The sequence below is a fragment of the Papio anubis genome, chromosome 1, assembly GCF_008728515.1.
Source record: "Papio anubis isolate 15944 chromosome 1, Panubis1.0, whole genome shotgun sequence".
In the NCBI taxonomy this organism is placed as follows: domain Eukaryota; kingdom Metazoa; phylum Chordata; class Mammalia; order Primates; family Cercopithecidae; genus Papio; species Papio anubis.
In genome coordinates, this window is record NC_044976.1 from 118,122,885 (window position 1) to 118,393,384 (window position 270,500).

At 40.6% G+C, this 270,500-nt stretch overlaps 2 protein-coding genes, 1 long non-coding RNA gene and 1 pseudogene across 9 annotated transcripts; 1 reads left to right on the plus strand and 3 right to left on the minus strand.

Annotated features, from left to right (window-relative positions):
- Positions 1 to 14,199: 14,199 nt before the first annotated feature.
- On the minus strand, positions 14,200 to 18,487 carry ADAM30 (ADAM metallopeptidase domain 30). The gene has a single exon (XM_003892502.4). The coding sequence runs from the start codon at positions 17,002 to 17,004 to the stop codon at positions 14,629 to 14,631; it is 2,376 nt and encodes a 791-aa protein (XP_003892551.2). The 5' UTR covers positions 17,005 to 18,487; the 3' UTR covers positions 14,200 to 14,628.
- A 14,114-nt stretch (positions 18,488 to 32,601) lies between these two features.
- Positions 32,602 to 222,507, minus strand: NOTCH2 (notch receptor 2). 6 transcript variants are annotated; one of them, XM_021922900.2, is made up of 34 exons: positions 222,302 to 222,507; positions 150,728 to 150,809; positions 125,942 to 126,201; positions 118,271 to 118,606; positions 108,159 to 108,281; positions 90,487 to 90,720; positions 88,748 to 88,903; positions 88,109 to 88,297; positions 87,052 to 87,165; positions 86,112 to 86,225; positions 84,235 to 84,468; positions 79,855 to 79,965; positions 75,536 to 75,728; positions 74,044 to 74,189; positions 71,206 to 71,319; positions 69,470 to 69,589; positions 68,879 to 69,031; positions 62,504 to 62,732; positions 61,533 to 61,734; positions 58,828 to 58,981; positions 58,253 to 58,437; positions 56,475 to 56,607; positions 49,761 to 49,997; positions 47,287 to 47,399; positions 46,083 to 46,588; positions 44,394 to 44,741; positions 43,391 to 43,533; positions 42,990 to 43,200; positions 42,462 to 42,558; positions 40,723 to 40,891; positions 39,795 to 40,096; positions 38,887 to 39,034; positions 38,134 to 38,231; positions 32,602 to 37,223 (listed from the first exon to the last, which is right to left on the minus strand). In XM_021922900.2, exons 2-34 carry the CDS (start codon positions 150,763 to 150,765, stop codon positions 35,835 to 35,837), a joined length of 7,299 nt encoding a protein of 2,432 aa, XP_021778592.1. In that variant the 5' UTR covers positions 150,766 to 150,809; positions 222,302 to 222,507; the 3' UTR covers positions 32,602 to 35,834. The 6 variants fall into 6 exon arrangements, 5 of the variants coding, with proteins under 5 accessions (XP_021778592.1, XP_021778589.1, XP_031511443.1 ...); XM_021922897.2 differs by lacking the exon at positions 222,302 to 222,507 and adding an exon at positions 191,255 to 193,838; XR_004178395.1 differs by lacking the exons at positions 32,602 to 37,223; positions 38,134 to 38,231; positions 38,887 to 39,034; ... (16 more) ...; positions 71,206 to 71,319; positions 222,302 to 222,507 and adding exons at positions 74,576 to 74,688; positions 191,255 to 193,841 and having other exon boundaries at positions 74,072 to 74,189.
- On the minus strand, positions 157,450 to 160,484 carry LOC110740758. Of its 2 annotated transcripts, none has more exons than XR_004179128.1 (2): positions 159,025 to 160,484; positions 157,450 to 158,426 (listed from the first exon to the last, which is right to left on the minus strand). It is a non-coding gene; the product is annotated as an uncharacterized LOC110740758 (long non-coding RNA). The 2 variants fall into 2 exon arrangements; XR_004179123.1 differs by having other exon boundaries at positions 157,450 to 158,430.
- Positions 222,508 to 250,127: 27,620 nt separating the features above from the next.
- LOC116272021 lies at positions 250,128 to 250,226 on the plus strand (annotated as a pseudogene).
- Positions 250,227 to 270,500: the final 20,274 nt, after the last annotated feature.

The following is a 270,500-nucleotide window of genomic DNA, read 5'->3' on the forward strand; positions in this document are numbered from 1 at the left end:
CTCAATTTATAATCGTTTGGATTTAGTTCAGTATGTATTTGGTTTGTCTTAACCATCATTACATTTATGTGACAACTTTTTCATTCCTAAGTTCTTTGATCATTGTTTTCCCATCAAATGACCATACCTTTGAGTAATTTTTGTTTTCCAGGAAGGGCACTTGTTGGCATATTTTCAGAGCTCTTGGATATTTAAAAAATCTCTTTTGATTTAGTTGCTTTCATACACAAATAGCATATGCATAATGGCCCGCTTTGGCTACATTCCAGGCAAGATCCAGTTTCCCTTCATAGCTTTTCACATTCCCACAGAATGGTCGCAAGTAGCTTCAATAAAAAAGTATTTTTGAACTACAATTTCATCTAATATACTGATCTAGATGCTGTGAAAGACATAAAGAAGAAAAGATTCCATTTCTTCCCAGGCACTGAATTCTTGGGTGAGAAATTAATCCCATGAAGCTCCTAGACAATTCCTTAACTTCAGGTGGAGAATATTATGGGGACGCCCAATGTCAGACTGGGGTCTTTCTTTCTTGGTAGGTACCCTGGCTTCCCCACTTTCTCTCTCTCGTTAAAAAAAAGTATTCAACTTTCAACTAATATTTGTCTAAGTATATTGTCTTTTATCATTTTTCTCCTAGTACTGGATTTACCAACTTAGATCTATCCTCAACCTAGAAAAGAGTGCATTCACGGTGTGTTTTCATGCCTTCAGGAACATCTACTACCTTTTCATTGAGTCTTCACTCATTCTTCCCCACAGCCCAAATGTTCTCTCTCAATATTTTAACCTGTTTGTTTTTCCCGTTGTATTTACAAGAGCTTCTTAGCTTTTCATTTCTTGCATTATTTTTTTTTTTTGCATTGACGATTTTGCACTTTATAGCTTCAAATCCTGATTTTTTGTTTAAATTGCATTCTTCTTTTCTTTAATATTTACTCATCTCATCTAGGTCCTCTGGCTCTTAGCTCTCCCTCTTTTCCTCAAAGTCTTATGCCCTATATTATTTTTTATTTCTTTATAAAACCTATATACTTATAAATGTCTTGAGAGTATAGAGCTAGTTCTTTCTAAAATGTATTAGCTCCTGGAAGTGAATAATTTTCCCGATATGCTTTTCATCAACATCTTAAGTGCTATGTTCTCCACGTTTTATGTTGTAGAATCTTTTAATAGGTGCCATGTTGTTTTTTTCCATTTTATTCATTCTGAGCAGAGGAACTGCCTGCCCATAGACAGGGGAGGTGGGTAGTTTGTATCTCCTCACTCTCAACCTGGCTGCAGCTAGTTTTTCCTCCTGGTGCAGCGAGGGGCTTTTATGTAAACTGGCTCAACAACCCAGCAGCCTAAGGAAGTAGGGAGAGCCAGAGAGTGGGGCCTCCCAGCAGGAGACAGAAGCTTGACACCACTTTATTCTCTGTGGCGGGGGTCAGCTTTCTGAATGCCCCGCACTGGCCCAGCCTCCGTGGCAATCCACACAGCGGCTGAGCCTGGATGCTTTTCAGTGCTCCTCCCTCTGGAATCTGCCCCCAGATGCACCGCAAACTTTTTTGTTGCTATAGTGGCCACAGGAGCCTGGACTCTGCAGTGCTTGAAGTTTTTGTTGACCTGGAGGGGTGAGGTGGAGTTCAGTCCATTCTCCTCACTGCAGCAGAGTGGACTTTCTGAAACACGCATTGAATCGAGTCATTTCTTTGCTGGAAACACTTCAGTGGGTCCTCCTTGTCTTTAGATCAAGCTATGCATGTAACTGCCTCTCCAGCCACATTGCTCTGCACTCCCTTAATGCATGCCTTGTAATTCAACTACATGGATATTTTTTCATTGCCTCAAATGAGCCATGTTCTCTCCTCAATTCAAGTTTATGCACATCACTTCCATCTGTCTGAAATGTCCCCCATCCTACCCCCTTCCCTCAGACGTCCCCACACATTTCCACACTCTCACACAACCTGGCACACTCCTCCTGTGTGCCCTACAGGCTTTCCCCTAAAAGTTCCTCTCTCTAGTTCTTCTCTCTTCTCCCTCCTCTGTGCTCCAAAGGCCACAGGGATCTCTGAGAGCGCCTATCACTCTGGGTCATCCCTGCTTGTTTGTTGGAATCTGCTATCTGTAACTTCTGCAGGGTAGAAGCCATGGCTGTTTATCGTAATAATCCCAGTGTGTGTACGTCAGGGCCTGGCACATGGCGTGTTCATATTTGTTTAAAAAAACAAATGCACGAATGACTGTGGGTATCAAATTTCCAGTTCTTCCTGGACCTAACTCCTCCCTCCAAATTCAGGCTATTAAAGTCTGTCAGAGTCTCTTCTTACTTCCCTGAAGTACTTTAGTATCTGTCTTTAGTATGGTCAAGGTCTCTACTACATTTGCAAAAGTGGACTAATCCTAGGTGAAGATTATACTTGACAGTTGGGGCAAAGCACTTATCACCATGCCTGGAACCCAGAAATAAATAAATAAATTTTAATATAAATAAATATATTATTATAATATATATTATATATTATACTATATACATATATATAGAAAGAGAGAGAGAAAGAGACTGACCTGGAATTCAGTTGTGAAGATTTGAAGATGATTTAGTTTCAAAGGAGGAGCAGAGAGAGGGTGTCCTGATGGAAGTGGCATTGGGGAATAAAGAGAAAACCTGCTGTTTCCCCCCTAGTTTCTTGTCGGTGGCAGTGTTTGAAAGAGGAAGACTGCAGGAGCTCTACCGCAGAGGGCTGACTGGACTGGTGCCTTTAGGGAAAACTCAGGTTTCAGTCAAAGAAGGAAGTTGTGCACCTTAATGTGTAGTTGAAGGATTAGTGTGCAAAGGCAAGGTGAATCTGGGTGTGGTACAAATGAGATGGAGTTTAGTGACACAGGAAGGGGACTGGGATGAGGGGTTTCTGTGTGGACTGGTGGTGTAGACAAGGGTGACAGACACTTGGGGTAGGAACAGAATAGAGACACTGTTTGTTGCTATGAGAGGGGTGAGTTGAAAGATGAATATTATTTTGGGATTAGGATAACTTAAATAAGAGAACTTTAAGCAGATAAACATTCATTTAAGGAATATTTATTTAAGCTTGGGACTGTGTTGGATGCTGGGGATTCAGTGGTGAGGGAAACAGCTCCCCCTGTTTCTTCATGGCACTGACAGTCCAGTGAGAAACACAGGCATAGACAATATAATTCTCTGTAAAATTTTGAACTGTACTAAATGCCTTGCAGGAAACATAGAATGTATCTGGAGAGCATATTAACAAGCAGAACTAGTTGTGTTTAGTGACAGGCAAGTAAGGTCTCTTTGAGAAGGTAACATTTTCGACATAGACAATGAGTAGGAGTTGGGGAGAGAGAGGATAAGACTATCCCAGGCACAAGGAATAACATGTGCTAGCCACTGAGGAGGGAAAGAATGTGATCATTTTGAGAAATGAAAAAAGCCCAGCGTGGCTGGAGCTAGTGGTATTTCGTGGTTAGAGCTTAAAGAGATAGGCAGAAAACACAGGGAGGTGTTAGAATTTTATTCTAAATGCAAAAAATTCATCAAAGGATTTAAACAAGTGAGCAGCACAGTCCACTTTACATGTTAAGATCATCCTGGCAGCTCATTAGAAAATACATTGGTCGTGGATGCAGGGAAACCAGGCCTTTGAGAAGTCCTGAAAAAGATGATGGTGTCTAGAATTAGCGGAGGAATTTCTTGCGTTTATTCTGTATGAGTATCCTTTCCACAACTACATTATCCCCTTAGTCACATCGACACTCCCAGACCATCCTCTCAGTAGGTAGGGCCTGTAGACCGCAGTGTTTATACAGAATGTTTCACCCAACTTTATTCCCTGCAGGTGATGGGACTCTCGAGCTTGTTCTTTGTTCTTCATCTCCAACTTCAGCAGCGTGATAGAAAGTCTCCTGTGTATAGAGCTGAGGTTTTGTAGGATAGAAGTCACAAGAATGATCTTCTGTGATACAGAAAGAGATGAAACTCCAGAACTCAGGGGCTTGGGGGACTGCTGGTTGGAAGGGTATATTGGAGATGGAGCTCTCTTGACTCAGCCATAGAGGAGAAGGTAGCAGGGTCAGGGCAAGGGCCAGCCAAGCTCATTTTTTATTTGTTTCTCTTGTAGGGATTGTTTTACAATTAGAGTTAACCCTTAACAGGACCAGTGATGTGATCAAACTTTTTCCCATAGACTTCACTGTTGAGAGATGACCGGGAAGGTTGAGCACTGTGGCTCAGCAACCTTTCTTTTTTCAATTCCTTTCTCTTCTCTTCTTTCCTTTCTTTCCCTTTGTTGGCCTCCTCTCTTTCTTTCTAATCACTTGTTGTTCCGAGTCAAACTAGTGGTTTGTGGGTGAGGCCCTTGCCTTGAGAGAGCCGTAATGAGCTGTTTGTGTCCCCGCGTGTTACAGATCATAAATGCTGACTGTTCTGTGGTCCTTGGCTCACTTGGCTGAAGCGTGGTGCTAATGAGGCCCAGGCCATGGTGTCTATTTCAGCACAGACCTCTTAGGTTCGCCCTGTTATATTTACTGCCACAGGCTGTGCCCATAATCTTACTTCTTCACCCTGAAACCAGAGGATGGAGCAACAAGAAAAGATCAGCATCCTCCTACAAAACCAAAACAGGATACTTCCTTTGCTAATGGTGGGTTGATAATGCCATGTTATCTTCACTTGTAGCACTCTGAGCTTCTTCCCCTTTCCCTACGTCCCTCAAAAGTCAGCTTAGCTTGGCCTTCTTTATTTTGAAAACTAACTTGATCTGCAGCAATCACACACCCCAAAAGCTTTTTCGTCACTTAACTATTTTCACTTCTAATTCTTTTGCCAGCTAACTGTGCAAAGTTGGACACGTTGCTATACCTCTCAGGTCCTAGTTTCCTCATCTGTGAAATGAGCATGTTAGATTCGATGCTGTCTAAGGTCAGTTTCACCACTGACACCAAGTGTCTAGTACAGTGGCTGGCATAGATACCAAGGTGAATGGCAGACACTGTCCCTGTCCTCCTGGAGCTTATAGCGAAATGGAAAAGAGACTGTGAAGAGTAAATAAATATAAAATCACAGCTTGTGATACATTCCAGGATGGATTGAATGGAATGATGCAGTGGTGGAGAATCATGAGATGTGCATTTGTAGACCTACTCTATTGATAAGACAGGTACCTAGCCATGTGAATAAGCAGGGAAAAAATGTTTCAGGTGGACAGAGCAGCTTCTGCAGCAGCACTGAGGCAGGAAAGAACTTAATGTTTAAGGAACCAAGAGGAAATCATTGTGGCTAAAGTAAAAAGTATGAACGGGAGAGTGAGGCTAAATAAGATTGCAGAGAAAGAAGAGTCGGCATCATGCAGGATAATGTAAGTCCAGAAAAGTAGTTTGAATTTTAGTTGAAGGATTGGAAGTTTAAGTGGGAAAAAATATTATCTGATTTATATCTTTCAAATATTTTATGGCTGTTGTATGGATAATAGATTGAAGTAGGGCAGGATTAGAAGAGCGGAGGGGTTCTGATTTCCTAGACAAACGTGCTGGCATGTGAAATGGAAGGAGTTAGATTTGAAACATATTTAAGAGGCAGGAGTAAACAGTCAGAAAGCTATCAGTAGCTGATAGTATTTTAAGGTTAATGTATCAGCCAAGAACTGGGGAGGTTGACGTGTCATGCTAGGTTAGCCTAGACTCATTGTGGTATTAGAGAAGGAAATTTTTAAACACTAGCTGGTTTTTATTTTCTCTTTTGCATTTAGGAAGTGGGATGTATTAGCCCACTGCCACAGCCTGATGTTAAGTGATCCTAGCCTGCAATATCTGGCAGGTGGAAATTACTAAGAGGAATTATTGTTGCCTTCAAAAACATGCCTAGTTGAGCTTTGTAGAACATGTTTTGGGAGTTCACCAGCAAAGTTTGTGTGTTGATATATATGACAATTCATGCTCAGCCTTGTTGAACTGAAGATTTTGTAGCTTGGTAGAGCTGGGGGAAACATAGCTCTCTGTTTCCACCAGGCTTTTATATTTAGGTAACTCATCACTTAGTGCTCTCTCCTCCCTCTCTGCCTATTAACAGTCATTTGTCTTTAGTCTCTTCTATGTGCTACTGCCCAACTAACGTTCAAACACATCTTTGATCATATTTTCTCCCACCCATGCACCTATACTCTACTTAGCTTATTGTATCAAGTTCAGAATTGTACTTGACGTCAGATCTCCTAATGATCTCCAACCATTTTCTCCCGTTAAGCCCCTGGCTACCGCCATCAGTAAGCCTTCCTTCGCCAGCCCAGGCTGGTGCTTTCTTGCCATGGAGTAGTGGGATAAGCTCAATGATCTTAGAGCATACACTTAACACCTCTAGGTGATCGCCAAGAACTTTTCCCACTCTAATATCTAGTGACCTTCTGCCTTTATTCCTCTCTAATACGAGTGTTTCTTAACTGTCTTACGCACCTGTGCCTTCTCAGGGTGCTGTAAGACCCTGGGATCAGGGACCTCATCTGTGGATTGTGTTGATCACATCCAGGGCTGAATACTCAACTCTGCTGCCGTCAAAGAGCATCAGATTGGCAGTCAGACCAATCCGGGTTTCAATGCAGCACTCTCACTCACCAACCGTGTGAACTTGGGGAAGATTTTGTTTTTTTAATTCCTGAGCCTGAAGTTTCTTATTTTTAGGCTTCTGCATTGGTTTTCTCCTGTGCCAGGAGGGTGGTGACATGAAGGAAATTGCTGAGTCGTAGCAGATGTTCCACTGGGGCTTTTAGAATAAGCAAGTACAATGACTGGCTGCTGTTTCCTCACTCTGAATTTTAGAACTGGTTGATAGAATTTTAATAGGGAGAAAAAAATCTGGCAGAAGTGAAGCTGGAAGGGAACGTGAATCTGAAGAAATGTGCCTGAACCTTAGAGAAGTGTGATCCATTCAGTAGATAATTACAAGCCAATATCTTCTTGAATCTCTAGGTTTTCTGTCTTTAACAAGCACTATCAAACAGATACATGTTCCAAAGGTGTTCAGCGAAAGTAGTTAATCTTCAAAATTCAGTCTCATTCAAAAACCAGCAAACTTTACCTAAAAATGCATTTCCCTTTTAGGCAGGAATTTGCAGTCACAAGTGTTTCCAGTAACCAGCTGTTTGAGTCATTATTTGAGTCCTCACCTCCTCCATCCCATCGACTTCCCCATGTCTGTGTGCCCTTGGGAAGCCCAAGACATGAAGAGATGGCTTGATATGGTCAGGTTCTCACCTCAGGTCTTTGTTCAGAATTTGAGAGTGAGGCAACCCCAGTTTAAATCCCAGCTCTCCTGCACTCACTGCCTCACACAAACACCTTGGGTGTAACTTAAACTCACACCCTTGCTCCTTGTCATGGGGACTGGGAGCCTTTGCCTTAGACCCCCATCCTTTGCTATTGTAGTGGCCTACCATATAAGCACAGGTGATCTCACACTTTTCATCCTTCGATGTGCTCTTTTTTTCAGGCAGAGCCAACCTATCCTGTTACATTGTGTGGGCTTCCTGCGTCATCTTGCATGAATCCACATCCCTGAAACTAGGGTGCATCTGGGTGAGCACAGTTTGCTCCAGTCTCATCATTCTTGGCTTTACCATTCACAGCAGTACTACACCAGGGCTTTGCATCTTTAATCATTTCTCTCTATCTTTACTTGCCCTAACAGTTAAAAAGTAAACTTCTTCTTCTGAGATAATTTTAGTTTAATGGGCAGTTATAAGAATACAGAGAGACATGCTGTTTATCAGAAGTTCAAATGCAACTGGACATCCTCTATTTTATTTGCTAAATCTGGCACACTATCTGGAAGATCACTCCATTTTCCTGTCTCCGTCTTCCTCTTTTCTGGCCTGTAGATGTCTCTGCCCTGAAGGAGAGGTCTAGCTGAGGGCTCAGGATCAGAGTCTAGGGTTGCAGCTAGGTACTTTGCTGGTAACCAAGCATGTCCCCAGGGTAGGGTCAGGCAAAGCAGAAATTGCCTATAAATCTCCACAGGAACTGATCATGAGGTTTTCCCTCCTGGGTGAAAGAGAAAGCTCTTCCCCAAGTGAGAGACATTTTCTCTTAGTTCTCCTTTGCGCCACCCTGTGACAGGTCTCGTGTGTCATCTGGATGATGCCTGCATCAGCAATCCTTGCCACAAGGGGGCACTGTGTGACACCAACCCCCTAAATGGGCAGTATATTTGCACTTGTCCAAAAGATGTGGACAAGTGTGTCATGGGTGAGTACTCAGAACCTTTCCTATTCCTTGGAGCGTCTGTCAAACTCAGCAAGTGTTTAAACAGAAGCACATTTTACCGTTAGAGCAAGTTACACCCAAACCTCGGATTTCTCTTGCTACATCTCCAGTGTTTACAACTAACCTTTCAGCATAACCATAACTATATATTTCATGCTGGTGATTAAACATATGGAAGGTATGCATTTGATTCTTAATATAAAGCCCAACCTCAGTGATAGTTTGGGTAAAAGAATAGCAGAAATGCACCTCTCTCTCTCTCATACACACACACACCTACACACACACACAGCTACACACACACACACACACACACACTTCCCCTCTCTTCTAGTTAAAGGGTAGAATTGGAAATTAAGAATTAAGAATTAGATTATAAAAGGCCTGGCCACTTTGCCAGACTGATATTGATGACTGTTCCAGTACTTGTATCTGAATGGGGCAAAGTGTATCGATCACCCGAATGGCTATGAATGCCAGTGTGCCACGGGTAAGATTCTTCTCACTCTTCATTCCCTTGTAGGTCCATTTGAACAAATATAGGGGGACCATCCTCTGCTAGCTACTCTACCAGTACCACTCCCAGGGGCTACTCTGTGTTTAGAGAGCTTCTTCCGGCAGATTTTTTGCTGCTCTCACTCTTTTCTTCTCCAACAGCTGCTTTCTTCTCCACCACAACGGTGGTCTGGCCCGGATACTTCCATTTAGTATCCATGTTTTTCTGCGACAAATTTTGGCAGCAATGAGTTTCCAGCTGGCTTGGTTTACTCCCTTGAAAAAGAGAAGATTCCAGTTGAAACGTGTTTTTCACCAGGGCTTCTCAACAAGAGGCCTCTCTCAAGAGGAAAGTGACTGAAAGAAGGCCCAGAAATTTAAGGGCAGAATATGTACAAGTGTAAAGTTTTTCTCTACAAAAGGTTTTGTCTTTCCCTGGACAGATTCTTCTTGTGAAGGATAAGCTTCACTGGAGAGAAATTAAAACCCTTGAATTCATGTTTAAAAGGGATGAAAGGTCAAATGAAGCCTTTTAGCAAAGGTTTAATGTTGATTTATTTAAGCCTTGAAGAAAGGACCTCTTATTTGTTTCTTTTCCTTCAAAATTATCATAACTGGGAGAAGTGAAAAATGGTGGTGGAAGTTCTCAACCCTTCTTCTCCTCACAAACATGATTCAGCAATAATTTATAGACAAGTTCTCTTTGTGAGATATCAGACACACATTGAAAGCATCTCGAGCCCTGGGAAAATACAAAATCAAACTTAATGAAGCTAATACGGAGATTCAGGACACTTTTCACAAGAGACCCTGTCCCCATTTCATCCCTTTACAGTCAGGAAGAGACCATCTAGTTCCCAGCTTCACCTAGGGGAGGGAGGGGGTTGGTGCCAACTTTTCTGAAAGGACTCCATAGAAAACTGGATTTCCACATACTGGTCTTGGAGATCTCATGGATCCAGTGCAGCACAGTCACCTGGAGGCAAACAGAGACAGTCACTTGGTCTAGTGGAAGCCACTGACCTACCCCCCTGCTCAGCACAGAGTGAGCAGGTAAAAACTCCAGCTCTAAGATTCTCCCTGGAGAAAGCGTTGATCCATGTGTCCAGTGCTCCAACTTTTCCAGGAATGCTGAAAGACCTAGTGTCTGTCACAACAGTCTTGAAATTCTAATGGTTTCAGCACTGTCTGTCTGCTGGGGAGAGAATAGAGATAGTGGCTTGAGCCCATAGGTGACATAGTTTCCCCCCTGGCTTAGCACACAGTGAAGAGCCAATAGCCACACCTATCTGCTTCTCTCCGGGGATGGAAAGAGTTGGTAGAGGCCTCAAAAATCTCTGGCTGTGAAGATTGGTACAAACCTTCTCTTGTGTAAGGACAGCCCATAAAGACTGAGAAAGGTGCATGCCCTTTCTGATGTGTAGACATCAACACAGAGGTCAAGAAAGAAAAATTTTAGCAAGGATGTTCTGAATAAAGAAACAAGATAAATATCTAGAAACTGACCCTAATTAATTAAACAGAGTTATGTGGTTTATTTGACGGCAAATTAAAAATAATTCTCATAAAGATGCTCACCAAAGCCAAGAGAACAATAAATGAACAAAAGGAGAATTTCAACAAAGGATAGAAAATATTGAAAAGTACTAAATGGGAATCACGAAAGGGAAGAACACAATAACTGAACTGAAAAATTCACTAGAGGGATTTAACAGCACATAGATCAAGCAGAAGTAAGGATCAGTGAACTTGAAACAGGTCACCAAAAATAATTCAGTCAGAGTAAAAAAACAAAATTTAAAGAATAAAGAAAGATTAAGGGAATTATGTGAAACTATCAAATGGATCAATATACACATTATGGAAGTTCCAAAAGGAGAATAGAGAGAGAAAGGACCAAAAAGCTTATTGAAAGAAATAATGGCTGAAAGCTCCCCAACTCTGGGGAAAGAAACACACAGATCCAAGAAGCTCAAAGGACACCAAACAAAAGGAGCACACTGAGATATATTATAATCAAGTTGTCAAAAGTCAAAGACTGAGAATTTTGAAAGCAGCAAGACAAAAGTCATTTGTCACATAAAAGAAAACCTCCAGAACACTGTCAGAAGATTTTTCAGCAGACATCTTGCAGACTAGAAGGAATTGGGATGATATATCCAAGGTCCTGAAGGAAAAAATAATCCTGATAACCAAGAATGCTATAACTGTCAAAACTCTCCTTCAAATATACAAGATAAAGACTTTAACAGGCAAACAAAAGCTGAGAGAGTTCATCACCACTAGGCCTACCTTACAAGAAACACTAAAGGAAGTTTTTCAAGTTGAAGTAAAAGGACACAAAACAGCAACCTGATAGCATAAGAAAGAGTGAAACTAATTGGTAAAGGTAAATACATAGACAAATATAGGATACTGTATTATTATAATGGTGGTGGGTAAATAACTTTTTTTGTGTGTGTGAGGCGGAGTCTCACTCTGTAGCCCAGGCTGGAGTGCAGTGGCGCAATCTCGGCTCACTGCAAGCTCCGCCTCCAGGGTTCACACCATTCTCCTGCCTCAGCCTCCCGAGTAGCTGGGACTACAGGCGCCTGCCACCACGCCTGGCTAATTTTTTGTATTTTTAGTACAGACGGGGTTTCACGGTGTTAGCCAGGATGATCTCAATCTCCTGACCTCGTGATCCACCCACCTTGGCCTCCCAAAGAGCTGAGATTACAGGGTAAATTACTTTTAACTCTAGTATAAAAGTTAATAGACAAAGTATTAAAAATAACTATCACTAAAAAATGTTAAGAGACTCACAGTATGAATAGATGTAAATTGTGACAATAATAACATAAAGTATGTGTTTGGGGGGATAATTGAAAGTGTAGTTTTTGTACATGATTAAATTTAAGTTGTTATCAGCTTAAACTGTAATAACAATAAGATGTTTTATTTAAGCCCAAGGTAATCACAAAAAAAGAAAACCCATAGAGGTTACATTAAAAAAGAGAAAGGAATCAAAGCACACTTATACCAAAAAAAGAACAACAGCCCAACAAAATACAAAGGAAGAGACAAACAGAAGAAAAGACACTGAAAGGAATGGCAAAACTAACAGATAGCAACTTAAAAATGACAATAGTAAATCCTTTTCTATCAATAATAACTTTAAATATAAATGGGTTAAAATCCTCCCCAGTCAAAAGACATAGAGTGGCTGGATGGATTTTTTTTAAAAAGCAAGGCCAGCCAGGCATGGTGGTTCACGCCTGTAATCCCAGCATTTGGGGAGGCTAAGGCAGGTGGATAACTTGAGGTCAGGAGTTCAAGACCAGTCTGGCCAACATGGTGAGACCCTGTCTCTACTGAAAATACAAAAATTAACTGAGCATGGTGATGGGCACCTGTAGTCCCAGCTACTCAGGAGGCTGAGGCAGGAGAATCACTTGAATCCGGAAGGTGGAGGTTGCAGTGAGCCGAGATCATGCCACTGCACTCCAGCTCAGTGACAGAACGAGACTCCATCTCAAATAGTAATAATAATAATAATAATAATTTAAAAAACCAAGACCCAACCTATGCTGTCTATGACAAAGTCGTTTTAGATTTAATGAAACACATCAGCTGAAAGTAAAGGGGTGAAAAAGAAATTACATGCAAATGTTAACAAAAAGAGACCAGGAGTGACTATATTTATATCAGGCAAACTAAACTTTCAGTCAAAAACTGTCTCAAGAGACAAAAAAGGATTTTTACAATGATAAAATATCAATCCACCAGCAAGATACAATAGTCATAACTATGTATGCACCCAACATTAAAGTACCTAGATATATAAAGCAAACACTGACAAAACTGAAGGGAGAAATAGAAGAAATACCACAATAGTAGAAGATTCCAAAACTAAATATGGACATGCAAAAGAAAAAAGCACTTTACCCCACATACAAAAGTTAACTCAAAATGGTTCAAAAGCCAAGCATGGTGGCTCATGCCTATAATCCCAACAATTTGGGAGGCTGAGTCAGGAGGATTTCTTGAGCCCAGGAGTTAGAGAAAACCTAAGCAACATGTGAAATTTCATCTCTGCAAAAAAAAAAAAAAAAAAAAAAACAGAAAAAAAAATAGCTGGGTGTGGTGGCACATGCCTGTAGTCCCAGCTACTTGGGAGGCTGAGGTGAAAGGATCAGATCACCTGAGCCCAGGAGGTTGAGGCTGCAGTGAACTGTGTTCACAGCACTGCAAACTCTAGCTTGGGTGACAGAACATGACCCCATCTCAAAAAAAAAAAAAAAAAAAGAAAAAAGAAAAGAAAAGAAAAAAATACAGGAAAAAGTGTATTATGATGCTGAATTTGGTTAACTGGATTTCTTAGATATGACACTGAAAAACAGGAAGCAAAAGTAAAACATAGATAAACTGTACTACATCAAAATTTAAAACTTCTGTGCATCAAAGCACAAAATCAACAGAATGAAAAAGCAACCTACAGAATGGGAGAAAACATTTTCAAGTCATATATTTGGATACAGGGTTAATTTCCAGACTATCTAAAGAACTCCTACCGTTCAACAAAAAAGAAACCAAACAACTCAAACAATGGACAAAAGATTTGAATACACATTTCTCCAAAAAAAGATATCCTTATGGCCAATAAGTGCAAGAAAAGATGCACAATATCACTGATATTAGAGAAATGCAAATCATAACCACAATGAGACACCATGTTATACCCATTAAGACGGCTATTATCTGTAAAAACCAGAAAATACTAGTGTTGGGGGAGGATGTAGAGAAATTGGAACCTTTGTACACTGCTAGTGGGAATATAAAAAGGTGCAGCTGTTATGGGAAACAGTATGGCAATTTCTTAAAAAATTATAAATAGAACTACCCCATGATCTAGCGATTTCACTTCTGGATTTATATCCAAAAGAATTGAAAGCAGAGACATGAACAGATGTTTGTATACCTATGTTCATGGCAGCCTTACTCACAATAGGCAAAAGGTAGAAGCAACCCAAGTGGCCCTCAGTGAAGAATGATTAGACACAATGTGGTACACAGAAACATCTAGCTACCATTCAGCCTTACAAAATAAGGAAATTCCAACACAAAATACTACAACATAGATGAACCCTAAAGACACTGTGCTAAGTGAAATAAGCCAATCACAAAAGGGCAAATACTATGAGATTCTATTTATATGAAGTAACTAGATTAGCCAAATTCACACAGATAGAAAGTAGGATGTTGGTTGGGAGGGGTAAAGGGATGGAAGAATGGAGAATTTTCTTAACAGCCTTGCCCCAGGACACCACCAAGGCCTGGCATCATCTTGTCATCATTGCACTGTGGTGCAATGCAAGAGTTAGGACAGATCGGTGTCATTAACCCACCTGAGATCACCCCAAATACTGAAAATGCTTCTAGAAGCATTTTTTAATTCATAAAATATGTTGTCGGCATTTATTGATCAGCATGGGTGCAGGTGTGGATGATCACATGGACCAAGTTGAGGGAAGAAGAGGGAGAGGCAGACAATTGCTTTGTTCCCTGGGATTCTGAGAAATAAGATTACACCTTGAATACAACAGTAATTCTAGGAAACTCGCTACTTTCAGAGCTTTAGCGTATGGAAAAGCCATTAGAGCAGGATTTTCAAAATACCCACAACTTGATCACAAACTGAGGGGCAAGTGAATACTAGAGAAGTAGAATGCACTGGTTTGTTTCCAAAACAAGAATGCCATTTATTTGCTGATTAAAACTTGTGGGAAAAATTAAAGTAAAAAAATATTGGGAGAAGAATGGAAAGCCTTTGGATAAATGCTTAGCTGGTTAAATAAATGAGCGTGTGTTACTGAATGAGTATGGATTAACTGGTTACTTTTTTTCTTTCTTGACACTCTTTGCTTTGGGTCCTTTACTTTCAGTGTTTGCTTTAGATGCTTCCTGTCCAGTTTTTGCTTTAGATGCTTCCTGTCCGGTTTTTGCTTTAGATGCTTCCTGTTCGGTTTTTGCTTTAGATGCTTCCTCTCCAGGTTTTGTTTTAGATTCTTCCTGTTCAGTTTCTGCTTTGGATGGTGGCATTTTTTCCTGTTTGGATTTTAAATAGTTTCCTATCTCTTGTCGGAAAAACACAAACACCGCTGAAAGGATTAATAAAAAAAGGCGAAACATTATGATGGACACAATCCGAATTGACCGGGGAATCTCCCCTCCGAACAGTCCTGGAGGCCCACTGTCAATGCTTCCTCCATACCCCACCTCCTCACAGAATGGAGGTGCCCAGCCATACATGCAGTGGCAGTTTTTTCTGTTGTTGCAAACACCTCGGGTATTGCATTTCTCAGGCAAACAGTCAAACTGCAGGACTGAGCTATTGACGCAATTTTTGTTAAAACATACCCGGTCTTCTCCACAGGAGGTGCCATCATTTATCATACCCAGGTCAGGTATCCCCATGGGTTTCATGGATAGATGATAGCCTGTGCCCCAGCACATGAGATTTTCTACCCCTAAATGAGTAGAAATGATAGTCGTATGCTCTGGCAAATCAGGGATGGTTTTGACATTTATACACTGTAGCCTGCCACATATTGAATTTGCACTTTCACACTTTTTAAAATTTCGAATTCCTGTAATCTCACAGTTACCAAATTGATCACCTATTAAGTTAACTGCATCATAGCACTCACTAGGAGCCTCCATGGCATCAGGTCCAAAAATGCTTTGGCACTGCATGTATCTGGATCTGCACCCCTTCCTGATACAACGGCCTTTGTACTTGCAAGGGGTTCCATCCTGCTTGTAAACATCGTTTGGGCAGGAACTTGAATTCCCGTCACAGTACTCTGCAAGGTCACATTCATTTTCTTCCTGCCTACACATGTATCCAGATGGACGAAACCGACAACCATGACAGCAAAGTCCAGTGCTACAGTTGGCACCTGGTTGCAACTTACAATTTGATTGGCAACACCGATCTTTCTGACACTCCTCTGTGGAACCACAATCACATTCCTCATTGTCTTCCACAATTTTGTTTCCACATCTCTTAAACACATAACGTATTCCTGGGATGTTATTTAGACATGTTGCTCCCGAAGAGATATGTTTAAAAAAAGAGATATAACTGCAGTTGCTAAACCCACTGCGTCCTGAGCCCATGATGCAATTAAGCCTACCCCTACATTGGCAGTATTGTTCATCATGTAACATCCCTACAGCATGACCCAGTTCATGAGCAGACCAGGTGGCAGGGGCAAGGATATTTGCATCTAGTAAAGTACTCACTGATCCAGCATATTCTAGAGAACACACTTTTCCAAAAGACCACGCAAGAGCATCATTATATTTTCTTTGAAGATATAAATGTGCCCAATCTGATGACAGTCGAGCATTTAATATACTTTTTTTATATATTACAAATCTGCCTAAAACGTCAGCTAACGCTGGATGTCCAAGGCGTATTTTGTTAAAATCTGTCCATACTTCAAGAGCCTTTAAGTGTATCCTCATACGAACGTCTTGAAAGTAGGTGTCCATAATCGCAGTCAAAATAATGCCATCATGTATGACTTGAGAAAGATTGTTGTTCACAAAGCTATACCTACCGTGATCAAAGAGTAGGATCAATTCCAAGTACTTTGGGTGTTTATAGGATCCAGGATAATCCCTTAGCCTCGCCTTATTCTCATAAGGGGCCATCTGCCATTCTATTTCATCATCACTTAAGCCACAAACCTGATTCCCAAACTGCTCTTTCTTCAGGAGATAGACGACATGTTCAAAACTGGGAGAGGCCTTGAGGGGCTCAATTTGGTAATGTTTGGCATCAATGTTAAATACACCTCGGAGGCCCCCCATGCATGTGCTTATAGTAGCTTTAGAGTCCAGAGACTCTTCCACGGAGCCCATGTAGTTGCAGTCCTTGGGTATATAAGGATGATCCTCCAGCAGTTCCCCATGTTCTGTGAAGGAGAAAACGCGCAGATGTCGGGGCAACAGAAGTCTCTTGGGCCACAAATGGAGGACATGCTTCTTGCCTTTTAACCGCAGTAGGTAGGACACGGGAATGACCACACCCTGCACCTCTCCCCGGAAACTCAGCTTCTCGGGAATGGTGATTTCAAACGAGTCAAACTCCCCTTGAGGGTGAAAAATTACATCTTCGCCAAGAGAGTTAAGAAGGAGCACTGTCGGAACTAGTAGAAGGAGCAATCGGCATTGGGAGAGTAAGATCTGCACTGACCTCATGGTCTGTTCCCTACTCAGCCTCAGTTTGCTATTCAGTCCTTGCAACTCGGGTCTCGCTAGTCAGACTTCTGGGGGCCGCCGCTAGAGGCGCCGGAGCGCAAAACCCGGCTCCCCTGGCAGGGTTTCTTGGGGATCCCCTTGCCTCCCAGGGCTCGGTCTAGCTGGCGTCCCCAGTGCGCGCGTGCCCTGTCCAACGCATCCAGTTCGTTTTCTGGGCCGTACCGTTGGGCGCAGATGGAAGAAAGGAGGGAAACCGTGGGCGAGAATGAAAGAGAAAAGTGGGACTGTTGGCACGTGGGATGGAGAGAGGGTAAAGAACACCATCGGAAATGGAGAAGAAATAGATAAATAGGAAGAACAAAGGAGAAAGTGTTAAAGGCTCACTATATCTTGTGCCTTTAGTCTGTGTCTTTACACCTTAGGACACAGGTTGGAATCCGATGTTTTATGGGCCACTGTCCTAACTTCATTGTTGGACGTTTCCCAGTTTTCCACTAGGGTTGCTTGCCGCAAAAGAAAGGAGCATCAGAACCAGCAAGAGTGGAAACAGGCTGAGAGTATCAGTGTAGACTCCGCACCCCCAGCCCCACTCTGGGCAGTTCCTCTGGCTTCAGCTGCGGCTTCTTTTTAGAGAAGGCCCTGAGCCTCGGTTGTGGGCCCAGGCAACAGAAAGGCTCTGAGTTCATTTTGCCTGGGGGTGCTTTCTGCTGTTTGTCTTTGGGGTGCCAGGGGTCAGTGTAATTTTCATGTGTCCATGTGCAATGGTGGGGAGAATCTAGAAAAAGTGCCTGTGAGAAGAGCAAACCTAAATGCTTTCTGAGAAAGGTAGAGAGCTGGTTATGTTCCTAGTCGAGTGATGAGGCTGACTCCACAAAGGAAGAAGCCTCTGGCTCAGAAAACGGAAGGGTTTATCATCCATAAAAGGGCAAATCAGAAGGTCATGAGGTGATTCTGAGGGATTCTGATAGGAGAAGAATATTTTCAGTTTTGTTCCTGGGGTATTCAATCTGGCTGAATTACAAGGAAAGATTAAAAAGGACCAGGCTTGAGTCAGGGGGACTAGTTAAAAACTCTTGCACTAATCTATGTTGTCTGTTGGCAGAAAGCATGGCCTTAGGGCTGATAATAAACAGTGCTTATGGAAGACTGGCTTCTTTCATGCTACACACCCTGCTATGCTCTGCATAAATCAGCCCATTAAATCTTCATAATGACCCTAGGTTGTAGGTACTACTATTATCACCCATACTTTGCACGTGAGGACGTGAAAACTGTACCATGGTTCAGAAGGTGGTGTCAGCTGAAGCAATCCCTGTGAACATTTAGGCAACTCTACCCAGAACCTGTGTTCTTTTCCAGTCAACTCTGTTGTCTCTTTGGGGAAGGACAGAAGTTGACAGCTTCAACAGATTTAAAACCACTTAGACTGTCCTGGACTTAATGCTTGAATGGATTCTCCCAGAATGAAAGAGGCAAAAATGAGAAAGAATGTTGATGTTTCTGGCTTAGGTGTATGTGTGTGTGTCATGGCTCTAACCACTCAAAGAAGAAAAACGTCAGAACAAATAGATTTAGATAAAGCAAAGAAATATGACAAGCTCTGCTTGCAAAGTGTAGATTTCCAGGTGCCAGTAAAGGAGCACTGAAGAAGGGATTTCTCAACTGCAGTCAGATGAGTAGGCAGCTTCCTCTGGGCTGAGATGCCTGAGTTAGAGCTGAACTGGAGTCCTCTGCTCAGTGGCGCTAATTGAAGCCATGAAAGAAGATGATGACGCCTCATGGGATGGTGAAGAATGAGCAGAGAAAGACCAGGTTGGAGCGCTCAGGAATAGTAGGATTTAAGGTCAGGCTGAAGGAAAGAAGCTTGCAATGACCTGTGAAGGAGTGGATATTGACATAAAAAGAAAGGCAGGATAACAGGTGATTGCAGAAGCACTTCATGAACGATGTCATGACCAACAGGTGAAACGCTGAGGAAAGTTCCAGAAACACTGCAATGAGCACAAAGGAGGCCATAGAAACTTTAGTGCACCCTGTTTCGGGGAACTGCTGATGAGCAAAGCCACATACCAGGAGGTTGGAATGTAAATTGGAGGTTAGAAAGAGGAGATCACAGACCTAGACTGCACTTTCAATAAATTGGGTGAAGAAGGAGAGAGAAAAGGTAAGAAAGTAGCTTGGGAACCATGTGGTAGAAAGAGGGCTTGTTAGAGGAAAGAGTCCCTGCTGGAGCCTTGCTCAGCCTCCAGGAGAGGTTGGGTGATGACGCAGCGAGATCCTCCTTGGGGGCAGCAGAGCAGGAGGCAGGGGTGGAGCAGACAGCAGGGTAGCAGGCAGTGAAGCTATGAGTGCAGTGAGAAAATAAGGGAGAGCTAGTCAGAAGGCTTCGGCTTTCTCTGTGACGTCAGCTGCTGGGAGTGTAGGGGTGACAGAGCTGAAAGAGATGAAGAAGAGAGCTCAGGAGACAGTGGACTAGGGAAAAACAAAAGTATCACCAAGTGTGTTGAGGGCCTACTTCAGGTTGGAAACCAGAAATTGCAGTTTCCTATCTGTAAATTAATTTGATTTTCTCAAGCAACACCCAGCAGCCTAAATTGGGGAGGGCAATTGGAGTATATCTTCTGGATCTATTCTATTTAATCAAATCATCATTTTCATCTCTGTACCATTTTTCTTTGGGCTGTTATAGAATTTCTTGAAGAAAAACACTAATTGATCAATTCCCACCGCTACAATACAATCTGTGTGCTAAACACAGATGTGTAGCATCTGAATGTTGGACCCCAAGCCTTGTGTAAATAGCCTGCTTTGACATATTTATCTTTATTTATGGAAATTATACATGTGTATCACAAAGGATACGAATAACCCTGAATGATAATAGAGTAACAAATGAAAGCCTCCATCATCCTCCAACCCTGCATGCTTGTCTAATACACTCCCCTCCGCAGATGTGACTACTAAATGTAATTTAGAAATTACTAAAATGTAATTTCTCCATTTTTTGATATATCTTTACAAGTATAGAAACTATGTAATATTTGAAGGCATTATGCCAAGTGAAATAAGCCATACCCAAAAGGATGAATACTGTATCATCTCACTTATATGTGGAATAAAATAGTCAAAGTCATAGAAGCAGAGAGTAGAATGGTAGTTTCCAGGTCTTGGGGGGAGGATGAAATGAGGTGGTGGTCAAAGGGTACAAAGTTTCAGTTGTGCAAGATAAACAACTTCTAGAGATCCATAATACAGTACAGTGCCTGCCGATAGCCAACAATACTGTACTGTATACTTAAAATTTACTAACAGGGTCAATTTCTTGTATTCTCACACACACACACACACACACACACACACCCCAATAATGATAAAGAGGGTGCAAGGAAACTTTGGAGATGATGGCTATGTTCATGGCCTTGATAATGGTGATATGGTGATGGTTTCACAGGTATATATTTATCCCCAAATTCACTGAGATGTAAATACATTAAATATGTACAACTTTTTACATGTGAATCATACCTTAATAAAATGGTTCAAATAAATAAATAAGTATATATTATTCATATTATTTTACCCTTGTCCTTTGTAGTGAACAACATATTGGGGACAGGAGTGGTGCCTCACACCTATAAACCCAGCACTTTGGGAAGTGAGGAGGGTGTATCACTTGAGCTCAGATGATCAAGACAAGCCTGGGTAACATAGTGAGATCCTGTCTCTATTTTTTTTAAAAAAGTGAACAACATATTGTAAGTAGTTCTGTGATTTAGGTTATTGCTTCCAATAGATGCATACTGTTCTATAGTATGGAAGCAAATATTTATTTAACAATTTTCCTCATGTATGGATGATGTAATTGTTGTTTAAAATATTATAATTATCTTGTTTATAAGGCTTTCTATATTTTGACGGTAAATATATTTACAACAATTTACACACACACACATAATAAATACACATACATTTTCTTTGCCCCTGAAAAGTATTTACATTGTGATAGAGTCCTAGAATTGAAAGTGTTAGATCCAAGCTAATACAACCTCCCTCTAAAAATCTTCTACTTCTTTGCAAACTATCTATAAAATAGTGCTTCCCAATAGAACTTTTTGTGATGGTGAAAATGTTAATATAGCCCAATACTGTAGCCACTAGCCACCTCTGACTATTGAGCACTTGAAATGTGGCTAGTGTGACTGAGCAATTGAACTTTATACTTTAAAATTTATTTAATTTAAATGTATTTATTTATTTATATTTATTGAGAGGGAGACTCGCTCTTTCGCCAGGTTGGAGGGCAGTGGCGCGATCTCTGCTCACTGCAACCTCCACTTCTGGATTCCAGCCATTCTCCTGCCTCAGTCTCCCGAGTAGCTGGGACTACAGGCGCCCGCCACCATACCCAGGTAATTTTTGTATTTTTGGTAGAGACGGGATTTCACCATGTTGGTCAGGTTGGTCTCGATCTCTTGACCTCGTGATCTGCCCATCTTGGCCTCCCAAAGTGCTGGGATTACTGTCGTGAGCCACCGCGCTTGGCCTAATTTAAACTTAAATAACCATTTGTGACCAGTAGCTGCGGTGTTATACAGTGCAGGTATAGAAGGCCCATATTCTCGCAACATTTCCAGTAGTATATAATATCCAACTCTTTAACCTACACCTGCATTGTAAAAAGAAGGCAACTCACTATTTCAATTTGCATTCTCTGGTTATTAGTGAAGTTGAGCATATTTAGTAGCTGAAAACCAATCTACTTTTTTAATTCTTAAATTTGCCTGCTCATTCTTATATTACATGGTTTGTTCTGCTTTTATTGACTTGTTGGAGCTATTTATATTTTGCAAATCTGTTCTTCCAGTCAGTTATTTGTCACTAACTTTTATAGTGTTTTTCACCATGCAGAACATTTTAAACCCACCTGGTTGCAGAGTTTCATGTCATTCTTCTGTCTTTCTTGATTCTATGATTGTAAAATTGTCTGTCTAATATGTGCTTTGATAAATTTATGTTAGTATATCTCTGATTTTTCTTTTCTATGGAATATAATATTGTCTCCCATCTAAGGTAGGAATCTGTCTTATTATTGGATCAAGATATTGAATAATCCTATAACTGACAAAGGATATAGTAAGTGACTCTGACAAGTCAATGAGAAAAAGACAGATAATCTAACAGAAAAATGAGCAAAAGAGTTTAACAAACACTTCACAAAAGAGAAAATGTATATGGCCAGTAAACAATTGGAAAGGTTTTCAACCACATTACTAAACAGAATACTGCAAATTAAAGCTTCTATCGGATGTCCCTCAGGCTGAAAATGATTCAGGAAGCCGATTAACATGAAGTTTAGGTGAGGACGTAGAAAAGTAAGAACTCTTATATCCTTTGGTGGCAATGTAAATCAGTAAAAACACTTTAAAGCCCTGTTTAGCATTTCTTATGTATCTGAAAATATGAAGACCCTGTGATCCAGCAATTCCACTCTAGGTATATATCCTACAGAAATGTGTGTGTATGTACACCAGGATACATGGACATAACAATATTCTCCACACTGATAACAATCCAAATTTCTATCAATAGTGACTGTGGCAATGGAGATGATGAATCAGTTACATGCAACAACACGGAAGAATTTTACAAACATGGAAGAACAAAACATAATGAATATAAAGTTCAAAATCTGGCAAAATCTAACTCTGTTTTTAGAGTTTCAATCAGAAATTGGTATTGAGAATAGGCTGTCACTTTAACAAATACCTAAAATGTAAAAGTGGCTTTGGAACTGGGTAATGAGTAGAGGTTAGAAGAGTTTGGGGATACATGATTTCTTTTTAAACTGTACATTGCCATTAATGAAGCATTAAGGATGATTCTGGTGAGGGCTTAGAAGAGAAGAGCTGTAGAGAAAGCCTCAGTCTTCAGAGATTACCTAAGTGGTCATGGTCAGAATGTTGGTGTTAAATAGACATGTGAATGGCAAAGGCTATTCTGATGAGGACATTGTATTAGATGGAAATGAGGAACGTGTTATTGAAAATGAGAGGAAAGACAATCCTTATTATAGAGTGGCAGAAAACGTGGCTGAATTGTGTTTTGTGGAAGGTAGAACTTCTAGTGATGATAGAGGATATTTGGAGGGAAGAAATCTCTAAGCAAAGTGTTGAGGCTTCTTGTGATTGCTTATGATAAAATATGAGAAGACAGAAATGAGCTAAAGACAGATAATCAAAAAGGGAAAAGAATGTAATAATGTGGAAAATTCTCAGCCGGGTCATGTTCAGAAGAAAATACCACGGGCGTGACCAAGTCACTCTTTGATAAGGAGATCAGCATCACTCAGCCCTGTGTCATTCATCAAGACAATGAAAGAATGACCCTGAACACAATGTGGAGATCTTTGGGACTGCCATTTCCATCACAGGTCCACGATGGCAGAGCCACGAGGGCATAATGGTTTAAAAGGAGGAGCCCAGGACATATGTGGGGCCTTTAACTCACTGTCCAGTGCCACTTCAAATCTCTGCTCTTTAATTCAAATGCAGCACTTCTTGGCCACCCCCGGTGTGGCTCCAGTGGGCCCAGTTGTGGTGCCAGCAGCAGTGGTTGGCCCTCCAGAGGTTGCGGGTAGTAAACCTTTGCAGCATTCACATGGTGCCAACTCTCCGGGCACTCAGAATGCAAGAACTGTGGGAGGATGGCCACCTCCACATAGATTTCAAAGGATACCCCAGAGAGCCTTGAAATCTAGGCTGAGAACTGCCACAGGGGAAGGGCCATCACAGAGAGCTCCCACTAGGGCATTGCTCACTGGAACTGTGGGAGTTGGGTCACCACAGAGAGTCCCCAGTAGGGCAATGTCTAATGGAGCCGTGGGAGCAGGGCTACCCCAAAACCCTGGAAGTGTAAAGCCTCCAGTGTGAAACGACAGACTGGGAGAGCCACAGGCACCTGATTCCAACCCCTGAAAGCTGCTGTGTGGCCTGTGCTCAGCAAAGCCATGGGGGTGAGGTCACCTGGAGCCTTGAGGTTCCAACCTCTGCACCAGTATGTCCGGAAGGCAGGACATCAAGTCAAAGTTGATTGTCAAGACTTAAGATTTACTGTTGTTTACCTTGAAGGGTTTTGGTCTTACTTGAGACCAGTTAACTCTTTATTCCTTCCTATTTTTCCTTTTTGGAATAGAAACATTTATCATATGCCTTCTCCTCCACTGTATTTTGGAAGCACATAAGTTTAATTAAACAGATTCACAACCAGAGGGCAATTTGCCTCAGGATGAATTCTAACTTGAGTCTCACTCATATCTGATTTAAATGATGTTTAGACAAGACTCTGGACTTTAGATTTCTGTATTGATGCTGAAATTATTTAAGAGTTTTGAGGTTATTGGGATGTAATGTGCATGTGAGAACAAAATAAATTTTGGGACACCAGAGGCAGAATGCTATAGTCTGAATGTTTATGTCTCCTCTAAGTTGAAATGTGAAAACTTAATCCCCAGTGTGGTGGTATTAAGAGGTAGGCTTTTGGGATCAGCAGGGTTCCATGAGTTATGAATGGGATTAGTGCCCTTAAAAAGAAGCCTGAGGGGGCTTCTTTGCCCCTGCTGTCATGTGAGGACCCCGGAAGAAAGCACCGTCTTTGAAGCAAAGAGAGAAATAGTCCTCACCAGACACTACATTTGCTGTTGTCTTTATCTTGGATTTCTGAGCCTCCAGAACTGTAAGCAAGATCTGTCTTCTATTTATATATTACCCAGTGTGAAGTATCTTGTCATAGCAGCCCAGATAGTTGGTAAAATAAATTGAGGAAATTATTACTAAACCTGTCAGGGAGTTATTATTTCTAGGGTGAAAGGAAGGGGCTACACTCAGGAAAAGAAGGGAGGGAGGAAGAAGGGTATGCTTGGTGTAGCTTTTGCTGGGGTGTTGGCAATATATTTCTTGACCGCTAGGGTTTGCTGCACATATTTGTTAAAAATATTCCTGAAAGTTTTATCCTCGTTTCTTTATATGCTATATTTTACAATTATTAAAGAAAAACCTAAGACAGGTTAAATTTAACAAAGTTTGTGGAGGGAACAGGTTTTAGAACTGGGAAGCATTCTGAACCAAAAATTGTTCAGAATACCCCCACCTCCAATATAGTGAGCTATACTTAAAAATCAGAAAATAAGAAATGACATATAGGAGTTAAATGATTGGTACTGTTTGAGGTTTGTTTTATTTGGGCATAATCTGGCAATTTAAAGCCTGAGATTTGCTGAGGGTTCAGCTACTATAACTGGCTGAGACTCAGTTGGTTTGTTACAAGGGTATACTCCTTGGTTAGTTTACGCATCAAGCTAGAATACTTTCACTATGTTTGAAGGCAACATATAGTTGGAGCATGTTTTATTTTGTTTTTTAATCCACTTAGCCAGTCTATATCTTTTACATGGAAAGTTTAATCTGCTTACATTTAAGATTATTATTGATATGTGAGGACTTATTCCTGTTTTTATTTTATCAATTGATTTCAAGATTTTTGTATATCCTTTGTTCCTTTCTTTCTCTTTTATCGTTTATTATTGTGGTTTGGTGATTTTCCTTAGTGGTAACATTTGAGTCCTTTCTTTTCTTTATTTGTGTGTTTGCTCTACCAGTGGGCTTTATACACTCATGTGTTTTCATGATGGTGGATATCATCCATTTGTTTCCAGATATAGAACTTCCTTAATCATTTCTTGTAGAACTTGTCTAGTGGTGATGAATTCCCTCAGCATTTGCTTATTTGGGAAAGACTATTTCTCTTTCATTTATAAATAAGTTTTTGGGTATAGTATCTTTGGTTCGCATTTTTTTTTCTTTCAACACTTTGAGTATATAATCTAATTATCTTCTGGTCTATAAGGTTTCTGCTGAGAAATGTGCTGTTAGTCTGATGGGGGTTCTCTTATAAGTGACTAAACACATTTCTCTTGCTGTTTTTAGAATTCTCTGTCTTTGACTTTTGGCAGTTTGACTATAATGGGCCATGGAGAAGACCTTTTTAAATTGTATCTATTTGGAGATCTATGAGTTTCCTGTTATCTAGATGTCTAAATCTCTTGCTAGACTTGGAAAATTTCCAGCTATTGTTTTGTTAAATAGGTTTTCGATCTCTTATATTTTCTCTCACTTCTGAGACACCAAAAATTTAAACATTTGGTTGCTTAATAGTGTGCTATGTGTCATGTGGGCTTTGCTCATTCTTTTAAATTCTTTTTTCTTTATTTTTGTCTGGCTGGGTTATTCCAAAAGATCTGTCTTCAAGTTCTGAAATTCTTCTGCTTGATCTAGTCTATTATCGAAATTTTTGAATATATTTTTTAATTCCATTCAATGAGTTTTCCAGTTTCAGAATCTGTTTGGTTCTTTTATTTATGACCTCTATCTCTTTGGTAAATTTCTCATTCATACCCTGAATTGCTTTTCTGATTTCTTTGTATTGTTTACTTTGTTCTGCTGTATCTCACTAAGCTTTAAAACATCGTTATTTTGAATTCCTTTTTGGGATTTTGTAAGTTTCTTTTTATGGGAATCTTTTGCTGGAGAATTATTGTGTTCCTTAGAAGATGCTATATTTCCTTGCTTTTTCATGTTTCTTGTGTCTTTACACTGATATCTGCACATCTGGTGTAACAATCACTTATTCCAATTTTGTGAATTTGATTTCATAAGGGAGGACATTTTTCTGAGGATGTATCTATGGTATTGGTTGTGTAGGGCACTTTGGCTTTGATTCCAGGTGCATGCAGTAGTGTAGTCTCTGTATGACTTCTTTGGCTGTAGCTAGCATCAATAGCAGCGGCTTAGGGTGTGGTTGTTAGTGGAGGCTGTGGTGACATTCTGCTAGGGATGGGGACACAAAATGGGCCAGTCCTTGTGTCCCAGTGGTGGCAGTGGTAGGCTGAGAATGCCTGTTGTTGAGCCCCAGGGAAATGTGCACTGGCACCAGTGTTAGCAGGTCTAGACAGGCTGGTTCTTGGGCCTCCAAATGGCTTGCTTTGGTGCTGGCAGTGGCAGTGGTGGGCTGGATAGGTTGATGGGTCTTTGGGCCCCTGCATAGTGAGCATGGCATAGATGATGGCAGTAGCAGTAGTGGGACAGCCTTCTTGTTTCTGAGCAGTCTGCACTGGGGTTGGCAGGGGCTGAAATTTGCTAGTTGGGCCAGTCCTGAAGACCGTAGGTCACACATGCAGGTGGGTGCCAGCTGTGGTGGTAGCAGCAGGTTGGATGGCCCATCCTTAGGCTCCTGGAAGGAGTGCTCACATGCCAAAAGTGGTGGATGAGGCAGGGTGATCCCCAGGCTCCTGGACAGTATGGTTGGGCACTGTGGGAAGAGGCACAGCTGGGCGAGGCAGGCCTGTCTTCAACACCCACTGGCAGAGTGTGCAGGCGCTAGCTGTGGTAGACAGGGGCACAGTGATCATGGATATGATGGTTAACATTGTCAACTTCATTGGATTGAAGGATGCAGAGTATTGTTTCTGGGTGTGTCTGTAAGAGTGTTGCCGGAGGAGATTAACATTCGAGTCAGTGGACTGGGAGAGGAAGACCCACCCTCAATCTAAGTGAGTACCATCCCATCAGCTGCTAGCATAGCTACAGAAAGCAGCTGGGAGAAAGGGGAAGAAGCTGACTTGCTGAGTCTTCTGGCTTTCATCTCTCTCTCCTGTGCTGGATGCTTCCTGCCCTTGAACATCAGGCTCCAGGTTCTTCGGCCTTTGGGCTCTTGGATTTACACCAGTGGTTTGCTGCAGACTCTCAGGCCTTTGACCCACAGGCTGAAGGCTGCAATGTCAGCTTCCCTGCTTTTGAGCTTTGGGACTCCGAGTGAGCCACTACTGGGTTCCTAACTCCTAAGCTTGAAGGCCGCCTATTGCGGGATTTCACTTTGTGATCGCGTGAATCAATTCTCCTTAATAAACTCCCTTTCATATATACATATATTCTATTAGTTCTGTCCCTCTGGAGAACTCTGACCAATACACCAGGTCCCTGGGAGAATGCTTGGGTGAGGGTGGCAGCAGATGCCCTGTGACCCTGCTGCTAGGGGGCAGGGTTGTTTTCAGTGGCAGCAACCATGGGCAGGTGGTTGGGAAGTGCATGCTTTGGTCCTAAGTGGAAGATGTGCATGAGGTAGCCTGTCCTTAGTTTGCTTGTAAATGTGTGGTGGCCAACTGCTGGGGGTGGGCAGTGTCACAGCCAATGGCTTACACTTTGGGCCTGGCAGTAGAATTGGGTGGAGGATGTCAACGGGGAACCCAGGATGTGGAGATGCAGAGGCTTTTGGGCCTAATGACAGGTTTCAGTCTGCTGAGGGATGGACCCTCAAAATGGAACCTTGTAGTAGCTGCTTAGGATTTGCCAGGGGTGGTGTGTGTGGGACCCAGCGTGAGCTCCCCTTGTGGAGCAGTAGAGTTGTAGGGTCTTCAGGCAGCTTCCTATGTTAGTTTTAAGGTCCTCAAGGGTCAAGGAGGTATCTCATGGTTAGGATTGCAAGAATCTGCAGTGGGAATGTGGACTGCTGGGGGCCTCTCACTTACCCTTTCCCCACATTGGGGAGCCTCTCTGGGCTCCCAGCTAGTCATGGCTGAGCAGGCTACCTCACTTCTCTCTTTCTTTGCCTTAGGTGTTTCCGGTCACTTTTCTGTTGAATTCCTGTGTCCTCTTTTAGATGATCTATTTGAAGTGTGATTATCTTCTTGCTATTTTTGTTCTTCTTTGTAGAAAACACAAGTACCAGATGCCCCTAGTTAGCTATCTTGAAGCCCCTCCACTGGGTTTGAATTTTTTTAAAGTTATTGGGGTGTGTGGCTGTGTGTGCGTGTGCACGTGTGCACTATTGTAAATGTGGTCTTCTTTTCAATTACATCCTCCAAATGGTTCTTCTGTGAATTGGTTTTACATCATTTTATTTACTGAATCCCTAATAGTTTATGGTAGTTCTGTTTTCTTCAGTTGTCCAGGTATATAGTCATATTAACCTCCTTTCTAATTATTATATGTAAAACCCTAGTTTTAATTGTAAAACCTAAGCACAGTAACACAGATTCCAATGTAACATGATTAGTGGTTTGAAAGTGGTCTTCAAATCCACTTTCTTAAACCTTTCCTAGGAGGCAAGGAAAAGGGGTCATGGAAGAGAGAAAAAGCAGAGACAGAGAAATGTGAGACAATTGCATGACAGAGGGACAGGACTGGGTCCCTACATCTCAGTGCTTGCCCAGCCTAAATTTTCTCAAATAGGCATGTGAAATAGACAGGTGATGTTTTACAATAAGGCTTTTGAAGCTCTTGAAATTCTCAGCCAGATTACAAAGTCCAGAATCAATCCCACATATATTTATGCTGAGGCACACAAGTGCCACCAAGTGGTGCCAAATGGCAGCCATGACTCAGATGGGTATGAATTATTCAGCTGGAGCCCACAACTCCTGCCTTGCAAGCTGACTCCATTGGCTTGTCTTACTCAGTCAATTAAATTCACAATTATGGAGTCCCACATTTTATACAATTGCATTTGAAAACAGACTTTTTTCATGGGCCAACTATTGCAAATAACAATGTTTTCAAGAAGAAAATAATCCCCACAGACCAAATTTATAAAAATAACTAACTGGGAAAAAGAGGAAGGAAAAAAACAGGAAGAGAAATGGAATTAGAGGATGAAATATAGGAGTTTTAAGCCATAAGCATTATGCATCTTCAAAAATCTGAAATAAGTACAAAAATATCAACACTTTATGAATTCTAATATTAGATGCTTGTACATTTCTTTAGGTTATTGTAGATACATTTTATTGAAGTATAATTTACATAAGTCAAACGCATAAATCTCAAGTTAAATTTTACGTGAAGTTTTATGTATGTATACACTCATGTAATCACTACCCAGGTCAAGATACTTTCAGACTCCAGAAAGATTCTTATTTCCCTCACTTCAGTCTAGACCTTTCTCCCAAAAAGTAGCCACTGTTCAGATTATCTATTTACTATTGGTTGGTTTTTCCTAAACTTATATAATGGAATCATACAGAATTACTTGTGTCTGGCTTATTTTGCTCAACATTATTTTGATGAATATACTTCGTGTTGTTGCAAGTTGCTCTTTTTCATTTATGCATAGCATTCATTTCAATGAATGTGCCAGAATTTATCCATCCCACTGCCGATGACTGTCTTCAGTTTGAATACTCAAAGCCAAAGTAGTGAAGAAGCACACTACTAAATCAGAAAAAGAAGTCAGGATTCTAAATATATACTTTTTTTAAACTTTATGCTTTCTGCCTAGACACATCAACAACAGGATACCAGTGGAAATTTCTCAGAAATATAGTTGGAGGGAGAATGTCATTTTAGATAGTGATATGTTTGCCCCTTCAGATTCACTCTCTTTCCTTCTCCACCAAGCTCTCAGCCAGAAAGTTGACTTACATTGATAGATTATAATCAACAGCTCCCATATTTGCAGGCTTCCACTTGGAGTCGGCAAACAGAAAGCCCAGTGAGGCGAATTAGATCAGGGTATTCATTCATTCCCTAGCTTCTTTCTGACACGGCTTAAGGCCCACTATGTGCTTTGAAGGAAGTCACAGCTCTTCTTGAGGTAGCTTGCTCTACAGCAGCAGTCTCCAACCTTTTTGGCATCAGGAACCAGTTTTGTGGAAGACAGTATTTCCATGGACTGGGGCCAGGGAATGGTTTTGGGATGAAACTCTTCCATCTCAGATCATCAGACGTTAGATTATCATGAGTGCGCAACCTAGATCCCTCACATATGCAGTTCACAATAGGGTTCGTGCTCCTATGAGAATCTAACACCACTGCTGATCTGACAGGAGGCGGAGCTCAGGCAGTAATGCTTGCTTGCCTGCTGCTCACCTCCTGCTGTGCAGCCCGGAACGGTTCCTAATAGGCTAAGGTATCCAGTCAGTGGCCCGCGGGTTGGGGACCCCTGCTCTACAGGATTCTGCTTCCAGGTCCTAGTGACTTCTCTTGGTCTTTTGGGCCCAGAAGTGGAAATAGCTCTGCTGATGCTAACACGGGTTTCTGCATTACTGTGTGTTGGTCCCTGACATTGCATACACTTTTGTAATTAATCCTTTGTAAATCGCCCTCTTTGATGTATCCTAATTTGAGTGTGCCCAACTTTGTGGTTGGGACTTGACTGGTACAAATATTTTAAATGTGTTTTGCTAAGTGCTAAGTCAAAAGAAGGAAAAGTTGTATTCTCTTTCACACACACGACACACACACACACTTCATATACCCTGTGGCTGAAAGGCATAGTGGCAGAGGCAGTAACGGGCTTGCAGTTCCCCCACTGCCCACATCCTGAAAAGCATGTGGGCATTAAGGAGGTTGTTCTGAGAAAGGAAGCAGCCCCTCTCCTTGGGTCGTGAAGCTTTTTAGTTGCATGAGTGAGGCACTAGCCCCTCTCCTGGCATGCTCATGGTCTAGTGTCCAAGCCTAGTGCTCCAGCTTTGTGATAGGGTGGCACTTGGCTTCAGCACTACTCTCCTTTTTTGGCTTTCACATCTGGGAGTGTCCTGAGTTCTCCCTGCAAAATCAAAGGCTAGCATTCAAGACTTATAATTGCAGGGGCCGGATGTGGTCAGCCACCCAATGGCCTGCAGCCTGGATCCACTGAAGCAGGTTTTCATTGAGCAATTTAGTTCCCAAATAGTTTGCAAGTGGCAACTTGAGCTCTGAGTGGCCGGCCTGCACAGGTGATCATTCCTTAGCTCTCAAATTCATTTTATTCTTCCACCATTATAAAACCCAGTATGAAGACTTAAATATGTTTTATATAAAATTAAAACATTCTGAACATAATCAGTTAATGCTAAATTACGTCAAAACCTGAAGTGTGCAGATCTTGAACAAGGCTCCTTTATCTGCTTAGCAGAAGCATATCCTAAGATTTCAAGTCATTTAAAAAAATACTGTTACCATTTATAATTATGCATGTGTGATTGATAAGTTTCTGCAAAATAATGGAAAATGGAAATAAGATGCTAGGGTCAATATGAGACTGCTAATGCCATACATATTATCAACATCAAGTATTCATGTTCAAATATCTGACTTTATAAATGTATGAATGTGAACTTATAACAAATTTATACACAAAATATTATTTTATAATCCTGTATATTAAGTTCTATGCAAAGTTCACTTAAGGAATATTACAAACCAATTGTTTACATAACAGCGTAATTAATATTATTACTTATATCCCAATTCCCAATTCTTGCTATAGCAACTACTTCGCATTTCCATTGGAAGGCACTTTGTCCCTGAGCAACTGTCTGTTTGTCACCAGCTATTGCTAGTGCGCAGAAGAGTGCTCAGTTTTGTGATGTTTCCTATTTGACAGATGCTTTTTTCCCAGGATCATTTATTTATGATCTAACTAAAGGAAGAAAAAAAGAAGTTTGATGCTAGGCTTTGTGGGATTCAGAAAGAAAAGAAAATTTGCTCTCTCAGCAAATTATGACATCATGAGGTAACACTGCCAGGCCAGGGATGCAGTACTGGAAAATAAAAAATACAACACCACTGAGCTTGGCAAACCTTTTTTATTTTGTGATAAAAATGCTTTCATATAAATTTCATCTTAACTACCTTTAGAATGAAACGGAAAAGTAAAAACAAAGTGTGCATTTTCCTTACTATGTTTAGTCAGGAATATGCGGTCATTTTATTGGTTATTGGGTTTCTCATACAAACAGATATAATATCACTTTTAAGAGAAATGTACACAAGGAAGTAACCGTAGTACCAGTTATTAGTGGGGGCCTCTGGGTACATAAATGTATCCTCCCAAATAGTCATCATACATTCACTGTATTCGTTAGGGCCAAAATCCCTAAACCACCTCTCAACAAAACATTATACCTTTGGTTCTTTATTATGCAAGAATTACAAATTGTCAAATTCAATAAGACGATACAATGGATTTCAGCATCACAGCCAATTGCTTATACTAAAATCTTTAATTCTCAGACTCTCTTTCCCTCATACCTCTGCCTCCCCCACCTAAGAAAATGATGCTTAAAACAAAACAGAGGAAGCAAATAAACAAACCAAAAACCTATCCCCAAAAGCAGGCAGAAGAGGAGTCAAAGAAAGAATGTATAAAAATAAAAATAAACCAAAAATAACAGGGGAGGATCTATACATGGCATAAAAGATGTATCTCATAAAAACCGAGTCTCCAATTCAGAACCCAAATAAGAAAGTGATTATCCATCTTACCTTCCCTTTTATTAGATACCACACAATTCAAGAGTTCTTAAAATCTAACAGATCAGTAAAATGTTTGAAAGGCAGTGTTGTCCTCCTCATCACTGAAACCTGTTGTCTGTAATGACAGCTTTCACATTCCCTTTCTCCAAACCCAAAGGATCCAAATTAAAGTATTCCAAGAAAAAGAAACAAGCAATTTGGTCTGACATCGTGCTTAGGGAAAAGGGAGGATATAAAATATCCAGTGGCTGGATCAGCAGCTGATATTTTCAGAAGTGGGGCTGGGGCAGGAGGGCAGGAAAGGGCAGGAATGCTGTGGTCCACAGAGGTCCATGCAGAAAGGTTTTCCTCATCTATGAATAATAAATGGGTCCAAGGACAGAGAGTCATCATTTAGAATGGTAAAATGTTTGCACACTATGAAAGAGGCTGACAGAATGTTGCCACATGGAGAGAATAAAGCAGACAATGAACAAACTTAATCTGCTTATCTCAGGGCAGAACTAATTATTTTTGTTGGTTCAATAAATTTGGATAGGACTGAAAAAACCATTTGTAAACTATCATGCTAACAGACACACAGGGTTTCCATATGGGGCCACCAACAGACATATTAGGTAAGTGGGAAGCACTGATGTATACTTGCAGCCACAGAAGGAATGAGAACTGTCATTCAAACCAAAAGAGTCAGGAATTCACCTGTTAATAGCTACAAAATGCCCAGGCAGAACTTATTTTGCAGGTGTCATGGGCATCACAGTACCTGACAAAAGTGGCAGTGTAGCCATGGACCAATTATTAACTGGCCCAAGGAGAAGAGGAAGAAAACTATTATTTTTCTACTATTAACTAAAATGCTTCTGCCCTTAAAACAGAGTCAAGGAAACTGCCAAGAGCATGAATACAAACAGTGGGTTCAGGTGAGGGGCAGTCACAGTGTGAACAATGAGCAAGTCTGTAGTTGTCCATTATCATCTAGAAGGTGACTCTAGGAAAGGAAAACGTTCTGTTGAGTTTCTATGTTAGTTGCCAAAGGGAATGCCATGGCCGCTTCAGAGGAAAAGAAATGGTAGCAGAAAACAGCTATATAGTTCCTCCTTTTCCAATCTTCTTATAGGTCTGTCTTGGACCATAGAAAACAAGTCCAACTTTCCATTTCCTGCACTTAAACACAAAGTCCACGTCTTCAGTGAGAACATACTGGGTATACCAGTAACTCAGACCACAAGTGTGAAAGAAAGATTGGTGAGCAGGTCTTTAAGCAGCAAGATAATCAGAAAGTAGAGACTGATCATCCGACAAAAGGAAGACAACTGTCAATGGGTCCCTTGGGCTAAGGAAAGTTCAGTCCTAAAGAGCAAGGGTACAACATTTGAGACAGTGTCTTCTGTGGAGATGAAAGGAAAGGCTCGACAGTTAAGACTAGTTCCATATGCTGGGTGAGTGAGTAAAACAGGCCTAGGGTGCTCAGATCTGGGACAAATATGTTCCATACACGCAGTCAATGGAATGCTTGGTAGGAAGTAGGGGACCTGTGGGTGGGTAGCCGGCTCTTGCACAAGTTAGCTTGTCGCTTGGTCATCCCAACATTCCAAACCTTTTTCTGGTTTTAAAAAAGTAGGGAGGGTCATAGTAACTAGACCATCAAGGATAAAACGTCACACTGACCAGGCCCATACACAGAAAAACAACAGACTCATGCCCTTCCTCCTGGTAAAGTTTATATGAAGACCTGCACGCAGACAAGAAAAATCAAGGTGTAGCCTCTTGAAGGGATCTCCTGCCCCCAAAATTTGTGGAAGAAAAATATTCTGCTCCCCTTCTCTCTCCAGGAATGATATATGCAGGAGAACATAATACAGTATGTCCATTTTCTAAAGAAACATACTTGAAAGGTTTATGCTGAGAACCATACCAAAGTAAACCTCGTGACACTCCAAGAGATACTGGGAAGACAGGAGGGGAAAGGAGACCAAAGTTGCTTTCATGGGCTGGAATGATTAAAAACACAAAGGTCTTGCCCTATAACATGCTGGTAGGGCTACAATCATGGAGAGGTGCAAAATCGAAAGCACCAAATGAAGACAAAGAATGTCCAAGGAGGAGAAGATGCATAGGTCAATTCAGGCAGAATTCCAGGGCACAATTCCCAACAGGACTCTAGTGTAGAATCTTCTCATGGATATGGCAGAAGCCCGCAGGGCTTAAAACACAGTCAAGGCTGCAAGAATGTCTGGGCTTCAGTAAGCATCCATCTTATGCTCCAAATAGAAGAGAGTAAACATGGACTCAAGGCTTGTATTCATCTCGCATTTCCATAAGCTTGTCTTGATTATTAGATTAGAATAATCAATAAGCCTTGCAGATACCCAGTGAAACTGACAAATTGCTTCTCTTGCATTATCTGAATAAAAGCATCTTCTCTTTCCTACCTCTAGAAGCTGGCTCCAGAGATTTCTTCATTTCTCTCCCGGATGACCTTCATTTGTTCCTCAGCAGCATTTACAAAAGGCAGTTATGTCTCTACACTGGAGGTGGACTCTTTCACGCATAAACCTGCATGTTGTTGTGTGGTGGCTCAGACATGTGTGTCCCAGGTCCCCGCTGACCTCCTCCAGCACCCCCAGGGGTAGGGCTGGTGGTCACATCTGACCAGTCAGAAGCAGAGTGGGGTGATGAACTTGACCACTGGTCAGGAGACTCTGGGGATGGTGTCAGGTAGGGATGCTCACCCTGGAGGTGACCACTGTGACTGGGTGTTCGCTCAGCAGCATTTGAGGAAGCATAACTGTGCTGTGAAGGGGGTGTGGGGTACTTGCCCACAGAGGCTGGGAAAGGATGATAGGCTGGGAGAATGGTCTGAGCTACCTGCCCATCCTGTTGGGGCATCATGGCAGTGGGGAAAGCCACACTGGGCAAACGGGCCATTTCTGGAATCTGGTACATGGTGGGCAGGGGGCCCGTAACAGCTGGAGGGCAGGTGGACTGAGGCTGGGGAGCCCCCGCTGGTTGGGCAATACTGCCTTTAGGGATGAGCTGGAAAGTCACAATGGGGGGCAAGGGCTCCCGAGGGGTGGTTATGTGCTTCCCTTCAGGTGGCCTGCTCTGGGGAGCTATGCTAGGGTGGGTGCCCTCAGCTGGAGCCAGGACCATACCAAACATCTCATTGTACTGGGTTTCATTCACCTCCATGCGGTTCATCCAGTCTGCTGGGACCGGGACTGGATGGAGCCTACTCAAGCTTCCAGCACTGCTATTGCCTGGGGGCACAATGTGGTGGTGGGATAGCAACTGGCTCACTGAGGGAAGCACAGTGCTGGCCCCATGAGCCAAAGGCTGCATTTCATGAAGGTTAGAAAAAGACAGTGCATGCTGGGCATGGACTGAGGCAGGAGGGGCGGCAGTGGCCAACATAGGGTTGGGTGAGGCCTGTAAGATCCCAGGGGATGTAATCATTGGAGAGGATGTGGTATCGGAAACGTATGTGTGAGGAGATTCTAGGGAATCAACAGGAGATAAAGTTACTGAACTCTCAGACAGTTGGACCTTCTCACTCAGAGACTTCTTCCTCCTACTACCCTTGGCATCCTTCGCCTCCTTGGCAAGGTTAGGGAGGCCAGTGGGCATGGTACTCTTGGCACTGGGCCGTCTAGACTTCTTGCCCATTGGTGTGTGCTTCAGGCTGAGGAAAGATCTGTTGGGCCCACAGATGACAGGTGAGAGAGCAGAAGTCAACACGGTGCCTGGAGGGCTGGGGGTCACATTGTATTCATCCAGGAGGCGCACGATGTCATGGTGCATGCGATCCCGAGCCACATCCCGGGGAAGACGATCCATATGGTCTGTGATGTCTCGATTGGCAAAATGGTCTAACAGGATTTTGGCTGCTTCATAGCTCCCCTCCCGGGCAGCAAGAAACAGCGGTGTCTCTTCCTACAGAAAAGGCCCATCACAGAACACGTTAACACTCTTGAGAATATAGCAGTTTTTCTCAGTCTTTCTTATTATCATCCCCTTAGACATGTTTTCCTAATTATCTCCCCGATGAAATATTAACATCACAGATAGGCTGTGCCTCTACCAGTGTACTGAATGTATATCTGTGATTTATACATAAAAAGAGTAAGATTATTTTACCTCTCCTCAAAAAACAATTTTGCACCTTAGGGGGAACATCTCTTTAGTTGGGAATTCATAAAATAAAGCATGCCCCTGAGCCAGAGACTCACTTAAAAGAGTACTGAGCTTATCAAAATAAGGTTCTAATAGGAAAAGGAGTTAGAAATAAGAAAGGTAGGAAGAGAAAAAACTAAGGCATGCACAGAACTGGGAAAAATAAGGGAAACAGTGAAAGAAAGAAGAGACAAAACATGTGCAAGAAAGGACTAAGATGAGGAAAATGAAGAAAACTGAGAGAAGATGAATGACAGAAGGAAGCAGGACAAAAAACTCAGACGGAGAAAAATCAAACAGGAAAACATCAGGGTATCCAAGGATAGAAAAAGCAGCAGGAGGGAAAAAAGAAAGAAAACAAGAGAAAAAGAAGTGACTATGAACAGAAGAGACAGCTGGAGAAAAGGAATGTCAGGGAGAGAAAAGGTTACACCAAGCTATCTATAGCCAGCCTACTACAAGCTGAATACTGAGAGGGAAAAGAACTCATCCTGACACATGCCTGGACAAGCCCTACATTCTCATCAAGCTCTCCAAACCCAGTGTCTGCCCAAACTGCTTCCATCTTTGTCTATACATATCACAAGAGAAGCTGTAAGGAGAAATGGGAAGGGGCTTATAACTGAGGCACTGCTATGAGCCTCCTCAAACTCAGAGCCACAAATTGTACCTTGTTGTCCTGCATGTCTCGGTTAGCCCCATTTTTCAACAGCAAAAGAGTCGCCTCCACATTATTGACAGCAGCTGCCCAGTGAAGGGCAGATTTTCCTGAAGGGGAGAAACATTTTTATAAACAGACATATCATACTCTTAGTAAAAAACACCATGACTTGTACAACGAAACTTTAAATTCCCCAGAGATCAGCAGGAAGCAGTTCTCTGTAGGGGTCTATAGGAAAAACCAAAGTAATCTCTTCCTTTTCCTCTGTTCTAGAAATACTTCAGTACAGGCTGCCTAGCCTGCAGAAGACCTCTAGGTGAAAGGATCACTTGTATGAGGTATTCATGTCCCCTACATGGCAGAATCTACCCTGTTACATACTGAAGACAAAAACCTATGTATTACATGTCAGAATTTATATTGAGAATATTCCACAACTCTCCTAGAGAAGTCAGCTCTCATAAATCCTCAAATCAAGAGTGGTATGCCTAGGAAACTACATGGGAACACCTTTCATGTATCTGCTCTGAGGTCCAAGAACCCTCATTAAAAATCCCTCATTTTAATTAGGGATCTCCTACTGGCTTGGATCTCTGAGTTCAGCATGTTAAAGGAAGAATGAATAAATGCATGAATGAAAGAATGAGTGAATCTCCCATGTATTTGAATCTCAGACAGTTCTTTAAGGGTCATGTAACCATTCCCCCTCCTCAGAGGCATGCTTTGCAGGTAAGAATCCAAATCCCTGCCTTTCATCCCTACCATGGTCATCCACTGCATTCACATCTGCTTGGCAGTTGATCAGTTCTGCCACCATTCCCTCCACAGCCAGGCGGGCAGCCAGGATCAGGGGTGTAGTACCATCATTCATCCTGGCATCTAGATCAGTTACTCGGTTGCGAATCAGAATCTAGAAGAGGAGAAAATACAGAAAAGAGAGTCACCTGGATGAAGGAAAATAATGAAACTCAGTGAAGAAACAAGGGCATCAGAGCTGAGGCTACACTGTAGGTTCCCGGAGGGGAGGGAAAGTCTTGTTATCTTTGTGCCCAAGATTCTATCATCATCAATCAATAAATAGTTGTTGATTGAATAAATAAACAAATACGTGCTCAATAAATAATGGCCGATGTAAAGTGAAGAGCCTTCTACTTCCTCAGGAAAGAAGAGGGATGTGGGGAAATATCACAACTTCAGTCAGTCTACAGTCTAAGGTGATTCAGAATGCTTCCGATTTCCTCATAAGGATAAACAGGCATCAGAGAATATAACAGGAACTCAGGTCAAGAAAACTGCCAATGAGCAGCTGGAAGCCCATACAGTCAGGCCAATCCGTAAGCAGTAGCGGATACAAGTCAAAGGCTCCAGACCAGGTATCACTCTCATCTAATCTATGCATTTGGGAAGCATCTCGGCACAACAAATTATCACTAATAATCAGAAAGACTGCTGTTGTCTGCAGTTGGCTCTATCACTATCTTCCTATATAGAGCTGGGTCAGTTTGCCTGTCTCCCTTCCCACTTTCCCATCTAGCAGGCATGACTCTAATACCTGCCCTAATCTCTCAAATGATTGAATAAATTCAATGAGATATTAGTTCCTTAAAAAAGATAAAACTGTACAGAGCCATAGGAATTATTATTCAAGTGACTCTTCTCATGTTCTTTACCTGGAAGACACCTTGGGCATCAGCTGCCACTGCAGCATGGAGGGGGCAGCGGCCCATGTTGTCCTGGGCATTGGCATCTGCACCTGCATCCAGGAGACGCTTGGCAGCATCAGCCCGTGAGTAGCGGGCTGCAAGGTGCAGGGCCATCTCACCAGTCCGGTCCGTCTGGGCCTGGAGGCTGGCACCTTGGTAGACCAAGTCTGTGATGATGTTAGCAGAAGAGTCCTCTGCATCTTCATCTTCATCACTCAAATCTGAGCTGCCTCCTCGGAGAGAAGCCAACATTAATGGGGTGCAGCCATCTGTAGGAATGGAAAATTCCATGAAGTACTCAAGAAGGAGAAGGCAGTTAACCCTATCTTCAGCTTGAAACAGCTCTATTTTAGTTACTCTTAGGGGCAAAGAATTCCCTGCACTTCTTGTAGTAACTGGTTATTAGTTTCACATTTGCTACCTTTTCCTCTGATAACATCGTTTCTGTAAAGAATAATGGGAAAGTACAAGTCTTTTTAAGCTGGGGGTTCTTCTCTAAGTAAAACAAGTTTTTATTTTCAAGTTTAAGTGATATGTTATTTTAATTGGACATTTAAAAATATGTAATATTAATAGAGCAATTGATATATGCATAAGGTATTAACTAACTATCCTCTGCTTTGGGATATTATTTTTCTATCCTACTACAATCTAACCCATTTTATCAGCCTGTTTAGTCTCAACACACTGTACGTGAAGCAATGTGAAATCCTTCCCTTTCTGAGTTGATAATTTCTTCATGGCTACATTTCTTAAGCATTCATTTCCTCAAGCTGATTTACAGTCTGTGAAATTGGGAAGGGGTGTATGGCTGGATGGGGCAAACACAGGGACAGCAATGTGGAACCATGGGCAGACACAGCCCAGTGAAGAGGGGAAGAGGCCGGGTGCTGACCTGGGCCCCGGACATTCACATCCAACACATCCACCTCCTGCTCTGCCTGAGGAGGGGTGAGGGCCAGCGATGGTGTCCTACGGATGTCTGCAGCTTCAAGGTGCTGCTGTGTCCATGGCCGTCGATCAATGGGGTCGTCTTCTTCTGAGAGTAAGGCTTCATCTTCAGCCTGAAAGGTGAAAACAACGCTCCCTGTCAATCTGGCCACCACCAGAAACTGCTAATGAGAAGCTGTCCAGAGCCTCCACCAACCCTGCTTATCTCCCATTGTTTTCTCTCTTCCTACTCCTCCACCTCTCCGGAGGATAACCTCAGCCTTGGCTTCCCACTGCTCTCGTGATGTGGCTCCTGCTTACTTTTCCTGCATCATCTAGACAATTCCCTTCCCCCATCCCAAACTCTAGGCTTTAGCCTTTAGATCTCCAGAGCACCCAATTCTCACTTTTCCTACCCTCCACTAGAAAGTAAACTTTAATTCTTCTTGTTGGCCCTAAAAAGCATACTCTGCTCACCTCTGCTTAACTGATCTTGTTTTAAGTGCTTACATAGTATTACATGGCCATCTCCACCACCAGGCTGTAAGCTTCTCGAGAAGGCAAAATAAGCCTTGTTCAACATTGCTTCCTTGTACTCAACATAGCACCCAACATGTAGAAAGCACTCAGGAAAGACTATTCAATAATAATTATGATAATTTAAAAGCAGCTACCCTTTACTGAACACTTAGTACATGACAGGAAAGTAGATAAGGCACATATGCCAACACAACAACCCACAGAGGAAAGGGTTATTATTATCTGCATTTTACAAGGAATGATAATTACAAAGAGGTTAAGTAACTTGCCAGCTACTAAGTGGCAGAGTTTTGGATTTGAATCCAGTTCTGATATTAACTACAGATTAGTTACTATCATAATTTCTTCACGGCTACATTCCTTAAGCATTCACTTCCTCAAGCTGATTTAGAGCTTGTGAAATTGGGAAGGGATATATGGCTGGATGGGGCAAACACAGGGACAGCAATGTGGAACCATGGGCAGACACAGCCCAGTGAAGAGGGGAAGAGGCCAGGTGCTGACCTGGGCCCTGGACATTCACATCCAACACATCCATCTCTTTCTCTGCCTGAGGAGGGGTGAGGGCCAGCGATGGTCTTCTTAACCATCATGCTCTACCAGCTCCCAGCAATGCACAGCTGTGGATGGATGGTCTCCTTTTTCATGTCAGTCTCAGCTCAATCTACCACTTGCTTTTATATGGTTTTAGTTTCTTGGGCTCAAAGTATGGAGCCTCCAATGTCAACGTTTTGCCATGATCACTGGCTTTCGTTTTGCCAATGTCAATGATCACTGGCTTTCTTCTACTGCTTAATTTCATCTTTTCTTATAGAAGGAGAAGTACCCATAAAGGATAAGGAAGAGACGTGGCCATGAAGGAATTGCCATCTACAAACACCATTCCTGACTTGACTACTGCCAGCATGACACTAAAGGAAAGAGACGTGTTTGTTTTAATATTTTTAAAGAGTTATTCTTGAAGAGTATACATAGGTAACCCAAGGTCATCAATATCCTAAGGATTCCTGCTGTTTAAAAGAACCTAGGATAGTTATTGTCTGGGTAACATATAAAGACTATCACTCTTTACTCCCATTCAGGACACTCTGGAGCTAAAGGACAGAAATTTGAAATGTAATCAGATAATGTCTGACAATGGTGGTTCTACCATGATCACCTCACCTTCACTTTCTTTGGTTGGGGCCCTTCATCATCGACCCAGTGTTCACTTGTTCCAGAACCAATTAGGTTAGCTTCTGAGACTTGCACTGAGAGATTTCTAATACGATTATAAAAATAAAAAAATAAGAATGGCGGTTATGTCATAAACTAATAGAGCGGTTTTCAACACTTTCCATCATGACACACTCCCATGGCTCTATTACAATCTTGCAGGGTCTTGGCCCAGAGAAGATGGGCAGTATTTTTGTGACATTCCCTGGGCATTCATCCTTTCCCTTCCCACTGAGCGTGAGCTTACAACAAAAGTGCACCTCAACACAGAAGCTGGGTGGCACTGTGATAATATGCACAGAATAGATGCACCCAGGCTCTGACTGTGGTTTCAGTCACTCACAAGGCATTTAGAATCACGGGCAGTGCGAGTAAATGTCCAGAGCTTAGAATTTAAAATCATGATTCAACAAGATACGCTTTTCTAGTCATCCCTACTTATACTGTGAATAGTGGCTTGTTGGCAACGCCTCTTACTTCAGCCCCACAGCATCCTGTCCCACTGGCTCACGACGCTTGTGATTGCTTGCATCTCGGCGAAGAGTGAAACCTTCAGGCAGCCAGAGAGAGCCATGCTTACGCTTTCGTTTTGCCATGATTACCCCCAGCAGAATAATAAACAGAATGATGACAACAGCAACAGCAAGGAGATAGAGGAGCTGAGTGCGTTCTGGAGTCAGGGATTCACCTGAAAGTCCACAGAGACAGGGAAAGTGCTGAATAAAACATCAACCTCTCAATGTCAGCATTAGATTCATTTAGAGGGCAACTTTGACCTCAACAGTTCTGAAAAAATAAGAGGGCTACATAATGAAAATTGTTCCCCCAACTGACACTCTCCCCCTGCCACCTTTCCCCTTTACACCACTGCCACTCACTGACGACAGACACGAGAGGGTATGACAGGGTCCCCTGTATGGCGTGAGAGGCCAGGAGAGCTGCTGCTGCATCTGTGTTCTTGAAACAGTGGTCTGAGTCTTGAACACACTGGCGGTTGTCAATTTCCAGAAAGACTTTAGAGCTGTGGGATGCCAAGGGAGAAGCGGAGGAGGAGAGATGGGGGTAAAACAGAAGAGTGCAGGTCAGGCAGAATGTGTCATAAAGGGTGATGGGAGCCTCCCTTCCTCCCCTTCAGCATCAGGTCCCTACCTCTGGCATGCTGCTTTAAGACATATCTCAGAAATTAGGATATTGTCCCTTGAGATCTTAAACACTAATTCCCACATAGAGGATGTCCCACCTTCCTTAGTCTAGCTGACCAAAGCCTTCTGGCTGAGGCAATGCATGACAAAGTGAGAAGCTGTTTTCCTCCTGAAGGTTTCAGTGGTCTTCTTCCATTCTTTCCTACCTACTCAGTGGTACTTAGTGCTACTCTAAAAATATATCCCTGTGCATTTTTAGTCCTTATTTTCCTTTGTCTGTGCATTGGTATCTCAGCTCGTTGGAGGGTTGAAAGTTTGAGAATATACCAACAAAGAGTGAGGTGTGAATGACAGAGCAAGTGAAGATCATTACCTGTGTCAAAGAGACGTATATTCTAAAGAAGGGCCTTGACAATAAGGCAATGATTAATGTACAAAGGAATGTCACTAATAAAGGGATTTGAGGCAACTCTGGCAAAAGGTTATGGATTCTGGCATCCGAGAAGGCCTTCCAGGCATCCTGCCTTCTGTGTACCCCAGTCCACTTTTCAGGAGCCCAAGATCAAGGCACATCTTTACATTTAAACATAAGTACTGGGGTAATGGGTTTATCTTAAGTGGTGGGCCATTCTATTTGTCTGATCCTTGCATTTCTATAGGTTGAGTTATGACATGTGCTACATATCAAAGTGCTAGGCTTCATAAAATTAGCCTTGAAGTTCAGAAACCAAACACTTACCCAGCCACCTCCTGCTCTTGTTCACCAGGAATGGACCTGCGTGTCATCCTCTGTTTCTTCATGGCAGCTGACTTCTCACCATAATAGGGGTACACCATGAGCTCCCCCTGGGAGTCCCGCTTAATGCGCAGGTTGGTGTGGAGCAGGGTCCCCAGTGCCCGCAAGAAGCTGCGAGCATCCTGGAGCAGCTGTTCAGGTGGCATCAATACCACAATAACCAAGGTACCCTCTGCCAGGTTCTCAGGCTGGTCAGCAGCACAGTCCAGCCCATCCCAACCACACTCCTCACTGTTGCACCCCTGGTCACAGTGGTTGTCTTTGAAGTGGTCTGCACAGTATTTGTCATACCTAGGTAAGGGGAAGCAGAGAACAGGAGAAAGGGGCTCAGATTAGACTGGAGCTCTATTTGCTTTTTCATTTGGAACTAACTGTGGATTTTTCTACCCATTTTCTGTGGCCCACATCCAGGACCCAAATGCCCCACAAAACCTTCTTTGCATCTCCTATCCCTGATGTCATAGAGTATGTATAGTCTACGCCACTCATCCTTGTTGTGTACTTCCTAAATGAAGAACATTGTACTCACTACGCTGCAGGAGCTTAGGGACTCCCAGGCAGTTTACAATCCTGTTAAGTTAGGTTTTCAAACAAAGCTGCATATCTGAAACAAAAGTCAGCCTGGTTCATGCTTCCTCTACTTTGTATCCATTGTCCCCAATAAGGTAACAACGGGCTTTAGGAAGTGAAAGATGCCTCTAGAAACTTGATAAATGACCCTGAACCATTGAGAGTTGCCATAGAGAACCATATTAACATGACCCATTTCTTTCCCTTTCAAGAGCGAATCCCAGCTACAGAAGGTAAAGGGGGATGGGTATGTCCTTGTAGCACACCAGACCTTACTTGTACAGGCTCTTTCAATATTTGCAAAAGGAATTAGAACCCCCAAACCTAAATGATGTACAAACTATTTCATCTACACTCTCCTCTCCTCATACCCTACCCCTTGATATTTATACTATTTGGTACAACTTTTCATGCTATCTCAATCAAAAGATTAGGAGTCAATGAAACAACTTGCTCTGGCGAGTTCTTTAACCCTTGGGCCTAAGTTCTCTCACCTATGAAAGAATGTTAATAATACCTATGCCTCATGGGTTGTTGAGAATTAACTTGGATTAAATTAGATGGAATGGCTAATTAATAGGAAAGTTCCTAAGTAAACCACACAGCATCCTACAACTATAACAATTAAGACCAGGAGGGTTCACAGGCCTAATCTAATTCATGCTTCCTGATAAACCTGGGTGGGGAAAAACAGTCTTAGGGAAAGGAATGGGGTGAAGAGAGAGATACAGACCTTTCCATCCATCCTGCAGGCAGGTTATGTGAGAGGCTGCTTGAAGTGGGAAACACCACTTCCAAAAGTTATATCCCCCAGGAGGTCACGAAGGCAGCAGGTGAGAAGGCAGAGATAGGCAGAGAGAGAGGGTCATTATGCAATGAGCATTCCTGGCCCTTTGTCAGCAAGGGAGAGCACAGGGTAGTGTGCGATGGGACAAGGCTGGCACCATCTGAAAAGCAGAGGCAGCTTAGGCTGAAGCACTGGAGTGGTTAGGAGCAAGAACGAGAAACTGAAGTGTGTTAGTGACAGTCCCCTTCAGCTTCTGGAAAACGTGAAGCCCTTACTTGCATGTCTTGCTGTTCCCCTGGCATTCAAAGTTGTCAAACAGGCACTCGGCCGTGTTGCACAGCTCATCACACTGGTTGTTGATATAATCCCAGCAGGGAAGTGGGGAGGAGCAGTTGGCCCAGGGGTTCTCCATGGTGAGAGAACAGTCACCCCCATCCCACTGGCAGGCATGGCTGTTGCAGGCCTCATCACAGACGCCATCACGAGCTTTGTCGGCACAATATTGGCTCAAACAGGTGGCAGGAGGGGTGCTGGGGGGTGCCGTGTAGAGTTCACAGCGGCTACCCCAGAATGGTGGGGCACACTGGCAGGAGTAATAAGGAGGCTGGCGCTGAGGGTGGCAGCTGCCCCCGTGCTGGCAGGGGCTACTGGCACAGCCTGACTCGCAGTCCCGGGGGTTGGGGCAAAAGCAGCGGGGTCCAGAGGCGGTGTGCACACACTGCTCTCCTTTCCTACATTTCACTTGTCCACAGCTGCTCTGGCACCTTGCCCCGGAAAATCCCTGTGGAAATCAGTGAGGAAATAAAAATGGCATTGGTAGGAAAACAGTCATATTGGAAGTTTTGGGTTTCTAGAAAACCTCCACATCTCACTACTCCCTTCTGTACTTCCTGTTCAGCCCAAGCCAAGGTTACTAGACAGGTTTCCTTTTGGTATCTTCCGAGGCATAGGGATCTCTTGTTTTGGGAAGGTTTCAGCCTCTGGCAGTGATAAAAGAATGGGTATAGTAAAGAGCTAAAATTAAGCTTCCCTCTACTTTAAGAGACAACTTGCTTCCAAATGGTTCCTGCTAAAGAATGCAAGCAGAGCAGCATTTCCACCAACTCTGGCCCAACCTGGGCAGTGAGATTACCCTCCAGCATGGGGCCAAGAAGCCACATACATCAGCCCTATTTTCAAGGGGGCATTCCACCACTTTTTGTGGTTTTCCCTTAGTTTTTCTTAAGACTGACAGTCATGGATTGGGAAGCTCACTGTTTCTGGGAGTATCTAAACAGCTTTTATTTACTTTTGTTTTTGTTTTGTTTTGTCGCTTGTAAACAGCTTTAAATGGAAGAACCCAAGCACTTTCTTGTGAAAGAGTAGAACTGAGAAATCTTCCCATTTGGAAGATTGATTAAACCAGGTTTAATCTCAGTTCTGTCACAGATTGTATGGAAGAGACAATGCCCCTTCTTACATGAGCAACAGGGCACTTACCGGGGGACAACGGCAAATGAAACCATCAGGCATGTTACTGGCCACAGCACAAGTCCCTCCATTCAGGCAGGGCATCTGGGGACACACATCGACGAAGGTTTCACAGTGCCGGCCTCAGAAAATAAAAAATAAAAAAAGCTTTAAAAGGCAGAAGTAGTCACTACAAGTTACTGAACAAACTTTGCTGGGATGGGAACTAGCCATAGGTGGAGCAAGTGTGAGAGAGTTCAGTTCTAAGCCTGTGGTAATCTGAGCATAGGAAGAAAACACTCACTGCATCTCAGCATGATTGGCCTGTCACTGGCTCAGGCCAGTCCCTTACTCTGTCTTGCCTCCACAATAAGTACCAACTCACACGACAGGATGGGTGAGAAAAGTGACTTAAATCCCACCAAAAAAAGAGAAATCACACTTCAGCTTTTTGAAGTCACTTTAGCTTTCATAAATTGCAGGAAACAGTTGAAAAACTATTCATTGTATTTTGTTAATGTCATCTACTTCATAGGAGAGGCTACACCAGGCCAATATATTTAAAAGGTGATTTGCAGCATAGAGAATTTTCATCTGTGATACCTCATTTCAATCACTTTTTGGCCTTTCTGTAACCTAACTCAATTCCTTAAAATGCAGCTTAATTTTCCTAGAGTTAGTTTCCTCTAGGAATAGTTCCAAAACAGAAGGTCCCTGGGGGCCACTGCTCCAAGATAAAGAGCGAGGCAACTGGAACCACAGAGGAGACGCAGGGCACAGCTGGGACTCCTGGTCAATAGCAGGAGATAGGCCCCACCTGGCCTGTGGTCACTCGGGAAAGAAGAGGTAGCTTTAAAAATGAAACAAAAATATAATGTTTTTGGCCAATGAGATCAAGCAGCAAGAGGCATAAATGTTTGTCTCTTCAAATCACAGCAGCAGCCACTAACCAAGAGCAACCACCACATGGACACAGCTTGGTGGACCACCAGTCCCTTGCTGTTTATCTCTGCAACAGCATCCCACAATAATTGTGCTCAATGTATTCAACAGATTTTTTTTTTTTTTCCATTCACAAATGTGGAAAACACACAAACACTACTTCCTGGCTGTGGGACACTACTTCAAAGTGGTCTCCATTCCTTCCTTCTCCTGCTTCCCCCTTACTTTGCAAATGCTTGTCAGTGTTTCCAGAGAAAAAAGCCTCAGGGGCAATGAAAGAAACGGGAGCCAGTTTTGCTTCCTTGGCTTTCCAGCTGCAGTATGGCCAATACGAGGCTGTAGACAGACTGTTCATACTCATTCTGTTCCACATTGCCTCAATAGCTATTATGTTCACAACGGACTATTTCTTTTTGGATGTTAGTGTATCCAGGGAGCTTCCATATTGCAGAATCCCTATTCTTTATAAAATTCTAAGATGGTAAGGTAGCATATCTTTAAAGTTGGAAGGAAAGATGGCTGCAGATGGGCTCAGGATATAGCAGAGTTCAGCTTGATGAATTGTTTGTAAATAGACTATTAAAGCCTATTTTCTGACTCCCAAGGAATCTGATCACACCCTCCGTATAAGAAATACAACTACAGACCCCAGGAAATGCATGATAATTTTCAAATCTCAGTATCCTGCCACATCTGGATACAAACAACTATTTTAGTTCCCAACAGTCACCATGCTGCCCTCTCCAGAAGCAACCAGTAAGTTCTTGTGACAAGACCCCTATTCTGAGGCAGGGCTTGGTCATCTTCATGCCCTGTGATGAAAGAAAGAAACTTGGGAACAGAGTAGGAACATGGCCAAGCCTTTACTGAGCAGGGCATTACTTGTGACCACTGCAACTTTTCATTTCATACCCATATCAACGATCCTTGGTTAAAGACACTTGAATTTGGACCTGCTCCCTTTAAGTATCTAAGCAGGGTCCTAAGCTTCTCTGAGTCCTAGGAGTGGAATGATCACGGTGGCAGGAACTACCCTGTAATTCAAGCCTCACATGTCAAAGGAGGCAGGGTGAAGAAACCAGAGTTAGACGTAAGGTTCCTTAAAACAAAATGTTATTTTGTTCAGATGAAAAGAGTTCTGTGAATGAATGGTGGTGATAGTAGCAACAATGTCAATGTACTAAACAATGCCACTGAACTGTACACTGTACACTTTAAAATGACTCAGATAGTAAATTTTAGGTTTTGGATATTTTGCCACTATTAAAAAATGTTATTTTGTTCAACTACTTTCAATATACACTGTAAAAAATATTCCTGCCATAGCATGATATAATCAATGCACAACAAAAGAATCTCTCAGGAAAAATTAAAGGTAGACACTGATTGTAACATCCATAGAGTACAGACCAAGAAAAAACTGGCTTTTAAAAATTAAGCTACTGTTGTTTTTCTTATATAAGAAAAGCTTCACTTGGGTCTGGGACAAGTTACAGGGCCCAATTTGTTCACTAAAACCATCTTCCAAGGCAGAGAGGCCAGGAGGCTAGAGAACTTCTCACCAGTAAAGGCACTACGGCAAACACACAGGTAGTCATTGGTGAGCTGTATACAGTCCAGGCTGCCCTCAGAGCTGCAGGGGTTGGAGAGGCACTCGTTGATGTCTCCCTCACATCGCTCCCCAGCAAAGCCAGGCAAGCAGCGACAACCGTAGCCTCCAATCCTATCCACGCACTGACCACCATTAAGGCAATGTGGACCCCTGGCACAGTCATCAATGTTTTCTTCACAGAGTAGGCCTGGAGGAAAGAGAAGAGGTACAGAATTATGAAAATCCTTTTAACCTGCTTTCCAGCAAGGGATAACCACACTTGTTGGCATTTTCACAATGAATCAGAGTATACTCTTCAACTGGTAGTGGGACCTTGTAGTTGGGCAGGGCAAAGCACATGCTTTATTCATGACAGCTGTCATCCTTCTGGTGAGTTGTACAAGTAAAGGAATGAACACACTAGAGCTCCACATGTACTCTCCCACACAATCCAGTGAAGTAGCACCCTATGCTGTAGGTCCTATTATTTGTCCCATCTCAAAGACAAGGAAACTGGAGCTCAAGAGAGGCTCAGTAATTTTTCCAAAGTATAATCTAAAATATAAAAACAGTCCAAAAAAGAACATAACAATAAATACAGTCATGCAACTGTATAATGACACTTTAGTCAATGCAGGCAGCATACACAACAGTGGTCCCATAATGAAGCTGAAGCTGATAAATTCCTGTTGCCTAGTAACATCATAGCCTTGTAATGTCATAGCGCAATTACTTTTTAAATAAATTCAGTGTAGCTTAGGTGTACAGTATTTACAAAGTCTACAGTAGTCTACAGTAATGTCCTAGGCCTTCACATTCACTTACCATTCACTGACTCACCCAGAGCAATTTCCAGTCTTGCAAGCTCCTTTCACAGTAAATGCCCTATACAGGTATACTATTTTTTATCTTTTATATTGTATTTTTACTGTACCTTTTAAGTTTTCTACGGTACCTCTTCTTAAGTATGTTCAGATACATAAATACTTTCCATTGTGTTATAATTGCCTACAATATTCAGTTCAGTAAAACAAGGTGCAGGTTTGGAGCCTAGGTGTGTAGTAAGCTATACTCTCTCTGTTTGTGTAATTACACTCCATGATGATTGTACAACAATGAAATTGCCTAAGGGCGTATTTCTCAGAACATATCCCCACTGTTAAGTGACCCATGACTATACATAGGTTATGTAAACACATTGGTAACAATTGGAACTGAATTTTGAATGAAATACATTTTTAAGTTTTATAATCACTGGCTTTTTTCTGTAATAGTGTGTAAATGCACCAATGCTTTTTATTTAACAAAAATAGAGGATAAATTTCCTGCTGAGAGTTCAAAAGTTATTCCATTTAAAATAGGACTCATTTAATGTACTATAGCTATAAATGAGCCATCTAGTATGAATATCTGCATACAGTGTCTTAGAAAGAAACAAAAGAAATCAATGACTATTCTAGAAATTATTCTATGATTAATTCAAAAAGGTACAAAAGAGGCCGGGCGCAGTGGCTCACGCCTGTAATCCCAGCACTTTGGGAGGCTGAGGCGAGCGGGTCACTTGAGGGCAGGAGTTCGAGACCAATCTGCCCAACATGGTGAAACCCCATCTCTACGAAATACACAAAAATTAGCTGGGTGTGGTGGCACATGCCTGTAATCTCAGCTACTCGGGAGGCTGATGCAGGAGAATCACTTGAACCCGGGAGATGAAGGTTGCAGTGAGCCGAGGTCACGCCACTGTGCTCCAGCCTGGGCAACAGAGCGAGACTCTGTCTCAAAAAACAATCATAATCATAATAAAAATAAAAACAGGTACAAAAGAAAATAGTTCTGTATTCCTACCACTTGCATTGTAGCATACACTAACAAAAGCAAGATTATTTTTTAAAAAATGTAAAATAAGGCCCAATTTTCAATAGCAATTACCAAATTACCAAAGATAAAATACCTAGGAACAATCTTAACAAGAAATGTGTTACACTTATATGAAGACAACTTTAATACTGTCCTAACAGACACAAAAGAGACTTGAATAAATGGAAAGACATACCAGGATTTGGTTAGCAAGATTCCTCATCATAAAGTTGTCAGTTTTCTCTATACTGATTCATAAATTTAATGAGACCCCAATAAAAATTACCAACAGGAATTTATTAAGACAAGCTGATTATAAAATTATGTGAAAAATAAACTGTAACTATAACCAGAAAAACTATGAAGAAGAAGATCCTTAATTGGAACAGAAAGTTATTGGTGAATTAATAGAATAACAGAGAAAATAAAGTCCAGAAGAATACCAAAAATACACATGGGAATTTAGAATCTGGCAAAGGTACCATCTCAAATCATTATATAAAAAACAAAATATTCAATAAATTGTGTATTAACAAATGAGTAGCCATATGGAAAAAGTACTTGAAGAAAATATAGGAGAATTTCTTTACAACCTTCAAGTGTATAAGATGTTGCTAACTACAACTCAAAATCCAGAAGCCATTTTAAAAATGATAAATTCAACTTGATTAAAAAGTAAAAGTGTGCACTAAATATCACTATAAAGAAAATCAAAAGATAAAAAACAACATACTGGGAAAATATTTGTTTTTTTAATATCATAGACAGCCAATTTCCACAAAAAATTAAATCAACAACTTAATGGGGGAAAAAAGACATACATATATATATATAAATATATATATAAACAGAAACTGCAAGAAAAGGAAAAGAAAATGCTTTTTTTTTTTTTTTTTTTTTTTTGAGACGGAGTCTCGCTCTGTCACCCAGGCTGGAGTACAGTGGCCGGATCTCAGCTCACTGCAAGCTCCGCCTCCCGGGTTTACGCCGTTCTCCTGCCTCAGCCTCCCGAGTAGCTGGGACTACAGGCGCCCGCCACCACGCCCGGCTAATTTTTTGTATTTTTAGTAGAGACGGGGTTTCACCGTGTTAGCCCGGATGGTCTTGATATCCTGACCTCGTGATCCGCCCGTCTCGGCCTCCCAAAGTGCTGGGATTACAGGCTTGAGCCACCGCGCCCGGCCAAGAAAATGATTCTTAAATGAAAATATATTCTCCACCTTAACAAAAAGCCAGTATGCTGATATACTGAAATTACTGATTAAAATTATAAATGTACATATTACTCAATCCAGCGATTCTATTTCTGAAAATTTATTTTACCAATATACTTATATGCCTGCAAGATAACTGAAATATCTATCATGATGACACTGGTTAAGTAAAATATGACATGCCTGTAAAAGGGAATTCTGTAGCTATAAAAAATATTGAGGAAGTTCGGGCCAGGCGTGGTGGCTCACGCCTGTCATCCCAGCACTTTGGGAGGCTGAGGTGGATGGATCGCTTGAGGCCAGGAGTTCGAGATCAGCCTGACCAACATGGAGAAACCCTGTCTCTACTGAAAATACAAAATTAGCTGGGCGTAGTGGCACATGCCTGTAATCCCAGCTACTCGGGGGCTGAGGCAGGAGAATCACTTGAACCCAGGAGGCGGAGGATGTGGTGAGCTGAGATCGTACCATTGCACTCCAGCCTGGGCAACAAGAGCAAAACTCCATCTCAAAAAAAAAAAAATATATATATATATAAAATATATATTCCTACACACATCATAATCAAACTATCAAAAGATAAAGAATATTAGAGGCATCAATATATATATAATATATATAATATATATAGAGAGAAGTATATATAGAGGAGAGAGAAGTTCTATATTTTGATATGAAAATATCTCCAACTAAATAAAAAAAAATCAAGTGCAAAAAATGTGTCTAATGTTCTATCTTCAGAGTAAAAAGGAAAGGAAATAAAATATCATTGCATTTGGCTTCTCTCTACATAAAGAAAATTTTGAAGGATACAGTTTTTGAAAAATTCTAGAAAGAAACACAAACAACTAAAAGTGGTGATTACGTGTTTGTGGGAGAGGGAAAATTTGCCCACCAGAAGAGAGATGGGAATGAGAAGTATTTTCACTGTATACTTTTCTACGTGTGAATACATTTTTGGTCTATATGCATATATGCATATCTCACCTTATACATAGAGTAAATTGAAAACAAAAAAGTAAAAACAAAATCCAGTATATGCTCCCTATCTCAAAGAATATTTGATATTTAGGGATTGCTAGTAAAATGAACATAAATGTGTATTTCCCCATCAGAATAGAACCACCAGAAATAAACAGATCTATCAAATGAGAGAGAACTCAACCTCAGCCTGAAGCAAAGTAATAGGAAGAGGCAGAACTGTTACAGTTAGCCCTCGACCTGGGAAACTGGAGGGACATGTAGGCAAAGATCCAAGGCTTAGAAATACAGTGACACATTGTGATGACTCTCACAATGGGGTTACGGGACTTTAGAGTTTCCTGGAATGTTTACCAATGGCCAGAGAAGTTAAGTCAGGATGAAAAAAAAAATACTGTTCCACATACCTAAACAAGCACACATAGTAAAATAATCCAAGGAACTGTAAGTAGGATAAAGTCAAAGAAATTCATACCTACACATATCATAATCAAACTGTCAAAAGATAAAGAAAGAATCTTAAAGGCATCAAGAGAGAAGCAATGTATCACATATAAGGGAACTTCAACAAGATTAACAGCATATTTCTCATTAAAAACCATGGATATCAGAAATCAGTTGGATGACATATTCAAAGTGCTGAAAGAAAAAGACTGTCATGATAATATTGAAACTAGTATTCTAAGCCATCTTTACCACAGGGTTAGAAGAGACAAAAATTTTGTTTCCTCCTGAAATGATCCATTCTAGGACTGGACATGTCTTATTAATTAAAAGTTCATGGTATGGCAGTGATTTTAGAGTTTGATGAATACTCATGTATTCTCCTATATTTCCCAGCCTCCCTTGAAGTCATGGAGGCCATTTAATAATTCTGGTCAATATACTGTGAGGGACAGTGATGTGTGTTGCTTCCAAACTGAGCTAGTGAAAGCTGCTGTATGACCCTTCAAGTCTGTCTCTCTTCCCTGTACTGTGGAGGCCTTGGAGGCCAGGTGTTTCAAACTACATATCTGAAACACAGAGAAAGGTAGCCCAACACATATTCGACTTTATCTGAGTGACAAAATCAGTGTTATATTAAGCTCTGAGATTTGAGGTTTAATTAGCTGCTATAGCTTGAAGTTTGACTCCTCCAAACCACATGTTAAAATGTGATCTCCAATGTTGGACATAGGGCCTAATGGGAGGTATCTGGGTCCCTGGAGTAGACCCCTCATGAATGTCTCAAGGTGCTATCCTTGAGACAATGACAGCATTCTCGCTCTATTCGTTCCCATGAGAGCTGGTTGTTAAAAAGAGCCTGGGATCTCCCTCCCCTCTCACTTGCTTCATCTCTTGCCATGTGATCCCTACACACATTGGCTCCTCTTCACTTTTCACCATGAGTGGAAACAGCCTGACACTCACACCAGAGGCAGATGCTGGCACCATGCTTCCTGTACAGCCTATAGAACTGTGAGCCAAATATACCTCTTTCGAAAAATAAATTACTTAGTCTCAGGTATTCTTTTATAGCAACATAAATGAACTACGATAATAGCTATCACCAGAATCATAGCTTGTCCTAACCAGTACAATTTCTCAAAGGAACAAACTAACAATGAATTAGAATTAATTTCTACTCAACCATTGATTTCTAGAATAAAGAACAATTCTCCTTTTTGCAGGACCATTCTTCAAATACTTAAAGACCGTTTCTCCTTAGTTTTCTTCTTCCCATTAACCTCATTCCTCAATAACGAGCCTACTAGTAGGGTACTCTCCTATTTTAATTTAGTCAAACTCTGATATCTGGGAAGGCAAATTATCAAACTTTACTGACACAAAGCTCTAAGGCAATACAAATACTTCTCTGGCACTCTGTTCTCTTTGACACTAACGAGAATGAATTTGTCACCAGTGTGGATGGCCTTTAACATTTTTTTCACAGGCTTCTCAGAGTAGGCCCCATCATAACTACATCTCTTCTGATAAACAATACTCAAAACTCTTTCCAAGGGATGGTTCAAAAGCAGTGTCAATGTTCGCAGCAGAATCATGGCCCTACCACTTAGTTGAAAAGCAGTGGCAATGCCCACAGAAGAATGATGGCCCCATCACTCACAGTCCATGGCTGCATCTCTCATCAGGCCTTACTGCAATTCCTAAGGTAGAACCTTGCACCATCAGTATCCTCCCCTGAGGTGATGAAAATAGGTAGATATTTTCATTTCATTCATTCCCCCACCTTATAGAGGTAAGACTTGGCTAATTTAAAAAATACATAAGCAGGTAAATGTGAATTGTTTATTTTAGAGGTCATTAGTTGCTTTTCTGTGAAGCAACAAGAAATCTTACTGACCAAGCTAATTTTGTTATGTTATGTTAATATTGTATCAGTTCCATATTCTGTGTTTCATGGAATATCAAGATGCCAAACAACCGGATAAAACTGAGAACATAAATCACAACATCAGAGTTAGCAAGAGATGGGAGAATAAAATGGCTTGAATTACTAGGATGCAGAACTAAATGCTTGGAATGAAGCTAGTCTTACTATCTTTGATTTTATAAAATCCCCTGAACACTAAGAATGGTTTTATAACTTAGACAATGCCCTCGATGGAAAATGGATAAGGATGATTTCATACCCCGAGTGCCTGGTGGGCAGGAGCACTTGAAATGGTTCACAAGGTCAATACAGGTGCCTCCATTCTGGCAGGGCTGATTCTGGCACTCATCCACTTCATACTCACAGTTGACACCCTGATAGCCTGGGACACACTGCCATGAGGAAACAAAATGGGTAAGAAATACTGGACCATTACTGGAAACAGACCATGAGAGCAAGTGAGATCTGGAACATTTCTGTGACTCTCTCCCACCTCCCCACTTAGCTTTTGTATGTTTTCTCTGGAGCCATCACACTCTCTGCTAATCATTCTACGCAGGGACAGAAAACCCGCAGCTTACTGGCATTTACCTATTCCTCCTCCAGTTGAAAAAGGCACTTTAAAAGGAAGGCAAAGACTGAATACAATGAAGAATATTTCAGATTTGACTTGTGTGCAAACCTTTTGTTCCTCCCAGGTACAGGTTTCCTCATCTTTAAAATACACATTCCTCTGTATGTGATGAGGACCCTATGACTCAGTCAAAAGGCATATGTGGATGGTAGCACAGACATGCAATTATTGATCTCCAGGTTTAGGAAACTGCATGTATGTGTGAGAAACTGGTTGAGATACGGCTGGGGGTAAAGGGAGGTGGGTCTGGCTGGCTGTGGTGGCTATAGGGGTTGGAAGGATTTCAGGGCTGACCAAGAAAAAGGATATGGCTGTGAGGTGGCTTTATTTGGACACTTTGACAGGTTTGCATGTGGGAGAAGTCTCATATAGCATGAGACCTTTCAGAGGGGTAGGTGGGTAAGAGGAAGACAGCAAATAAACTCTGGGAAAGAAGGATCAGAGAGGGAGTCTAGGTGATGTCACTCAGCAGCCAGTGGCAGGAATCTCTGGGTCAGAGAGCTCTAAAGGCCAGCATCAGTCTGGGGTCTGTATGGCCCCAGGGTTTATCTTGTCCTACTTATACTATGGCTAGCAGATTTTGGCTGCTGTTTTGCAGGCTATGCAAAGCAGGCAAGCTCTAAATAGTTAAAAATCTGCTTATTTGAGCGCTATGTTTAAAACAACTGGATGTGTCAAAATTTGGGTTTGGCACTGGCAGGCCTTTCAGCTAATGAGTCCCAGCCTGCTGTGAAGAAATAAACAACCCAGGGGCCAAAATACAGAAGCTATCATTGGCTCATTCATATAACAATAGAGAAGCAAAGCTTTTCTCAGTGTTGCTTGGTGGTTTGAATTGGTATCCAATTAATGTCTCAGACATTTTGCTAATATCTTGCTTGCTCTAACCATTATCAGCCCAGACATTAAAATAGTGACATGTCCCTTGAAGACACATACTTCCTCCAATATATACATGTAACATCTAGCATGATGCTATGGGGAACAGGATGAGCAACATTTTTTTTGAGAGAAAATTGCTAGTTGACTGATTAATGACTACATACAAAGGTGACAGGGGCCAAAGGAATACTCCACAAAGCAGTTTTTCCTATCTCAGCTGCTATTCAGGGAAGTGCGGACTGCTATGTTGGGTGAGCCTGTAAAATGCACTCTGGTAGTGACTCTTGGCTCCGAATCCTAAAAGCAAGCCTAAGGAGCTGGGATGGTTCCATACTAGGGACATGTTAACTTACTGCATAGAGAAGCTGAAAGAAACAGTGGTAAACACTATGATGGGGATTGGTAAAAATCTATAAACTATAAATATAAGATACAAGCAGCTAAATTCAATATATCAGTGCTCAAAACAGTTGTATGATCTCCTGGGAGGTCCATGACCTCTGCTTGTTCAGTGTCCTCACCTCGCATCTGTATCCACCAATGAAGTCACTGCACGTTGCCCCGTGCTGGCAGGGGTTGGACGCACACTCATCGAGCTGTTCCTCACAGTAGCTCCCAGTATAGCCCAGGGGGCACTGACAGTAATGTGTGTTGCCAGCATTGATGCAGACACCTGAGTGCTGGCACAAGTGTTCAACAAGCACACCTGGGAAACCCAGTGAGGAAGAAATGTCACAGAAGAACATGTGACACGTGGGGTTCAAATCAACCAATGAGCAAGTAAACCTAAACTGGCTGACACATCAAATCTTATTCTTAGCCAGTTCTTCACAGCCCTCAGTACCAGATGTATATTAAAAATAAACCCTGAAAGTGGAATATACCTTAGTTTCATTTCAAATACATTTCTTCCTGGAATCTCTGAACCTATTCCTCTACCCTTACATCTTCTATCTTGAGCCCTTTCCCCAGAGCCCTGCCCACCCACTACTATCTGCCCTTCCCTCTTATCTGACAAAAAATAATACCTGCTCTAAATGCCACTGGTCAGTCAATATTTCAGTGAATGACCTGAGTCCAAGGGAGCAAAGCTTACCTCTCCTGGAGGCTGCTATGTCACAAGAGACATTGGGCACATCACAATAAGCACCAGCCCATCCAGATGGACATCGGCACCGGGACTCTGCTTTATCCTGAATGCAAGTACCTTTGTTTTTACATGGAGACCGACTGCAGAGGTTCACCAGGGTCTGAAACAGAGGCAGGGGTGTACATACATCAAAATCCAAATACTAGAAATGAAGAAAAAGAAGTTCTATTATGTTACAAGAAATGAAAGAAAAGCACACTGATTAAAAAGAAAAGGAGCCTTCATCTAGTAAAAGAGCCCTTAAACTAGATTCAGTGTTCTGAGGTACACCTAACCATTTTTTACGTACCATAAGTCTTCACTTAACGTCATCATTAGGTTCCTGGAAACTGCGACTTTAAGGACAACAATATATAATGAAACCAATTTTACCACAGTCTAATTGATATAAAAAAGAGTTAAGTTCCTGTACTTATTTCTGGTTAAAAAAGTCACTAAACTTCAAATTACCACCCACTTCTAATATTAAACATTAAAATAAACAAGCTATACATTCATTTAAGAAATATTAATAAAAACAAGTAAAATAATTATTCATCCAATTTTTGGTGAATCCGCGAGGAACGGTAGTCCTAGTGGTGGCAGGTCAAGTCAAGGAATAAATGTTTGCAAAGCAAAACTGTCAGCACCTCTTACCACCACACAGTTCAGAAAGCAACACTAACCAATATGGCAGGCTTGCTGGGTGGTTTTGTACCACATCGTTTATTGTTGTGCACCCGGTACGATTATCATAGGCTTTATGAGTTTTCATTTTACAATAATTGGCATATTCATTCATTTTCTTTTTTTTTTTTTTTCTTTTGAGATGGAGTTTCACTCTGTCGCCCAGGCTGGAGTGCAATGGTGCAATCTTGGCTCACTGCAAGCTCTGCCTCCTGGGTTTATGCCATTCTCCTGCCTCAGCCTCCTGAGTAGCCGGGACTACAGGTGCCTGCCACCGCACCTGGCTAATTTTTTGTATTTTTAGTAGAGACGGGGTTTCACCGTGTTAGCCAGGATGGTCTCGATCTCCTGACCTCATGATCCACCACCTCAGCCTCCCAAAGTGCTGGGATTACAGGCGTGAGCCACCGTGCCTGGCCCCATTCATTTATTTTCTAACCCATTTATTCCAGTTCAGGTTCATGAGTGGCCAGAGCCTATTCTGGCACAATGGGACAATGTAGACATGTCCACTTCACCCAACATACATGGCTTTGAGTTGTGGGAAGAAACTAGAGTCCCTGGAGAAAACCCACACAGACATGGGGAGAACATGCAAACTCCACACAGACAGCAGCTCTGGCCAAAAACAGATTTTTTCCACCACTCAATGTTATAACAAAATGACGCTGAAGGAAACAAAGTTATTTGAGGGCCTGCTGTAGTCTAATTCCTCTTAGGTCTTCTATTTAAAAAGTTATTACCAAAAAAGTTTAAAAATTCAAGGAAGCCCAACAGGTTAAGCTATTCCCAATGCTCTAGACATGATTTGCCTACATGTATGGCCACCCCGCAGTGCTAGAAAGAAAGAGTTAAAGCTGTCAGACAGGTTCACACTTTCTGTGCTAATCCTGTGTGAGAAATCCACATGGGTCTTGACCAAATCTATCTTTGGTGAATATGGGTAAAAGGACTTAATGCCTGTTAATAAGCCTAAAACCGTTTAAGAGCTTATTTCTAAGGAAGGCAATCTGAGGCAAAGAGTGCACAAGGACTGGCACCTTTCATCTGAATTCACACATGGAGTGGCTTGGCCCCTTGAGGAGAGGAAGGCCAAATTCACAATATAGACTGTTTGCTGGAAGAAGGGAGGAGTGCTTCGTCAGCACTTCCAATCAACGCTATGAGAACAAATAGGAGCCCAACCAAAAATGCTCTTGGGATCCATGGAATCTGCAACAAGCCGCTTAATTCTGTGGAGGTGGGTGCTCCCATGTCTAATATAGCCTAAGCCTTACTTAAGTGCGCCCTGTAAGTCAAGTTTGGCCATTTGTTCCTATGTTCTTTGGAGTTATTATTCTATCACCATTAAAGAGGTAGAATAGCATAAAATTAAATACAGTGCTGTTTGGTATGCAGCTTTGGAAAAGTTACTTTGCCCCTCTGGGGCTCAGTTTTGCCTTCTATGAAATCAAAGGTTAGATTAGTTGCCTATAAGGGCTCTTTCCATCCTAAAATTTTATGGAAGTGTGTATTTACATATTTGAACTTAAAAGATATGTAAATCGTTTGGTTTTGAGAATGTTACCACATTGTAAGATATAACAATTATCATTATTACCCCCTTAGATGTTGCATCTGACCTTTAAAAGGTTATTTTGATTATTCTCTATTTTCTTCAGTTCTTTCTGTGCTTCCAATGTAAAACAAAACAAAACAAAACAAAAAACAAACAAAAAAACACTGTGTTTATTTCCCACATGCATTTTTCTGCAGTTCGTGGTTAGCCTCTTTTCAAGATCTTACGTTTGTGAATCTATATCATATTTCCAGCACCATTTTGGAATCTGCAAGTTATTAAGAAGTTACCTAGATTATCTCAGGGACATCCCTGAGATCCACAATAGTCTCTTTTAGAAGGAACTTATTCAGACTAGAAAGTGAACAGGTATAATATTCAGCTGCTCTAGGGGAGCAGTTTGGTGAATGGGAAGGAAGTCAATTACCTGACAGTTTTTCCCAGTGTAGCCCAGGGGGCAGCTACAGTGGTAGGTACCCAGGCCATCAACACACGTTCCCTCATTCAGGCATGGATGAGAGCTGCATTCATTGATCTCATGGAGGCAGAAGAGTCCAGTGAAACCCACAGGGCACAAGCAAGAGAAGGAGTTAATCCCATCAACACATGTGCCACCATTGAAACAAGAGCTAAGAAGCAAACAGAGAGAGCAACATCAGCTATGCATCTGGTGCCTGTGACTTACTACTAGAAAGTAAGATTTCTGGAATCTAAGATGTTACAGAGGCAAATACCTCTGAGCAACCCATATCCCGTAAACTTTCTTACAAGCTAGATTGGGTGCCAGAAGCTCTGAGGTGCCCACTTCCTTTCTATAATCAAAGGCTCAGAAGTATTTAAAAGACTGAGCTTAGTATAGATACCTAGAGAAAGTGAAGTTTTCTAGGTTTTACCCAGTTCTTCTGTAGTTTTCCCATGTACCTCATTTCATTTTATCTCTAAGTCAATTTATTTGAAAAATCCTCTTCACTATAGATTATTTATAAAAGACAAATAGAACAAATATGTTCATGATATCATAAAAAGAAATGAAACAAAACTCCCAGAAATTTCTTAAAGACTGGTAACAATTCCAATCTCTGCAGAGAAAATGGAATTTTCGGATTTTTGAAATGAACAAGAGACCAAGGGAAGAACAGAACAGAATTATAGCTCTTTCTGTTCTCTAAGCAAGAAATAATAAACCATCCCTATAAACTTTGCAACCTCTGATCTTTAACTTTCTAACTACATATGTTTTTCAGGAACCAGTAACTGGGCAATAGGAGATGACTGTGGACTGGGATCCATGGGGACACCTCATCCCTGCTCCACAATTCTAGCACTGTGCTCTGAAGTTTCCTTCCCATTCTCCCTTTCTCTTGTAAGATGCTGATGCCCGAGTGATTGGTTGCTCACCTCTCAGTGCACTCATCGATGTTGTTCTCACAATGGACTCCATCAAATCCTGCCTGGCACTTGCAAGTGTAACTGTTGACGTAGTCAGAGCAGGTCCCTCCATTCTTACAGGGTTCACTTAGACACTCATTCATGTCTGTCTGGCACTTATCCCCAGTGAAACCCGGAAGGCAGAGGCAGGAGAAAGAATTCACTCCATCCACACAGGAACCTCCATTCTGGCAAGGATCTAAGCCATTACATAAGAATTAGAGCTCTGAAGAGTAGCATCAATTTAATCTTAGATTCATAAAAGTGAATGACCTGAACTAAGTCACGCCGAGGGCAGCATAATTCTGACTTTTTCATTGAATTCTGCCAACTCCCCCATTTATGAAAATCAATTCAGTAATACTTGCTTGAAGTTTTTAACCTGTTTGTTAATTGGAATAAACTTCATCTATATCACCACCAACAGTTTTGTAAAACCAATAGTCATAAAACTTGCATTGGTCCCTCACACATTTGCAAATCAAATATGTGCCCCAATACACAGAATATCAATCAATATTTTCAAAAGGTATATGTGATTGTGCAGTGTGTGGGGGAGGACAAAATACACATATTCATGTTTTTCCAGGCATATTAACTATATAAATTAATCTTCTCTCTCCCTTTCACTTCTGTCTCCTCTCTCTCTCTTTTTCTCTCTTTTAGATTTCAGTAGCCTTATGAAACAAAGTTTAAATAAAAATTGGAACACTTTATACTCATAGTAAGGAACCAACAAATTTTAAGTGACAGTCATGCCACGGCACTCTACAATCATATGGCATACAAATCAGAATAAGAAAAACAAGCTGTAGCTATGGCTCTTAAGGAACTTAAAAATATAATTGCAAAGATGGGTTATACATGTAAAATGAAAACTAAATACTAAACTAATGGGTAATGTGACCCTTATTTTATTAGAGAAACATTTAATATACCTCATTTATCTCTTGAACTAATTCCCTTATAAGACTCATCTGCAGTCTCTATTAAAGCAATTGTAAAAATTGTTTCAGTTAAGAAAAAATTGTTTCTTAACCACAGTACACAGTTACTATAATTTCCATAGCATCTTTCAGGAAACTCACCATCCATAATTTACTGAATTATTTTAAACTCATTGTAAATACTGTTGGTTCCACTTCATATAGAAAAATTTAAAAACACTCAGTATTTTGAATGACATGTTACTCAATGTGAGAAAGAAATACAAACAGCTTGATCTCACTCCCTAAAGTTCTCCATCAATTGTGCCTTGGATCCATACTTTTTTACCATTTGTAATACATCCTTAAAATTATTTGTCCATATGTCTGTTTTTTTTTTTTTTTAAAGATGAAGTCTCACTCTGTTGCCTGGGCTGGAGGTGCAGTAGCACAATCTTGGCTCACTGCAACCTCCACCTCCTGGGTTCATGAGATTCTCGTGCGTCAGCCTCCCGAGTAGCTGGGATTACAGATGTCCGCCACCACGCCTGGCTACTTTTTGTATTTTAGTTTCACCATGTTGGCCAGGCTGGTCTCAAACTGTATCTATATGTCTTTCTTCCCTAATAGACTATGAGCTTCATGAAAATAGAAACTAAAACTTATTTATCACTGCCAGCACCTAGCATGGTGGCCTCCCTATGATAATCTGAAGTTATATATCCTATAAATTAAGGTGCCATTATTAATGCATTGTGATAATCTAATTTGAAGTTTAATGACTTAATCATTACACAAGTAACTTAGGATTGGTCAGTACATACGTAATAAAACTATTAAGGCTAGGGGAACAACCACCAGAAAGACGTAGGCAGTATAATCCCTATAGTTTTCATTGGGCTGCGAATAGCTCATGTTCATTCAATAACAATGAAAAAAACCATGTGGCAGTGAGTAGAGTCCCGAGGGACCCCTGTCTTAGTAGTGAGCCATATTAGCCCTCGACTAAAGACTATTTTGGAACCAATTAACAAACTTGAAGTAAGACTCTGAAGGATTGGACTATGTCCAAATAATTGAATATTTGAATAAAGTTCAAAAATGTTTTTTTAAAAAAGATTTTTAAGAAAATTCAGCATGGAACAATGTAAAATGGATGTCTAGCATCCAACAAAAAATTACCAGGCAGGCAAAGAAGCAGGAAATACAACTCAAAATGAGTAGAAAAAATTTGAACAGAAACATACTCAGGAGTTTCTTATATGGTAGAAAAGTAGGTAAGGACAATAAAATATGGTCAATTATTATCAACTATAAAACGATGATACTCAATATGTTCAAGAAGGAAATAAAAGGATGAACATGACAAAGAGGGAGATAACATTAAAAGAAAGACTTGAACTAAACTTCTACCTATAAAAACATAATATCTGAGGGAAAAATATACTAAATGAGATTAACAGTAAACAAGAAACTATAGAGGAAACAATTAGTGAACTTGGAAGTATAACAAGATATCTTCAAATAATAAAATAATCCAAAATAAAACACTAAGTGGAAGAAACACTGAAAAATAAATGAATCAACCTTGCAGTCTAATAAATGCATAATGAACATTATAAAGGGGAGAGGCAAAAACTTTTGAAAAAAAAAAGGTTAAATATTTTCCAAATAATGGTTAAGTATTTTCCAGACCTGGACCCCTAACCAAAAATACAAGTAAACTCCAAACAGAAGAAACATAAAGAACACTACACTAACAGGCATTATAATCAAGTTGGTAAAAATCAGTGGAAAGAGGATATCTTAAAAGCAGCCACAGGAGAGATAATTATATATGAAGGAACAGATAAAAGAATTGTGGAATAACAGCAGATTTCTCCTCAGAAATAATGCAAGGTAGAAGATAATAGGATAGCTTTAAAGTGCTGAAAGAGTAAGTCAATTTAGAATTCTCTTCCCTGTGAAAATATCTTTGAAAACTAAAGCAAAATAAAAACCTTTCTGACACACAAAAACAGAAAGACTTCATCACCAGGAGACAAAGATTACACAAAATATTCAAGGGATTTTTTCAGACAGAAGGAAAATGATACCTGATGGAAACACAAATCTACATAAAAGAATAAAAACCAACAAGACTGGAAAATATGTGGGTAATCTAAAGACTTCTAAATTATTTTTCAAATTTCTTGAAAAAATAATTTACCTTTTAATTATATATTTGGTGGGTTTAACGATATATACATTTTATAACAACAATACAAGAGAGGCCAGGAGGAATGCAAATGTGAGTGTACAGCTCTTCTCCTCTATATGAAGTTGCATGATTGAAGGTACATTATAACAAGTTAAAGTTGTACACCAGTAATCCCTACAATAACTACTAAAAAATATATAACGAATACGGTAGTGATTATAGATAAATTTTGGAAATTTATGTATGTAGATAACATATAATCATAAAAATACGCAATTATTTCAAAAGATGTCAGAAAAAGAGGAAAATGGAAACAATAAACAGAAAGAACAAAGATAAAGCAAACAGCAAGATGGCATATTTTAAAGCCAGCCATATAAAAAACTACATTAAATTTAAACAGTCTAAATACCTGAATTAAAAGATGGATATTGTCATATTGGAGAAAAAAGATAAGACCCAACATATGCTCTCTACAAGAAACCCATTTTAGAGAAACAGGTCAGAAGTAAAAGGATTTTTAAAAACACACTCTAATGATAAAATAAAGCTAGAGCAGCTATATCAATATCAGCCAAAGTAGACTTCAGAGAGAGAAATATGACAAGAGTTTAAAAAGACCATTTCAAAATGATAAATGGGTCAATTCCTCAAAAGGACATAAGAACCCTAAATGTTTATAAGCACTTAATATTAGTTTCAAAATTCATTAAGCCAAAACAAATAGAATTACTAGAGAAACAGATGAATATACAATGATAGTAGAAGATTTCAATACTCTTGAATAAGAAATAAACAGAAAGCCTACTTACTATACTCGATGAATAATAAGTAGACAGAAAGTCATAGAGGACATAAAAGACCTGAATAACACTATTATCCAATTTGAATTAATAACATTTATAGAACACTCTATGAAAAAATCTGCAAAACAGACATTCTTTCCTCTCAAAGAAGAGACAAATTACCAATAATAGAAACATGAGAAGGAAATCGTCACAGATCTTGCAGACTATTAAAGCCCAGTAAGGAAATGTTACAAAACAAATTGATGTTATGTCAACAAATTTGACAAAACAGATGAACTGGAGGAATTCTTTGAAAGACAGATATTACCAAAGCTCAATTAAAAACAGATAGCCCATAAGGCAATATATGTATTAGGAAAACCAAACTTGTAGTTAAAAACTTTCCCAGAAAGAAGGTTCCATGTCTAGATATTTGGAAGAAAATACACCAGTTCTACATAAATTCTCCCAGAAAACAGAAAGAAACACTTCCTGATATGTTCTATGAGGACAGCATTGCCCTCCTATCACAACCAGACAATGATAGTACAAGAAACCTGGAGAATATCCTTCATGAACACAGATATAGAAATCCTTAACATTTTGGCAAATCAAATCCAAAAATACATAAAAGGAGTAATACATAATGACCAAATGGAATATAGCCAATAAATTTAAGATTAGTTTAACATTTGCAAAATATTAAATAATAAAGTTGATGACAATTTACTTATATTAAAAGACCAAAAAATAATTTCACCATGTCAACAGATGTAGAGAAATCAACTGCACACCAAAAAATAAACATTCATTCATTATAAAAATACAAAAAGACCTCTTAACAAGCCAGAAGTACAAGGTCTCTCAATTTGATAAAGAGCCTTTATGAAAACCTATAGGTAACATCTTACTTAATGGTAAAAGACTACATACTTTTCCCCCAGGATCAAAAACAAGGCAAGGCTGGCTTCTCTCACCACTTCTATTCTGCATTTATTGAAGATCTTAGTACAATAACACACAATATGTAAAAATTAACTCAAAATAGATCATAGGCCAAAATATAAGAGCTAAAATTATACGACTTTTAGAAGAAACCACAGTAGATAAACCTCGAGTTTGGATTAGGTGAAGATTTGTTAAACAAGAAATATGAAACATGAACTATAAAGAAAAAACATGCATACACTGAATTTCATCAATGTTAACATCTTCATCTTCAAAAGAAATCAAAAGAGAAGCTATAAATTGGAGGGAAGTCGTTGGGAAGCAAATACCTGTCAAAGAATTCCTACCTAAAAATATAAAGAACTCTTTCAACTCAAGAAGACAAACAACCCAATTATTTCAAATTGGCAAAAGATTTAAATAGACATTTCACCAACGAAGATATGCACATGGGCAAAAAGCACATGAAATGATGCTTAACATCATTGGCAAAGATAATAACACAAATTAATATCACAATGAAATACCACTACACACCAACTAGAAGAGCTAAATTTAAATGACTGATATCACCAAGAGTTTGTGAGCATATGGTTCAAATAGAACTTTCATACAATTTTGGTGAGAATGAAAATAGTACAACCACCTTGGAAAATATTTTGGCAATTTCTTAAAAAGTGAAACACACACTTAGCACATGATTCACCAATTCTACTCCTAGGTATTTACTCAAAAGAACTAAAATCATATGTCCACCCAAAGACTCATTCATAGCAACTTCATTTGTAATATCCCCAAATTGGAAAACACCCAAATGGCCATCAACCAATGAACTGTAATATGTCCATACAATGGAATACCATGCAACAATAAACTAGAATGTACTATTGGTATAAACAACATGGATGGATCTCAAATACTATGTTCATTAAAACAACTCAGAACTTCTCCTGGCTTATGCTTATCTGATTGCATTTATACAGAATGATAAAAACTGCCAACTAATAATCTATAGTGACAGAAAGTAAACCTGTGGCTCCACAGGCAATAAAGAGAGAGAGAAGGTTAAATTGCAATGGGATGAAGATAATTTTAGGGTGATAAATATGTTTATTATTTTGGGTGATAGTTTCAGTTACCATATGTCAAAATGTGTCAAACTGTACACTAAAAATATCTGCAGTTTAATGTATATTAATTATACCTCAATAAATCTGTTTTTAAAAAAACACTATCATAGCATTGTCCTCACATTTTCAATGTTCACAAATTAAAGGGAATACTTAAAATATATTCCACTGCCTCAACTCCAAGACACTAGCTTCAAAAGAAAGAGTTAAAACACTACTGTTAAATATGCTGGATAAATGACCGGTATGCCCAATGTCAGGCATGAGTGGTGGCAGCCTCCACTGCGCTCTCCTCTGCTCCCTGTGTGCTTTCCTTTCTTCAGGGGGGCTTAAGAGCTGACTGGCATACTCACTGGCAAGGCAGTCATCGATGTCCTCCTCACAGTCCATACCACTGAAGCCTGGTGGACATTCACACATGTAGCTGCCCTGGGTGTTATGGCAGAGACCATGGTTCATGCAGGGCTTGGAGATACACTCGTCAATGTCAATGGTACACCTCTGACCTAGGAACACAAGGCCAATAAATGACCTAGTCCTTGGAAGGTGATTCCCACAAACACCTATGCAGGACCTGAGCTTAAGTTGGGGTGCATGGAGCTCTTCCACAAACTGGTTGGTCCCCTACTTTAGGAAGTTTCAGGAAGACTTCTGTGGCCTAGGAAGTTGCTGCCAAGGTGCTAAAACTCCCTGAAGAACGAACATCATGGCTTGAGAGTCTGCGGTAGCAGCCTTCCAGCCGCTAGGGGGCCCCAAAGACACGGACGATGGAAAGGCTTTCTAAGCCATTCCAATTAGCAGCTCCTATGCAAAACCTGTGTGCTCTTGACAAGACAGACAGGCCTCAGAAGACCAGCAGGGCCTTCCATATGATCTGATAACCTGACCACTTTGTTTAAAGCTCAGAATGCATGTTCTTGGCTTCTCCACACCCATGTTGTTACCTTGCCAGCCAGGAGCACACAAGCAGGTGTAACTCTCAAAATTTGGTGACTCTTTGCAAACAGCAGCATTCTCACAAGGGTTTGGGGAACAGGGAGCCAATACTGTCTGACAGTTCTTGCCTGGAAAGTAAATGACAGAGTTTATGACACATAAACAGGTAAGAAAACGAAAAATTTCCCAAGTTGTATCCCAAGGATGTTCTCTGAATTTAAGTAAGAAGTCCTGATTAAGAGGCTTTGAAAATGGAGAAACCCATAGTCTTTTCAGCATTGGCTCCAATATTGCTAACTGTGTAACCTTGGGCAAGATAGTTAGGGACCTCCTACAACTGTGATTTTATGAACTAGGCCTGTTAAATGTAGTTTCCCTACATTACTATTTCTTTCTTTTTTTCTTTTTTTTTTTTTTTTTTTTTTGAGATGGATTCTCACTCTGTCACCCAGGCTGGAGTGCAGTGGCATGATCTCAGCTTACTGCAACCCCCATCTCCCAGGTTCATGCCATTCTCCTGCCTCTGCCTCCCAAGTAGCTGGGACTACAGGTGCCTGCCACCACGCCCGGCTAATTTTTTATATTTTTAGGAGAGACGGGATTTCACCATGTTTAGCCAGGATGGTTGCAATCTCCTGACCTCGTGATCCGCCCACCTTGGCCTCCCAAAGTGCTGGGATTACAGGGTGAGGCACCGTGCCCGGCCTACTATTTCTTCTAGAGGGGAAAAAAAAACAATGTGCTATCAAGTCTTTCAGGTAACACAGTCATGCTATGGTTATTCTGCTACTCTACACAACTTAGCGTCACTATCAACAGCTGCTATCAACAGCTAAAGACTCCAGGGAAGTAATAACTCAGCCATGCTCCTGACTGCATGCCGCAACCTGATGAAACAGACAGTTATTGTCTATGTTTGTGTTCTGTTCCCTCTGAATGAGGAAAATAGATGAAGAGGAGACAAACAAGCCATAGAAATATAACCAATCACAAGAAGGCAATAATAAGCCAGTAGAAAACAAAGAATAAATGTCCCAAGCACACTCCAAATGTAACACCTGAAACAAAGAACAGCTATGTGGCATGCAGTCACACTCACGTCTTCTCAGTTGTAACAGCCGTCAAAGGGGTGACACCTCTGAGTGAGATGTAGCGGTACTGAATGTGGGAAGTAAAAAGGTCATTAAGAGGAAAAACTTCAGATTCAAAGAGACTTACAGGTAAATCCTAGATGTACCACTTACCTATATGACCTTGAGCAAGCAAGCTCCCTTTGCCTCAGCCTCCTCATGTGTAAAATGGCAATAGGAACTTCTACATTGTAGAATTATTGAGGAATACATTAAATAATCCAAAGTACAAAAAGTGCCTGGCACATAGTAAATTACCAATAAATGGTAGCTGTATTATTGAAACTAAGACAAATAGCTAATGTCCTGGAAACGGTCAACTGATAGACAACCATCAGCTATGTGCCTGGTTCCAGTCACATACAATTAAAATTTTTTTTTCTTTCAAATACTTAAGTACAATGTAGGCAAATGACTGTCTACCACTTGCATCTTAGGAGGCCACAATGTTTCCTCAAAGCTCAAGATCCAGTCAGTAAGGGCAGGAAGGACAACTGAGGAGTGAGCCCTTGGAGCAGCATTGCAGCCCCACAGACCTGGGCACTCAGACTCAGGCACTGACAAAGCAAGGCCAAGTATCCCCTCTGGTCCCTGCTAGTACTTCCAGGACCTACCTGTGTATGGCAGCACACAGTGGCAAGTGTAGCCACTTATGTCATCAAAGCAGGTTCCTTGGTTCAAGCATGGATTTGAGGCACATTCATCAATATTCACCTGGCAGTTATAGCCTGTAGACAAAAGGGAAAAACCAAAAACAGTAAAACTTTCATTATCTCAATTTCTAACCAATTCTCTTTGGGGGTAAAAACTGAACACACCAGAAAGTGCATTCATTTCTTCAGGCCACTGAAATATCTGTTCATTCATTTCAGCCCCATGTCCCTGACATACAGTCAGTAAATGACAGCAGTCAATTAGTTGAAAAGATGTATGGAAAAACAGTCTGTTCTAACGGTCTGAAAGCCTAATGCCCCTCCAACTACAAATAACTTCTCAATAATGAAGTTCTTGGTTCAAAAGCTTGTTGCATGATCTATTTATTGTTTATTTATTTTTGAGACAGGGGGTCTCACTCTGTCATTCAGGTTGGAATGCAGTTGTGTAACCATGGCTCACTGCAGCCTCGACCTCTTGGGCTCAGCAATCCTCCCACCTCAGCCTCCTGAGTAGCTAGAACCACAGGTGCATGCCATCATGCCCACTTGACTTTTTAAATTTCTTGTAGAGATGAGGTCTCATTATGTTGCCCAGGTTGGTCTCAAACTTCTGGGGTCAAATGATCCTACCACCTCACCCTCCCAAAATGCTGGGATTACGGGTGTGAGCCATCACACCCAGCCAATAGCTTGCTGCATGATAAACATAAGCCCTTTGTATATAACATTTCTGGTCAGGAAAAGGGATGATGTTTTTGAATACTTTAATCAAAGCCTCTGGTTTACACCCATTTTTTCATAGGCACAGTGTCTACCACCCATGTGGTACTTCCTGAAGTTACAAAGCTGTTTTCTCCTGATTCAAGGCATGAAACCTTCTCCCACTAAGAAAAGGATAAAAGGAATAAAAGATTAGTGGAGATAGCACTGTACCCAAATACTGCACACCTCTGCATCTGCAATAGGGCCTGGCACAGAGCCTTACAATAGAGAAACTATGGCACTGTGGAAAAGAAAACATGGTCTAGGAATGCAGAGGTATGGGTTCAAGGAGTATTCTGCTGCTCACTGGGCATATAACTTGGGATCTTACCTTTTGAATTTTATTTTGTTCACTGATAAGCAAGTCTCATAAGATAAGGAAATAAAAGTGTTTTGAAATCTGCAAGTTTCTTTGCCAATGTAATACAATATATCAGAAAATTAATGGCTGAAATATGGTCTCAGAAAAGTTTCAAGTAATCAAATAAAGTGGCTCTAAAACATGCTGATGTATGACAACAGCATGGTACAATATTTGAGTGAGGAAATCAATGAATAAGTAGACAGATGAGTGCAAATATAATGATTTATCCACACAGGTCTCTTTTGTGAGTTTCCAAGAGAAAACTGATGGTAGAAATACAACAGTGATAACTCAGAAACAGAATTTACCCAACTCCCATGACCATACATTTGTTGGGTAGGCCAGCAGTCCCCCAACTTTTTTGGCACCAGGGACTGGTTTCGTGGAAGACAAAGTTTTCCATGATCCGGGGTTGAGGGGATGGTTTTAGGATGATGATTCAAGCATATCCCATTTATTGTACACTTTATTTTTATTATTATAATATTACACTGTAATATACAATGAAATAGTTTTACAACTCATAATATAGTAGAATCTACATTATAATGTAGAATAGGTGGGAACACTGAGCTTGTTTTCCTGCCACTAGACAGTCCCATCTGGAGGTGATGGGAGACAGTGACAGATCATCAGGCATTAGATTCTTATAAGGAGCACGCAACCTACATCCCCCACATATGCAGTTCACAACAGGGTTCGCAATCCAATGAGAATCTAAGGCCACCACTGATCTGACAGAGGCAGAGCTCAGGCGGTAATGTGAGTGATGGGGAGTGGCTATAAATACAGATGAAGATTGGCCCCGTCGCCGGCTGCTCACCTCCTGCAGTGTGGCCTGGTTCCTAACAGGCCACGCACAGGTACTGGTCTGTAGCCTGAGGGTTGAGGACCGCCGGTGAAGACCAAAGATGACTAAGTAACTAAGAATATCTCAATGTGTTGAAAGAGTTCTGAACATGTGGATTCTTCCTTGATATTACTACTATCTTAATTATAGTAAGCATAGTATTTTCATTCTACTTTCATATATCTATTTGAACTATTATATAGACTCAAACCTGGACCAGGAAGCTTATAATTGGACACTTGGCCAATGCTGTAAAACTGGAGTCTTAACTGTTCATCTCAAATATGACTATTTCAGGTCGGGTGTGGTGGCTCATGCCTGTAATCCCAGCACTTTGAGAGGCCGAGGTGGGCAGATCACCAGAGGTCAGGAGTTCGTGACCAGCCTGACCAACATGGAGAAACCCTATCTCTACTAAAAATACAAAATTAGCTGGGTGTGGTGGCGCATGCCTGTAATCCCAGCTACTAGGGAGGCTGAGGCAGGAGAATCGCTTGAACACAGGAGGCGGAGCTTGCGGTGAGCCAAGATCACGTGCCATTGCACTCCAGCCTGGGCAACAAGAGCGAAACTCCATCTCAAAAAAAAAAGAAAAGAAAAATAAAAATTACTATTTCAATAGGTTACCTCACTGCTAGGCTGAAGGTAGAAATTGTATCTATTCATGTTTTTATTCCCTAAGTGCCTTAGAAGTTCTAATTGTTCAATATGTTTGTTACATGAATGAATGAAAAGAGAAAAGGAAACTAAGAAGTGAGTCAAGCAGTATGCAACAAAAAGAAGACAGAGCAGACACAGAAAGATGTACTTTTGTTTTCACCTTTAAAGCCCTTCTTGCAAGTACACCTGTATCCATTCACCAGATTGTCACAAGTTCCTCCATTCTGGCATGGATTAGAAAGGCATTCATTTTTGTCCACTTCACAGTTGATGCCAACCCAGCCTGCATCACAGAGGCACTTATATCTGAAAGAAGACAAAACTTTTTAGTATAGGAGGTATATAAATGTACAATTGAGTCATAGAGTGAAATACAGGACTTGGTGAAGAAATGGGGTAAACTGATCTCATTTCTACTTTCATGGAACTATCCTTGCATCACCTTGCACATGGTGTGTACCATGTGGCCCTATCAGGTGTATCCAGTAAAGAAACCTTCTTGGTGCTTTCCTGGCTCACCAAGTTAGTGAAATTACAATGAAATTTCTTATGTAAACAATGGTTTGTACAATATATTGGGCCACTCTGAAGGAAACAATATCATGATTAAATCTGCACAATGTATTTTATTATACATAAAACTAAAGTAAAGCAAACATTAAGATCATTAGTTTTTGGTGCAAAATAGATACCTAGGTTACTATCAGGGACCCTGAGCCACTCTAAGATGCTCCTGGGATATTTCATATCTTAGTCATGCTTTGTTCTGACCTGAAACTTGGCTTCAGAAAGCACCTAGGGTATTCTGCAAGAAAAGGCACAAGAATGAAGGTATTTGAAATGTAAACATAATCTCCAATTTGAACATCACTAACACCTAGAATGTGATATCAGGAAATGATAGCTTTCTTATCTGGAGAATTTTAAGAAAATGAGAGATGGATAAGTGTGCCTTGAAGGCTGCTATACTCTGAAACAGTAATACTGAGTTCATTCATTTTAAAATAACTATTTACTATTTACCTCTAAACACTTTATTCTTTCATTTTTCAGTTTGCAAAGGAAAATGTCCAAAGCCATATCCTATGGCAAACACAGCAAGAGTATAAGAGCGTCTCATGAGACCTAATGTCACTCTACGGTTCTAGAAAATCACTAACACATCACACAAGTCTGCGGGGCTTAAAAATTGCAAATGTTTTATCAGGGACATTTCTAAAGTTGGCTGAAGTGGCCCTACTTCAGAGCACACACTGGCACTGTGACAGAACAGAGCTGAGCTATGTTTAAGCAGGGGAAAAAAAAACAAAGGCTAGAACATTCTTCAGAAATCATTCCAATAATACATACTAAAAACATAATTGCCAAAGATTCACACAATGAGTCTGGGTTCCTCCCATGAGGTCCTTGCTAATGACCCATATAAAGGAGACATTCCTCCTTATGTTCCATCTAGGTCCTCACTTACGGAAGGGAGGGGCTAGCTTCCATGGATTAAGTGGTAATTCAGAAGGCTTTGATGCAGACTACCAAATCTTCAGTAAAGTTTCAGCTCAAGGTCCCATTTGACGACTTCAGGCTGTCACCACTACTACAATCCAATTGGCTTAACACAGGTCAATAAGAAGCTATTACCTGGGGCAGCTACTCACCCACTGAGACCTCCAGTACAGTTTCCATGGATGCAGGGATTACTCAGGCATTCGTTCACCTGTGAGTAGCAGCTGGGGTGATGGGGCCCCTCAGGGCATATACAGCGGAAACCATTCACACCGTTGATACATGTTGCACCCTTGCGACAGGGATTGGAGGCACACTCATCGATGTCAATGTTACATCTCTGCCCTGTGGAGAAGGGGGACAGTGTTATTTACATCCTAAATGCTCAGGAAATAGACCCAGAACTATAAGACACATTATGTTTTCACCCTTCATCTGCTCAGGCCATAAGGTGTTTTGGGGCACCAAATGACAAGATGTAAGGAATTAGATACCCAATAATACTTAATGCCATGCAAAGAAGGAGCAAAGAGCATTGACTTTTGATAATCAAGGAAAGTTAACAAAAGGTTGGAAAAGTGTTATAGCAATTTGGTATTTTCTTTCAACTCAGAAATGGGGAAACTTTGCCAGGTTCTAAGAAGAGAACGTCAAATGTCAGCAAAGAAGGCTTCTCTTTTTAATGCTGTCCTGAGTACAACTCAAAGAAGCATTCATTAACATGCTTTGTGCTGGTTTACCACAAATTCATTTTCTCAGTTAGCCTCTTACATTTCTATTTATGGTAAATCCAAATTAACTGGAATGCTTAATGAATGGGATAGTAACTTAATTCAATAATTAAACTGATTGTAAAGAAAAGCTATTTTGTTTTCATTCTTAGAGTCGTATTAATCCATTTTTTTAACCTCAGGAAGTAGAGTCTCAAGGTATAATTTTGTTGTCCTCTGATATTGGAGAAAATAATGCAGATTCCGTCACTTTAGACCTATGGTTCTTAAACTTTAATGTGTAAAATCATCACTTTAAGTTGTTATTTTAAGTGGAGATTCCTAGGCCCTATCACCATAGCTTGCGATGAACAGAATCTAGCAAACCATATTTTTAAAAATGTAGGTGGAGTAAAAACTAGATTTTGAGAAATTCTGTTCTAGACAATTATTACTTATCATCATATAATGCAGATACTGGGAGTAAGTGAAATTGAAGTGGATATGTTGTTCCTCTAAGACATAGCCAAGATTGCGCTTTAAAAAGACGTCTGTTATAACCTTAATATTTCTTAGGCTGAATAAAGTAACATGGGCAGTTATACAAGTGTTTCAATTTGCTACATTTTGAGTAACTGAGATTTAACTATATATTCCAAAATGATATGAAATGTTAAAATTACCTATAATTCTATAAATGAGTGGGATCAAGCAACTGCTATGAATTTATAAATTTCAAAGAATACAATGTTCTGATTCAGATTTTGAAAACATGCATTTTTCTCATTTAAGAAAGAGCAATCCTGTATTTAGAACAGGACATTCCAGATGAAATAGATACCCACTCCTATGAAGTATGAGTATTCACATTTTTTCACCCTCCATTGCTCTCTAAACCATTATTGGTGGTTCTTGTGGTAAAAACCCATAATCTGGAAGTGGCTGCTGTTTTCCTCTTAAGTGTTTTATTAATAGCTTATTTTAAAATACTATTTCCTTGGCCTCAACCACTGGTTCTTTGAGATGTTTGTCAGTGGCACCAAAATATGAACCAGAGCTCTTCAACCACACAGTTAGCCTTGGCCTGTAATATAGTGGAGGATGACAGGAAAAAGCCTTTCTCATTTTTGGCCTTTTCTTGGAAGCATCTCCTCAGAAGCCACTCCTCCCAAGTTTTCTTTGTTTGCTTTTAAACTCTTTGCAGAATAAATTTTCAAGCCATCTTTACCCGAAAGTGTTAAATGCATTCTACTATGTTGATTGACAGCTGTTCCATCAGCAAGGTCCTACCCTCAAGGAGTTTCCACTGAGCATCAGAAAAGTCCAGTGGAAGGCCAAGCAATTTGTTGGGCTAACTGAAATGAGAAGTTACCCAGTGTTTCTTCTGACTCAGGTACTCAGTAAATTGGTGCTTAATAAATGAAAACATGGTATAGTCCACACTTCAGAGTCTGGATTAGCTAGCAAAAGTGCTGTATTTGAGTCCCATTCATTCGTTCATTCAGCAACATTCACTGAGTGTTTCCTGTGTGCTAGACATTGCTTTAGACACTTGCTATAAAGATGATTAAACGAGGTCTCCACCTTCTGGGAACTCACAGTCCTCACTATGCAACTCACTGGCAGGCCATGAGTATATACATCAAGGTCTGTCTCTCAGTTGCCTTATTTGTTAAATGGGGATAGTAGAACTTCCTTTCTGGATTGTTATGAGAATTCAGGAAGATAATGGGTATGAAGGTGCTTTGTAAACCTGAAAAGCAGTTTATAGAAGTATCACATAATTCCTTACCTTCCCCCATTTAAAAAGGTTCTAAGAGAACAGATAACTTAGTATTAAAACAAAAAAAAACCCAATATCCTTTAAAGCTGTCAAAGCTATTGTTAGAATGATATGGGAAAAATATATTAAAACAAGAGCAAGAATAAAACTCCTTACATTTACCACTCATGAGTATATACGACAGTCATCTCTGACGTTTTCAGCAGCTCATTAAAAAAACCATCTCAGACACAGACAACAGTTCCATGAACAGGGGACCACCTAGTAACCAAAACATTCCATTTCTTGCTTATAAGGTTTCATGCTACACCTTAGGTTTATTTTAGAATATATTTAGCCTATGTTCTCCCTTCTTGACCTTTCTGGTTTGCTGAATGTTAATAAGAGAAAGAATATGATTCATTGGCATTTTGAAAAAATGAGTCCAGTAGAAGCCTTACATAAACACACACACACACACACACACACACACACACACACTCTCTCTCTCTCTCTCTCTCTCTACAACAGGCCCCTAATCAGGATGCCCAGTGTTGTGGGAATGAGCATGGGCTCTGGGGTCAGATTGCCTGGGATGTAATTCTGGCTGCTGTGCTCTGGTAACATTACTTAACCTCTCTGTGTTCTCAGTTTCTTATAAATTCTGTAGGTATTCTCAACAGCAGTGACAATTGAGACTAGGCACATAGTGCCTAGTTCAAAATTAGTTCTTCATAAATGTTACCTATTCTCTTTGTATTACCCACTTATCAACAATGTGCCTATTATCCTATCTAGCAGGGATTTCTGTGTATTCACTTGACTGCCATTTGATCTTGGAGTCACAAGTTTCAGGATGCTGAACATCAGGCTACTACAGCAGCACTGGGCATTGGGCATGACAGTTTTCATCAGATTTGGCTTCTCAGTGATCTTTCACTGAACAGGGATCGCTGTGACCCATTTGGGCTGCAAACTTTCCTCTCTAATGTCCACAATCATACCAAATAGGAGAAATTCTTGTGAAATAGAGAAGAACAAAGTACACTCCTGGCAAATGAATGGTGGACATTCACTTCGCTTTGCTCTGGCTTTTTGCGGACTGTATCAAAAACTTTGAAGGGTGTTTCACATTCGGGTACAAACAACCACATGGAAATTATTAAATGGTAACATGTTAGTGGCTGCTTCTGTGTGTCACTGTCCAGAAAGAACAGAATGTACAGTGTGTGCCTTCTGATGATGCCAATAAGAAACTCGGGTGTGTCAGTGAGGGGCCTCAGGTTTCTGTAGTAGCCTCTAGCACTTTTTGATCAGGAGGGTAAAAGACAAAGTTAATATTAACAAATAGAGAGAAGATGTGTGTGTGTGTGTGTGTGTGTGTGTGTGTGTAAATGCTTAGGCTGTTTATACTTTAAGAGGAGTTACATTCAAAATTCTTCTAGCTATTTACTTTCTTCCTCCTGGGCAGAAATATCTCTCTCATGCTACCCAAATTAGGGAGGTCTCCCCAAGTTCTGACCTCATCTAACAATATTTCAGAGAAGGAAGTACCCAGAAATAAGCATTCAGTATTTTCATAGAATTCTACCTTGAGTATGTCAAAGAGGAAGTACCCAGAAACAAGCATTCAGTGTTTTCATAAGATTTTACCTTGAATATGTCTTTATGGAAGGCCTTGACTACTACCTGTAGTCAATAAACATAGCTTTGGAAGCAATATAACTCAAGCAAAGCAAAGGCAATTTATGGTCTGTCTAGGAATTATTTTCTGGTAGCAATAAACATATAATCTAAAAACTCTAATTAATGAAAAGTATGTTTCAGTTTAGAAAAGGTCTGTGAACAGAAAACTGATCTAGAAAAGCAGAGAAACAGACTACTAACCTTCCAGAGAGACAAAGAAATAGGAAACACTTGAAAAGCAATATTCCTTTGGATGCTATATTCCCAAAGTGATAGGGCTGAAGGAGGGGCCTTACAGTAAAAGGAGCTTTACCTGTGAATCCTGGTGAGCAGACACAACTGTAGCGATTAATGCCATCCATACAGATTCCATGGATACAAGGGTTACTTGCACAGTCATCAAAATTAATTTCACAATTAACCCCTGGAAGAGAAAACCAAAGGGAAACCATTCAATATTACCACAGAAATACTAAGGCTTTCTGCTTGTGATGCAGCAACGTGTAAGAAATCTAAGGTGAATTCCAGCCAACCCCGGACAGAATAAAGCAGCAGTTCTCAAAATGTAGTCCACTCTTTCAGGAAGATATAGAGGTCCAAAGGATTTTATTAATCATACTTAGCCATCATCTTTCCTTTTCACCGTGCTAACATTCAAACTGATGGTGCAGAGGCAATGGGGTGAAATTGATCGCATCAGCATGAATCAAGGCAGTAGAACCAAACTGTACTATAATTATTCTACTGCTCACCTCCATGTGCCACAGTTAAACAAGCAAAAACACCAGTTTCACTCAAGAGTGGCTTTGTTGAGGAAGTTAAAATTAGAAACTTTATAATTTTAATAAATCTCAAACCTTGAGTAATGTCTACTACTCCATGTGATGAAATAGAGTATACATAAAGCATTTCTGTGGCATGCCAAGTATGAAAGTTGTCTCCAGGAAGAGCTATACTGCTATTGTTTGAGCTGTGCGTTGAAATAGCTGCTTTCTTCATGAAACCACATTTTAATTGAAAGAGCAGCTGACAAGACAAACCAGCGTGAATCACAATTGAGTATTTAGCAAATATTAAGTGAAAGCAGCAAGCCTGTCATTTTGAGGAAAAGCAAATTAACAGTATTTTTGCCAAAGATAAAACTTAAGCTTTTGAATCAAAATTAGAATTTTGGAATTTTTATCTATCACAGTGAGCTTGACACTGCCTGTCAGTATTACAGGCTAAATTTCAGGATAAATCTTGAGTCTAGTAACTTCCTCCTGAGGTAAGCTGCCTTATTTTTGCTCTGCTGCCCAGATGAATGGAAAAGTTTCGTTATATTAACAGTATACAATCATTATTGCTACCATTATTTGTAAAGAGATATTTGTGAAATATATTTGTAATATATTTCACAAATATCTTTTTACAAATAATGGTAAGGATATTTTTTATTTTTGTATGAATTAAGTGATGCTTTCTGAGTATCATACAATAATATTTTGGTAGTTTAAAAGGACTAAAAATAAAAACTGGTAATGAGAATAAAACAAAACAAAACACCCAGGATAAAAATGCCATACTTGTGATTCACTCATACTTTGTTTTTCTTTTTTTTTTTTCAGAGACAGGGTCTTGATCTGTCACCCAGCCTGGAGCGCAATGACAAGAGCACAGCTCCCTGCAACCTCAATATCCCTGGCTCAAGCAATCCCCCCACCTCAGCTTCCCGATTACAGGTGTGTGTACCACTTTACCTGGCTATTTTTTTTTTTTTTAAGAGATGAGGTTTTGCTATGTTGCCCAGGCTGGTCTCAAACTCCCAGACTCAAGCAATCGTCCCGCCTCGGCCTCCCAAAAGGTAAGGTATACACCTGTATGTATACCTCATACAGGTATGAGCCACTGTGCCCATACTCTGCAATAATGTTTATTAATAATAATTACAGAGGAACAGTTTATTGAGCTCTTACTATGTGCAAAGTACGCTGCTTTGCCTGTCACGTAAGTTTTCTCTAACCCTGTCACCCAACCTGCATATTAGTCTGTGTTACACCCATTTTATAGACAACAGGGCTGACATGCACAGTGCCACCATTAGGGCAGGAAAGCTGGGCTCTGTACCCTGTTTGTGTGGCTCCACAGCATCCTCTTTCTGCCACACTGTACTGTCATCCCGTGATTAATGAGGCTATGCTGCCTAACTAGCCATAAATGAGGGAAAGATTTCCATATTCCCTGCAGAGAAGTGGTATCTTTAGATGTTTCTAACCTTTGACTGACAAACCCCCTTTACCCTCAAACCAAGACGGCAGCACCCCCTCCCAATGAAGCCCTGATGATCCAATGTGACTCTAGCCCCCTGTCCATTGTGTACTTGAGTAGGAAAAGACGCCTGGATCAAGCCAGGCCAATGAGATTCTCTCATTACAACACTGAAACACAGACTGTGTGACCTCTGGTCTAAAAATGCCCAGTTTCCTGTTATTTTCTCCAAAGCCTTATTATTCAATTGCTTGGAATCTATAAGAGGCTCTGGGTGCTTTAGTTAAGCTCTGTTTCTTTGTTTTGTTGTTGTTTATTTTTTGTAAATGATGACTTAAGCTAGCTCAAGTTGGTCTGTTACTTGAAACACAAAGAAACTTACTTAAAACTTTACTATCATAAAAGCACAGATGAGAGAAGGCACTGAAAGTAACTCTGGGTAGTATATCTTACTTTAAGTACCCAGTGACTGACTACCACAATTTTAGCTGGCAAATTGTAAAATATTTCTTCCACCCACTCCCCTATCCGAACACCAAACTACCAACTTAGGCCATATAAGTGGAACAGGAATTCTTACTCTAGAACTTGAGACTATTCATAATGCCTCGTTTAATGGATTTTCCACCCAGGTCCCTGATACATGCCAGCTCTTTCTCCACCCATTACAGACCAACATTTTTTTTAATGTTGTCTGACTGTTGCTTGCTTTAATTCTCCAAATAACTGCAGGAATGTCTTTGGCAGGTTCTGACAGATTCTGGGCCTTCCTTTCCATGCTGCCTACAGATCACTCATATTGACTTCTCACCTTCTCAGTGACAGCTACTTACACCATACCCTCTCTGTCCTCCCCAGAAAACACCTGATATATCCTGATATAATGATATAATCCCAGAGAAAACAAAGTGCTTGCCAACCCACCACTCACCCAGGTTTCCAGTATGTTTACTATGATGGGAATGATAGCAAAGTCTAAAACAGCCCCTCCATTCTAAAGGCATCCAGTCAATTGCTTGTAAATCTCTCAAATTTCTTTTCCTACTGTAATTTCTCATGTCTGAGGAACAGCCCGGAAGCAAATTGCTTTTGGAAGTTTTCACAAAGATCTATTCAGCCCTTTTAGTGAGTTATCTAAATGGGGGAGGGAAAGGCATTTTCAGCTGTGACGGCATGGGATGTTTTTCGTATGCTTGAGCAATTCAAAAAGGACTTTGTTTTCAAACTTGGCATGTATGAAGTCTTGGATAAAGACCAGAGCCTTTGACAAGTTTGAAGAAATGGATTTGGAAACAATAAAATAAAATGAGGGCAGCTAACTACCTTCTCCACCTCTGCTCTCTACATAGGTCATTTTCCTTACATCCAGAATGAGTTCTCAATAAATCACTCCTTTATATTGGCAGGTTTCCTTCTAACAAAGGCACACATTGGTTAATCTTCCACTAATACATTTTCCTTTGATCTGGAACATAAACTTCTCTGTCCATTAACTATAGTTATGACCATGATCATTCATCTAATAAGTAAAACAGAACCATTCAAACCTGTGAGATGCTGCTCCCTGAGAAGATAATACCCCATTCCCCCAACAAGGAGCAGCATGTCCTCACGACCAACAAGGAGTCATTTAACCAAGGTCAGAGAACAATGATGAACTCTGAGGACAGGAAATGACAGCTCTGCGTTCTACTTTAGTTACTGTGGTGTGTTGCAAGGTATCTCCTCTTCCTTAGAATCCCCCAAGATGGCTAAGGCCCCACCAGAGACAAGTGACTGAAGAAACATGACACACTAAAAAGACTGAACTGTGAAAGAGAAAATACACTGAAGGAAGGGAGGCAGGGCGGGAGGAAGGGAGGCAGGGTGGGAGGAAGGGAGGCAGGGCAGGAGGAAGGGAGGCAGGGCGGGAGGAAGGAAGGAGGGAGGGAGGGAGGGAGGGAAGGAAAGAAGGAAGGAAGGAAGGAAGGAAGGAAGGAAGGAAGGAAGGAAGGAAGGAAGGAAGGAAGGAAGGAAGGAAGGAAGGAAGCCAGCCAGGCAGGCAGGCAGGCAGGCAGGCAGGCAAGAAAGCAGGCAAGAAAGCAGGCAAGAAGGACTGAATTTATTAATCTGGGTGGGGTGGAACTTAAAGAAAAAAAGATAATATAGCCACAAAAAAGAGGGTTTCAAATTTTAAATAATTAATTTTAATTTTTGAAGTGGTATGCCTCTATTTAACAAAACACACACACAAAATCATCAGATTGGCAGAGCGATTGTCTCTGACTTCTCCACTGGCTGGGGCCATCTGCCTTGAGACATTTATGTTTGTAGCTTTGGCTGTGCTTCTCAGAATTAGGACTGTTTTTTAGGTATCTGAGCATATGCCAACCGTCTGAAACATCTGTGTAAATCGATCTGAGAAACAGTGAAAACCCCATACCAAACATAAACGGAGTGGGCTTACCTGATGTGCCCGGCTGGCAGTTGCACTGGTAGCCATTGACCAGGTCGATGCAGCGACCATCGTTCAGGCAAGGGCTGCTATAACATTCATCAATCTGGTCACTGCAGATGGCGCCCATGTACCCAGGATTGCAGATGCAGGTGTAGGAATCAATACCATCCTGACACTGACCATGGTGGCAAGGATCGGGGTCACAGTTGTCAATGTTCTCCTCACACAACACACCAGTGAAACCTTTGGAAATAATTTTATCAAGGATTCTCAAAAACCAAGGCAGATACTCCACACCAGAACACAAGTGTAGCTACATCCATTTACTCTACACATTCCATGTGTGGTCAATTAATACTGCAGGTCTTGAGCAGTAGAAAATGACTATCTGCATTGATTTAGAAAGCATGCCTGGAGAGAGGTGCTTAAAATAAAGATTTCCAAATCAAATTTTAGAATTGAAATACGTTTGCAACTGATCAATAGTTTCACTGCAGAGATGCTTTAACTGCATCTTCATTTTTTATTAGGCTTCAGGTATAACAGCTCAAAACATTTTTCCTTTATATATTTATCTTTGTATTTCTTTCTTCCCAGCCCAATTTACAGGTTAATGATTTTATGTATCTTATGTTCCCAGTTCTGACTTTGGAGGTAAGAGAGCTTTATTTTACTCCTCTCAGCTCCTCGGACGGTATTATGCATATATAGTAGTTTTAAATAAATACTGGTTGAATAAAATGAATGAACCTGTTACGAGCATTTAAAAGAAAAAGAGACAAGAGTTCCTTTCTTTGAGGCTTAAATAGACAAACATTATATCTTTCCCTAGAAGACTCCAGGAGACCTCTCCCCACTTTTAAACCTCAGCTAAAGGTTTTTAATCTCTTTGAAACTTATCCTCTACAAGAAGAATCTGGCCAGGGAAAGACAAAATTTGGATTCTCCAACAAAGGGCAACTATTTGCAAAAAGAAAGAAAGTGGCTCATCTGAGTTGTCCTAACCTAAGTAGGTCTAATACTTGAAATATTAACTTTTTGTACTAATTTTCACAACTAAATTTGCTTTTCTGTGATCAGAAATAAATTACATGCATGATGCATGTAATCTTTAAGACTCCATTCTCTAAAATTAGATAATGTCTTCAATTATATAAATAACTTCTTTCTCAAGCAGTCGGACAATAAAGAAGTTCACTTCTAATAATTTCTAACCTTTCTGTATAATATTGGCCTGTGTAAAAGGAAATGTGTAATAGGGAACATCTGGCTTACTGAAATCCAATCCCAAGTACAAAATGTGATTACAAACCCAGAAATGCAGAATATTTGTGCACAGATCGTTTTTGACTCTAGTTGCAGAAGTCAGCAAAGAGGACCCAAACTTTCCCAGTTAAAGCTTTCTCTCCTGTCATTTACACACTTGATTCTCAATCCTATTTGGTGTCTTTTATGCAGAATACCCCTGCAATTGTATACATTCAGCCTTTAAATTTCTGGGCCTTCTCTCAGTCACTTGCTTCAAGAAACACAGAACCAGGCCTCCTGTTGAGAAGCCCCAATGAAAAATAGCTTTCAACTGGAATTCTTCTCTTTCCTAAATGAGTAAATCTAGCCAGCTGGAAACTTACTGCTGCCAAAGTCTGTCCCAGAAAGACATGGATACCAAATGGAAATATCTGGGCCAGACCACTGTTGTGGTGGAGGAGGCAGGTGCTGTAGAAAAAGAGAGCAGCAAAAAATTTGCTAGAAGCAGCTCTTCCTAAACACAGAGGAGCCCCTGGGAGTGGACTGACCTGGTAGAGCAGCTAGCAGAGGACAGGGACAAACACCCTATTTTGTTCAGATGGACCTACCAAGGAGACGAAGAGTGAGAAGAATCTTACCTGTGGCACACTGGCATTCATAGCCATTTGGGTGATCGATACACTTTGCCCCATTCAGACACGGAGTACTGGAACAATCATCAATATCAATCTGGCAAACTGGCCCAGTAAAACCTCAAAAAGGGACAGTGGTAACATGAGTTGAAGGATTATCTTGCATCTTCCTTTACTATGAGAATGATGTCCAGGGAGGGGTGGGTTAGGTTACTGGCAGGGCTTATACCAATGGGTCAATAAGCCTATGCTTTATTATTCTCCCCAACAGGTAACTGGAATAACCAGGTGACACTCAGGGAATCAGAGGCAGTTGTGGTGTGTCTCCACCATTGCTTCTTCACAGACAGACTTCACTTATAAAGGAAGGATGTAGGAAGTGAAATTTATAGGTGGAAACATCAAACGAGTAACTGTAGCTTCAGAGGCAACGGAAACCTTCCCTCTGAAGATACAATGGGGTAAGATGCAGTCTATGGAGGACAATTTGGCATATCTTCAAAAATAGCTTGAGGAAAAAAAAGGAGAGACACAGAATCCTGGAAAAATTGGCATGTGTTTTCTGTTCCTGAACTCATGGGTGAAATGTCTAAAAATAACAGTCTCACAGAGGGCCTTCAAGAATACGACCCATGGGAAAAAAACAAAATCCCGTATAGCCTACAACTAAGGCTTCTGTGAGGTATGAACATTCTGAAATATACACACAGACGAAAAGGTCATGGGCCATTCAAGAATAGACTTGGACTTCTGGCCACAAAGGATTTGTAAGATATAGTAGCTAAAACAAATTCTCTATTTCTGTACACACACACTCCTATCACCAAGCACTTACTCTAATGATTTCCTCATGCACAGCCCACACACGTTCTCTCCCTGCTTTCTTCCCTGTGGTCAGTTGGCTTTGTGCTTTAAGAGAAAACAGGGCCAGGTGATGGGCACTTACCAGGAGGACACAGGCACTGGAAACGATTGACTTTATCCACACACTGCCCATTGTTCACACAAGGGTTGCTCTGACATTCATTTATTTCTAATTCACAATGCACACCTTTGAAACCTAAACAAAACAGACCACACAAGTGGCTTAAAGAGACAGAAAGGTGTATTCCAGACAAAGAAGCACAAATTTGCAATGATAACTACATTCTCTGCGAGTCCACACACTCCTGCAGAGAGAAAAGGAACTCTGCCATGATGAGAAATAGTCACTCCAAGGATCAAGCAGGACAGGGCATACTGTGAGATACCCATGTTACTGTGAAAAGCGGGAAGGGATTACTGTAAAAGACATTGGCAAGACCTAGCATATAAACAAGGACTGCTCCACATTTTCTGTGATAAATCCATACTTCCTGGACTGTGGAAGGCCCAAAATGTTCCCACTCTATGTTCCCAAAGACAAGCCGAGCTGGAGCTGGTGTTGCCTTCAGGGTGCAGTTCAAGGTCAGGAGTGCCTTTCAAGGCTGAAGTAGCTGGCAGCCTTCATCAGGCAGAGCAGCCAATGTTAGCCATCATTTCAAGCTGGATTTGGCTGTATCCTCTGAAAATTAAAGACATGGTCTCTGCAGAAGAGCTCCAGAATACAACTAAACATGTACTGTACTTTAGCTAAATGGAAACTTCCTATATAATTGTGGATAAAATTTATTTCTATAAATGGAATGGTATGGTATTTATAATTACATGAAAGTATCAGAAAAACTTGCTATTTAAAGGATTCTTATAGTAAATCATTTTTGAAATTTTCTATTACATGTGGATTTTGATATAACAGGCTTGTTTAACTTGGTCTACATAGCTTGATGAATTCTAGCACTGCCTTACTCTTTGAGGAAGGAAGGTTTGCTTGTGAACCCTGACTTCCTCTAGTCCCCAGTCAGCAAAGGAAATCAAATGCTGACAGAGCTCATCAGACTGCAATAGTATACTGAATGCTCTACCAAGAGAAGTTCAGAACAGTCCCTCCTCTCTAGACCCCACATGCTGATGGGCCCACTTACCTGGCATGCACAGACATGTGAAGCCTCCAATCTTATCCAGACAGGTAGCATCATTCTGGCAGGGATCTGAATGGCATTCATTGATGTCCATCTCACAACGAGGTCCTGCATAACCTTTCAGACACTCACAGTGGAAGGCGCCATCTGTGTTCACACATTTTCCTGCATGCTCACAAGGATTGCTATTGGCTGAAAGACACAAGTACCAATTACTGGGATCAAAGCACTTGAGTTTCCACAAACGTGAACAACAGAAGAAGATCTGATGGTTATAGCATCAGGGCCAGGCCTTTAATAATATCATTCCCAATATTCTTTTTTCCTTAATTTAAAAAGAAATAAAAGCAGAGTATCCTCAACTGTTAGGCATTTCTGCTATTGCAGTTTCTGCCCAAACTGTCATTGAGGTATGGCTTTATATTAAGAATCAAGTATATACCTTTCATACATTTAATCCACAGAATGGAATATATGGTTATGGTTATGCTGAAAGGTCACCTGTAAACACCGGCCACATAGCAAGAGGAATCTGAGGTTTGGGTGTATGTAACTTGCTCCTACAGTAAAATGTGCTTCAGTTTAAACATTTGCTGAGCTCAACAAACACTTCACAGAATAGAAAAAGTTCTGGGTACTTACCCATGGCACACTCATCCACATCTTCTGTGCAGTCAGCCCCTTTGTAGCCTTGTGGGCAGGTGCAAATATACTGCCCATTTAGGGGGTTGGTGTCACACAGTGCCCCCTTGTGGCAAGGATTGCTGATGCAGGCATCATCCAGATGACACAGGAGACCTGTCACAGGGTGGCGCAAAGGAGAACTAAGAGAAAATGTCTCTCACTTGGGGAAGAGCTTTCTCTTTCACCCAGGAGGGAAAACCTCATGATCAGTTCCTCAGAAACCAACATAGAGATTTATAGGCAACTTCCGCTTTGCCTGACCCTACCCTGGGGACATGCTTGGCTACCAGCAAAGTACCTAGCTGCAACCTTAGACACTGATCCTGAGCCCTCAGCTAGACCTCTCCTTCAGTGCAGAGACATCTACAGGCCAGAAAATAAGACGGAGATAGGGGCCGGGCGCGGTGGTTCACGCCTGTAATCCCAGCACTTTGGGAGGCCGAGGCGGGTGGATCACAAGGTCAAGAGATGGAGACCATCCTGGCTAACACAGTGAAACCCCGTCTCTACTAAAAATGCAAAAAATTAGCCGGGCGAGGTGGTGGGCACCTGTAGTCCCAGCTACTTGGGAGGCTGAGGCAGGAGAATGGCGTGAACCTGGGAGGCGGAGCTTGCAGTCACATCACTGCACTCCAACCTGGGCAACAAGCGAGACTCCGTCTCCAAAAAAAAAAAAAAAAAAAAGAAGACAGAGATAGGAAAATGGAGCAACCATCCAGATAGTGTGCCAGATTTAGCAAATAAAATAGAGGATGCCCAGTTGAATTTTAGATAAACAAGAAGTAACTTTTAGTATGTCTCAAATATTCCATATATCCTATATTTTATCTGGAATCCTACTTCCCCAATATTATGCTACCTGATGATCATGGGGCCACCTGAACACCATCAGCCTCTACTAGAGTAGCCTTTTAATAGCACCAACATTCCTGATTCAGGTGGCCCCAGGTCTCTGAAGATATTACTAGGCTTCCTGTTTTATATAGTTCACATGGGAACTGGATTTTCCAGTCTGCAATTAACTTAAGAACAGGTAACTAAGGCTTCTTCCACAAAGCTGGAGCTAGGGCTTTTGGAAAGGCATCCATGAAAGAACATTTCAAAACTGCTGGGCAGAAAGTTCTCCCAGCTAAATTATCTTCTCCCATCACCTTCCTCCTTACATTGCTCTCCTTCTCCTAGAACTAGTAGCTGTTAAATTGAGAGGTGAGAGGAATGTTAACCTGGTAGCATGTAAAAATCTTCCCTGAGGGGAATATTTTCATAGACATTGAGGGTTAGAAGGCACTTAAATGTTTCTCTCCTGCCAACTTCTTCTGAGTAAATAGATGGTTTCTTCTTAAAATGAAGCCTGCGGATCCATTTATTAGCCATTTTATCTTAATAGCTGAGGTGCTTTTCAGTCTAAGATCTTAAGGACTTCAGCAGATGCTCCAAAGACAATAGTTACTAACTTTCCTTTTTTGGAATGAAAAACTAAAGTATGAAGAGTTGAGAAGAGAGCCTAAAGTCCTAAGGAGGAAGACTATCTTCACAGCACTTTGGTTAGCAGGTTACATTTCTGGAACAGTCCTGAGTGATATGTTCCCACGGATGGTTAACTCAAAGAATACAGCTATTTGGGATGAAAGAGAAGGCAGAGTCCTGAATGCCCCCGCCCCTTCCCCGTTTCTAGCTCCGTCCTTCTGCTAACCTACCTGCCTTCCCCTCTGGGCACATGCAAGAGAAGGAGGCCACACGGTCGATGCAGGTGGAGCCTGGAGTACAGGAGGCGAAGGCACAATCATCAATGTTCTCACTGCAGTCATCTCCACTCCAGCCGTTGACACACACACAGCCATAGCCTCCATTGCGGTTGGCACAGGTGCCCCCATTCTGACAGGCATTGGGCTGCAGCAGGCATTCATCCACATCCTCTGTGCAGAACTGTCCTTTTAGGGGAAAATTACTTTTGATTAGAGCTCTTGAGTCTCAAAGGATTAGTACCATACCAGCCCCCACACACACTTCATCTTCATGTGACCTGTCTGAAATTAAGGCAAGCAGAGCTCACAGAAGGCCAGGTCTTCACATGAATTTTAAGGCCAACTTGAGCCATCCAAATGACATTTATTCTAGGCAAATCATTTCAAGATGAATAGAATAGTTCCTACCACTAGAAACTCTAACAACATGAGGGTTTAGCCAACCTATCAAAGAGAAGGTAAAACCTGTAGGACCCTTGAGTTAACTAATCCCTGGGTCAATGAACATATAAGTAAGAAGAGCAAGGAAAGAAGAGTATAAAAGATGAGTAAGAAAAAAAAATGAGAAGGAACCTATATGCCAAACATTAGGGTAACTGTTCTATATCTTGACTGTATCAATGTCAATACCCTGCTTGTAATATTATGCAACAGTTCCATAAGATGATGTTAGCACTGGGAGACACTAGATAAAGGGTACAGGAAATCTTTCTGTATTAATTCTCATAACTGTGCAAAACTACAAATATCTGAAAATAAAAAGTCTAATTTTTGAAAATGTTAGGGCAAGCAACATAGGGTAGAGAGAAGACATGAAAGATGTTGAAAATCTCTGATGAAGTATGGATGTGAAGGGCAAGGCCAAGAATAGTGAGACTGGAGCAAGCTGTGCTCAGCCTGAGGCACTCCATACTTAAAGGATGGGGATTTGTGGAAGAAGACATGGAAAGTCCACCCAATGTACTAGGAGATGAAAAAAGGACTGGTATGCATTGCCTGAAAAAGACCACACTAAAGGAAGCTAAACATGAGCCCACATCTGGCTAGGTTGTAGGCCACCAACTATAGCAACAATGGAGACTAAGGCAAAGGCTCCTAAGTCCCTTAACAAAGAACAAGAGAATGTCTTCAACTTACAACCCAAGAATCTGTGATTAACAAAAGCAGTATAGGGCCAGATCATATGAGATATAAAATAAATTGGTGGTTGGTTTTATTTGAGGTCTTTTAAAAACAGTTTAGAGAGCTACCAAAGGAACTAAAATTTAGATCATCCGAATTCTCTAAAACATGGTAAGTTGTTGAAAACAAAAAAATGTCAAGGTGTCCTTCATTCTTCCTTTGTAAATAAAACTCAACAAATAATTTTAAAAGGCACTCTGATAAAGAGACCTCCTAATAAAAAAAAGAGAACACAGTATTTGCGCTTAGAAAATGCCAAGGCTATCTCCAGACTCGGAATACCTAGCAATTTGACTGGCTCATGTATCTGTAGAAGGCCTGTTAGCCATTATTACTCACCAATGCTAGTTGTATCTGACTTAACCTGACTGCCTGTTCTTTATTCCTATCTAACATGTACCTCCATTACTATAGAACCAATATCACTCTATCACACTTATTTGGTTGTACTTCTGTCTCCCACTACTTGGTTGCAGTTTACAGGGTTTTTTTTGTATTCCCAGCCAAGAGCCAATTGCCTAGGATGGCAGGATGGGTATGTGGATGTTTCTGGAACTCTGTGTTCAGCATAACCCTTCCATGCTCCTCTCCTAAGTCCAGCCATATAATTCTTGAAGGAGCAACCACGTCTTTACATGATCAAACCCTCCTGGCCATAGCTGACTGACCTAAGATGGGCATCTGATCCAAGCTACATCGCTGTATCTCTCCCAAATTATTGGAGTAGGACCACTTTGCCACATAGACCAAAAAGATGAGGAGGCTGGTCTGCAGAGAAAGTGATATGGGTGAATGAGCAATGCACAGAGAGCCAGGCACAGTGGCTCACACCTGTAAACCCAACATTTTGGGAGGCCAAACAGGAAGATGACTTGAGCCCACAAGTTAAGAGACCAGCCTTCAGGCACTACTCGGAAAGCTGAAGTAGGAGAATCACTTGAGTCATGATCATGCCACTGCATCCCAGTCTGGGCAACAGAGCAAGACCCTATCTCCAAAAAAGAACAATAGAAAAGATGTGCACAAAGGGAAAAAAACACGGTGGCATTCAAGTTGTTGGTTCCAATTGTTACTGAAGCCCAACTACTAGTAAGCCTACTCAGTGGCATAGCCATTCTGAGAGATGCCCCTTGCAACAGGTCTTTCTAATTTGAAACGAGGTTGTGTCAACTGCAACCCAAAGTATTAACACAGAAAGAGTGAGTGAGGGATGAGGCAGTGAATGGGGGAGGTAATGAGGGAAATGAGGGAGGGAGAGGATGAATAAGAGAGAGAGAACACTGAGGTAGTGAGTGAGGGAGTGACCGAAAGGAGTGAGCGAGGGAGGCAGTGCGTGACAGAGTAAAAGATGGAGGGAGGTGAGAAAGGGAAGGAGGGAGTCAGTGAGTGAGTGAAGGAATCAGAGAGTGAAGGAGGGAGGGAGTGAGCACACTGGCAATAATCTCCCTCAGGGCAAATGATGTCATTTATTACAGAAACTCTGCTATCTTATAGTGCTAGCAGAAATGGTACCTCAAAGTAATGAGAGCTGTGTTATTAGGATGCAGGTGGGATTGAGAAATGAAAACATGACCAAGAAGTAGGTGAAGAGTTACTGCAACATGAAAATTGCTGAGTCTCATCTATTATATTTATGCTAACTCAAATATCCACAATACCCACCAACCAAACTGACTTGCTGAATGTGAACAATTTAGATGCCATTTTCCTTTATTGAGGCTTTGTGATAATTTTGGGTACTGTAAGATACAATGTGTTTAAAGCTATTTTGTATACATTTCTTATGCACTATAATAAACAGACACTGAAATAATGTAGCAAGACAAAGTAGGTAAATAAAGGAAAGGAAATGTGGTACTCTTGGGAAAGGAAACCAGTAGCCATTGACTGCCTACTGAGAAGCAAGCACTGTGCTTGGACTCTCATAACAACTGCCTCATTTAAATCTCAGGACACAGTCTCAGAAAGGTAAAATAATGTGCCTTTGTAAGACAGTGAGTGGAGGACAGTTGAGATTTGAACTGGAGCTGCCTTACTCCAAAATTCTTAACAAAGACCTGAGGTGAGAATCTGACCATATCAGGCCATCTCTGCATGTCTTGGGCTTCCCAAGGGCACACAGGCATGGAGAAGTGGATGGGATGGAGGAGGTGAGGACTCATCATGACTCAAACAACTGGTTACTGGAAACACTTGTGACTGCAAACTCCTGTCTAAAAGGGAAATGTATTTTTAGGTACAGTCCACTGTTTTTTGTTTTGTTTTGTTTTGTTTTGTTTTTTTCTGAGACGGAGTTTTGCTCTGTTGCCCAGGCTGGAGTGTGGTGGTGCGATCTCGGCTCGCTGCAAACTCCACTTCCCAGGTTCACGCCATTCTCCTGCCTCAGTCTCCCGAGTAGCTGGGACTATAGGCGCCCGCCACCACGCCGGGATAATTTTTTGTATTTTTAGTAGAGACGGGGTTTCACCGTCTTAGCCAGGATGGTCTCGATCTCCTGACCTTGTGATCTGCCCACCTCAGCCTCCCAAAGTGCTGGGATTACAGGTGTGAGACACCACACCCGGCCAGTCCACTGGTTTTTGAATGAGACTGAATTTTGAAGATTACCTGTCTTCACTGAACACCTTTGGACCATGTATCTGTTTGACAGTGCTTGTTAGGGACAGGTAATTTAGAGATCCAAGAAGACACTGGCTTATAAGTAATTAGCTACTGGATGGATCACACTTCTCTAAGGTTCAGGCACATTTCTACAGATTCACATTTCCTCCTAGTCCCATTTCTGCCAGATTATTTTCTCCCTATTAAACTTCTATCAACTGGTTCTAAAATTCGAATTAGGAAGAACAGTAACCAGGATGGCCATAACACTTGCTTATTCTAAAATTCCCAGTGGAACATCTGCTACGACACAACAACTTGCTTCACGTCACCACCCTCCTGGCACAGGAAAAACCAGTCAGAAGCCTAAAAATAAAAAACTTCAGGTTCAGGAAGGTAAAAAAAGGAAACAAAATCTTCCCAAGTTCACACGGTTGGTGAGTGAGAGTGCTGCATTGAAACCCGGATTGGTCTGACTGCAAATCTGATGCTCTTTGACTGCAGCAGAGTTGAGTATTCAGCCCTGGATGTGATCAACACAATCCACAGATGAGGTCCCTGATCCCAGGGTCTTATAGCACCCTGAGAAGGCACAGGTGCATAAGACAGTTAAGGAACACTCATATTAGAGAGGAAAAGGCACAAGGTCACTAGATACTTGAGTGGTAAAAGTTCTTGGCGATCACCTAGAGGTCTTAAGTGTATGCTCTATGGTCACTGAGCTTATCCCACTGGCGCAAGAAAGCACCAGCCTGGGCTGGTGGTTGAAGATTTACAGAGGAATACAGGATTAAGTCTTAAACATATTAAAATAACTGGAGTGTATTCTTTGGCTGGGGTTTTAAAAGAAGAAAAATTTGGAGGTCATTGAGGTTTTGAATTTGAGTATGAATTCGGAACTTGATACAAGTAAAGGAGGATGAGGAAAGACATGATCAATATTGTGTTTGAAGGTAAGTTGGCCAATAGAATATAGAAGGGATTAAAAGCAAATGAGTTTACGTTAGTAGGGAAAGGAGGAGAGAGCACTAAGTTATAGGCTACCTAGCAAATAAAAGCCTTTGGTGAAACAGGAGAGCTGTATTGTTTCCATGTCCTACCAAGCTACTAAATCTTCAATACAAACAAGTGTCAGCATGTGTCATCACCTGTGTCAACATACAAACTTTGCTGGTGAACTCCCAAAATGTTGCACAAAGCTCAGTTAGGCAAGTTTTCAAGGGCAATAATTATCCCTCTCACTAATTTCCACCTTCCAGATATTGCAAGCTACTGTCATTTTTTTAACATCAGGACTGAGGTAGAGAACTAGGCTCTTATTTCCTACGGGCAAAAGAGAAAGAAAATAACTTGTTTTTAAAAACTACCCTCTCTAATGCCACAATGACTCTGGAATAATCTGAAATGAAATGTTAAACTACCATATCCTTGGTTGATACCTTAAACACTGAGTGCCACCTGTAACTACTGACAATTTTCTGGTTGATCACTTTTGCCTTGTAAATATACTCAAATCTATACCTCTCCTTTGTACAGTTTATGCTAACCACAATAACTTTTGTTGATTCCTCAAACATTAAGTTTCCTCCTGCCTCAGTGCTGCTGCAGAAGCTGCTCTGTCCACCTGAAACATTTTTTCCCTGCTTATTCACATGGCTAGGTACCTGTCTTATCAATAGAGTAGGTCTACAAATGCACATCTCATGATTCTCCACCACTGCATCATTCCATTCAATCCATCCTGGAATGTATCACAAGCTGTGATTTTATATTTATTTACTCTTCACAGTCTCTTTCCCATTTCACTATAAGCTCCAGGAGGACAGGGACAGTGTCTGCCATTCACTTTGGTATCTATGCCAGCCACTGCACTAGACACTAGTGGTGAAACTGACCTTGGACAGCATCGAATCTAACATGCTCATTTCACAGATGAGGAAACTAGGACCTGAGAGGTATAGCAACTTCTTCAACTTTGCACAGTTAGCTGGCAAAAGAATTAGAAGCAAAAATAGTTCAGTGCTGATAAAGACTTTGGGGTGTGAGATTGCTACAGATTAAGTTAGTTTTCAAAATAAAGAAGGCCAATCTGAGCTGACTGTTGAGGGATGTAGGGAAAGAGGAAGAAGCTAAGAGTACTACAAGTGAAGATAACATGGTATTATCAACCCACCATTAGCAAAGGAAGTATCCTGTTTTGGTTTTGCAGGAGTAGGGTCACCTCTATGCTGATCTTTTCTTGTTGCTCCATCCTCTGGCTTCTTCAGGCTGAACAAGTAACATTATGGGCACAGTTGGCCAGGCGCGGTGGCTCACACCTATAATTCCAGTACTTTGGGAGGCTGAGGCAGGTGGATCACGATGTCAAGAGATTGAGACCATCCTGGCCAACATGGTGAAACCCTGTCTTTACTAAAACTACAAAAATTAGCTGACATGATGGTGCATGCCTGTAGTCCCAGCTACTTGGGAGGCTGAGGCAGGAGAATCGCTTGAACCCAGGAGGCGGAGGTTGCAGTGAGCTGAGATCACACCACTGCACTCCAGTCTGGCGACAGAATGAGACTCCATCTCAAAAAAAAACAAAAACAAAAACAAAAATTATGGGCACAGGCTGTGGCAGTAAATATAACAGGGTGAACCTAAGAGGTCTGTGCTGAAATAGACACCATGGCCTGGGCCTCATTAGCACCACGCTTCAGCCAAGTGAGCCAAGGACCACAGAACAGTCAGCATTTATGATCTGTAACACGCGGGGACACAAACAGCTCATTACAGCTCTCTCAAGGCAAGGGCCCCACCCACAAACCACTAGTTTGACTTGGAGCTACAAGTGATGGGTAAAAAATAGAGGTGGACAACAAGAGAAAGAAAGAAAAGAAGAGAAAGGAATTGAAAAAAGTAAGGTGCTGAGACTCGGCTCTCACCCTTTCCAGTCATCTCTCAACAGTGAAGTCTGTGGGGAAAAGTTTGATCACATCACTGGTCCTGTTAAGGGTCAACTCTCATTGCAACAACAATCTCCACAACAGGAACAAATAAAAAATGAGCTTGGCTGGCCCTTGCCCTGACCCTGCTACCTTCTCCTCTATGGCTGAGTCAAGAGAGCTCCATCTCCAATATATCCTTCCAACCAGCAGTCACCCAAGCCCCTGAGTTCTGGAGTTTCATCTCTTTCTGTATCACAGAAGATCATTCTTGTGACTTCTATCCTACAAAACCTCAGCTCTATACACAGGAGACTTTCTATCACGCTGCTGAAGTTGGAGATGAACAACAAAGAACAAGCTCGAGAGTCCCATCACCTGCAGGGAATAAAGTTGGGTGAAACATTCTGTATAAACACTGCTGTCTACAGGCCCTACCTACTGAGAGGATGGTCTGGGAGTATCGATGTAACTAAGGGGATAATGTAGTTGTGGAAAGGATACTCATACAGAATAAACGCAAGAAATTCCTCCGCTAATTCTAGACACCATCATCTTTTTCAGGACTTCTCAAAGGCCTGGTTTCCCTGCATCCACGACCAATGTATTTTCTAATGAGCTGCCAGGATGATCTTAACATGTAAAGTGGACTGTGCTGCTCACTTGTTCAAATCCTTTGATGAATTCTTTGCATTTAGAATAAAATTCTAACACCTCCCTGTGTTTTCTGCCTATCTCTTTAAGCTCTAACCACGAAATACCACTAGCTCCAGCCACTCTGGGCTTTTTTCATTTCTCAAAATGATCACATTCTTTCCCTCCTCAGTGGCTAGCACATGTTATTCCTTGTGCCTGGGATAGTCTTATCCTCTCTCTCCTCAACTCCTACTCATTGTCTATGTCGAAAATGTTACCTTCTCAAAGAGACCTTACTTGCCTGTCACTAAACACAATTAGTTCTGCTTGTTAATATGCTCTCCAGATACATTCCATGTTTCCTACAAGGCATTTAGTTCAGTTCAAAATTTTACAGAGAATTATATTGTCTATGCCTGTGTTTCTCACTGGACTGTCAGTGCCATGAAGAAACGGGGGGAGCTGTTTCCCTCATCACTGAATCCCCAGCATCCAACACAGTCCCAAGCTTAAATAAAATATTCCTTAAATGAATGTTTATCTGCTTAAAGTTCTCTTATTTAAGTTACCCTAATCCCAAAATAATATTCATCTTTCAACTCACCCCTCTCATAGCAACAAACAGTGTCTCTATTCTGTTCCTACCCCAAATGTCTGTCACCCTTGTCTACACCACCAGTCCACACAGAAACCCCTCATCCCAGTCCCCTTCCTGTGTCACTAAACTCCATCTCATTTGTACCACACCCAGATTCACCTTGCCTTTGCACACTAATCCTTCAACTACACATTAAGGTGCACAACTTCCTTCTTTGACTGAAACCTGAGTTTTCCCTAAAGGTACCAGTCCAGTCAGCCCTCTGCAGTAGAGCTCCTGCAGTCTTCCTCTTTCAAACACTGCCACCGAGAAGAAACTAGGGGAGAAAGGGTAGGTTTTCTCTTTATTCCCCAACATCACTACTAACCTCAGCAGTAAAAACATATGTACTGAGTTATTTCTAGGTTCCAGATGTGATAATAAGTGCTTTACATTGATTGTCAAATGTAGTCTTCATATATAATTAGTCTAGTTTTACAGATTTAGTACAAACTTGGTGCACACTGAAGAAAAATACTAAAGTATCTTAGAAAGGTAAGAAGAGCTGTGAATTTGGAGATGAGGTTGGGCTGGGAACGACTGGAAAATTGAATGCTGTAATTCATTCGTTATCTAAAAAATATATATGTATACACACACACACACGCACACAAACACAATGTGCCAGGCTCTGACTATACACACTGGGATTATAATGGTGAACAAAACAGCCATGGCTTCTGCCTGCAGAACTTACAAATAGCAGATTTATAAACAAACAAACAATGATGACACAGAGTGATAGGTGCTTTCATAGATACCTATTGCCTTGAGAGTACAGAGCAGGGAGAATAGAGAGGAACTAGAGAATGAAACTTTTAAGAGAAGGCCTGGGAGGAGCGTGCAAGAGGGGAGAAGTGTGTGAGAGGGTGTGTAGAAAAAGGGTGGAGTGCGGAGTATTTCAGGCAGAAAGTATAGGCTTGAGTTGAAGAGACAGCATGGCTCACTTGAGGCAATGAAAAAAAATTCTTGTGGTTGAATTATAAGACATGCATTAGGGGAGTGCAGAGAGGTGTAGCTGGAGAGGGAGTTACATGCACAGCCTTGGGACTAAATCCAAAGACAAGGAGGACCCACTGAAGTGTTTCCAGCAAAGAAATGACTCGATCCAATGCGTGTTTCAGAAAGTCCACTCTGCTGCAGTGAGGAGAATGGACTGAACTCCACCTCACCCCTCCAGGTCAACAAAAACTTCAAGCACTGCAGAGTCCAGGCTCCTGTGGCCACTATAGCAACGAGAAATACTGCAGTGCATCTGGGGCAGATTCCGAAGGCAGCAGCACTGAAAAGCATCCAGGCTCAGCCACTGTGTGGATTGCCACGGAGGCTGGGCCAGTGCGGGGCATTCAGAAAGCTGACCCCCGCCACAGAGAATAAAGTGGTGTCAAGCTTCTGTCTCCTGCTGGGAGGCCCCACTCTCTGGCTCTCCCCACTTCCTTAGGCTGCTGGGTTATTGAGCCAGTTTACATAAAAGCCCCTCGCTGCACCAGGAGGAAAAACTAGCTGCAGCCAGGTTGAGAGTGAGGAGATACAAACAGTACCCACCTCCCTTGTCTATGGGCAGGCAGTTCCTCTGCTCAGAATGAATAAAATGGAAAAAAACAACATGACACCTATTAAAAGATTCTACAACATAAAACATGGAGAATGTAATGCTTAAGATATTGATGAAAAGCACACTGGGAAAATTATTCACTTCCAGGAGCTAATACATTTAGAAAGAACTAGTTCTGTATGCTCAAGACATTTAGACATATTTATGTTCTACAAAGAAATAAAAAATAATATAGGACATTAGTCTCTGATCAAAGGGGCTGAGAGGCAGGCAGAAGAGGCTACAAAGGACTGACCTGACAATGAAGAAGTATAAGTCAGTGTTATAAAGAAGAACCTTAAGAGAGCTCTCACAGAACACAAAACAAAAAATGAACAGATTAAAAATCAAGAGAGACTTTAGCTCTGCAGACGAAAGAATGAAGATCTAATACAAAGATAATAGGTTTTCCTGACAACTGTACAACAAATGAAAAAGAGAGCAGGGAGCCCAGTGTTACGTATGAAAAAGAAGAAACACTCAACTGGCATTGCATTTCCCTAGAATAGTAACTGGAAGACACAAAGGAACAATGTGTAAGAACTTGATGAGATTAATTCGTGACCCAAGAATTTGATATCTAGTCAAGATACAACTTGTGTATGAAGACAACTAAATCAAAAGACATTTTTTGAATAACCAAATGGGTCCAACATGTAACTCCTCTGAAATAAAATTATTCAAAGATACTTATTTAGCTAAAATGTGAATGAAAATAAGGAACTCAGAAATGAAAATGCTGTGACATAATTGCACTAGTAGTTAGCACAACACAAGTAACACATAAAACAAAGTCGAAAATATTATAAATTGGGTTATAAAACTGTAAATATCAAGAATAATTTTAAAGAATATTCATATGTTTATAAATTTGATAACAATAATATAAATATTGAAACTCAGATTATTTATATAAAATCTAGGGAGTGAATGAAAGATATCGGAAGTATGCTAATTCCTCATCTTCAAGAGAAAGAAATCAATAAATACATTCTAATTTCTGACATTAAAATTAGATAGATGGATTGAAGTCCTTTAAAAATTAAAAAAAATACATAGTATAATATAAATTATCACACCATGGTCTGTTGTTCTCCTGGACCAATTTCCTCTTCCTAGAATGACAAATGTGTGGCTTACGTTCTTGCTCTTTCCTCTCCTGTATCACATGAAATCAATATCTGGGTTGAGGACCACTAAGGTTATCTGAATCAAGGGTTCTTACTTTTCTCAACCTTACAGACCTCTGCATCCACTCCATATCACAAGCACACTCACATTCTACACTCCTGTTACAAGACACTCATTGTTCTTGTCCAAGATCTCAAACTTGGTACTTCCACTCTCTGACTATAACTTCCCCATCTTCTTCCTTTCCCATTCCCAGTAGACATCTTACCTAATGTGTTCCCCACTAAAACCTGTAAGAGTAAACCCCTTCCAATAATCCACTTCATTAGCCAATGCCCTTTGAGCTGCCTTAGCTCTTAGTGTAGCTGAGCTCTATGGTCAATGAGATGAATAAAGTTTCTACCTCCTATAACCCTGTGTTGTGTGTGTGTGTCTCTCTCTCTCTTTCTTTTTAGTTGTGCAAAATCTTACACAGTGATCTAAACCCATTTTGCTCCTTCCTCCTTCCCCAAGCCTACTTTTTTCTTCAACTTCCTGCAATCTAGCTTCTTAGTCTTGTTTGTATTAAAACTGTATTTCAGAAAATTTCTAGTAACTCAAATACTCTAATGAACATTTTGCGGTTATCATTCATATTTGAGTCTCCTGGTTGTCACTTATTAATAACCATGGTTTGTTAAAATCAGTCCTGGGAAGGTCAAAATAAGTAAGAGCAGTTTCCTGCCTTCCAGAGACTGATAGTCTCTTACGCAAGCTGAGCACATAACCCAGTAAGAGTAGTGAAATATTACAGGAGCTGCCACCGAGGCGTTTAGAGTTGAGTTCACGGCAAGCTTCTAAGGCTGCATCCTTTGACTCAAGGATGCTATCATGGCTGAGCTCTCTTCCCACCTCTCAAACCTCCCCTTTTCTCACTTTCCTTCTTTGGATCCCATTCCTCATCCATTTTCTGAAGGGTGGATGTTTCTCATACTTCGGGTCCAAATCCTCTGTTCTTATCACTCCACCCAATTTCCCTCACAGACTTGACACATTCCATGGTAACCAAAAGACTCAAAATCTGAGTCTCTTGTCCCTGTCTGTATTCTGAGCTCCTGGGTCTCACGTTTTTCACTTGGAAAACTCATTTCCAACTTACCATCATCTCTATCCTATTTCTCCATCTCTGTCAACAGTTCCCATCCATTACCCAGATTCAAAACAGAAGTTCACTCTTCTCGATCACCTTCCTTACGCCACCAAGTACTTAGATGCTTCCCAATTCCTACCACTGTTTCTTTCAAATTCACATTCACACATACTTTCTACTTCCTAGTGTGGTTATGTGTGGACTTTCTTATGTGTTCCTAGTCAATTTTACCACTCTTAAAATAGGAATCTTTTTCTTTGTTTCTCTTACACTATCTAGCATAATATATTCCGTGTAGCAGTTGTTCAATAAATATCTGTAAGTAGGTCCAAGAGATAAATTATTGAACCTACTAACAACCATTCCACGGGGGCCTAGAGAGCCACGAAGTTAAACTGGATCATGCCTGTAACATAGCCAAGGCTACACCCTGAGTCACCAACTGTAGGGCAGGAAAGATCCTGCAGTCTCACCTCCTGCATGTGGGGCTAGACTATCTACTCATCCTTGTTTCCACCAACAGCGCCACTAATCAACTCTGGGACATCTGGGGCAAGGGTGCTTCAGGTTAGCACTGTGGCAGTCTGCCCAACTGATAGGAAACTGAATTTGGGGTGAGGAGGTAGAATTCGGAGAACAGGCTTATTATAGAGTCCTCACAATCAAGTTGACAGCAGAGAAATTGAAATATGAGACCTTTTTCCCATTCCTCCATGCAGAATACAAATGAGAATACCTTTCCAGTCCCAGATTTAAGTAGTTTAGTCTCTCCATCAAAAAGCTCCATCCCCACAGTCTTAAACAAAGTAGAAAAATGGTTGTGAGAAAAGCCTCACTCTAGAGAATAACTCATCCCCAGCTAGAGGCTGGACTGAGACAGGAACATCCAGCTCAGAATAAGAACACCATGAGGAAAGTCTCCATTCCCAGACACGAGGAGCTGATGCGCCACCTCTGGCGAATGTACTTGCAACTCACGCCAAACATTTTTACTGAAATGGGAGCACCGACAGCAATGGAAACCTCCCCCAGCTCTTGAGGCTCATCATGCTCTAAAGGAGAGCTGAGAGAAAGTGTGGTCAGTTTTCTTTGACTCATATCCACCTAACTTCCATTGTTCACTTCTGCTTCATGTCCCAGAGCACTATTCCAAGCCCACGCTGAAATTACATTTCTGGATTAATAACAAGCACAAGAAAATAAATCACATCTGCCCCAGAAGTGAGCCCAAAGTCAAAAGCAGCCACAGAGAGGAATTTGTGAGTTGAGCTAAGGGTCAACTTTAATTCTGAAGGAAATGAACCTTCAAAAAGAAAATTCAAATAACAGTCTACGTAGACAAAACATTAATCTATGCTGCTCTAATAAATTTTGAGCCCCTTAAAACCTTTTTTTCCTTAAATGGGTATCTGCCAGAGCAGAAATTCTCTGATAAGATGGCCTGAGGCCAAATACAGTATAATAAAGACATTTGTGCTCTATCTTCATCCAACTATCAGGTCTACTTCTATTTCCTAAAGGAACATCCAGTGTTCAGGCTTATCCCTCTAAGACAATTCCTATAAAGAAATAAATCATCTCCCCACACCCACTCCCGAAGACCAATTTCTTTTTTCCATCTGAGCTTAAGCTAGTTCACAAGAGTGGTAGTTTTTGAAGGCACAAACAAACACTAATTAGACAGCCACTGTAGGTAAAAACGCCTGCAGTGGGGTATAACACAGTTCTGCCCACAGGCCATGGGGAAACCATCTATTCCTCTACCTCAGGGCTAGAACAGATGCTTCCACAAAGCAGCAGCAATGGTAATACCGACAGACCATTTTTGTATCTGAACTAATGCTGTCCAACTGAAATGTAATGAGAGTCACAGATATAACTTCAAATTTTCCAGTGGCTACTAAAACATTTAATAGTAAAAAGGAAATAGGGGAAATTAATTTTAATATTTAATTCAATGTACCAAAATGTATTATTTCAGCATCTACTCAATATTTAAACATTATTAAAAAGATATCTTTTTTCCATATGAAGTTCTTTTTTTTTTGAGACAGGTTCTCAGTCTCACTCTGTCCCCCATGGTGGAATGTGCAGTGGCGTGATTAGCCTCCCAAGTGACCAGGACTACAGGTGCACACCACCACACCCAGCTAATTTTGTATTTTTTGTAGAGACAGGGTTTTGCCTTGTTACGAAGGCTGGTCTCAAACTCCTAGGCCCAAGAGATCCATTCATCTCAGCTTCCCAAAGTGCTGGGATTAGAGGCATGAGCCACTGTGCCGGGCCATACTAAGTCTTCAAGATCAGTTATTTGACAGTTACAACACATCTCAATTCACATTAGCCATATTTCAGATGCTCAATAGCAAGATGAAACTAGGGGCCACCATACAGAATAGGATGGATTTAGAATGTTTAGCATAATAGCTGTTTGCAGAACAAATGAAAAAATAAACTTTTTATTGCATTTTTTTATTGTTTCAATATCCCAAGAAAGAAATAATAGCAAATAAAGGCTTCTGAGAAAAGGAGGCTGACATATTTATCTTAAATCAAACCATGAATAGAGCTGGAACAAATTCTACTCATCTTGAAGTGTAGAACTTGCTACAAAAGACCAAGCCTTTTATGTATATGTACTTACAAAACAAAGCCGTAACTACCAGGTTCTTCTCATTAAAAGAATGGCAAATTTCGAAATCTCCATTTATTTAAAATTAATGCCTATCTTTTCTCAGCCCTATAGTCCTACCCATTCTTTTTCAGATAGCTGGCAACTTCATTTCCTTCATTTCCTCAACCCACTACTCCAACCCCTCCTTTTCCATTTTGTCAAAAGCCAGACCAAATAGTTAATGCTTCAAGTCTACAGCTGGAAGTTGTAAAACGAATTCTGAACAAAGTTGTAGTAGTCTCTTAGGTGTAGTGAAAAAGCATCAGACTGAATCTAAAGCATTTACATAATGTTAACTTCTAACCTCAAAGTAACCAGCTAGGTTCTCTAAAAGGGAAAACACAAGGAGTAAATCACCAAATCTTAGGATAATGAAATTGTAAATGAAATTTTCAGTCTATTAAGAAAACCCAAAAGTTCTTCAAATAAAACAAGATAACTCATAAAATCAATTTTACATAGAAAAAAGACCACAGATTTGAGCACAGATTTGGAGTTCAACAAGCCTAGATTCAAACCCTAACCTAACCACTACAGGTCTTGGGCAAATTATTTAACCCTTTTGAATATGCATCATTATCTGAAAAAAGGATATTTAAACTCTGTCTCTAATACAGTTACTGCAAAGATTGTACAAGATAAAACGTAATCAGCACAGTATTTGGATGCTAACAAACATTAGTTAACTCCTACTAGATCCCTGCTCCATTCACTTAATTCGTGTAACACAGAAAATACTAATCTGAATGTATACATCTAATATCAGTAGAAATATAAGCCCTATGACACAAAATTTTCCTTCTGCTTTTCTCTTTACAATGGGATAGGGGCTGGGATGGTAAATAGCTCAGCTACATGCTACTGAGAACAAAGGTCTGTAAGGAGTGCTAGTAACTGCTGTCATCAATAGTCCAACTGCCCCCATAACTCGGTACATCCCTCACATCAAGCATATAATAATATCAATACAAACGTGGTAACTGTTATCACAGGGGGTACTAAGGAAGTCCAGAGTAGAACATTCAGCTCAGCCTGGAGAGAGATCACAGAAGCCTTCCTGAAGGAGGTAACCACTTGATCTGAGTCAAGCATGCCAAAAATGATGAGAAAAATGGGGGAGGAGTGGAGAAGGAAGCCCTAGAGAAAAGGAATGGTGTCAATGAAGACACAGGATGTGAAGTACTACGCAGTATGTACAGGAAAACTGGGAGCAGAGAACTGCTAGGGCATGCCACTCGATGCATGAGGAGACTGGGGAAGCAGACAGGGCTGAGGCCATGAAAGGCTTCATATAACAGGAGAAGGATCTTAGACTTTATCCTGTTGATGATGGGCAGGGCAAAAACAAGGCTTCTCATTGGGAATCAAAGAATTGGTATGAGTGAAGAAGAAAACCTGTGATGAATAACAAAAAAACTGAAGGTCACTCTAAATGACAGACAGCAAATCAAAAGAAATAAAATTGCCACATTAAACTTATTCATGATCTCCACTACCCTTTTTGGAAAATATAAAAAAGAAACATCTTATAAAGACTTCTATCAAAAAGAGGCATTTATTAAATGTCCTGGGATAAGAAATTTGAATAAAATATCATTTCACTGGGAAAGTTTTCCCCAAGAGCAGGCCTTCCTAATTAATATCAAAGCAAGAAACCAAATGTGGTATCAAATAAAAACCAGCAACAATGTTACAATGCTGTTTAATCTTCACTGGCATCAGAAGCCTCAGTACTACACAGTTACTCTCACATAGCAAGGAAGAGATCAGAATGTGGTCAAGTTCTTAACAAGTGTCTCATCCTGTCCAATACTGTAAGGATCATTAAGAAGAGAAAAAAAAAATTTCCAGTTACTATATGTCATGTAAATAACTTTACAGTAATTTTTTTAAGTTGAAAAAATGGCCTCTGAAAAGTCTACCACAGAAAAACGGCAAAAACTAGAAGAGAGAATGTGACAAAAAGTACAGAGGGCTAAAAGTGTAGTTCTAGGATGAAGACACCATGAAGAAATTCTAGGGGAACTCCCAATTCTAGGAAAACCTGGTGGGAAAGTATTAAAAGGGACAGTTTGGGGATTAAAAGTAGAAATGTTTGGCCTCCCTATGAAGTCGTGTGATTGAGTTTTTAAATGCTTTTCATCTTTTTCTATTCATAGTCTATAGCTTTAAAGAGTACTCTAAATAATTAGATGCTATAGATAAGGAAAAGTAATTCAGAGACACTAAAGAATACCAGGTAGTAACGACTGCACTTCAACATTAAGATTCTTTGTAGGAGATAGCCCCACTACTGGTGCTGTAATTTTTTCTTATAATACTAACTTCCTCTTGGGTTTCCACATTAAATTAATTTCTCTCAAAAAGGCCCAGCTCTTAGTCCCTTAATCAGTTCTTAATTGTCTCTACTTTCAGTAGATAAACAAATATAAAGAGAAATTAGAACCAAATGTCTGCATAAATCACTCAACCTTCCTAAGACTACATGAGAAACTTCCAAGATGCTGTAAAATTAAGCAAGACTACCCTTCTAATGTTAGAGGCAGAAAAATTTATTTTTGTCCTGTGTGCAAAAAGGGATAGAAGAAAAAAACAAATGTAGGATGCATATCATAAAAATAATGTCATTAAGAGTACCTGCCCAACACTTTGCCTAGTTATAGGACATGACATTAAGATGGAACAGATCTCTGTCCATGAACAAATAAGCTCTGAACTCTTGTAGCCTGTACAATTTATTTTAGCATTTCAGGAAATTTTTCCTCTTTAATATTTATTAAGCATCAACTACGTTCCAGGTAATGTCCTGCTTTTCCCAGATAATAAGCTTAGAGTGTAGCAGTAATGCTCTTCTCTCGTATCTGCCACAGCATCTAGCATGGTGCTGAGTTCAGAGTTGCTGATAATACCTGTGAAAATATGTCTTTGAGTGAACATAGGAGAATGTATGAGGTCAGTACAATAAGCAAAGATCTAGCATGGAGATCCTGCTCAGTTCACATACTGGTTCCAGAGCAGGCCTAAGATTTTTGTTACTGATATTTTAAAAAAACAGTCTGCCTCTGGTCACCAATCCATACCCCATTCTGGCGGATTCTCCACACTGTACATACCTGTCCACTGCGGGGGGCAGCGGCAGTTGTAAGTGTTGACCCCATCCACACAAACCCCTCCATTCTGACACCTGTGGTTAGGGCAGTCATCAATATTCCTCTCACAGGTGCTCCCTTCAAAACCTGGTAAATAAAGAACAAAACAAAATGGTGAAATCTCATACAGAAGAAATGACCTGCTCTGTTCCCACAGAACATGGTTATTAGAATAGACCCACTTCATGACTTCAGTTCAACAGCTGTTCACCCAGGACTCACCATATGAAAAATCCCCAATTCTCTGTCTTCTCTGGCCTCAAGCATAGCTAGACAGTGAAAGTGATTCATTGTGCCAATGGCATGCCTTCATAGTTACCTCACAAGTATTTCAAAATGTTTTCATGAAATAAAATCCCAGGGATGATAAATGTCTACTTGGGACAGAGATATTCAAGGGTTCTGAAAAAACAGGGTATTAGATTTTCCACAGCTCCATGCCAGACTAATGGGAAGAACAGATAAAATATTACCTAATTAACTTTAAGTTCCTTTTATTTTTTTTATTTGAATGATTGCTAGGAGGCCTCCAAGCCAGGTGGGGAAGGGAGTGGAGGAGGATATAGGAAAAACACTGAACTTAAAGTATGAAGACATGGGTCAGTCCCAATCTCACCACCTGCAAGCTATTCGTACATGGTAAGTTAAAGCGCCACATCAGCTTCCTCACCTGTAAAAAATGAGGCTAATTCCACTTGCCTATCCTGTCTTTCTAATTATAAGTGCCACATCATGAATTAAGTGCTATACAAATGTTAAAAGGTATCTGAAAATTGGGTGGCATTATTACTAATTAAGCTTACCAGCACTTCAAATTCATCAGCCTCTTCTCTAAACTTATAGCATTGCTTCCTTCCCCTTGACTTTTTCTTTTATGAAAAATGAAACTAGTACACCACACTTCACTCTAACTGCCCACATGTGGTCCTTTGTAGTTTATATGTTGGGCCTCTTCCTTTCTCTTTCCTTGCTACCAAACTCCTGAGCTAATTAAATAGAAGACTACCAGCTTCCATTATAAACATTCTCCTATTTGAAATATAGTATGATTACATATTTGGCTTCCTCAAAATATCCCTTAAGGTTCCGCTCTCTCACTCAAAATACTTACTGGGCCTTACATTAGGCACTGGTGATACAGCAGTGAGTCCTTGCTTTTGTGGCATTTACAGCCTGGTGAGTGGGACACGCATCAATCACACTTTGCTTTATTCCTTACCATAAGTTATTGTGACATTCTACATCTGCTCTGCTACATTGGAACATGGCTGATTTCTCTTAATACAATGGCAGTCATAAGTATAAACTGAGTGACCAAAAACATTAGTCAAAAATCACTCCAGGGAAGACAGAAATCATTGAAGGCTTTATTGAAGGAAATTATATTTCTCTAAGTATTTGGTACTCAGTCCATTCAAGCAGATGAATCACTAAGGAAGCCTGAAAGAGACTATGAAAATATACTCAAATTTCAAAAATGTATATTACTCATATTTCACATTACTCATACAGAAATATAAGTCTTACAAATAGACTAATGAGCCAGAAAATGATGAGCCATTGAAGCCCACCCCTACAGAATCTATGGGATCTACTAGGTCCTTGAATAAGAACTAGGTTCAGAGTTGCTGCCCAATAATACCTGTGAAAACATGTCCTTGAGTGAACATAGGACCAGCCCCTAGTCTGAGGCTCTTGATGAAGACATTCTTTGGAAAATTTAAAGACATAGTTTTAGATTGTTGGGGAAAATGGGGCCCTGGCCTACAACTGCTAAACTTGACAGGTCTGGTGGTGTACTAAAATGTCAATGATCATCCTCTCCCTAACTCGATCTCTCTGATGAGCAACACTAAATACAGTTGACTAGGGTGTCAGGGAGGTAGTAAAGCCCTTGTAGCTAAACTATAAGGAATAGAAACTGTGACTCTAACTTTATACTAGCCAATGTTACAACTAACTGAATTCACCAACCACAGACAAATTAAGAAAGCAGAAGCATTTCAGCAGAACCACAACAGAAAAGAAATAAAGTGTTTTCTTTTTACAACTGATTGACTATTGTTGAGGTACTTCTTCCCTGTCAATAGGTAGGTAGGTAGGTAAGAGGGGAGGTAGGTAAGACAGCTATTTCATGGCTAAAAGCATGGCTTCTGGGGCCAAACTGTCTAGGCTCAACTCTCAGCATTGCCATGCAATAGCTGGGTGAACATGAGCAAGATACTTAAACTTTCTTGGGGAATTAACAGGACCTACCTTAAATGGTTTTGTAAAGATTAAATGAATTAGATAAAAACAGCACTTAATTCAACAAATGGTCCTGGGACAACTAAATATCCACATGCAAGAGAATGAAGTTAGACTCCCTCCTCGCACATAAAAATTAACTCAAAATGGATCAGAGACCTAAAGGTAGGTGGCAAAATTATAAATCACTTACAAATAGTAAATCTTCGTAATGTGGGACAAGCAAACTTTTCACAAATATGACAGCACAAGCAACAAAAGAAAAAATAAATTGTATTTCATGAAGTTAAAAACATTTGGGCTGAAAAGGATATTATCAAGAAAGTGAAAAGACAGCATACAGAATGACAGAAAATATCTGCAAATCATATTATCTGATAAGAGACTTGCATTTAGGATATATTTTTAAAAACTATTACAGTTCAATATTAAAAAGATAAACCAATTATAAAGTAGGTAAAAGATCTGAACAGACATTCTCCAAAGAAGATACATGATGACTAATAAGTATATGAAAAGATGTTGAAAATCATCAACCATCAGTGAAATGTAAATCAAGACCACAATGAGATACACACTTCACATTATGGATGAATATGATAAAAAAGACAGACAATAACAAGTGTTGATGAGGATGTGGAGAAACTGGAATTCTCATATACTGCTGCTTGGAATGTAAAATAACGTACCCACTTCAGAATAGTCTGACAGTTCCTGAAAAGGTTAAACAGCATTACCATCTGACGCAGCAATTCTGCTCCTAGGTATATACCCAAGAAATATGAATATATGTGTCCACCAAAAAATTATACAAAAATGTTCATAACAGAATTATTGATAATACTCAAAGAGTAGAAGCAACTCAAATGTCAATCAACTGATGACGGATAAATAAAATGATAAAATGTGGTAAATCTATATGATAAAATATTATTCAGCCATGAAAAGGAATGGAGTACTGATATACGCTACCACATCAATGAACTTTGAAAACCTCATGCTAAGTGAAAGAAACTGTGACAAATTACTACATACTGCATGTTTCCATTTGTATGAAATGTTCAGAAGAGGCAAATAGAGACAAAAAGTAGACCAGTAGTTGCCTAGGGCTGGGAGGGAGTTAGGAGGAATGGAGAGTAATTGATAATGGGTAAAGGGTTTCTTTTGATGTATAAAAATATTCTATAATTGATTGTGGTGATGGTTACTCCTATCTACAAATCTACTAAAAGTACTGAATTGTGTACTTTTTTAAAAAGTAAATTGTATGGTATATAAACTCAAATCTATTATATGGTATATAAATCTCAAAGCTATTGTATTAAGGGAAAAAGCACTAAACACACTGCCTCACACATATTAGCTAATATTAGTATTTGTCAGTAGTATTACAGCATCCCTTAGAGATTGTCTGCTCTAATCCTTTTATGTTACAGATGAGGAAGTTGAGAGCCAGATGGCTGACTTGCCCAAGATTAAACAGCTAGTAAGTAGGAATAAGTACTGAACCAGAAACTTTACCGAATTGCAGTCTATACGTTTTCTGGGATCCCGGAGTTCCCTTTTGACAATGTAAAATACAAACTTAGGTCAAAAGTTCCCATGTCTAAGAAAACCCAAGCCAAATCAGTTCTCCTCCAAAGTTAAGACAGGATTTATGCTTTAAAAATAGAGATACGGAATTCTCTTTGGAAAGATCTACCAAATTCTTGTAGGAAACAGTCTACCCAAAGTAGGGGAAAGACTATATGAAAAGTTACAAGGCACTTCTTAAAAATATATCTTAAGTTTTTAGGGAAAGGTAAACAGACAAGTTTCCAGACCCGTGGGTGGAATGGGTGTAGCAGATTCACCGAGAGGCTCACAGGGCCATACTAAAGGGAGTCTACTGTTTAAAGCCAATTCACATCCTTAAAAGGTCAAATGGAGAGAAATTAAACTTGGGAGAAGCATTTTAAGACTGTGCTGTTACAAAACCACGGGCCACTTAACTGATTAATGATGGCAATGAGGGCAGGGACCAGAAGAGTCTTTCGAACATGTCATCCCCACACACAACAGCAACTTTCAGGGAAACACCCTTATCTTTCCATTTTCAGACCCTGGGAGGTGTGAGGGTAGAAAGGCTAGGCAGAGAAGAAGAAAAAGTGAGCAGAAAGGAGATGAGATGACACAACCAGGATTCTCCAAAGCTGGGCTCAAAGTCCTCAAGGAAAGCTCCCATGAACAAGGAAGAAAGAGTGAAGAAAAAAAACAGGGATACCTGGAACTGGACAAAGGTAAAAAGATAAAAGGATACTTTTTTTTTCCCCCAGAAGAAGTCTGTCACAAAAGCAAACCTGCAAATATACAATCAGTGTAACACCCAAGAAAATGACATATGCAGCTGGGCATGGTGCCTCATGCCTGGAATCCCAGCACTTTGAGAGGCCAAGGCGGGTGGATCACCTGAGATCAGGAGCTCAAGGTCAACCTGACTAACATGGTGAAACCCCATCTCTACGAAAAATACAAAAATTAGCCAGGTGTGGTGGCAGGCACCTGTAGTCCCAGCTACTTGGGAGGCTGAGACATGAGAATAGCTTGAACCCGGGAGGCGGAGGTTGCAGTGAGCTGAGATTGTGCCACTGCACTCCAGCCTGGGCAACAGAGCAAGGCTCTGTCTCAAAAAAAAAAAAAGAAAGAAAACAGAATGACACATGCCCCCATGTGTGAGAACGCAAGAGGGAATCCCTGACCTGTCCCTATCCAACCAGTTTTCTTGGCATACACTTTCCATTCTCTGAATGAGCCCAGATTAACTCACTGACCCCTGTGCCTGTGCCACGCATCTCCCACCCCATCACCTGCACAGGCTCGCTGTTCCCACCTACTTCCCTTCATATCTTCCTATTGACCTCCACTTTTTTCTAACGTTGTCACCAAAGAAGTCAAAGAAATAAATCGGAGGATTCAAAGACAATAATTTCGGTACATTTTAAAAAATTGTAGAATATAGGAATTCTCATGTCTGTTTACCACGTTCAATTCATTCATTTTTCAAGTATTCATTGATGCACCATTTTATGACAGGCACTATGCTGGGGACGCTGGGGACTAGGGCAGGGAGTTAAAATGAGAGTGCCTACTTGGAAAGATGAACAGATAAATAATCACCGTGATAAGTGCTGTGCTAGAGATATGCAGATGTCAAAAGACCTTAGAAGGTCTCCAATCTACTTGGAGGGTAGGGAATATAGAAGACATTTCAGTGAAATAGGGCGTCTTTGACAAATCACTAAGAATAAGTTCTATATAAAAAAGGGGAAGAGGGTGATAGAAAGCTGAGGAGGCAGCATAGGCAACAACATCCAGCATGAGAGAACAGTGACAGACATCAGGAACACCTTTCAGGAACATTAGGTAAAACGGACTTAGGGCCCAAGTCAAAGGAGCTAAAATAATACACCCTGGAAAGTGGTATGATCATTTCTGCATCTGCTCCAGAGAAACCTGCCAAAATATGATTAGCGTAATACCCAAGAGAACGTCACATTCCCCATGTGTGAAAATGCAAGAGGGAATTATTTCTAATAGTTCTTAAGCTCAGCAACAACAGAGTAGACACAAAAGCCACAGAATGTGCTTAGGCTTTACTTTAATGATATAGGGATATCACATATCATCAGCCTGTGGAGTATAGAGGTGGTTTACAAAGGATAAACCTTCATTGTTTGGAAAGGAAAGATCAGAGAACTCTTTATGAAGTTTAAACAAAATCAGAGGAATAAAGAAATGTGGGAAAGAAAGAAAAAAAGAAAGTACATTGAGGACAGTCCAACCCAACTGTGAACTCATAAGGGACAGCCAGTAAATTCAAAACAGCCTACTGTTTTCTGATTACTTGTGCTACTTTATTAAAAGTGCCACAGACACAAAACTAGTCTACCTCTTTCTCTCCTCATTATTGGCCCTAACCCAAAAATAGTGGGAGTAAATGATTTAATCATTTATTTTCATGCTCCATTTTGTTCTTAAAATTACTGTGGTTGGTGCCCCTCCTTTAGCTTCTACTGAAGACTTTACATAATGAAAGTTCATGAAGTGTCTGGATTATTAACAGTTACTTATCCAAAAAGATGAGACATGGTTCATTGATTTGATTCTATTAGTTCTCTCTTGGAGATATTTATCTCCTCCCTCTGTGAAGAAACATTTCTTTCTGTGTCATACAGGATGAGTCATTTTTGTAGTTTTAATTCCCTCTTGAGTCCTACAATAATACTAAAATACTCACAGTGACTACAATATCCTTTGCAGGAAAAGAACTGTAACTTAACCATTTAAATACAGTCACTAAGTTATGTGGCATTCACTGACTCAGAGTTGAAAAAGACTCCAAAATTCTTATCCAGTATTATTTGAGTATACAAGGACAAAAGGAGAGGCCAAACTAAGTCTAGGATGCACAATACAAAGAAGAAAATGAGAAGACCAAAGTTACAGTCTCAATACTATGACATGATACTAAACCATACAGTCAGTCAGCCAATATATATTCGCGGGCCTAGTATATACTGGGCACTGTTTGTAGGTGTTTGGAATACAACAGTAAACAAAAACAAAGATCCTAGTTTTCATTCTGGAGAGGGTAAGAGGCAGTAGAATTTGGAAAAGACAGACAATAAACAATAGACATAATGAAGTAAATTATATAGTATAAATTATATAGTAAGAAGATAAGAGTTACAGAAAAAGAAAACAAAAAGTAGACCAGGGTTAGTAATTAAGGGGGTGGGGGACAGTTACAATTTTAAATAGGGTGGTTAGAGTAACCCTCAATTAGAAGTGCCAAGACGTGAAATGCAGTGGAAGCAACCATTTGAGAGTTGCATGATACTTTAACAAGCTACTTTGCCTTCTGCTGACTTTGTTTCCCCATTTTTAGAACTGAAATAATAATTCTCATTAAATAAGGGTGCTATTTACATTGAGATAGTGACTATAACTCTAAGTAACATTTTAGTTTCCTGACAAGCATGGAAAGCAACTGAATGAAGGGCAATGGAAGGAAGGCCACTGCATTATGAAAGGGACTTTTTAAAAGAAAACCATCTCTAGGCACCATTTCCCTTTGCGGAAACAAAGTGAATACTTTCTGAACTCCACCTGGGACACATGAACAATGAGCATGAAATCTTACAAACTGTATAAATAACATTTATTCACAGTGTCACTGCATCATCTATTGTTTTGAATTCTCTTTAAATTTCCTTCTATACATTTATCCAAAGTTGAAGTCATCTGTTTTAGATTATGGGACCCTGAAAAGCAAGAACTAGTCTACGTAACTACTTTTAAACATCTGCACAATGCCATACACACACACACACACACACACACACACACACACGTTGACATGTAACAAGTACTATTTGATTATAATTAGGAGTGTCTTGGTTTTCTCACAACATGAACATGTATTTTTAACCCAAACAGCTTAAAGCATTTAATGAAAAATTTTACACACCTACAAAGTGCTTTTAGGAAGCAGATGTGCAGTGCAGTGTGGCACAGTAAGATGCACAAAGCAAAGGCTTTGAAAATAAACTGCCTGGGTTTCAGGACCCAGCCTAACCACATATTAGCTGTACAACTTTGGGTGAATCACTTAACATCTCCAAACTTCAGTTACTTCATGTGGGAAGACCTGAAACATAATACCTGCTCCCAAGATTTTTGTGTAATTGAGCTAATAAGCATGGAAGTACCTGGCACAGTTCCTGAGCCACCAAAAAAATGTTAAGTTTTCTCTTCATCAAATCTCCCCATTCCCACCCCTCATACTAATCTCCCCTCCCACACACACACACACACACACACACACCATCAGTGAGTAAATTAAGTGTCTTGCGTTAAACTACAAGCAGAGAATAGAATAATAGACAGCCAAGATTTCCTTACTCTATTTCACTAGCCCTGGCAGCCTCTCAGTGCGGAATCCTTGGTTATTTCCTTTCTCAAGGAGGAGATACTATTCTAGTTTGACAGATCCTTTCCTGGACACACTCTCAGAATTCCCTAAGGTTCTTATCATGGCTAAAGGATAACAATGCAGAGGCTATGGGAGTGAATAATCACTCTCTCTCAGCTAAAAACTTCCTTTATTGACTTCTCTAACTTCCCGTCAACATCTTGCTGCCAAATCAACCTCTTGTTCTAGGCAATTATTAAAAGCAATTTTCTTGAAACTGAAAAACACATTAAGCCTTCAACAATAAATCACACTAACATCAATTACTAGCCAATTAGATTACTAGAGTATCAGCCTCAGACAATATTTGCAATATTGAAATATTTTCAAAATAAAGTTGTTTACATTTCTGTTTCTGTCTTTAACCCTTAAAATGCAAACAAATACAGGAGTGAAGACAGATGTATTTTAGTTATTTCTTTTCTACAAGATAAAGTGGATAGTAATATTATGTTAAGAAAACATTTAGTATCTAGAATGATAGCATTATCTATTATTTATTAAAAGAGAAACTAAAAGTAATACAATTAAATGCTTGTTCTTGTGACTTAAATAATATAAAGTTTTCATTTCAATTATGTGGCAATGCTTTGTATAGCTGTATTCCAAATACATAGCACGGTGCCTAGAACATAGCAGGCAGTCAATACATTTTTACCAAATGAAATGAATAAATTACCAGTTGATTTTATACTGAGGACCAACCTATGACCTTTAATCCCTCTAAAATAAAACACACAATCCCATTATATGTGAACCATATCCACAATACCAGAATCTAAGATTCCCACTCTGAAAGAGTAACTAGAACAACTTCTTTTTGAGGCAATTCTGCTTACTTAGCACATTATTCCCCCCTACAGTTTTCCTTCTTTTGTTTTTTGTACTAAGGATATTTGTATAAAAACAGGATCTTTGTTGCTTAGTAATTCATCTGCTCCAGCTGCTTGTATTCTGTTCCCAATCAAAATTCTTGGTTTTCAGCCTCCTCATGGTTTTTATAAGGAGCTGAATGAATTGGCCAGGATTGTTCCTTTCTCCCTCTCCATGGAACACCAGGCCCCAAGCTCCCCGACACTGCTCCTCTTTTTGTTTCTATCTTTGGGTTGTGTGTGTACTCTAGAACACTTTTATCAGTGAAGAGTGTACCAAAGTATTGTGCCATGCATAGTCTCTCATATATCATCTATCAGCTCATCAAAAAGTGCTCACTGATTAACAGACGACTCCCTCCTCAGTTTCAGAATTCTCTAGCTTTAAGTTAGGGGAGGGTTACACCAAAGTCAGAGAGGGTACATGGGAGTGGGTTGTGAAGGCCAGTAACCCAGAGAAAATCAAGGGCAGCTGGGTGCTTTTAGGTGGATAACAAAGAATTACTCCATCAAAAGCAAAAGCACATACGAAAGTTGATCACCTACTGTTAATGTCAATTCAGTTTAAAGCACTTTATTAACCACACATACATATTTTCCAGTGTCTAATTCTCATCGTGTTCTTTTTCATTCCAGACTTGCCTGTCTCTTTCCCAGAGCTCTGTTCCTCTTATTTCTCACTGTTTCTACAAAAGGGGCAATAAACAATTTTCTAGCCACTCATCATCATAAACCCTGACATGCTAAATTACCCCCTGCTCAGTTTATGGACCACAGTGGGCCCATAAAACTCCTCCCTCACTAGCAACCCACCCCACACAAAATTCTCACTTCCCTTTTTCCTTGCTTTAGGAAGCTTCCTAAAAAAAGCAATTGAGCCACACCCACTACCTCCTGTGCTAGGGGTTTGTCCCCTAATCCTGGGACACTAGGGAGCTCCTTACCTGGAAGACAGTTGCACTCAAAAGTGAAGTCACCAGTCTGCCGACAGGTGCCTCCGTTGACACAAGGCGAGGGTGCACAGGGCACATACAAGCTGTCACAGTGCTGGCCTGTGAAGCCCTGAGGGCACTGGCACTGATAGGAACCAGGCAGGTTGAGGCAGGTGCCACCATGCTGGCAGTGTCCTGGAATGTCACACTCATTGACATCAGTCTCACACTTTTGCCCTGTGAAGCCTGTGAGGCATTTGCAGGAGAACTGATTGGCCACAGTGGTACAGGTACTTCCATTTGCACAGGGATGAGACAGGCAGGCATCAGTCCATTGGCACTCCTTACCTAAAGGAAAGATAACAAAACTCAGTGCTGGCCACAGAAATAGGAGATGGTCCCATCCTCAATACCGCATTGACATCAGGGAGCTCTTGCATGGAGAAGACGTCAACTCTTTGCATTTTACAAAAGGCTAAATCAGAGCCTCCTCAAGGTCATCTGACACAGAGCCCTCTCCAGTAACTCTCCAAGGGCCTCAGCAGAGACACAAGGACTCAGTGGGTGTAGCACCTGGAGGCAACTGTAGGTTAGTCACATTGAAGCCCAACCCTGCAGGATGCTATCAGCAATAGGAGTCTGGATCCATCTACTCTCTCAGAGCTCACTGTCTTTGCATATGCTGCTCCTCTGTTTGAATATCAACTTCTGGGTCAGGCGCCATGGCTCATACCTGTAATCCTAGCACTTTGGGAGGCCGAAGCAGACAGATCATGAGGTAAGGAGTTCAAGACCAGCCTGGCCAATATGGTGAAACCCTGTCTCTACTAAAAATACAAAAATTAGCTGGGCATGGTGGCGCGCACCTGTAATCCCAGCTACTCGGAAGGCTGAGGCAGAAGAATCACTTGAACTAGGGAGGCGGAAGTTGCAGTGAGCTGAGATTATACCACTGCACTCCAGCCTGGGCAACACAGAGAGATTCTGTCACAAAAAAAAAAAAAAGAAATATCAACTTCCCTTCTGTTTTCCTAGTGAACTCTTACTTATCTTGGCAATTCTGCTCTAAAGTTCCAACCTCTGTAAAGTCATCCTTAGTGCTCCCCACACACATACACACATGCGCAAACACAGATACACCGAGTTTGCTGTTTCTTTCTATTATACCACCTGCCACACTGGCAGGGTTGGGTCTCCATGGTATGCTCTCAAATCATGTCTGTTGAATGGATAAAATATATCGATATTTTCCACAAAATATAGTTAATAAGTAGACCTCTGGTGACAGAAACAAGTGAATACTATTTCTGTTTCCTCTAAATGTAACATACACATATATTCTGGGAAACATTTTATTAATTGTGGCCTTGCTGTAAATATCACTTGATGTGTTTGAAAATGATGATGGACCTCTGGGTCCCTATATATCAAATGAAATAGCCATCAGGAGGACAGAGGTCTAGAAAGTATTCTGTGGACTTTCTCAAGTAGGCAAGTACCAGCAGCAGTAGCAGGAAGACTTTGACGGGTTGAAAACTAAATCACGATGCCAGGGGAAGCAAAGCAGATTATTTGAGGTAGAAAGAGAAAGAGAAAAAAATATGCTCACAGAACTAGAAAATTTGATATGTACATGGCTGGCTTTTTGTTTTCATTAGTCTAAGTCTTTTATTATTTAAACTACAGAGATGAGAACTCCTTGAATTTGTTAATACTCCAATTGATTGTCTGGGAAAGTATCTAAATCTCTGACCCCACAGAAAGGTAAATGGGAGACACAAGAGTTTTTCCATAAGGGAAAAAGATGTGACATGTGACATATGAGCACAGAAAAGTGTTCTCTGCCTATCAAGGAATGTCAAATCAAAGGAGAAAAGTGTTAACACAAATTTAGGTACAGCATATACATCTCAGGGAGCTAAGACAGAAAATGAAGGAACTGCAATTCTTCCTGTCTTTCCACTCATGCCACTAAGAGACACTTACAGTGGAGAAGAGATATAAATGCTCACTTCTGGCAAGTGTGATTTTCAGAGTGATGCCCACAACTGAAACAGAAAGATCCCTGGGCCAGAAGTGGTGGCTGACGCCTGTAATCCCAGCACTTTGGGAGGCTGAGGTGGGCAGATCACTTGCGGTTAGGAGTTTGAGACCAGGCTGGCCAACATGGTGAAACACCACCTCTTCTAAAAATACAAAAATCAGCCAGGCTTCATGTCACATGCCTGTAATCCCAGCTACTTAGGAGGCTGAGGCACTAGAATCACTTGAACCTAAGAGATGGAGGTTGCAGTGAGCAGAGACTATGCCACTGTACTGAGCAACAGAGTGAGACAGGGAAGGGAAGGGAAAGGGAAAGGGAAGGGGAAGCGGAAAGGGAAGGGGAAGGGGAAGGGGAACAGGAAGGGAAGGGAACAGAACCCTGAATTTGGTTTCCATATATATTATGTATAAGCACTAACTTGCTGCCTCTGCTTCTTCATCTCTGAGTGGAGATGAGCTAGTAAGGTCTCACTGAGGTATAGAGCTATCACAAAGACCAAAAGGATGACCTTGATCTGTGATGATTCCGAAAGTGATAGACAAAAGTAGTAGATGTATAAAAGATGATCAGAATCGGCCGTGGCTCACACCTGTAATCCCAGCACTTTGGGAGGCCAAGGTGGATCACGAGGTCAGGAGATCGAGACCATCCTGGCTAATACGGTGAAACCCGTCTCTACTAAAAATACAAAAATTAGCCGGGCGTGGTGGCGGGCACCTGTAGTCCCAGCTACTCAGGAGGCTGAGGCAGGAGAATGGCGTGAACCCGAGAGGTGGAGCTCGCAGTGAGCACACATGGTGCCACTGCATTCCAGCCTGGGTGACAGAGCGAGACTCCGTCTCAGAAAAAAAAAAAAAAGATCAGAATCTTGCAGAACACACCAAGAAGAGATCCTTTTTAACAGCAAAGGAAGAAGTTTTAATCTGGGACTATTTCAGAGTGGCATTTTAATTATGAAGAAGGCATTAGTGTCATTTCCACTAGTCAAAATTAAAATATTTTAAATAGGTATGTGTGCCCCCACTTTGCTTCATAATAGCAAAACAACTCAAAACTGACTATCAGGAAGAAATTATTCTTATAACCACCAAATATTTTCAACGACTTACATCATCAATGCTATCATCGTCATGATGGAGATAATGGATCATCCTAACTACCCTCTACCCCACCAACACATTTTGATGAATGATACGGTTTGGCTGTGTCCCCACCCAAATCTCAACTTGAATTGTATCTCCCAGAATTCCCACGTGTTGTGGGAGGGACCCAGGGGGAGGTAACTGAATCATGGGGGCCAGTCTTTCCTGTGCTATTCTCATGATAGTGAATAAGTCTCATAAGATCTGATGGGTTTATCAGGGGTTCCACTTTTGCTTCTTCCTAATTTTCTCTTGCCACCACCATGAAAGAAGTGCCTTCTGCCTCCCACCATAATTCTGAGGCCTCCCCAGCCATGTGGAATTGAAAGTCCAATTAAACCTCTTTTCTTCCCAGTCTCAGGTATATCTTTATCAGCAGCATGAAAGTGGACTAATACAGTAAATTGGTACCGAGAGTGGGTTTTTTGCCAGAGTGCCAGCTATCCTGAGGGAAACTTTGGAGGGAACCAGCTTCTAGATGGTAGATCTTTTGTCCCTACACCCAGGTTGGATGACTGATTTGCACATCAGGACTGCTATGGACCTCCACCAGAGTTTCCTCTGGCTTTGCCCTGCCCAGGCATAGTTCACCACCTTTCAGGTCCTAACATTTGTGCTCATGCTCCACCTTCCCAGTGAAGAAAATAAGACGGGCCGGTGCAAGGCTGACCTGGCTACTGCCACTGCAGAGTGCCCAATTTGCCAGCAGCAGAAACCAACACTGCGCCTTTGATACAGCACTATTCCTCGGGGTCATCAGCCAGCTACCTGGTGGCAGGTTGATTACATTGGACCTCTTCCATCATGAAAAGGGCAGATGTCTGTCCTTACTGGAATAGACACTTACTCTGGATATGGGTTGGCCTATCCTGCATGCAATACTTCTGCCAAGACTACCATCCCCGGACTCATGGAATGCCTTATCCACCGTCATGGTATTCCACACAGCATTGCCTCTGACCAAGGCACTCACTTTATGCCTAAAGAAGTACAGCAGTGGGCTCATGCTCATGGAATTCACTGGTCTTACCATGTTCCCCAACATCCTGAGGCAGAACGGTGGAATGGCCTTTTGCAGTCACAATTACAGTGCCAACAAGGTGAGAATACTTTGCACGGTTGGGGCAAAGTTCTCAAGAAGGCCGTGTATGCTCTGAATCAGCATCCAATATATGGTACTGTTTCTCCCATAGTCAGGATTCAGAGATCCAGGAATCAAGGGCTGGAAATGGAAGTGGCACCACTCACCATCACCCTTAGTGATCCACTAGCAAAATGTTTGCTTCCTGTTCCCGCAACATTAAGTTCTGTGGGCCTAGAGGTCTTAGTTCCAGAGGGAGGAACGCTGCCACCAGGGAGACGAAACAACAATTCCATTAAACTGGTAGTTAAGATTGCCGCCAGGACACTTTGGGTTCCTCCGACCTTTAAGTAAACAGGTCAAGAAGGGCGTTACAGTGTTGGCTGGGCTATCAAGGCTATCAAGACCCAGGCTATCAAGATGAAATCAGTCTACTACTCCACAATGGAGGTAAGAAAGAGTATTCATGGAATACAGGAGATCCATTAGGGTGTCTCTTAGTATTATCATGCCCTCTGATTAAGGTCAATGGGAAATTACAACAGCCCAATCCAGGCAGGACTACAAATGGTCCAGATCCCTCAGGAACGAAGGTTTGGGACTCTCCACCAGGGAAAAAAAAAAAAAACCCCAACCTGCTGAGGTGCTTGCTGAAGGCAAAAGGAATACGAAATGGGCAGAAGAAGGTAGTCATCAATACCAGTTACTACCATGTGACCAGCTGCAGAAACAAGGACTGTAATTGTCCTCAGTATTTCCTCCTTCTTTTATTAAAACATATCTGTGCTTGTACACACTTATACTAAGAAAATATCTTCATTTTATTTCCTTTCTCCTTTATCATGTGACGTAAGATTTACTGACTTCATGTAAGCATTTAAGTATTGTTAACTTTATGTAAAGAGTATTTCAGTTGGGGATTGGTACGTTTCCGGATGTACGAAGAATAGTTGTACTACATTAGGTGTAATTATGACCTAATTATTGTCTTTATTTGAAGATCATGTATGATCTCAGGAGAGGTGTATGGGTTCAAGTTGACAAGGGGTAGACTTGTGGTGGTTAAAACTGAGTCTGTCAACTTGATTGAATTGAAGGATACAAAGTATTGATCTTGGGTGTGTCTGAGAGAGTGTTGCTAAAGGAGATTAACATTTGAGTCAGTGGGCTGGGAAAGGCAGACCCACCCTTAATCTGGATGGGCACCAGCTGATCATCTGTCAGCAAATATAAAGCAGGCAGAAAAACGTGAAAAAGTGAGACTCGCCTAGCCTCTCAGCCTACATCTTTTTCCCGTGCTGGATGTTCCCCGCCCTCAAATATCGAACTCCAAGTTCTTCGGTTTTGGAACTCAGACTGGCTCTCCTTGCTCCTCAGCTTGCAGACAGCCTATTGTGGGACCTTGTGATCATGTGAGTTAATACTTAATAAACTCCCATATATATATGTAAATATATATAGAATATATATAATATATATATATAATATATATATTAAGATTGCCACCAAGACACTTTGGGTTGGAATATATATACATACATATACATTCCATTATTTCCATCCCTCTAGAGAACTCCAATACAATGAAAAATTAATATAACAGTATGCTACACTAACTAATCCAGTATAGTTTTCTGAGTACATTTTTCACTTTTTGCTTATTGCATTTATAGAACTCTTGGTTTACTGCTTAAAGCAGGAGAAAAAATGAAGAATGCTTCTCCTTTTCTCATCTAATTTAATAAACACTTTTGAATAAGGTTAAAAATCCACCTAGAAAAACCCACAATCTATTCAGGTGAGAGATGCGCAAAAAAAATTACAACAAAATGTGATGCATAAAAATAGTATAACTTAGAGACCATTTGCCTAAAGGAATCATGAAAGGGTCACTAAGACACAGTTTTAAATAACATTGGACAATCACCAGTTGTAGAAAAGGGCATTCCAGGCAAAAGGGTGTGTAACTGTATGGAAGCAATAATAAGTACAACATTTTCAGGAAATAAGGAGAATTTGGTGTGACTAGGCCTAGATGCTTGTGGGGAGGTCAGGTTACAAAAAGATGTAAAGTCTAGGCTGTAAAGAGCTATGGAAGCCATGTAAAAGAGTTTGCAGTTTATTCTGTGGATGATGAAAAAACATTAGACATTGTAAGCAGGAGAGATTGTTGGAACATTTGCATTTATAATTAAAGATGTAGTAATATCATGGGTGAATGAGATGGGGAGAGAAAAAAGGCAAGAAAACATATTCAGAAACTACTTCAGAACTCCAAGTGAGAGATAACATGGCCCTCAACTACAGGGTAGCAGAGGAAATGGGAGGAATAGACAGGTGAGAGGTAATTCAGAGGTTGGCTTGGGTGACTGAGTTGAAGTGAGGTAAGAACAAGCAACAGGGGGTTTCTAGCATGGATATTTGGGATGTACATTGTTGCTACGTATTTCTGTCAACATGGAGAGCTGAAAGTACCTGGAGAGTATCTCCAAGGAGAAAATGCAAAGGATAGCTAGACACATGAGCCTGAATGTCAGGGTTGGGTGAAGCTAAGGGAATGATGGTGAGATTCATCAGCAACTGATGAAGACAGTGGCAGTGGAGGCGAATAAAGACAGTGACATTCCCTACGGAGAGCTGTGATGTGGCTCAAAAGAGGGCACAAAACAGTGCTCCAGGGAGCACAAACATTTAATGGAAGAACAAAGCAATGAAGAAGCAAAAGGAACAGTGCCCTGAATGTCTAGGGAGGGAGATTTCTAAAAGCAAATAGTCAATAACATTAGTAACTTTTCCTCTGGTGACAGTGTAGTTATTTCTTTTAGTGAAGTAAATTCTGATTCCCCATCCTGGTATACATTTTTTTTTTTTTTTTGAGACAGAGTCTCACTCTGTCACCCAGATTGGAGTGCAGTGGTGCAATCATAGCTCACTGCAGCCTCAAACTCCTGGGCTCAAGCAATTCTCCCACTTCAGCCTCCCAAGTAGTTAGGACTACAGGTGCATACCACCATAAGTGGCTAATTTTGTTTTATTTTTATTCTTGTTTTTTCTTTGTAGAGATGGGGTCTTGCTATGTTTCCCAGGCTGGTCTCAAACCTCTAGCCTCAAGTGATCCTCCTGCCTTGGCCTGCCAAAGTGCTGGGATTGCAGGCGTGTGCTACCACACCTGGCCCTGACATATATACTTTAAGCTGTCAAAGTATTTGGTCCTTTTTCTTTCTCTTTCTCTGCCCCTTGAAACTCTTAAAAGGAAGTTAGGGATAGTTGTCTGGAACATCCCAGTTCCTTACCATAATGTTAAATGTGCACCAGAGCTGGGGGACACTTAAGAGTCAAACACCATGATCTAAAAGATGCTAAATAAAGGTATCTGCTGAAGGCAGGAAAGCACTGGCTTTGGTCTCATTAGTTACCTGTAAACCCAACTTGGCAGGTGCACTCATAGGTATCTCGGCTGAGCATATGGCATGTGCCGCCATTCAGGCATGGGCGAGACACAAAGCATGGGTGAGATGTCGAGTACTGGCAGTCCTCTCCGGTGAACCCTGAGGCACATCGGCACGTGGCTTTCCCCAGCATGGCCTGGGCCACACAAGTCCCACCATTCTGGCAGCGGTTCTTCTCACAGGGGTCTCGATGTTGACAATATTCTCCCAAGAAGCCCTCTGGACATCTATAGGGAAAAGAGAAAAGTCCATTAAAACACCTGACTTCTTGTAAGTCCAAAAAAATTACAGTAATACAATACAGTCCAATCAAGAAAGCATGAGATTGTGAATCAACAGACCTACAAGTACCACCTATAAAACTTCTTCCCTTTAGAAGAAGGAGTCCTTAGAGAACTTAACAACATATTCCCATGTCCTTTTGAGTCTGAGCAGGTGATAGAATACCAGGCGTATGGTCTAGCAGGGACTGCCATGACCAGTCAACATGACCCTTATTCAAAGGCAAAATGCACCACAGCTTTTTTTCATGTGTGCACAGGCTGGGATGGTGTAACAGCACTTTTTTTGAGCACTGTTCATAGTTGTCTGCTTAAATTCATTAACTTTCTCATTTTGACAAAGCCATTTGATAGGATTAAGATGTCTAAAAGATAATGCATGAACTTGACCCTATTATCCCCTTCAAATTTAAAATATGTAAGATACTATATGCTTTTCCTCAATTAAGCACAGAGAAATAGTAAGTTCTTCTTTCTTTTACTTCCACTGATACATCAACTGGCCAATACCTAGTTTTCTGGGTTATGTTCGGGTGGTTGACATTGCAACAGAAAAAGGGAAAGGAGGTACAGGAATAGGGAAGGGTTCAAAGGGATATTTAAAAATCTGTTAATATTTAAGTAGTAGGTATTTTTAACCAAATAAAAAGGCACAAAATATAATTAAAATAACATAAAATATCTAAGATACCGTATAAACACCAAAGTGAAGGAAGGAAACAATTGAAGAATAACATTCTATGATATTTTCCACATTGAGGCACTGAGGAACCTTTTTATATGCCACCCCTTGATTCATAAGATGCACAACCATTTCAAAACTGTGTGTATTATTTACGACAATTTTCTCTGAACAGTATCAAAAAGGCATGGTAAGTCTCCATTTTCATAATGAAGTTGTTTAAATGGAATCTCTGAGAAGCACTTAAATTAAGAAACACAAAGACTTTGATTCTAACTATAAATGCTGCTATATATTTGGCTGGTGCCCCAAATATGTGATTCAACTTATTCCTCGTTTTAGTTTTCAGGGACTAGAAAACTGAATCTAGTAGGCTGTTCCACCATTACCTCAAATATTACACATTTAAACCAAACTCTAAATCCCTCCCTCAAAAACCAGCTCTTCCTATGCCCAAGCTTTGTTGTCCTGATTTTCCTAATCATTGTGACCTGAAACATTGGGGTCATGAGTGCTTTTGTCTTTGACAGTCATATCCAAGACCTTTCATTAACCATTGGTTGGCAAGGTATGCTCTGCAGAGGTCATAGTTACTGAGAAAAGAAGGAAGGCCAGATACCAGGGAACTAAGACAGAACATGCCCAGAAGAATTGCATAGTAGCTAAAATGGCTAGAGAAAACAGGGCTGGTGAATAGCTACAGTGGTAGTGAGGTAACTGGCCAGAGCCTCTTCACCCCTCCCAAAGCTACATAAGATATGCATGGCAGAGCCAGGAGAAGCTAAGGCTCTGGGCATCTTCATGAGTAGGTGAATCTAGAGACCAACAGGCAGTGAAGAAAGTTCATAGCACTGAAACCAAAGACGGCATGCAGGTGACTGTGAGGAGTCTATATCTAAGAAGGTCACAGGGTCTTGTTTGGAGTTCTGGTGCTATGACCTTGGACAAGTTATTTATCCTCACTGACTATCCATTTTCTCACACTGTAAACAGTTAATAAGGTCACCTACATCATGAGATTATTGTAAGAACTGAACAAAATCAAGTACGTAAAAAGCCTTATAAATATTAAAAAGTTTTGCAAGTGGGCTGGGCACAGTGGCTCACACCTGTCATTCCAGCACTTTGGGAGGCTGAGGTGGGGGGATCACCTGAGGTCAGGAGTTTGAGAACAGCCCAGCCAACATGGTGAAACCCTGGCTCTACTAAAAATACAAAAATTAGCCCGGGTGGTGGTGCACACTTGTAATCCCAGCTACTCGGGAGGCTGAGGCATGAGAATCGCTTGAATCCGGGAGGCAGAGGTTGCAGTGAGCTGACGAGATTGTGCCACTACACTCCAGCCTGGACAACAGAGTGACAGAGTGAGACTCCGTCTCAAAAAAAAAAAAAAAAAGTTTTGCAAGTGAAAACATTTTTTCTCTCTTCTTTATGCTTACTGAGGAAAATACAATGCCCCATCCAAATCACAGTTTGATTTGAGAAAAGTTTCTTGTGTTCGTTTTTTGAAGTGGAGGAGCAAAAAGTGCCAATGTAGCATAGCTAAAATTAACTCTGAGATGTATTATTAAAAGCATTTGCAGCTTATTCAAGAAATGTGTTATGAATGATGTTAAAAACTGCAACACAATTCTCATTCACAGTGCAGTTCTCTGGGCATTATTAGATGACTCTTGATTCTCCCATACGGGAATTATGCACCTTCTAAATAATGGCAAATTGTTAAATGTGGGTGGGCTTTGCCCAGCTTTGCTCCTGAACTATTACACTGCCCCAGCACTATCACGTGGCATATGTTAAGAGAATGTAAAGTGATTTAAATGGTAACATCATAAACATATAATGGAAATATAAGGTTCCCAGGAAAACAAAAATGAAGCAAAATGGAAGTTTTTAAAGATAAACAGACATATTTCTGAATTATTTGTTTCTAGAGTTTAATTCACATTGTTGCTCCCTATCAAGTATGGAAAAATAAGTTTTAACCTAAGATATATTTAAGAAATCAGTAAAAGCAGAGATTGGCAAATTATAGTTTGCAAGTCTAATTTGGACCACTGCCTGTTTTTGTTTGGCCTGTGAACTAAGAATAGTTTTTACGTTTTTAAATGATTAGAAAAAACAAAAACAAAAGAAGGATATTTTCTGACATTTCAAAATTATATAAAATTCAAATCTCAGTGTCCATAAATAGTCTTACTGGAACACAGCCATGCTTACTCATTTATAGATTGTCTATGGCTGATTTTCCACTACAACAACAGAGACAAGTAGCTGTAATGAGACCACAAAGCCTGCAAAAATAATTACTCTCTGGCACTTTACAGAAAAAGTTTGCCAACTTCTGAGTAGAGAATATATGAAGCCTAATTCTATAAATACCATCAAATATGCTTATTAATAATGATCAGTTTCTGATAGGAAATCAACCTTATTAGTTTCCACAAAGAATATTAAACTCATAATCATTCATTCATGCAACAATTAGTAAGGGCCTATTATGTGCCAGGCATTTTTCTAGCACTAGAAAAATTCTTACACTCACGGAGTTTAAATTCTAATAGGGGAAGGTGAAAACAAAATTACTAAGTAAAAGATGCATGGTAGATGTAGTTAAGTGCTGTGAAGAAAAATAAAACAGGAAGGAATGGAGTTGGGGATGAGGGTGTGGGGTGAGTAAACAGAAGTATCTCAGTTTAGAATAGGAAAATCAGAGAAAGCCTTCACTGACAATACTTGAGTTGAGACCTGAATGAGGTGACAGTAATCACACAGGTATCTTAGGGAAACACATTCATGAGAAAGGGAACAGCAAATGCAAAGGCCATAATACAGAGAGCAGCCCAGGCATGTTTGAGAAACAGCAAGGAGACCTGGAGCAGCAGAAAATAGATGAGAGCTGTAACTGGGATGTGGATCAGCTGGGGCCTTTAAGCCACTGTAAAGAAGGACTTAGGGTTTTCCTCTAAATGGGATAATACTTAGATATGAGGTACAATAGACTTACTCTCCTAAAGCCCGTGTACAGAACCACATATTTGCTCTATGTGAAACTAGACCTACTGTTAGTATTAATATAATAAAGATTTGATTTATATTTAAAATGTTCTAGAGGGTTGGACATCAGCTTAGTTCTTTCATCTTAGAACATATACAAGTCTCTTTTAACCTACATTTTCACGAAGTTCCATTTTCCTTTCCAAATTATTGTTTCACAAAAACCTTCCATGACTGAAGCCTAATTTCAGATATTTCTCTTTCTTTTCCATCTACTTCTTACTTATCCCTCTGCAACAAAACTTTAATTCTAATTATTGCTTAGAAACTGTTTTCTAAAACAATGACTTTCCTCTAGTTAAGCTCAGTAGTCTCGTCTGAGACTCAAAAGGAAATTCTCTCTCCTATAGGGAGAATTGCTAACCACTCCATGCACTGTTTTAATCATTTTACCTTGGCTTGTTTGACTCCCTCTGCTAACTTAAAGCCCAGTGAAGTCTTCTGGATTGCTGATGTCTCCTTCTTCCCCATCTATTGTGGCCACCTTAATGTTTAAGTCTGGACTGCACTGTTCTTTCTCTCAAATGCATTTGTTACTGTTGTTGTTCACTTGGTTTTAAATAACTTCCTTCCTGTAACTGACTCCAAAATACACTGCTCTAGTCCCATATGTTCAGTTTTCTAAAAGTCATCTCTCTACCCTAGTATGTGCTGCCACTATTTGAAACTAAACATTTGAAAAAGGAGATCATTTTCCCAAGAAACTTTAATTATTCCATTTTTCTAAGGCTTCCACACACAATTTAAAGTAACTTAATCTCTTTAAGTTGTATATAATTTATTACCACATTCTGACAAGACTTGTTAACTGAATTCCTATAATACTTATCATTCATGTTCACAGTTTCCTTTTTGATATAAATTCTGATCATCTTAAAAGCCTCAGGCCAGACATCATCTTGTTGCTGGCTTTTCCCGCATTTCCAGCCACCCTTGGAATAACAGAACCTTGAGATTCAAGAAATTTAATTTCTATCCAATTAAGTAATAATTTCTAAAATATTTCTAAAAGATGATCACCAGCCTCTGCTTGAATACGAGCATGTAGCATGGTGCTGGACAAATCTTAAGAATTTAATAAATGGTTGGAGTTATTATTGTTCCTGCTCTTAAGAGTATAGACTCTGGAACCAGATCACCTGGATTTCAATCCCAACTCCACCATTTACTCAATGTGTAATCTTGAGCAAGGTACTAAACTTCCCTGTTGTAAAAGAGATTTAATAACAGTGCCTACTTCATAGGATTTTTAAATAAGGGTAAAGCACTTAAAACACTATCCAGCGCATAGTAAACACTATGTATTTGTTAAGTGAAATTACTGGCTCACTACTTCAACAAAAGAACAGTCTTCAATGTGGCTGGATCCCACTGTGAGAAAGCTCTTTCTTTCTTAATTCTTCAAATTCTACTTTCCTTCCTAGGTATATACCCGAGATAACCGAAAACATATGCCCACATAATAAAAATGTTCATAGTAGCATTATTCATAATAGCCAAAAAGCAGAAACAACCCAGATGCCTATAAGCTGATGAACAGATAAATAAAATGTGGTATATCCATAAATGAAATGTGTGGCCATGAAAAGAAATGACATTCTGATACATGCTACAACATGGATGAACCTTGAAAACATGCTAAGTGAAAGAAGCCACACACAGAAGGCCACATATCATATAATTCCATTTATATGAAATGTCTAGAATATGCAAATCCATAGAGATAGAAAGTAGATTAGTGTTGCCAGGAGCTGTAAAGAAAGGGAAATAGATAGTGACTACTAAGCAATAGAGAGTTTCTTTCAGGGTGATACAAATATTTTGAAATTAGAAAACAGTGGTGGTCTCACAACTCTGGAAATACTAAAATCTACTAAATTATACACTTTAAAAGGGTAAATTTTATGATACATAAATCATGTCTTAACTTTTAAAAGAACAAACTTTGTCTCTCTACAATTTCCAGGTTATCTCTACCCTCTAGAACAGAAAAGAACAAGCCTTCTGCTTCTCTTACACATAGCCCTTCAAGAATCTGAAGATAGTTACGTGGGCCTTTTGTTTTCTTTTTTCCAGGATTCAACGCTTTGGCATATTCCTCAGTATAAAGTTACTTCCAGGCTTCCTCACCTTTTTAGTGGTGCTTCTATGCTTAATAGTAGTAATAATAATCAGAATGACCAAAATTTTCTGCCTCCCTTCCCAGGTATATACCCGAAGTAGCTGAAAACGTATTTTCTAAGTACTTAACTATGTATTATATATTTGCTAAGCATTTGATAGCTATTGTTTCTTGTATTATTCGCTACAGTGCTATATTATAATATCCATTTTATATATGAGGAACTCAAAGCTTAGAAAGATTAAGATTTCACAGCCAGGCTGGGCACGGTGGCTCACCTGTAATCCCAGCACTTTGGGAGGCCGAGGCGGGCGGATCACGAGGTCAGGAGATCGAGACCATCCTGACTAACACGGTGAAACCCTACCTCTCCTAAAAATATAAAAAATTACGTAGGCGTGGTGGCAGGCGCCTGTAGTCCCAGTTACTCGGGAGGCTGAGGCAGGAGAATGGCGTGAACCCAGAAGTCGGAGGTTGCAGTGAGCCGAGATCGTGCCATTGCACTCCAGCCTGGGCAACAGAGCAAGACTCTGTCTCAAAAAAAAAAGAAAAAAGAAAAAGAAAAGAAAAGAAAAGAAAAAACAAGATCACAGCTAGTAGATGGGAGAGGCAGGATTCAAACCCAAGCAGACTCTAGAGTGCATGTGCTTCAACACTAGGCTATCCTGCCTCCCCGTCACTGGATGACTTCAGTTCATCAAAAACCTCTAAAAAGTGAGGCTCAAAATGGAAAAAGGCTTAACACATGTTCTCACCAGTGCAGCACAGAGCTGAACCATGACCTCCTGATCTGGACACTATGCTTTTACTATTTCATGGTAAGCTCTTAAACTGGGGAGGCATCGTGAGAGCACAGTTCAAGAAAGAGTAATGCTCCCACTCATACCCAATGGATATGTGTACTTTTTTAGAAGCCACAAAATACTACTGTGTGCTACGAAATACACACTCAGCTAAAACCTTCAGAGCCTTATTTCACATGAACTACTATTGTGCCCTATTTTTCTCAAAACACTTGTGGCACATGTTTTTTGAACCCAATAATTGGAACTGTCATTTATTCCTTTTAAATTTGTCATATTGAGTCTTTACTCTAAGTTTCCTTGATTGAGACAACTTTTACATTATACTCATATAATCACAGAATTTCAGAACTGATCTCAGAAACCATATGGTCTGAACTCCTATAGCACTGAAAAGCACACCAAAGTTAACTGATCTACCCAAAGCTGGTTATCTGTGAATCCAGCAATTTCCCCAGTTTTACAAATATATCTCTATCTTCACCTAAACCTTGCAATGAAATAGCACTTAACCGAAAGTGCATGACTAAGTCTTGCCCCAAGACTAGCACCTATTCAATCAACAATAACATCCTAAATGGACCAGTATCCTACCCATACCTCTCCCTCTCCCTAAGGACAGTCTGGAAATTCCTTGCTGAACCTGAGCGTACGACTAAAAGAATAATCTTTCTTAAGCATAATTTTGATGTCATTCTTCTACTCAGAAACTAGCAACAGTATTAATACCAAGCCTTTCAAATCCAAGTTCTTTACAATCTCTGATCTGCTTGTCTGTCTCATTCCAATCATCTAACCATCTTACTCTTTAGTAATCCACAACTCGAACACTCCATATTATTTCCACAATCTTGTCTACTGTCCCCTATATTAGAATCTTTTTAATTTCCAGTGAGAAACATCATGCTTCCTTTCTGGTGTATCTGGTATATTTCCAACTTATGTTCTTTCCTTCCATCATTCTTTCAAAAATCTGCTGTAAGATTCAAAAATCTTACTGTTCTACAGTAAGCCTTCTCCAAATCATCCCACCTATCTCTGATCCTTTCAACAGTAGATGCAATGCCATGTAATGCACTACATTGGCTCCACTGGTACAGTTCTTCTTTATTTAAGCCACTGTTACGTCTTTGCTGTGCCTTTCTCAAACTTCCATCTAGTCACAGTTTTTGTGGGGAAGAGCTTGTCTTGAACTCTTGGTGTAGGTTCCCTGAATACCTGAGTACCTAAACCCCACTAAGTAGCTAGTTCCAAAGCAGGCTAAATTTCATGTGATGGATAAAGTCAGTCTCTCAATCCGAATATTCTACAAAATCCATCTCTACTCTGTGATCTGTCTGGCAGAATAACAGGCCAAATCAACCTAATAGTCATCCTGAGGTATAGAATTATCCTTCACACCCCAGGAAGCTAAGCAGCATTATGGACATGGGAAGAAACGGGAGTAATAGGTGAGATAGTCAGAAATAACAGACCCTTGTTTCCTAAGGCAGGAGATCTTTCAACCTGCAAATCCCTACTCAACTGTGGTATAAGGAGAACATATACTCTGTGAGTCTCGGTGGAAAATAAGGTTCTCTGCTTAAAAACAAGGGCTTAAAAATAGCTGTCTGCTTGAGATGCCTAAAGTTTAATTTGGTTAGAGGGTGAAAACATGGCTAAACACCCAACATTCCTTACAAATCTATAATTCTATTAAGCTACCCAGTACACATTTTGGAAAATAGTCTTACCACTTGAACTAAAGGTGTATATTCTAAAAAATAACCACAAAAATCTAACAGATGCCTTTCATCCCCAAAATTATATGAATGTTTCCCTCCTGTAGGGAATTTATTATTTTCATAATTGTCTCTTCAATGTCTCTCAGTGACTTCTACTTACTCTCTCTTCTCTAGCATTGGAACTCTGAAAGAACATACTTCATAGATGAGGTTGTGAATACAGAGAAAGGATTGGGGCGGGGGGAATTTTTCCATTTTAAACTCCATAAACTAATGTGAATACTTATCAGGTCCATAAAGATAAAGATATACTTATGACTTTTTCTTTAAAAGTCTCAACTGGGCACAGTGGCTCACACCTGTAATCCCAGCACTTTGGGAGGCCAAGGCGAACAGACTGCTAGAGTGGAAGTTCAAGACCAGTCTAGGCAACACAGGCAACATGGTGATACCCCCCATCTCAAAAAAAAAAAAAAAGTGTCATTTCTGACATTAAGAGGTCCACATTTTCATTGTTACTGTTCAAACATACACATGGGGTTGGGTGTAGAAAAGTAAAGGAAGGAAGAAAACAGAGAAAAACAAGGGATTCCTCCTAATGGAACTAGAAAACATTCCATTTGAAGGATACCCCTACAGTTTCCTCTCACTTAAGCAGATGAAAACCAGACCCCAACTCTCACATCTCAGCAGCAGCCTGGATTAGTTTACATGTAGCCACTTTACAGATTTCAACGAAGCTGGGATCTGAATAGCAATTCCAATCTATCTGGCAATGGCTGCAGTTCAGGATCAGTCTCCCTAGTAATACATTTGTTCTTTCACGTTTCCTAAGTGAATAGCCACTCGTCTAGAGAAAAGCTTAAAACAGTGTAGCAGCCTGTGTCAGCTCCAAGATGACTGAAGTCTGAGCAGGAAATAAGCCCCTTTTCCAAATAAAAGCCAGTGTTCTCTCCCCTTGTTTTTCCACCGAATGTTCTGTATCAGCAGGGTGAGGCCAAATTGCATCCAGGGCTTTGCTGCAGCTCTGTCTTTAGCCTTTTTTTTTTTTTTTAACGAGGATTTGGCCATTTAAAAAAAAAAAAAAAAGCAAAATCCTACCACATACAAGAAGAAAAAGAGAGGCATGCTTTACAAAACAGCTATTTCAAAATCATGATTTTTAAAAAACTATACAGAATGTGGAACGAAGGGGAAAAAAAATGTCTCATGTGGGTTGCGTCGGCACTGCAGCTGCTCCTCATTAAAGCTCCTCTTTACTCCCTCTGGGCTAGTTTCCAGCAGAAAATTCTTTAAACAGAACTCTGCTTTCAACCCACTTTCTTCTTGCTCTGGGCCTCTTGGCCCCCCAATCCGCAGTGGCAGCCTGCCCTAGCTGAGCTCTAGAGGGGGGAGCGGTCGTTAAGGTAAATGAGGTAAGGGCAGGAGAAAAAACTAACAAAACCCAGAAACCAAATTAAGCATCGGTCAGTAACAAAGGTCTGCAGTTTGAAAGGCTCCAAATCAGTCTGTTCTTTCCTGTGACCATAATGCCAGCTTAGTTTCCTGCCCCCCTTCTTTGTCCCCCCTGTTAAAGTAGATAAAAATAATTGCTAACAGCCAAGGCTAGCTGTAACCAGTGAAAGTTCCTATGTAACATTCAATTCCCAAGGCTCTGACTACAAACTTATAGGTACCTCAGAGCCTATAGAATCAAGTCTAAACTTCTAGGCTGGCATTCAGGAGGCCTAACCCACCTACTGGTCTAGCCTCACTGGTCTCTCTCCTTTCAGTACCTCCTGGCTGAGGTCTGATGGGTTTGTCAACTTTTTAAGTCTGTCACTCTGTGTAAAGGTAACTAACTAGGTTATGCTAATTACCGACTTTGTTTTAAAAACATGCCTGAGGACTTCTAGTTAACTTCCTGGTAAAGAGGGGAAGAAAAGGGAAGAAGCTCTGTCATACCGACTATTTCTTGCCATTCCCACTCTACTCTGAACCCCACCTTCCCTCAAAAAAAGAAAGAAAGAAAAAAAGGAAATACTATAGCTTACTCGGCAAAAAGGAAAAACAAAAAGAACTTTTAAAAAAAGTATTTGTGTCTAGATTAGTGTCCAGAACTGGGATGCTTGTGGTAAAACACACTTTCTAGTGTAGTTTCTTTTTCTAGGGCCTTACTAGTTCTATGTGAAGGAAACAAAGTATACAATCTCTCACTCTCACACACGCGCGCGCGCGCGCGCACACACACACACACACTTTTATCACAACTAATACACAAAGACTACCAAATACTGCAGGGTAGCTCATTTTTCTACTATGTAAATTCAGCTTCCTGGACAGACCATTTCTGCTTTTCTTGTAGAAGTATTTCAGAAAATGTTAATCTTGGTTCCCACATTAGGTTGCATGCTTCCAAATTAAAAGTTTCCCACAGGAAAAGAACTTCACGGGGAATTGTGAGGCTGGGAATTATCTCTGAAACTCCACCTCACTTAGTTTACATGTGTTCAGGTTTTTCACCCCCTCATCTGAATAAAGCATTAAATGCACACTGATTTTAATAAATCTAAACCAAAAAGAAGCTGAAGTGGCACGGACTTTAAAGCTGTTGAATCACAGCATCATTCATCTTCACTGGAGACTATGAAATCAGTAACCACTGCAATGAGAAACTATGCTTTATTTATACAAGAACTTTGCAAACATCCTTATCTTCCAGTTTACAGTCTAGGCTCATTTATCAGAACTCAAAGGCTGAGCTGAGCACCTAGTCTCTTCAATCATCACTTGAAAGATCGGGAAGGGGCACACAGTGTTAAAAGACTTGTGTTGTTGCTATAACAGAAGGTGGTCTTTCCTCTGTGTTCCAGAACACAATCAGGATCTTACCATACTTCACTGCACTGGAGGACCCTGAGAAAATATCTACTTATAATTAAAACATGGTAAACACATTCTAGACATATGAGTTTATAAAAAACACCCTTCAATGTAATGGAAAAAACTGAATGAGTTAGCTCAGTTGTTCCCAAGCTATGGGCTGTGGAGTTATTGCAAGGGATCCGCAGTCCTTATAAACCACTTTCTAAACTACTAAACAGTGTCTTGCCCATATTTAAATATATGTATATGCTGTTATGACTAGTAAAATATAAAGATATATTAAATGATTCCTGAATTCTTAGATTTTGACAGTATACATTGTATTCAAACAACACACTGAGAAATTGTTTCATCTCAAGTTCTCTCCTTTATGCACTATACTCTTGCTAAACACTCTTCAGCTCCTAGAAAATGCTACAGTACACCTAAAATTTCATTGTCTCAACTTAAATGTTATTTCCTATGAAAAACAGCCTTGACACCCCCTCTGTTCTTATAACCCTGAGACTGTGTCACTCATTAGCCTTTATTATGATTATTTGTCAACAGACTAAAATTATTAATTCTCATACTCCCAATGTAACACAATGATTCGGATATAGAAGGCATTCAACTATTCAGTGCAGAAGCAAAAGGTCAAAATGAAGGGTTCTGTGAAATCTTTACTAACCATTAAAAAGACCCTATAAATACACTTGAAGTTTGGGAACAACTAGGTTGAGCTATTTACCTAAAGGATTTTCAAAACTAATTAAGATTCCTGATATATAGACTACTACTTAACCCGCGCTCACCCCTAAATCAGTCAAATTATGCCAACTCCATGCAAAGTAGATTATTTTTTAACCACTTTCCCTCCCACCCCCCAAATATGAAGTTAACCAACACACACAGAGAGGCATGTGTGCATATGCAGGCATACACACACACACACACACACACACACAAACAGTCCTCATTCCCTCTTGCACTTTTATTAGTCTTTCATCAGTTGTTGATAAAAGACTGACTACATAAACCACCAGGGACCTGGATCCCTGACTAAAAAAAAAAAAAGTCCTACAAAGTGGCCTCAATAGCATGAACTGCTAGATTCTGTAGTGACTGCCAGTGAAAATTAAAGAAGATCTCTAGAAAGAAAAATAAGTGTTGGAGCCTTCTTTCCATTCCCCAATGTTGGTGGATGACCACCTTCAAAGTTCTGAAGTCCAAAAAGTATCTAAAAGCAGAATAATTTAAAAAGCTTACGTTTGGTCTGAAAAGATTTTTCTAGTTCAAAAACAACTGTATATTTGGATACCAAAAATGAGAAGAAATAGTGCAGAATCTTTAGATTGCCTAATGGGATCTAGAGAAAGAGCTCTTAGTCCCAGTCTACATTCTAATGAGTTATGTAATAAAGGCTAATTCACTTAGCTGTATTACGCCTCAGGCTCCTCACTTATAAAACAAAATGAGTGACAAAGGTACTTTCCAAAGTCCCTTTGACCTCCTAAGTGTGATGACTCTATAATCTTGGCCTTTGAAGTCCCTTGGCAATATCACCCAAGGATGTAATGATGCTTGCTGATGTTAATGTTTGGGTGTTTGTGGTTGTATATGTCTTGACCACTGTTCCACTCCAAGCAGGGGATCCTAGGGCAAGAACTGTACTGTGTCTCTTTTTTAATATCCCTCAAGGTGCCCGTCACCCTCTAGTTGCAGATAGTTCAATACACACTTATGTAAATGAATTGTTCCACAACTCACACTTTCAGCTAGCCCCTCACAGATGCATAAGAAAGCAAAGAACAACCAAACAGAAGGAACAATATATTTAAACAAGATAAGGGGAATGAAAAAAGAATCTTGCGTTTAAAGGGGATAGAAAAGCCTAACCATCTTCTCCCAAACAACTGGCCAACATGAGAGCCTGTTTTCTTGAGCATAGGATGGTGGTAGATATCTCAGTCTCTATGGAATCTGACCTGTTGAGTTATACAAGGCTAAAACTGACTGAAGTGTTTATGTAAGACAACAGTCTGGGAAGAGAAGCACTAAATTTAAGCTCACAGGGAATCGACCACTTAAGTAAACTCAGATAGAACTTTATCCAGATCTCATTTTTACGTATCCTCTCTACAAAGCATAAACACTTATCTTACTCACTTCCCATCTCATGATGCTATCATTAATTCTTGTAAAATTTAGAAAAGAATAGGTGATGTCTCCTAATGAGAGAGTTTGCTTCTGTCACGAACTGTGACAGTCAGTGTCAGCCTTTGCCTGGAAGAAAATGAGTCACTTTTTCATTAGTAATCAAGTTATGTCTATTTTTTAAGAGTGACCCAGAAATTCAAGGCCATGAGTTTCAGCAATACAAGACGGAGAATCAGACACCACAAACATTGTATACAAATAGAATTAAGACAGAAAAATTAAAGTCAAGGAGGTACAGAGTTACTTTGCAGGATGACTGAGGTTTCAGAAAGGGCAAGTTGCCCCGAAAAATAATTCCTCAAGATGTGTCTGGCTTACACAACAAGAACCAGTATTTCAAAATCTTAAAGTGACAGGCAGTTAAACAACTAAGGCACTACCATCATCTAGGCAAGAGAATCTTAACCACCATCAAATGTTTTCCACACAGAATAGGCAGCCCTAGTTTATTCTGGATAATTGAGGGTTTGGATATGTACTATATAATCAGAGGAAACAAGCAGTAAAGGACCTGAGCTAATTTGGGGTAACCAAACACTTGGCTAACAGATGCTTCCTTACTCTGGATCCCTCATATGAATCAGATCTGGCCAGCGATATGCTGGATAGAAGATATTTGAGGTTAAGATACCTGAATTCTCAACTAAGGGAATGAACTATGCAGTACATGAAAACCAACCCTCTTCTTAGTGCCTCTGTTTTTGTTACTTCCCCTATCCCAACCCATTCTTGCTCTTGCCTTAGAGATTCTTAGATTCTGATTTCCCTTGCAAAATATGGTCACAAGCCTACCTGGCTCTCGGTCTGGCAGAAGTACAAGAATCAAGAGTCAAGGCCAAAAACGTCTGAGGGAAGGAAGGTAATTGCTCCCAGCTTCCCTCTCTTCCTGTCCCCGGGTCCTCTCCTTTACCCTCACTCTAGGCATTCTACCTCCAAACATTCAAGTTAACATGTGCTAAAAGAATGATTTTCTAAATCACTTACCTGTCACTGTGAAACTAGATTAATCCACATACTGGTTTAGTAAAACCTCACACAAACTGGTGGATACACAAAAGAGAGCAATCAAGATGTAGAAAATGTTTGAAACTGCATCATTAAGAAAAAGTGATGAAGAAATTGGTTATTATTCCAGGAAATAACAGTCCCTTCTAGTCTCCTCAGCTCCCTTCCTCTCACCCTTCTCCTACCTATCCATCTTCTAAGGGATCACTAATATTCAAAGATTTAGGATCTAAGCAGTGCACCAAAAGTCCTCTGATTTTACTCCTTCGTCCCACAGTAGTTGTTCCTTTGTCTGATTCTCCATAGTTACTATCTGTACCCCTGCACTGGGATATTACAGACTGTTTTATTTTATACATCTCTGTATGGTTCATCTCCCCAGCAAGACTTCAGAAGACTGCCACCATGTCTTATGCAGGAGAAACTGCATTCATTGTCAGACACTCTCTGGGTACGTATACTTGTGAATAAAGAAGTCAGGTAACACAGGCCTCTTGGGCTTTTCTGTCTATTCACAATACCCAGTACAGTGATCAGTTATAGTAGGCTGCTCAATAAATACTAGTGTGATAAAAATGAAACTTTTCTTTGAAAAGTTAGGATTCTATAGTGCTTAGAGTCAATCTAACCTTCAGTGTTCAGCATACAGGATTATAGGCAGTGACTGCAGGAAAATGACCTGAATCTATACAGATTTAATACCCTAAATGCTACTGTTCTACATAAATCCTAATCAGATTATTTTCTTATTAACACCTACCTTTCTCCTCATATTTATGTGAAGGCAAAAAACTAGATAGAATGCTCTAGTTGAATGTGTTCGCTGAATAATATCACCCATCACTTAAATAATGCTTTTCTTAGTCTTTATTTTCACTTTTCTTTCATAAAACCCTTTTCATAAAGATCAAGTAGAAGACTGTTTAGGAGAAGAGCATTTCTTTTTTTTTTTTTTTTTTTGAGACGGAGTCTCACTCTGTTGCCCAGGCTGAGGTGCAGTGGCACAATCTCGGCTCATTGCAAGCTCCGCCTCCCGGGTTCACGCCATTCTCCTGCCTCAGCCTCCCGAGTAGCTGGGACTACAGGCGCCCACCACCAAGCTCGGCTAATTTTTTTGTATTTTTAGTAGAGACGGGGTTTCACCATGTTAGCCAGGATGGTCTCGATCTCCTGACCTCGTGATCTGCCCGCCTGGGCCTCCCAAAGTGCTGGGATTACAGGCGTGAGCCACCGTGCCCGGCTAGGAGAAGAGCATTTCAAGCAGAAATTAACTGCATTACTTTTTCATAGGGGAAGGCTGATGGAGTTAAGAATTGGCAATACATTTTTGGACACAGAGCACTAAGTGCTAGTGAAGGTCACTGACAGTGAATAAACAGGATCTAGAAAACGTGCAGAAATCCAAGAGATAATTTAATTTACCTTACATTGGGGTGTAAGGTAAAACTCAACTAGGAGAAATATGAAAACAAAATGCATAACACAGTCGCATGTGCACATGTGTGTGCATACACACATATGACAGGAGGGCGAAGAGACACTAAACTTCATTCCTAACTACTGAATGTTGAGAGGAGGCCTAATGAAAACCTCTATCACACCCACATATTTATGCTAGCTTAACAAATTTCAAAGTGCTTGGAAATTTTTGGATGATTACTTTTTTTCATATTCTGATATCCCCCATTTCTTTGCTATCCTTGATAAGGGCAGATATAGACAAAATAAAAGAATTTAATTAAGCTTCTCCAGATCCTAAAAGAGAAATACTTCTCATTTTGCTTAGTCACAAGAAAAGGGAGAAAAAAAAGAATTCCTATGTGAAATTAATGGTGCTAATGAGACATGCCTGAACAATAAGAAACTTCACATAAGATTATGATTAACCTGGAGACTGTGTTGAAAGAAAGCTAGCTAAATTCACATCTATTAATGCCAGGCTGCAGGCCAAAATTTGTTGATTTAATTTCTTGGCAGTAACCCAAGACAGCTAAAAGGATACAGGCAGAGTCTAAGAACCAGATTCTCCTACTTCTTCACTGAACACTGAAATATATAAAGGTACCAACTGAAAGAATAAAAATTAGTTGAAAAGAGTATGGAAATTATGTTGCTATGTGTTAACAAGCTATTAACTGGTGAGGCACAGTGGTTCAGGCCTGTAATTCCAGCCCTTTGGGAGGCATAAGTGGGAGGATCACTTGAGCCCAGGAATTCAAGACCAGCCTGAGCAACATGTGAGACCGTGTCTCTATAAAAAGTTTTAAAAATGGGAGAATGAGGCAGGAGGATGGCTTGAGCCTAGGAGGTGGAGGCTGCAGTCATCCATGATTGCCCCACTGAACTCAAGCCTGGGTCACAGACGGAGATGCTAGTAACCAAGATTTCCTTTACAAAAGACCCCTTAGGGACACATCATATTTGATAAAGGATTTTAATAGGACATAAGTATTAATAAGAATCACTTAGGAATGGTACTGTTAAAGGGTCCAGATCTCAAGTCCTAATACAACGAAAAGCCTCACAGGACATATTCATATGCATCTGTAACTCACTATGCAAATGTAAGGTGCCATATTCAACAACTTGTGACTTTTGTGCTGGCAACAACATTTATCAGAAATCACTGAATTTAACCTGTCTCAATTTAACAACTGCATAAATCTGTCTGGACTTGCTCCTGTTCCATTAGTAAAAAGAAAGGAGAAGTTTCAAATTAGTTCTCTCTACTGAAGCACACTTTCATAGACAATATCCTCTATCCCTACCTTCACTGCCCTCTTCTCATATTTCATCCATAGTTATTACATAGAGCTTTCATGCAATATTCACCAAACCTGGCCCATGTACACTCATGTAACTACATGCAGATTCAGTGTTCTAGTATGACATGAGGTACTCAAGCCTACCTAATGCTACTGTCTTTAAATTTAGAAATTACATAAAGCAGTGTTTTAATCATATTCCTGATCTGAAAAGTCCTCCTTTCATATACTTTCAAATGTTCCACACTTCCTTTTCAGAAGGTTCCATTTGAACTACCAACTTAAAACAGGTAATTCTGTCCCATTTTATTGATAGGGAAACTGAGACTCAGGGTGACAGCACATTTTCCACGAGTATATCTCAGGTCCGCTAAAGAGTGATGGGATCTTGAGCAAACTATTTAACTTCTCTTAGCTTCCATATAGTCTCTCCCTCACATAAGGACTAAAGTAAATACATGTAAACTACTTAATTGAGAACAGACCCTAAAATGCAATAAGTGCTCAGTAAATGTTAGCTAGCATCATAGACTTTAACTTGCCAAAGATCCAATTGTTAATAGGAATCGGGACTCAAGACTATCTGGCATAAAACGCATATGTCCTCAGCTGGGCGCTGTGGCTCACGCCTGTAATCCCAGCACTTTGGGAGGCCGAGGTGCGTGGATCATGAGGTCAGGAGATTGAGACCATCCTGGCTAACATGGTGAAACCCCGTCTCTACTAAAAATACAAAAAATTAGCTGGGCGTGGCAGCAGGCGCCTGTAGTCCCGGCTACTCAGGAGGCTGAGGCAGGAGAATGGTGTGAACCTGGGAGGCGGAGCTTGCAGTGAGCCTAGACAGCGCCACTGCACTCCAGCCTGGGTGACAGAGCAAGACTCTATCTCAAAAAAAAAAAAAACCCAAGTCCTCTTCATGTCATCAGTCAAGGATCTTCCCTGACCCTTACTCCACTCACCAGTGCCAGGCTGAGCCATGCTAGTTCATGAGGCAAAAGAAAAAATCAGGAGTACTGATCTCCTTATTTAAAATTTTGATAATTTTCAACTTATTTTGCATTAATTTTGATTTTTTGAACAACTACATACAAATATTATTGATTTCGATTACTGGGTTGTTTTGGCACTCTCTTAAATTTCACAAGTGAGGCCAGTGCCTTACTCGCCTCACCATGGTCCCAGTCCTGCCATTCACTGGTGGCCCCGTATAGAAGGCCACATTATAGTCAGTTTATTTCATACTTGGCTTTACTTTGAATCCCTCTAAGAAGTCCAGGTTAATGAACTGGTAATTATTTTATGACTTCCCAAAGAAGTGTGAAATAATATGATAACAATATTGCAACTACTACCACATACTTGAGTTATCTGTTATATGTTGTATACATAAATAGCATGCAATAAATAATCCTTGAATTAAGAAATCCTGAACGCATTACATTTTAAGAAGAGATTACTCTAGGTATTTAATGAGCCAAAAAACAGCATTCTTTATTTTATGTTAAAAAGATTAACAAACTATGGAAGAGTGGCTAAGCTTCTGCTATCATTTTCCAGAAAAACTATATACACAATGTTCAGCTAAATAGGCACCCTACTTGAAGGAACTAGGCTGGCAGAACCAGTTTCAGCTGAGAAGAAAGAGAAAGTGATTTAACAGCTGATATTTTTCCCTGTCTATTTCTTTGATCTGACAATGTCCCTGTGCTTCCATGAATGCACTCACAAGAAGGTGAAGGAAAGGGGAAAATGCTGAGTCAGCCATGACTTCTGAAATGCCTTTCTGGGGGAGAAGCACCACAACACAAACATTGCCAACACATCCTCCATAAAAAGCTAGGTTCTAAGGGATTATGAGTGTCTCTACCCTCTACTTACTATACAGACATCTACCAAGAAGACAAAGAAAGCAATGGCTCTAGTTTTTCTTGGATGGATTCAGGAGATCTGGACCACCAACATGACTACCTAATCCTGGCAAGGAAAATTGTTAGCTGTTAATGTTTACTGTTTATTACAGCTAGCAGACAAGTTTTAGATAAAACGTGACACAAAGTTGTATTTTATAACACTTTATATTTATAATAATTTACCTTAAAGTGTAGTTTTTAGATCAGCACTTTGGCAAAAAATAGACATTCTCAAATGCAAGCACCCATCTACAGGAACGTATACAACGCATGGTGACTTTCTGCTATTACACGAACACTATGTTAGATATTTACCAAGTGGTATGTAGGAAATTCTGAAAGGCCCCTTTATATTTCCAATTTTCATCATTAAAAACAATTGCAGAGTAACTTATATCAGACTAACCCTCTTGCTCTGGACAAAATATCAAAGGCACTGGAGAATCACTAAAAGCAGGCATAAACTAGAAGGGATATAAGCCTCAGAAAAAGCGAAGTAAACTATATGAAATCCACATTTACAGTTTGTTTTTTTTTCTGTGAAGGTACATCCCAGTTCATCCAGCAGAAGAGGAACAGTGTGCAAGCAGAAAACGGAAGTCCTGCTATGCTGAGGAGTCAGAGGTATCTGGAGCTGTCACAGCAGCTAGAACATGAGGAAAAATCCTGGAAAAGGCAGAACCACAGAGTGGGTAGCTTCAAAGGATGCATACAACTCTGCTCAAATCCTTAAATAATTCCTGACTATGCATGAGCAAGATAAGATTCAGAAACCCAAGAGGAAGTAAGAGCTGGACAGCTGAAAAGACTAAGTAGAAGGCTCCTGGGGCTGGGGGTTTCGTTCTACCTTAGAGGAGCTTAATGAACACCTCAGGGCTTGGTAGGCCCCTCACACTTTCCACTGAACCCCCAGAAGGGTCACATCTTGGGAATAAGAGCCCTATCCCATGACTAAGATTTATATCACTGAACTAAGGGCAGAACAGAAGTAGGCCCACCCTAACGTGTCCTAAAATCTAGCATCCATAGGATCAAGATGATCTGCCAATCTTGACAAAATTCAACATTCTTTAGTGGGAGACAAACTTTAAAATCTATGACCCACAACATCCACTAAAATAATGTAAAAGTACCATACATGTGTAAAGTAAAGGGAAACTGTACCCATTGTCCAAAGAAAGAGCAGTTGATAGAAACAGAAACACATCCATAGACAACCCAGATTTTAAGAACTAGCAGACAAAGATTTTAAATAACTACAATAAATATGTGCTTAAAATGCACATTTTGTCAATTACACAAATCATAACCTAACCTACCCCCAGAATCCTAGTGAACTTGAGTTGTCCATGACCTTTAATCGAATTGGGATTTAGAATGGTTTATATTTGAAAACCCGAAGCAAACAACTTGAAAGTAATTAATGACATCAAATTTAATCATATATTTACACCTCCCAGAAGGACAAGAGAAAGAATAAAATATCTTATCTCTCTGTAGTGAGAGGGCTTTATTAAGATTTGACAGTAGTTATTTAACAGCAATAATTGAGTTTTATGCAAGATTACACAGGTTCTCCTTATCTGGCATCAAAATCTAATCACAGACTGATAGGGTACTTAGGCTCCTAACAGTGAGAAAAAACAGTTGAGCTGAGTACAAAACTAATCTTCAAAAGTACTTATCTTCATCTGTCAATGTGATCTTATCAAGGATTTTTATAATTTCTATAAACAATCATTATATTTTAGCTGAATCAGTAGCATTATGCTGTCTAAACAGATAGTCAGATTCCTTCTATTTTAAAACATTTTCTACCAGTTCCCATCCCACCACTCACCACTTACCCCCACCCTGGCCCTGTAAAAGGAATTTGGCTTCAACTTTCTTTTCTTAATCCACTAAGCAATCTCATGAATAAAAAGATAATCGCATGCCCTGCATGCCTGATAGAATTTTTTATAAACCTTCTAAGTGTTTTAATATTTATTTACTATTTTGTGAAAATAATATTTACTGAACAAGCTAGATCATCTTCTTTCTCCATAGAAAAAAATGTAACGTTGGTGAAAATATACTGAAAGCTCCGCTAAGTACACATTATTTTTGCATAAAATTTTGCTTAAAATTCTGTGGAGGTAGGCAAAGCACTGTAGAATGATTGACATGGCTGCCTTGATATTGTTCTTGCTTTTTCTATGTCCACTTATGTTAACCCTGCCACTCCTAAAGATGCTAATATTACTTTTGCTGAGGTAGGGAATCACTCTCTTTATACAAATTTTGTTGTTCATCTTGGTCTCCCAAAAGGATGGCCTCAGCAATTTTTTTCTCACTCTCTCTGAAGGAGCTTGTTTCCCTCAAAACAAGAAAGACATCTGAGGGACACACCCAGAACTGTATCCATAAGTATTCCATCCTATCAACAATTAACAAGTACCCAGGGACAGAATTTAGGCAGCTCCATTTTCATCAACCACAGGTGCCTGCCCTCAGCAGTGTTCTCCAGGAACTGGTGGCAACTTCATCTCTCCAACCTTGGTTGGCAAGTATGAGACTAGTAACCCAACAGTCCAACAAAGAACGACTGGACTTCTTCCCAACAGTGACCCTTAGGTGTCCTCTCCTGGTAAATGCTCAGAGATTGGTCTCCCCTAGAAACCTTCTCTCCCCATGTCAGACCAAAAATATATAGGCAAACACTTAGAACCTATTCGAAATTCTCCACATATAAGTCACCAAGTTGAAAGACCTTCAGATAGAACTAATTTACCTCTCTGTGTGGTGTGGTATTACCATCCTGAATGCTATGTGAAGTAAATATATTTTTTTAAATTTTACTTTTAAGTTCTGGGATACATGTGCAGAACATACAGGTTTGTTACATAGGTATACATGTGCCATGGTGATTTGCTGCACCTATCAACCCATCATCTATGTTTTAAGCTCCACATGCATTAGGTATTTGTCCTAATGCTCTCCCTCCCCTTTCCCCCTATCCCCCAATAGGTCCCAGTGTGTCATGTTCCCCTCCCTGTGTCCATGTCTTCTCATTGTTCAACTCTCACTTATGAGTGAGAACATGCAGTGTTTGGTTTTCTGTTCCTGTGTTAGTTTGCTGAGAATGATGGCTTCCGGCTTCATCCATGTCCCTGCAAAGGACATGAACTCATTCTTTTTCATGGCTGCAAAGTATTCCATGGTGTATACGTGCCACATTTTCTTTATCCAGTCTATCATTGTTGGGCATTTGGGTTTGTTCCAAGTCTTTTCTACTATAAATAGTGCTGCAATAAACATACATGTGCATGTGTCCTTATAGTAGAATGATTTATAATCCTTTGGGTATATACCCAGTAATGGGACTGCTGGGTCAAATGGTATTTCTGGTTCTAAATCCTTGAGGAATCACCACACTAAAATTTTTAAAGGAGAGAACCAGTGTCTTCTTATTTAACATAAATAGATAAGAAACATGTGCATGATGATATCTACTTAGCACCTTTTAGTTTAAGAAACACATTGTTATACAATAACTATACTAGGCACTGTACTAGGCATTAACTATGCAAAAAATGCATAAGACTAAGACCTCACGTTCTAGTAGAAGAAACACATCAACAAATGACCATAATGCAATGGGGTTAACTACCATAAGAGTTGAATAACAGAATAAAGCAAGCAACTAAGGCACCAAATGGCACAAAGAGACTGAACAAGATTTTAGTGGCCAACTCTAAGGTATTAAGTTCCCTCCCTTATTATCTCCAGTTGTATCTCCATTCTTAGAGGAGAATATACCACACTTTTTTCCCCTAGCTAGAAAAACTAAATGAGCAGCCCATAATAAGCTACATAAAACCTTTATTTCCAATGTTATCTTTATTCCAATCCAAACAACCTATTGTTAAGCTTTACTGTCATCACAGCTTAAAATATTTTCACTTTAGTGAAGAAAATCATTTCTGACGTGAAAAAATTAATCTTGTTTATAACATTAAAAAACTAAATCCTGGTGTCAGAACAGATCTCACTGGAAAAAAGCTGTAATTACATTTCTGGTAAGAAATAAAAATGTGTTGGATAAACTCATGTAAAATGCTTATTAAGCAAGTACCTCTACCAAAGCAAAGAAAAATTACTCCTCACAAAAGTGAAGGAAGAGAAATTTCGTATTACCAAATCTTATTTCTCCAGCATCTTCCCTGAAATAAATAGAATGGATATATATTCCTCTCAAAAATTTTCAATTGAGGTAGAAGAAAAAAAATTATTTGGAGGAAACCTAGAAAAGCTATCATGAAATTATCTCACAGCCTTCTTCAAACAAACAAAATGTCTTGGCTAGAGCAGATGGTTGGAGAAAAAAGGAAAAAAAAAAATGCTCTTAAGAACTAGCCTGCATTTTCCTTCATCTTTACTCTTTTATCCCCATATAATAATACACACTCACAGCCCCTGCTCCCTGCCCCATCTACACATATGCATACATCTTCCTTTCTCACTGTCTCACTTTCAGAATTAGATTTTTTACACTAGAAAACAAATATGAATATAATACTCACTTATACTGGGCAGAATATTAAAGTTGATATCTATTTGGTTTTACTTAAAAACAAGATCATAGTTAACACGTTAAGGGAAGACTCTAAGAGTATGCCTTAAACTGAAAAACACAAGGGAATCTACTATACATATATATGTGTGTGTGTGTGTGTATATATATGTATATATGTGTGTATATATGTGTGTGTGTGTGTGTATATCTATATATATATATATATATATTTTTTTTTTTTTTTTGAGACAGAGTCTTGCTCTGTCACCCAGGCTAGAGTGCAATGGCATGGTCTCAGCTCACTGCAACCTTCGCCTCCTGGTTTCAAGTCATTCTCCTGCCTCAGCCTCCTGAGTAGCTGGGACTACAGGCATGTGCCACCACACCCAGCTAATTTTTGTATTTTTAGTAGAGGTGGTGTTTCACTATGTTGGCCAGGCTGGTCTTGAACTTCTGACCCCGTGATCCACCTACCTCAGCTTCCTAAAGTGCTGGGATTACCAGTGTGAGCCACCACACCCGGCCTACCCCATATATATTAACTAGCCACCCACTGAAAAGTCTTTTTCATGGTGAGAAAGATAACAGTAAGATAGTAAGAAGTTCTTATTAACTAATTACCTGGCATCCACATCCTTCCATCCTCGCCCCCAACCAAAATCTGTACCAGGAAAGCTCAAGAACCAGTAACATTCCACAGAAGTATTAAAAATAGAGGAGTAGAGCCAAATCTTGTCCAGTGTTCTATCGCAAAAAGAAAATACACGAAGAGAAAAACTTACTTGCAGTATCCTGTGCCATTGTGGTAGGTAACACACATTCCTTCATTTACACAGGGTTCATAGCCATCTCGACACTGCAAGGCTAAAAATAGAAACAAATGCACATTAGAAGTAAGTCACTAATCATAACCCTAAGACACCAAAGAAGAGTAATCCAATCCAGATCAACATTCATTCCCACCTAATTTGGGTTTCTTTTTAGAGTTTTAATCAGCTTTTTATTTTTTGGCTTCTAGCACAGAAGCCTATTCCAAAAGTATCTTCCAACAACAACCATGTTTGTGGTCCTGAATGATGCTCTTACTTTTCTGTGTTCCAATATCTCCAGCTGTTACATCTCCTTCTCCCAATTAAAAATTAAAGCCATACCATCTATGACATGACAGATCATCTTGGGATTTAGATACTTCAGACGAGTATTCTAAGGATTCATCAATGAATGTCTAGGAAAATGTTAGATAAATAATAGATCACCATTATATTGATGAATTACTTAGCCTTCAGGTGAAGTTTTAAAACAGACCACTTCAAGAAGTAATCAGAAACAGCAATAACAGTTATTCAACAAACTGAAATTGAGAGCCTAGTATGTACCAGGCACAAAATTAGGATCCAGAAAAAAGGAGAAATGGAATACATAAATGAATAAACATAATCTCTAGCTTTAAGGGGCCCATAAAAAGATGGGGAGTAGAACATAAATACAGATTGTAGAAAGAGTATCAAAATAAATAGAAGGAGATAAAATAAAAATTCTCAAACTCTTGATTCCCCCATTCCCTTTAAGAGACAATGAAAAGGCACTTTACCATCTGAGGCCCTCCCAAAAACAGACTATTCAGAAAAAAGAACAAAAACAACAGCAATAGTAGAAATTTTCGTTGATTTCAGCCAAGAATGGAAGAAGTCTACGCAAAATCTGCCAATCACTTGCTGGATAATTAGAGTATCTTGATTGCTTAGCTTTTAGAGTTGAAATTTTCATCACCAAAATACATATCGAGAACCCTAACAACTGAAAAGGTAAGACAGAAAGAAACTTAGTCAAACAACAAATATCAAAATTGAAGCTCATGAACTCTTCCTTGGAGGTTATTAAGATGCCCATCTCTTATGATAGTTAATGTATAAAAACCTGAAAGCAAAACTGAGAAGTTCCCACTCCAAGCTTCCTCTAACCACAGCACTCTATGCATAAATTGTGCAAGATCAGAGACTCTAGGCCTGCCCATCCCTGGCATCAAAACCAATAGCCCAGGTGCAAGCTGGATGCCAGAACAACTCCTCCACCAATTACTGCATAAAAGCCCTTTATTTGCCCAGTATTGTATCCAGTAGTGGAATCATTTGAGAACATGTTTACAGAAAATGCATCCCATCCTTAAAATAATATTTTTAATGGTAATAGTAATAATAATAGGAGCTAACACATACAACTTACTAAATACCAGGCACTGTCCTAAGTACTTTACATAAATTAGCTAACTAATTCAATCTTCACAACAACCCTTAGAAGTAAATTTCATTATTATACCCATTCTCAGGTGAGAAAACAGGGAGGATAAGTGGCCTGCCTACTATCATACCAGTGAGTTAGAAAGCCAGAATTTGAATCCAGAGACTCTGCCCTTAACCACCGAGATACACTGCTTCCCACTCCCTGAAATTTCTCAGGATTGGCAGGGTGGATATTATTATACCTATTTACCAATAGTGAAGGCCAGAGAGAATAAGTGGCCTCTTCATGGGGCATTGTACCACTAGCTGGTGGGCAGTGCTGGGCCTAGGACCCAGGTCTCTGCTAAGTCCAGCCCATCTCTATGACAGCTGTTGGGATCACACACAGAGTCACCAGGCTGCAGGCCCAAACAGGCAAATTCAGGAAGAGGGTCATCTTGCTGTCCATATCCCACTTCCCTGTAAGGCTCAAATGCTCCCTCTTCCCACACTGATAAGCCCAATGCAACAACTATAATTAAAACAGTTAATGTCAGGTTATTTCCTCCATACCAAAGTTCTCAAACTGATTTTTTCATTCTCTTTAGACACTTTTATTAGTTTCAGTGAGAACTTCCGGGGTTTTTTCTATTTACTTTTTTTCTTTAAATAAAATGATAAATAAATAAAACCCTCACAGTAGGAAAGGAATGTCCTGTAGGCACAGAAAAAGCTGTAGCTCTGTCCCCCTGCAGGAATCCTGGTGCAGTGGAGGGACTCAGGAGACCTGAAATCCTGTCTGTACCTCTAACTGCAAGCAAAGCACAACTTCACGGGGGCTCAATTTCCCCACCTGTAAACCAAGCTGAGAGTGAACTAAATGTCCCTGAAGATACCCTGTGATCCACCAGCGACAGCTCCCGCCTTAAAAGTACATGAATGGCATGCCCAGTGCCTGAAGAAACCTATCCTGGAGTGCATAAAGACCCAGCCACCCATGACTCAGAATGCCATGGGTGCAAAAATCACGGCCTATTCCTATTAAGTGTCTTGACAAATCATTACAGTGACAGGTTCAGAGAAATACAAACAACCCAAAGTCAATATGTAGCAATCAATCTAGCAAATAACTTTACAGCCTAGCCTTAGTGAACCAATCAAACTCAGTGACTGAAAAGAAGGTGGGCTTACCAGGCTAATAATTAATGCCACTTGGCTGATTTGTGGGATCATGCTACCTTGAACCTTTAACATTTACTGAGCCATGGTTCTCAAATTTCAGCAAGCACTGGAATCACTTGGAGGGCTTTTTAAAAAAGGGTGTTGGACTTGACCCCCACAATTTCTGATTAAGTCCATAGGGAGCCTAGGAATCTGCATTCCTAACAAATTCCCAGGTGATGTTGACACCACAGGTCTGAGGAACCACACATTGACAACAAATATATGAAAGCTTGAGTGTCCACTTTTAAAAATACTCAAAAGCTATATAATATAGAGGTCATAGATGATTTAGATGATAATATACTGCCTGAATAAACAGGATGTGGAGAAATGGAACCCTTCTACTCTGTTAATGGGAATGTAAATTAGTACAACCATTGTGGAAAACAGTGCAGAGGTTCCTCAAAAAACTAAAAATAGAATCACCACATGATCCGGTAATCCCACTGCTGGGTATCGACCCCAAATATTTTAAATCAGTTTATTGAAAAGATGTCTGTACACCCATACTAAGTTATGGAAGTGTCCCTCAACAGATGAATGGATAAATAAAAGGTGGTAGATAGGCCAGGTGCAGTGACTCACGCCTGTAATCCCAGCACTTTGGGCGGCTGAGGCGGGTGGATCATGAGGTCAGGAGTTCAAGACCAGCCTGGCCAAGATGGTGAAACCCTGTCTCTACTAAAAGCACAAAAGTTACAGCGCGTCTGTAATCCCAGCTATTCAGGAGACTGAGGCAGAAGAACTGTTTGAACCTGGGGGGCGCAGGTTGCAGTGAGCTGAGATCGCGCCACTGCACTCCAGCCTGGGTGACAGAGTGAGACTTTGTCTCAAAAAACAAGAAAAAAAAAGTGGTAGATATACAGAGTGGAATACTATGCAGCCTTTAGAAAGAAATTCTGTCATTTGAGACAACATGGATAGAATTGGAGAACATTATGCTAAGTGAAATAAGGCACAGAAAGACAAATACAGCATGTTCTCACTTATATGTAGAATTAAAAACCATCAAAATCATAGAAGCAAAGAGGAGAATGATGGTTACAGAAGCTACGGGCCTGATGGTCAATGGGTACAAAGCTACAGTTAGACAAGAAGAATATTTTTTTTGTATGTTTGAGATCTATTGCATAGTGTGGTGAATATGGTCAATAATATTGTACATTTCAAAATTGCTAACAGAGTAAATTTTAAAGAATGTTAAATATTTGAGATGAAGGATACAATTGTTCTACATTGTATTTGTAAATTACAACATCACTTTGTACCCCATAAATGTATACAACTATAAATTGACAATTCTAATTTTTAAAAAAGAAAAATAATCTTGAGACTCGTGGCTTTACTCAGGAGCAAAAATGAATATTATAATTATCTTCCATACAAAGAGAAATTAAAACTTTGATAACCTGAAACCATGAAAGTGAGACTGGGAAAGACCTCACTTTAAAATTCAATTTACTTTTTTCCAATGTAAAACATTTAAATTTAACAATAAAATTGAAGGCAGCTTCATGTTTATAAAGTAAAAAAAGAAACATTAAATCATACTATAGAGAATTGATGCTTAAACTGATGCGTTAATAGACTCCAAGAAACTAGTCACTCACAAAGAGTCACTTTTTCCCCCAATTTTCATGTCAATAAATACTTGCTGGCTGAAATAAATCTTATTTACTGTGAGTATCTGCTGCTTGTAGAGGCCCTCCTCTACTCCACCAAAAAAAAAAAAAAAAAGGGCAAAAAGCAGTAGATTTCAATCTCATCACTCCATCACTTGACAATGTAATACAAAAATCTAGAAGCCAATTTCCAATTTTCATACACTTTCAGGGCCGTGCAGTTGGGAACTAGCTACCTAATATTCAGAACATATTTAGAAAGCATCTACTATTAGCAGGCACAGGTCCTGACGTCAGGGATACCGTAGTATAATGAATAAACTCCCTGTCCTCAGGAACCTTATTTCTATAAGAGAAAGGTGGCTAAAAAATTAATAAATAAAATCATTTTGGACAGTAATAAGTGATAAGTTCCACTGGAAACAAAACCCAGTAATGGGATAAAAAGCAATCATGAAGGCTGGGGGTGCAGGAGCATACCTCAGTGTCTAGGAAAGGCCTCCCTGAGGAGGTATGCTTTGAGCTACACTGTAAATGAACAAGTGTCATGAAGATATGAGGGAAGAGCATCCCAGGCAGAGGAAACAACAAGTGTAAAGGCCTTGAAGTGGGAAAGAGACTGGTATTCCAGGGTCATATGGCTAGAGGTTATTAAGCAAGGAGACTGGCCAGGGAGGCAGGCTGGGGTTAGATCACAAGAGCCCATGATAAGGATCACAGCTCTAAGTAGGAGAGTAAACTACTCAGCTGTTTTAAATAAGAAAAATGACACAGATTTATGTTTGACAAAAGTCAAGATTATGAAATGGTCCAGTGAGTAAAAAGGCTTTTCTTTTCTTTCTTACATAAGCTTATTCAAATCACCCCTTTTTAGACTAGACTGAAGACATCCATTTTCCCAGCTCCCCAAAATGGCAATGATTTTATTCTAATAGCATCTAACCTTCCAGAAGCACTACCTGTAACATGTTGCCCCACTACTTTCTAACCCACAATGGCTGTCAGTTCTTACTTAGTTCTCAGAACTTAATCTCAGTTTGGCTCTCCTAAGAACCAGTTGGGAGGTCTGTGCAGTACCTTCACACAGTACCAAGTCTGGCACGTTTTCTTCCAAGGACAAGCCATTTCTTACTTCAACCAGTCTAGGCTCCCATGCTGGCCTTCCAGATCAGAGCTTACCTTACCTGCCCAGTATTACTCCCCACCACTTCCACTACATTCTCTGCCCAGTTTATGCCCTCTTTCCTGAACAAATCACCATTGAACTCAGTTCCATTCCTCCATACATGTCTGCTTCCTCTGATTGCTGCCTTCCTCATTACCATTTAAATTCTACCCATTCCTTCAAGGCCCAGTTCACCTCTTGCCTCACCCAGAAAGCTTCCCCTGGAGGGTTCTGGTCCTCACAGGGCCACCACCCCCTATCCTTGTAACACTCATGACTCTCAATTCAGCACTACATGGTCTTCTAGCTCTCTGCTTTTTCACTTTTAAGTTCCTGGGATATAGAAAACATTTCTTCTTTTCTGAATATTTGAAGCAATGCAGATAAGCAGTTGAAAGCACGGATGTAGAAATTAGACGAATCTGGGTTTGAATACTAGCTCCACCACTGACCTTTTCTGTTTCTTCTTTGTGCTTGATATAATTTGGCTATTTTGTCCCTTCCAAACTTCGTGTTGAAATGTAATCCTCAATGATGAAGGTGGGGCCTACTGGGAGGTGTTTAGGTTATGGGGGCAGATTTCTCATGAATAGCTTGGTGCCCACCTGCAGTAATGAGTGAGTTCTCACTACCATGTGAGCTGGTTGTTTGAAAGAACCTATAAATTGCTCCCTCCTCTCTTGCTATGTTGCATACCTGCTCCCTCTTCACCTTCAGCCATGAAAGTTTTTTGAGCCCTCACCAGAAGCAGATGTTGGCTCTAAACTTCTTGTACAATCTGCAGAGCTATTAGCCAAATAAACTTATTTTCCTTATGAATTATTCAGCCTCAGGTATTCCTTTAGAGCAATGCAAAACAGACTAACACACTTCTTTTAAAAAAGTATAGCACTGAAGGCATAAAGAGAAGTGATCCACTAAAGGTAAAATAAACAATATATGTGAGCAAAAACTCAGTTTTAATACAGTTCCACTAATATTTGTTGAGCAACTATTGTGAGCATTGTCCCCTACTAGGGCACTGCATGAAAATTAAGCACAAATAAAACAATGTCTGTCCTCATGGTCCTTACAATCTAATGAGGAGAAGTTGGGAGTAGGGACAGAGAGAATGTGACCTACCCAAATGACTCTAAGATAAATACAAACAAAATAAAAATTGCCAATACATACCCTTGGCATACCCTCTTAATACCAATCTCAGCATCACTCCAAAAAGAACTTTGAAGAAATACAATATGAACCCTTGATGTTCAGCACTAACTGTAACTCAATCCAGACAAGGTTCTTTTATTTATTCAGGTTTATCAGCCCCAATTGTATATAAAAACTGCAAATAACACAGTAAGCTGCCATTGATTTTAACCAGTTCCAGTGCCTCAGAAATTTATTCATTTAAGGATAAGGCTAAGGTATCCAGACTTGATAGAATCTTCCTTAAAATTTCCTTTAGGCATCTACCTAGGTTTTCCAATGCTTTTCAATGTCATACCAGCTACGTATTACTGGCTTAAAAGGCTCCCTTTGTTTTAGGCATTTCTAACATGAGTAATTAAGTCTGTACTTCAGCCAGTGTAATCTGAGCAGCCTTCAATGTGTTTTACTTGTTGCCATTAACATGTAATCGTTTTAAATTGGCATTACTTGTTGCTTTGTAGCCTCTTCAAATAAGCCTCTGTCTGTTGTCTATCTCACATGATTTTTTTTCGTATCTTCCTCCCTGTCTGCAGTGTGGTATCTGTGCTTAGATCCACTGCTCAATCAGAAGAAATTTTAATGTCTTGACTGTCTGGGACTCCTAAAATACATGAAGAGGAGTTATACAGGGCTCTTTTAACTTTTTCTTCAACGTTTATGCAAATTTCAAGTAGCAATATTTGAGAGAGATGAAGTCTGAGTTTACGCCCTAGGATCTTGGCTGTGGTTGGCTGCTGTTGATTCTGGCACATGGCCTCTGGAAGAGGCTCAGTAAAATGAAAAAAGCAAAGTTTTCTAAAATGACTGCCTGCATTATTACCAAAAATAGGAGAATTGAGGGCAGACAAGGAGACATCAGGGATTTGCAATAATTCTCATAGCACCCTGCAATTTCAAACAACAAAACTTTCACTAAATTGTTCATTCCATTTTTTTGGGATCAAGCCATGAAAAAAAAATCCAAACAAACAGAAGAAGTGCGGAAGTTTCAAATCCCAAGTGGTACATTTAAATAAAAACGAAGTGGAGAAACATCTGTCTTCCTCCTTGAAATCTGTCTTGATTAAAAGGAAAAAAAAAAGAGCAATAAGAGAGACATCAATTTTGTTTTCCTAACAGTGTTCCAAGGATTTTTGTGCTCTTTACAGATATTATCATATAGAAAATGTGTTTCCTACCTAAGAGATGCTAATATCAGATCCAAAAGTTAAGAACTGGGCTATAGGGTCACAGCAAATTATTATTGCTTTTCAAAAACTGAAAATATACTTTAATTTAAGAAAATATAATCAACAAAAACAACTTATAAATGAATATTTTATATTACTAATAGAATTTTCATACTATAAAAAAATCATTCCAGTTAGCTGATAAATCTAGAATAATTTTTGGTTTTAAAAATTCCAATTTTGTTCTATTTTATAATATTGAACTTATTGCAAAAAAAAATTCATCTATGTTTGCTGTGCTATATTGAAATCTACTACACACTGTGTGGTTTTTTTCTTTTATTTTTCTCTTATTAAAGACTTCATAAAAAAATTCAGTTTATGCATGGGTTAAATTTCAACTCCTGGATTTTGGAGATGAGACTAATGCATTCAGCTCTTCTACATGAAATATAAGGTTTGAAAAAATCCACAAATACTTACAAATCAGGATGTAGCCAATTTGCTAATAATGATCACCTCCGTACGTATCCATGTACATTCTTTCACCTGAAAAACATTTTACCTCCTTTTCCTTTTTCTCTATCTTGCTAAATTCCAACTATACTTCAAATCATAGATAAAGCATTATTTTCCTGAAGAAGCATTCAGGGACCCACTGATACAGATGTTCCTCTTCCGTGCTCCCATTTTATCCTAGGTAGATGTATTATTAAGTGCTGGCTCATTCATCTCTCTCTCTCCCACTTCTATGCAAATTCCATAGAGGCAGTAACCATAATTGGCTCATCTTTGTACACCTGGGACCTAAGAAGGTGCCTGGACCACAGCAGGTACTCAATATTCAATAAGATATTCAATAAACTAAATAGCTATAATTAAGACAAAACCTATGGATAAACCCAACCTTCAGCGTGTATGTTTATGTGTGCAATTTCACTTTGTGTAACAAACAGAAAAGTAAAATAAGAAAAAAAAATGCAAATTTCCAGGCCTTTAACAAGGATGAAAAGTTGAGAAAGTAGAATTGTACTTTTCTAATCTTTGCAAAACTAAAACAGCTTTGAAAGTTCCTTTCTTACAATTTGTATGAATGAAGATACACTCTCCACTCTTAGCCTCCTATAAATCTTAAGCCATGTATATTATGGTAAAAACTGACTGAAATAGGTTGAATGCAAGCCAAAATAATTTACATCTAAATGAAAAACATAGAAAACAGAGTAATAAAAAAATTCCAACTGAACGGGAAACTAAGATAGTCTGTTTTTATAGTATAGTATTATCTTCCCCATGAGTAGATTCACTAATACACATCAGCAGAACAATAAGCACCAACGAGATCCAAACAACACTTCAGTATAAGTATCTAACTCTTTGTAAAATGACATTGACCAATATGCTCACAGAGTTTACATGTCCAAAAGGTTCAAGATCTCAGTGTAATAAAATCCAACAGTGAGGAAGAAGCTGTATCATATCTAGAAATTAAATTATTATCTACAAAAAGGGCTACATATTTGTGTGCTGCTTAGTGGTCAAAAAAGGTAAATATGAAGTGTTATCCCATTGTCTTGTCTCATATCTTGTATTATCTGTTCTGTTCCACTATCTTTATTTGTACTATTATCAAGACAAATTTTGCCTGTCACCAATTTCCTGTGCTTTTAGTAAACCCTCCCTTTTTAAAGCTTTTTAAAGACTATTTTGTTAAGTACAGCTTAGTTTTTTTAAGTCCTTAATTTTAAGTACATGCTTTTAAATACCCTTGCTGGAAAAAATTTATAAATATATATAATCTTCTTGCTATACACCCAAAAGAAACAACATACTCTTTTAGCTTAAATTGTTCAGAACACTTTTTTTTTTTTTTTGAGATACAGTCTCAGTGTCGCCCAGGCTGGAGTGCAGTGGCGCGATCCTTGCTCACTGCAAGCTCCACTTCCCGGGTTGACGCCATTCTCCTGCCTCAGCCCCCCGAGTAGGTGGGACTACAGGCGCCCGCTACCACGCCCAGCTAATTTTCTGTATTTTTAGTAGAGACGGGGTTTCACCGTGGTCTCGATCTCCTGACTTCGTGATCCGCCCGCAAAAAGTGCTGGGATTACAAGTGTTCCGCGCCCAGACCAGAACACTTTTTAAACGGAGCCGACAATTTCTCGTGTTTGTTAATTTAGAGGTAGACACCCAAAGAGAAATTAAAATTAAATCAAAATTATGTTAAAAATGAAAATAGAAAAACCTAAGATTGCTACATATTATTATATAAAATCACAGATACTTCCCAAAACAAAACAGGGAAAATCCAAAGAAAAGCCTCAGATTTCCCCACATGCATCCTTCCTCACAGCCTTTTTAAAGCATCCTTGGGTGGTAGCAATGAAGGCTATTCACAAAGCTGGGTAGAAAAGTAAAATAAGAAAGAAAAAACTGCTGCAAATTTCCAGGTCTTTAACAAGGATGGGGACAGAGGTCATCAGGGATACCATAATCAATGTACTGTGCAAAAATAGTGCAGAGGAGATTGGTTAGTCCTACATAAAGTCCAACTACATATATGGCTAACTATTCTCAAGTCAGGGTTCGCAGAAGCTAAGTTCTAACATTTGGATTATTTTTATATTATTATCTGGGTCAGATAATATGCCTTCAGCCAAAACCAAACTCTGTTCACCTGTGAATAGTATTCCTGTACCCAAATTCCTGTACACATCACTGAGAACTGTCTAAACCCAAGTGCTTCAAAAGATCCTAAACCCTCAACTCATACCCAGGATATTTCAAATAAGCTCAGAAACTAGCACTGTGAGGAAAATATCTAAATATGAAGATATTAATGCCCATCATTGCCATTTCCAGAGAACACACCTGAGGCCAAAAACCTTGGAACAGAGGAAGGCAGATAATAGAAAAATATCAAATCTTTATTAAATACTAAAGGGAGAAAAAAACATAAAATATAGCCCTAAACGGCCAGGCACAGTGGCTCATGCCTGTAATCCCAGCACTTTGGGAGGCCGAGGCGGCGGATCACAAGGTCAGGAGATTGAGACCATCCTGGCTAACACGGTGAAACCCTGTCTCTACTAAAAATACCAAAAAAAAAAAAAAAAAAAAAATTAGCTGGGCGTGGTGGCAGGCGCCTATAGTCCCAGCTACTCGGAGGCTGAGGCAGGAGAATGGTGTGAACCCTGCAGGCAGAGCTTGCAGTAAACTGAGATCACGCCACTGCACTCCAGCCTGGGCAACAAAGCGAGACTCCGTCTGAAAAAAAAAAGAAAAAAAAAATATATATATATATATATGTGTGTGTGTGTGTGTATATATATATATATATATACAGCCGTAAACTTCAATTTTTATTTATTTTATTCTCCCTTGCTTTGCTTCTTCAGACATACATCTATGTCCCACATCAACACAACTTGGGCCTCCTGGTCAACAGAAAAAATAAAAATGTGTACTTAATGATATTTGGTGAGAAGCTGATAATCTCAATGTCCAAATCAGTTCCTCTTAAAAACGCCAGTCCTCCAACTCCATCAGCCTTTTGATTACTCATATTCTTTCTTTATTGGAAATGCAAGCAAGACTTTATCTTCAAGACTACTCAGATTTGTGCAGAGCTGTAGCAGTCATTTTAATAAAAAAGCAGCTCAACACACTAACAGTCACAATCTGGTTTGCAAGTGCTCACAATCATTCTATTTGCTCATCCAGTTGTTGCTGGAATGACAAAGACAGCAAAGACAGAAAATTTTGTATATATTAAGTGACCATATTGGAACTTAAACTTTCCATGTTTGTGTCTTTAAGCACAGAAGAGAACTCTGAGTTTCTCCATTTGCAGCAACACCTAATTTGCCAAACTCAAAAAGTTACGTTGTCTTTGATAAAGGCTTTCTTTGTTCCAGAGAGGTCAAAAGATTTCTCTCCAGCTTCAGTCTGAAGATCTCCGATCAAAAGAAACAATATAAATTCCAATATATTAAATTTTAAAATGGGGGGTAAGCCCTAGAAGGAGTGTTGGCCTTCTTGAGCCCAGTGCTTCCTGGACTCTCACAAATGATTCATAAACTTCCAGAGGAAAGAGAGAGTGAAGGAAAGGGAAAGGGAAGGGGAAGGGGAAGGGGAAGGGGAAGGGAAGGAAAGAAAGGAAGAAGGAAGGAAGAAAGAAAGAAAAGAAAAGAAAAGAAAGGAAAGGAAAGGAAAAGAAAAAGAAAAGAAAAGAGGAAGGAAGGAAGGAAGGGGAAGGGAAAGGAAAGAGAGAGAGAAAGAAGGAGAGAGAGAAAAGAAAGAAAGAAAGAAAGAAAGAAAGAAAGAAAGAAAGAAAGAAAGAAAGAGAGAAAGAAAGAAAAGCAAGCTAGCAGATGCCCTGGCCTATCTCCCATTTCATCTGCTTTGTTGCCACTCCTCCTGTCTGGAAGCCTAAGGGAATTCCACCAGAAGACAGATTCTGGAGCTAGGCAACACCTAAGTGATGTCTGCTCCACCTAGCCTCAGCCCAGCTATAATACCATGGTAAGTGCTTGAAAAATGTCAGCCAAGCTAAACTGTTAAGGAGCAGGCCCAGTAGTTTTCTCTCTCTCTCCAAGAGAGGATAACCAAGTCCTTAATTTCCCATAAGACAAAAAGAAAATCTGCCAAGTGACAGTTTATTCCAGTCTTTAATGGTCACAATGACCTGGCAGAGGAGATATTTCCATCTCTTTTGTTTATCACTCTTAAAATTCTCTCCAGTAAAACTCCATTCTACTTTAGGGACATGGGAGTGACACTCATGCTGAACAAAAGGGACTTACAAAGGGAGTTTTACCAGTTTCACCACTTCGAGCTCGATGGGAATGTCCTTCCCACCATCACCTCATCACATTAACAGGATTAAGTCCTTTGGAAAACCAGTATAAAAGCAAGTAACCCTCAGTTCAAGCAAAGGGACAAAGGATTTAGTAAATGTGGTTATTAGTGTAGTGCTGGTGATTAAATAACATTTCTCCTCCCCACTAAAGCACACATTACCTCACTGAAAATATTAAAACCAATGCCTTGTAATCACTTTGGCTATGAGCCTAAATATATGTTACCACAGAAAGTCTCAAATACAAGGTTTTAAATTAAAAAACACTAAATAAATCTAATATCCTCCCCTCCCCCAATCCAATGTACTCTGGCTTTAAAATTGTTAAGAAGAACAAGTTTATAAATTTGAGCACAGTGAGTTTTTGTGTGTGCCCACCCACCTCCACAGAAAATACCCCAAAAGCAGTAACCTTCAGAAAATACAAGATTTTACTCTCAAGGAGTAACTCTAATGTGAGTTTCAGAAGTTAGCCAGCCATATCCTAAATCAGTTGGCTGGTCAGTTTCTTCAAGTAAAATGAGAGTAACAGGCACCTATGCTACCTGAAGATGGAGCTAATATGGACGTGGCATCATGAAGAAAAGCATAGCATCTGACAGCACTCCATAGAATATATTTAAGGATTAACATCTCAGCTTCTAACCGGCAGGGATTTTCAGCTGATTTCCATCTACATTCCTCCACCCAAGCCTACAAAGCATTCTATGGCTTTTGTGAACACCTCAGCCAAACAAATCAGAAAGTCAGCTCACAACCCTCAATTTCTCACTCCTGAGAAGGCTGCTCATAAACAGTGATCTCATTTGATCCCCACAACAACGCTATGAGGCATGCAAATTGGTATTAGCACCATTTTACACAAGAAACTGCAACTCAAAAAATAAGGGCCTTGCCCAAAGTCATACACAAATCAAGATGTCTGAACAGGACCAGAGCACAAGTCTTTTACCTACTGACCCAACATTCCTTTCACTCACTACATCTGTAAATATGCAGTTAGAAAAACCTGATATCCACCATAATCTGCAAACTTCCATAACACACATTTGTGACTACAACATTCTCAGGTAGATAACCACCCACATACTAGCTATGCACATCAAAAACATTTACACCAAAGATCAGCTAATGACCTGCTTATTAAAACAAAACCAGGAATTGCTTATCAAAAACAAAACCAGGACTCAGTTCCAGGGACAGAGGGGATGTCAATGCTGTATCTGAGAACTACCACTCATACACATGCCCTAATGACTAACGCCCATTCATTAGCATCACCCCTACCTACACAATAAAAGAACCCCACTTTTGAAAACCTGCCAACTCTAGGATTCCGCATACTACACTATGCATTATTTCTCCAGGAAAAAAATAAAATAAAAAAAGCTACCCTATGACTGAAATTGTTTAGAATTATTTATTTGTAAAATTGACACTGACAAGATACCATTTCTTCTCAATAATAGAGTCGCATCACAGGAGCAAAAGGAAATTATGGAGTTAGAGATGGAACCAGATCAAAGTATGATATACCCTATATACAAGAGTATACAAGAGTTTACTCTTAAAAATTATGGCCCTATTAAAAGTAGGTAACCCATCATCATTTTATCCAAGTACCCATAATTCAATTGATTAGAAGTAAATCCCTCCAACAACACATCTGCAGTTAAGTTAGTGAAAACTGAACTACTGAACAAGAGAAGCATGGCTTGCTGCTCAGAGAAGACAGGTCATAATTAATGTGGTAAACCAAAAATGCCATAAGAGATACAGTATTTTCTTCATCTGGTCTGCTTCTTTCCAACTAAAGAAATCAACTCAAGAGGGGGAAAAAAGACAAAAACTCACCTTCCCAAACCAATAAACAAACTATCCAGTCACATACCCTTCATGATGTTGAATCTCAATTTAGGAAACCTCAGACAGCTCACAGCACTGTCTTATCCACAAGGCTGAGAATACAAGACTCTTGTCCTCCAAAATTAAAAGTATAAATTTTATCACTAAGTTTGGTATACTGTCCCACAAAATGCCACCTTATTCCATGTTCACACCACTAAAGAATTATAAAAAATAATGACATATTAAAAAAGATCACTCCTCTGTTTTCCTTATGGCATTTTTATTATCTGACACATATAGCAAACATGGACCTTGAAATGGGAGATAAATTACAACAAAGTTTTAAACTACAATAAGTCCATAATAAATAATATACTCTATAAATAAATTATCAAAATTCAGGGTATTTGGTTATAGAAATCTAAGGAGGAAATGAATTTTTGAAATGTCTCAGGCAAAAAGAAAACTAAAAGGCTATAATCAAAGGAGATGGGCAATTTCTTTTTGTGCATCTAAGCCCCACTTCCAAAAGAACAGCTGTCTTTGCTCAGCTGTAGGAAAACCACAGGACTTGGAATAACTCACTTAATGTACTGTCCTTCTTATGTTAAAATGACACTGTTGACTCACCCTCAGTAGGATATGTGCTTGGTTAAACTTGTTTTTCCAGTAACAGTAATGAACTGAGTTACTCTACTATTGAAATGATTTGCATCCCCACAACTGAAAAAAAAATATTTGGAAACACCTACATATCTCATATGCATGTCCTTGAGTAGTAGGTCTGGTTTGACTATGTAGCCAGAGCTTTATCCTTCTTCAGAGTCTCTCCACAAATGATGATCAGTGTAATAAAAGAATCTCTCACTGCATTTGCTCAGTGAATAATTGTCTTAGCTAATCCCCACAGTCTTGGGCTTCCAAAGTCTGAAATGAAATAAACTAATTTATTTTTCTTACTTTTAGTTACATATACTGCACAAATTTGGGTACCAAATCCACAACCCTTGCATGCAGCAGTATCATTCAACAAGGTCCTGTAGGACAGTCTGGTAGATTCTCCATTCTACTGCTCTGTCATTTCTAGCCTACTCACTAGTTAAGGCTGAAAGAATTTAAAAAAAAAAAAAAAAGGGAGCCTTTACCAAGCCCTAACTCTAGATTATGAATCACACTAATCACTATATGGGTGGGAAGGCTTAATAACTTCAAACAAGGATTTTTACTTATACCAACCCAATGAAAGGGAGGATTGTTAGTGCTGCTTAGATCAAAAACAGTATTCCCTCTTCAGGAGAGATATAACCTAATTCATATATATCTTCTATCCTTATCTTTTCCACCTCAAGAATACAGTTTTTTAATTGAAAACTTTAACTCAAAAATTATTTTGCAAAGGGATATCTGAAACATGGGGAGTAAAAGATAATCTACTAACAAAAGAACAAACATCTTAGACATTAAACTCTTCAATTTACATTCTGGACCAGTGGTCTGCAAAATTAGGTGTGTGTACCCCAGAAGTGGGGGAGGTGTACGATCATCCACTGGGGCACTGGAAGAAATTTTAAAATATCTCCATATTTATGGTCTAAAAAACATATAATTAAGCTTTACTTAGAGTTAACATATGCATATATGGTTTAATAGCTGGACATTCATATAATGTATAAATATGTATTTACTTAAAGGAGGAAGGATTTATGCTTTAAAAATGTTTTTCTTAGGACATACATTTTTTAAAGGTTTGAAGGGTTCTGCTTTACCCCCAGATTTCACAAAGTAGGATACATATGCCCTCAAGAGTATACAGTATGCCAGAAAAATGCAAAGAAACTGGATAAACCTGGTGTATCTTCCTGGCATCTCTATTTCACTCACTCTAGGGTAACCGACATTCATTCTTCTCTATAATCAGGTGCTTTGGAAGATATCTCTGGCTAACATGTCTTTAGGATAAAAGAGGCCACAAAATGATGGCCTGGATTCTGGGTTCTACACCTGGCTCTCTATCATCTAGCCATCTGACCAAGGGCCAATCACTTCACACTTCTAGGCCTTTCCAGCTCCTACTGAAATTTTGTGATTCACGAGTTAAGTTTTTCATCCCATCTTCAGTTGCTTCATGACCCTGCACATGTCATTCTTCTAATTAGAATGTAACAGCCACTCCTCTCCACTAATCTCAGCCTCCTTTCCACTCTCCAATGAGGCCTTGACTTTGCATTCTCTCAGCTTCCCATGATATGTTTAAATGATGCGAAAGGGCACTTTCTGGAAGGCTCTGTAAGTGTTCTCAGGTTATTACCAGTGTCCCCCAGTACTTCTGGACAGACTATAGAGCTCCTTTGGCTAAAGTGCTTGGGGAAGCATTCTGCATGGGGGACCAACGTGTATCATCACCTGACCATGCTGACAATCTACAGCCCGGCCCCGGATCCAAATCAGCAATATACTAATATTAAGGAAAAAGTAACAGAAACCAAAATCACCCACCTAATGAAGATATATGATCAAGCAAAAGAAAATAAGGCTGAGAACATCCGCAGGTAAGCCAGGCTATGAGAAAAATAGCTCCAAATTCAGAAGGAACAAAACGAGGAACCGGGGAGAGTATAGAGAAGTGTTAACTCACACTGGTAGGATGTCCCCTCTCACTCAAAACAGCTTAGTTCATATCCCAGGCATGGCCACTCTATCAAAATAATTAGTAATTAAACAAGTTAATATATGCAACATGCTTACAGCTTGGCACTGTTAAGATTAGTACCCTCTTTCCTTCAAGTACAGCAGAACTAACACGAGAAATGTCACATCTTTATCTGCAGACTTTGGGGGCTCCAAGGCAGAATTTTCACCTACTCAGAGCAGGCTGAGATTCAACTTCCCTTTTCAGGTTTCACCAACATCCCTAAAGGTTCCATAGTATATCTGCCATCATGTGGAAAGAAAAAATTCAATTCCCAGGCATTCCCAGGTACACTTCTAAGGAAGTGGTATGGTGTGAAGGATAAAGCAGTGGACCAAGGGCTAAAAAGTCAGACTTCTGGCCTGGCACAGTGGCTAACACCTGTAATCCCAGCACTCTGGGAGGTCGAGGCTAGTGGATCATTTGAGATCAGCAGTTCAAGAGCAGCCTGGCCAACATGGTGAAACCACATCTCTACTAAAAATACAAAAAAATTAGCCAGGTGGTAGTGGCGCACTCCTGTAATCCCAGCTACTCGGGAGGCGGAGGCAGGAGAATCGCTTGGGCCTGGGAGGTGGAGGTTGTGGTGAGCCAAGATCGCGCCACTGCACTCCAGTCTGGGTGACACAGTGAGGCCCTGCCTCAAAAAAAAAAAGTCATCTTGTCTTTGTACTGCTACTATTTTTGTGCTCTTGAAAAATTACTTACCTTGCTTTTTTTTTTTTTTTTTTTTTGAGATGGAGTTGCTCTCTATTGCCCAGGCTGGAGTGCAATGGCGTAATCTCAGCTCCTGGCAGCCTCCAACTCCCAGGTTTAAGCGATTCTTCTGCCTCAGCCTCCAAAGTAGCTGAGATTACAGGTGCACGCTACCATGTCTGGCTAATCAGGGTTTCACCATATTGGCCAGGCTGGTCTTAAACTCCTGACCTCGTGATCCGCCTGCCTCGGCCTCCCAAAGTTCTGGGATTACAGGCATGAGCCACCACACCCAGCTGAAAAATTACTTACCTTTCTAAGGCCTACAGTTTGTAATCTGTTTTTAAAAAGTGATTATATGACCTATAGTCCCATAGCCAAGAAAACAGTAGCTTACCAACAGGTTTTACTGTGACCTACAGTGAGAAATATATCTTGTACTAGACCTCAATACTCACATATATATGTGCATAGCAAAAAGAAGAATTTCAAGAAACAATGCTTATCCATACTACATTACACTCTCTATTCTACCCTTTTTTTCCCCCAAAGTGCTGTTTGAGACTTACCAAATTGGCTTCATGACCCATTTGTGGTCATAACCTGCAGTTTAAAAAACACTGGACTAAAGCATGTAGTAAAGAATGTGGCTTTGCAATTAGACAGACCCAATACCACTTTTGTTTTCTGGTTTTTTTTTTGGTTTTTTTTTTTTTTTTTTTTGAGACAGGGTCTTGCTCTGTCACCCAGGCAGACGTGCAGTGGCACAATCATGGCTCACTGCAGCCTCAACCTCTGGGGCTCAAGCAATCCTCCTGCCTCAGCCTCCCAAGTAGCTAGGATCACAGGTGTGCACCCCCACTCCTGGCTAATTTTTTGATTTTTTGTAAAGATGGAGTCTTGCTATGTTTCCCAGGCTAGTCTCAAACTCCTGGTTTCAAGCAATCCTCCTGCCTCAGACTCCCAAAGCACTGGGATTACAGGTGTGAGCCACCAAGCCCAGCCCCAGCACTACTTTTAACTAGCTGCATAATCTTGGGTAAACTACTAACCTTTCCAAAGTATATCTTTTAAATTAAGACTAATACACCAGGGTTTTTTCTAAGGACTAAATGAGATTTTATATATATATTATATATATATAAAGCACTTAGCCACACTGTCTGACATGAAATACACACTCAATAAAAAGTTATAGTGATGACTAATAACATCAATATTACTATTATTAAATATTACTATTATTAAATTCAAGAATTCCAAAAGAAAGTAAAGTAAGTGGAAGAAAGTTAGAAAAAGGAATAGGCTCACCTATAAGCATCAATAACCAGTAGGACTGTTGTCAGGTTAACCCAGGACTATGCTCATTGAAATTTCACAAACAAAGGGGTTTTGCTTACTTTCTTCACAATATCCCCTAGCAACTTAAGCAGTGCCCAGCACATAATAGGTACATATATTTGTTGAATGAATGAAAACATCTGGAGGCTCACCTGTATGCTGTGAAGAGATCCCAGCCATACCTACATAGCACACCTGCCCAAAAATCCAAACACCTTGAGATTGCTCTAAGCCAGTGGCTCTCAAAGTGTACTTCCCAAAACAGCAGCAGTATTACCTGAACACTTTTTAGAAATGCAATCTACTACCAGGTCCCACTCCAGACCCACCAGATCAGAAACTCTGGGGGTGAGCCCAGCAATCTGTGTTCTAACAAGTCCTCCAAAACTTGATGTGCACTCAAGTTTGAAAACCAGCATTACAAACTGTGATGATTTAGGGACCAATAGCAATTCCAGGGAGCTACATGTACAATCAAAGGGACTCCTGCAAAGATTATTGATCCTTGGAATTAGTTACTTACCTAGTTCAACCCAGACTTTTCAGAGTTAGCTGCAACTTCCAAGGAAGTTATCAAGAATTGCTTCTCCTCTCTGCTTCTCCTCAGTGCACCAATAAAGCCTAATTGGTGCAAACTCTCTGAAACAACCACTCTAATATTCAGCAAAAAGCCTGATTCCTAAAAAAATGCAAAACCTCTTTGTTAAATGATCTTTTATCTAAGCACATACCCTGGGCTCGCACTATCCATACCGGAACTTGTGGAATGCAGGCTCAGGGTGCTTTTTCAAACTCTACATTAGTTCTCAAAAAATGAACAAGGTCCCACAGCCAATCTGCATGCAGCAACTTTGCAACAAAGTTATAACAGTACTGATCTACCAATACCTTGCATTTGACTATTTGCCAAAACAACAAGACCTTATTTAGCATCAATTTTGTGTACACACACTTCAGAAAGAAGATAACCAGATGTTAAAGATAATCAGATATTAAAACTCCAAAGTTAAGGTTTGTAATGTGTTGATAAATCAAACAACACATATTTGTATCACTAGATTGAGCCCAGTAATTTCTACATAACCTTAATTTCCCAAAAGGTACCTTAATCAGACAGATTCTAGTCAAACACAACAAGATTTAGAAAAAAACAATGTTTTTTTAATCAAAAGGCAGGAAAATATAACTATCTTCTTTCTACTCTGGTAAAGGATTTCTAAATATACCTTCCATGGGCAAAAGGGTACCTTTCAAAAATGAGATTCCTTATCTCTGTCAACAGAATAATGATCCAGTTATATACCAAAGAGCAGATAGAAGACCTAGCTTTGGAGTCATGTGACTCTGCATTAGATCTCATGGGGTCTCTGTCTCAGTCTCTACAAACAAAAACATGGCCTTGTCTCTATAAAAGATACAATGTACATAGAAGTGTTTTGCAAACTATTATATATAATCTTCTCAACATGCAAATTTACCCCTGTGAACTGATTATGTCCCTCCCACTCACAGTGGCAAAAATAATTTATATTAGAATGTGTCTAAAGGTGGCTTAATAGCAGTTGTGACAAAAGTGTAAACTGGAAAAGATACTGAACATTTACATACACGTAAAGCAGCATGAAGCCACAGAAGGCTTCAAATGACAAAGAAATGAGTTAGAAAAATCACCGACAGTACACTGGCCCTTACTGGTTTTGGCAAGGATTTCAGCTGGAAAGCCATGGTATTTAAAAAGAAAAATTAATAAAAAGAAAACATAAAATGAAATCTTTCAGAACTTCACAAAAGGTTATGTTTAAAAAGAAGTTTGGGAACAAGGGGATGCAGAGGGCTATGTTTTTGTCAGGTCTGACTTATCCTTTGCTATGGGTACACTGTCTTTTCATGTGGCCTCAAAGAAATAGTTGAGCCATTATTGTTGTTGATAATGACGAGCAGATGCTGATGGGATGATTGCACATCAACAGTTCTCAGACTCAGGTCTTGTGTAATTGGGTGTGTCAATCTATGTCACTCCACAGATGGTTATTAAACTAGTTACAACTTCCCTAAATCTTTTCGCTAGATCTATGCAGCATTCTGGACAGCTATTCCTTGCCAACTGAGATTAGGCACTATTATAAAAAAAAGTTTTGAAAAAACAATTCCAAGGTCTATTCCTCCTCCCAACACACACACACACACGCACACACACACGCACACACACACAGAGTTAAATCAGAGATGTTTAATTCAAATATTCAAATTTTTGAATTTGAAAGTTAAAATTTTACCAAAGCCATAAATATTCCTTTAATGCAGTGAATGTAAGAAATCTATTAATTTCAACCTGTCTTGAATAAAAATTATAATACATATATAATATTCTATGAAAAAAGTATATGTATTTTGGATAATCTATGTACCTCAGGAGCAGCCCTGCTACCAAAGCTCTTCTCAGGATGGTGGAGAATGGTGAATCTCAGTTCTCACAACATAAAACTGCCAAATTCTTTCTAGTGAAAGAGGTGTATAGCCGTGATGTGCTAGATAAAAGTGGCCTTCAGAGAAGCTCTCCATGGACCACGGGGCATGGTCAAATGTCCAACTGGATTGCTGTGGGAGTGAAAATGATCCACTTGGCATTTTGTTGATATTGAGGTGTCAAACCTTTAACTAGTTGGCCACTCCTTGTGGTAAGCTTCTGTACACTGGACAACAGAAAGAAAGTTTAAGAAGGCTCCCTTAAACAAAAGGTACAACATATAAAATACACTGTTGTGGAAAGACAAGTATAGCTTCATTATCATATAGATGTAAACAAGGCAGAGGCTAGGATAAGCTAAAGTGTAAAATGTGAGTCTGTTAATTTTTCTTTCCCCATAAACATTTGGCAGAGTTAAAAGTTTAGCCATCATACATTTTCTTCCCTGAAATGTATCAGTTACAGTTCCCACAGACTCTAGGTACATATTTCCTTGTGGGTGTATGTGTAAAACTACCATAACAAAACATTTTCTATTTCCTCATTTTGATTAAAAGGAAAGAAGAAATGCTAAACTGCACTTACATAAGTGACAGTGCAATACTGACACACCCATCTGTGCACACAATTTGTATTCTGTTTAAATTTAAAGTTATAATGATAAGGTGAGAAATGCTAAGAGCTAGGAAACAAAAATACATTTGGAAGTAGCCTATGTTTTACACTCTTGAGAAACCTTAAGGAAGCTTTAGAGAGCAGCAAAATGACTTCAGGCCACTCAGGAAGAACTATGGCTTGAGACACTGAAAATGGCTGAGGAAAAATACTAAGAAATAGATATCAGAAAATTAAAAATGCCTGTAAATGACAGTGACATCATGGACCCACTAGCAGGACATATGAAAGTTGTGATGAGTTAAGCTGAGTCAGTCACATATTTCTGCCTATTTCACATCTGATCAACATCCTGTCTAGGAACCAGGGACAACTGATTAACCATGCAAGCACAGAACAGCTTTAAGAAAAGCTAACTGACCCATCTGGGGGAAAGAATACTCAAAGTCTGCTCCATTACTGTCGTGCTCTGACACAGCTAACCAAACATAAACGAAGGGAATCCTTTCACATCATGAGGAATGAAATTCAGATTTAGGGACATTATAAAATTATGTGGTATAATGAAATAAGAACTGCTTTGGAAATCAGAACCTGGGTTCTAGCTCTGGCTTTCCCATACACTAACCATATGGTCTAAAGGAATTCCCTTAAGCTATTTGAGACTGATTATTCTCGTCTGTAAAACTAAAATAATGTAACTAGCCCTCCATTCTTTTTTTTTTTTTTTTTTTTTTTTTTTTTTTGAGACGGAGTCTCGCTCTGTCGCCCGGGCTGGAGTGCAGTGGCCGGATCTCAGCTCACTGCAAGCTCCGCCTCCCGGGTTCCCGCCATTCTCCTGCCTCAGCCTCCCGAGTAGCTGGGACTACAGGCGCCCGCCACCTCGCCCGGCTAATTTTTTTTTTTTTATTTTTTAGTAGAGACGGGGTTTCACCGTGTTAGCCAGGATGGTCTCGATCTCCTGACCTCGTGATCCGCCCGTCTCGGCCTCCCAAAGTGCTGGGATTACAGGCTTGAGCCACCGCGCCCGGCCCAGCCCTCCATTCTTAACAGAGTTCATTTGTGGCTCAAATAAGACCATGTCTATTAAGGTGATTAAAATCTGGAAAGTATTATTTAATGTAAAATATTATTTTATAATAGTACAATTCCCAGTCTAAAAATCTGTGAAACAGAAAATCCTTACCATCTAACCCAGAAACGATAAATGATTACATTATTCAAATTAGATCACAAACACCTATATTATTATTAGATCCATTCCTCCAGCCCAAATGGGGGTGGTAAGTATACATTGTTAGACCAGTGTAACTAACTTCAACAACTTTTTGTTTTGTTCTGTTTAGTAAATCCACCCAAGAACGCATTAACTTCAACAACTTTTTAAAAACAATTTCCACAGTCCTCTCCCTGTGTCTCAACCATGCTCAGGAATTACAAGTACAATAATCTCCTCAACCTCCCCTAGCCTTCTCTAGCCCAGAAATCTGACATAGGCCACTTCGCATGCCTGATTAGATAAGCTTTCCCAATGCTGAAAACCAACTGCTTCTAACATTTCAAACCTGATTTCCATGAAGACTCAGGGGTGAAAGATAGAAACAAATAATCCAACCAAATAAGTTCCTCCTTATTGAAAGAGTTCTTCATCTTTAATCTGAAATCCTAAATAATTTTTCTATGAATCAATTTCTTCTGAGATGAGAGGTACAAGACACTACAAACTATGACCACACAAAAGATTTTTAAAAGCTTTTGATTCACAGTGAGTTAATCTACAAACTTGAAGTTACTAGACGATAGTACTTTTAGTCTACACTTTAGGTGATCCATAATCTTGCCTTGGCCATGGAGCAGAACCTAAAGGGAGTCATTAAAAGAAACTGAAACAAGAAGGTCTGGAGACAAATGTTCCCAGACTATATATTTCAAAGGAGGAATTACCATGAAAGTAATGAACTTTAAAGTTCAGGGGCCCTTACACTCAGGTGCCTATTTTGTGCCAGAAGCACGAAAGCACAATTAAATATGCTGTTTTCAATCTTTACAAACAATCCTGCAAGTCAGATATTACTATTATTCCCATTATATAAATAAGGGAACTGAGACTTAAAGAAGTGACTTGTCTAATATTCCTAGCTAGTACAAATCAGAGCTCAGTCTCTCTGATTCCAAAACTCACCAGCTATGCTAAAGCAAAAATCAAAATGTAGTAGGGAAGGGTATCTAATAGTCATTCTGAGAGATAATTAAAAATCAACAATGTTTACTGTCACTTATCTCTTTTACCGTCTTTAGTATCCCTTGGCATCCTCTCCTTCATCATTCAACTACTGACTAACACAACTAAAACCTAAGGAGGAAGTCCAGTATGTTTGAAAGAACCCACATGTCTGAGCATGCAGGTGAACGACTGTGTTTTAAAATAGCAGGGATAATCTAAGATTAGGTATTGGTGTCAAACACACTTCTCTTATCTATTAGTATAGATGACCACCTGTTTTCAGTAACAAAAGAGATGGTAATAAGAAAAAAAAAAATCCACAGAAGAGGAAAAAAACAAGGTTGTCTTTATGCTTGTTCTGTAATGGTATGTGTAGAAATGCTACCCACAGTTAATTCCATAGTTCCCAAGCTAAGACAGGTTAGTACTGGGTAATTTTAATAATTGGCTATGTCCATTGTTCAGAGGCTGAGGCATTCCAATCATTTTACATGGTCTCTTACACCACTTTCAGAATGGTACTTTCATAAGAACACAACTGTACAGTCAAGAAAAAGCTATTTGTAACTAAAACGGCTGGCATCAAACATTTCTGAACATAAATCTGGCTCTGAATTGCTAGTTTCTATCTCTCTCAATTTTTTATTTAAAAAAAAATCCGCACATTCATTCCTGGTCTTAATCTACTAAAGAATTTCTTTTTGGATCAAAAAGTAACAGGAAAGAATGCTAACCAACTTTCCTTGGATTACAACAAACATAAATCCATTCTTCTTCCCAGTTACAAAAAGATTTAAAAGAACTACAACTCTTCAAAATGGAAGTTTGCAATTTAGATCATTCTCCTATTATGCAAATGCTCATTCAGAATTAAAATATTGTTTTAAAAAGTAAAATTTAAAAAGCACAAAATGTTTACATTAAATACAAAATTACGCTATCTAACGGACTACAGGATTCCACCAGACAATGGCATTATTTATTATGGTTAAGTATGTTGGCTTTGGATCAGGAAAGAGGGGTTCCAGTGGCTGCTCTATACCACTGACTGGCTAGATCATGATCTGGATGAACATTCCTTAACTTTTCTGTAAACAAGAATCCTAACATCTATTTTAAGGACTAAAGGAAACAAGTTAAGTATTTTGTCCCCAAGCATCTGTCACATAATAAACCCTCAGAATATGGAAGCTATTGATATTCACATAAACTTCATGAAAACAGAAACTTTCGTCTGTTTTGTTCACTCTATTAACAAGGAGGCATGACTTGATCGGTGTTCATGCAAATACTTCCAGTTCCTCCAAAGTGGCATTCATATTTATATTAACTACATCTAAATTCTTCTATCCTTCGTGTATACTTCTCTTTTACTATAAGCAGCTTCAGCTACTTTTATGGAAAGATTTAAATTATTGGAAAATATTTTAAGGGTATTTAAGTTAACATATGGACCATTTACATATTCTATAAACTGTGTGCTTACACATAACTATAAATATCTCAGACTGTAAACGAAAACCTTCCATAGTGTTCCCACAATGGAAAAATAAAGTCTTAGAAATAATTATAGAGGGAGCAGAAGGGAGTGGCAGGTAGAGGATAACTTACTAAATCTGCAAAATAAAATTTGGAATTTTTTCTTAAAACAAAACAAAATAAAAACCTGACAACCATTTGTTCAAGGTTGCCAAAACTTGAGAAGAAGCAAACTGTCAAGGGAAACAAATGTTAAAATATAAAGCCCTTTTCTGAGAAAGTAACTCCACCAGTCCAGGCTAATCCAACTCTGAATCACTAATGACACCAGACCTGCCAGGTTGTCTCAACTACTACGAAGAAGTCCAAAGGGACAGGCAGAGGTTCACAGGCAAATTATTTTCACTGCTGTCACTGAAATTTTAAATATAGACACACCTCTCCCCTCCCAACACCCTTTCTACTCTTACTGTTGTTGACTCTGGCACTAACCCTTTCAGACCTCAAAAAACAAGGGCCGATATATTGATACATAATTTGAGTACTGAGCATAGTGGAAAAATCACTTGACTAGAAGGCAAGAGATTGGATTCTGGTCCCAACCCTGACCCAGCTCTAGGTACTTGGGCCAGTCACTTCGCTTCTTTGGTTTTCTCTTTTTAAAACAAGGATAGATTAGATGGGTGGTTCCCAACCCAAGATCCCAAAATCTCCAGTAGCCCCTGAGGTTGTAATAAAAGATAATGGGATATTTTTATTATTTCAAAATGTCTAACAGAGATAGTTCATTAACTGCTTTAAGGCTAATTAAAACACCAAGTATTTTGGCTTCACATTAGTATTCTGCATGGTGACACTGGATGGCATATGATTATGTTTGTCATATCATAGGAGATTTGGAAACAAGAGTGTTAGACCTGATACTGTTCTCAAAGCTGTACCTTAGAAAATCACAATACCTGTACTAAACATAACACCCAACCACAAATGTGTGGTTAATAAAAAATGGGAAAATGATTTAACACCTATCAATGCAATTTGCATAATACAAGCATACCTTTGTGATATTGTGGCTTCAGCTCCAGATCATCGCAATAAAGCAAACAGTACAATAAAGCAAGTCAAAAATTTTTTGGTTCCCAAGGGCATACAAAAGTGATGTTTACAGTATACTGTAGTCCATTAAGCATGCAACACCATTATGTCTAAAACATAATGCATATACCTGAGTTTAAAAATACTTTATTGCTAAGAAATACTGACACAGGGACATATAGTGAGTATATGCTGTTGGAAAAATGGTGCTGATACATTTGCTCGACATAGGGTTACAACAAACTTTCAATTTGTAAAAAATAAAATAAAACAAAATCTGTGAAGCACAATAAAAGGGAACACACAATAAAATGAGGTATGCCTGTAGATATAATCTCCCCAAACAGAAAGTGAACCTCATTAAGGGAACAGACTCAAATGCAAAACCCTTAAATATTTATTAGATCACAGGAAACCAGTGAACAATCCACATGCTGCAAAGATGATGTTCCTATGTCCTCATGAAGGTTCCCAATCACTCATCCACTTTTGATTAAAGAAAAGTGAATGTACCAAGAAGCCAGTCTATACTGCAACATAAAATAACACCACTACCAACAATAACTACTATTTACTGCACTTTTACTATGTGCCTGGTACTGTCCAATGAATCTAACGTTTATTAACTGACATTATCTTCATAACAACTCCAAAATATACTGCTACTATCTTTATTTTTAAAATAATAAAATTGAGGCACAGCATGCTTTAGAAACTAACCCAAAAACAAGGGGCTAGTAAATTTAGAGCAAGGCTTGTATGTATTCCAGCCTTCTCCCCACCAAAGCTGGCATCTGCCTTTCAAAAAGATGTCTCCATAAATACAAACAGAAATGTCCCCAAGCAGAACCCAGACGAGAAGGGCCAACGCTCTGGAGAGCAGTCCTCTGAAGAGTTCATCACTGTGGACCGTTCTGGCTTAAAGACTCATCCTTAATGGGAACTCCCCTTTTTTACCTCCAAATTATATTTGCCTGTCCTGGCAACGGAAATCAACTGATAGAAGGTTAAGAGCCATCAATGTATCGGTCAGTTAATGTCCATCCATTTCTTACTTATTCAGAAGATACAAAAGAGTCCTAACTGGTTGACCCTTCAAAGAAGGTAGTTTGTTGAATTAATTTTACTTATACATATCATAAAAATAGGCATCTGCAGTATCCTGGAATGAGTGAGGGTTACGGAGACAGATCTAGCTCTGAATCTCGACTAAGCCACTTACTAATTGCATTATCCTGAGCATGTTAGAAACCCTAGTTTCCCCAAATACCTACCCCTGTCTCTTAAGGTTGTTGCAAAGTGTTAAGTGTATGAATGTGCATAAAGCGCCATGATTTACTGCAGCAGCCCTACAGCCAGACAGGGGTTTGAATCCTGGCTACACCCCTCACTTACCATAGGCCAACATCCAAAGCTGTGAACCTAAGTTCCAAATTCCTTATCTGTAATGTAGAAAAATATTGTCTACCCCAAAGGACAGCCATATGAATTAAATAAAGCAATATTTGCAAAGCCCCTAGCAGAATGACAGACACATAGTAAAAACTCAAAAAACAAAAAAAATCTGATGTTTAAAAAATCAAGCTGCAAGGACCAGGCACGGTGGCTCATGCCTGTAATCCCAGCACTTTGGGAGGCTGAGGCAGGTAGATCACCTGAGGTCGGGAGTACAAGACCAGCCTGACCAACATGGAGAAACCTGTCTCTACTAAAACTACAAAAAACTAGCCAGGCGTGGTGGTGCATGCCTGTAATTCCAGCTACTTGAAAGGCTGAGGCAGGAGAATCACTTGAACCCAGGAGGTGGAGGTTGCAATGAGCCGAGATTGTGCCACTGCACTCCAGTCTGGGGAACAAGAGCAAAACCCTATCTCAAAAAAAAAAAAGAAAAAAGAAAAAAAATGAAAAATCAAGCCACAAGTTTAAGTACCAGCTCTGTCACTTATTATGTATGGCGTAAACAATGTATACAAGTCACCTAACCCCTGTGCGGCTCCATTTCCACCAAGTTTGTGAGGATTAAAGGAAACCACTGTGTAAGAATACTCTATAAACTATAAATTTCCACAGAAATGTTGGAGGTTGTTTGATTCTATAAAAGTATTTTTTATATTAATTGTATTTACTGGTCCTTCCAAACACTATCTTCATCTGGAAAAAACTGAGGCAGAGAAATGTTGAGCCATAGAGGGAAGGCTAATGGTTTGAAATGTAGGGTGGAGACAAGGGCTGGGCCAAAATAAATTTAGACCAGGAAAAAGCAGAAAATTTCTGAACGCTTCAAAGGAGAAAAATGAGACTACTCATCAACCTATGTTTTTAATCAACAGCTTCACCTGCTGGTTAAGCCTCTCAGTGCAAAGTCTGGGCATAATAATTCTCTTACTTCCTCCCAGAAACAGTATTAGACTTCAGAGTGAGAAAGAACTTCACTATCAAATCTCTTTTCCTATTCATAAATTAATTTTGGGAGGACGCACAGAAACAAAGACCAGTGGACACAAATTTGAGTCTCAGTCTAACTGGTATTTTCTGAACTACCCCATTTAAAAAAAAAAAAGTTGTAATCCTTCAAATAGGTTTCCTTCCTTGGTTGATCAGAAATGTCCTCATTCCCCAGGTCTCTTCATGCTAAATATGGTAATAGCTGGCAGACAGCCAGTCCAGTAAATTCCAATGATACTTAAGAAAGCATTCATATGGCCTGAAATTACTCTGAACCAAACACTTGAGACCTGCAGGGCTTCAGCATAGAGCAGTTCAGCTGGAGCAACGAATGTCAAAACCAGTGGGGTGCCTTAAAAACACACAAGCTTGGAAAAAAAGCAATCTACTCTTCTTTATTGCTACATTCTTTAGCAACAACATTGATCTCCTACCCACTGTGCACACAGCACTGCACTAGGGCAGTGGGAGGCTGGACGGAGGAATGGAAGAAACAGGTGGTGTCCATGGGTTGCCAAAACAACAGGCTGCTTCAGTCAGTTCTGTCCTACGACTAATCAATTTGGTGAAGAAAGGGGGAGAGGATCTTAGTCATCTTGTTCTCTGACCAAGCTAACTGACTAGACCCACTGTACTGGCTTATCCATTAGGTCAAAGTGTCAGAATTAGCAGTGCATGGTAGACATAGCATTAGTCCTGCCTTTCAGGGATGTTAAATGCTTCAAAAATCTTGGCTATCTAGAAAAGGAGGACAGTAGCAGATTACCCCTCACCCACCCAAAATCATGTATTTGACTCCAGAATACACTGCTTTCCTCCAACATATTTTTTTATTAAGTATTAAAGTAAATGTAAATTTCCTGGACACATACAGCTGAAAGCATGCTGATTTATAATACAGTCAGATAAGAACTTTAAAGTAGCTACAGAAAATATCAGTTAACAAATGAATTAACCAATATCATTAGAAACCAAAGGATAAAAAAAAAATTAACCTATGAAATGAACAATTTTTATATCAACATTGGTAGCAATTTGATGTTATACACTGCTAATTATTTCCATACATATTGTGACATATTTAAGACAAAAGACTAACACCCTTAATATTTAAAGAGCTTTTTCAAATCAGTAACAAAATAATTGAATGAGTAAGACACAATTTACCAAAATAAGTAGAAAAAAAGCAATACAAACCCCACTGATATGAAAAAACATTCAATATCACTGTAATCAGAGAGGCAAACTAAGATTAAGTAATATTTACCACTTATCAAATGGTAAAGATTTTTGAAAATAAAACCCAGCGTTGACAATAGTATATTTTGTGTGTGTGTGTGTGTGTGTGTATGTGTATACATATATAGACACACACACACATACATATGTAGGTCTGTTCATAAACTAAATATATATATATATATATATATATATATAAAAATAGATCAACAGCTTTTCTAAATCTAACGATAAAAGAAACAAAGATGTATACCGAAAAATTAACGGCAGCATGATTGTGGACATTTTATTTATGCTTTTCTAGATTCTTCAAACATCCTTAACTACTTTTTCAAACATAATTACTTTTTATATTACAAAAATAAAAAAACCTTGTAAAGGTGCCAGAGAAAATCAACAAAGTATAAATATGAGTTAATTATGTATAAACAGAAGGAATAATTCTGTTGCTATGTAAACCTACCTTAAACTGTTTCAATGTTTGTTTTTAGTTAAAACCATTTTCCTTAACTCTCTTAGAAAGAACATGTCAGAGGAGCCACTCATATTGTTACTTACTTTAAATAGTAACATAATGCCAAAGACTTGCATGATTCTCAGGATATGGTCTTTTCCCTAAAAATCCTCATGAAGATTAGAATGCGCTTTAAATGTTATAATAAAGTAAATGCCCTTAATGTTTCTAACTAAAGAAGATCTAGCAAATAAATAAAGCCATATTCACAGCAAATAAAAATATAATAAAAGTAATAATCAAACTATACATGTCCTCAAACTTCAATGTGTCTTGGCAGCGTCTGAACCAAAGCATGTGAAAGACAGAATTAAACAAAAATGTCTTTGCTGCTTACCACATTTACCATTTAGAGAAGTTAACATATCAGCACTATCTAGTTTTGTGATTATTCATACTTAGAAACTCAACAGATTAGTGAGTAAACAGTATTCAATTATTCTTATTTGAATGTTGGTTAAGTATACCAATAGAACAACCTCTCCCTGCTAGGTACCAGTTAAAACAGATTATTGAAAATATTTGAGGCTTAAAAACGTCCCGAATCTTCTCACAAAAAAAGATGAAAATAAAAAGAGATGAAAAAGAAGCCAACAACATTTTTTTTTTTTTTTTGAGACGGAGTCTGGCTCTGTCACCGAAGCTGGAGTGCAGTGGCCGGATCTCAGCTCACTGCAAGCTCCGCCTCCCGGGTTTACGCCATTCTCCTGCCTCAGCCTCCGGAGTAGCTGGGACTACAGGGGCCCGCCACTTCGCCTGGCTAGTTTTTTTGTATTTTTTAGTAGAGACGGGGTTTCACCGTGTTAGCCAGGATGGTCTCGATCTCCTGACCTCGTGATCCGCCCGTCTTGGCCTCCCAAAGTGCTGGGATTACAGGCTTGAGCCACCGCGCCCGGCCGCCAACAACAATTTTAAAATGTGCCTGCCTCAGAACAAGGCAGTTTATTTTAGAATGTAACCATAGCTTCTTGTACAACACCTTATTCAGCAAGCACAACTGTATTTTAAAGGAATGTTATTTGTTAAAAGACAACATATTTAGGATACAATATCTAACTCCAACCACAATATTATCATCATGTTTCCCTTACTTCACAAAATACACACATACATTCATCATATGAATAAACATATATAAGGGTGAGAGAGCTACTCTTAACCCAGAAACAGGTTCTGCAACACCCATAGATCCAACCTGTCTTTGTGCAACAATGAGTCCGTCTTGGCAAGATGTTTGGCTGATGTATTCAAATAACCCAGAGTTCTGCTGGCTGCCAGTATCCTGCAGAAGGAACTGACTCGGAGACCAGAAACTGCCCTAGGCAAGCCTCCAGGGAAAGGTGCTTCAGTTCAATGGGAAGAAAAACCTGGCCGCTCACTGCCGGGCCAGAAGACCCAGGGTACCATGGCTGGAGCGACACAGCTGGCTGGAAATGCAAGAGGGGCAAGGGACACTAAGGTGAACCCCCAAAAGCTTGTTCAGTCATATCTAGTAAAGGCCAAACTATTGGGGAGCTAGTAGAACAGGGTTTTGCCAAGACAAGTACAAAAGGGTGAGGGAGATATTAGTATGATTAATCAATGCCACCTGAGGCAGCAACTCTGGGTGTGTCCACACCACACTTCAGTCACTGCCTGGCTATGACGAGAAGTTCCTTCAGTCACTGTCACTGAGAACTGTATCTTCTGAAGAAATTTCCACCGTAACTTGTCCTAGATCAGGCTTGGCATCCGGGACTAAGAACACAGCACTCTCTCTTGCCACAAACCCACTAACAGACATAATAGACACCACAACATGTGCCAAATTTATATTTACACCCTCACCAGACAAAGGGGTTTTTGTCTTTTCCCCAAGCCAAGTTCTAATACTTCTAAATTACAACACAGAAAGAGGAAAATGGCAGACAGCTCACAACAGCAGACAAGCCCAGCAAGGGTGAGCTGGAGGTCGCCTTGCCCTGGTGGTATTAAGACCTGAAGTTTACCCCCAAGACCCTATAGCTCCGAGTCACCCTGACTGCAGGAAACTGCTTTCAGAGAACATAGATAAATGATGAAATAGCTGTATTTCATATTCCTAATTGTGTGCTTATCTGTCTTGTCTCCATGATGATGTCAGCTCCTTGGGGGCAGGACCATATTTTCTACTTGGTCAATGATTCCCACACATCTAGAAGAGTAGAATACCCTGTACTTGCTACCACATGATGCCAAGGGAAACACACAAATTAAGTGTGACAACACACCACAATGCTCCCCCAATATACCACTAAGACAGCAGAGCTACAAAGACAGTAAATCTTAGAGCCAAGGGCTAGTGATCCTACCAGTGAATTACTTAGAAATCTATATATTTACATACACAAATACAATAATTCCTTTGCTTTTCTTACTCCAAGCTATGGCTTTATCATCCCCCTTTCTTGGCTTTACTCTCCTTTTTAAGGCCACAATGTATGTTCTGCCATACAGATAATATTCCTCTCAAAAAGGAGAGAGAAGAGAAAAAAACAGATCTACAGCAAACCTCCTACCACTACCAGTGATGCAGTTTGTCCTGTCTCAAGCCTATGAGCATATCCTTTCAGATCTGAAGCCACTTCCTTCTTCCTATCAAGGACAGTAATATCAAGTGTCTTTGTGAGAGGGGCAATCCTGTGCCCCTTCTTGCAGATTGTTTTGTTCTGCTCAAGAGGCCCTAGATTCCTCCTTTATTTTTTCTTATTCCATTTGCTGCAGCAGCCCAGACACCCCAAAAGCAGGACTGCCAGAAATGAGTGACCTTTATATCTCTTCACCCTAACACATCTGAGGGAAACTGCTGACACCAAATATGTGTTCATGAGCTAATGAAGCAGAAATCCTCAAAGGAAGCACTATTTGCAACAGCTGAGGACAGAATTCTTTAGTGGACACCAAAAAGGCTGTGGAACTCCTATGAATTCTGTCATCTCAGGTAACATTCTAATGGAGGAATAAGAAATAAGGAGGCTTCCAACAAAGCCATACAACACTAACAGAAGTCTGAAAACACTGGATTTCACAAATTTATTTTGAGAGAAAACAAACAACTTTACTAACCTTGTACCATAGCAGCTTCCTTCTCTGTACTAAGCGAGGCCAGCAAGTAGGAGGCATTTCCAAGGGGGAAAAATGACCACAGGATCCAGTCAAAGCAACCTGTCTCTAATACGCTCAAAAAACAAACAAAAAAAACCAAACACCTTGATTTCCCAGATTCACGCTGCAATGATTCTAAAACTTTCCTAATGTAAGAATCACCTGGCTATTTCTTAAACATACAAATTCCCAGATGTCATCCCAGATGCACTGAATCAGAATCTCCATGAGAACACCTGAGCTATTCTTATCATAAGAGAGGTTAGGGAAACACTGCGTGATAAACGTTATTCTCCCACCAGTGCCCACCTGTGCAGAGAGATATGAAACAAGTAGGGCTAAGATGCTTTACCTGAGCAATCACCCAAGATGGGGTCATCTTCATGCTCCTCACTGGGTTTGACTCCTTTTATGGAGAGCTGGATGTCAGTTCAGTGAAGTGTACAAATAAGCACCTCTTTGGGTCCCTATCACCCACACAGGTCTCAGGACTCCGAGACAAATTTCTGAGTAGATGTCAATGAGGACAAGTCATGAGGAGACAGATTACAGCTGAATATAAGATCTTTCTAAGAATTAGAGCTGGCCAAAGATGGAATAAACTGCTGAGGCAGAGCTGTCTACCAAAAGAGATGTTCAAGAAGAGAGAAAGTATGGTACTTCTTGACCAGAATGTTGTAAACATCAGATCCAGCATGGGATGGACAGAAAGACTAGATGAATTTTAAAGTTCCTGCCAATGCATAAGTCAACAAAGAGGAAAATTTCAGCCACTCCTTAATTAATTAAAACAGATAGCATAAAAGTCTGTGGGTAGGGTCAGCTTTCAACTGATCCTATCCCTTCAAAGGAAAAAGGAACATAGAAACACACTCCAACTCACTATCAGCCTCTCCCGTAGAATGTTCTAAAGGTGGGAAAGCAGGAGTCACAGATGCTGTGACTAAGACCTGCTGCTCAGTTGACTCTGAATTTGGGGCACATGCCAGACAAGTTCTGTAGCACAGAGAAGAAATGTATGTAGCACAGTCCTGGCCCTTAAGGAGCAAAATCTTGTGGCAGAGACAACTCAACACCATGTGATTCTCTCAAATATTTATTCATCATATTTCACCTTTAGTTTTTGTCAGTAGGGTGTTCAGGGGACTCTCTTGGTGGGGGAAAAAAAGCAAATATACTTTACTAAATGTACATATTCTCAGTCCAGTATAAGTTTGCAATATCCCACTCAATGAAAATAATCTCAAAAAAAATTATCAAAACAAACACAAACCTAGTTAACTCTAATTTTTAAAATAGTATTCCAAAAATGACTAGTACCCAAAATGATGAAATTACAAAAAGGTGTGGCTATTCTGGACAAAATAATAGAAATTGCTGGCCTAGTAATATAGTAATACAGGAAGCAGTGGAAGCAAATTTGAGTGAGAGGCAGGGGGTGGATGGCAGTGCCTTTGAAGTGAGATTCCAAAGTCAAAGTGACCTTTATAAATTGCAGAAGTGATCAGAAAAAGAGAGAAAGAAACCCCACACACAAAGAAATTCAAAATTACAAGTTTAAATGAAACATCTGGTGAAGGGAAAAATTTGGTTTTTCCCCAAATGTAAGGTAAGCATGACTCTTGCAAATACTATTTTTAAAATATCTAGGAGTACCACAGTTGTCCAAAATAAGAAAATGGCTAAAAGGAATTGTCCGACTGAACAAATATTTATTGTGTGCCTATTAGATGCCAAGGCATCATGCCAGGTACAGCTGTAGGGGTGTGGGCATTAGAATAAACACATAAATGAAAAGACACGATTCCTTCCTCATGTACACATTAACAATAAGCACTTGAGGATGTTATAAGAGTTTTTGTGTACATAAGCTCATTTGTACATGAGATAGAAGCAGTGTGGACAGTCAATGAGGCACTGGACACCAGAAGACAGAATTCTAGTCTCAACTCTAATTGGCTCTGTGACCACGAACAATGTACATTAGAAAATGAAGTACCAAAACAGTGGCTCTCCTACAAGGTCACCAAACCAATTAATAACAGACCTGGAAAAGAATTCTGGTCTTCTGGCTCCTAGTTCAGTGATCTGTCCAAAATACTATGCATATGGTAGACTGACAAAGAAAGAAAAGAAGACCTTTTGGTTTCAAGTCATTAGCAGAGAAAGTGGGGAAAACAAAAACAGGAAAATCAGGAAAGGGTAGAAGGAAAATTAATAGTTCAGATTTAGGCATTCTGACTGAGACATCAAGAAAGGAAGCATGTGGCCAGGCGCGGTGGCTCAAGCCTGTAATCCCAGCACTTTAGGAGGCCGAGATGGGCGGATCACGAGGTCAGGAGATCGAGACCATCCTGGCGAACACGGTGAAACTCCGTCTCTACTAAAAATACAAAAAACTAGCTGGGCGAGGTGGCGGGCGCCTGTAGTCCCAGCTACTCTGGAGGCTGAGGCAGGAGAATGGCGTAACCCCGGGAGGCGGAGCTTGCAGTGAGCTGAGATCTGGACGCTGCACTCCAGCCTGGGCGACAGAGCGAGACTACGTCTCAAAAAAAAAAAAAAAAAAAAGAAAGGAAGCATGTAACTATGGACTGTGACCACAATATAAAGAAAATGGTGTCAAATTTCTTATTATATGCTTATTCAAATCATGCCTTGCAGTTTTTTACTTTAAAATCATTGCAGACATATAGATAAAGGGTTAAAAAATGACATATATGAATGACACAAGAAAAAAGAGATAACAGAAGAAAAGGGAAAAGGAGAGGTGGAGAATTTATAATATCATGCAAATATATGAAGCCCTTCCAAAGAGTCAATGCAGACACATTGCACCCAGATAAACAGAAGAAAGACATTATGTTCTATAGCTCTTATGTTAGCAATTTTAAAATTCCTTCAGTCAGAAGCATTAAACACTGGAATGACTAAGGTCACATTCATTACGGAAATTTCTTAAATTTAGAAAGACCTCATACACACACCTGAAGGTAAAAAAAAAAAAAAAAAAAAAATTACTGAATCAGTGGGTTGCAACCAAGTTACTTGTCAAAATCACCTGTAAACCTTGAAAAAATATGGATTCTCAAACTTACCTTATCAGAATCCCTGGGTGCTGAGTCCAAGATTCATCCCAACAGATTTTGATGTAGCCAGGACACAGAGCTTTTTTCTACCACAATGGAAGAGGTAGGGAGGAGGATCACTAGGAATGGCATCACAGAGTGGGAACCAGATCAATGCAAATGTTGTGGGTAAAATAGAATTTCTGTGGGTGTGATATTTTTAAAATGTATTGTAAGGCTGCTCTGAAGCATCCAAGCATATCCCACTGAATTTAAACATTCTTTAAAGGTCCTGAAGTCAGCAACTACAATACCGGTGAACCAAAAGTTGCTCCTCTATGCCATAGAAGCCTACAGGAAAGGCAGTAGGGTGAGAATGGAGCAGAGAGATCCCAAGAAGTTATGGGTAAATATCTTTTAAATCTAAACATTCAGAAAAATAAGAAAGACTAGGAATAATCACTCTCCTCCCCCTACCACCAAACCAAAAAAAGGAATAATAATAATGTAAAAAGAACAAGAAAGTGAAAGGAAAAAGTTTTAGGTTAAAATTCATCTCCATCTGAAAGAAAATTACTCCGATTTTGTTTAAGCAAGAGAAGAATTCAGCTGAGAAATGATCTAGCAGGCAGCAAAATCACGGAGTCACTTCCCATTGCAAAGCAAAAGAAAACAAGGAGCAAGAGGGTGGTCCTGGATAGCTGTTTAGACAATCAGACACAGGGGCTGACATCTCCTTGCCTTAGAAACTCCGTGATGTTTAAATTAACAATTGGCCACAAGCCAAACACAGGAACACTCAAAAGTTTAGAAGGGTGTGCTGTAATTGGTACCTTAGCAAAACACAACAATAAATTAAGAGGATTCAAGAAGCCTTCACTGTAGACTCTAAGAAGATTTAAGATTTGTACCAAGAAACAGGCTTCTAAATCTCTTCTATTGCATTAGTTTAGCATCTAAAGAACACCTGTCTAAAAATCAAAACATCCAAATCCTATCCTTTGAGTCAACTTGACTAACACTCAACTTGACTACCTAAACGCTAGCTAATGATCACAGCACCTCAGCACAGCAGAAGTGGAGGGCATAGTTTTATGCACTGAGATCCTAGAATGAAAAAAGCCCTATGTGTCAGAGTAATCCTATTTCTGACATCAGTCAGATTATTTAATACTTAATTTTGCAAATCACTTTACAATCATATGTATTATTCTCTACAACTCTCTAAAGCCGGTTATTCCTTTAGTCCTGCTTCATAGGTGAGGAGACTACATATCATGAAGATTAAGTTATTCATCAAAACAAATTAAAGGCAGACCAAGGATTATGACCCTCAGACTGTCTCATTGATTATACTCATCTCTATCCTAAAGCTACACTTAAAGCTTTCACTCAAAGAAACAGGAAAAGCAAAAACACCATCATATGCTCTTTATTAAATGTTTCAGAAACAACAGCTCTGCTTCATCATTACAAAGCCTCCTGGTCCACTTCTGAAATTCTTAGTGACCTAGACGTGTACGAAATTTGAACTTTCCAAGAAGTATCTAGTTGGTGCTGAACAACCCACTACTGTTTTCAGGTGATAAATAACCTTGTTCTCTTTATAAACATCTGCGATTGACATGTCGACTGCCTGTTAACAATGAACAAAGACCATATTTTTCTGAAGCTCATCATCTTCCTAACCTTTTATCTGAAAAAAGATGTAGTTCACGTACTAGTTTTTTGGTGAAGGTAAAAATCTTTGTTCAGATTAGGCTCAGAAAAAGAAGGGGCTCCTTACCGTTCAACAAAAATGCACAAAACACCATCCCACTGGGAGCATCAATCTCAGAAAGAGTAAAACACAGCCTCGGCCCTGAAAGGACTTTATGAACACCTTTAGAGTGTCATCCGTTTAATATACATTATTTTAATTCATCCTATTAGCTGGATAATTTCATCCCTATTTTATTGGTGAGTTCATACAGCAGAGCTGGATTTGAATCCAGGATTACAAAGCAGGGCTCCAAAGCCCAAGTTACTTCCACTATAGAGTCTGAAGAAATGAATAATCTAAAAGTGTGGGTGGGATGGGGAAGACACGATTTGATTCCCTTTCCTCGGTCCAACCGTGTTAGAAACATCCAACCATAAAGAAGCTTTCTAAGGAAGCCCTTTGAATTAACGTATCCACTTTTCCTCACCCGCCCGTGCCCCACCCCCAGCCATGCCAAAGGAGCAGCAAATGCTGCTGCCAGGTTGGAGGAATTGGTGATCGTCACACCACATTCCTGCGTCTGGACACAGCCTGAAAGAGCAGCAGAGCTCCGCGCCTCGGAAAGAATAACAGCAGTTGAGATTTTTAAATCATGTGCCTCAGCATGCAGCCACACCAGTTGCCCTACTTCTCCTGCCTCCACCTTTCAAAGACACGAGCAGTACACCCGGCTCCTCCGGACTTTCGGTGGGATCGGAGTGTCAAAACTCAGGCGCGCCGCAAAACTCAGTCCCCATCCAAACCAAGCCCACACACCCGGCCCGTGTGCCGCCCCCCGGCAAAGCTGAGGCTGGCTGCGAAGGTGCAGGCCGTTTGGCTTGGCGGCCCTGCCCCCGCTCTCCACGCCAGAATCTGGCATTCCTTCGCTCAGCCCCTCCGAGGCCCGCCGTCGGCTCTCGCTCGACCCCAGGAAACGCGGAACCTGAAGGGCAAAACTGCCCACCTCTCCGCACCCTGACACTAGGAAAAGGGAGTTTCTGAGACTTGCTGCCGGCCTCCCTCCGGCCGAGGAGGCGTGTGAGGGGTCCCGAGCCGCGGGGAGCAGAGGCGGCGGGGAACCCCGGGGGTTGGCGGGGGCGCCACGGGAGGGGCCCTCGGCGATGTCCAAACTTTCGGGAACCCAGCGAGTGGCCTCGCTCTGCGCCGACGGCCGAACCTGGCCTTCCCACACAGAGGAGGACCGAGGGGGAGAAGGGTCGCCCTAGGTGGCGGCCCCGGACGCCGCGGACAGCGCCCCTCAGCCCGATACTCACCACGCGCGGGGGCCGCGCGGCACAACCAGAGCGCCAGCAGCGCCCACAGCAGAGCGGGGCGCAGGGCGGGCATCTTCTTGGTCGCCTCCTCCTCCGCCGCCGCCGCCTGGGCAGATCCACATGGGGAGGGGGTCCCAACAGAGGAGCCCCACTCTCTCCTCCCCACCTCCTGCTTCAAAGGCTCAGGCCCTGGCGCTACGCTCCGAAGTCCCCGCGCCCCGAGTCCGCCTCTCCTCCGCCGCCGCCTCAGCCGCCGCCCGAAGTTTGGCTGAAACTTTCTCGAGTGTGCAGCGAAGCAGCCTCGTGTGTCCTTCCGCCTCAGCCGCCTCCTCCCACCGCAAGCCCCGCCCCACTGTCGCCGCGGCCTCGGCCCCGCCGTCTTGGGCACCCAGGGGTTTCCCGCAGGAAGAAGCGCCGGCCCGAGCTCCGCGCGGAGGGATCTACTACGAGTCATCGGTGCCGGCCGCATCCTTCTCCAGCCGCCCCGGGGGCCGCAGCGCCTTCACTCGATCAGGGCTGCAGTGCCTCGCTGGCCGGGTCCGTGCCGAAGGGGCGTTGGGGCGGAGGGGAGTGGGGTAGGGCTCTGAACTTCAAGCACTGGAGTTTGCCGGGATCGTGAACTTGCAGGGAGAGGCGGCCCTCATCCAGTGAGGTCTGTATCGCCCCCAACACCCACACATCCACACACTGCTTTGCTAGCTAGAGGAATGCGCTGGAGTAGGACCAGTGCTGTCAAAGAAGAAAAGGGGGCCAAGGCGCCAAAGTCCATTAAAAAGGAATAGAGCCATCATGGAGTGGTGCTGCCCCATTCATTCATTCATTTGTTCATCCGTGTAGCAAGTATTTCTTAAGTGCCTTACTTTGCGTAGCTGTGTGTTTGGCAGTGGAATGATACCAAAGATGCACAAGCAACTTTGAGGACCAAGACTTTGCCGCTGTGGGCTGGAGGATTCAGGGAAGGCTTTCACATAGGAGCTGGGATGAAAGCAGGATCTTGAAAGGTCAGTAAAATTTGTATAAGACGAGACCAGCTAAGCTAAGGATATTCATTCTAACACTGTAATAGCAAAACCTTGAAAACAACATAAATATCCACTCTCAGAGGAATGGATGAATGATGTATGGTACATTTATAAAATGAAATGCAACACACTAACTGAAAAGACTATATTTATGTCAATAGGGGTAAAGCTTAAAAACCAGATGATAGTGACAAAACTAATCGCAGAGGGAGACAAAGTATACCATTTATGCATATTGTTTTCAAAACAATACTACACATTATCTGTGGATGCATGTATATAGATATAGATATTAAGAGACTATAACCAGAATAGTAGTTACTTGCAGGGCAGGAGAGTAGGGGGTGTGATCAAGCCTGGGTACAAATGGGCTACTAAGAAAAGAGCTAAAAGTAAGAACAACAGCAATAGTTGTATGGACATATCATTCCAGGAAAGAGCCCTCATGAAAGCAAAGGTACAGTCAAAAGAGTAAGTAAACGAGTTCTGGCTCTGTTAGCAGTGAGAGGAGTCAAGGAGGGAAAGGGGATTGGAACCAAATTATGCAGCCTTGAATGGCAAGCTGAAAGGGTGGGGAGGCAGCTACCTCTTAGGTCACAGAAAACTATTGAAAGTTTTTAAACAGAGTTGAGACTGATGGAAAGGAAGATTGCTCTGATAATCCTGTACAAAATTGATTGTTGGGAGCAAGAGGTGAACTGGAGCCCCAGGACCAGTCAAGAGTTAGTGAAACAGTCCAGGCACAAATTTAAGAAGACCTGAACTAATGAGGTAGATTTCAGAAGGAATGGATCTGAGACAATGTTAAAGAAAAAGAAAAAAAAAAGTGGGGAAGTGACTAATTGGATGTGGGAGTTTACAATCCTGTTGGGATGGGAAATCCTACCCTGACTCCTATAGGGTAAAATTCAAACTTCTAAAAATGGTACATACAAGGCCTTTTCGTCATTGGGCCCCATCTCCTGTCCTCCCTGCCCCTGTTGTGAACTTCACACAATAACAGTATTGACTAACTTGAGATTCCCCCAAACATATCTTGCTGTTGCTGTCCCAGTACCTTCTGTTCCTTTGGCTTGGAATGACTCCTGTAGTCCCCTTCCCTCCTCCTCGTAATGAACTTCGAATCATAATTCATCCTTCAGTCCAAAGAAGGCTTTGCCGACATCGCAATAAATTCCTACCCCTAACAGACAGTCCCTCCACTGTCTTCCACTGCCACTTCTTTATCTTACACCGATATTTATTTTTCACACAGGACACTTTGTATTTCTGTGTTCTCAACTACATTTTGAGGTCCTCATGGGCAAGGACCACAGCCTATTCATCCCCAGTGTCTATCACATAATAGATGTTGAACTAGAATGTAAAACAACACTAAGCAAGTGCAAATCAGTATGGGCATAGACCTATGAAGTTCCAAAACTGTATGTTAGCAGGCACTTACGGTAAGCAAGTACTGTTAGTGAAAGTGGTCACATTGGAATACTAGAAACTCTTTTCAAAAATAGCGTAGTCAAAACATTTTTGGAATTTCTGTTGTGCAAATATGTTCAGAGAAAGATAACACTATTTTTCAGTTGTTTACCCACAGTGTTACCAGTTTCATCTTCCTCTTTACTCACTAAAGATAATTCATAGTGACTTGGCTGCATACAAATTTTAAAAATCACTTGCAAAGATAAGTTTTGTCACTATTAAAATATATTCAGAAGAATATAAGATAGTTATCCCCAAAGAGCAACTCTAGAAGTGACTGTAGCTATGACAACATTATTAAAATAAATGTGCAGGCCAGGTGTGGTGGCTCATGTCGTAATCCCAGCACTTTGGCAGGCAGATACCTGAGGTCAGGAGTTCGAGACCAGCGTGGCCAACATGGTGAAACCCCATCTCTACTAAAAATACAAAAAAATGAGCCGGGCATGGTGGTGGGCACCTGTAATCCCAACTACTCGGGAGACTGAGGCAGGAGAATTGCTTGAACCCAGGAGGCAGAAGTTGCAGTGAGCTAAGATCGTGCCACTGTACTCCAGCCTGGGCAACAAGAGCAAAACTCTGTCTCAAAAAAAAGAAAAAAAATAGGTATGCAGTTTCTCAAAGTAACCGTTTTAAAGAAAGCAGCTATTATGTTCACATATAACTTTTGTTAAATGTGTTACAATATGAAACTTACTGCATACATTCTGGTAAGGACAAGAGAAGTAAAGAGTAAATAGTATGAATGGAAGTAAGGGAAAAATATGACTGAAGACATGTTTTAAAGATAAGTTTTAATGATAGAAAAATATGAATAAGGGCTACCAATTGTTTTAGTTTTAATCAAAACTAAAAATGTACATCTATATCTTTACTAATTTAAACTTACATGAAACTGCCTTCCAAAATAAATGCAGAATTGGGCACTTATTTGTTCTCATGTCTGTCCTCTCAGAGCCAATAAGCTGTAAAAAACTCGCACAGGCAGGGGCTCTGTCTTATTTTCTGTTTCGCCCCAGTTTCTATCATGTAAGTGCTCAATAATATACGTTTTACATAAATGCTGAATGAGGAACATATATATCTATATAAACTGGGGAGCTATGCAAGACTGGAAGAATGTCTTACTGTGTTGGAGAAGTTGAAGAAGAGATTCTGGGGTAGCTATGACGCACAGATTGAGCTACACCACGAATCTCTCCATGTAACCCAGGAACCCAAGGATATGTGATGAGATGTTTGTGGAAGCAGGAATTAAAAGGAAGATTTCTTTTAATAATGCCTTGCAGTTGTGCAGTGATTTAGACGTTCCAGAAACACTTTTAAGTATATTATCTCATTTGATCCTCAAAACAATCGTGGGAAATAGGCACCCCAGTCATTATTATCCCCATTTCGCAGATGAAGAAACTGAGATAGAGCTTTAAGTATCTTGCCCAAGGTTAAATAAGTAATTAGTGAGCTGAGACAAACCCCCCACTATTTCTGTCCTCTTACTCAGTCTCACTCCACCGCCCCTTTGTGCAACAGTGTGAAGCACATCCAAGATGATATTTAGCATGGGGACCTCTGCATAGAGGGACACCAGCTTCCTGTCACTTCCATGTTAGTACAGAACAAGCTGACCCACTGTAACTGGGAAACATAAACAAGTGAATACATTCTTTTAATTTAAAATATTTTTCAGAGCCTGTTCTCTACAAAGCACATACTAGGCTCTGCTGCAATGCAGAAATAAATAAAACCCAGCCCCTGTTCTTTGGAGATCACAGAGCATTGAGGGAAGCCAACATACAAATAACATAACTAAAACAGAGATAAAGCACAGGGATATGGGAAAGTAGAGCGCATGGGATTAATTTTGAGTCCACTTTCATCTCATCCAGGCCCTAGCCTGAAAGATATGAACTGTGGTGGCCTACACAGCTGGACTGTAAACCATGTGACAAGAGTCATTTCTTACCCCTTATTGATGTTTGTAAACTCCACAGTAGTTGGTTCTTTGCCTTGCATAGAGTATGTGCTCAATAAAGACCTACTTTCTGAAAGGTTCACAAAGTTCAGCCAAACACAGGACAAGTTCTAGAAGGCAAGAAGTTAACCTCAGGATTCAAACTAGCTCTGAGAATTAAGAACCAGCCAGACCCTTCCACTGATCCTACACCCAATTAATTACCTCTGCTCTAATTAAGGGAATCAGTAATATAAGTAATTGTAATATGGGCGATATAGTTTGCCTGTGTCCCCACCCAATATCTTATTTTGAATTATAATCTCCATGTGTCAAGGGAGAGACCAGGTGGAGGTAATTGAATCATGGGGGCGGTTTCTCCCATGCTGTTCTCCTGATAATGAGTGAGTTCATGAGATCTGATGGTTTTATGTATTTGGTAGTTCCTCCTGCATTCATTTTCCTTCATGCCGCCTTGTGAAGAAGGTACCTTGCCTCCCCTTTGCCTTCTGCCGTGGTTGTAAGTTTCCTGAGGCCTTCCCAGTCATGCTAAACTGTGAGTCAGTTAACCTGTTTCCTTTATAAATTGCCCAGTCTTGGGCAGTTCTTTACAGCACTGTGAAGACACATTAATACAATGGGCTTCTTGACCTAGTTTTGCCCCTTTATGAAAGTGATTATCTCAATTTGATTGATGTTAAGGAAGGACACAGTGGCTCATGCCTGTAATCCCAACACTTTGGAAGTCCGAGGCAGAAGGATTGCTCGAGCCCAGGAGTTTAAGACCAGCCTGGGCAACAAAGTGAGACCCTGTCTCTACAAAAAATCCAAAAACTAACTGGGCATGGTGATGCATGTCTCTAGTCCCAGCTACTCGGGAGGCTGACTGATCCCAGGAGGTTGAGGCTACAGCGAACCATGTTACCACTACTGCGTTTCAGCTTGGGGGACAGAGCAGGACCCTGTCAAAAAAACTTACCTAGAAATTTCACATCTTCTGCTATGCATGAGATAAGCAGGAAAATTCATATAGGAATGCCCACTGTATCACTACCTTAAAATCTTCTTTTAATTCTTTTAAGCATTTTATGCTAGGAGGTATTACACTTCAACTCCTAAGTAGGTGTGCACTTTTTGCGTATGATGTATGAAAGGGTTGACCTGTATGCACCAAGATGTCTCCCCAATTTTACAGTATCATAAATTCACAACTGTGTAATTATCAAACCACAATATTATTGGATGAGTCTCAGTGCTTTAGTCACTAAAATGGTTATGCAATTTTGAATATTTATTCACGTTGTTCTCAGGGACTGTTGAATTGTTTTTACTCACATTCTTATATTCTTCCTTCATGATTAGCCAAGACATTCTTGACAGCAAGATTCAGGCACACAGAAAGTTTCTACCTTAAAATATGGAAAATCTTCATACCATCTAGGTGCACATTATATCTAAGTCCCCCGAAGAAGAAGAAGGAAACTTTTCTTATTAAGTGGAATTCAAAATGGTTAACTAAGTATGAGAGTAGGGGCATCAAAAGTAAGGAAGAGAAATCCCATTACAAGAAGTAGTATGCACAGGCCAGGCACAATGACTCACACTTGTAATCCCAGCATTTTGGGAGGCCAAGACGGGAGAATCGCTTGAGCCCAGGAGTTCAAGACCAGCCTGGGCAACATGTTGAAACCCTGACTCTACAAAAAAATACAAAAATTAGCTGGGCATGGTGGTGCACACCTATGGTCCCAGCTACTTAGGAGGCTGAGGTGGATGAATCACCTGTGCCCATGAAGTCAAGACTGCAGTGAACCATGATCACACCACTCCACCACTCCAGTCTGGGTGACAAAGTGAGGCCCTGTCTCAAAAAAAAAAAAAAAAAAGAAAGAAAAGAAATCTCCTTCTAGGTAAGTAATTCATCAGGAGATAATTAATGGCTGGCAACAGGTATTTATAATGGAAGCATACATGGCCTTAACGATAGGGTTTGCTTCTGAAAACACTCTAATTAAAAAGGGAAAGAGTAATTTTATAGAAAGTACAAATCAGTGGTGTGTATGTCTACTAGTGTGTGCAAAGAGACAGAGGTGGTAATTGCTGGACTCAGACCAGATATCAGCAACAACTGAACATAATGACCTTATAAATATGCAAATAGGATTTCTGACAAAGCTAAAAGTACATCATTATTATTATTCATCAATGTGGAATGGAATGTGAAATTGGAATCAGCAGGTGAGGGGTGGTTGTACCTGAATATCCTGGATACCAACGTGTTTTTGTTTTTAATCATTCTAATCTCTGTTAAGAATAATGTCACATGACTACTTTATCCTCTTTCTCAGACAACTGATCCAATCATTTTTCTTTCAAACCTTTGCCTCCTTTCCTCTTGTAACACATACCAACAGTCTAAGCACAAAGAGAAGAACAGATGGTAGTAAGACCTAGAATGTTTACCCCATTAAGATCTATATCTGAATCCAGAAGGAACACCTCATTGCTGAGAAGAGCCCTGCAAACAGTTCACACCTCTGTTTCTTTTGCAAGATATAGCTACCTCAAAAAATCCTTCCTTAATCAGACTCTTATGGCCTGAAATCCTTGCCTTTCTGCTGATGACTGTCATTTGAGAGTACTTACCAAAGACAATGGTTGGGGAAATAGATATTTTAAAAATAAGGGAAGAAGTGGATAGGGTAAACCTGGGCTTACTTAGGTAAAGCTGAAGTTAGAACACAACCTTTAAATTATATTAAAAAAAAAAAAAAGGCAAAGTTAGAACACACAAAAGGTAGTATAGTTCCTTACCCATCCACTACTTGGTTTTGAGGAGAAAAGGGAAGTAAGAAGAGTTGAAGAGAAGAAAAACAGAACAGAAGAGTGGGAAAGGAAGATGTAAGGGTGCTGTGGAGTACTATGCACCCGTTTAGAAGTGGGGAAGTAGCACAAACAGTAGCAAAAGAAGAACCACCATGGAGTTCCTCCTTGCACATCTCTCTCCCCTCCCGAAGGCCTAGGGTGAGCCCACAGCGTTGTTCCAGCAGTGAGGGAGTCTCACTGCCCCCCTGAGACTCTCTCACGGCCCTTAAGATACCTCCCTGAAGTCCCTCCAAAGAATTCATTGTGCCCCTAGTCCAAATCGGTTTCTTCCGTCATAAATACTCATACATAACCACAACAATAAAGCGTTAATAATGATAATGGCAATTTTGTGTGTCAAACATTATATTAAGCACTTTACCTGCTTTACTGTTGGTTATGCTTCAACAGCTTATGAGTAGGTATTATTATTTCTACGTCACAGTGCAAAAAAGTGACACCTGAGTAAGTTATCTGAGCTCACACAGCAGCTAAGCAGTGGCACAGGGATTTAAGCCCAGGTCCATCTGATCAACTCCGATGGCACATAGTTGACCTCTGCATTGTCCCACCTGCCCACAGGTTGCTGCTTCAGTGATCCAGTCTCATCCATTGTTCAGATGACCAACTTAACCACTGAATAAGTTATCCTCGAATCATTTATTGTAAGCCTAGTCTCTCAAGTTTATTGTGAGTCAAGGGCTAGGTCATATATCTCTTTTGTGCTCTTCTATATTGTGGCATCCAACCTCTTGCTTGTCAGCTTCCAACTCTGGGGCTACTTAAGGACTTCTTTTCCTGGCATCTGCCCCTCATATGGGAGATATGTTCAGACAATTCTATTGATTGGTTTCACCTTACAACTTTTTATTTTGAAATACTCTCTTCTAAGTGTTCCTAATACATTTTTTAAAGCCAGCAAGGAAAGAAATTCTGTTTATTGCCAACTAATTATAAACATTAAAACATCAGTTTAAAATTTAAAGGAAAAATGACCTATAATGCCACCACTGATAGCATTTTCGTGTGTTTTATTCATTTGTTCTTCATATGTATATTCTTACAGAGTTGTAATCAAGACATACATAGAGTTTTGTTTTGTTTTGTTTTTTTGAGTTGGAGTCTTGCTCTGTCACCCAAGCTGGAGTGCAGTGGCACGATCTCGGCTCACTGCAACCTCCGCCTCCCATGTTCAAGTGATTCTCCTGCCTCAGCCTCCCGAGTAGCTGGGATTACAGGCGTACACGACCACGCCCAGCTAATTTTTGTACTTTTAGTAGAGATGGGGTTTCACCATGTTGACCAGGCTGGTCTCGAACTCTTGACCTCAGATGATTCACCCGCCTTGGCCTCCTGAAGTGCTGGGATTCCAGGCATGAGCCACCATGGCTGGCTGACATACATATAATTTTTATCCAGATTTCTTAGGTAATTCATATATCATAAATATTTTCCTTTGTTGTCCATAGTTGCCATACCTATAGTGTTGTTATTGTCTGCAAAATATTCCAGCCTTAATTAATATATAGAGCTAGAATACTTTCTATATTAGTATTGGGATCTGTATCCAGAAGTTGTCTATCTTATTTCAAAGACAGCCTTTGGGGACAATCCCTCCATACTTCTTTTATTGCCCATCACAATGGGATGAATAAGTGGACTCTTTCTTTATAATTAAATCAGGGCGATGGCTCAGCCCAAAAGAATCCCCTGCTGTTGCTCTCCAATCCCCTCCCTGGCATTTACAAGTCTTCACCACTCTCCTGGAGCCTCTTTCCTTCTTTCTGTTCCCCATTTTCTTCCCAGCAAAAGGCTTCACTTCCTACTTCACTAAAGACATCTCCTAGTTCAAATATCACCTCCCCTGCAAAACCTTCCCTAGCCATCACCATTGCTACACTGACAGGCCATCTATCTCCCCTCTCAACCTCACAACTTATCACTTATGTACCCACCTTTACTTCCTTCCATTGTATCTCAGAAAAAAAGAGTCTTTCCTTCTTTCAATGCTAATTTTTCAGCACTGGCCATTGATTTCATTCCCTTCTGCCTTTTCCAGGACCATTCTGTATTCATTACCCACCGATTCCCACTGTCTCATCATTCATCTTTCCCTCTCTACTGGCTTTATCCCTCAGCCAACAATTTTCTTCCAGACACACACACATACACACACACACGAGCGCGCACACACACACATACTTTCTATTGTATTTCTATTTCAAATTCATCTTTCACTTCCAAACCTCTTAAAAGAGTGTTTGTCCCTTGCTGTTTTTATTTCTGCAATTTATTACAGCTTCCTCTCCTTACATTTATTGAGCACTTACTATGTAAAAACAATGTGGAAACAGAGATCGATAAAGTAGTCCCTCCTCCCGAAGAGCTTCTAGTTGGTAGGGAAGACAGTAAACCAAATCAACATAACACAATAAAATAAATTTTATGACATAAATATGTGCAAAAGTATCCATGGGGGGCTGCCTGGAGGAAATTGGAGAGACTTCCTAGGGAAGTGACATTTGAGTTAGGCCTTGAACAATGAGTGCAATATTACCAGGCAGAGACTGTGCATATATTGCACATGACTGACAGGAACAACTTATGCAGATAACTGAGAAACTATATTAATGATTACTTAGGAAGTACCAAATAGTTCAGGTGTCATAAGAGTAAGGAACGTTTGGGGAAGAGATGAAGAAAGAGTCATTTAGGCTAGTTGTTCTCAAACTTTAGCATATATCGGAATCACCCAGAAGACTTATAAAAATGCCAATTGCTAGGCTTCATTCCCAAAGTTTTAGAAGGGGTGCAGACTGAGCCAGATAATTTACATTTATAACAAGTTCCCAAGTGATGCCGATGCTGCTGATCTGGGGACCACACTTTGAGAACCACTGGCTTAGTAATGCAGCTTCTGCTTCAGTCGTTATAGTGAAATTACTTTTAGATGTCATCAGAGATCTCTAACTGACGAATGCAATGAACTCATTATCAGTCTTCATTTTCCTTGATGAGTTTGCAGCATTTGACATCATTGGCAATTTCAGTGACCTCTTAACTGTCTCCCAGCTTTTAGCCTCTCTTTTAGTCCATTCATTACCCTGAAGCCCACAGGATTGTCCAAAATACAAGTATAAACCCATCACTTCCTACTTAAAACCCACCAATGGCTCCCCATTCTCTATAGTTAGAGCCCAAACTGGACAGACTGGCATGGAAAATCCTTGGCAATCCGACCACATTTACCTCTCCCGCTGTTGCTGTCCAGGATTGCATAGCCTTTGTTCCAAGCACATCAAGCTACTAGCCGGTCCCCAGACATGCTGTGGGCTCATGTCCTCTTCACCTCCATATGTGCACTTCCCTTGCTCCCTGCCCTCCCCTATCCCGTCCTCCCCTGGATCTATAGTGGTATAGTGGAGCCATAGTGATATGGTTTGGATGTGTGTCCCCTCCAAATCTCATGTTGAAATGTGATCCCCAGTGTTGGAGGTGGGGCCCAGTGGGAGGTGTTGGATCTTGAGGGCAGATCCCTCATGGATGGCTTAGTGCCATCCCCTTGGTGATAAGCAAGTTCTCACTCTGTTAGTTCACAGTAGACCTGGTTGTTTAAAAGGAGCCTGACACCCCCTCTCTCTCTTGCTCCCTCTCTTGCCATGTGACACATTGGCTCCCCTTTGCCTTCCACCAAGATTGCAAGCTTCCCGAGGCCCTCACCAGAAGCAGATGCTGGCAATATGCTTCACCTACAGGTGCAGAACTGTGAACCAAATAAACCTCTTTTTTTCTCTTTTTTTCCAGACAAATTCTTGCTCTGTCACCCAGTCTGGAGTGCCCTGGTGCAAGCTCTGCTCACTGCAACCTCTGCCTCATAGGTTCAAACAATTCTCATCCCTCAGCCTCCTGGGTAAGTGGGATTACAAGCTTGCACCACCACACCCAGCTACTCTTTGTATTTTTAGTAGAGACAGGCTCTTGCCATGTTGGCCAGGCTGGTCTCAAACTCCTGACCTCAAGTGATCCACTCACCTCAGCCTCTCAATGTTCTGGGATAATAGGTGTGAGCCACCACGCCTGGCCCAAATAAACCCCTTTTTCCCTTAAATTACCCAGTCTCAGGTATTCCTTTATAGCAATGCAAAATGGACCAATACCTATGGAATTTGGGGTGAAGGCCTAACTCCAATGTCATCTCTTGTCCAAAGCCTTCCTCAGCTTCCTGGCTCCAATTCCTGAGGCCCTCCACGGTTGGTTTCTAAATATTATATATACCACTTAACAACTAGTTGAACATGTGATTACTATATGGGGACTTGCTTCAGTCTCTGAATCTTACTGTGAATCTATCGTATTATTTTCGTTATTGTCATAAAAGGCTTTCAATATAGGTGTATTGAATGAATGTTGAGAACATAGTACACATTTGATAAATAATGATTTGAGTAGGCACTTGCTGCTTGCCCAGTGGAACAGGCAAGCAGGCAAAGAGGAGGAGGAGGACACAAAGAGAAACTTTGTTAATGAGCAAGAATCAAACGTGCCACCTCACAGCCTCCTGACTCCCTGCCTTAGAGGGTGAACCACAGGCTATTTCCCATGATTCCCCCTTTCTTTGATGACACAGTGGTTTGTCAGCTCTGTGGACTGGGCAGTTATGCAGCTGTCTTTCTTGCTTTCAGCAAAGTACTTGCTGGAGGACTTATCTAAAGCTGAGAAGCAACACCTGTGGGGACTGGGCAGGAAACACTTTAGTAGTTTGTCTTGGTGCATGCACCACCAGCAGACAGCCATTTGCCTTCCATTTGGTTTCTGCAACTGAAGGAATGCTGGGGGGTTTCTCTGCTGCCAGGAAGAAGAGATTGCCCCCACCCCCATTCTTCCTCTCTCTCTCTTCCTTAGTCTTACCCCTGCACATTCTGATTCTTGTGGTGACCAGATCCTGCAGAAATAAAACAGGCCTGAGTTCCTATGTGGCTGGCTGTATCCTCCTCATTATCTAATAAAACTATGATGTTAAGGAAGCATCTATCAACTAATGAGCTCAGAAAGCCCATGCCTTTTTTCACGTAGCCGTTCCCCATCTCTGTGCAAATGGCTACTAGAACAGCCATTTATAAAGTGACAACTATGTGTTGGGTGTTTTGCATACATGATCTCATTAGATCCATACAACATTCCTGCAAGATAGATATCTTTATCTCCATTTAGCAAATAAAGAAACTGATGCTCAAAGAAGTCAAATAACTTATCCAAGGTTGACAAGCTAATAAGTGGTAGGGGTCAGACTTGAACCTATGTTGCAACCATTTTAAAGCTCTATATGTTTTCCATTATTTATATCATCTTGGAGAACTAAAAAAGGTGAAAGTTACAGAGTCAGCCAATGTCATAGCAGGAATTAAATTCACGGTGTTCTGATTTCCAGGGCGGCCTACAAATACCCACCATATTGAAAGAACTGTTTGAATGGGTATGTTTAATGTTCCGAGAATTTATGAAACTTAAAAATATGTGTTGATACTACAGTTGGAAAAGGACCCAGAATTGGAAAAGCTGCCTGATTGTTCATGAGTGCCCCTTGTCTCTACTGTCCTGTAGTCAGTGCCTCCTCAAAGTTGGATGCACCTGAGTGGAGGTGCTTTTCTGTCACCTAAAGTCACACATTTACCTTTGATCCAGACCCTCCCCAGAAGCAGTGCTTTTGAAATCTCTTCTCCTCTTCTTTTTGTTTGACAAAATATAAATGATAGTTTATTTCTAGAATGATGCCAAATTCAATAAAACAGTGATGGAGTTGTGTTTTGTTTTCTGGTCAAGTTGACACCATAAAGTGGATTTTCCTGAATATTTCCCTGTTCCACTGGTGCTCTTGGCATTGTGAATAAACAGAGCTGGTGATAACATCCATCATAGAGTTAAGCACATTGAGTGGGTGATAAAGTCAACAAGAAGCTGAAACAAGATTTACCACGGATAAGCTGCCAAGAGTTGGCTGTAGATTCTAAGTGGACACTGTGGCTCATTCATCTTCACCCTTCAGCTTTCCACCCCAACATCATCCCTGCCTCAGCACTCATGACAAGAGTAGGAAAGCAGGAGAGAAGGAAAGCACAGGGGTCAAGTTCAGGGGACAAATACATAGCATTGATCTGCCTGAGATAAAACATAAAGACTCAGTAGTAAATTCTTAATGAGTACAGAGAGAGAACAAAGAAAAATGTTGTGGGGTTTTTGTTTGTTTGTTTTTTGAGACAGAGTCTCGCTTTGTCACCCAGGCTGGAGTGCAGTGGCGCGATCTCGGCTCACTGCAGGCTCAGCCTCCCGGGTTCACGCCATTCTGCTGTCTCAGCCTCCCGAGTAGCTTGGACTACAGGCACCCGCCACCATGCCAGGCTAATTTTTTGTATTTTTAGTAGAGACGGTGTTTCACCGTGTTAGCCAGGATGGTCTCGATCTCCTGACCTCGTGGTCCCCCCACGTCAGCCCCCCCAAAGTGCTGGGATTATGGGTGTGAGCCACTGCACCTGGCCGAAAAACGTTTTTTAAGTCAAAATGAACCAACTAACAAACAACAGTCATATTCCAGAAGTGCAAGTAGACACAAATGATCACTGGGCTTCTTTTAAGCAACATTCTGTTTTCTTGTCCTAACCTATCTCAAGCTAAGGAAATTCTAGGGTCTATTATTCAAAGACTTCAAATTGTTTTCCTTGGATTATTCCCACTCTTATATTTTTCTTGCCTCTTTCCAAAAGTGGGTTTAAAATGTCCAGGTTTTTTAACTCATTAAGATGCCCATCAAGCATCTTAATGAGTTAGTCACGATTACAACTGCATCTTTTAAATTACCCAACCTGTTGAAAGGCTGCCGTGAAAGGAGCTTCTACAAACAAAATCTAGGCTGTGTTTCTCATTATCTTATGTTGCAAAACGTGAATGAGGAGTTACTTCCAAAAGAGTAATTAGCATAAAGGCTGCTGAAGCAGAGAGGTAGGTGGGCTCCTGTCTCAATGGAAAATGTCGCTGCTGTTTCTGCAAGGAATATATACCTTACTACTAAAGGAGAAGCTCTTTGCTAACAAATGTGAAAGGGTTTCACACAGTTCATGGCACATCATAAGTGCTCATAATTTGTTTGTTGCATTGGAATTCTTTCAATAGTCTACTTCTCAGTCACATAATCAACTGTGACTACCTCCATTTCCTCACCATCCAGTCTCCTTATGTTCCATTACAGGAACTGCAGCCTCATCACCTATCACAGTGTTTCTCAACCCTTTTCTTTTCATCATTGCCCTCCTAAGGAGGCTTTTCAGACGTTTTTAAAGATTGCTCTCCTCTACGAAATTTTGGTACCATAGTGTGAAGTTTAATTTTATGTGACAACTTTAGCGGTCTAAGGATTGCCGAGATGAGATCACTGGTAAAACATTATTTGTGGGTGTGTCTGGGCGGTGTTCTTGGAAAAGGTTAGCATTTGATTCGGTAGAGTGAGTAAAAGATCACCCTTGGCAGTGTGGGTAGGCCTCATGCAATCCCTTGAAGGCCTGAATGAAACAGAGAGGTGAAGGGAGCACAAGTTCACTCTCTCTTCTGGAGCTAGGACATCCATCTCCTCCTGCCCTTGGATATTAGTAGTGTTTCTGGTTCATGGGCCTTTGGACTTGGACTGGGACTTACAGGATTGGCTCTCCTGGTTCTCAGGCCTTCTGGCTTGGACTGGAGTTAAAATGCACCATTGACTTTCCTGGGCTTCCAACTTGCAGACAAGCTGATCATGGGACTTCACAGTTTCCATAATTGCATGAGCCAATCTCTCGTAATAAATCTATTTCTGTATATCTATATGCAATATATGCTATCAGTTCTGTTTCTCTGGAGAGCCCTAATACACACAGATATATTGTGATATCAGTTTATGCATTGTATGTATATCTGCACTTTGTGCATTTAAAAAATTAAGTTGTGTTTTATCCCCCAAGAACACTTCTCACTCCCATTGAGAATGTGCAACCTATCAGACCACAGCAGACTGATTCAGGACACAGCAGAAGTAGAAAACAGAAATAGATGCTAGACAAAATCGATTTGGGCAAAAATTGATGCAGATGTCAGGCATAGAAGTTTGTCTAGATCAGGCTTAGTAAAGGTAAAGACAGACAGTTGGCCATACTGGTTAGCCAAACAGGGCACAGGTTGAAGAATACAGCTGACAGCAGTGTTGATGGAAGATAGGAGGGCAAGGTTCAAGGCAGGCAGAGATGTGAGAAATATTTGTCCACTGGGTCAGAGAATGCCTTATACAGAGAAATCTCATCGTCCAGAAAAGTTCCATGAAAGAGAAATTATTCTCAGGTCTGAAGCCAGATTTAGACATTTTGCCTTTGTTCCTCAGGAGCCTGGACTACCCAGTCGACTGTGCCCTATTGATGAAAATCTCTGATTATTATAGGGGAATACATTATGTTGGATCCTGTATTCCCTGAGAACCATCTACATCTCCTAGTACTTTGAAGTCGTGGTATCAGATGAAAGAACCAAGCCTTCCAAACTGACTTGGAGCTGTGCTGAGGTATTCATGGCCTCAGGCATTCAAGCAGGTTGATCGGATATAAGGTGTGATATTCCTTTTCCTTAAGTCATTTATCCTCTGGAGATCCTAACCTAACGTAATCTCTCCTAACCTAAAACAGGAGCAGACCCAGGGTCCTGACTGGACATTCTCATTATGCTTCCTAAAACCATTAGGATCTCTTCATGGTCACATCCAACAGCCTTTCTCTTTCTCAGGCCTGCAGCTCATTGCATGTGGTGCTGCCTCTCATGTTCTCCTCTTTAATTAGAGGTCAGCCACTCTAACTGCAGCCTTCATCACACTCTGCCTCTAGAGTCTTCTGAATGCTGTCTTTGAGGGTCTTCTCGGTCTCTTCCTTCCTCTTTATCTTTTATCAAAGGCACTCTTTTAATCTTTTGGTTCCTTTCTGTTGCCCCTCCATTCTCATCTGTTTATATGTTCGCTTTAAGGTCATAAACATAGTTGAGTGCTTGCTATATGCCTAGCACTGATATAAACAAGATACGACTTTTGCACATTCTTATGATGGAACAGATATATATATATATAACCAAGCAAAACACAAGGTGAAATATGTAATACAGATCTGTACAAAATCTGTAGCAACTCAAAACAGGAAGTGATTAATTCTGTCTTGAGAAAAATAAAAGGCATTGCAGAAGGAAAAAGTTTTGATTTGTGCTCTGAGAATGAATTAGGGATTTATGAAAAGAAAAGTTGGAAGAAGGGCATTACAGTCAGAGAGATGAGGATGGGACAGGAACAGCATGACCAAGGAAGGTTAGAAAGGCCATGTGACTGGAGGGGAAGTAGGCAAGAGGGGCAGGGGGAGTGGTAGGCAATGACCCTGGAAAGTTAGGAATGTACCGCAGCTGTAGTCACCATTTAAACCTACATGTCTGATGGATCATCGCACTGCTTAACGTTCATTTTTAAACAGTAAATTTAGCTCATACTACTTACTATATACCATGTAACATGCTTACTGCTGGTAATACAAAGATAAATAAGCTGTCCCCTCAAGAAATCAAAATATAATAGAGAGGTAGATGTGTTTTAAAACTTATTATGTGCAATACAAGCCGACACATGCAGTGAAGGTAGTATGTATATAACACAAAATAGAGAGTGATTCGCTCTGAGCAGAACATGTTTCAGAGAAAAAGTGATAGCAGAGCTTTAAGAGATTAATTGGGGTTGGGTGGTGTGGTAAGCAGAGTAATGGCTTCCCAAAGATATGCACATCCCAGACTTGTAAATGTTACCTTTCATGTCAATGAGGACTTTGCAGATATGACTAAGTTTAAGGAAGATGGGAAGATTAGATTATTCAGATGAGCCTGATGTAATCACAGGGGTCCTTATAGAAAAAGGAGGCGGGAGTATCAGAGAAAGAGATGTGACAATGATGGGCCATCAGCCAAAGCCAAAAAGAAACAAACAAGAAAACCCAAAAACTGTGGCTAGAAGCTGGAAGAGACAAAGAATAGAGTCTCTCCTCCAGCTCCAGGAGGTATGCAGGTCTGCCAATGCCTTAATTTTAGCCTCACGAAATAGCCTCATTTCAGACTTCTGACCTCAAAAAGAGTAGGTTTGTGATAGTTTGTTACAGCAGCAACAGGAAATGAATACAGATGGAAAAGCAACCAGGGTGTTGGGGGTGAGAGCATTCCAGGCAGAAGGAATAGTATAAGCAAAGGCACAGAGGCATGAAATAACATGGCAAAGCCTCGGAGCAGGGGTTACAAGTAGTTTAGTGTTGCTTGGGTTTAAGAACCACCAAGTAAGGAGCAGAAGAATACACTGGCACGCAAGGCAAGTGCCACAGGGCCTGGTAAGGAGCAGCCCTACCATGAAGCTTAGGTATTGCTGAAGCTTAGAAGGTAAATCAGGAGCCATTTCATGGTTTCACACAAAAAAGGAAAAACACTGAATTTTCAGTTTTGGAAGAAAAGCTTAATGGGGAAGAGCCCAGGGCAGAGAGACTGTTGAAGGAAGCTGTCACAAAGTTCTGGAGGGACGTGGTGGGGCTTGAACTAAAGCAGTGTGAGTAGTAGGAGAAGGCAGGGTAGTGATATTTAGGATTCAGAAAGTGACCAACTATGAGGAGCAAGGAGAAAGGGAAGAGTCAAGGATGACCCCACATTCCTGATTGGGACTTTGGTGAATGGCCATGTGCTTACTGACATGGGAAAAACTGGAAGTTCCTCCCAATATTTCTCAGATTCGTATTTTCTGAATTTCTGTATCCACTAGGCTAATCCGCCCATCAACCTATGTCTAGTCAGTCTTTAAAGTCTTCCTAGCCACTTTTTCTGATTCTAGCCTTTCCCCTTCTCAAGCTATTCTCCACCATGTCGTTAGAACAACTAATTCAATATTCATAAAATATTTATTTAGTGCCTATCATGTTCCAGGTTCTGTTATAGACTCTGTTCATATCATAATGAATGAAACAATTTAAAAAATAAGCTACTTTACATTTAATGTAGAAGATCCTTATAGAAGGTAATTTTGGGTAGTTCCATCTCCAATTCATATCTTCTACAATGGCTTCAAATTTCCTCTCACTTTATATCTGAATTTTTTGGTGTGTGCTCAAGCTGTCAACTTCCTTGCACCAAACAAGCTGTAGGGACTCTTAACTTACAAACTGGTTGTGATCTAAAGCAGTGCTTTTCAGACTATCTGTGTGGTTAATTTTTTTTTTAATTTCCAAGCTTGTGGTCTAAGTGTCTTCCTGCATATGACTAGTGCACAGGTCATGCCACCTGTGACTCACTATGAGAATTCCACGACACCCAAACCAGTCCATACCCTGCTCATTGACATGAGTCCACTGACAGTGTGCTTGTATGTAACAGCATTCTCGATTTGCTCTAAAAATTTCTAAATGCTTACTCTCAATTTTAGCACCATCCACATAGCACATTTGAAATCTCCATACTTAGTAAGTCCCTTACTAAAAGAGTTTTGAGGGATTTGGAACACATTTTTTGTAAGTGCCTAATTTTCTTTACTTTTTTTTTTTCCTTCAACTTTTAAGTTCAGGGGCGTAGGTGCAGGATGTGGAGGTTTGTTACATAGGTAAATGTGCGCCATGGTGATTTGCTGTACGATTCATCCCATCACCTGCGTATTAAGCCCAGTATCCATTAGCTATTCTTCCTGACACTCTCCCTCCCCTCACACCCCCCTCTGACTGACCCCATCGTGTGTCGTTCCCCCCATGTGTCCATGTGTTCTCATCATTCATCTCCCCCTTATAAGTGAGAACATGCAGTGTTTGGTTCTCTGTCCCTGTGTTAGTTTGCTGAGAGTAATGGCCTCCAACTCCATCCATGTCCCTGCAAAAGACATGATCTTATTCCTTTTTATGGCTGCGTAGTATTCCATGGTGTATATGTACATTTTCTTTATCCAGTCTGTCATTGATGGAAATTTAGGTTGATTCCGTGTCTTTGCTATTGTGAATAGTGCTGCAATGAACATAAACATGCATGTATCTTTATAATATAATGATTTCTATTCCTTTGGGTATATACTCAATAGTTGGATTACTGGGTCAAATGTTTTTTCTGCCTCTAGCTCTTTGAGGAATTGCCACACTGTCTTCCACAGTGGTTGAACTAATTTACGCTCCCACCAACAGCGTAAAAGCATTCCTTTTTCTCCACAACCTCGCCAGCATCTGTTGTTTTTTGACTTTTTAGTAATAGCCATACTGACTGGCATGAGATGGTATCTCATTGTGGTTTTGATTTGCATTTCTCTAATGATCAGTGATGTTGAGCTTTTTATCATATGTTTTTGGTCACATGTTTGACTTCTTTTGAGAAGTGTCTGTTCATGTCCTTTGCCCATCTTTTAATGGGGTAGTTTTTTCTTGTAAATTTGTTTAAGTTCCTTGTAAACTCTGAATATTGGACCTTTGTCAGATGAATAGATTGCAAAAATTTTCTTTCATTCTGTAAATTGTCTGTTCACTCTGATGATAGTTTCATTTGCTGTGCAGAAGCTCATTAGTTTAATTAGATCCCATTTGTCAATTTTTGCTTTTATTGCAATTGCTTTTTCCTTTTTGGCCATGAAGGCCTTTTTTGTTGTTTTTTCTTTTTTGCTCGCCCATTGAAACCTATATTGGTCATGCTAGCTTATGTTTTTCCTGTAAATAGACCTTAGACTATGTGGAGACAGGAGAAGGAAGAGCTCTGGGACTACTCTTTGGTACATCATTTTCCTTTAGAGAATAAATATTTCTTATTGTGCCTTCCTTTTCATGTTTTTCTTTTACTTCTCCTTAACCCATCCCATTTCACGCAAACGAAGATTACAATTAATATGAAAGACTCTCAAATTTTTATCAAGTTCTTGCCAGAGGTATTCCAACCACTTCAATTTTACCAGCCCTAATTAGGTGAAGCTATTTAGCATAAATCATAGTTGCAATTCAACCTCAGGCTTATGAACTGGCTGGGACTAAAAAAGAGAAGGAGCCTTTTGTCTCTGATTCACTGGCTCAACTCTGGCGCTGGCTTATGTTGGACTGCCTCCAGCCCCCAATGACTATGTCTGCAGCCTTATATTACAGTTCTTTCAGAACCTTTTTTTCAATCCATGTCCTTTCTTTGATTTTTAACACTACAAACTCTTTCTTCTGTGTGAATAAACTCTTTTTCTATGGCTCTCATGACTCTACATTGGATTTCTTTGTTGTCTCATTCTCCTCTCTCTCCTCCTTAACCAAGGGCCTCATCCTAGACCTTCTTCTCTCGCCCTCACATGCTCTCAGATGCTCTCATCCTCTCCTATGGAATCAGTTATTACCTAGAGAGACTCATGCCCTCAACTCTCCTGAGTGTGAGACACATAATTTCAACTGCTTTCTCAACATTTTCATTTAAGTATCTCATAAGCATCACAAACTCAACTCAATGTTATTTTTCTGCATTCTATATCAGGACAACGCCATCTGCTTAAACATTCAAGATAAACACTTGGGATCATTTTTGACTCCTCATTTCCCTTCATTCCCCCATCTTCAACTGGTTGCGACTCACCATTCCACCACTGCTGTGTTTATTTCTCCAGTCATTCTCATTTTCTCCATCTCCTGAGACAAGGGCCTCCTTGTCTCAGGCCCTCATTAGTTTTCACCTGGACCATTCTCAGTTCTCTGAACCCTCGGACCAGCAACGCCCCACGCAGACTCTGAGTTGCAGTCCCACTCCTCCCTGGAGCTACCTCTCCTCGTCACTGCATTGTCCTTGCTCTCTGACAGGCACATCCAATCATCCTTACTCTTGAATACTGACCTTCAAAACTCTTCTTTCTCTAACTCTTTGTAATAGAATCAAAACTCCTTTCTCAGCATGAATTGCCAGGCCTTTTCACATACAGCCCCTGACTAGCTCGTAGCCTCTTCTTCTAGTTTAACAATAACAACAACAGCAAACCACCACATCCCACAGTCCATCCTCTCAGGTATCCTCAAATTTCCCAAACCTGCCAACCTTTCTACCACTTCTCAGTCCCCTGTACCTTTGAGCATTCTATTCTGGTGACCAGCTATGAACCAACCCCTGCCCTTCCCTGATGTTCCTCTATTTGGTATACATGCTTCAGCTTCCAAGGAAACTCTTCCAAGCACAGTTCACTGCTCCTTCTGTTGCATTCCCATAGCATGATGTAAGGGCCTCTATGGATGGTTCATTCAAAGGAGTTCTTCTGAGCCAGGCACTGAGCTAGATTCTAGGGGTACAAAGATAAAGATGGCCCTTACAAAGATGGCTCTTAAGGAGTTTATCTTCAATTAGTAGAGAAAGACTTAAGTGTAAATGGCAAGTACGTTTATGTATTTTAAAACAATTGGCTGGGCATGGTGGCTCACGCCTGTAATCCCAGCACTTTGGGAGGCCGAGGCGAGTGGATCACGAGGTTGGAGATTGAGACCATCCTGGATAACATGGTGAAACCCCTTCTCTACTAAAAATACAAAAAATTAGCCGGGCGTGGTGGTGGGCGCCTGTAGTCCCAGCTACTTGAGAGGCTGAGGCAGGAGAATGGCGTGAACCCGGGAAGTGGAGCTTGCAGTGAGCCAAGATCACACCACTGCACTCCAGCCTGGGCGACAGAGCAAGATGTCATAAAATAAAATAAAATAAAATTAAATTAAATTAAAATAAAATAGTTACAAAGCACTATAGGTGCTGTAGGAGAAATATGGGCAGGACAAATAAATGAAGAAAGGAGTGGTTAATTCTCCCTGTGGGGTTGGAGGTGGAAGGAGAGAAACCTAAGGAAATCTATTACAAGAGAGATAACCCTCCTAGAGAGTAATGAGAGGAGGTCATTCCAGGCAGAGAACAGCATAGCAAAGACCTGGCAGGATGAAAGAGCCTGCTATATTTAGGGAAAAGCAATTGGTTCTGTATGGCTAGATCCTGAGCATGAACATAGACCCAGTTAGACAGGAGGCTGGAGAACAAGGGGAAAGCTTTACCTTATAGGTAGCAAGGAGCCACTGCAGGGTTTTACACAAGGATAGATACATTACAATTTGCATTTTCAGAAAGATCATTCTAGCAACAGTGTACAGAGTACAATAAAATATTGAAGGGTCGTCTACATGTAAGTAACTACATGTGTACTTACTGGATTTGATGTCAAGTATTGTGGCTCTCTAATTTCTATCCTCCCAGTGCCTAATACATTTTTTCATCAAACAATAAGAGAGAGGATCTTCAGCCTGACCAACATGATGAAATCCCGTCTCTACTAAAAATACAAAAAAATTAGCTGGCCATGGTGGCAGTATTCCTGTAGTCCCAGCCACTGAGGAAGCTGAGGCGAGAGAATTGCTTGAACCCAGGAGGCAGAGACTGCAGTGAGCCAACATGGCGCCACTATACTCCAGCCTGGGCAACAGAGTGAGACTCTGTCTCAAAAGAGAGAGAGAGAGAGAGGATCCATGATGTTGGTGCTGGAACACAGGGGAATGTAGCTCTAGGCCAGGCTGTGCCAGCTTGGTGAAGCATTGGCAAGTCACTCTGTGCTTTTGTTTCTTCATCTATAAAATGGTGGCCTACACGAGATCATCTTTCAGTTCTCTTTTGCTCTAACGTTCTGTAATTGTATAAGGGAGGTTCCTTTTTCTTTCTTTTTTTTTTTTGTTTGCAGTCAATATTTGGTAATGCAAATAAAAGTTTACAGAGGTGGATGTCAAGAGGTAAGTGCACTGGGAAGCACAGGTTGGCCAAAAGGTTACATGAGCCATTTCCTGAAGAGTGGGCAATGACTCTGGTTCAATTACTCACACGGTAAAAGGATGCATTTCTCCTGTTGTGGGAGTACAGAATTGTCTCCTCAAACGTTGACTGCTTTTTAAAGGAAGTAACCAGAACTTGGACTAGTCTTCTTATTATAAGCCTTTAAGTTTTCAAATACATTTTGAAAACGTTAGAAGCCTGAGAGACACCCAGCAGTTTTGTCCACCTTAAGTTAGTTCTCTATTTATTAATTCAGCACAGTACGCAGAGCTCTACCAGGTTCTCCATGTCCCTTTCATAACTTTTGCCTATCTTCGACTTAGTAAAATATGCTGTGACATTTCTGCTTCATCAGCTGGCCTGATCACCGGAATTTAAAATTCAAGATCTCCAGCAACAGAGCCAATATCTATTGACCACCTCCACAAAAAAACACAGGTTTATTTTAGCCTCCATGCTATTTGATCTTTATCTTGATGATGCTATAGCCCTCAACTTTCTTGATGAAAATCTCTTTTTGCTGATATAATATTACTATCTTTTACCCAGAAGTTTGTTTTCTTAAAGAACAAGTTTTCTCAATGTACTTCATGACCATGAACTGTCTGCATTGATATTGAAATGGAAATATTTAAAATTTGTTAGAGATTGTGTGTTCAACTTTGAAAATTTAATGATGTATTAACCTTTTCCTAAGAAATACTATTTACTGTCTAGCATCAAGCTCAATGATATCAATCTAATTTTGTAATATAATATCTATATTCATAAAACCAAAGAAAATTCTCACTTTGACCACATTTTCTTAATAAGCTATGTCCCTGGGTTTCTTTTTACAGTAAAACATAGCTGCTAAATTTATACCAGGGCATAACTTTCCAGAGTGACTTGTAAAGCAGCCACAGGAATTTCAAGATATTTCAACTGAACTTAATCTCCTCTAAAATGTTTAGAGGAGGAAAAGAGACTGTTTATTATAATTTGGAGAACAGAAAGAGAAAGATAGTGGTGACCCCACCCACCTCTTATCCTCTCACAGACGTTGTCATGCTCCAGGTGGGGTGGGTGATGATGCCAGTAATCCCCTGGGCTTTGACTTAGCTGAGCGTGGACTCAGTTTTCAGTTGCTTGGCTTGTTCTTGAAGAGTAAGCTGACAGGGTAGATTTGGTTCTCAGCATATCATCTAAACATCTAAACAAGACGTGTAGGGTAGTAGTTCCACCTCCAGTGAGGGGCTCAGCCTTCTTACAGAGCACTTTTCTCCACTCTCAGCCTCCTGTGCTTGAGAAACAGCAGCAACTGGGCCTGGCTGGGCTAGCTCTCCGAGGCTGCTATACAAAAAGCACGTATTCTAATAGACTCATTAACCCCAAAATGTATTCAGAGCAGCTAATTTTCATGTGTTGAACTACACATGAAATATATTTGGGGATATAAGATTAATATTTCTTAGGAATCAAGAGTCTCCTTGCTAGTTAACTTTAACACAATAGAAAGATGTTTTTTGTTTTTTTTTTTAAGAGACAGAGTCTTGCTCTGTCGCCAGACTGGAGTGCAGTGCCCGGATCTGGGCTCACTGCAACCTCCGCCTCCTGGGTTCAAGTGATTCTCCTGCCTCAACCTCCCAAGTAGCTGGGACTACAGGCGCCCGCCACCACGCCCAGCTCATTTTTTTTTTTTTGTATATTTCATAGAGACGGGGTTTCACCGGGTTGGCCAGGATGGGCTCGATCTCCTGACCTCGTGATCTGCCCACCTTGGCCTCCCAAAGTGCTGGGATAGCAAATTTTAAGCCAAACACACTATCTGAGATTTACAAAAAGCATAATTTTAGCTCCTCTTTTGTTTCATGAAGTCTAAATAATATTCTCTAGAAGAATTCCCAATATGCAGGCTGATATTTACTGTTGCTTTCTTTATCTTCGAAGTGAGATGATGCCAAAAAAATTGTTTGTAAATATCATGCAAGAAATAATAATGGAAAAGAGAAATGTTGTCACTCCAAACAATTTTTCCCCATCCCACAGAAGTTGGAGAAAATAGCATGAAAAAAGTCACTGAAAGGCTAAAATATCACAAATTAATAAATAATAAGTCTGAGTGCTTTCCCATTCACTTATTTTGCCTGTTCCCCTCCCCGCCGCCCCCGCAAAGTATCAATTGTGAAAAGCTAACCTCATATCAAGCCTGGGAGAAAGAAGAGGGAATTGTGTACTGACTTAAGAAAAGTGGCAGATAAAAATAAAACATGCCTTTTGTTACATAGGAAGATTTTAATGTATATAAATAAATTTCATGCTTTTATTGAACATTAATTACATTGGTATACCTTGTTGCTTTTGCATACTGACAACTGACACCTGTTAAAAACAAGTTCTTGAGTGAATGGCCCTCCACCATTTATTCTCACAGAAGTAGCTCTACTTCACTTATTTTGGTTCTCAAAAGGCTACTATCCAAACAACTACCTCTTGTGAAAAAGAGAGCAGAAGAAGATGAATTGTTTTTAAAACTAAGCTTGTCACTTTTAGAAACAAACTTAACAAATTTCAGTGTGTAGTAGGTAATCATTCAATAAATGAGTGCCAAACATGTAAACAGGTCTAAATGTTGTCATGATAAACCATTTACTTGGAAGATGCATATGGAGATAACTAAGTCTGTAGTTAGCATGAAACATGTTAAGAAAGATTAACATAAATGACAAGTGAGGCCTCCAGAGTCAGATGGTCTGAGTGTGAATCTTACTGTCATTCACTAGCTGTGAGATCTTGGGCAATATATGTGCCTCAATTTCCTCATCTGTAAAATGGAAACAATAATTCATAGAGTTTTGTAAGATTTGGATGAATTAATACCTGTACAATGATTAGAAAAGTAAAAATACCTGGCATACAGTAAGCACTTAATAAATGTTAAGATTTAATTACATGGATTGATTCTGCTTTAAAATTCTTTGTAGCAATGAAATGCCCTAAATTTTTCATGGGGTATGGGACTGAGACTGAAATAATACAAACTACAGTTCCGGAAACTTTTTAAAGTGGCTCCTAAAATTACCTTGTCAGCCAGGCACGGTGGCTCACACCTATAATCCCAGCACTTTGGGAGGCTGAGGCAGGTGGATCACCTTAGGTCAGGAGTTCGAGACCAGCCTGACCAATATGGTGAAACCCCATTTCTAGTAAAAATACAAAAATTAGCTGGGCATGGTGGTGGGCACCTGTAGTCCCAGCTACTCGGGAGGCTGAGACAGGAGAATTGCTTGAACCCAGGAGGCAGAGATTGCAGTGAGCCGAGATTGCACCCCTGCACTCCAGCCTGGAGGCCAGAATGAGACCCCCCCCTCAAAAAAATAAAATAAAATAAAATTATCTGTCTTCTGGAATACTTATAATTTACATTAAAGCAGACATTGAAATATTTTCAGCCAGAACCTATACCTGTAACCATATAGCCAAAATTACATTTGTTTAAAAGTGAATTTTCATTTTTGCTCCTCCTCTTTTTCATTCTCCTGTTCCCCCCTCCACCTTTTCTACTGGTGTAACATTTTTTTCAATTAATATAATTTTGACTTCCAGTTATAGTAAAGACACTTGACTGGATACCATACAAGAGGCAACTATACATAACTATATAGTTATATGCTGTATATAACTATATATGTGTGTGTGTGTATGTGTTTGCATGTGCATGTATGTATATATTCTAGATTAAATAGGCTATAGAAATCTTAGTATTACATACAGCATTGTTACTAGGGAAAACACATTCCACAATGGCAAATAATTGCATGTTCATTTTTATTCTTCTCAGTAAGACAAGGGCCTGGGGTTACTGATTAGACCAGCTTTGTCTTTAATACCCTTCTAGTAATGAAGAGGAATACTCTTGCCTGAGAGAACAGGGTGGTCTTTCAGGCCTACTTAAGCCGGGTGAGATGGAGCACACACCCCAACCAGGAGGTGTGGAGGTTCACTGCCAGGACGCCCTTATGAGTTAGGTGGTTTACCAAGTGTCATGTCTTAAAGGTCTTAAAGGGTTATGAGTGGGATCATCTCTCCAGATTAGCTGCTGCACTGACTGACCTTAAATCACTCTTGCCATGATTTAAGATCCTTATACTCCATTGTGGCTTCCCCACTGTGATTTATGGTTTGCCAGTATAAAGTAGTAATCCGAAGTAGTAACAGATCATGTCCTTTCCCCTATTTGCAGCCACTCCTATGGAGTGATTTGAAATACACTTATTTTGGTGATTGTCAAGCCCAGCAATACAGACACACTAATGCTTTTAGGATTGAAAATCAAAAGCCCTCCCCTGCAAAATGTCCTAACTGTGTATCCAGGAATTACTTAAAACATAAAATAATTAATTTGCTTATCAAATATAAACACCACCAGGTTCAAGATAGAAAATAAACACAGATTTCAGGTAAATTATAAGTATTGTATCAGCCAGGGCCCGCTGTCCCCAACCTGACCTCATTGCCCAAGCTGATGTCTGCTTCTTGCAGATGGCCTTGCCCAATCCCCGTGCCAGTGAGAACCATACTTTGTTCCAATCCAATTCTTTCTCCAGAAGAGAGAAGAGAAATCAGGAAATAGTTTATTATTTCAATTCCCAGCACCTAGCCCAATGTCTGGCACAGTGCCTAGAATATGAAAAGCATTCAGTAAATATTGATTGAATTAACAAATATGCTGTCACCAGGCTGACCCCCTACCGCCTGCTTCATCATAGCCAGTATCCAGAGTGACCTGGGATGGATTTAGCCTTCTGAGTCTTCCCATATGCATTAATCTTCTGTTTCCCTATCTGCCCCTCACATGTGTGGCTGACCATCCTCCCTGGCCCTTCTGATCTGGATAGTCATCTGCCCTGGTTCTCCCTCTAAAACCCCTCGGAGTACTACAATGGAGTCTGCAACACCAGTTAATGGGCCGGGGGTGAGAAATGCCAAGGGAGCCAGACCTTCTTACTTAGGTCCTATAATTCTTTTTTTTTTTTTGAGATGGAGTCTCACTCTGTCACCCCAGGCTGGAGTGAAGTGGCATCCAATCTCAGCTCACTGCAACCTCTGCCTCCCAGGTTCAAGTGATTCTCCTGGCTCAGCCTCCCGAGTAGCTGGGACTGCAGGCACACGCCACCACACCCGGCTAATGTTTGTATTTTTTATAGATACAATTTTGTATTATTTACAGAGACGGGGTTTCATCATATTGGTCAGGCTGGTCTTGAACTGCCGACCTTAGGTGATCCACTCACCTTGGCCTCCTAAGGCGCTGGAATTACAGGCATGAGCCACCGCGCTTGGCCCCTATAATTCTTTTTCCCTAAGCCAAGGTCTTTTTCAAGGGTCTCTTATGTTGCCTAGGAACCGCATCACTAACAACTCTGAGTCCTAATATTGACAATCCCTGCTTCCCAAAGCTGTGCACTGCTCCCTGGTCTGTTCTTTGAATACTATTGCCAGAATAGTATCGTCTCCATATTATGACTCAAGTTTTACTCTTTTTGTCATAAGGCATTTTACTCTCATGTGTTGCGCAGTTATAATCCAAGTATGAAATCCAATTAACATAATTTTATCATAGATGTGTTAGAAGCTACAAGGACTTGGTCTGTTTCTTTCTTAGTTTTCAGTTAGCCAATCTTTCCTGAAAGAAATTGAAGCCACCCTCCTCTTAGAAAAAAATCCTTCTTTCATTTTATTTTCATGGGCTGCTTCTAACAGTACATTGAATTCTGCCTTCCATATTTCTAATCAGCCTTCACAGTTTCTTCGTTTTCTGTCCCTTTCTCTCTGTTCCTATTTCTGCCATATCAACTAAGGCTTTCCTTAGATCTTGCTTTACCTATAGCAATGCCGCCTACTTGGTCTTCTTACTTACTACACCGGTTTATATTGGCTCTGGTCCTTATTATCTACGGGAGCTGAGGCAGGTTGCTTTCACTCCAATCCTCGGTTTCCTCATCTGTAAAATGGTCATATTAGAGTATGGACCTTGTAAGGGTGGTATAAATGTAAGCAAATATCTTTGGTTCTCCTGGGCTATACATCCAAATGTGATCATGTTAATTAAAAATCTTAACAGTTCTCATCCTTCCCCAAATATTTATGAGAAACTCATGAAATGGATTAACTCAATAAATACTGAGCACTCTGTGTGAGTCAGTGATGTGGGCTCTGGGGGCACAACAATAAACAGACAGGCCTGGACACTGCTTTCTTGGCATTTGCGTTCTAGGATAGGAAAAACGATGATTAAAAAAGAAGAAACAGAAACCAAAATTACAAAACACGAGATGATGATAAGTGCCATGGAAAGAAAGTTGAGGTAGGCAGAGGGTGAGGAGGCACAGGGGTTGTTCAGTTTTTTTATAGGGTTGTCAGGGAGGGCCTCATTGAGTAGGTATTTTTGTACAAAGACATTTGGGTGTCATCAGTGGACAGATCTTACCTGTGTTCTTAAGCCAGTGCCGTCATCATGTGTATTGTTATAGTTAGCTTAGCCAGACACCAAGATGCTGGCACTGACAGTGCCACTGTGGGCTAGAAGTCCACAAACTGTGTCAGTGTAGAGCCCTGCACAGCTACCCTAGCCAATAATGCTTTTGAAAAACAGGAAGTAAGAGAATTGACTTTTTCAGCATTCATGCTCAAGATACAGTGTTATTACTGAATTAACTGAAATCAACTACTATTTCCTTAATGCAACTTGGATAAAAACCTTTCTCTGCAATCACAGCTGGCACTGTGGTGCTGGTTTTATGGGAAATTGAGGGCTGTGATAGCCCCTGTGATGTCTGTCAGCATCCTCTTTCAAAGTGGGAAAAGAAAAGCTCTCTTCCTTAATATTACACTGAGTTACCATTTACTGGGTGATAGGACCTAGAGCATCAAAGAGTTTCATGGCTCCATGACTCAGAGGCCCTTCTTTGTTTTCTTTTGGGAAGACACATGCAAGGAAGCTGGGTTAGGCCCTTCCCTGTGACAGCCAGACTTACCGTGACCTTCCAGGTCTAAAGCCCAGTCTCACCATTACAAACTCCTTCCTCAACCAACTGTGCTCTCTTCGGGGGCCCCACCATTCCTGCCAGCACTGCCTACCTCTGGAACTCTCTCCAGATATGCCCATGAATGCTGAAAACCCTACTGAGGCAAATATTTCCATTTTGCCCCCAGCAAACTTCTCAGGCCCCTTATAAATCAATGGATGCCAATCATTGCTTAAAGGGAAGAGACATTGTCTTATTCTGCATCACAACCATATCTGTCTGAATTCTGACCCAGCTGGGACATTGTATTGCACAAGAAATAGAAAAATAATTCATGAAGTTCCTGGCATAATTCTTCTGTTTAGTAGGTATTCAAAAAGTGGTAACTATTTTAATTATTTAGGTAGTAGTTTAATGGGCAATTGTAAACATATTGTTTACAATTTTTGTTTTTTCAAAATGTTTCACAAAATCATGTGTTATATAATAAGAAGCAAATTCTTTCAAAACACACACATACACACACACACACCCCCACCAAACTCTTGACACATAGCTGTTTTCTTCCCCTCCTTTTCATCTAAACTTCTCAGAAAAGTGTCTTGCACTCACTGTTTCCACTTCCTTAACTTGCTTCTATCTAGCTTCTGCCCCGATCATTCCTCTAAAAATTGCTCTCCCTGAAGCCACCAGCTGCTTCTGAATGTTCTTCCCTCGGGAGCATGTTGGTGGGTCCGGGAAGGGAAGGCACCCTCAGGTAAATAATAACCCAGAATAGAGTGGATTGAATAGAAGGGAGAGGACAAGGATACAAGAGGTGAGGCAATGTCATCCAAGTTGAAAGAATGGCGCAGAACCAAAGTTGGATCCAAACACTCACCTTGTCCAAGAGCCAGGCATTCCAGTTAGAAGACTGTTCACCTGAGCAGAAGAGAGAGTCCAGAAACAAGCCAATTCCAAACACGTAATAAACCGAAAAACCAAAGTAGTCCCAGAAGGAAGAGTGCAAGGAGTTGGAAGGCCAAGAGGAATTCCAAATTCAGCAACTTACCAGCTGCACTTGGCTGGGCTTTCCTGGGAATATGTGATGAAATGTACAGACCTACAATGTTATCTCTTTCAGAAATGAGAGATGGGCTCCCAGGGCACTCCTGTACTGGATATGTCAACACAGTGCCTGCCACACCCAACTTCCTCTTTGAGATGAAAGTGCCCCACCCACAGCCCCCTGCTTTGAGAAGCAGAGGTAGGTTGTTCTTTACCCAGGGATGGCTCCTGATTGGACCAGTGATTGGTTCTTGACATTAGGGGCTGCCTTTCCAAAAACCAGGGCTTGAATGGAAAAGATAAGTTTCCTCAATAAGATTCTCTGCTTCTGGGATTTGAATTGGGAAACATGGATAGAAAGAAGCAGTTAGCCATGGGAGTTGAAGCTGAAAGGATGGCATACAATGGAGCGGGGCCATGGAGGATTATAGCAAACCAAAACTATGAGGAAGCAGAACAATGTGATAAGAAGGCAGAATTTATGAATAAGCAGCAATTCTGAGGTAGAGAAAATACATGAAAAGTAAACAGAATTTGTTAGTTGGAATAAGACAGCAAGAAGCAAACCTGCAGAGTCGTAAGAAATGAGAAATGGTGCACCATTGTCATTAAGATCCTATCAACTGGCTCAACTAAAAGCCAGTTTCAGACCACCCAGGTTTACTAAGATTCCTGTGCTCTTCATCGGATCTACCCCAGTTTTCTGGGTTTCCATGCTGGTATTTCTTGGGCTCCTACTATGAGCAAGGCACAATTCTAGGTGTTTGGGATCTATGGGTGAATGAAACAGGAACACACTTAAACCCCTCATAACGTGCAGCAGGGTCTCTGTTTCAAAGGGCCAAGTTAAAATAACTGCTCTTGCCTTCACCATTTCCCATGGTCCAGCTGGTGTCATTATGGTGTCATTATGAGTCTACACCCGCTTTGGCATGCAGTTCATATATATCACCCTGCACTGCTAGGGTGGGTAACTGGAGAATCAGGAAAAGAGGAAAAAAAAAAAAAAAAACAGAAGTTGGGAGATGGGGCATGAAGGAAGTCAGATGATGTATGATAATGGCAGTGAAGTGGCTGAATGCCCAGGCTTTAGATTAACTTGGGTTCAGATTTTGGCTCTATTACTTATTCATTGTGTGACTTTTTTGGCAGGTCAGTTTTCTAGGCTGTGAACTAGAGATAAAATGGCATTCTCCTCAATGCATTTTTTGAGAATTAAGTGAGAAAATACATGCAGAGCATTTAGCATAGTACTTGGCCCATAGTAAATGCTTGATAAATGGTAACTATTTTTGCTGATGATATTGTTATCAGCAATCCTCTTGTTTTCCCATTAGCTGGGTAGAATGAATGGGCTGGGGGGAATTAGATGGCATCCTATACTCAAACCTCTCTGAAGGCTGCTGCCAGCCATAACATGGTAGGCTCATTCAAGCTCCTTCTAGTTGGTACATTCCTTCCCAGGTACTGTCTAACTGAAGGAGTATCAATAATACCAAGAAGAGGGCCAGGCGTGGTGGCTCACGCCTGTAATCCCAACACTTTGGGAGGCCGAGGCAGGTGGATCACGAGGTCAGGAGATCAAGACCATCCTGGCTAGCACGGTGAAACTCCGTCTCTACTAAAAATACAAAAAATTAGCCAGGCGTGGTGGCAGGCGCCTGTAGTCCCAGCTACTCAGGAGGCTGAGGCAGGAGAATGGCGTGAACCCGGGAGGCGGAGCTTGCAGTGAGCCGAGATCGCGCCACTGCACTCCAGCCTGGGCCAAAGTGCAAGACTCTATCTCAAAAATAAATAAATAAAATAATAATAATAATAATACCAAGAAGAGGTGTAAAAAAAACCAGTAAGGATAAAAACTGTTGTATGCAAAAAAGCAGTACTGGAGGGCAGGAAATAATAATTCATGAAAGCAAAGTGTGCAGCAGTGATATTAGCCAGAGCAGTCAGTTGTGTGAGGGAGGCAAAAAAGCACACGTGTTTCTTAAGCACTACTTTTGTCACCTGTCTAGAGGTGGTGGATATGTGGATGTAGACCTGATAGGCCCAAACTGAGGCATAGCTGAGGGCTGTGTTTGGACAGCAGTGCTTTAAGAGATCATGAAAGTAGAAGCCCTCTTTTACCCATCAGGGTATAAATGACTGGCGTGAGTGGAGGAGCAACACAGGGAGGGAAGAGGGCAGAGTCAGAGAAGAGGTCAAGAGGGGTAGGCAGACCTCTCAGTGACTTGGGAGGCTGAGGTGGGAGGATCACCTGAGTCCATGAGTTTGAGTTCAGCCTGGGCAACATAGCAAGACCCTATCTCTAAAACAATCAATCAATTAATCAATCCAGGAAGCATTGGCAGACAACAAATAGAAGTCCCAAAACTAGAGTTTCAGATGTGAGTGTGGATCAGAAAGAGTCACTGCTGCTCTTGAGGAATCCTGAGTTATCTTTGCTTTGGGTCCAGGTGCTTTTGTGGTAGTGTACCAGACCATGTCACCTCAGGGAGGGCTAGTGGCTGCGCTGAGGCTGCATTCTGGCCTTGCTAGCAGGGATGAGTACTACCTTACTCCTATAAAGACCTTCGAGGCATTTAACATCAATCCAAATTGCCCCCAAGAGGCCTTGTGTCAGGATTAAGATCATGCATAAATGTCTGAAATACATCATTTGAGCAGAATAATTGTGAAATACTCAAGCCGTGTTCTTCCAGAGCGAGTCTCTCTGTTACCCCTTGTACTCAATCTTTCAGGATACAGCATCTCTCTGGTCTGTGATTCTGAGTGCTGGGCACACAGCTGATGGAGCACCCAAGCACAGATAAGGTGAGCTGCCCTGCATAACATGAGCTGAGCTTTCAGGCTATGGCAGACTGAAGTCCCTAGCGTACATTGGACTCTCTAGGGCTTGAAAACATGCTTGACCTCAGTCCTTTCCCCTTTCCAAGCAGGGATAATGAAGTGTGGCATAAAGCTTCTCTGGGTCAGGGTTGCCCACTCCACAGTGTTGGCAGCACCAGTCTCAACAGTGTGATGCTGAACTAAGCTAGGTTGCAGCTGTGTAGAGCTGGCATGCAGGAGCAGAGGACACACTGTGCAGCTGAGTTGCTTGCGTTCATTTTTATTTCTTAGTAACTTTTTTACCTGTATGGCTTTATAGGAGCTACTTTATCACTCCATGTTTCCGTTTCCTCATCTGTAAAACAGCAATCATAATAATAGCATATACCTCATAGGGTCATCATGAGTATTAAATTAGTTAATACAGGCAAGCCCTTTCAACGGGGCCTGGCACATCGTCAGTGCTTGCTCGTGTTGTCCTGGAGCAGAGGTGCAGCGAGTCTTGACTTGCCAAACATAGTGTCAACCTCAGCACATCAGGCAAACTTCCTTCTCTATTTTAGGAGGTCATTACTAGGGCAGTTGCACAGAAAAAGACAAAATGGTGTTAGACATCTCTTGAAATGTCTAGGTAACCTCAGTGACAAGGGTGTCTCTCACTCCAGAATCACAGATAACTGGCTACACTGAACTTGATGTCACACATTTCTGTGCTGTTTTGAAGGTGCTAATGTTTCAGGTAACTCAGAACTGCTGGGACTAGAGTATCGTGTGAAGCATAGCTGGTCAGGTTGTATGTGGATGTCTCAGGGTATATTAGGATGTTTTCCAAGAAGAGCAAAAAGCATCCCCTAGAAAGTCCTGCAGGACTTTCAAACTGTTGTATGCAAAAAAGCAGTTCTGGAGGGCAGGAAATAATAATTCCTGAAAGCAAAGTGTGTAGCAGTGATATTAGCCAGAGGAGTCAGTTGTTTCAGGGAGGCAAAAAAGCACATGTGTTTCTTAAGCACTACTTTTGTCACCTGTCTAGGGGTGGTGGATATGTGTATGTAGACCTGATAGGCCCAAACTGAGGCATAGCTGAGGGCTGTGGTTGGAAAGCAGTGCTTTGAGAGACCATGAAAGTAGAAGCCCTCATGCTGCTGCCAGAGGTCAAGAGGCATTGTGTTCTCTGTAAACTCTTTGTCATCCAAATGCAACAATGGAAGGCAGACAAGGTTCTAGGCACTCAGAAGATCTAATTTTATGGTCCTTCTGAGCTGGCCCAGGAGAATGAGGGAAGCAGACAGTATTAGGATCCCAGTAATCTTAGCAGAGGCCCAGTCATCTGCTTTTCTTCCTCACAAAGTGTTCACTGCCTTATTGGGAGAGATAGGACCCCAGTGGATTTCAAGGCCTATGAATTCCTACCAAGTCTTAAGTTATGGGTGCTGTGGTGGCCACAGGGATGTCAGATAAAATTCAGAACACCAGTTAAATTTGAATTTCCAATAAATGATGAATAATGTCTTGATATAAATATATCCCAAATATTGTGTAGCATATACTTATACCAAATATGTCTTTGTTATCTGAAGTTCAAGTTTAACTGGGTATCCTGTATTTTCACCTTCTAAGTCTGGTAACCCTCACTGAGGGGTATGGTCAGGGAAGGCTGATGGATGGTGCAACCTCCAACTAAACAAAAATAATAGAAACGCTACAGGATTCTGGTGCTCTCACATCAGAGGGGACTCTCCTTGCAGGACTTTCGAGGGGATGCTTTTTGCTCTTCTCCATGATACTGGCTCATTCGGTTCAGCTCTCTGAGAGTGAGGCAGGTCTGGATACTTACCCACTCTGATGCTGTAGTTGGCTACTCTACAGATTTCAAGGACTCTTGCTGATCAGTCAGAGCTGTGAGAAAGTCCCAGTGGTGCCCACACAGTGTGGCCTTCCAGACTATAGCCAGGCCACTGTCCAGAAGACATGAGAAGTCCCATTTACATAAGTATCCTCTTGCCCCCAGATATAAGCCTTGTATCTCCATAAACTACTGGAGCTGGGACAAAAAATAACATGGCAACTGAGAAGGCTCACCTGAAGACAGAGAGCTTGCTCTGGTAACAGGCAGTGCAAGACTTGGCAAGTCTGACCAGCAACCTGTGATCTCAAAGGCAGCAGCCCTGTTGTCAGACATTTGCTACATCTACAGAACAGATACAGCAGCCTCCAGCTGAGACCACAACTCATTTCCCTTATGGAGGCTGAGTTTCAGAGAATCAGCTGGAGATACAGTCCTGTGGATTGAGGGCCAGTGCCCAACCTCACTGACAGTAGGTGGGAGTGGGTAGTAACCAAGAGTAAGGATGTGGTGTAAGGCTGGATTTCCTAAGCTGAGAGAACAGTCCAGAACCTCAGAGAAGTGTACATAGGTAGAGTCTGAAAGCCAGGTCACTAAGACTCAGAAACAAAGATCTACCCAGAAGGTAAAAAAGTCAAGGCAGTCTTGAGAAACAATGTTCAGAGAGTGAACCAGCAACAGGTTGATGTGTCCGAAGTCAGTGTGTGACTAGCCACCGTGTTTTTTTCATTATTATTATTCCTGGGTTGTGGGTGGGGAATAGGCTGGTTACAGATGCTTCCCTGAGGTTAGAGATGCTTTCAGGGAGCAGACCTAACTCTCACCACCAAGGAACATTTCTGAGGTCTGCTCTTCAACTACCCTGTTATCCCTGACTCTGTTAGACCCTCCCTTTCGTTGTCACTCTGCACACTTGGCTTCTGAGACTGTGCTCTTCAGGTCTCCCCCTAGCTGCTCCTTCTCTGTCTTCTTTAAGGACTCTTCTTCTTCCTGCTCCTTAAGTGTTCATATTCCTTAGGGTCCTGCCCTTGGCCCACTGCTCTTCTCTTTTCTTTCTATCTTTGGTTCCTGGATGTTCTCATTTGCCATCATGGGTCTAACTGAGACTACAACCAGCTAAAATGTCCATTGCACAGATTAAACACTTGCATCTTTTTTGCAACTTCCTAGCTGTGAGACCTAGGCCAAATTATATCATCTTTTAAGCTTCCCTCCTTTTTTTTGAGACGGAGTCTCGCTCTGTCGCCCAGGCTGGAGTGCTGTGGCACAGTCTTGGCTCACTGCAAGCTCCGCCCCCCGGGTTCACACCATTCTCCTGCCTCAGCCTCCCAAGTAGCTGGGACTACTGGCGCCTGCCACCATGCCTGGCTAATTTTTTGTATTTTTAGTAGAGACAGGGTTTCACTGTGTTAGCCAGGATGGTCTCCATCTCCTGACCTCGTGATCCGCCCGCCTTGGCCTCCCAAAGTGCTGGGATTACAGATGTGAGCCACCATGCCTGGCCCTAAGCTTCCCTCTTTTAAACTCATCAGCCAAATGAGTATAAATAACATCTACTATATATATATATATATATATATATACCCAGCTTATATGGTTACATGAAAATTAAATAATAAAACATATGCAAATTGCATGAACATTCTTAGCACAGTGCCTGACACACAGTAAATACTCAATAAATGCAACCCTAATAGTGATTATTATTATTTACATGGTCTTGCAACTCAGAGCTTTGTTTCCAGCTTAGTACTCTCTCAGGAGCCACACTCGTATATCCAGCTGTCCACTGTATATTTCTACACAGATGTTCCAAAGACATCTTATATTCGTTGCGTCAAAAATGAAACTTGTTTTGTCTCCTTCTAAACCTCCTTTTCTTCTCTCTTCTGTACCTCGCTTGTTGATGCTATCATTTATCAGTCACCCGACCTGGAATCTTAGAAATTATTTTTCATTTCTGTCTTTTCCTTGGCATTGCCACCCAATTCTACTCCTTATCAAATTAACCATTAGAATCTGACAATTTTACTTATTTGACTTTTTCACTTTTTATTCGCTCCCCATTTCTTGATAAAAACATCTTTAAAAAGCAATGATTCAAGGCTAAGTCCCTGGCTCTTAGGAAGTTAGTGACTTTGATGGCAAAAACAGACTCTTATAGCAGATTATCGTATTGTTTAAAATATTTGCTGCCCCTGCCTATGGGGCCTATGGAAGGAATTTGGCCACGGACTTGCATTGGCCAATAGAATGCAAACATATGTGATATATGCTGAGCAGAAACTAGAAGAGCCATCATGTGGTTTCATCTTTCTCATTTCCCTTGCTATGATGCAACCATATCCCAAATAGGGCCAGCTCCTTCAGTCTAGATTAAGAATGCAAAAGACATGAAGTAGATCAGTGGCCAATTTGTGGTGTATATGTAACATCAACAAATACAAATCTATTTTGTTATTAGGATATGGAGATTATCCATTACTGTATCACAACCCAGATAAAACTGACGGATACAACTCCTTTGAGGATTATAAACAGAGTCTTTGAAGCTAATGCATGATGATATGAAAATCAGTGAGTCTTGATGATGTGACACACAGTATTTTCCAACAAAGTAAGAAAGCTCAGTGTGCTGCCAGGCATCACAGATGCGCCACACTTGCATTGGTTACCAAGGGTGTTCTGTTGGTCAAAGTTCTGTTTGACAAAATAAAACTTTTATCATTTTGAAAATGTCAGTAGCTATAGGAGTTTTCAAAAGGGGCCAACAAAATTAAACTTTAAAAATCTCTTTGGTGTGTACATAACACACAAAACAAGAGCTGACTGCACTGAAAGATACCAGGGATTCATAGAGTTGCATGCTGAAAGGAAATGGCATTGCTGTGAGTTTATTTATGACCTACTTCAACATGTTGGAAGAAATGTCAGCAATTTGGAGGTTGGTAACATAATTTAACAGAAAAACAGCTTCAATTTTCTAACTCTACCACAAGCCCCAAATCAGCCTGACCATTTCTAGGGCACACATCTGTTTTGCTTGGTAACAATAGCAGCAGCGACAATAAGTAATGACAAATGATCGCATATAAGGAACCATGTTAATGTATCACTAGATATTAAACAGAGCATTACTTTACTGGTATATGTGTCCAATTTGAATGAACAAATTGGTATATGTGTCAAATTTGGATCCATCAGGGCACTTCAAAACTTAAGTAATCTTGACTCAACTCTAAATACTCAATTTTAAAGTAGTTTCTAAACTTCAACATATTGACATTTTGGGCCAGATAATCCTTTTCTGAGGAACTCTTTCTGTGTAGGAAGTTTAGCAGTATCCCTGGCCTGACCCCTCAGATGCCAGTAGCACCCCACAGTTGTGACAACCAAAAATGTCTCCAGACATTGCCAAATGTCTCCTGCGTGACTTCGTGCTGTACAGCAATGAATCTAGTGGGAAGAAATTAGAAACCAGTACATACTACATAGAAAATATTTTTGAGTAGACAGGACTTTTGACTTATCTAATTAAGTTAGCCGATCACTTTGCTTGTAATTCAAACCAACCCTTCCCCAATTCTTAGTAATAGCTACTGATTGAGTGCCGATTGTGGACAGTAAACATAATTTGCATACTCAATATAGCGTGGCGATTAAGCACTCCGCTCTGTAGCCTGGGTTGCAATCCTGGTTCTGCCATCTGCTTGCTGTATAACCTGGGGTATGTTTCTTTACCTCTCTTCCATTGTTTCTTTAACTGTACAATGAAATAATGATAGCATGCATGAAATCACACAGACATGTTGTGAGAATTCAATGAACATAAGGTGCTTAGAACTGAGCTTAGAGTATGGATAACAGGGAATAGATGTTTGTTGGTATTCTTAAACCTTACAACCGTTCACATTAGGCAGCATTATCTGCATTTCATACATGTGGAAGCAAATATTCAGGGAAATCGAGTCCCAAATACACAACTGCTAAATCATTTGGTTAACAAGAAGAGGAATCAGATTCAAACTCTAAAACTGCTGTGTTTCTCACAACACGGCAGGCTTGGGTGGAAAACAGGTTAAACCTGGGAGAAAGAGTCCTCTTTTAGGGATAAAAATTGGGATTGTTCAGTTGGTTTGGTGTGTTTGCATGGGGTAGCGCAAAGCCCCCGTGAACATGACTTTTACTACTAACTAGCTGTGTGAATTTGGCAAGCGTCTTGAACATCCTGGGGCTGTTTACTCATCTGCAAAATGGACACAAAAAACACCTGCTCTGCGATCTTCACGGGTGGTGGTCAGAGTCATGTGAAAAGATGCAGGCAGTAGAGCGCTGTAAAACTCTAAAGTGCTCAGCAAATATAAGGTAGGCCGGGTGCTGTGGCTCACACCTGCAATCCCAGCACTTTGTGAAGCCGAGGCAGGCAGATCACTTGAGGTCAGGAGTTCCAGATCAGCCAGGCCAAAGTGGTAAAACCCTATTTCCACTAAAAATAAAAAAATTAGCCAGACGTGGTGGTGCATGCCTGTAATCCCTACTCAGGAGGCTGAGGCAGGAGAATGGCTTGAACCCAGGAGGCGGAGGTTGCAGTGAGCAGAGTTTGCACCACTGCACTCCAGCCTGGGCGACAAGAGTGAAACTCCATCTCAAAAAAAAAAAAAAAAAAAAAGTAAGGTGGAAATATAAGGCTGGGCTGTTGGGTAGTGATGTCTAAGACCTTTCAATCTCTTGGTCATGTCTTGTTTCTCCTGCAAAAGCATGTTTTTCTGGGGCCCCATGTTGCCATCCCGGCCTCAGGGGCAGCTGGCCTTGCTGGGGAGGCATCATGTGCAAGCAGGCAGGGATGAGGGCTTCTCCCCTGGTTCCAGGGTGGGCAGACTGGGAGGTAACCCCAACAGGGATGTGGCAGCTGCTGCTTATCTGTAGTTAGTCAACGGCCCAGACAGATGAGGTGTCCGTGGTGACCTTCCTGCCTCAGTGAGTGTGGGAACTCGGGGCTTCCCAGGGCGAAGGAGTGGGAACATAAACAAAATGGGTCCTGCTGGAGCTCGGGCATCACATCCTCCCTCGGCCCTGCCCGAACCTCAGAGGAGGCGCCCAGGAGGTCATCCAGGCACCGCTGCCCAGGGCCGTGCAGGGGAGACGGCCAGGGCTCCAGGATCGGCCTCGGTCACTGTCAGCGCCCCGCATGATTCTGACTCCCCCAAAGGTGGGTGCTTCCTGCCAAAAGTCCCACCACCGGCACCCTTTGTTGTCAGAGGGCAGAGTCAGAAATATGTCATCCTGGTGGAAACTCTCCCTCCCTCTTACCTTGGCAGGTTTATCCCTGGATTCCGTGGACTGCTGCAGGGGTTCGTCTCCTGGAGAGAGCAGGGCCCCTGCATCTCTTTCTGACAAAAGATGGCAGACATAAACAAGAGGAAGTTTTAAAGAAAGAGAAATGGCTAATTCTCAGCAAACTTTCATATGTCTTCGGAAGGCTTGGCATCCACGGCTCCTTCAGGATGAACACCTGTGTCTGCTATGCTTTGCATCAAGTGACTTCTCCATGCCTTTCTTGTGTCTTTTTTTCTCAGCTCCTTTCCATTGCCTCCTTTATGTTTTCTCACTGCCTAGCTCTTCCCAATAGCACCACCCCGAGTGGTTCTAGGGCAAAATAGTAAAGCATTCTACGTTTGTTTTCATGACTTCCCACCCTTTTTTCAGTCTCATTCCTTTCCATCGTTATGGTGGCCAGCAGCTGCTCTGCACTTGAGAAACATGCCAGACACTGCTGCTAGGGAGACATCAGCCGGCAAGCAAGGGAAAGCTGCAGACTTCTCAGTGCTTACGTCCTAGCTGGGAAGACGAATATTGGACAACTATTCTCTAAAGGAGGCATTCAGAGTGCTGTGAGTGCCTGTCAGTAGATGCAGACAGGGGCTCATGGAGAGCCTTCTGGAAGAAGAGATGTTTGGGTTGAGCCTGGAAGCGTGAGTGTTACTTGGGTGAAGTGTTGGGAAGAGAGGTGAAGACAGAGAAGAAGACAGGGGAGAAGGAACATATTCTATGTGAAGGTGCTGAGGGAAGATAGAACATTTGAGGAACCAAAAATGAATGGTACAGCTGCCTGTGGTACATAGCCTGGGCCTCACCCTCCCCCCTGAGCACTTGACAATGCACATAAGGTCCCTAAACACTTCTGCCTACTCACCCACCATAAAACCTGTCATGTCTGCTCTGCCTTTAAGGCTCTGTTTTTTTGCCTTCCATAATTGCAATCTCAACTGATAGTTTCCTAAGACAGATTTGGGGTCTGGAAACAGACTTTTAGCTGAATTCTACTACTTCACTGTGCGACCTTGAGGAAGTGACTTAGCTTCCCTGAACTAAGGTATGTCATCAGTAATATGGGCTAATAACTGTGCTAATAGTAGCATTTCATGTGTTTACAGTGTCAGCTTCCAGTGCTAAGCACTTTTGCCTTTTATTGTATGATTCTCACAAACCTCATAAGGTAGGTAATGCTTTTATCCCTTCCTCCCTTCTCAAAGGATTCTTAGGAAGCCAGGTGTGACACTAATTATAGATGCACTTTGTAAACATTAAGGGTTAATGCAAAAAATGAAATATTAGCATGATGTTCAATAATATTACCATGATGTTCAACAAGTACATATTTAATGAGTAACTGCATTTGTTGAATGCCATGACAGTTGTGGGCTGTAATTAAATGAGTCTCAAAATCTTTTTTTTTTGAGACGGAGTCTCGCTCTGTCCCCCAGGCTGGAGTGCAGTGGCGCGATCTTGGCTCACTGCAAGCTCCGCCTCCTGGGTTCACGCCATTCTCCTGCCTCAGCCTCCTGAGTAGCTGGGACTACAGGCGCCTGCCACCGCGCCCCGCTAATTTTTTGTATTTTTAGTAGAGACGGGGTTTCACCGTGGTTTTGATCTCCTGACTTTGTGATCCGCCCGCCTCGGCCTCCCAAAGTGCTAGGATTACAGGCATGAGCCACCGTGCCCGATCTCAAAATCTTTTGTGTCTGTCTCCTGAACAAACCAAACAAAAAGCAACAGAAGGAATGAAAAACATTGTCATCACCAATTTGCTAATTGTATGCCATGCCAGACCACAGAAGAGAGAATTCCACAGATGTGACCCTGAGCCTCCAAAGTTTACAGTCTGATGACCACCACTACCTGGAATGCAGATACAGATAACAGAGTGAAAGCTCAGTATCAGTTGATGAAGAGACACTGGGTTGTATCAAGCTCATTTCCTACCAAGGGTAAGGATCTTTCAGGAGACCAAGTGAGCAGGAAAAAATTCATAAACTTGTATTAAAATTCAAGGTGGGGGCTGAAGCCAGAAGGTTCTAAGTCTGTTGGTATTCTCCTTAGTACATGTCTCTTTGCTTTCTATCAGTTTATCACAGCGTTTTTTTCACCTAACCCCAATTCTGGGGAATTATTTATACATGATATATGCACTGTCATAATAATGACATGTTCTTAAATTGTCAATTTCTGAAACCGCATGTGTGTATCACAAACTAATATGAATGTGTGTGTGTGCATACATGCATATTTACGTGTGTGTGTGACAGGCTTCCTACACTTACACTCCCCTACTTGAAGAGAAGTGGTGCCGGCTCCCCCTGAAATCAGCCAGTGTGGGAGGAGTACTGACACCAAAAACAAAGGAAATGAAATAGGATAACTGTGGTTTGAGGCTCACAGATCAGATGAGAGGCAATGAATGAGAAAGTCAATGAGCTGAAAATGACAAGTACAGGCACCTCCTAGGGATCATGCCTCTAACAAATGACTGTATTGAACATTTGTTTAAACTCCTGTAAAGTACTTTGAAGTTTAACATCCTTTCCCTCCCTCACAATATTAAGTAGTATAGCTTGGAGGTTGAAAGCAGATTCTGGATTCAAATCCAGATTCTGTCAGATTCTGCCACTTACCAGCTAAATGACGTTGGACAAGTCACAATATCCCTAAACCCTTATTTCTTTACTGGTAATGTGGGGAGTACAATCTGCCCCATGAAGCTCTTAAAAGGATAAAGAAAAATAAAATGTGACAAACGTTTTGCATTCAATGTATAGCAAATGACTACTTGATGGTGTTTTATAGGTGACAAAATAGATGCCCAGAGAAGTTAACCTCCTCTCTTGGGTCCCCCCGAGTGTTAACAGCAGTGCAGGGAAGCAGTCAAGCATCCTGTCTCTGGCCCATGGTTCTTTTATCCATGTGGAGCACCAGTCCCACACAGAAATCGTGTTTAGGCTACAAGTGATTTTTCATATATATCTTCTTTAATTTGCATCTGTCTGCCAAATCCACATATTAGCAAGCTCAAAACTCCAATGGAAAGGTGTATATAGGATCTTCTGGAAAATTAGATCTGGGATGATCCCAGGAGACCCAAAGAACTATGTGTGAGAAAAAACACAATACCCTGTCACACCCCCTTCAATTGTGGGCAAGTAGATTATTTACTTTGTGGGTAGATGTAACACAATTTTTAATCCCATGTTGGCTACGCTCCGCCACTTCCCCCACCATTAGTGGGTGTGTGCTCAGGCAGTGTAAACTCAGGAAGGTAATGCAAAACCAGGAAAGTAAATCTGATTCTTATACCTCTCACCCTGCATCAGCCTACTTCTGTCTTTTTACTTCATTCTCTTCAGCTTTAAAAAACCAGAGGTAAATGTATTTTCAGTTGTCTTTGGCACAGCCCTATTTTGGAAATCATAGACAGCCAGCTGGACCAGGAGTCAGGAAGCCAGAGGCTTTCATCTGGGTCTGACATTGGTTAACTGTGGGCCTTCAGGAAAGTTAGATCAGTCCTCCAGGATTTTGTTCCTTTTCTGTAAAAGGAAAAGAAGACTACAGTATTTATGAAGTGCTCACTGTGCGCCATGTGACTTCCATTTTGTTACTTTATTTAATCCGTAAGAGAAAGAACTCTACTAGCTAGGAATATAGATCTGTACCAGGCAAATTTTAAAATGCAGGAGCAGTCCGGGCGCGATGGTTCACGCCTGTAATCTCAGCACTTTGGGAGGCCGAGGTAGGCGGATCACGAGGTCAGGAAATCAAGACCATCCTGGCTAACACATTGAAACTCCGTCTCTACTAAAAATACAAAAAGTTAGCCGGGTGTGGTGGCGGGCGCCTGTAGTCCCAGCTGCTCGGTAGGCTGAGGCAGGAGAATGGTGTGAACCCAGGAGGCAGAGTTTGCAGTGAGCTAAGATCGTGCCACTGCACACCAGCCTGGGTGACAGAGCGAGACTCTGTCTCGGAAAAACAAAAAAAAATGCAGGAGCAGAGAGGCCAAGTTGCCCAAGGCCACAGAGGTGGCAAAGAGGAAGCTGAGTTGGAATTTGAACCTAGGACCATCTGATTCCAAATTTTTATGCTTAAATGAGTTATCCAGTACAATCTATAATTTTCTTTTCTGTTCTAATATTATGCTGTTATGTGAGCACCATTAATCAATATTTAGTTGGCTTAGTTTATTACAGTGAGTCATTCTTCCATGCCTTGGGTTCTTACTTTATATAGGCAGAAGCTCTGAGTAAACTTACTACATTCCTTATTTAGTCAGCTAATACATTAATTGTACATTCTGATATTGTAAGTAGTAGTTTTATTGCCATTAGTGAAAATTAGTGAGCCACCAGGTGTGGTGGCTTACACCTGTAATCCCAGAACTTTGCAAGGCTGAGACAGGAGGATCACTTGAGCCAAGAGTTCGAGACCATCCTGGGCAACATGGTAAGACCCCATCTCTACAAAAAAATGTGGTGGTGGACGCTTGTAGTCCGAGCTACTGGGGAGGCTGAGGTGGGAGAATCACTTGAGCCCAGCAGACTGAGGTTGCAGTGAGCCGAGATCCATGCCACTGCACTCTGGCCTGAGTGACAGTGCCAGACCCTGCCTTAAAATACGTACATACATACATACATACATACATACATACATACATACATGAAGTAATGCTGCCTTCATCTGATATCCTTCTTCCAATAAGAAAAAAACTTTTCTTGGAAACTCTTCCCCTATCCTTTGGAAACTTTATATAATTGATTTTACCTTCCATTATTTAGATTGTTTATTGACAAACCAAAGTTATTTGATGTGTATGTCTAACCCATATAGAATCAGGGCATAATATGAAAGGTATTTGGTTCCTGAAAGGGTGTTTGCACAAGAATATTGGGCATGAGGCTACCAGCTACTCAGCATTGCAGTGGAGATTTGTCCTTTTATTCTCAGATGCCTCTCAAGTTGGACTTACATAAGAACTAAATATGTCTCAGCTATAACTTGACTACATAATGGCTGGAAGAGGAGTGCATTGGCGTGCACCCCACTCTGTGGAGGAGAGACAGGAATACTTAATATTTTTTCTGTAGTAAACCAGGTTCTAGTTCTTCACACTGTAGTTATATTCTCTAAAAGTAAATACGATGCTTATTTTAGTTGCTATTGCATCCTTAGGCTAGCCCAGTGCCTAGCACATAGTAGGTGCTCAATAAATATGTGTTCAATAAATGAACAGGACAAGACAAACCAATAGGGAAGATAATTAGGAGCACCTGGACCTGGGTTAAATGTCGGTTAGCAATTTCAATCTGCCTAAATCTTGTGATATGAGCTCCTTAAGAGCAATGACTTTTTTACTCATCTATGTATTCCCTAGGATTTAGCCTTCATAATAGGGGCCCGAAAATTTTCATGGGATTAAATCATCTTATAGTAAAGTTATTTTAGAAGATAATATAGTGGAGGGATGAAAGAAAAGTCAAGTGATTTGAAAGTGATAATGATAAGGACGATAACAACAATGACACAATCATACAAGGTAACAGTGGAAGACAAGAGTGCTCTTGGAAAGGAGTGACGCTGTTGCTGGTAAACTGCATCAGAAGTTGTCCAGGTAGGGGTTGTGATTCCTCTTTCTGCTGCTTTCATGAGCGCCAAAAGTAGAGTCAATTTATATTGATACTGTAGAGAAAGTGATTCCCTAACATTCCTCTCACTTTTGCCCTCATCATCCCCTAATAGGCCTAAGTCCAAAATACCATAGCTCTCATTGATCAGTTATTGATTTTTCCCTCTGTGCTCATACAGAGTCACTTCCTGGGTACATGAGACCTAAGATGAATTCCAGTATCTTCCCTTCCTGGACCCTGTACTGCATCCCTCCTTCTCTCCAATGACCATGTCTCCCCAAAGGGTGGAAGGCATTTTCACTGCACCCAGGACTCCTGTCCCTGCCCCATCCTCTCTTAAAGACAGCCATGCTCAGTGATCCAAAGCTGATTTTCTGTTATATACTGTGATGCCATAACCGATTATTTCTTCTATTAAAGAAGATAAAGCTATATGTTTTAATTTTAGTGAAATATCCCCTGTGGTTAAGAGGACATCCTGTTATATAAGAAGCCCAGGAGTGGGAGAACAGAGGATTTAGTGACACTTCATAGATTTCTGGTTGTGGGGTCAACTTAGAGACTGACTCAAAATTGACGTAAATAGGAATAAAGTAATGGCTTTGAGGGGGAATGAGTAAGCTGGTTTAAAGTCTGCAGGGAGCAATATCCTACATAGATGAATAAGACAAACAAGAAATAGTCTTGAATGGAGCAAGAATGTGGGAAACAATTTAGATGGGAAAATGGAGATCAACGAAAGAAATGCAGAGAGTTTTGAAGTCCACATAGAAGACTTTAGAAGATAGCAATAACTAACATTATCCACCCAGCACTCATCTAAGCTCTTTAGATATATCACTTTATGTAATCTTCACAAGTCTATGAGGTAGGTACTAGTATTATCCCCATTTTACAGATTAGGAAACCAAGGCACAAAACGATGGAGTGCCTTACCCAAAGCCACATAGCAACTAAGTGGTGAAGAGAGTTGAAATTTGAAGCATAAACTCTATTCTATACTAGCATTCATTTGTCACTAACTGTGCTAGACAGTATGCTGAATCTGGCCCTAGGAGTCTTAAAGAGCTATGTGCAAGAGAAAAAATATTTTTTCTACCCCTTCAATTGTCAACACATAGATTATTTACTCTGTGAATTGATGGAACACAATCTTTAATCCATGGGGGGTTTTTCGTTTTTTTCGAGATGGAGTTTTGCTCTGTTGCCCAGGCTGGAGTGCAGAGGTGCAATCTCAGCTCACTGCAACCTCCGCCTCCCGGGTTCAAGTGATTCTCGTGCCTCAGTTTCCCAAGTAGCTGGAATTACAGGCGGGGGCCACCATGCCCCAATAATTTTTGTATTTTCAGTAGAGACGGGGTTTCGCCATGTTGGCCAGGCTCATCTGGAACTCCTAACCTCCAGATATCCACCTGCCTCGGCCTCCCAAAGTGCTTGGATTACAGGCGTGAGACACTGCGCCCGGCCAACTCTGTTTTTTATACACATTCTTCTCATAAAGTATGTGCATCTATACACTGTAAGTGTGTGTATGTTGTGGTATTTATATAATCAAATACAATTTACCACCATTCTTCAAGATCGCAAGATCCTGCTTCATTCTAATCTCTAGTTTTTAGCATGGTTTCCATTAGCTATTCCTGAGAGGAAATTCACAGTCCTTGCATTTTACAGATGGTGAAAGTGGTTTAGAGGAGGTCAATGGCTTAAGCAAGGTCACAGATCAAGTTTTAGCAACATTTGGCTTAAATCGGGATCAATAACCTCTGACTGTCCAGCCTGATCCTTACAGGGTCTGCCTGTCCTGGGGCCTGGGCCACATTCCAAATTGGGTCATCTGGTGCATGCTGCCTGTCTGAAATTCCCCTTGTGGTTTTGCTCACATCTGGTGTTTTTCACTTCTCTTTCTAAACACGTGCTTTGATCCTATTGCTGCTACAGCAGAAAGATGTCCATGGTTCCAAGGAGCATAGCTAATTTAGTGAGAGGTGAAAGATACTCCTCTCAACAGGACTTCTAAAAATAAACAGTATTATAGCCTCACAATGTCATGCTTGAAGCACTTCCCAGAAAACCCCCAATGTAGTAACTTCTGCAGTATCTCTCTACAGCCCCAAAACCTCTAACATGCCTGGACTTCTAGCCCCTCTTCTCAAATCCTCAACAGGTTTGAAGTCTTCCTCATGTTGTTCTTCCTTTTAGTCACTCTTGGAGTAGACTGCAAGGGTGACAAATGGTTAAACGCCTTCCATAAGAGCTCTGTAGTCGTGTTTCTCCATCAGTTCACACACACTAAGCTGGAAGCTACGTATATTTACTTCCATAAAACCTTATCTACAAGCTTTCCTGTTTTATTTGTTTTAGCAAACTTTGTTCCTCATTCTGCCCTATTTTATTTTAGTAAGTCTGTTTCTTAATTATAAAAGTATTTTCTTCTTACCTTAAAATTTTTAGGTAAATAGAGAAGAATAAAAAAAAAAAAAAACACACAATCCCAGCACTTTACCATAGCCATTATTCATTTTTTGTTTTGTTTTCTTCCAGTTTTATTTTCCCTGTATGTGTGTATGTCTTTTTGTTTGTCTATTTGTTCAGTCTTTTTTTACATAGACTCATAATTTACATGCAATTTTTGTGTCCCCTTCTTTCACTATTTAATAGTATAAATGTTTCCCATGTTGCTATGTAATCTTGCAGATAAAAAATTAGGAATGAAAAGAGATACAGATTTTGACAAAGTAAATGGGGAAAGGGCTTCAATGACCTCCCATAAAGCAACAGACTGTGAATATCATTTGTGGGACCCAATTCTTCTCTGAGTTGCTGGGATTTGGAATTAAGATAAAGAAGACATAAGTGAGTAGAAAGAGGCAAAACAGCCCAATGTTTTTGGAGACGAAAGATTAATATGAAGTCACAAATGGCTAAATTCAAGATTCAAGATAACTAACCTGCCCTATTAAGTAAGTCAGAGTCAAGGCTACCTAAACAGTCCCAGAAAAGAACAATTTATCACAGATATGGCCAGAAGGAGGGATGTTTGGGAAACACTCCTCCTGGGGAAAGAACATCTTCCCAGGGGCTGTGGAAAATGATAATAAGTTACATTGTCCACTCCCATTTCTAGAGCGGTTTCAGAGAAGAAATGAAGAGGCAAGGCATTCTTCCTGTGGGAAGGGATTGTTGGGCTTTGTGGCTATGTCTTCTAATCTCTCTCGGTCCCTTTTTCCTTTTCAGTTGCCCCATTGGACCCCACCCCAAACTAAGAAATGTTACCCCAGATGGGTTAAGTTGTCCTTACCTAGCCAACATTCTTCAATCAAACTTTTCCCTCTCTTGCCTTTCTTTGCTGACCTTCCCAAAACCAAGACATCGAGCTAGCTCCCCTGTGCCATCTCATCTCTGCACATCCACCCCTACCACACAGGGAGGCCAGTGCTGAGCAGCATCTGCATGCCTGCTTAGCAGCAACAGTGAAGCCTGATGATGAGTAGAGAGAGGTACAGAGGTCTGTCCAGGTTTACTCCTTTGGAGCTGCTCTCCCTATTCCAGGAAGACCCACTGACCTGTTATTTGTGTCAGGCACTCTCATTCTCACAACAGTGCTGGAAGATTGGTATAGCTATTCTCCAATTACAGATGAGGAAACTAAGCTCTGGGGATCTGTCTGTGTCAGAGGTCCCCAAACCCCGGGGCATGGACAGGCACCAGTCTGTGGCCTGTTAAGAATAGGCCGCATACCCCCTTGAACCCCGCCTCCTGGGCAGATCAGTGGAAACATTAGATTCTCATAGGAGCGCAAACCCTATTGTGAACTGCACATGCTAGAGTTCTATGATGCATGCTCCTTATGAGAATCTAATGCCTGATGATCTGCAGTGGAACAGTTTCATCCTGAAACCATCCCCACTGCTGCCCCCCCGTGGAAAAAACTGTCTTCCACAAAACATATCCCTGGTACCAAAAAGGTTGGGGACCGCTGGTCTATGTAATGCATAATATTGTAGAGAGGTAAGAAAACTGAGAAAATACCCAAAGGTGCAGAGAAAAGTACAAAGCAAAATTACTCAGCATCCATTATCCCCAAAGAAGTATTGATAACTTTTGAAATATATTGCCTTTCATTGTTTCTATGTGTTCATCTATGTGTATGTGTATGTGTATGTGTGTATGTAAGATGATAACCTGTAATACATGAGTTTATTTTGCTTTACAAGATCAGGATTCTGTTATTTCTATGAGCTTGCTAGTACTTCCATAACAAGGTACCACAATTGAGTGGCTTAAATAACAGCAATTTGCTGTCTCACAGGTCTGGAGGCAGAAGTCTGAGATCAAGGGGTTGGCACGTGGGTTCTTTGTGAGGACTGTGAGAAAGAATATGTCCCAGGCCTCTCTCCTGCCTTCTGCTGTTTTGCTGGAAGTCTTTGGTGTTTCTTGGCTTCTGCTGCATCACCCCAATCTCTGCTTTCCGCTGCATCACCCCATCTCTGCCTTCCTCTCCACATGGCATGTATCCTCGGTGCGTGTCCACCTCTCCACGTGGCAGTATCCTCCGTGCGTGCCCGCCTCTCCACGTGGCAGTATCCTCGGTGCGTGTCCGCCTCTCCATATGGCAGTATCCTTGGTACATGTCTGCCTCTCCACATGGCATTCTTTTTATAAGGAAATAGTCATTTTGAATTAAGGGTTCCTCCTACTTCATTATGACCTCATCTTAACTTGATTGATTACATCTACAACCTTATCTCCAAATAAGGTCACCTTCTGAGGTAACGGGGGTTAGGACTCCAACATATCAATTTTGGGAGGACACAATTCAACCCATAACAACTATTTGTACAATATTGTCTCTTATTTTTTTTCTACTTACCATTCTATGTGGACATTTTTTTCAGGGGAAAGGACTGGCACATGCAAATGTGGGCAGGGAGAGAAGGCCCAAGGGGAGTAGCACAGTGGGGAGCAACCCACAGCCTTGGGGAAGGCACGGCAGGAGAAGAGCATGGAGAAGGAGGCAGAGGAGCTGTCAGAGCATTGACCATCACCGTGGTTTTCCTCCTTCACAGGCTTCCTGAGGGATCCTCAGAAACATGTGTTAGAAAAGAAAAGCTTCCAGGTCTGTCCAGTCTCCTCCATGACCACAGTTTCCCACCCACGTACCATTATCTGGCTTGGAATGGATCCTGGAAGGACTCAAGAGAAACCATAGAAACAGACAACAGGAAGTAAGTGTGAGGGAAGCTTTGGACGGTGAAAGTATTAGATTTGTCAACTGGGAAGCGGTATAGTAATTAAGCCCTACATAGAGTCAAACAAATATTTCAAATCCTACCTCTGACACTCATTTTAAAAATATTTTATTTTTTATATTAGTTTTAGATTCACAGCAAAATTGAGCAGAAAGAATAGAAATTTCTCATATACTCCCTGTCCCCACCCATGCACAGGCCCTCTCCATTATCAACATCCCCACACAGAGTGGTACATTTGTTACAGCTGATGAACCTACATCAACATATCATCATCATCCAAGTCCATAGTGTACATTAGGGTTCACTCTTGGTGTCGTACACTCTATGGGCTTGGACAAATGTATGACACGTATCCACTATTATATATCATACAGAGTATTTTCATTCCTTAAATATCCTCTGCACTCTGCCTATTCATCCCTCCCTTCTTCCAACCCCCAGCAACTATTGACCTTTCTACTGTCTCTATATTTCTGCCATTTCCAGAATGTCACATAGTTGGAATCATACAGTATGAAGGCTTTTCAGATTGGCTTCTTTAACTTAGTAATATGCAGTTAAGGTTCCTCTACATCTTTTCATGTCGTGAGAGCTACACTTATTTTTCTGTGAGATTTTGGGCATATTGGTCAGTCTCTATAAGCTTTCATTTCTTCATCTGATAGTAGTACCTATGCATAGGGTTGTTGTAAGAATAAAAATGAGGTGATATATGTAAAGTACTTACTGTAGCACCCAACAGGAAGAAGTACTTACTGTAGCGCCTGGCACTTTGTTCACTCATTTATTCAACCAATATTTGTCATCTGCTGCTTTAAGGTCTGTGTTGAATGCTAAGGATACAGTGTTAAACAAAACTGACAAGGTTCCTGTCGTCATGGAAATTACACTCTGGAGAGAAAGGTAGAGATTTAAGCAAATAAATACATAGTTAGTCTTCCATTTTAAGCCATATGATAATTTGATAAAAAACTATTTCTAAAATAGAAAAAACGGGGAAACAGATTTAATCTGGAGGGGTGGGGAGGGGATGCACTCAGGGAGAGCCACTCTGAGGAAGCAATATGAAGCTGAGACCTGAAAGTTAATATGGAAATAGCCAGATGAAGCACTTTGGGGGTGGGGGGGAAGTGGGGGAGAGTGTCCCAGGTAGAGAGAGTAGGTCCTAAGGTAATAAAGAACTCATTGGCCCATTAGAGGAACTGAAACATCAGTGTAACTGGAGTGAAATGAACAAGGGGGAACGGGGTGCATGTGAGATTGGAGACATAGGCAGATCCCAGATCTTGCAGGGAGTCATGGGATCTCATTGGATGCCTATTCTTAAGAGAATGAGGGGGACAGAAGAGCCAAAGGAAGAATAACAAGGGAGGAAGGAAAACCGAAAGAGAGGAAAAACACAGAATAAGGGGGCTAGAGGGTGGGTGGGTGAGAGAGACAGAGAGAAGAGAGACAGAGCAGCAGAGAGAGAGACACAGTGAGACATTTTGAAAGTCAAAAACAGAGAGGTTGAGGAGGATGAGGGCTAAGCAGGACCGAAATTTGGCAAGTAAGAAGTCCTTTGAGACCTCTGAGACAGCAGGTTCGGTGCAATGGTCAAAGTGAAAGCTAGATTACAAGGAGTTAAGAAGTAGTATGTGGTGAGGAAGTAAAGGAAGAGAAGGAAGTTAGCATGTATTTTTTTTAGAAGTATTATGATGAAGGAAAAGAGAAAGTTTGGGTGATAGTTTAAGTGAGAATTTCTTCTTTATTTTTATTTTAGATTGAAACTTTTTGAAGGATCTAGTAGGTAAAGATTGAAGGTAGGAAGAGAAAGGAGAACTGATTCTGCCTTCAAGAGGCCTCATTCCTGTAGTTATTTTGCCTGCAATCAGAAAGTAACAAACTCTGGGTATCATGATCGGGCCAGAGACCTAAAGAATGTGCAATTTCTCTCTCTCTCTCTCTCTCTCTCTCTTTTTGAGACGGAGTCTCGCTCTGTCGCCGGAGTGCAGTGGTGGGATCTCGGCTCACTGCAAGCTCCGCCTCCCGGGTTCACGACATTCTCCTGCCTCAGCCTCCCGAGTAGCTGGGACTACAGGCGCCCGCCACCACGCCCAGCTAATTTTTTGTATTTTTAGTAGAGACAGGGTTTCACCGTGGTCTCGATCTCCTGACCTTGTGATCCGCCCACCTCGGCCTCCCAAAGTGCTGGGATTACAGGCGTGAGCCACCACGCCCGGCCACAATGTGCAATTTCAATCATAGATATGGTTAATTAAAAGACTGTACAACATACGCCCATGGTTTTTAAAATTAAAACTATAAATCAAAATAGTAACATTTTTAATTTCTGTATTTTAAAACAACTGGCATTTAAAGAATTTAAAGAAATTCATATTAGACATAATTAAGAATGCATTCTACTTACACTCAATTGCTGCTACTAGCTCCCTTAATATAATCCTGGTTTCCTTTTTGCATTTGAAAGAACCCTTTCTTTGTACTTATCCTGGACTATTTATTTGGGCCAAAACCCTCTTAGGGTAGCCCCAGATTTCAGGTCAGTTTGGCATCAATGGCTCTTTCAAAGGAATTTAAGTTTTAATTTCCCAGTTGCTCATAGCTTTTCTTCTGCCTCAAGAAGACTGAAAAGACATTGACCCTGCTGGGCTGATGGACTCATGGAACAAGAAAGTTTCATTTTGCCTGCCCGGTTTCCTTATCAGCTAGGAATGATGCGCATTTTCCATCTCACCTCCTCCCTTTTTCATACAGCAAAGGAAAAATGATTACTGAGTTTTATTTAGTTTTTTTAAACATCAAAGTTAAATATGCACATAGTTTAAAGAATCAAATACTTCTAAATTACTAATTACAAGAAATAGCATTCCCCCACTCCACCCCTTCATTTCCCACTCCTCAGAGGAAATCACTTTCAATGCTTTCACTAAATCTTTTTTTAGGGGGAGGAGAGAAATCATTGTGTCTCTAAATAGCTACTTCTTAGTTTTCTCTATTGACTTTCCACTGTGGAAGATGGGGATTCAGTTTTCGCCTCTTCTTATACTGCATGGGCTTATATTTCCATGTCATTATTAAACTGACACTCAGTGTTTATATTACTATGATCAAATAAATACTATTCACACCTGTGTTGTGTAATAAATTATGATCACTTTCTTCAAAACGGTTTTGCTTTCTCTGGGGTTAATAATGGTCTCATTTTTCATCTGCCTAGTTTTTTTGTGCATATGTCACTAATTTAATCCATACTCCTCTCTAGCTGTTTAAGTCTCCTCTCATTATGTCCGAACAAACTTGGTATTCCATCAATTTCATCTGGAAGCGAGCTCTTCCAGACCTACCGATCTGCTCCTCTCTGGGCTGACTGACCTCTAGGCCTGCTGTACATCTGTCATCTTGGGACTTCCCTTCACCCACATCCTGGGGACTCTCTTCACCTCTGTGTTGAGTGCTCTGGTTCCTGAATTCCACCTCTTCCTCTTTCTTGACTCACAGCACTGTTTTGGTGGAGCACATTCTTCAGTAGTTTCCTAAGAGAGAGTGCAGGGAAGATATAACATTTGCCATCAGTGCCCTGCCCGAATTCTCTTGGCACTTAACATCCAGGCCTTCAAAATTGCCAGCATGTATGTCTCTTTGCCTGAGGGCTTAGAAAAAGCTACTGAAAGTTTGCTCAGGAAGTGTTGGGGAATTAACCCCCTTTTCCCTGGGAGAGACCCTTAACCAACGACTGATGAGAGTTAGTAGATAAATATCCCAGCTTGCTCAACCATGAGAGGGTTTAACCCTGAAGCATGCTTTCAACACAGGCCTCCCAGACTTCCCCGATGGAGTCAAGTTCCACTTGTCCACAGTAACTTGCTAGATATATTAACTTCCGTACGATCCTTTTCTCATTACTTTACTCCCCTACAGATGTTTCCTGGGGTCATCTCCCAAATAAATTAATTTTGCTCTTATATTTTTTATTTTCCATCTGTTATCTTTCTGCTTTCCTTTCTACTTTCCAAACCTAGTAAGCTTTTTTATATTTTTGCTATCGTATTTGAATTTCTAAGTTTTTTTTTTTTGGTTCTCTAAATGTTCCTTTTAAAAAATAGCATTCTGGGCCGGGCGCGGTGGCTCACGCCTGTAATCCCAGCACTTTGGGAGGCCGAGGCGGGCGGATCACAAGGTCAGGAGATCGAGACCACAGTGAAACCCCGTCTCTACTAAAAATACAAAAAATTAGCCGGGCGTGGTGGCGAGCGCCTGTAGTCCCAGCTACTCGGGAGGCTGAGGCAGGAGAATGGCGTGAACCCGGGAGGTGGAGCTTGCAGTGAGCCGAGATTGCGTCACTGCCCTCCAGTCTGGGCGACAGAGCGAGACTCCGCCTCAAAAAAAAAAAATAGCATTCTGTTCTTATTTCATATATGCACTAGTCCTCTTATTTCTCGGGAGATATTATTAATACTTCTTGTTTTCTTTTTCTTTCACAGATGCTGTCATTTCTGCGTTATCTTTAGAGCATTTCTCTCCAGTGTGTCAGAGTTTCGGAGAAGGCTTTCCTAATATTCAGGCTGGATGTCAGGGTTCCCTAAGTAAGAGAAGACGGCAGAAGGCAATGTGTATAATCTCCTGTTTTTTCCCAGCGTGTTGTCCTTTCACACAATAGTGCCTTGTCCCTTCTCTGTCTTACTCTCCCACCAGAAAAACCTCCATTCTTGGACATTGTGGGGAAGGGGCAATCCATCTAACAGCAAGAGGAAGAGGGGGCCTGGGGCTTTCATTGTTTCCTGAACTGATTTTCAATTCAACTTACTGTTTTTAGCCACAACTTCATCCTTGTTTCCAAAAGTACCTGGTGCCGCCAATTGCTGAGCATTTGGAGGATTCTGAAATGTAAAGTGAGTTGCTTTACCTTTTCTCATCTTCAGGCTTAGGATTCAGCTTTCTCAGGTCTCTTGATGCAGTTACCATTCATTCATCTATGTTCTAGCTTTTATTTGTTTATTTGTTTATATTTTATTTTATTTTTGAGACACAGTCTCACTCTGTCACCCAGGCCGGAGTACAGTGGCGCAGTCTCGGCTAACTGCAACCCCTACCCCCGACCTTCCCAGTTCAAGTGATTCTCCTGCCTCAGCCTCCCAAGTAGATGAGACTACAGGCACCCGCCGCCATACCCGGCTAATTTTTGTATTTTTAGTAGAGATGGGTTTTTACCATGTTGGCCAGGCTGGTCTTGAACTCCTGACCTCAAATGATCCACCTGCCTCAGCCTCCCAAAGTGCTGGGATTACAGGCGTGAGCCACTGTGCCTGGCCTTATGTTCCAGCATTTAAAATTATCTTTCTTACTCTTGTCCTTTTTATAGTCTTTTGTCCTTGTAGGTTTCTCCTTAAAAAAAGTTTACCAAAATTCTTACTTGCTTACATACGCATAAAGAAACTCTGGAAACATGCATAAGAAAGTATAACAATCCTTATTTCTGGACCGGGAGAAAGTGGGAACTGAGCTGATGGGAGACATAGATGAGGGAAACGTTTCAGGCTGTGCCTCTTTGTATTTTTCTGGTTTTAAAACCATGTGAATGTATCACTTAATCAAAACATTAAATTTTGGTTGAGTTCTAGGAGGGAGTGGAGCATGTGTTTAATCTGCTGTCTTTAACCAGAAGTCTCAAGTGTTGTTTTTCTAAATTAGCAGCTTCAATGTTGAAACCATGAGAAGCTACCCAGCCAAAAGCCATTCCAAACAAATCCAGAGCCATAAGCAAAAATATAGACAAATTTGGCTTTGTGAAAATTAAAGATTTATGCAAAGCAAAAACCAAAAATCAAATCAAAGTTTAAAAGGTCAGAAAACCAAAAACAAATTGGGAAAAAAATTTGCAACAAGTATGACAATTTACTTCATTAAAGTAAATTTACATAATTTACTTTAAAATATGGAATTTTGACCAGGTGTGGTGGCTTACATTTGTAATCCTAGCACTTTAAAAGGCTGAGGCAGGGCTGGGTGCTGTGGCTCATGCCTGTAATCCCAGCACTTTGGGGGAGCTGAGGCAGGCAGATCACTTGAGGTCAGGAGTTCAAGACCAGTCTGGCCAACATGGTGAAACCCCGTCTCTATGAAAAATACAAAACAATTAGCCAGAAGTGGTAACACGTGCCTGTAATCCCAGCTACTCGGGAGACTGAGGCAAGAGAATCGCTTGAGCCTGGAAGACGGAGGCTGCAGTGAGCCGAGATCGCGCCACTGCACTCCAGCCCAGGCGACAGAGTGAGACTTCGTCTCAAAAAAAAAGGCCGAGGCAGGAGGATGCCAGACTGCAACTCCAGTCTGGGTGACAAAGCAAGAACCTACTTCAGAAAAAAAAAAAAAAAGATGAAGTTTTTACAAAGCAATTAAACACAGATAAAAATCCAATAGAAAACAACAGGCAAAGGACATGAATAGACTACACAGGTGAATACATACAAATGGCTTTTAAATACATGAAAAATGTTCAACCTCACTCATAAATTAAAGAATGAAAATCAGAACAATGAGAAAATCAGTTTTTACCTATTAGAACAGCAAAATTATAAAATCTGAAAATATACATTGGTGAGGTAAAGATTTGGTGAGACGAGGAGTCTAAAATATTTTTAGCAGGATTAAAACTTGTTACTAAATTTGCAGTGCATTTTGGTGCTATCTATCAAAGTTTTAAAGTTACATTTACCTTTTGACGCTGCAACTTCACTATCAGACATGTATCTGCTTGCACTGGACATCAAGACATATTTACTTGCTCACTTCAGCTACACATATGCTAAAATTGGAAGGATACAGAGAAGATTGTCATGGCCCCTGCACAAGGATGACGTGCATGAAGCATTCCATATATTTTTAAAAATACATATTTACAACGATATTCATTGCAGTATTATTTGTAGCCACAAAAACTGTAAGCAATCCAACTGCTTATAGGAGGAAACTGGCTACATAAATTATAGTATATTCATTCAGAGGGATACTAAGCAGCCAATAAAAAGAATGAAGCAGGTCAGGCACAGTCACTCACACTTGTAATCCCAGCACTTTGGGAGAGCGAGATGGGAGGATCAATTGAGGCCAGGAGTTTGAGACCAGCCTGGGCAACATGGCAAGGCCTGACTCTACAAAAAATAAAAAATTAGTGGGGAGTGGTGGCACGTACCTGTTGTCCCAGCCACTTGGGAGACTGAAGCAGGAGGATCCTCTGAGCTCGGGAGTTAGAGGTTGCAGTGAGCTACAATCACACCACAGCACTCCAGCCTGGGAGACAGAGCAAGACCCTGCCTCTAAAAATAAAAATAATAAAAAGAATGAGGCAGCTTTATATTTATGGAATTATCTCTAACATGTAGTCTTAAGGTTACAAGCAAAGTATGGAACAGTGTATATGCAGTGATCCTATTTGAGTGATTTTTAGTAACTTTTCTTCAATACATAGATGTGCTTGTGTACATACAAGATATCTCTGGAGGAATACATAAGAAACAAATCGTTATGACTGCCTCTAGAGAAGAAACTGGGAAAATAAGGGATCAACAAAGGGAAGGGAAGGAGAGTTTTTTTCCCTTAAAAACGTATGTGTGTGTGTATATATATAATCTCCAAGTGCATGATTTAAAAAAAATAACAGGTGCATTAGTAAACGTTTTTGGTCACAAGCAATAGAAACAATTTGTAGTTAATCTAAGCAGTAAATGAATTTATTTAAAAATATTAGGTAGTTCACAGGCTCTCCAGGAGGACTAGAAACCCAGGTTTAGAGGCTACATAGCCAGAAGCAACACCTAAAATTGTACCGCAGAACAATATCATGAAGTCATCAATGCCCCCACTGCATGGAAACCACTGCTCAGTGAATACCCCAAGCCTGGATGCTGGTCCCTGCTGCTAGAACCACCAGAACAACCACCGCTGTAGCATCTGGAAAATGAATGTTGTTATTACAACTAATGCCACTTCCTGCTGCAGAACAGATTCAGCAGTCTTTGCTATTTGAGGTCACTAGCTCCTGAGTCAAAAAGCAATGCAGATCCTTATGCCTATGCATACCTGTAAGGGAAGCTGGAAAATAAGTATCTGACATTTTCTGCTTCTCAAGTAAAAGGTTGTCCTCTGTATCCCATCAGGGCCTATAAAGTGATGAATGCTTCAAATATAGAGCATTTAGATAATAGAGGTGGAGAGAGAGAGAGAGGAAAATAAGGAAGGAGGAAGGAGTTTCACATCAGTTTTCACTTTGCTTTGGGGGAAAGTATCCTGGCTGCCATAGGACATACTCACTTTCCTGTGTCTTTTTCATGTCCTGTTGTTAAGAATCACAGGACTTCAGAGTAAAAAGTTCCCAATAGAGGATTTAGTTCAAAAGCATTGTTTTCTAGTCGAGAAAACCAAACTCGGGTAAAGTTTGGGAAAACTCAGGTTACCCAAGATTACTCAATAAGAGTTTCTGATTATGTGATTAGGGTCTCCCAGTCCAGGGCCCTATCCTCCATAGAATGTTCGGGTATTATTAGTACTTCAGCCAAGGCTCTAATGCAGTATCAAGATGCAGATTTGCTTCTGGTAGGGCCTCTTGAAGAAACTGGTGCTACTTATTACAAATATTATTAGACATTTGTATAGGACTTTAATATTTATTTTTTAAAATTTTTATTTTTAAGTAGTAAAATAGTTTATTTTTAAAAAACAACAAAAATAGAGGAGAATTTAAAGTAAATGGTAAAATTCATACCTTCATCTTGCTTTCCTATTCCCTAGGAATAATCACTGTTGAAGGTATGCTGAGTATCTTTCAGTTCTTTTTCTATGTGTATGCACATACATCTGTATGTATTTATAGACATATGCATACCACATATATAATCTTTCGTATCTTGCTTTCCCACTCTACATGCATTATGGACATAACTGATACTTGAAGTGGATTCATGCCAGTAAGTTATTGCTAGGTTGGGAAGCACCACATGGAGACACGGTGCCTGAGGAGAGGATGTCACAAACCATGAAAGGCTTGGTGGTAAGGTGATATTTTTGGTCCAGTGAGCTTCATGGTGTCACTTGAAGTATAAATTGCCTCAGGAAGAAAACATGGGTTGCTTCAAAGCATGAAGGAACCTCCAAAATCATTTAGCTCAACCTCGTTTGTAGGTGAGGAGCTATTTTCCTGGGAGTAGGGGTGATTAGGGACCTTGCCCAAGATCACCCAACCAGGACAGTGACAGAGTTGGGACTTCTTTCTTTCTCCAAGACCCTGGCTCATTGCATTGTGTTGCATTGCTTTCTGCAAGTTTCAGAGGAGCGGGAGGGCAATTGTTAATAATACACATATGCTCAGATTACATCTGATTTCTCAGACTGTAGTGCTGGGGCTCCCAGCGTGACTTTGTGTCCATGAGTTCTTCCATGAAGTTTCACATTTAGCTTTTCTTTTGCCCACTATATGCCTTATTGACTACCATTAACCATCTCCTTGGGGACTATGAATCTTGTATTTTTCAGTCTTTTTATGGCAATTTGCACTCTTTACTAACACAGCTTTATTATTTGTTCAGGTCTTGGGAGAATATTGAATAAGACATAATATTATATCAGATGGATGACAAAAGGAGAGGAAAAACAAGAAAGACAATCAAGTTTACATAGATGCCAAATTCATTTAATCAGGGAAGAGTCATTTAGTGCTAGGTAATGAGGGAGGGGTGGAATACACATTAGAAAAAGACACAGCTTCTGCCTGTAGGAGCTTACTTTCCAGAACAGTTACCTCTAGTCTCTTTTCTTCATACCCCTCCATCAAAAAAAAAGAAAAGAAAAGAAATATAAAGAAAAGAAAACCAGCATACATGCCTAATAATTGCATGTTTACTATAAATTATATATGCTCTACTGTGATATTTTAATATTGGTAAAACCTAATTTTCTTAATATTTTAGATTTAAAAATAAATAGAAGCAAGTGTTCACATATGTTTTTCTCATACCCCTATGTACCATTTTGAGCCCTTCACTTTGGAGTCCACTGTTTCAACAGGAGAATCAGATGGACACCCAAAATACTAGAACGCTCGAGAGTGTGAAGAGGGCTGTAATATCAGGGTAAGCAAAATATTCTTAGGGCATCAAGGAAGCATTGCCAGAGGAAAGGAAGGCTGAAGATATTCAAGGACTTCCGACCTGCTCCGTCCCTGGGACGTACCTGGGCTTGGGCAAGGGATTAGTGCCAGGCTTGATTTCCTTGGCTGGAATCTGCACATGAAGGCTGCACATGAAGAGCCTACCTCACCCCGGAAGCATCCATTTTCTGGCACCTCAAGCATGTGTGGACTTAATAAATAACATGTCGTTCCATGATGATGTGGACAGACATATTTGACCCATAGCTTAGGGCCACCTCAGTTGTCTACACTCAGTGGTGGGGCAGCAAGTACTGTGGATATGGAGCTGGGAGGCTGAGCTAAATCCTAGCTACCTTACTAACCAATTGTATGGCTCTAGCCCTTAAACTCTCTGAGCTTTAATTTTCTCATCTGTAAAATGGGAATGATAAATGCCTTCCAGGACTATTTACAATTTCTAACATTTGTTGAGTTTTTCAATGTGCATTACATGTATCATCTCATGAAATCTTCATGGCAAAATAATGAGGTGGAGCTATTATTGTTCCCCTTTTGCAAATGTGGAAACTAAGTTTTAGAGTAGATAATCTGCTTACAAGTTTACGCAGCTAGAATGTGCAGAGATGGGATTCTGACACTTGCTGAACTCTGAAGCCAATGTCCTACCCACTCTACTTGGCTGCTGGCCATGAATACACTTCATGAACTCTGAAATACGAACAAGGTACACAGAGTGTAAGATTTAGTCCTTGTCCTCAAGTCTAAATTCAAAATATGTTTATCTACAAAGCATTTTTTGTTTGTTTTTTGGTTGTTTTGTTTTGGTTTTGTTTTGGTTTTGGTTTTGGTTTTTTTTGAGATTGAGTCTTGCTCTGTCACCCAGGCTGGAGTGCAGTGGTGTGATCTCAGCTCACTGCAACCTCTGCCTCCCGGGTTCAAGCAATTCTCTGCCTCAGTCTCCTGAGTAGCTGGGATTACAACCACCCGCCACCACACCCAGCTAATTTTTTTTTTTTTTTTTTGTATTTTTAGTAGAAACAGGATTTCACCATCTTGGCCTGGCTGGTCTTGAACTCCTGACCTCATGATCCACCTGCCTCGACCTCCCAAAGTGCTAGGATTACAGGCATGAGCGACCATGCACGGCCTATCTATAAAGTTGTAAAGTTCAACAAAGTAGGATTTGTTTAGAATGAAAAGGTGGAGAAAGAGAACTTCAATGTTAGTTTCCTTATCTTTAGTCCCTTACAACAGTATATGATTACCTGGAAAGAGCTCTTGGTTAGCAAGAAGAAAACCAGTTCTGTCCCACACTTGCTCTCCACTTTAGGCACTTCATGTAAGCTGTTTACTCATCTATTAGAGGTCCTAATGAATGAGCTCTAGAGGGTCTTCTTGCCTGACAATCCTCAAACTCCATTCTCAAAACTTCCTGCAATCTGGAGTCTCCCTCCCCTCCATGGAGAGGGTGGGACAGAGGCAGGACAGAGGCACGTAGACAGGGAGGCGATCCTCAGGTCAGCTAGGGCTTACTCAAACAAGGTCCTGTGGGGGCAGGGAGAATGGATGGGGACTCAAGCCAGAGCCCTGGTGGGATGGGCCGGTAATTATAAAGAAACATCGCAGAGAAAGTTTCTGTTGTGGTTGTTCCCTTTGTTTACTTTAGGCAGTTCTGTCATTTTTTAACTGACCCTTCCCAGATGAGATAGTCAGTTTTCAGCTGGGTAAAGTCAGGGCCTTGCAACTGATGGGGTATTTGAATCCTCTGTGGCTCAGTTGCTGGAGGGAGGCCAGGGCAGCTGAAACTCCCCCGCCCTTTCAGGGAAGTGAAGCCAGGGCTACAAACTTGCTGACAGTGGCTGGTGGCCTGTAAACCCAAACATCCTCCTCTCCTCCGCCTCGGTGTAGCAATGTGAAAAAAACAAAGCCACGAGCTTTCCAGAGCCGGGGAAGGCTCTAGCCAGATTCCCTTCCAGCTACTCCCTCCTGTGCTTCGGCTCACAGCCACATGGTACGAGGTTATAGTTACAGTTGAAAACTGCTGACGTCTACTTTTTGGTTGTTGTACAAATAATAATTAATAAAACACACACACAAAAGCAGTTTTCTTCATGGCTAAATATCCACGTAGTTGATTCAAACCTAAATACGCGTACTGGCTTTTCTTTTCCTGTTTTCTTAAGTCATGTAGCTGTTTAAGAATCAGACAGAAGGAAAACTCATCTGCTTAGTACTTTTCCTAAATTGTCCAGTTTCTTTTGGCCTCTGAATACCAAATACAGTCTTTTACGCGTAAGATTAGAAACATCTGGCCAGCACGCCTGAGTAAGGCTGGGCTGAAGCGGGATGAACCTAGGTGGAATGGCCTGCCTTTCTGAATTATAGAATTTTAAGCACTGATGGGACTCAAACTTCCTACATTCTACCTCTTCATTGTGCAGATGAATAAACAGTCCCGAGAGGTTAGGATTTGCTTAATGTCACACAGCCTGTATCAGAGGTGAACCCAGAACCCAGGTCTCCATACTCCTAGTCTGGCACTCTTTTTATATATATATCCATGCTTAGAGAAGACCTGTGTATTAAAATTTTTTCATAAAAGTGCATAATCCCTATCTTCGAAACACCCAATTATTTTGCAGTTCTTTATTTTTTTATTTTATTTTTGTTTTTTGAGACGGAGTCTCGCTCTGTCACCCGGGCTGGAGTGCAGTGGCCGGATCTCAGCTCACTGCAAGCTCCGCCTCCCGGGTTTACGCCATTCTCCTGCCTCAGCCTCCCGAGTAGCTGGGACTACAGGCGCCCGCCACCTCGCCCGGCTAGTTTTTTTGGTGTTTTTTAGTAGAGACAGGGTCTCACCGTGTTAGCCAGGATGGTCTCGATCTCTTGACCTCGTGATCCGCCCGCCTCGGCCTCCTAAAGTGCTGGGATTACAGGCTTGAGCCACCGCGCCCGGCCTATTTTGCAGTTCTTACCCACTGGATATATATTCTTTAGGAGAATGTTAATGTGCGTAGAACGCCTATTAGGTGTCAGGTTTTTCCTACATCCTCTCATTTAATTTTCACCATTCTGTGAAGGAGGCATTATTCTACCTGTTCCATAGGTGATAAAACGGAGAGGTTAGGTACACTTGCCGAAGTTCACATAACTAGGAAGTAGTGAACTCAGGATTCAAATCCAGATCTTTCTCATCTGCAGTTCCCAGACTGTGCTACACCACATTGCCACAGCCACTGTGCACATCACAGCTTACACTTACATACTTTCCACTTTTCACATTATGACCTAATGTTCATAATTGCTACTTTTGTGGATGTATTCACTCATTCAGTAAATATTTATTAAGCAGCTACTCTGTGCCAGGAATAGTCAAGACACTGAAGATACAGTAGTGAGGAAAATACATAAATCTTTCCTCTCATAGAGCACAGGTGGCAGGGGGAGGAACAGCCCAGATACATAAGTCAGGTAAAATGATAAGCGTTGGAAGAATAAAGCAAGGAAGAAGAACAGGATATGCTAGAGGCTGAGGGATGGGAGGAAGATAGTGAGTTTAAATAGGATGGTCAGGAAAAGAAAGTATCATTGGTTGCATTTGAACAAAGATCTGAAGGCAGTGAAGGAGCAAACTAATGGATATCTGGGAGAAGATACTCTGAGGCAGACAGAAGGTCAAAAGTCACTGGGGCAGGAGGAGGCCTGGTATATTCAAGAAACAGTTAGGAGGCTATATGTTCAGAATGGAGTGTACAGGAAGAAAAATATCAGATGAGGTCACAGATGGAAGCCAGATGAGGTAGGGCCCAGGACTAATCAAAGACATTGGCTTTTATACTAAATGAGAAGGAGCCATGGAAACTTTTGAGTAGTGGATGACACATTTAGGTTTTCTCTTTTAAATTTTAAATATATTTTTATTTCAATAACTTTTGGGGTATAAGCGGTGTTTGGTTACAAGGATGAATTGTATAGTGGTGAAGTCTGATATTTTAGTACACCTGTCACCCAAGTAGTATACATTGTACCCAATATGCATTTTTTTATCCCTCACCTTCCTCCCAACCTTCCCCTGTCTGAATCTCGAATGACCATTATACCACTTTGTAAGCCTTTGTGTACCCATAGCTTAACTCCCACTTATAAGTGAGAACATATGGTATTTGGTTTTCCATTCCTGAGTTATTTCACTTAAAATAATGGCCTCCAGCTCCATCCAAGTTGTGCAAAAGACATTATTTCATTCTTTTTTATGGCTGAGTAGTATTCCATGGCATATATATACCACATTTTCTTTATCCACTCATTGGTTGATGGGCTCTTAGGTTAGTTGTATACCTTTGCAGTTGTCAATTGTGCTGCGATAAACATACATGTGCAGATGTCTTTTTGATATAATGACTTATTTTCCTTTGGGTAGATACCCAATAGTGGGATTGCTACTTTTAGTTCCTTGAGAAATCGTCATACTGTTTTCCATACATGTTATATTAATTTTACATTCCCACTAACAGTGTATAAGTGTTCTCTTTTCACCACATCTGTGACAACATCTGTTGCTTTTTGGATTTTTAATAACGGCCATTCTGGTTGGGGTAAAGTGGTATCTCATTGTGGTTTTGATTTGCATTTCCCTGATGATCAGTGATGTTGAACTTTTTTTCATGTTTGTGGGTCATTTGTGTATCTTCTTTTGAGAAGCATTTATTTATGTAAATTGCCCACTTTTTAATGGAATTATTTGTTTTGTTTTGTTTTTTTCCTGCTAATTTGTTTGAGCTCCTTGTAGATTCTGGATATTAGTCCTTTCTTGGATGGATAGCTTGCAAATATCTTCTCCGATTCTGTGGGTTTTCTATTTACTCTGATGATTACATATATTACTGCACAAAAGCCTTTTAGTTTAGTCAGGTTCCATTTATTTATTTTAATTTTTGTTGCACTTGCTTTTGGAGTCTTAGTCATAATTTTTTTGCCTAAACCAATGTCCAGAAGAATTTTTTCTATGTTTTCTTCTAGAATTTTTATGGTTTCAGGTCTTATATTTAAGTCTTTATTCCATCTTAGGTTGATTTTTGTATGCGGTGAGAGAGATGGATCCAGTTTCATTCTTCTATCCAGTGGCCATCCAGTTTTCACAGAACCATTTATTAAATAGGGTGTCCTTCCCCCAATTTATGTTTTTGTATGCTTTGTTGAAGATCAGTTGGTTCTAAGTATCTGGCTTTATGTCCAGGTTCTCTAGTCCGTTCCACCAGTCTATGTATCTACTTTTATATCAGTACCATGCTGTTTCGGTTACTATAGCCTTATAGTATAATTTGAAGTTGGGTAATGTGATGCCTCCAGATTTGTTCCTTTTGCTTAGGATTGCTTTGGCTATTTAGGCTCTTTTACGATTCCATATGAATTTTATAGTTAAGTTTTTAAAGGACTGCTAAGAGTGCTGTATTGAGAGTAGACTGGGGGTGGGGAACAAGGCTGAAAGCAGAAATGCCAGTTGGGAGGCCATTGCACTAATTCAGGTGAGGGATAATGGTGACTTGATCCAGAATAATACAGAATGCAGTGAAAAGTGATGCAATTCAGAGTATATTTTGACAGTGAAGCTAGTATTATAATCTGCCATCTTTACATGCCATGATGTCATAAAACATGCTTCTATTTTGGAGATTTAGGTTGTTCCTGTTTGCACCATTATAGAGAATATTTTCATTAACATTCCCACTCACACTTTTTGCATGTCTTATTTTCTTACATAAATTCCCAGGAGTTGGATTACTGAGTTGAAGATGTGATCATCCTTATGGCTCTTGCTACAAGTCATCATATTATTTAGTAGTTTCCACCCATAGTACCTTAGGGATCTTTAATTTGCAATGCTCCAGAATTCCTCCCCTATCCCCAGCATCTCTAACCCTCTCTTCCACTATGGTTTTCTTCTTTTTCTCTCTCTCCTCTCTCTCTTTTTGGGGAACTTGTAAAAGGGAAGGGTAACAAAGATGGACAAAAGTTAGGGCTGGCCACAGAGAGAGGTAAGAAAAGACAGAGGGGAATTTCTTCATTTTTTTCCTGTCTTACAGCCCTGAGAAAGGCCCAGCTGCTTCCCTTAGTTGGATGAAAATCTTCTTCTATAAGAATCAACAAGCTAACAATACTGCTTACTTAGAGACCTTTTTGTCTTCTGGGGAGATCAATGGACTTTACAATTTCAATTATCTTTCATAATATTCCCTGGTGTTAGAACAAACTGCCTCCTCTGAACAAACATTCCTCTCACCAGGGTGGGAAGTTTACCAAACTTTGTGGTTCCTTTATTCCCCTCCTCCATTAGGTTGGTCCCCCTTTCAAATGACCCATCCCCCATCTCCACAACTCAAAAATGTACCTGCTCAGTCCTCCTTATCCAATTTCACCCTGGGTCGGAAAGAAAATATTTTAATTGTTTCTTAGAAGTGAGAGTTTTTTATGAATTTTAGAAACAACTTGTCAATTTCTGCTACTCTTAAAATGTATATGGAAATGCATGGGACTCATAAAAGCCAAAATAATGATGAACAAAGTTGGTGGATTCACACTTCCCAATTTCAAAACTTACAACAAAACTATAGTAATCAAGACAGTGTGTTACTGACTAAGGATAAACATACAGATCAATGGAACAGAATTGAGAATCACAAATAAACCCTAACAGTTACAATCAATTGATTTTCAACAAAAGAGCCAAGACAATTCAATGGGGAAAAAATGGTCTTTTCAACAAGTGGTGCTGGGCAACTAGATATCCACATGCAAAAGAATTAATTTGGACCCCTAAGATTGTACACAATTATTAACTCAAAGTGAATCATAGGCCTAAATGTAGAAGCTAAAATATAAAACTTTTAGAAGAAAACTAACTCTTTTGACCTGAGTTAAGCAGTAAATCTTTGTGACTTTGAGTTAGGCAGTAATTTCTTAGATGCAACATCAAGAGCACAAATAATAAAAGAGAAAAAAAAAAGTTGATAAGTTGAACTTAATCAAAATAAAAAACTTTTGTGCTTTAAAGGACACCAACAAGTGAAGAACAGCCCCACAGAATAGGAGAACACATTTGTAAATTATACTATCTGATAAGGGACTAGAATATAAAAAACACAAATCAATAAAAAATGACAAATGATCTAAGTTAGGAATGGGCAAATGATTACAAGATATTTTTCAAGAGAAAAATATGCAAATAACCACATGAAAAGTCACTAGGAAAATGTAAATCAAAAGCACAATGAGATATCACTTCTCACCCACTGGAATGGCTATAATAATATAGGCAGAAAATAACAATTGTTGGTAAAGATGTGTGGAAATTGGAAAGCTCATACACTGCTAGTGGGAAAGTAAAATGGTGCAGCCACTTTGAAAAAGTTTGACAGTCCCTCTAAATGCTAAAATTAGACTCCCCATATGACCCAGCAATTCTTCATCTTGGGAATCTACCCAAGAGCCGTGAAAACATATTTCCATACAAAAACTTGTGCACAAATGTTGTCATCTTTATGTCCATGAGCACCCAATGCTTAACTCCCACTTGTGAAAACATACTAACACATTTGGTTTTCTGTTTCTGCCTTAATTCACTTAGGATAATGACCTCTAGCTCCATCCATGTTGCTCAGAGGATATGATTTCATTCTTTTTTATGACTGTGTATTATACAATACTATGTATATATCACATTTTAAAAAATCCAATCCACTGTTGATGGACACCTAGATTGAGTCCATGTCTTTGCTATTGGGAATAGTGCTGTGATGAACATGTGAGTGCATGTGTCTTTTTGGTAGAATGGTTTATTTTCCTTTGGATATATACTCAGTAATGAAGATTGCTGGGTTGAATGGTAATTTTGTTTTAAGTTCTTTGAGAAATCACCAAACTACTTTCCACAGTAGCCGAACTAATTTACATTCACACCAACAGTGTATAAGTATTCCCTTTTCTTGGTAGCCTTGCCACCAACTGTGGCTTTTTGACTTTTTTTTTTTTTCTTTGAGACAGTCTTGCTCTGTCGCCCAGATTGGAGTGCAGTGGTGTGATCTCAGCTCAACGTAACCTCTGTCACCTGGATTCAAGCAATTCTCCTGCCTCAGCCTCCTGAGTAGCTGGGATTACAGGCATGTGCCCCCACACCCGGCTAATTTTTGTATTTTTAGTAGAGACAGGGTTCCACCATGTTGCCCAAGTTGGTCTCAGACTCCTGACCTTAGGTGATCCATCCTCCTCGGCCTCCCAAAGTGCTGGGATTACAGGCGTGAGGCACCGAGCCCGGCCTGACTTTTTAATAATAGCCATTCTGATTGGTGTGAGATGGTATCTCAATGTGGTTTTGATTTGCATTTCTCTAATGATTAGTGATGTTGAGTATTTTTCCATGTTTGTTGTCTGCTTGTATGACTTCTTTTGAAAAGTATCTGTTCATGTCCTTTTCCAACTTTTTAAATGTATTCTATTTATTTATTTATTTATTTATTTATTTATGAGACGGAGTCTTACTTTGTCACCCAGGCTGGAATACAGTGGCGCCATCTTGGCTCACTGCAGCCTCCTCCTCCCAAGTTCAAGCGATTCTCCTGCCTCAACCTCCCGAGTAGCTGGGATAACAAGTGTGCGCCACCACGCCTGGCTAATTTTTGTATTTTTAGGAGGAGAGGTTTCACCATATTGGCCAGGCTGGTCTTGAACTCCAGACCTCAAGTGATCTGCCTGCCTCAGCCTTCCGAAGTGCTAGGATTACAGGTGTGAGCCACTGCACCTGGCCTGCCTACTTGTTAATGGGGTTATTTTTTGCTTGTTGAATTGTTTAAGTTCCTTTTAGATTCTGAATAGACCTTTATCCCATGCATAATTTGTGAATATTTCTAAAATTTTCTCCAAATATTAGATCTTTTTAGAGACATGTTGGATTTGACATGTGTCCATGTTTTAATTAAGATTTTAAAAATAAGAATACAGGGCAAGTTAAAATAAATAATACAGTGGTAAATCATTGCATCTAGTAAGTCACACACATATACACACCATCCTCCAAAAGCTCAAAGCATGTCAAGATACAAATCACACCAGTATTCGCCTCTTATTTATGTGTCTTAGCCCTGCCTACTCAAGAGCATGTCTCCTCTTGACAGTCCTGTCATATAGGGTAGAAAAAATAGAATAGCTGTGACCAGGGCTTACTCATCTGTACAGTTACTAGATTATAATAGTTATAATAATTAACATGTGTAAAGGGCTTTGCGGCATATAAGCCACTACTGTGCATATGATTTTAATTTAATTTTAATCTTTATAGAAACTCCTCTCCTCTCCTCCTCGCCTCAGATGGGGGGTATCAAAACTTAGGAATGAAGTGACTTGTTAAGATCTCTCACTATGCTTTTTCCTCAAGTATATAAACATTCCTGAACCTCTCTCAATTAAAAAATGAAATTCATTCCTTATTACACATGCTCTCTAGCCAATCTTTCTTCTTTCATAACTAAGCGTTTTAGAGTAGCTTACACTCTCTGCCTCCCCTCTTTGCATTCATATTGCTAATTTTTCCTTGTCTAAGGAATGTAATGTACTACATCAGGTCACATGCTGAAAGATTGCACCTGGGGAAGGCAGTCACCCACCTACTGCAGTTTGGATCATGCATAGGTATTAAACACAACTTGAGGAATGTCCTTGACTACTGAAGAAAGTAGGCAAACTCTGAGCAGGCACTCAGACTTAGGAAGCTTGCAGCATTCCTCTGAGGCCTAAGGAGCTTCCCATTCTATGGCTATCCTCCCTGACCTTTCCTTTCTGAAGGGAAGGAGGGAAGGAAAGAAGGAAGAGAGGGAGAGAGGAAGGGAAGAAAGGAAGAATAGTTTCAAAACAAAGTCGTCTGGCTACAAATTCTGTTCTGTTTCCTTTATTAGATCCTTTCCAATTCACTGTTGTTGTGGTTGCTAAAATAAAACACAAATTTTTACCACTTGTAGTAGAGAGGCCTTGTGAGAGACGGTTCCTCTACTCCAGAATTGTTACTCTGTCTCCTGTCACAATGCCTAAGATTTTTCCATTTAAACTTTGGTAATGATGTCAACCTTGGAAGACTTTCTGGGTTGAGCAGATTGAAGAAGCTGAACATGATAGGAAGGGCAAGAAAGCTGCAAGGAACAGGAACTGGCCTGATGGCTTGCTTCATCTATTGCCCAAGCTCCCCACAGCCAGTTCTCGTCCCTTGTAGGACAGAAAGTCCAACACAAAGAGGTGACTAAATAACTTAATGGTCTTGGATACACAGTCAGTCCTCTGCTCTCCCAGCTGCACTAACAGTATTTCCTGTTCTGTTATCTGAAGTATGAGGTTGGCGCTCTGTGATGACACAAGCACCCACTTCCAGCCAAGCCAAGCAACCTTTCCCCCAGACTGAGTCAGTCACCTCCATTCTTTGGGTTCTGACCTTCCAGCTGCAAAAGTAGGGCCCAGATCTCACCTTCTGAAATTCTGAGGTAGTGAACCTGAACAGGTGAATTATAGAGCCACTGTGAAGCTCTAGAGTTCCAAGGAGTTCTCCACCTTACCAATGTTTAAAATCTACACTTAGTTCCTATATATTTTTCTGCACTTTTCATTCCCTTTCCTATAATTCCTTAATATCTCCTTTGATAGCAAAGGGGACAAATGTAAACAGGGTAGGCCATGGGCGAAATCATTAAGTAGGTAACATATGTCTTTGCTGCTCCATCTCCTTCCTTTCTCCTCCCTCCATTGAAGTCAGGAAATAATCTAAAAATAGTCATCATACCTTAGTGTAAATTTAAAGTTCTCTTAACTGTATCTCACAAGGGCTTTATTTTTAGTTATAAAATTTGTATAAGTTGTTTTGGCCACTACTAGAAGCAGCCTTTCAGGCAGGTAGCAAAGGCATTTTTAGGGAACATTTTTAGGAGTCTTCATCTGGGAATCACTCCAAGCAGTGAGCTCCTCAGAAACATTCTCATGCCCCGGACCTTCGTGCTCACCACACTGAACTGTGTAGGGAGTTGGAGATAAAATGGTTTACATTCATTCATTTCGGGCACCTTCCTCCGGCCTCTACATTTCTGGTCACTTTTCTGTCATCACCCAGCTTCTTAGGTCAGTACCTGGTGATACTCATGGTGACTCAGGAAGGCTGGATCAGGGAAGTGGAGGACAGGCTGTGCTGATGGTTTATTAAAGTCTGTGGCTTCTTACTCCTCCACAAGACTCCTCATCAGAGGGTGCGGCTTGGGTCATGCTGGGCACTCAGCAGCTTTGTGGTGGGTATCGGTTTGTGCTTCCTCCCCTTTGCTTTCGATTCAATGCTTTCCTGTTGCAGTCTGAGCAGCTCTATTTAACCGCAGCCTCACAACAGCTACCACTGCATGCAAACTGGATCCATCTAGAGGCAAGTATAGGGCAATCAGAGGGTAAGGGGTTGAGAGGTAAGAAAGGAGTCTGCAAGAAGTCAGCTGGAAATGAAAAATTCCAAAGCTAGAATGTCATGATGAATAACAACCAAGAAAACATTCCAGTACCATGAAAAAAAAATGTTCCAGTTTACATTCAGCTATGATTTTTGAAAACTGAACCCTAAGTTACTTAGTTCAAATATAGTTTCACTGGAAAATACCCTTGTCTGCAGTTTTCAAAGAAATACATAGGATAATATAAATCCTGGTTTTAATTCAAGAATAAAAAATTAAGTATCCAAGTTCAGTTCTGATTCAGAAATAAGATAAATGATAATTTGAGGCTAGAATTTAGTCTACAGATGTTAGAGGCCCTACAGTAGAATGCTCCGAGCAGAGGAAACAGCATCTATGAAGGCCTAGAGGCAAAAGGAAGCAGGGTGTGTCTGAAACACTGGAGGTCAGTGTTAATGGAGTTCAGACTGATGGCAGGTTACTGATCATGAGAGGCTTATGAACCATGATAAGAAGTTCAGACCCCATCCTAAGGACAGTAGAAGCAACTAAAGGATTTTAAACACAAGTCGTGAATTTACAGAACTGCATTTACATAAAGAACCATCTGGTTTGTGGAAAATGATCCAAGAGGAGAAACCTGGGGGCAGGAAACTAGAAAAGGGATGTGCAAAATGCTACATAGATGGTGATCACTTAGGCCAGTGGGGACAGGGAGAAGTGGGTGGATTCAAATACGTAGATTATACTGAACTTGGTTATTGACTGAATTTGGAAGGTGAGCAAAAGAGTCATTAAGGATGAATCCTACATTTCTGCCTAGAAAAACTGGGTAGGTGGTGTGGCATATCTTTGGATAAGGAGCATTATTAGAGGAATAGGTTTGAGGGAGGGAGTTAGTTAATATGCTTTCAGGAATTTCCAACTGAAGAAGTTCTGGAAAGCAGTCGAATATATAAATCCAGAGTTTAGGGAAGATAGAGATTTGGAAATAATTGGCAGATAGATCCCAATAATGCCATGGAAAGGGATAATATTTCTCACAGAAAGTGTTTAGAGAGAAAAGAGGCTGATGAAGAACAGGGTTCTGAGGAACACGAGCACTTTAGGAGTAGATAAAGAGCAGCTGGCAAAGGATGTTGAAGACCCATGACTGAGATAGGGAAAAAATAATAGTGCAAAGGAAGAGTGAGTCTATCAAAGAGGATGTGATCAAAAGCATCAGATGCTACTCTGATGTGAAGTAAGATAAAGACTGATGTATCTACTGGATTTAGTAATATGGGAGGAGAGGGCATTAGTGTCCTGAGTGAAAGACCTTTCAATACAATGGGAGCCAATGCCAGATTAGATTGGGTTAAAAATTGTGTGAGAAGTGAAGAAATGGAAACAGCAAGAGCAGATGTCTCATTCAGCAAGCTACACATACTATTCCTTTTCCCTCTACCTCTACCCTCTAAATTCCCTTTCACGCTGTCCCTATTTGGTAAATCTTGCTCACTCCAGTACAGGGCTGGAGTGAAGGAGATTTGCAAACAAACAAACAAAAATCTGAGGAATAGATATATGTTTTTCCAGAAGCAAATTTAGCCAGGGCTGAAATTCAGGAAGTGACTTATTCCATGCTCACCAGACAAGAACTTTCAGCCAATAAAGAAGGGCTACACACTCCCTGGTGCCAATGTGGGGGTGTTGGTTACATTAAGCCAAGAATGTGATGCAATTCTCAAGAACAGGAAGAGGTTTGGCTGGAATAGAAAGAGGACTCTGACTTGGTGGTGGTGGTAGCAGAAGTGGAGTGGGAAATGGTAGTTTTTTCAAAAGAGCGAAGCTAGAGATTAACTGGCAAAAGCAGAAGGAATTGATAAACTGTAACGGAAAGCCTTCCTATTCCATCTCTGGTTGAAATAAAGCAGACGGAAAAAGTCTAACATTCAGAATTGGCTCTTCTAGCAATTATGAAAGAAATTACCCACCCGCTGGAGCTCTCTTGACAGATAGGGTGTCCCTCTAGACTTTTTCTTCAAGCAAAGATCAGCTATTTTGATTACAGATTAGAACATTTATCTGTAAAATGGGGGATAGTAGCTATCAACTTCACAGGGCTATGGTGAGTATCAAGGGGAAAACATGTCTGTGATGGCACCTTATATGCTATTAATATGCCTAGTGTTCCATTATTGGAACGCTAAGCTTGTGGGAGTTATTTATATCCTACTGCTCAAGTCATCACCAAGGTCTGATTTTTTGACTAAAAAAAAAAAAAAAAAAATTGCAACCTCTGGCCTAAGTGAGTTAAGAACAGTTCAAATGTTAGTTGCTCTTGTCATTACAAGATAGTTCAGATTAAATAGAAAAGCACGGGGATATTTGAATAATGAAAGAATGAGAAAGATTAGATGTACATAACATTTTATCTGAATGACAAACGTATAGTCTATGATAGGAACATATTTAGACACTGCTTAGTACCATTCTTTGGACTTAGGTAGGCATCCTAAACTATAAATCAGGACTGAACACCTTTTCTCTTACATATACAAAACAATTTATTTAAAAACTGGTACTAAGTAAGATCTACGAATCTAGGGTTAAATGGAAAAACATGGGTAGGAGTTTCTGAAAGTATAGGTCAAATTATTAACATGAGATTAAAGAAACAGTCAATTATTTTGTTCACAGGACAGAGAAAAGGAAAAATGTTATTTGGAATGAATGATATGATATTTATTGTAGTAGGATTAGCTTTGTCACCAAAATACCATCATTTTAAAAGGGCTATTCTTTACAGTATAGTTCTTTTCCTCAAGGAAAAGCTGCTTTAGTCACTCTAATTGAGGGAAAGGCAGCACCTTTGGAGTTTTGCTGCCCTCTTCTGGGAACACGAAGTCATAGCCTGAGAAACTGACTGCTAGAGGATCCTAAATATTGCAGTATGTAACAGGAATTAATTCTCTTTTCCCTATCAAAAGTAAAATAACTATGAAACTGGATGTTAGTCTCCAGAGAAAAGACTGGATTGTACTGGTCACAAATGCTTTTTTAAAAAGTTATAATAGTAATAAAAGTGGTGGAGTATGGTATACTTGTATATCACGTCAAGGTTTATAAAATATTCATGACCATTATTGCACTTTACCTTCTTTTATCCTCAAATAGCTCACATGAAGTAGGCAGAACAGACATTATTCTCATTTTCACATGGGGAACCTGAAGTACATAGTGCCTAAAAACCTTCCCTAAAGTTCTGCTAGAGTACTGAGCTGGGCCTTGAGGTCATCTCCTGACTCATAGTTCAATGCTCTTTTCACCCACTTACCTACTGCATGCAATGTAAGTAATTTGTTTCTGTTGCAGTAACATCCCTCCTCAGCAATGTCTATTTTACACCATAGTGTCCAGTAATTTATAGAAAGAAATCTGCTGCTTTGTACATGATTCTAGCAAGGCTATGCTGTTATTGTGGCAAAAATGGATATATTTAAATTCCACAAACAAGTGGATGGGCTATAGCAGAACTTCTTAAACTTTTGCTTGGAAGTTCTTTAGTGTCTTTTTCTTCTTCTTCTTAGAAGATTCTTTAAAGCAAGCAGAGTTTTGTAACATTAAGTCTCAACTCTGCTACTAGAGAAAAATGAGTTTGAGAAAGACGGAAGAAAAAGTGGAGTATAAAAATTTTTAAAAATCAAGAAAAAACAATTTGAAAGTCAAAGTTATTTTATTCTAAAGCTCTAACTGTGCAAATAAGCCCACTCTGCATATTTATGCAAATAACTAAACAAAAGGCAGATAGATATTATCTTCAGTCCGTGTATTGGCCTAACTGCTTGTCCCTGCATGCCCAGTCCAACAAACCTCACTGCCTACCTACAGAACCAGCAAGTAAAAAACTGGGAGTTTAGCAGATACAAATTGCCATCAGTTGGTCAAAACTAGGCCGTAAAACCACTTTCTTGAGTATGGTAAAATATTTGTTACTTTTTTTTTTTTTTTTTTTTTTTGAGACAGAGTCTTGCTCTGTCGCCCAGGCTGGAGTGCAGTGGCGCTATCTCAGCTCACTGCAAGCTCCGCCTCCCGTGTTCACGCCATTCTCCTGCCTCAGCCTCCCGAGTAGCTGGGACTACAGGCGCCCGCCACCAGACCCGGCTAATTTTTTGTATTTTTAGTAGAGACAGGGTTTCACCGTGTAGCCAGGATGGTCTCGATCTCCAGACCTCGTGATCCGACTGCCTCGGCTTCCCAAAGTGTTGGGATTACACGTGTGAGCCACCACGCCCGGCCAATATTTCTTACTTTTTATGGCATATTGGTAAAAGTATTTTTCACTGAACTGCAGTCACTTTTTCAAAAATTAAGTAGTTAACTGATCTGAAATGCTCGTTAAATATTGTCTCCACAACATAAAAGTAATTGTAAGCATAATGGTCAATTGGAAATATTCCCAGTTCAAGATCTGTTGCTATATTTGACTTCTGTGCTTTCTCCCCAAGTCTAATTTATCTCTATGCCTTAATTTCTTCTCCTTCTTTGCCCCCATACCTTTCAATTGTTTCTGCCACCAAAGAATCAATGTCACTTGCTGAATTTTCTTCCCTTCTCCAATGTGTTTACTGTATGTTGATATAATTGTACTGGTTCTCTTTTGTTGTTGACTTCTCAATGTGCCTTTCTTTTCCCATTTCATTACTAGACCTATACCATTTTGCCCCACTTTGTTTTCTTCTTTTATTCAAATTGTGTGTACCTATGATTCATGAAACCCAGTTCCAAAAAACTTACGCATACATCTCTGTAATTCAGTGAACTTACCCCACGAATATTTGTTGCACACCTCCAATGTGTCAGCCACTGTACCCAATGCCAAGGATTCAAATTGAATAATAATTGATCTCTATCTCAGCCATCTCATAAGGCACATAGCCAAGGAGACAAACAAGTACGCACTGACTGCTAGTTTAAATTTGTAGGTTTTATAACATAAATATGAACAAGTTATTGTGGGAGAATGAAAACATAACTTCTCCCAGGTCAGAGAGGAGGGTATGAGAATGTCAGAAAGGCTTTATAAAATAGACATTTGAGCTGGGTCTTTGAAAGAAGAGCATAACTTTACCAGGTGTCTTGTTTTGCTGTATATTTTACATTTTTAAAAAACTTTTATTTAAGGTTTTGGTGTACAGATAATTTTGTTACCCGGTAATAAGCATATTACCCAATAAGGTAGTTTTTCTATCCTCTCCCTCCTCCCATCCTCTACTGTCAAGTAGGCCTTGGTGTCTGTTGTTCCCTTCTTTGTGTACATGTGTACTCCCACTTATAAGTGAGAACATGCGGTATTTGGTTTTCTGTTCCTACATAATTTAGCTTGGGATAATGGCCTCCAGCTCCATCCATGTTGCTGCGAAGGACATAATCTCATTTTTTTATGGCTGTGTGTATTCCATGGTGTACATGTACCACGTTTTCTTTATCCAGACTGCCACTGATGGGCATTTAGGTTGATTCCATGTCTTTGCTATTGGTAATAGTGCTGCAATGAACATACGCGTGCAT

What these genes read in the sequence shown, in the direction of transcription:
- ADAM30 (XM_003892502.4), bottom strand. Translation starts at nt 17,004, where the DNA reads ATGAGGTCAGTGCAGATCTTACTCTCCCAATGCCGATTGCTCCTTCTA.
- NOTCH2 (XM_021922897.2), bottom strand. Translation starts at nt 191,723, where the DNA reads ATGCGGCCGGCACCGATGACTCGTAGTAGATCCCTCCGCGCGGAGCTC. An exon ending in TGAATGCCAGTGTGCCACAG is followed by an intron (nt 84,469 to 86,111) that starts GTAAGATTCTTC and finishes TTATTTCCAAAG; the next exon opens with GTTTCACTGGTGTGTTGTGT. An exon ending in GAGACATGCAGGACAACAAG is followed by an intron (nt 37,224 to 38,133) that starts GTACAATTTGTG and finishes CCTTTTCTGTAG; the next exon opens with GAAGAGACACCGCTGTTTCT.